Source organism: Aulonocara stuartgranti (genome assembly GCF_965226115.1).
Source record: "Aulonocara stuartgranti genome assembly, chromosome: 13".
In the NCBI taxonomy this organism is placed as follows: domain Eukaryota; kingdom Metazoa; phylum Chordata; class Actinopteri; order Cichliformes; family Cichlidae; genus Aulonocara; species Aulonocara stuartgranti.
Genome location: NC_138949.1, coordinates 20720435 through 20980941, shown reverse-complemented (window position 1 = coordinate 20980941; position 260507 = coordinate 20720435). Strand labels below are relative to the sequence as shown.

At 40.4% G+C, this 260507-nt stretch overlaps 7 protein-coding genes and 1 long non-coding RNA gene across 14 annotated transcripts; 4 read left to right on the top strand and 4 right to left on the bottom strand.

The window, feature by feature from the left end:
- Nucleotides 1-23926: 23926 nt before the first annotated feature.
- LOC309720998 lies at nucleotides 23927-24756 on the top strand. The gene is made up of 2 exons (XR_014280622.1): nucleotides 23927-24075; nucleotides 24156-24756. It is a non-coding gene; the product is annotated as an uncharacterized lncRNA (long non-coding RNA).
- Nucleotides 24757-49127: 24371 nt separating this feature from the next.
- LOC309720284 (phosphatidylinositol 3,4,5-trisphosphate 3-phosphatase and dual-specificity protein phosphatase PTEN) lies at nucleotides 49128-60362 on the bottom strand. Of its 2 annotated transcripts, XM_082557039.1 has the most exons (10): nucleotides 59560-60362; nucleotides 55815-55899; nucleotides 55639-55683; nucleotides 55484-55527; nucleotides 55022-55260; nucleotides 53948-54089; nucleotides 52178-52246; nucleotides 51427-51593; nucleotides 50334-50675; nucleotides 49128-50211 (listed from the first exon to the last, which is right to left on the bottom strand). In XM_082557039.1, the coding sequence occupies exons 1-10, from the start codon at nucleotides 59636-59638 to the stop codon at nucleotides 50029-50031; spliced, it is 1395 nt and encodes a 464-aa protein (XP_082413165.1). In that variant the 5' UTR covers nucleotides 59639-60362; the 3' UTR covers nucleotides 49128-50028. The 2 variants fall into 2 exon arrangements, with proteins under 2 accessions (XP_082413165.1, XP_082413166.1); XM_082557040.1 differs by lacking the exon at nucleotides 52178-52246.
- Nucleotides 60363-64217: 3855 nt separating this feature from the next.
- LOC309720157 (bifunctional 3'-phosphoadenosine 5'-phosphosulfate synthase 2-like) lies at nucleotides 64218-78585 on the bottom strand. The gene is made up of 12 exons (XM_082556773.1): nucleotides 78123-78585; nucleotides 76184-76298; nucleotides 75872-76107; nucleotides 75591-75729; nucleotides 75301-75419; nucleotides 73697-73810; nucleotides 72147-72258; nucleotides 69755-69960; nucleotides 69501-69636; nucleotides 66971-67239; nucleotides 66658-66887; nucleotides 64218-65029 (listed from the first exon to the last, which is right to left on the bottom strand). Exons 1-12 carry the CDS (start codon nucleotides 78144-78146, stop codon nucleotides 64888-64890), a joined length of 1842 nt encoding a protein of 613 aa, XP_082412899.1. The 5' UTR covers nucleotides 78147-78585; the 3' UTR covers nucleotides 64218-64887.
- A 4202-nt stretch (nucleotides 78586-82787) lies between these two features.
- LOC309720011 (multiple inositol polyphosphate phosphatase 1-like) lies at nucleotides 82788-94838 on the bottom strand. Its single transcript, XM_082556531.1, has 5 exons — nucleotides 94199-94838; nucleotides 93926-94120; nucleotides 92140-92237; nucleotides 89831-89961; nucleotides 82788-83399 (listed from the first exon to the last, which is right to left on the bottom strand). The coding sequence occupies exons 1-5, from the start codon at nucleotides 94785-94787 to the stop codon at nucleotides 83018-83020; spliced, it is 1395 nt and encodes a 464-aa protein (XP_082412657.1). The 5' UTR covers nucleotides 94788-94838; the 3' UTR covers nucleotides 82788-83017.
- Nucleotides 94839-96651: 1813 nt separating this feature from the next.
- On the bottom strand, nucleotides 96652-99726 carry LOC309720969 (multiple inositol polyphosphate phosphatase 1-like). The gene is made up of 6 exons (XM_082558252.1): nucleotides 99452-99726; nucleotides 98266-99218; nucleotides 97993-98187; nucleotides 97636-97733; nucleotides 97376-97506; nucleotides 96652-97151 (listed from the first exon to the last, which is right to left on the bottom strand). Exons 2-6 carry the CDS (start codon nucleotides 98843-98845, stop codon nucleotides 96770-96772), a joined length of 1386 nt encoding a protein of 461 aa, XP_082414378.1. The 5' UTR covers nucleotides 98846-99218; nucleotides 99452-99726; the 3' UTR covers nucleotides 96652-96769.
- An 88-nt stretch (nucleotides 99727-99814) lies between these two features.
- Nucleotides 99815-124897, top strand: LOC309720970 (phosphatidylcholine:ceramide cholinephosphotransferase 1-like). Its single transcript, XM_082558253.1, has 6 exons — nucleotides 99815-99912; nucleotides 116578-117441; nucleotides 117564-117681; nucleotides 120911-121064; nucleotides 121866-122032; nucleotides 122466-124897. The coding sequence occupies exons 2-6, from the start codon at nucleotides 116843-116845 to the stop codon at nucleotides 122640-122642; spliced, it is 1215 nt and encodes a 404-aa protein (XP_082414379.1). The 5' UTR covers nucleotides 99815-99912; nucleotides 116578-116842; the 3' UTR covers nucleotides 122643-124897.
- Nucleotides 124898-142385: 17488 nt separating this feature from the next.
- LOC309720967 (cGMP-dependent protein kinase 1) lies at nucleotides 142386-243641 on the top strand. Of its 6 annotated transcripts, none has more exons than XM_082558246.1 (18): nucleotides 142386-143007; nucleotides 153192-153358; nucleotides 182673-182786; nucleotides 209594-209699; nucleotides 214706-214769; nucleotides 219338-219415; nucleotides 221001-221095; nucleotides 230254-230319; nucleotides 233199-233273; nucleotides 237613-237709; nucleotides 237811-237950; nucleotides 239031-239120; nucleotides 239333-239474; nucleotides 239937-240100; nucleotides 240302-240424; nucleotides 240513-240575; nucleotides 240660-240726; nucleotides 240819-243641. In XM_082558246.1, the coding sequence occupies exons 1-18, from the start codon at nucleotides 142751-142753 to the stop codon at nucleotides 240915-240917; spliced, it is 2007 nt and encodes a 668-aa protein (XP_082414372.1). In that variant the 5' UTR covers nucleotides 142386-142750; the 3' UTR covers nucleotides 240918-243641. The 6 variants fall into 6 exon arrangements, with proteins under 6 accessions (XP_082414372.1, XP_082414374.1, XP_082414373.1 ...); XM_082558248.1 differs by lacking the exon at nucleotides 142386-143007 and adding an exon at nucleotides 143437-143619; XM_082558247.1 differs by lacking the exon at nucleotides 142386-143007 and adding an exon at nucleotides 144268-144651.
- A 1738-nt stretch (nucleotides 243642-245379) lies between these two features.
- On the top strand, nucleotides 245380-247368 carry LOC309720336 (dickkopf-related protein 1-like). Its single transcript, XM_082557170.1, has 4 exons — nucleotides 245380-245794; nucleotides 245923-246067; nucleotides 246250-246384; nucleotides 246511-247368. Exons 1-4 carry the CDS (start codon nucleotides 245579-245581, stop codon nucleotides 246774-246776), a joined length of 762 nt encoding a protein of 253 aa, XP_082413296.1. The 5' UTR covers nucleotides 245380-245578; the 3' UTR covers nucleotides 246777-247368.
- The last annotated feature ends 13139 nt before the right edge of the window (nucleotides 247369-260507 follow it).

The window sequence follows — 260507 nt, the reverse complement described above, 5'->3', positions numbered from 1 at the left end:
ACCCCCCCCCCCCCACCCATAAAATGCTGTTTGATCTCTGCCAACTGTAGTTAACAGCAAATGTATCTTTGAACAAAACTAGAAAAGGGGGTTTGACTAGGGAATAAAAAAAAAAAAACTTAACTTGAAAGAGAACTCCTGTGGGATTTTTTTTTTCATCTATATCAAATTTCAGCTCTTTGTTGTCACACTCAGTCCCTGTGTCAGATTTGTACCAGTCTACTGCATGCTCACGTGGCCCACTTTGTAGATCAAAATGAACACACATACAAATAGGTGTCGCAGGACAGTCATGAGTTAATATTTTTAAATGGTGTATAACACTTTTCTATTTTAAGCACTATTTTTTCTATTTTTTCTACAAGCCTCAGTCAACCAAACACACACATATTCATAAAAGTGCTTTTTTCTATACCCCAACTCCTTGTCTAACACACACACACACACACACACACACACACACACTTGGATGTATTCATCTGAGGCAACTTGGGGTTCAGTATTTTGCCCAAGGACACCTGCATGCAGACTACAGTAGCTGGTCCTTCCAATGGGTAGATGATCCGCTCTAAATCCCGAACCACAGCCACACCTACTTTTAGCCACACTGATGCCCCAGATCTACATTAGGTGGTGTCTAGTGTACCGTTTTGCCCACAGATGACTGCAGTAATCTTCAGGAAGGCTCTGATGTGCTTCCTTCCCTGTTTCCCCTCTAATCACTAACCTGGCATAAATTTGAGTTTTTCCCATGTATCATTTCTGCTATATAGATACATGTATAAATAAAATGTCTGTAAAATTAATGATATCACCAATTAGTCTAAACTGTACTTTGTTTTTAATAAAAAATATATAAGTCGTAGCTGGTGATTATTATCAATTGATTATTATACCTTCCACACACCAGTATCTTTAGAAATACAGTACTGTGCAAAAGTCTTACACTACTTCATATCATTACATTCTGCTAGAAAAATGGTAAATATTATAAATATAAATTGTTTATTTATTTATTTTTTGATGTTCCCAGAGAGCAAACCAAAGTACACTGGTCCAGAAAAGGACCATCTCTACTAGTGGTGCGCAGATTCAGATATTACTCATTTCTTTCATCAATAAGTTCTCTAATTCTTTGTAAATGTGCTGCGTGCTGTTTTACTTTAAGTTGAATGTAGACTAATCAGACATAAATGATATAGCTATAAATATTTTTCATTGTTTTACATTTAGAATTTCCAATTTCCTAGTCAAATTCGTGCTCTAATTCATGTAAGTTTTACTTTGAAATGGCCTGTTTTTGGCTGGAGAACTGTCTCTTTGTCTTTTGTTGGTTGTAATTTCTCTTTTTGTAGCAATGTAACACAAACCCTTTGAACTGTAAATCGGTGCACCCCTAGTCTCGTCAGCAGGACATGGACTCTATGTGGGTTTTAACAATGTCTCTGTTGATGAGATGAATGTGGGGCGACAGTGGCAAGAAAAAAAACTCCTTCTTCGAGGAAGAAATCTTGGGAGCAATCAGGCTCTCTGGGAGGACCCTTCCTCCTAAGGGCAGTTATTACCAATATTTGTCCTCCAGTTGGCGATGGTGGGCTAGGACGATTGCTGTTCTTTCTCGGCATGATGATTCCCAACATCCAGCTTTAGACCTGAGGATGAAGAAAAAACTGATTAACAAAGTGATGGCACATTTAAAAATTCTCTCACTTCAGGATGAGATGCTCTGTCTTCTTACGTTTTTCTTGTAAAACAGGATTTAGGCCAAGTACTACAGACCCAGTTGTGTGGAACACCTGTTTGTAGGTGAGCCAGTGATCTGTTGTAGAGTCTGGACTCTCCTCAGGATGGACAGAATTACCATTGTAGTGCCCTGAAATCATAGTAGGACAAATGAATCCAACTTCTGAAGGTCAACTGATTTAAGCATACAATGATTTTGACAATGAAAAGTAACACATTCTATTAAATCCTTCTCTGTCTTTTTTTTTTTTTTTTTTACCTGACTCTGTGCTTCCATAATTATGAATGAAGCTTACAAGACTGTAACAGCCTCCAACCTGAGAAGGTACAAAGCCAAAGAGTGTTAGTTTTATAAAGAATCACATCCATTCCATTCGCTTCCGCTTATCCTTTTCAGGGTTGCGGGGGGCACTGGAGCCTATCCCAGCTGTCATAGGGCGGTGGTTAGCACTGTTGCCGCACAGCAAGAAGGTCCTGAGTTCAATTCCACCATCAGGCCGGGGTCTTTCTGTGTGGAGTTTGCATGTTCTCCCCGTGTTTGCGTGGGTTCTCTCCGGGTACTCCGGCTTCCTCCCACCGTCCAAAGACATGCAGCTTGTGGGGATAGGTTAATTGATTAATCCAAATTGTCACTAGGTGTGAATGTGCGAGTGAATGTGAGTGTGAATGGTTGTCTGTCCCTGTGTGTTAGTCCTGTGACAGACTGGCGACCTGTCCAGGGTGTACCCCGCCTTTCGCCCTATGACAGCTAAAGAATCACATCAGTGCGATAATTAGGCTGATTCTCTGAGATGTTCTGCAGTCTGTTTTTACCTGTTTGGATGACACAACCAAGTCTCTCTGCAGCCTGACGGGGTCCTGAAGCCTGTAGGTTTGAGTGAGGCAAAACCTCCTCAGGTGCAAGGTCAGAACTCTTGCAGAAAATAAAAAAACAAAAAACGCTGTCTTAAAAAACTCTGAGGTTCAGTGTGCCACAGTTTGGAAACCAGGTCAGTCTATCAATTTTGATGTGACCTCACTCACCTTGACAGTGTATCAAAAGATGACTGACAAACGAGCTGCAAATGAGATCGAGTCCAGAGGACTGTCCGAGGAATGTTCTCTGTGTTTATAATGAAGCCCAGGTTGGCCAGATGCTTCATGACAACAGAAGTTTGGTGGAAGCCTCCTCTTCCGACCATGGTGGAAGCAGGCAGTGATCTAAATACACTCAACAAAAATATAAACGCAACACCTTTGTTACTGCTCCCATTCCCCATGGGATGGACGTAGAGACCTAAAATTCATTCCAGATACACAATATAACCATCCCTCCCAAACAGTGGTCACAAATCAGTCCAAATGTGTGGTAGTGGGCACATCTGCTATATTGAGATAATCCATCCCACCTCACAGGTGATCTGACATCATGAGTAGTGCACAGGTGTACCTCAGACTGCCCACAACAAAAGGCCACCCTGGAATGTGCAGTTTTGTCTCACAGCAAAATGCCACAGATGCCACAAGCAATGAGGGAGCGTGCAATTGGCATGCTGACAGCAGGAATGTCAACCAGATCTGTCGCCCGTGCATTGAATGTTCATTTCTCAACCATAAGCCGTCTCCACAGGCGTTTCAGAGAATATGGCAGCACATCCAACCGGCCTCACAACCGCAGACCTTGTGTAACCACACCAGCCCAGGACCTCCACATCCAGCAGGTTCACCTCCAAGATCGTCTGAGACCAGCCACCCAGACAGCTGCTGGAACAATTGGTTTGCACAACCAAACAATTTCTGCACAAACTGTCAGAAACCGTCTCAGGGACGCTCAACTGCATGCCCGTCGTCCTCATCGGGGTCTTGACCTGACTCCAGCTCATCGCCGTAACAGACTTGTGTGGGCAAATGCCAGAGGTGTGGACTCGAGTCACATGACTTGGACTCGAGTCAGACTCGAGTCATTAATTTTATGACTTTAGACTTGACTTGAAAAAATGTTCTAAGACTTGTGACTTGACTTGGACTTTTACACCAATGACTTGGGACTTGAATTGGACTTGAACCGGTTTACTTGAAAAGACTTGATATTTTACCCCAAATACAAAATTTAACATGCATATTATATAGAGATTGAAAATGTGACGTCATTCACGGGTAGAACCGCAAAGGATTCTGGGAACTCGTGGCAAGCGGTACTAGCGCACGCAGGCTTTCAATTAAAATCAGTTATACAGCGATAAAAAGAAACACAAGAAGCTGTTGTATTATTAACTGCAATAGCCGGTCGCATGACAGCCACGGGAAGCCGACGGGTAAAGAGATCGGTTGTTATCGGATTACCTCGTTGAAGAGAAATTGTTCGAGCCATGTTTCCGAAGTAACAAAGAGGCGACGGGTGGCCTGGATTGCAGCCATTCAAAGGTCAAATATAACGTCCCAGAACCCTCCAGCTCACAGGTTAGTCTGCTCCAAGCATTTACACAAAGGTCAGTGTTTTTTAGTAGTTAATACGTCACTTTCATAACATAACTGGTGATATAGGTTACAAGCAAGTCTGGCGCTGAACAGAAATTGTCGCGCTATGCTCCTTTATTTATTGTGCATAAATAGTGAATTGTCCTGACACAATATTGCGTTTCGCTTCTGTTATTATGGTACATTAACAAAAACATATACTTTTATTCACAGGATAAAACAGGTTTTTTGTATCACTAATTGCCCAGTACGATTACAGCATACAGCATTATTGTCACTGCTACATTTCTGTGATGCTACCAGAAATTATTTCCACTACTAATTAATTACCGTTGAGCTCAAAGGTCCTATTAATAAACGGTTAAGGAATGTGTATTTATGACGACGATTTGTGAGACTGGTAAACTTATGATACGTACGATGGTCTTTCGTTCTACACGGTGCATTTCAAGGTCCTGCACCCATCCGTCGGTAAACTGTACCTGGGCTTGTTGCAGTGACCTGAAGTTACTAAACTTCATGAGTGTATGCACTCACTCCAAGAATCGTATGATTATAAATATGCATATAAATATGCTACGATGAGATAGCTGACTTCATCTAACTAGCAAATGTTGTCCAGGCTACGTTGGTGATGCAGTTTTTTTTTAATATGTATGATATTTTTGTCATGCGATTTTAAAGCCGGTCCTACAACCGCATCCAAGAATGACATGCAGCTTATCTCAGAACTGTCGGTGAAAATTATTCTTGGAGCTAGGTTTAATTGAGCTGCATTTTAAAGAGGTGCAATTTCACAATTTGTGTATATTTTCTAAGTTCACTATTTTGTCATGTGTTGAGAAAAACACAGATTTTAAAATTACATGGTCTAACATTTACATTTAGCATAACTGCAACATTATTTTTTCGTTGTTTTTTTTTTTTAAAGACTCGAAAGGACTTGAAATTCAAAGTTTCAGACTTGTGACTTGACTCGGACTTTTACACCAGTGACTTGAGACTCGACTCTGACTTGCCTGACATTACTTGAGACTTGACTTGAGACTTGAGGATAAAGACTTGAGACTTACTTGAGACTTGCAAAACAATGACTTGGTCCCACCTCTGGCAAATGCTCACATTCGATGGCGTCTGGCACATTGGAGAGGTGTGCGCTTCACGGATGAATCATGGTTCACATTGTTCAGGGCAGATGGCAGCTGAGAATGTCCCTGTTCTTGCATGGCCAGCATACTCACCGGACATGTCACCCATTGAGCATGTTCGGGATGTGCTTGACCGGCGTATACGACAGCGTGTACCAGTTCCCACGAATATCCAACAACCTCGCACAGCCATTGAAGTGGAGTGGACCAACATTCCACAGGCCACAATTGACAATCTGATAGACTCCATGCGACGATGTGTTGCACTGCATGAGGCAAATGGTGGTCACACCAGATACTGACCGGTTCTGGGTCCCCAGACCCCCAATAGCGCAAAAAACTGCACATTCCAGGGTGGCCTTTTCTTGTGGGCAGTCTGAGGTACACCTGTCATGATGTCACTCATGATGTCAGATCAGCATCCTGATGTGGCACACCTGTGAGGTGGGATGGATTATTTCAATATAGCAGATGTGCCCATTACCACACATTTGGACTGATTTGTGACCACTGTTTGGGAGGGATGGTTATATTGTGTATCTGGAATGAATTTTAGGTCTCTACGTCCATCCCATGGGGAATGGGAGCAGTAACAAAGGTGTTGTGTTTATATTTTTGTTGAGTGTATGTAGCCAGACGAATGCCCCACTGCCTCAGTGGTGCTAATTGTATTTGTATTTTCTGAGAATTCCGTTCAGAGCCTGCAAATCCCCATCCAGGATTTGCAGGCTCTGAACCCCGTAGCCCTGTGATATAGTTTTGACCACCCAGGCTGAAGTTGACAGCACTGCCCATCTCTCTGTCCTCCAGGATGGAGAAGAAGCAGCCTCTTGTGTCTCGCCTGCTCTGTGTGCCCCAACACTTGTGTTATGGCGACATCTAGTGGCAGAATGCGGATGCAACATCTTTAAGAGAGATCAACTTCACCTCCAGAACTATGCATGACAGGATGATAAGATGCTGACTCTATACATCCACAATCTCAACAGGGTTCTCTGATAAGAACAGATGGCTTATCTAAAGAATCCATTTCCACTCATGTATTTGTCGTTCACTCATTTATTGGACAGGCTAACCCTAACCCTCTTAACATTCGGCAAACAAAGTGTACACCAAGGATTTAAACACGTGAGGATAATGTCTGCAGCAAAGAATAAACAGGATAAATAACAGAAAACATACAGTCTGATTGACGCACACCACTTCTTCAGCATAAGGAAGAAAGGAATGTGGTAAATATGATTTTATTTTTACTGTAGTCTACTATTAATGTGCATGAATTTTTAAAAATTGTAGTATTTTGTAGCACAGTTGAGAACTTATATTTTTTTCATAGCTATGATGTGTTTATTTAATTGATAAAACTGTTTAAGTGTACTTTAATGCTGTAAGTACATCTCTAAATTAGATGAAAGCAGTGGAAATTAAAACAAAAAGAGGCACATTTTACATGTTGGTTAATCAACAGAGAATTTATAGAGCTTTTATAAGTGGAAACAGTTGCAACCACAGCACATTTCTTATTGTAATTCTGTATCTTTTGAAGTTATTGCCAAAAAGTGGTACAGTTACACAAAATATTCAGGCACACATTGTATAAAGACCATTATGCGTCTTGTATAGTAACTAATATCTGAATGATTTAGACTGCACTATGCACTTTGTGTTACATTTAATTTAATTTAATTATAGATATTACATTGCAACTTCAATAACATTTAAGTGAAGATATATTTAGGACTATAATATGTACATTTATGTGAGTAAAATTCATATTACAAGCAATATACTGAAAAAAAAATACAACAGCTTGTTTTAATTCATATTGAGATTACTAATAAAAAATGTTTTGGGACATTTTTTAACTTAGAGCCAACACTGTAATTAGTGGCCATACTTTTTTACAGTAAGTGTGTGGCGGAGGTGTGGTCCCGGGCGCAGCTGCAGGGGAGGAGTGGTGCAGTGAGCTCAATGGGGCGGTGCTGGAGAGGCAGGTGAGAACACAACTGATGGAGTTTGGGCTGATGACGTCTTTTCTTCCCCTTTTTAGTGAGACGGGAGAGGAGCGGAGGGGAAGCTGGGATCAGCTGAGACGGGAGCTGTCCAGACGGCGGACTGTCAAAACTAATAAACGTTACATCTGCAATAACGTACCATGTGTGTCTGTGCATGTGTGTACGTGGGTAAAGTGCATCCCACAAAGTGTTTGGTGCATATGTGCTATTTTGATGTGCATTTATCTATAAAGAAACATATTACACTTCCTTTAATTTATCATAAATTAAAGGAAAATCTTAATTGAAACGATATTTCTTTGTATTAAATAAAGTTCAATCTAATCATTTAAGATATCAGGTCAGTCGAGCAGAACAAATGTTTAGCCACTTGGCTATGATAGTAGCCAAGTGGCTAACAAAGGTAAACAGAAGTTTTCCCCACTAACGAATGTTATCTTGTTTCAGGATACATAATACCTGTCATTATCCAACGACACATCTGCTTGCCTGTATCTTTTGCTCGTTTCTCCTCTTGTTTTGCTCTTTTTTTCTAAACTGAGAACCTGATCTCTTTGACCTTTTCTTGTCCATCAGTAATTTTGCACTCCAGTATCAACACCCAACCCTAAAACATAACCTAACAGACCTACACCTCAATGCACAGATTCGATGATATAGGGTTTTGTTTTTCACACAATCCAGGAAAAATAATTAATACATAATGGACTTGGATTGACAATATTATGACTGAAATGTGCACTATTTGGAAGGAGCCCGCCCCCTCCCCTTTCGACTGGTTGTGTGTGAGACTTCAGCACAAGCAACAGCAGCAAACAGGCGCACATATACACTTTTCACGTATATGTGTGTGATAGAATTTAGAAAACACATCAGTGCAAATTATAAGTCTATAGAATGATGGCTTTTATTTTTGTGTTTGTTGTAGGGCTGTCAACGTTAAAACATTAACGCGTCATCACAATTAACGCGATTAAAAATTTTAATGCAACAACCCATCTGAAGTGCAGAATGGACAAACTTTGGACAAACCGCCTGAAATGCGTTGACAGAGGGATTTTGAGTCATTCTGCAATCCAGATGGATTAATTGCATTAAAACCCGGTTACATTCACCCCCCCAAGAACTACATAAAATCCTAAACAGCACACACAAAAAAGAAGCAAATCTAGAAATACAACCACAATAACAAATTCATTAGCCTCAAACAAATTGTCATCACATATACAATATTGAATTAGATCAGCAACATAGCTTCCTCCAAGGAGGATAAGAGACCTGAGACCAGCTTAGCACCTAGTAAGATGCCAGGACACAGCTCAGTCTTTCTCAAAGTGTGGTACTCTCGCTGGTGGTACACGGGAAATCTCCAATTTTTTTTAAATATTAAATAAAATACCATTGTGGAGGAATGCAAAGATGACACGAGAGTTCCAGAGGCTCTTCTGGGAGCCAGAGTCCACCAGAAAACATGTCCCCGAGTGTGAGTCCTCTATAAAGAGTAGCCTTTCCTTATCGCCAGCAACAGAGCACTGGCGGACTCATTTCCCTGCAAAGGCGGCAATGCGCTGTCACGCTGATGGCAAAAACACAGCCCTTTTCCACGGTGCCATGTTCCCAGCCACCATCGATGAGTTGGAGGCCCCCGAGAGAATCGCGGGAGATGTTGTTGGTGAGTCGGGAACTATTGCCTGGATGCTGAAGTTCCTGGCAGCCAGGCAGGGCCGTGCAGAGAGGTTTAAAGGGGCGGGTGCTCAAAGTTAAAAAGGGGCACATTGAACCATGCTGAATAACAACGACACACATTCATCAAGAATCTAATATGGGCAACAAGGCAAAGCAAACATAGCCGATGTTTTACCTGATGGGTACAATGTTGCTGTTGAGGGGTTGCTGTGGATAGTTCTGGAGGGCAGGGCTGTGTTGATCTGAGACTGTAGACAGTAAAAAGTCCATAGGAGAGATGGTAGCTGATTAAACAAGTGTCATGAGATAATAACAAAATTGCAAAGATTGGTGACAGCGCTTGGAACCATAAGGCAGCAAAAAACTGTGAGAAATAATTTAGGCTCTGCCTGTGAATCACTCTTTGCTTCTCTTCTTCCTTCCATCCCATCATTTCATATATCACTCTCCACTTGCTGTCCATCTGAGAACAAGGCACAACTTGCTATTGCAATAAACTATAATTTAATTATCCACACCTAACAACTCTTGCACTTAATCTATAATAAAATGATGACAGAAAAATGTTATAGCACTGCCTTTAGTAGCCTCACACAGCTCCTACTGTTTCCTCCTCATGTCCTTACCAGCCATGTCTGGACAATGTTATATCATGAGTAATAATTTTAAAAAATTCATATACATAAAACAAACACATGCACGCACACACAGTGACATTTTAGACCTTCTTCAGAATACTGTACTATGGGCATCCATGGTGCTGATCCAGAATCCTTACATTATTATTTATTACTAGAGCTACAATAATAAAGCAATGAGGAGGGGGAAGTAATAAATATGAAATAATGTCATTATGATGATTCCATTTGTTTCACTATCCACTCTGTGCAGGGGCAAAGCTTATTACATTTTTAAACTGTAGAGATACAATCATTTTACTGCTATAAAATCCAAATTTTGTCTTATTTAAAATATAAATCTAATATGACCTGCTTCTTGGGGCGATCGTGGCTCAAGAGTTAGGAGTTCGCCTTGTAATCGGAAGGTTGCCGGTTCAAGCCCCGGCTTGGACAGTCTTGGTCACTGTGTCCTTGGGCAAGACACTTAACCCGTTGCCTACTGGTGGTGGTCAGAGGGCCCGGTGGCGCCAGTGTCCGGCAGCCTCGCCTCTGTCAGTGCGCCCCAGGACGGCTGTGGCTATAATGTAGCTGCCATCACCAGTGTATGAATGGGTGGATGACTGGATGTGTAAAGCGCTTTGGGGTCCTTAGGGACTAGTAAAATACAAATACAGGCCATTTACCACTTAATGTATGTTCTTTAAAATACAGCGTGTGTTTTTTAAAATATTATAAATATAATAATGCATAATTATGTGGACATGCATATTAGATCGTTTTTAGTGAAATATAATTAACTTGTGTTTCTCCTACAGCTCCGGACCGCAACAAATGCGCGTGCTCTTTGTGAGCTCGTTCCCGGCTCGTAACCAGCGCGTTCTGCCGTCAAGGGCGATCATTGGTTAAATGTGATCATGTTACTGATGCAAGCCAGATCCTTTTATTTAGCAAAACTATGATTAATAGTTAAATATTATTGTTGAGGGGCACAGACAGGACTCCGCACGCACACACACACATTAAAAAAAAAAAAAAATTAAAAAAAAAAGTTGCCTCAACAAAAGGGCACTTTGGGCACCCATCAGGAAAGGGGCGGGTGCTCAAGCCCCTCTAGCCCCCCCCCTCTCCACGTGCCTGCAGCCAGGAGAATGTGATTCGCTTCTTCTGCAAGTGAGTCCATCTCATTGGTCTTATCAGTGTTGAGGGTGAGCTTTGTTGTCCTCACACCATGGCACCAGACCGGCCACCTCTCTCCTATAAGCCGCTTTGTCCCCTCCAGTGATGTGACCAATCACTGCAGTGTAGTCCGCAAACTTCAGTATGGTGTTATCCCTATTGGAGTCCACAACACAGTTGTGGGTGGACAGGACGTAGAGGATGGGACTGAGGACGCAACCCTGTGGAAGCCAGTGTTAGTACTAATGCTGGCTGAAGTCATGTTGCCCATCCTGACGGACTGGGGCCTACAAAAAGTCCTGTAGCCAGTCACATAGGGTGCGATGTAAGCCAAGTGTTGGTCAATGTCAATGGTCAATGGTAACTTTATTGTCCCTGATGGGAAATTGATTCGCAGTATGTCAAAACAAACAACAAACATACAACCAACACATCACGTACACTCATTAAAAAAAATACTATAATATAATATAAGCCTGATAAAACAACCTAGATATTCCATCGAAAAAAGTGCAATGTGCAATGGCAACAACACTTACAATTTAGTGTTGTTAATTAAGATAATAGCACTAGGTACAAACGACTGAACACATACGTGTGTGTGTGTATATCTACATATATATTCGTATCTGTAAATGAAAATATATGTAGTGTGTATATATTGTTTTTTGTTTTATATGTCTGAAACAAATAAAGATACAATACAATACAATACAATACAATTTGTGTCGCTTTGTCTTCACTGCAGTCATTTTATAACGGCGACCTGATGGAAGCAGTTGAAAATCGTTAAAGAGAGGATGATCTGAACACAACAGGACAGAAGTTGCCTTCCTCAGCACCTGCCTGTTATAAAAGTCCACAAGCTGGACCTGAGACCTCCCTGAAATCTTGCCCGCCACTTTAACCAGATTGTTAAGTCTGGTCTTTTTATCCATGGACATACTACCGTACCAAGCAATGATACAGAAAGTTAAAACAGATTCAATAAAACTTTTATAAAAGAGAGTCATCATTTCAGATGAAACATTAAAACCTCTCAACCTCCTTAAAAAGTACAGTCTTTGTTGGGCCTTTTTCACTGTAGCAGCAAGATGTGACTCAAAGGACAGGGTCTTATCAAGAACAACCCCCAAGTACTTGTAACTATCCACCATTTCAATGGCTGCACCATTTACCACTGTAAGCGCAGGATGAGGGGATGACTTCCTGAAATCTATAACCATGTCCTTGGTTTTCAAGGTGTTAATCATTAAGAAGGACTGATCACACCATGAAACAAACTCATCCACAACAGGCCCATGGGAATCCTCTTCACCATGAAGGAGGCTTACAATGACTGCGTATTTGATGAAATGCCTATTGGCCTGTGTGCTGCGACAGTCATTAGTGTACAAAATATACAAAAGAGGAGAGAGACAACAACCTTGTGGTGAGCCAGTGGAAGAGTTCAGCTGTTTGGAAAAACAGCCGTTTATTCTCACACACTGTGATCTATCAGTTAAGAAGTCTAAGATCCAACCAACGAGATTAAAATTAAGTTTAAATTGGTTAAGAAGCTTGTCCACTAAAAGATGTGGCTGGATAGTATTAAAAGCAGAAGAAAAATCGATAAATAAAAGCCGAGCATGAGCTTTGGCGCCATCAAGATGGCGATAAAGGAAGTTCAACAGAGTGACCACTGCATCATCCACACCTCTACAAGGCCTGTATGCAAATTGTAGTGGATCTATCAGCTTCTCTACTTGCTGCAGGATCTCCTTCCTGACAAGTTTTTCGAAGGACTTCATCACTAAAGATGTAAGAGCAACAGGCCTAAAATCATTTAATGATGTAGGTTTTGTGGTCTTAGCAACTGGAGAAATAATTGATTTTTTCCATACCTCTGGAACCTTCTGTTGCTGAAGAGATAAAAGAAAGATGTGATAAAAAATACCACATAATTGCTCAGCGCATGTTCTAAGCACCTGGCCACATATATTATCAGGACCTGGACTTTTATTAGTCTTACTCATTTTAAAAAGATTTCCCACCCTTCTTTCATCAAAGAACAAAACTGGGGGGCCTCTGGTGCTCTCTATTAAGGAATCAAGTGTATTCCTTGGAATATAGTTATCATTAAATCTCGAATAAAATCTGTTCAGCTCATTGGCTAACTGAAAATCTGAACTAAAACCAGGGAGACTTATCTTATTACAGTCACTGAGACAGTGACCAGTCATGTGTTTCATGCCAGCCCAAGCCACCCTTAAGTTATTGCTACCCATCTCCGCCTCTACCTTATCCTTGTATTTTATTTTAGCTTTTTTAATTTCTGATCTAATCTCCTTCCTAATTTCTCTGACTTTCAAGGTATTCCCTTCAGTAAAAGCTTTATTCCTTTCGTAAATCAGCCTCGTAAGAACTTTAGAGGACCATGGTTTGTTATTAGGGAAAGAATTCACAACCTTTGAGGGAATAATCATGTCTCTACAAAAGGATATATATCCGCAGACAACGTCAGTGAGTTCATTAATGTCTCTACATGATTCAGTAAACACCGACCAGTCTGTACAGTCAAAGCAGCCCTGCAGGGCTAAAGAGGCATCATCACTCCAAACCTTTATGCGGTGTTTCCTCACTTTCTCTCTTCTCAGTACAGTCTTATAGACTGGCAGAAGATGCACCGTGTTGTGATCCGAGGATCCGAGGGCGGGGCCAGCCACAGATGTATACGCACCTTATATGGAGCCATAACATAAATCCAGAGTCTTATTGAAGCGAGTGGGACAGTGCACATACTCATAAAAACTGCTCAGTGTTTTCTTCAAGTCGCAGCGATTAAAGTCCCCAAGAACAATATTAGGGGCTTCAGGAGAGAGAGATTGTAGAGAGTGGATAGCATTGGAGATGGTGTCAGTCGCATCTTAGGATTCGCTTTGGGGTGGATGTAAACGACGGTGACGTTGATCTGTGGGAATTCCCTCGGCAGATAAAACGGCCTCAAAGACACAGAGAGGAGCTCAATGTCAGGCAGACACACTTGTCTACGAACGGTCACGTTTTTACACCATTTCTGATTTATATACAAACACACCCCTCCTCCTTGCGATTTCTGGGTAGCTCCGGGGTCTCGATCCAAACGTATGGGAACCCCGAAGCCATTTAATTCCAGAGAACAATCAGGGTCAGAATCCTTGAGCCAAGTCTCTGTGAATGCCATTAGACATGCATCCCTGTAGTCACGTAAATGTGCAACATTCAAATGCAGTTCATCTAATTTACTACTCAGAGACTGCACATTAGCCAGGATTATTGATGGTAAAGGAATACGGTTGTACCGTATTTGCTTCCGCAATCGCTGACGTAGGCCTCCCTTCTTACCCCACTTCCTTGCTTTGACTCTGTTAAAAACAAAAGTGCCCCTGTGATTACTGGATAATCCAGAGCTGGAAAACACTGGAGGGTGAAAAGAGTCCAAAGACGGGCCTGTCCACCGAAGATCCAGAAGAAACTCCCGTGAGTATGTAATTGTGTGGGAGTAGCACTGACTCCAAACAACCGTCAGGATTGCCAATAAAACCAAGCGAAATAAAAAACCCATCTTCATTAAAAGAAGTTCCACAAAGCACAAGCCGATGCTGTAGGATTTCCTCAGGCAAAAAAAAAAGAAAGAAAAATAGGATAAAATAAAGGAATAAAAAATAAGTTAAGACACTGACACTGACAGACAGAGACAACCTGCTGGTCGCCGCAAGAGCAGCGCCAGCTTGTGAGTGAGTTTGTGTGGGATGACAGTAGTGAAGGCGGAGCTGTAAACAACAAAAAGTACCCTGATGTATGAGTCTTTGTTTTCCAGATGGGAAAGGGAATCGTGAAGGGCAGCAGCGATGGCGTCTGACGTGGACCTATTGGGCCGATAGGCAAGCTACAGGGGATCCAGGGTGTCTGCGATGTTGCTCTGGATGTAGGCCAGCACCACTCTCTCGAAGTACTTTGTAATGATTGGAGTGAGTGCAACTGGTCTATGGTCAATAGGGGTGATCTGGTGGTTCTGGAAGGTCTGGGGGTTCTGGAAGGTCTGGGAAGTCTGGGGGGTCTCGAAGCGGGTGTAGAATCGATTGAGGTCATTCAACAGACTGCCTGCAGAGCTGATGGTGCTGATGGCATCCCTGTACTCTGTGATGTGCTGTAAGCCAAATATCATGGACTGTCATCTGTGGCCATTTTTGCTTAGCTCTGGGGGTGAGGGACCATAACAAGTTTAAAAGGGTGTGATTAAATCTCTCTGTGGTACTATTACCCATGGGGTGGTATGGTGAACACCACCCAATGGCCAACACCACCCAAAACCAGAAGCTATGCAAGCAGCTCACTCTCAAAACTAGCTCCCTGGTCAGAGTGAATGCGCTGAGGGAAGCCATCCATACAGAAGAATTAATCCATCCCAGCTTTTTAGCAACTCTCTTAGCTGTCTGATACTGGCGTTTGAATGCATGTGCTAATTTTATGAAGTGGTCAGTAAACATAAGGACATCCACAGACTTGTTGTTTCTGTCCTCAGCTGACCAGAAGTCAATGCACACAAGTTCCAGTGGAGAACAGGTCCTAATGCCTTCCAAAGGAGCTCTGGGGTCTTGCTGAGGATACACCTGTGGCAATTTCTCACATGATTGCGCACATCCTTCTCTATATCATACCAGAAGAAACGCTATCGAGCTAAGCAGAGTGTGCAAGGTTGACCTTGATGGCCAGCATCATCGTGTATGTCAGACAGTGCCATTTGTTTTAGGGAGTCAGGCACCACAAACTGGAATCTCTTGTGTTTGGTCATTGGGTCCCTCACAACTCTGTAGAGGACACCAATGGGGAATGTGAGCTTGTCCCATTGTTTTAGGAGCCGCAATATTTGTTGGTTCTTGTGACAGCGCTCAACTCTGGAGGGCCTGTGCTTATGCTCAACATAGTGGGCTACTCTAGAGATCACAGGATCCCCTATTTGGTGAGACAGGAGATCAACATGAGAGACATCACAGGCAGGTGGACTAATCAAGATCAGGTGAGCAACGAGGGATGTTGCGCGCTGGTGAGAAGCAGACTCCCACTCACAGAGGGAGGACATGAGAGAAGAGACATTATCAGTTGACAGAGACACATTAATTGCAGCAGAGGTAGGAGCACTGCGTATCGACTGAGGTTGACAGGTCAAACGGAAGCCATCTTGGATACTGGAATCTTTCACAACTTGCTAGAGGCGCTGGGCCAAAGGTCTCACAAATGGTTTTCTGCTCAGGGTGTCTTCCACAATGTTCAGCTTTTCAGGAACATATTTGATCTCAAAGAAATATGGCGCAAGCTGCTCACAGGCATCCAGATGTGGCTTAGTCATAATGTATGTGAGAGGGCTGTTATCAGTCCAGACAATGAACTAATGACCCTTAAGCCAGTGGCTGAACCTATTGCACACAGCCTACTTCAGAGCCAAAAGTTCGAGTCTGTGTGCTGCCTGGCTGCGGCTGAGATACTTACTAGCAAAGAATATAGGTCTTACTCTCTCAAATGCCTTCTCACAAGCAGGAGTCCAGTCATGAGAGGTCAGCTCATGAAAGGTCGCAGGTTTCCAACACCCATGGCAGCCCTTAATCCTCTTCTGACCGGCAGTTGGAGCAAAGAGTGGCATTGCAATACGAGAGCATCCTAGAATAAAATGCTGGTAAAACATAACCATGCCAAGGGAGGATCTAACTCTCCTCTGAGATGGGGTGCAACCATCACCATCCATGAGGTCAGCCTTCTGAAAACTGGTAATAACCCTCACTTTATCTTAATCAACTGAGACACTTGTATAACCAGGGGTGCACATAAGTGGTCCGCAGGTGCGCATTTGCTGTCAAAATAAAAGACGTGCACCAGATAAGAAGTTGCAACACGCGTTTGCATACAAATAAAAGGCACTGTTTTTGTCCGCTAGAGTGGGATTTTCATGGCATGTTCTGCACCACATCTCTGCGCATTCATCATTTGTTTGAAGCCAGCTCACCACCTGCAACCACTTTTCCGAGAATACGCGCTTCCTTTGCGGTTCGGACTCCTTCTGACATTTCTTTGGAGGTGGAGGAACACCAAACTAATTGCTTAAAGGAGCTTGCTTCTTCGACATCCTTAAGAGTTCTAAACAAATGTCTGTCCTCCTCCAGAAAATTTTATGTATGCAAACAGGCGTTGCAACTTCTTATCTGGTGCGGGTCTTTTATTCTGACAGCGAATGCAGACCACTTATGTGCTCTTGATAAATCGAGGAGATATTTGAAGTTTACATAGCTACATTCTCGCCTGAAAATATCCTAAAAGTTTATTTTGTGAGCCAGAAAGAGTAATATTAAAACTAAGTTTCATTTTTTATTCCTATTTATTCTATTTATCCCCTTTGTATATTTTATTTATATTTGTCTCTGTATTTATATATGTGTGTGTGTGTGTGTGTGTGTGTGTGTGTGTGTGTGTGTGTATATATATATATATATATATATATATATATATATATAAAACAATTCTGTAACTGTAACTTCGGTCGTTGCTGTGCTTTTTTTTGGAAGTCGAATTTCCCAGAGGAACCCACCCGAGGGATTAATAAAGTTCTATCTTATCTTATCTTATCTTAAGTAGCTGCCACGATAGTTGGAAACAGGGGCGATTTTAGCCCATTTTTGGGGGTGCTTCAGCAACCCCAAAATGAATCAAAGATTTCACCCCCAAAGATTTCTTGCTTTTTTTTTTTTTTTACAATATTTGCTGTTTGTGTGACACACTACTAAAATATAACAAGCATACAGTACATAGGTTGAGACGTAACATTTTAACAATAAAAGTATAGATAACCCCCCTCCCAAAATGGTTTGTTCCAGCTCTCCCCTGCTTTGGCTCTAGCGCCGTTGCTGCCAGAGCGATGGTGGCTGAGACGCAGCGGAGTGGAGGTGTGGGTGCCTGGCTTAACCCTTAGATGCACACGTGGGGTCAAAAATGACCCCATGAGTTGTTTTTCTTCAAAATCTTTAAAATGAAAAGTTGTAATATATTCATATTCCAGGTATTCCTCATAAAATATGTTTGTAACATGAGGCCATTTGCATTTTTATTTATTATTTCATTAATTTAAAAAAAAAATGCAGTTTTTGTATCACTACCCCACTCTTCCACAAGTGGGGTCAAAAATGATACTTTCACGGGAACCTTGATCACATGAAAGGAAGACAAAAGCAAAATAGGATGACAGAGTCAACAACAAAGTTTTGTTAGAGTAGAATTCATGGAAGAGCTGTTGTATTGGGTCTAAATTACACTAAAAGGGCCAGTAAGTTTTTAAGTTTACTGCCATTGTCAGAAGTTTATTACCTTTTATTGTCTTCTGTGTGTTCTTTTATTACATGTTATGTGTTATGTGTTTTATTTTTAAGCAGATTATGTGCTGCTGTACGCCGTGAATTTTACCTTTGGGGATTAATTAAACTATTATCTGGCAAGATTTTATAAAAAATAAAAAAACTTCTATACATGTAATAATGACTTTTTTTTCACTTTGACGTTTGCAAGCTACCGTCATCTACTGACGTTTTGGCACTGAACCCGCAACAAAGAGGATTGTGCGTGCTGTGATACATTCATCCACTTCTGGTGCAATAGCAGCTCCTGACAAGGCCACTGATCCACTTCACCGACCAGTAGGCATAGTTCATACATCATGTTTTTTGTTTCTTTTTCTTTTCTTTTACAGCTTTCTGATAAGTAGGCACTCAAAAACATTTTTTTGCCACTACAGCTACGTTCACACTGCAGGTCTTAATGCTCAATTCTGATATTTTTTTTTATAAAATCTGATTTTTTTTTTGTCTGGTTGTTCACACTACAAATAAAATGTGACCGCAAATGCGCTCTAGTGTGAATGGTTCATGGCCCTCAAAACGGCCCGCATGCACAAAAGAAGACGTCACACACAACGCGCTCTGTTTACGGAAGTAAAAATGTCAGCTACAGAGCTAGTAGGTGTTGTTCCAGCAGTCTATCAAGTTCTGCACAGTCGTAACCAACAGAATTTTGACAAATTAATTAGAGAAAGAAGGACACTGAGAAAAAAGAGAGCCCGTGCTTTAACAATGGCCTTGTTTGGTATATATGGACACGGAGTTGGAACCAGGAGTGGTGGGATTGGGATGTGAGAGAAAACCTCAAAACTTCAGTTTCTGTCCACTGACTCGCTCCGCCCCCAGTTTCTGCTGCCATGCTTCTCGTTTGTCTTCTCTGGCACTGATAATTGGCGTCTGTCTTGTGTCAGTGACATAAAAGACGGATTTAATGCGACATGACCATTCAAACAGCAGTCGCTTTTTCTAAAACATCAGAAATGTATCAGATTCAGTACCACATACAAAAGTGACCTAGGTCGGATTTGAAAATATTGGATTTATGCTGTTCAAACTGTCATACCATGATTGGATATGGGCCAACAACATTCAGCAGTCCACAATCAGCAGGATCATCAAAACCCGGGTCAGTTTTTTGTACACCTTACTCGGCGCAGTTGAGATATGGTTGTCTCCTGAGGTGATTAGAACCACGATGCCAAGTGTGTTTGGAAAGTACTCTGACACCCAAGTCATTGTTGACTCCATGACTGTGAGATGTCAAATGCCTTCATCTTTACTCTTACAGATGAAGAGAAAAAGTGAAAAAGAATTATTTAGGCAATCTGGCAGTATCCCGATTCTGGATTAATATATGGCTGTAATGGTGGATAAGAATTGATGACCTGGCTGGTGCCCTGCAAAGTCTACAGACCACCTTTTCTCAGTAAAAACTTACAACTCTAACATTATGATGTGCTGTTCACTCAGGACATTGCAAGGTTAAGGATACATGCGAAGAGACATGTGAGGGAGGACAAAATATTTGACACCATCATCCCTCTGACCATTGCTGGCAGTGTCAACCAGTTTTTGTTTTTTTTGCAGTAGCCTGCTTCCTAAGTAATTCTCAAAATATATCTTTGGTCAAATCTTTGGCTAAGGATCTCAGTGTGTATTAAGTTGCACAGTTCACAGGCGATCAGATGGATCATCTGGTTGAGAGGTATCCTGTATACTGAAGCTAGCAGTCCTCTGCAGCAGCGAGGGGCTTGAACTCGATTTATAGAATAAAGGCAATGAAACACTTTAAAAAGTTGCACAGTTCATTCTGGTGCTTGAGTTTGAATTGAGTAATTTAAACAGCTCCAATGATTAAGGGCAAACTTTTGAGAATCAGCTTATTATGAAAAAAAATGTTTTGTGTTTTTCTGTTCTTAATCCCTTATTACACACTTATAACATACAATAAAGCAAATTAACTAGCAGATGTTGAAAGAAGTAGTGGTCCTTAAAATAAATGACACAAGCACATACTCACAGGAGATTTTAGGACACTTTTATAGCTAAAACAGCAAAATACTTCCAGGCAGCCTGCTAAACATTATAGGTCTTAAGAAAATGAAGAACAATTGTTAGAATTCAGTTTAATAACAGAAAATTACATTTGTTTTACTATTTACAACTTAATTCTCAGTTTTTTCTTTTACATAGAAAAAACAGCTGTTTTCTGTGAATTCATAGTTAATGTCTGTTATTTAAGTGCACAAAAAAGTCCTTTTTTTGTTTGCTTGGTTTGCAGATGTGATAAATATATACACACACAGACCCAGTGCAATGTGTGCTGCATAGTCAAACCTTAAAAAGTGACTCTTGAAGGGCTGTGACAGGATATGGACGTCACACAAGTTAGATTTGAAAACAATCGGCTTCCTAGGCTGCGAGTCTGGAGGATAAGTAAGTGGATGAGCTGGTTGCGGTCTTCTTGGCACAGATGCATATAATTTTGGTGCTTTGTCCTGTGTCTTGTGTGGGCTTAATGCTTAATGCAATAATAGCACACAAAGCTGTTACCAACAGGCCACAATGTGAGCATTGCTCTGCTGCGTTCTGCTTTACTACAACAAAACCAAATAGCTGCAAAACCGCCACCAGAGAGCTGCTGCTCGTACATTTCTGCTCCGTGGAGCAGCATTATCATCCGCAGCCAATGTGTTCCGCCTCCCATCGCCCCCGGGTCATATGCAGAATAAGGCAGTGTAGTAGCTCCACTGAGATGGAGGAAAGGAACAAAAATAAAATAAAGTAAGACAATGTTTTTGTTGTTTTAAAGAGGCTGCTGGAAGGGGCCGTGTTGCAAAGCATCCCTAGGGACACAGAAGAAACGGTAAGGAGATGATTCAGGGGAGGCGGCAGGTAACAGTTCGTCTCCCACTCATGCAGCTTCACGTATGCTGAAGTTCATTAATGGTGTGCATTTCATAGATTTAGCTAACTTTAGTCACAATGCCCTGGGTCTTTTTTTAGAAACTGGGTCACATCAATGTAAACTCAGAATAACAAGCAAAGCAACAAGTTTTGTTTTGTGGTTTTTGTTTGTTTTTTTTCCAGAAATTGTTTTGCATGCATGTCAGTGCTGCAATCTGCTCTGAAGCTGACACGTCTCCTTTTAAGTGCACTATGCATTTGTTCATTTCAATTTTCATGCGATGTTGTGGCAGAGCGCTTCCTATTTCTTTTTAACTTCCTTGAAGTTGAACTTCTTTAAATTTAGCTGCAGAGCATCTTTTTTGTTTATAGAGCTGGCGCTTTTAGGCCTACAGGTGGTAATCATAATCTACAAATGCACTGGGACTGAATACCAAATCCATATTGGATTTGCTTTTAAATTCAGAGAAGCTATACTGCAGCAGCTTTGACATTTAAGCATAACTGCCATGCTAGTTTTCTCCTTTTGTGTCTCGAAGAGACTTTATTTTAAACTTTGGGGAAGGAATGCACAAATTTAAAGTTATATTTAGGGGTTAAAACCAGGTATGAATATGCTTTTTGGACATATCTTGAATGAGAAGTCCACAGCAAGTATTTAGAGTATTTTGGGTAAGTAAGCTAAGATTCACATGTAACTGGTCTTGTGGAGATAAAATGTGCTTTTGACTTTGCCCAGTGTAGCAGTAATCAGGACTGGGAGGACAACTCTGATGCTTCTTCACACACAGAACAGGAAGAGAATCACGCTGCTCTTCAACTACAGGAAATACCCTCTGTGCCGATGACGCAGGTCTCAGGGGAAAGCTCAGCAAATTCTGTAGAGGTGAAGCAAACTGTAAACTGTGTAAGTGCAAGGCTGCCTGTGCAAAGCTGTGCAACATATTTCAGCATGGACACACACACACACACACACACACACACACACACACACACACACACACAAACGTTCACGCATTGAGATACATTATTTCTTTAAGTTCTATCTTGTGTTGTATGTTAAAACTATGGCATACAATTAAGTTTGACTTAGTTGTCAAACACAACTACAGGATATGCCTTTCTCTCCCTCAGCACCAGCTTACACACATGCACGCAAACTAGATGAAAGGACGTAAATCTGTAAAGCTGCCACTAGATGATAAGTCTGAGCAGCGAGATTTCCCCCAGCAACACGTCCAGCGGTCTGCCTAATTAGAGCCGAGTGTATCTGTGGGCAACGGAGTCTGTATCTGCAAATGTAAAGGGGATTTGGCCGGGAGCATTCATTCACTCGGCTGTCTGGTGGGAAGACAATGGTGAGGGCTGCAGATTGGATTTCTTGTTTCCAGAGGAAAAAAAGAATAATGCCGGTTGAATATCCCATAGAGATGGATTTATTGGGAGTGCTGGTATTGGAAAAATCCGGTTAGGGACTTAATCAAAACAGAGCAGCAACAGCAGCAGAGACTAAGCTGAGCCTGTAGGCCAGGCCAAACTGAAGCCAGCCCTGCATATCCTGTCCTTTACCTGTCCTCTCTGTCCTCAGAGTGGGTCCACTCCACTCATTTATCCTTTGTCTGAGCCATTATATGAAAGGGCGTCCTCCCTTCCTGTCCTCAAGGATAAGCCCTCCCTCATTTCTGCGTGTGACCTCATGCAGAATATACGAACATTTTTCTGTCTGTGTGCAGAGTTTTGCTGTGAAACTCCAAATCAGGGATACCTAGACCTCAAGAGTTACTTAAGCACTAATCAGGAATAAAACAGAACACATAGAATATGGATATAATACATCAAATGTAAGGCACAAACACAATAAAACTATACAACAGTGTCCAATGATGTTCAGTTTAAGCTTATTTGGTACATGAAGGTTGTGTATGTGACATTTTTAAGTTCATTTATTTAATGGTTCTTTGGAACCTGGCGTCCACATGTGTAGACCAAAATACTTAATTTTGCTCTACAAGGGCCTGATATCCCCTTATGAGGACATTATACTCCCACTGTTCTATCAAAGACATCCTCATATGTGGATCTCATTTTTCTCAGAAACAAAAATCAGGTAAAAAATAAATAAAAATCTGGTAATTCTTTGTTTTTACGTTCATCTCGTCCCAATCAGCCCAAATAGCAAAGAGAAATTAAAAATGCATGCCGTGAAAGAGTTCGGGTCTTAGGAGGTTTAGCTAAACAATTTGACTTTCATTAACAGAATCCCAGCTGCTGGCTGCACAATCATTTCATTTTATTATTTTAATACATGGATGTTTATGCATTTCAATCAGAAGTCAGTGGTATGTATCGAATTACAGGATGCATAACCAGTCAAATGTTTTACTACACATCAATGACTCCTTTTTTTATTTCTTCAATAAAATATAAGAATCTTTAGTTGAGGTCATAAAAGTAAGTAATGAAACAATGCGTAACAATGCCAGGTTAACTTATTTCCTCCTATAGCTATAAGATAATGACCAAAAGCATTAGAAGGAGAGAACTAGGTGATTGGCTTCAAATAATGGAAGTTTCCAGACTAAAATCTCACTGAGATGCTTTGAGATGAAGTGGATAGCAGAGAGAAAGCAAAGTAACCAAAGTGCCACACATTTCTGCAACACTGTTTGGACAAATGTTTCAACCAAAGTTTCGTTTAATGTAAGAAGAATGTCATAAGTGTGCTCATCAGGTTTTCACATTGAATCTAGGATTTAAAATTTAATTACGTATGTAACAAGTGTCACCTGGCAGTTTGTTGCTCTCTGCCAGGTGATTGGCTGAAGAGCTGTGAAAAGGTAGTGGGTGTGTGGGGTGAAGTCAGCGCTCTTCTGTGGAAAAAACCAGAGGCAATTAATTCACTCAGGTGCGAGTGGGTATACTGTCGGTAAGAGACTTTTGCCATTTTTGTTTGGATCTTTTGCTATTGCATGTGCCTATTTTTAATGTGTCATTGGACTTTTTTAGTGTGACCACGAATTTTAATAGAAGAATTGATCAAGCCCTAGATCGACTGCGCGCAGGGAAACTGATCAATATTGTAGGTATATTGAGTGTTTGTTTTAGCTTCATGATTTTGAATGGTTTTATAAAATTGCTATTTTATTGGGTAATATTTTAATTGATAATGTTGTTTGTTTTTCAGCTGTGCTGTCTCTGCTGTCCTTTTTTTTTTTTTTTTTGTTCTTTTGATTGATTTGTAATTTTGTTTTGGTTAGTCCGTCCAGCCGTAGAGGCGGTTATTGATTGAGAGTAAGTTTTGTAAGGGCGGACTAACCTCTCTTTTGTTTTTTTATTTTAATTGTTTGTGCCAGTTCCCTTTATCTCTCAGATCACAGGCCATACATAGCACTGATTCCCAGTTGCGCTGAGACCCGAATTGTTTGCAGTGTGTGCCACGATTGCAGTGTCGCTAAGCGGGGTGTGACGGGTTGCAGTGTTATTTCGCGCAGTTTGTATGGTAAGTCTCATGTGCAGCTGGGATATCAGCAGGATGTGTTGTAAGTCCTGTCTGGAAACGACTGGGAATTTGTATGTTTAACTCATGTAATAAATAAATGATCAATTATTTCTTTGCCCCGTTTACTCATCCCTTGTCCTCGGTTACACTTATTTTTAATTTGTACTCACACTGACACTCACCGGCCACATTACTACATACACCTTACTAATACCACGTTGGATCCCTTTGACCTTCTTTATGATTTAGGATTCGTGTAGATTTTGGCTCATATTCAGTTTCAGCGTTCAAGAAACCAGTTTGAGATGGGCTTTGTGACGTGGTATGTCTTCTTGTTGGAAACAACCAGTGTTGGGACTAACGCGTTACAGTAACTACGTTATTATTGTGGTAACGAGCACGGTAACTAGTTATTATGCCAAAACCAGGAACGCGTTACTCGTTACTGGGATTTAGATAGGGTCGTTACTTCGTGTGGTGGCTATCGCGGAGCTTCCACAGATTCAGTAACATTAGCAAGTGGTGGAGGCCAGCAGGTGGATGAAGGAAAAGGGACGCAGAAGGAAAAGAGACCCGAGGCGGCCGTCGGTCCAAGTGTGAACTGAACTTCAGGTAAGAAGTTATGACCTGCAGTCTCTCTGGGTCAGATATGAACCAAGTTTAGGTGGAGTTTATTTTCGTTATTCTGACTTTTTCCGTACTGCGTACTAGCTAGCATGACGGAGTTTCTATACAGCTGGGTGGGTGCTATGAAGTTAATGATGTTGAACTTTATTTTGTTCATAAGTTATTAGAGTTGCCAACCGTCCCGTCTGGTATTCAGAGAAAATATTAGGCGTTTCTTATTGAGGTGAAAAGGAACAGTTTGTCCCGTAATTCAGCTACAATGAAAAAGGCACAAAGCTGGAGTTATTCTGTGTCTTTACTGCACAGCCTATGGAACGCCAGGACTGCCATAATGAATTAATTAAATACACCATTAAATAATTAATTAAATGTGGCAATAATTAATTAAAATTGGAATTAATTAATTAAATAAATAGTTATGATATATGTAATTAATTAATTATTGACACATTTAATTAATTATTTATGTATTTCACGTTTTAATTAATTATTGACACATTTAATTAATTAATTATTGACATATTTAATTAATTATTTATGTATTTCACATTTTAATTAATTATTGACACATTTAATTAATTATTGACACATTTAATTAATTATTTAATGATATATTTATTTATTTCATTTTGGCAGTCCTGACGCCTGGCTCTCATCATGAAATAATTTTATCTGTCAGCCTCACCCATCAAACTCAGGGGGCGGGGTTAACGCTGATCGAGTCAAAACCATTGCTTTGGCCTGGTGGCCATTGTTTCTAGCACACAACAACCGGCATGTGGAAGCTAACAGAACTGAGCTTTGAAAAACCCTGTTTGTGTGTTACCAAATACCGTTTTAATATTTTTTTAGCCGAGAATGTAGTGGTTTAATCTTCATGTGTCTGGTCGGTTTGTCAAGATACAGCCTCTTTGCAAAAGTGTTTCGATGATTTCGGAGATGTCGTCCCAGTCTCACGGCAAAGCGTGGGATAGACCCGCTCGCCTCGCAAGCAATCCCACCGACAAAGCGCAGGCCCCGGTACACAGCTGTAGTAACCCCCGCTGACTTCTTTTACTGAGGTTATATTTATCGATGTTTTATTTCCTGATGTTCTTATGTGTCCTACGTGTTTCAGTCGCCAATTCTGAATTATAACTAACATTAAAAACATGTTTAAGGAGGAGAGAGAGCAAATAAATCTGTTTAACATCTGATCTTTGGGTTTTTGTTCAGTAATCAGCTTGACCTGTGTATAAACACAAAAGAGATAACGTTGGTGTTTCCGTCATGTAGTAACTGCTGGCTTTAACTGTACAAAGGTTGTTCGACACTATGAAACACATACAGACTTCATGATGTTCGGCTAATATTTTTATTGTGAATATTAATCATGCTGACCTCGCTCTGTACACCACGCAGCGAGGTCAGCATATCCACGACATCCTCAGCTCCATGAGTTAACACAAAGTTTCCCAGCTGACTATCTAACTGCCAACTATTCCAGAGACGTGAAAATATACAGCATAAAGAAAAGTGTAAGAGACTCAGCAGCAGATTAGAATAACAGTTTGTGGCGTGAATAAGACACGGCGGGACCACGGAGCAACGTTCAGAGTCATCTTTATTTACATCTCACCACACCACAACACCCCAAACCCCTCAGTCCCCGTGTTTTTAACTAGGCGGGCGTGATTAAGGATGCCGTGCAGGTGCGTCCGCCCTCCCTGCACGGCACCGCAGACCACGCCCCACCACATACCCCCATCGCCCGATTGAGGCCGGGGAGCCATCCGGCCGAACCTACTCCCCCACCGCCAGTGGGAGAGGGAATCAGCCCGGACAGCTGGCACCCCCAGGCCCCGGCCAAGCGACGGGGAGGTGCGAGTTCAGGCGGCCGCCCGCGAATCCAGCGGCGCAGGCAAAGCTGGTTCGGAAGTCGGACACGTGACAGGTGCACCCGGCGCGGCCGGCACAAGCGTGAGCCCCAGCTCACAGGTGGCTGGGCAGAGGTGTGGCGTGTACAGGCCTCTGGTGGTGGTGAGGCCGGTCTGGCGAGCACGGCGATCTCAAGCGTGGCGCCCGCCTCGCTCGCCAGTTCCACTCGAGCAAGCTCCCCTGGCACTGGGACCTCCAGCTCCTTGCGCGGCCCCTCCGTCACCGCTGTCGCTCCCTGCTGGAGCAGCCCATAGCGCGACTCCTCCGTCACTACTGCTCCCTCCGCCGCCACTCCCGGCTCGAGCAGCCCCTCGTGCAGCTCCTCTTTCTCCAACCGGCGCAGACCCTCGCGCACCTCGTCTGCCGCCTCCGGTTGGAGCGGCTCATCCACCACTCCCGGCAGGAGCAGCCCTTCACCTGGCTGTTCCCCCTCCTCCGGCAGGCGCAGATCCCCGCGCGCCTCGTCTGCCACCTCCGGCTGCTGAGGTGCCTCACGCGGCTCCTCCACCGCTTCACTGTCCTCGGGACACACCTGTGGGGGTGGCGCCCAGGCCCAGAGCAGCGCCGCCAGCTCCCCAATCCTTTCCAGGTGCCGCTCGGACTGGTCCTGCAGCTCTTCCTGCTGGCGACGCACCTCCGCCGCCTGCTCCCGCTGGGCGGCCGCCATTTCGGCCACCCTCTGGGCCAGCTCCTCCATTCCCTGGCTCCGATATGGACCCGCCGTGCTGCCTCCTGGGTTTCGGCACCAATGTGGCGTGAATAAGACACGGCGGGACCACGGAGCAACGTTCAGAGTCATCTTTATTTACATCTCACCACACCACAACACCCCCAAACCCCTCAGTCCCCGTGTTTTTAACTAGGCGGGCGTGATTAAGGATGCCGTGCAGGTGCGTCCGCCCTCCCTGCACGGCACCGCAGACCACGCCCCACCACACAGTTATACATTTAATAAATCACCAAATGAATCCAAGAAACGAGCAAACCTGTTCCGACAATTTGAATTTGTATTCCCTCAGCTGCAGACTCGCTGCTGTTTAAATGTTTGAAAAGGAAGATTAGATATAAACAAACGTCAAACATAGACTCAGTCTGCCTTCACATTTGATATGAGGCCAGCACGTATAGTGGCCTCAGCAGGCTATTACTGAAATACACGTGCTATATCATAAACTATGATATAAACAGGGAGGTCCTATTAACATGTTTAGTTTTAAAGGACACCTTCCTGCCTTTAGTCTCATTCATGAGCAGTATTCGTTTTCTTCTAACATCCAGAAGTCTGCACAATGTGTTTCATAGTTTGTAACAAGCCTTTGACAGGTAAACATAACATGACCGAAAAAGCAAGCAAAAAAAAAAAAAAAAAAAAAGAGAGAGAGAGTGTTGACATAAGAAGAGAAAATGCTCTCAATTATGGAGACAGGCAAATGGTTCATTTATGTTTGATGTGTGTTTATTCCTCCCTAAATATCGTCGGTGAAGTTTGCCATGCACGTCAGATTTTCCTGCGCATTTTTATACCTCTGCCAACAGAGAGAGAAAAAAAATCACATTCTAACAGACAGCTGGTGCTTAGAATACAGTTGAATAACTATTAAAAAACAGATGATATTTAGATGATAGTTCAGTCTAACACATGTGCCAGTGAACCATTAAACATCTGTGAAACTATGCAGTTATGAAACGTAACTTTAACCTCAGCCAAACCGATTTGCTCAGTTGTAAATAAAACAGCGAAGTAAACGTGACCCGACAGACAGAACCTGAGTGAATGAAGTCCAGCGTTTAACCACTGAGAGCTAAAACTCAGCTGAGGTTTGAAAGCTGTGTGCCGGTGATTGGACATCAGCCGCTGATAAAGCTGGCTCGCCTATAAAGTGCTCTGTAAGGAAACAAGCTCCAGCAGCTCTGCGCTCGGGGAAAATACTATATTTACTTATCTTGTGCAGTTAAACTGTGACTATCACCAGGTAACTAGGCGTGTTTCTTGAATTAGCAGCAGGTGTTAAACAGCTGACAGATGAGGAGGAGGATGCATGCAGGTAAACTGAGGGTCTGCTGAGCTGATCGCTGGTTTCGTGAGAAAAATGTCAGCTCGTTCTTTATGTTACAGAAGCACAGAGACACAAGACCAGGCGGAAAGAGACGATCGTTCGGTGAAAATGAGAATCTGCGAATGCAACATGTGGAACACGGAGAGTGGAATATGTAAACAAACCGGTTAATGTACCCCCTCGGTGCACTCTGCATGCTAACTGTTAGCAGAGCTAGTGAAATCTCTGAAAACATCTGAGCACTTTTGCAAACATGTTCTATGTTGACAACCTGACCAGACATACGTCGCGACATTCGCGGCTAAAACACTGTTAAAAGTGTAGCTGGTGACAGAAAAACGGCCTGTGATTTGATCTGCATTCTGGGATAACTGGCTGCCCCAAGTCTGCACAAGCAATCGATTATCTAGGATCGACCTGTTTTGACTTACTTTGCACGGCAACCAATCAAATGTTAGAGAAGCTGCATGGGCAGCGTTAACCCCGCCCCCTGAGTTTGATGGGTGAGGCTGACAGATAAAATTATTTCATGACGAGAGCCAGGCGTCAGGACTGCCAAAATGAAATAAATAAATATATCATTAAATAATTAATTAAATGTGTCAATAATTAATTAAATGTGTCAATAATTAATTAAAATGTGAAATACATAAATAATTAATTAAATGTGTCAATAATTAATTAATTAAATGTGTCAATAATTAATTAAAATGTGAAATACATAAATAATTAATTAAATGTGTCAATAATTAATTAATTACATATATCATAACTATTTATTTAATTAATTAATTCCAATTTTAATTAATTATTGCCACATTTAATTAATTATTTAATGGTGTATTTAATTAATTCATTATGGCAGTCCTGGCGTTCCATACACAGCTGCCTCTTCTTCTCTCATCCTGTGCCCCTCCCTCTCCTGTTTCTACTTCAATCATGAAACTGATCAATGATCAGCTTTTCTCTCTTGTTTGTTTATCGCCCACTTTGCGCCGAAAGAGGAAACCAGCGGATGTCGCGCTAAACAACAGCAGCACGTTTAAGCTTGATCAGCTATTGTTAGAATTTATTTAATATTAATTTCTAGTATCAGCTGATGTTTGCTGGAGCCACAGCTGCAAAAAAGCTGCTGGTCAGGATGTCGGTTTGGATATGTGGTGAGAGGGAAACATGAAGATGAAACCAGGAGATGTCCTTACTGAATCATCAGAGCTGAACAGGTGATGGAAAAACAGGTTAACCTTTTAGGTGACATGAATGAGTTGAAGGGAAGTTATGAACTGTTTCTGAGAGACAAATAACCCCAGGATCCTTTTTTAGGTAGCTGACAGCTGGTAACTGTGCAGGTGCGGATCTAGCAAAGTGTTGCCAGGGGGGCAGGTAGGGCATTAACAGGGAAAGGGGGGCACAAAGAAATACTTTTCTTTCTTATTCTCATTTAAAATGTCTCGCTTTTAAAAAATAATTATCTGAATCTTACAACAAACGATTGATAGATTGATGCATATGTACCATCAAAACAGTGCACATCACTGTCACAACAGCGTTTGTTTTCATTCAAAGGCTTTATGATTTTTCCTATAATGGTGGGCCGGTCTCTAGTCAAAATGCCCAGGACGATTTTTTTGTCCCAGTCCAGCCCTGTATGCAGCTCATCTGCAGTCTGGTGTTACCTACATCTTCCTATTCAGAAGGCAGAATTTCCGAGTTCTTAGTACAATCGAAAGCACCACGACTGCAGTTTTTGTGTTGGATGTAAAAGACGCACATGACGCTGTGACGTAGGCTAGAATCATGGCAGCAGTCAATGACGGTCCAGGCGTGGGATTTCTCTCGTGGAAATATGCACATTATCTTTTCCTTTCTATTGGTAGGTGGCACAGTGCACTTGTGGCAAGTAAGCAAGCTAGAAGACTGGCAAAGTTATGGAAGAAACACATTAACAAGAGAATTCTGAGTAAAACCAAAGTTACTTTCCCTAGTAACTAGTTACTTTGAAAGTAACGAGTAACTTGAAGTAACTGAGTTACTTTTGAGAGAAGTAACTAGTAATGTAACTAAGTTACTATTTTAAAGTAACTTACCCAACACTGGAAACCACTATAAAGGGATGGAAATGGTCGCTAATAATCCTCCATAGAAAACCCCATAGTCTGAACTGCAAGTCCTGATGTATCTGTACTTTACAACAAATTTTGCATTTAAGACTCATCAGACCAGGCAACATTTTTGTCGATGCTCTGTTGTCCAGTTTTGATGAGCCTGTGCAAACTTGAGCTTCAGTTCTCTCTTCTCAGCTGACAGGAGTGACACATACGTTCAGTGTGTTGAGCATTGATAGATGCTCTTCTGCATACCTTGGTTGTAGCTATAGACAGTGCAACAGAGAAAAAAAATCTGACAAGGAAGGGTGGGTCTGACTGTGAAACTGCAGACCCACTAGCTAATGACTGCTCATTAGCCAATGTGTGATTTTGTCGTCTGTTTTGAAACACCAACAAACCTTCAAGGAACATACATACATACATGTATGTATGTATGTATGTATGTATGTATGTATGTATACACATATGCTATATACATATAGTATAATCATTCTAGTACAATGCTATGAGATATTGTAACACACCATTCTAATCTGACATTCCATTTGGGGCTATATTGAAGTAACAAATGTACAAATATATATACAATTGTGTGATTTGTATATTCATAAGACCCTTATGAAAAGGAAACCGAGGGAACAGTTTACCCTGCCCGGGATAGGGTTACCGGGGCCTCGTCCTGGAGCCAGGCCCGGGGAGGGTGCCCGAGGGCGAGCGTCTGGTGGCCGGGCCTTAGTCCATGGGGCCCGGCCGGGCACAGCCCGAAGAGGAGACATGGGCCCATCCTCCCGCAGGCCCACCACCCGCAGGAGGCGCCATAGGGGTCGGGTGCATTGTGTGCCGGGTGGCGGCCAGGAGCGGAGGCCCGGGTGGCGGCCAGGAGCGGAGGCCCGGGTGGCGGCCAGGAGCGGAGGCCCTGGCGGACTGACCCCCGGCTGCCAAGACTGGCAATAGGGACATGGAATGTCACCTCTCTGGTGGGGAAGGAGCCTGAGTTAGTGCGTGAGGTTGAGAGGTACCGGCTAGATATAGTCGGGCTCACCTCTACACATGGCTTGGGCTCTGGAACCAGTCTCCTGGAGAGGGGCTGGACTCTGTCTCAGTCTGGAGTTGCCCTTTGTGAGAGGCGGCGGGCTGGGGTGGGTATCCTAATATCCCCTCGGCTTGCTGCCGGTACGTTGGGGTTTTTCCCGGTGGACGAGAGGGTTTGTTCCCTGCGCCTTAGGGTCGGGGAACGGGTCCTGACTGTCATCTGCGCTTATGCGCCGAGTGGCAGTTCAGAGTACCCAGCCTTCTTAGAGTCCCTGGGGGGGGGGGGGGGTGCTGGAGGGTGCTCCACCTGGAGACTCTGTTGTCCTGCTGGGAGACTTCAATGCTCACGTGGGTAACGACAGCGAGACCTGGAGGGGCGTGATTGGGAGGAACGGCCTCCCTGATCTGAACCCGAGCGGTGCTCTGTTATTGGACTTCTGTGCTAATCACAGTTTGGCCATAACGAACACCCTGTTCGAACATAAGAGTGTCCATAAGTGCACGTGGCACCAGGACGCTCTAGGCCGTAGGTCGATGATCGATTTTGTAATCGTATCAGCAGACCTGCGACCATATGTTCTGGACACTCGGGTAAAGAGAGGGGCTGAGCTGTCAACTGATCACCACCTGGTGGTGAGTTGGATCAGGTGGCGGGGGAAGACGCTGGACAGACCTGGTGCACCTAAACGCGTAGTGAGGGTGTGCTGGGAACGTCTAGCAAAGGCCCCAGTCCGCGAGATCTTCAACGCACACCTCCGGCAGAGCTTCAACAGCATTCCGAGGGAGACTGGGGACATTGAGTCCGAATGGACCATGTTCAGCGTCTCCATTGCCGAAGCTGCTGCATTGAGCTGCGGCCGCAAGGTGGTTGGTGCCTGCCGTGGTGGTAATCCCCGAACCAAATGGTGGACACCAGAGGTGAAGGGAGCCACTAGGCTGAAGGAGGAGTCCTATCGGGCTTGGTTAGCCTGTGGGACTCCGGAGGCAGCCGACAGGTATCGACAGGCCAAGCGGAATGCGGCTCGGGCAGTGGCTGAAGCAAAAACTCGGGTGTGGGAGGAGTTCGGAGAGGCCATGGAAAAAGACTTTCGGACTGCCTCGAAGAGATTCTGGCAAACAGTCAGACGTCTCAGGAGGGGAAAGCGGTGCTCTACCTGCACTGTGTATAGTGCTGGCGGAGCGCTGCTGACGTCGACTGAGAAAATTGTCAGGCGGTGGAAGGAATACTTCGAGGACCTCCTTAATCCCACTGACACGTCTTCTGAGGAGGAAGCAGAGTCTGGGGATGAGGGGAATGACCCGCCAATTTCCGGGGGCGAGGTCACTGAGGCAGTTAAACAACTCCTTGGTGGCAGAGCCCCTGGTGTTGATGAGGTCCGCCCCGAGTTCCTGAAGGCTCTGGACGTTGTAGGGCTGTCCTGGTTGACATGCCTCTGCAATGTTGCGTGGAGATCAGGGGCAGTACCTGTGGACTGGCAGACCGGGGTGGTGGTCCCCATCTTTAAGAAAGGGGACCGGAGGGTGTGTTCCAACTACAGGGGGATCACACTCCTCAGCCTCCCTGGGAAAGTCTATGCCAGGGTGCTGGAAAGGAGAGTTCGTCCGTTAGTCGAACCTCGGATACAGGAGGAACAATGCGGTTTCCGTCCTGGTCGCGGAACACTGGACCAGCTCTTTATCCTCTCCAGGATACTTGAGGGTGCATGGGAGTTTGCCCAACCAGTCTACATGTGTTTTGTGGACTTGGAGAAGGCATTCGACCGTGTCCCTCGGGGTGTCCTGTGGGAGGTGTTGCGGGAATATGGGGTGTCTGGCCCATTGCTACGGGCCATTCGATCCCTATACAACCGTTGCAAGAGCTTGGTTCGCATTGCCGGCAATAAGTCGGACTCGTTCCCGGTGGGTGATGGGCTCCGCCAGGGCTGCCCTTTGTCACCGGTTCTGTTCATAATTTTTATGGACAGGATTTCTAGACGCAGCCAAGTGGCGGAGGGCTTTCGCTTTGGTGGCCTCAGAATCTCATCTCTGATTTTTGCAGATGATGTGGTTCTGTTGGCTTCATCGGGTGAGGGCCTCCAGCTCGCACTGGAACGGTTCGCAGCCGAGTGTGAAGCAGCGGGAATGAGGATCAGCACCTCCAAATCTGAGGCCATGGTTCTCAGCCGGAAAAGGGTGGAGTGCCCACTCCGGGTCGGGGATGAGTTCCTGCCCCAAGTGGAGGAGTTCAAGTATCTCGGGGTCTTGTTCGCGAGTGATGGGAGAAGGGAGCCGGAGATCGACAGACGGATTGGGGCTGCAGCTGCAGTAATGCGGACGCTGCACCGGTCCGTCGTGGTGAAGAGGGAGCTGAGTGTAAAAGCGAAGCTCTCAATTTACCGGTCGGTCTACGTCCCTACCCTCACCTATGGCCACGAGCTGTGGGTAGTGACCGAAAGAACGAGATCGCGGATACAAGCGGCAGAAATGAGCTTCCTCCGAAGGGTGGCTGCCCTCTCCCTTAGAGAAAGAAGAAGAAGAAGAAGAAGAAAGTGTGTACATTATTGTACTTTATTGAGCCCCGTGGGGAAATTGCTCTCTGCATTTAACCCATTCACTCAGTGAAGCAGTGGGCAGCCATTGGGTGCCCGGGGAGCAGTGTGTAGGGACGGTACCTTGCTCAGGGGTACCTCAGGGTAGCTGTTAAGGGGAATCGAACCCCCGACCTTCCGATCATGGGGCAACCACTCTACCTACTGAGCTATCCCTGCCCCATAGGGTGAGAGGTTCGGCCATCCGGGAGGGGCTCAGAGTAGAGCAGCTGCTGCTCCACATCGAAAGGAGCCAGCTGAGGTGGTTCGGGCATCTGACAAGGATGCCCCCTGGGCGCCTCCTGGGTGAGGTGTTCCAGGCATGTCCCACCGGGAGGAGGCCCCGGGGCAGACCCAGGACACGCTGGAGAGATTATATCTCTCGGCTGGCCTGGGAACGCCTTGGTATTCCCCCGGATAAGCTGGAGGAGGTGGCTGGGGAGAGGGAGGTCTGGGCCTCTTTGCTTAGGCTGCTGCCCCCGCGACCCGGCCCCGGACAAAGCGGATGAGGATGGATGGATGGATGGATGATTTGTATAAAATATTCGTCTATGCCATACAGGCAATGTTTGTGCAATGTTTCATGAAGACTGGTCCACATGTCTTGTTGAGTATAAGCAACATACGAACATGATAGTATGATGACATGACCAAGATTTGCAAAACTTATTCACTGTATTCAGTATGACTCAAAATGAGTGACTAAGCTCATAGGATCAGCAGGAAAGGGTTTACAGAGGTCAAGTCACAAAGCTGTTTTCCCACAGACATTTACAGGACCGGAAGTCTTTTTGCAATCATAGTTATCGCCATCTGGTGGTCCTCAGATAGAATGCAGCTTTGGAGCGCTTCTGCATCAGATTCATTTTTCGGACCATTTTCTGTAAACCTCAGAGATGGTTGTGAGAAAGTCCCAGCAGATGAGCAGTTTCTGAAATACTCATGGCTGACTAATGAGTGGTTGAGGTATACCTAATAAAGACACAGAGACATTACAGAACATGCATTTAAGTAACTGAAAAAATGGAGATGTAAATAACTTTGTGACCTGTAGTGTTCATGCATCAAATCTGTATACAGAAACAGAGATCAGTTTTTTGTTGTTGTTGTTGTTTTTTTCTTATACTGATAAGACATCTTTTATTGATTGCAGCAACCAAGCCATTTTTGACCCCGGCCTTTCACCTGATGTTCTCCCACGTGTGCACTCAACCCTTTCAGATAGTTTAATAAATACAAACAGCGAACAAACCTCATGTATCTCATTCACTTCAGAGAAAATAATCCACTTTCTGAGAACATATTCATACATGAAACTTTTCTTCTTCACCCACGCAGAAAGTACAGATAAATGTGTTATGAAACACACACTGCATGAACACACCAGTCTATCACCTCCCACCCTATATCCTGGAAAATATTAACCTTCCTCATCTCATGTCACCTTTTTTGTCCTTTGCAAGCACCACGCTCACATGCCTACAGACCCCTGACACATGCACATCGTGAACTACAGGGGAAGCAGTTGCAGACTCGTGTACACAAACACAGAGACACACAAAGGCAGCTGCAGATATCTCAGAGGAACTTCAGAGAATTCAGGGAGTGGAGAGTCATTTTGTTAAAGAGGACCAAACTGCAGGAAATGAGAATCATTGACCCTCCCTTGTGACCGAACTTACAATCTGTGCTTGAAATCAGTTGAAGGAAGAAAGAAAACAGAGAAAGTTAGCTGGAGAAGGAAATGTTTGAGCATCTATAAATAGAAGGCCCGTGTTTGAAATGATTCTGAAAGGCATGCAGTCATTTATTATTCAGCTCATATTGCTCCATGTTTATCATATTAGAAAGAGGAAAAGAAACTTGACTGTAGCAGATCTAAAACTTGTGATCGGCTGCATTTATAGACGTCTACAGCGAGCGAGTATTTGGGGTAATTAAACTAAGATTTACATGTAAGTGGCCTTATTAGCAAATGGATTTCTGATGCTACAAATGTGTATTTTCAAGAAAAAGAAAGAAGGAAAGAAAATTGCTGTATCCTTCTAAAGCATATATCAGTTCAGTTCCTCGAATGCAATACCAGACAATCTAATTGTCTTAGCTCAGCACATATCAGCCATCTGCTTTGTGCACAGTGTGACTACACTCAGACAAAGGGGATTAAAAAAAAACGCCTCTCAAACACTGCGTTAACCTTTATTTAAGATTTTTTTTAGCACAGCTAACACGGTGCGCATGAGCGTAAGGCATTAGAAAAAACAAACGGTAAACTGTGAGCACGAAGACACGAAGCCTTTTGCACCGAAGAGGTGCATGGGGCCTCATTCATAATTCAGAGGCGTCGCAGCGATAGGAGAGAGGAGGACGCATCTGTCTGCATTACGCCAGCGTTGCCACTGCGTTGCATCACCCTCCCGGGAGGTTCGTTTTCGAGAGTTTGATACGCTCCCTATCAGTTGCGCTCTGGCTGTGGTCTAATTTCAGCCTCAGATAAGAGCCTGTATTTGTCACCCAGCTCCTTTGCCCTGTCACACAGCCTAGAAGTGCTCCTCAGTCTGAAATCTTAAAAAGGAGTGCTGACTGGATGAGATGCTGTATGTCTGTATGTTACGTTTGACTGTTAAGTGTGCAATATCATAAGTAAGAATATCATGCACCCTCGATGCTAAAAAAAACCCATCCCCCCAACACACACACACACACACACACACACACACACACACTTAGCTGTCTCCCCACACAAAGAGAGGCGCATGTGCTTTATTACACACACACACACACACACACACGCACACAGCTGGCTGCTGGTATGTCTGACCTAGTTTATTTCTGTAGGCTGCTCTAATGGAAGGAGTGAGCCTGGTGTATTATCTGACTGTATCTGATTTGCATTTCTGCCCTGTCACTGGCAGATGGCACCAGAGGTCGAGAGCAGAGCTTTTTTTTGGAGGCCATCTCAAACGCAGCACACACTGCGCACAGATACACACACACACACACACACACACGTGCAAACACACAAAGCTTCACACTTTACCATAGAAAGAAACTAAACTTGATGATCAGAAGAGCCGCCTTGCTGCAGGTTCTCAGATTGGATTTAAGTGTGAGTAAAAGTCAGGTGTGATGCAGTGGGTGGAGGCGTGCAGTAACACAACAAGTCCAGCTGTCCACAGAGCGCTGTGCTCAACGCTTACAAGCATGCATGCATGCGAAAAGGTGGAGAGACCAGTGCTCTGAACTGTAGTTTTTAGTTTACACCCTCTGCTCTCACACTATTCATGCTTAATAGGAAGGAAGTGATGAATCACGCTCACTTATTTGTGGTAGTGGTGAGTGTTCGAGTACAGATAGGGCCGCACTCATACATGCACACAAACACTCACACTTTCTCTTTGCCTCCGTCCTCCCACCCTACCCCACCCCACACCATCTTTTTCTCTCTCTCTCGAGAAATCACAGAGGAAGTGAACAGACATGAAACCTCAGCAATTTGTCAGTTTTCTATCTGATGGAAGTCTCTTGTCACGGTTGAACTCATCCAGCACGTGGTATAGCGTTTATTGTGACACCGAAATTGTGTGTTTACATCTCCGCCATTGCGTCAGGTCATATAAGCCATCACTAGTGTCATGTGTTCCATTAAATTTGGAAACAAGAGAAAAAAAGTTTCCGTGTTGCAGAACAAATGGCTGCACGATGTGTCATCTTATCTTGATTTAAACCCACCCACCTGGAATTGGCAGTGTCATACGTGGTCTCGGTGACTCTGCGGCCTTGATCTATTTCATTGTACTGACATTTATTAAACATGTTGGTGGTTTAACACAATGAGCACAGCAGCTTGCAGCTGATTTTCATATCGCCTGTTTTCCTCGTGGAAAAAAAGGCTCTTTCTGATAGGCTCGCTTGTGCACACACATGCATTATACTGCTGCATGCATGCATGCATGTGAACGTGTAAGCTTTATTTGGAGACAGGAAACATCAGGGCGTGCTCTCACTCTCTTTACCTCTTTACCTCTTTCTCTCTTTCTTTCACACACACGTACACACACACATACACGGGCATGTAACCGTTATTTAAGGGCGTGGGGACATTCTTGATCATGTGGTTTCAGTGGGTTGCTTTGCAATTGTAAAGTGTGAAAAAAAAATCTGGTAGGTCTGGTGTACATGAAGACACAGATGGACTAAATACAAAAGGAAGAGGTTCAAACCAATTAGTTTAAGCCCCACTGAAGCGCTGAGCAAAAGAAAAAAGCTGTCTCTGACTCAGATACGATTACATCGTCATAACTTTGTTCTCCGGGTTCAAAATCAAGGGCCAAGTTCAAACAGAATGCTACTTGTGCATTAAAATCCCCCTTTGTTTCTTCTGTTTTTGTAATTTTCTTTGACACGGCCATCTTCTCTCTGACTCATCCCTCATGTCTCCAGTGTATTGTGGTGAACCGCCGTCAAATTTACTCCACTTTTATGTCCTTTTCCTCTCTCGTATCTCGCTCTCTCCCTCTCTCCATTCCCACTTGCGCTGCATCTGTCTCTCGTTAGCAAAGGTTAACCTCCAGTTCAGTGTAGATACGACTTCAATAATGCATATTTCCCATTAAACATGAATGAGGTGGCTTTTTAAGAAGAAAAAATATTGTAAATTATACAGAGCATGCCAATCTTGTGAGCTGAAATAGTTCAATATTTGGACAAATATGCAGGGAAAATTTGATTTCTTGGCCTTCTGGTGTTTTTAAAAGCAATGGAGAAGACCAGTCATTAACTTCCAGGGAGCTAATTGTGTGGTTGGTGCTCAAGTTGAAAAGAAATTGAGTAAGAAATCGTGTGTGTCAGCATGTAACAAAAGTCCAAAATGACCTACTCAGTTTGCACATGCATGCATAATGTTACAGCAGTGCCATTCTTACTTCAGGTAGTGTTTGTGGTCTACGGGAAAGCCACATTGTGTGTCTTTCTCTTCACACCAGCAGTTGTGTCATTTTTACCTTATAGATATGCAACAGTTTCCTGTCTTGCTTAATAGCCTGAAATGAATGCAAGTGGAACTGGCATAAGCCTGTGTGTTTATTTATCATTGTGCGCAGCCCTCAGTATGTACTATGTGTGTTGTCTCTGGAAGCTGTGGATGGGTACAGCCAATGCACATGCCATAGATGTGGATGATGTGTGTGTGTGCTTGGTGTGTGTTCTCATTTGATGGCTGCCACGCTATCAGTGTTTGTTTGGGGTTAAAAGCCCCTGTCTCTGAGGGTGTTAGCGGGGGTCATCTAAACCGGATCTGCTGCAGAATCGTTTGAGAGGCAGAAGAATAATCTGTAGCTGGCTTTGTGCTCCCAGATTAAAGTGATGATGTTTTAAACCTTTCTCACGGCCACAATATGCCTTTGCTTCCCTCCCTGCTACTCACTGAGTGTGTGTGTGAGACAGCAGATCCACACGGCCGGGTTCAAAAAAAGGACACCTTCCACACTATTTATGAAGCGAGGAGCTTTAGCACTTTATCTGAGACGACGCACGCATGTTCTATTCATCTATTAATTTGCCATCAGCGTGGCGTAGCTATAGCGTATCTTCTCTACTGTTTGAGGGGAAACAGCTGCTAATCCTAATCCCCTGCATCTCCCCCCACGGGATTCTGTCAAATCACAGACCCTTTAAAAAGCTCTGGCTTGCTGGTTTCAGGGCTGGTTGAGTAGCTGGCTGACTGGCAGACTCTAAATGAGAGGATGGACCACGCTTAACCCACTCCCGTGACTGACACCCACTAGGCCTCCAGAAAGTATGTCACTTGTTTGTACATACAAGCACGTAGACACACACACACTCACACTAGAAATTTCCATTGCTCACGGCTCCTCTAGAGGTATCATCCAATACGATGAAAATAACTTCCCTCGTAAACACTGGCAGGCGAGTAGTTTACAGGTATGTCAGAACGTTTAAATAAATGCATACCAAGCTGCAACAGATTAGAAAAAGGGAACTTTTGGTTTACACAAGATATTTGCCGCTGTAAAAGATGTTCTGAAAAACAACCACCGATACCATCGTCTAAAAGGAAACTGGCTTTCTGTGTGGTGCTGTGACCACTTTCTTATGTTTATGGCTGTCCTTTTAGCATACATGGACTGGATCATGCTTTGAAGTGTTACTTTTGGCATTTTAAACCATATCTGCATGAAATCACAGCTTGGGTAGTAAGGTTCACCGATAATTGACTCTGATATTAAATGGGATGTTATTTTTTTATCTAAAAACGAATTGCACTTTTAGAAAAATGTATTTATTTTTTTACACAATTGCCCCACTTACCGGTACATGTTTCACATTCCAAGGAAATATTTTTACTAAAGCATCTTGATAATCACTGAAACTTTTGAGAAAATTTTTTGTGGACTGTGGAGATACAAGTTTAACTTTTTAAATGGCTAGCATCCCGTTACATCTTGTGTAAAACTAACACAGCATTTAGAAAAGAACATCATACCAACAGTCAAACATGGTGGTGGTGGTGTCATTGTCTGGGGCTGCTTTGCTGCTTCAGGATCCGGAGGACTAACCATGAATTCTGCTCACTACCAGAAAATCCTGAAGAGGACTGTCTCTCCATCATTTTGTGCCCTGAAACTTAAGCGCATTTGGGTACTCCAGCAGGACAATGATCCAAAACACACCACCAAGTTCACCTCTGAATGACTTTTTTTGGAGTGGCCTAAGTCAAAGTCTTAATAAAAACAATTCAGCAAAGAAAAACGCACAAAATTGCTCCAGGGTGATGTGAATGATGGGGTGGCACGATCAGTTATTGGGTTTAGGAGGCAATTACTTTTTTTAGACAGGAGCAATAATAATAATAATAATAATAATAACTGTATTTATATATCACATTTCAAAACACACAGCTACAAAGTGCTTCACAGTTCAAATAAAAGTCACACACTGAAGATAAGTGTACACATTCAAACATACAGACGCACAAACACACACAAGCAGCCATACCATTTTGCCAGTTCGATGGGGAGGATGGAGTGCACAGAGGAGCCTTTTTTGCTGGAGGAGTCGTGAGACAACTGTTACAGATGGTTAAACTCAGATACACCCATGAAACAACAGCATGTTCTTGGTAAAGAGAAAAAAGAATTGTATTTGCGTAGAAACTTATTCACCAGAACATTTAACAATAAAGTTTCAAGGAATGTGCAGTCATGTGACGTGACTTTTTGCAGGCCTCTAACTCTCAGAAGACCCTATCGCTCAAGTAAATGCAAATATTGCCAGTTTTGCCAGTGGGTTCCCTCCCTCTATGCTGTAAATATAAATTGACTGGGGAAACACTTGGGGGTTAGATGGGGGATGGAGGGTACATACACCACACATGGAGATTTGTTTTTTGCTGTCCGAGTATAGAAAGTATACTTAAGTAAGTTTAACTATCATTACATCATCATCACTAGAATTTAATTGATCAAAACTGAAGCACCAACTTCTGTGATGGTCTATACCTCGGATGAAGCTGTAATATTAGTCAGACTATTAAAAATGCTCCAAAAGGCACACACAGGGAAGAGGTGCAGTTTAATGATTGGAAGTAGTGAAGGTGAGGCTTAGCAGACACTGATTTTACTGATCAGCTGCCAGTTAATGTGGTCATGCTCCTAGCATAACTAACCAGGTGAATGAGTTATAGCATTTATTTGACCCCACTCAGTATTGTTATAAAGGGGAAAGTTATCCATAGATGTGAAAGCTATATTTTCTGGCAGGGTGTAAAAATGCTTTTTAATGCCATGGAGTTGGCCATTTTAACATGGAAGTCTATGGAGACTGACTTTGTAAACTGCTACGCTACAGAACCAATGAAGACACAAATCAAGTGTGGAAGTGGGGGTAACCACTAATTCTGCATCTGTCTTGCAGTGGGACAGTTTGCTGGTTTTATAATTTGCATCATTAATATCTAATTAAACATTTTTTTAGCAGCCTAATACGCCATTGGCTATCATCTGATGGCCATTGTTGGCACCAACTACTGTTTGGGGATTTCATTGTAGCCAGTGCATATCCAGAAAATGGATTTAAAAAATCTGGGCCCAGATTTCCTGTTTGGTGCATGCTTACAGTGCAGTTGTTAATGTTGTCAAAACATAGCTTGAGGTTTTGACACTGTAATAGAGCCAGTGCTCTGCACATGGACTGTTTACCTGTGTGCAGATGAAGCCAGCTGGAAGATGAGTGATCACCGTTCGGCAATGGAAACCAGAAAGTTTACGGTCCTTTCCCTAAAGATTTTGCATATTCATATACATCTGTGTTTGTAGAGAGTGTGTTTATTATCGAGAGACCTTTACAAACTATTAGAGCTTGTGGGTGTCAGGGTTTCCACTACATCATTACAACCTGTCAAGATGTACAGTATTTACATACCCCCTCCCCCGCATATCTCATGTACCGTGAAGCAGTTTCTCTTCTCTGGAACTCCGAAAGTCTGAACTCTGAAGCACCATTTCCAACTTTCACTCTCCAGCACAAACACTAATATCGCTCTTGTCCATCAGCCCTTCTCACATCAGTCATTTCAGATAATGACTCTCAGCTGGGAGAGACACAGAGTGGAGAGACGGTGAGGCTGAGCAAAGAGTATCGGCAGACGTGCTTGCATCTCCCTCCCTTGTTCTTGGTGTATAAGGATGAGATGGGGATGAGGAGCGTGCGAGTAACTATCAGTTATCAGCGTGAGGATTAGGGACTGTCATCAGCAGCCATATGCCTCATATTACCCTCCTGATGACACTAGATGGAGAGAGAGAAAAGAGCAAGGATGAGGCTCGGGGGAAGGATTGCGCCTGCTCTAAGATTTCAGGGTAAAAGTCAGGTAGAGAACAGAGCCTGTCAAAGTAAAGTTTGATATATGCATATACTCTGGCGTACGAACGCACAGTTTCACATGCACAAATTCACACAGATATATGAAGAAGCCCTGCAGCGCGAGCACTTTTCACTGCTGGGTTCCTAAGTGACACACAATGCAAGTTCCTGTTGCAGGGATTTGTGTGTGTGTGTGTAGCTCATGGTAAAGCTGATACGCTTCCTTTCATGTTTTTTTTCTGCTGCAGGCTATGAATGTTGACTCTCATTCAGTACACTGGACACATGTGTGCTCTTCATTGATCACAGAAGAAATAAGTATGAGTGTGTATGCATCTTAAGGAAGGGGGAGGGGTCAGTGGCGACAGCAATACAGTAAGTGTTTCCATGTGCTTCTCTTATTCATGAAGACGCACATAAACAGACACACACACACACACAGGCTAACAAAGCATGCTAGCACATCCATGTCAACAAAAACTCTCCCTCAGACACACACAGACACACAAGAGCAGGGCTCGTGTGACTCATTAGGTGACTCAGGTCTTGACAGTAAAAATTACATCTGAAAACATTTACCGTATATTCATTAACAGCTGGTCCAAACTCATGACGAGAAGCACTTTAATGGATTTCACTGTTTCCTGCTAAGTCGTGCTGCTCCATACGTTCCTACAGCTACATGTTTCCAAACGTCTCCTTCTTCCTAATTCCACTTCCTCATTCACCATAGTTCCTGTGTGCTATCGGAGGGGCTATTTTGGGGCATTCACAAGAAGAAGAAAAAAAGAGAAACCAGGCACAGGATTTGCTGAAAGTGAGACGGCAGAAGTTCACAAACGAGAGAAATAATGACAAAAAAATATATTGAGTTTTATGGTGTTCGGAAGGCCCTTTCCCTACTTTGAACGAGTAAAAAGGACAATATAGGTTTAATCATATGCTGACGAATGCAGTGTCTGTTGTGATATTTGTCTTAATCTCCTTTCAAAGAAAAGCTGGATGGGATTCCAGCTTTAATGTGGCGGATTAATTAAAAAAATGGGAGAAGGGAGCCAGCTCGAATAATAATCAGAGTGAATGCATAAGTAATCGGAGCAACTTATGTCGTCTTTATCTCATTCGTACCCATTTGCGCGATGTATGTGGGCTTATATTGTTTACGTGTCATCTCATGAGAAAGAAAAAAATACTTTGATATTGGCACTTACAGGATAGATTTGGGGGAGTTTCGACTCACAGCAGACCACCATGAAGAGGCAATAAGGATGCAGACAGACCATAGGTGTGAGCATGAGCTTGTGGTCTGGCCTGGGCTCATGTTAGTTTGTTGGAGGCAGTGTGTGACTTTTTCATACTGCAGTCATTGTGTACATATAAATATACATATATACACACACACATATATGTATATGTGTGTGTGTGTGTGTGTATTTGAGATTGTGATGGTCCACACGTGTGAGTATGTGTATTCTTTCCATAGCCTGTCACTCGTGCTGCTGCTGAGTCTTTGGTAACTTACAGCGCCTGTGTGTGTGTGTGTGTGTGTGTTTAAGCTTTTGTTTAATTTCTACTTCCTGTTTTATTCTTGGCCTAATCCAAACGCAACACAGCTGTGCAGTCAGCCAGAGAAAGAGGGCTTGGGGGATGGGTTGCCAGGTCCTGGTGAGTGCAGCCATGCTCTACAACTGCTACCAACAGATGGAAGGGAAATGGGGTTACCAGCTTGGACTTAACTTCTCTTTGTAGGCCAAACTGACCCCCACCCTCCCCTCTGTCATTTCATCATAATACTATGCTTAAATCTCTGTATTTTGGTGTTAGCTTCTTTACCTCCCCCTTTTTTCACAGTAGTTAGAGGCTTAGACTGTGGAAGGCCATACATGCCACAAAATAAATATAATTAAATGTCAATTAAAAAAAAGAAAGACATAATACACGGTCTTATTGAGTCAATATTGTGACAGCCTGAAAAAAACCCAAAAGGTTCATGAACATTTGATGTATAATTCTGATTCAGTATCATCGTTTAGACACATCTCGGTGCAGAAGTATTCACCTGGTTGTCATTTTGCAGGTTCTGGGGTCTATCACAAGAGCTCCCAGAGATTTAAGCTGTTTTTTCCCGACTTTTCTCTTTAGGTCCTCCCTGTAACATTTTTATTCACCATTGTACACCATTTTTATTGGTTAAAATGAGTACTGAAGAGCAAAGTTCACTGAATGAATTCCTTAATTAGTCACTAATTATCTAATCTAGGAAGTAAAATATAAATTAGGTACATCTGTTCAACTGCTTGTTATCGCAATAACTAATCAGGGACTCACATGGCAGCAACAGCAGGCAGACATCGTTAATACGACCTGCTGAAGTTTAAACCAAGCATCAGAATGGAGAAGAGAGATGATTTAAGGTGGCATTGTCAGTGACGCCAGCTGTGCTGGTATGAGTATTTTAGAAACCACTGATCTGCTGGGATTTTCCCACACAACCATCTCTAGATTTTACAGAAAATGGTCCAAAAAAGAGGAAATATTCCGTGAATGGCAGTTCTCTGAAATGAATGAAAATGCCTTGTTGATTTCAGAGGTCGCAGGGGAACGGGCAGATTGCTTCGAGGTAAAAGGAAGGCACCTGATACAACCAAGGTATGCATAGGAGCATATCTGAATGCACAGGATGTCAAACTTGGATGGGCTACAGCAGCAGAAGACCACAAAGCTCAAATCATCTCACAGTGATTTCTTGAACATGCCTATGGCAAATCTGCACCAACTACGTGATGCTATCAATACGGACCAAAATCTCTGGAGACTTTTTCCAGCACCTTGTTGAATCTAAGCTATAAAGAGTTAAAGGTACAGTGTGTAAAGTCTCACAACTAGATCTCAGTAAATTGCAGAGTCAACCGCATTCTGTTTTCTTGCCCTTCACAATTCAAGTGCACAGTGTTTTGACACTGTTAGTGGCCATCAGTGAAACCTTCCTTGAAGTGGATTTAACATCGTTGGAAACTTGAGCCTGAAATTATAGGCTATAATAAAACTATAATAAAATAAACTACGGCCCACGCCTTACTTTTAATGGATTAATTCTGAGTTTATGAGAACACATCATGTGTTAGAAGATGTAATTATACACTAATCAATGCATATTTATGAGTACAGCAATCACTTCTTTCTATCACGTAACCTGAAAAAATACTTACTGTACCTTTAAGACAGCTCTAAAGGCAAAATGGGGTTCAACCCAGGATCTTAACATCAAGCCATTAAGCTACATTTGAGATTAACATCTTTATACTATTAGGATAATATATTCAGTTTAATCAAACAACTTACACACACACACACACCTTTTATCTAAGTAGTAAAAAGATTGTACTTCTATAGATTAAAATCAGTTTTTCTCGGGTATGTGAGACAAATATTTTTTGGGCAGCTGGGATTTCTATTTTCATTGCAATACTGGAAGTGACCACCTGGAAAAATTAGCACCAAGGTGTACAGATCTCTTAATTATTCTTAATTAATTAGTCTTAGGTTCAGGATAAGCATAAACACATCCATCAATACGGCTAGTTATCCAACTTTGGGAGTCTTTACCAGCTGATTCTAACTGTAACAAACCAACACCTCCGTTTTTCCACATCATATCCGCAAACGCTGTATCATCTTCCATCTTTGTTCTGCTGGATGTATAATGTACTGTTTAATCCACATGTCGGAAGGAAAATTCACATTCACGTTATGCAAAGCAAACATTCCTCCAAATCTCCTGCTTCTCCATTGGTGCCTCACCTCTTGAGAGATGGTAATGTGGGGGAAATTAAACATTTTTTCTGAGGAGCCAGCCCTCAAGACATTCAAATGAGGCAATACATTTCGATTCATATTTCAGGTGCAGTTTCTGGAGTGTTTAAGTGATGAGAGTAGCAATCAGAAGCAAAGAGCTGGACTCTCAAACTTGGCTGAAGTCACGGCTCTTGGTTCGCTTCAGTCTTGTGTGCCTGTGGAGAGCTGAGGCATCTCTCTGGTCTCTCAGCCCAGCACAGAACATTCATTATTAATCTACCAGTCTCTCCCTCCTTCTCGGCTCAGCCAATTACAGTTGGGCCCCTGCGACTGCTGCCTGTCTCATTTGACGCTGCGCTGGTTGGCTTTGATGTCTCTATCAACACGAAAGAGCCGGGCACCGAGTCTTAATAGAGCAGAAGGGGATTATGCGACTGCCAGCCCCCGGGGGTGGAACAATTTTTAAAATATATGTTTAATTCATACTTTATTTTATTATCAGGAGACTTTGGGCCAAGCTTTAGCCAGGGTCTTGCCACTTTCTGCACTGCTATCACAGCAACATGCTTGTTAATCCTATTACCCTTTCATTTGGGGAACCACACAAGCCTGCAAGCAGAGCAGGCTCGACTACCAGAGGCCTCGCACACCTCCCTCCTGGGCTGGCAGCCTTTCCTTCCTCTGCTCATTTCATATGGAGAACGCCTTTATTAACCAGCAGAAGCCACTCCACATGCAGCGCTGATACTCTGGTATGAAGTCGGGCTGCTTTGGCTCATAAATGTTAATGTTGTTATTAGGGTTCAGAGGTCAGTTTGCTTCTCAGAAAAATCTACTGGTACTTGGCAAAAATGTAAAAACCACGAAAGCGAGGTTGCACAAACTCCAATCTGCAGCAATGTTTCCAAATATAATCAACCAATTTCTGCTTTTTCTCACCACTACACTGCCATTAGATGCTCGCAGCTCCCTGGTTCCACTCAGTGTTATTTGTTTAAAGTGGGCTTTTCGCCATCAGTTGAACTTCTAACAACAATCGTTCCATCACTTCCCTAACTCAGGTCCCACTCGCTATTTGCAGCACTGACCTTTAAAGCAGGAAGTTACTGTTAACACAGCTCCAACGACAACCTGCTTTACAGCATTTTTTTCCCTCCCCCTTCTCACCAGGGACAGCGCTCTGCACTAAAGTCCCGTCTCACACATGCTAAAAATTTAGATTACAGGGTCTGGGTACCGTCATTTAAAATTACGACTTCATTTGACAGCAGCGGTGTCAAGTTAGAAGACCGCACTAGCCGCGACGCCCAATGACAAAAATTCACTTTGGAAATTCATTTTCATTCTGCATGATTTTCATTAACGGAAAACAGCAGCTCTATTACATAAAGCTGTGATGTAATTTTGTGAGCATGACTCAAAGCAGCGGGAAACCCCACGCAGAAGAATCTCAAAGCTGCTTTCATTATCAAAAAGAAAAAAAAAAAAAAGACAACATTGCATACATTTATTAGGGATGGACGCCAATTCTAATACATGCAAATTCACCATTGTCCTTGAAATGTAGTGTCAACATTATTGCAAACACTTGTCTCCCTGCTGTTTTGTGTATTATATTTTTATTATCTTAGGATAAAAAAAACATTAACAATTACATGGGATGCCTTGTTCTGCATAATTTAACATATACACAGTGGGAACAGGAATGGCAATGCTTTAGACATCATCACAGCCTCTTTATAACCCCCGCCCACCCCCAACCCACTGCCCGCATGCAGTTTGCACTGCACAAAGGCCAAAAGTCACGTGAGACAGCCTGCAAAGAGCACAAGAAGCATTCACAGTAAAGGAATATAGGAAGGAGGAGAGGATGGAGGGTGGGGGAGAGTAAAAGATGAGAGGAGAAGAGAGGGAGTGAAACAAAGTGACTGCAGCACTGGCCTTGGTTTAGACAGGAGAAGAGCAGCATAGTCCTCGTATATCATTCTAGCTTCTCCCACACTTCAACTCCCATCTCCTGATTGTGGTACTCTTTCCATTGTCTTTGACACGAAAAAGTTTGTTATATATGCATGTATATATGTATATACATATATGTATGTATATATATATAAACACAGTTTTATAGCTACAGCACCTTTTCCCATGGGGCAACAGTGTCAATACCTCGCACATGGTTCATGGTCGTGCCAGAGAGAGAAAAAAACAAAACAAAACAATATATTGGTCAGGATATTTCATCTTTTTTCCCCCTAAAATTGGCATTTGACATGATGATATTCTATTGCCGTCTGGGGGAGGGAAGGGACAAAGGTTCTTCTTTTGAGTTTATATTCAAGTTTTCTCCTTTTTTTCTGCTGTATAATTTCTTCCTTTTTCTTGTTTAAAAAGAGTTCACACTTTTGTGATTTGTGTGTGCTGCTCTTCATCAAAAGGTTCATTTTCCGGATCTGAGTCAGTGGTGTCAGAGTATCGATAATGGTCTGGCTCATTGTCGCTAACGTCGGGGGTGACTGATGTTGAAGTACTAGCCTCGGAGTTCGGCTCCTCCACGGTTTTCGTAAAGTACAACTTCACCTGGAAACCAAGACGAGATGATCACAAACAAGTCTCGTCGCTGCTCTTTTCAGTTTAAAAATGCAAAGTGAACTGACAGCAGATATACGGTTATTCAACAGCAGAAAGATTACAGCACTTACTTTGAAGTTTGGTGAGAAGTAGCGGTTAGCTTTGTCTTTGTTGGCCTTGTCCAAGTCGTTCTTATTAAGTGTCAGGATGAGATAGTCCTTGTCCCTGTCGCTTTCTTTGCTGCTTTCCTTCTTCTCCTCCCTGTAGTTTTCTCTCCAGTTGTCCTTGCACTCGGCACTTTGCAGTTGGCCCAGTCCCGGTCGGCCTGGTCCAGGTCCCTGTCCCGGAAGACCCTGCCCTGGTGGCCCCTGCTGGCTCTCTAAACTGTTAACTGCCCCGTTCTCCATCTTGTCCCCACCCTCCTCTGGTCCAGGGATGAAGAAAGTGTTCACCCAAAAATGAAACATTTTGTCCTGGAGGGGGAGAGGTTACAACAGATTGAGTGAATGAAGTACTGAAAGGAAACTTTACAGGTTTTTGATTAGGTTTCTTTCCAAAATCAGTTGTTCTAGCTAAGGCTGATGGTCCATTTTTTACTGTCAACAAATTCAGAGAAAAGCCAGCCTTGCACTAGTCAGTTTAAGTATTTTTCAACTGCTGTGCACCCAGTACATTTCTTTCTACCAATGCACTATTCTACTCCTGTTTCAGAAGCGTTTGTTAAAAACTGCACCGAGCCATTTTAGGAAATTAGCGAGCATTTAACCAGTGTCGTTTTTAGCAAACACTACTAACAGGAGTAAACAGTGCATTTTTTGGGGTCTATTTTCAGCTGTGGGTTAATATAAATTTCAGTATTTATGGCAGCAGGACAGCGAATGAGGGATTTACCTCAAAATAAACTGGTTGCCCTGCTTGTGGTCCTGAAGGAACATGCCAATGGTGTGCCTAATTGATCTGTTTTTAATAGTTTTTGGGACAAAACTGGCCTGCAGCACAGAGACCCAAGATATTAAAAATACCACATTTTTGATTTTTGGTTTATTTGTGAGAACTGTGGCAATAAAACCGTAATTGCTGGCACCCTGCCAAGTGTGAAAATGCTTAGTCGTCTTATCGTTCTGTGACCTAGTCACTTTATGGCATACAGTGGCTGAAATAAGCTCCTAAATTAGACTGAGCAAATGAAGCCGCAATGAAATCTCCCAAACACAGACAACTAACCTTCTTCAACATCTTATTCTGTTTATGGAAGAACTCCACTTTGATGTCTCCGCAGACTGGGAGCGGCTGGGGAAATTCAAAAAACATATGCTTGTCCTCGCGCCGTGTGTGAGCGGGGTTCGATGTGTGAATCTTCACTTTCAGCTGGTACACCACAAACTGGGGATCTGGAAAAAGTGTTGACGTTGTACAGGGGTGAGGAGCACGATGGGTGAGATTTGTGAGAGGGGGAAGGGGGGAGTGGGAGAGAAGAGACAGAAAGCACAATAAGAGGAGTGAGCGACAGTGGAGGAGGGAGTAAATCAGGAGGGCGAGACAGGATACAAGTGTTATTACATGCGTTTGACAAAAGAAAATGGCACAGCACACCACCACCTCCCACCCACTGAGTAAGTGAAAAAAAAAGTGATAAAACATTATATTAAAATTAAGGAGGAGAAAGGGAAAGTTAACAGGCCACAAAATGTAACACCCAAATAGACCCAGAACCAGAGACACAGGACCCTATTCTGATAGACAGTCATTGGTTTGGTCTTGGACCAGCACAACACGTTGCATTTAGAAGAATTTTAACCCTTTCTTCTTCCTGTCAGGGTGGATGGTGGTGCTGGAGATGACTTCATGTGCCCCTAAGCTTTTCCTTTCCTGCTAAGCAACATGTCTACCTCAGACTGCTCCTGCCTTCTGGATCTCTGGGGCCATATAAAAACAAATGAGTGAAAAAATAATAATGGATGAAAGGCTCATTTACCCCAATGCCAATTCCCTTTCTTGAAGCCCTGAGGGGTCGGCTCGCTCCTGTTTTTAATGGTACTGTCCCCTTAGAGAGAAAGAAGGAGATTATCACAAACAGGGCCTGGCTGGCCTGTCAGGGGCTTGACAGCACAGCAGGTACAAAACACAAGAGCTCTACACAAATATTTACATCTACATAGCTTTTCTTAACAACAACATTCAATCCGTGGCTTCAAAGCAGAGTTGTGCATCTTACAAAAACGTTTGACAAGGCACCTAGTGTGCACATGAGAAACACAAAGAGGAAGAAACAAACGGGGAACTTTGAAATTGCTGAAAATCAAACGACCAAAATGCGTCAGTTTTCTTTGGTGGAAATAAAGAGAGAAGTGTTTGACATTGAGCAGTTTCTAGCAATTAAACTGGTTTCTATTTTATCACTGCAGTGAGCTAAGAACTAGAAAAGCTAGAAAAACAAACCGCAAAACAGAAAAAAAGTGATGCACATACAAAGACGTCAAACTCAGAATAGGGCCTTTTTAAGCAGAGGGTTAGCAGGGGAAAAAAAGAAGGAAGGATCGATACAGTCAGGGGTTTGCAGCACAGTCACGTGTTAGGGTAAAGAAGTCACAGACATGAAGGAAGGACAGGTTGCTTTTTCTGACCGACAGCTAAAAATGGACAAATTCAGATACGAGGAGAGCACAACATCGTATGACTCAGATGCATTTGAGCAGATAAGCAGAATTATTTCACTTTTTTAAACCCCCTCCTCAGGCTAAAACAGAGCACTATTTAAACACTAAAAAAAGGTTTTCTACATGCAGCTAAACACTCTGCATTCATGTGAACATGAAAAATGAAACGCAGGGAATGAAATTTAATTAAGAGTGACATTATTTGCTTAGAAATTTGGGGAAATCACTAAAGTTAGCACTGCAGTAAGCATTTGGTTTTGACGGCTGTTAAAAAAAAATAAATCAAACGGGTTGGACTGCTTGCGTTTGTCACTACGTCAACAGGGGAGAACAAGTGCAAATGTTGGCAGACATTTTACAGCCGTCATATCAATTAAACTCTGAGCAAACATGCAGTGATATGTAAATACTCATAACTGAGTGGCTGTTACCGTCAGTGACTTACTGAGTGCTGCGCTATTGTTTGCTAAAATTACTGCCATCTAAATTCCTCTCGACTTTAAGTTACTTCCTGGTTCGGCCTTAGGAAAACATGTAAAACCTGTGCTTATGTAGCTACTACTATAGGATGCGCTCTTCTCTATAGAAGGGCATGCTGTAGTTCTTCTCGATGGTGAGCATAGAAAACGAAATCCTATAAAAGTCTCTCACTAGAGAGGAGCCAAAAAAAATTTAAATTAATGGCTCGGCTTTGCAGTTTTCGGAGCTAATAAAAATCTTAAAAGGCTCCTGTGGAAAAAAAAATCTGAAATTTTTATTAAGACAACCAGTGGGGATCTGGTTCACCGGGATTTTCTGTGAGCAGCAACAAGCAGACTTGATCGATACAAAACCGCCCTTGTTAGTTAAATACAGCACGAAATTCAGCTGTACTCAACAAGGCTATTAAAAAAAAAATAAAAAAAAGAAACAGCAGAGGACAACTTGGCTCCACCACAGATGACCTGCAATGCCCTACGGTGCTACGCTGCAGTGTGTGGGTTAGCCCCACGGTGCACCATACATGCAAGGCCCTCGCTCTGTCTGAACAGCGGTATGCATGCCTACGCCCTAGATTGGAGTTGAAGTTGAACATGAGCGTGACTCACTGCAGGTGCCCCCGCTGAACATAGGGAGAGTCTCGAACACCATTTTGTGGAAGAGCAATGCCACCGGCTTGTACTCCAGCTGGTGCTTCAGTAGGTAGCTGTAGTAGTAGACGTAGCGACGCTGGCTCGGGATCGTTACTCCCTGCAAACAAAAGCAACAATGTTTAATCCAGGGGTGCCAAACATAAAGCCCAGGGGCTGGAATTGGCACGGAAAAGAGTCCACTCTGGCCCACTGGACGGCTTTGAAAAAAATTGAAAGGATGACATGAATTTGAGACTTTTAAGTGTATTTTATAAGTTTTATGGCTTTCCCCCCACAGCCAGTCATACTAAACCACTGTAAATAAGTAACAGATAAACAAATAACAGAAAGCTCCCAATCAGTCACTATCTACTATAGAAATGTATGATTTTAAAGTCGGATTACAGCGAAAAGAAAAAAGAAAATAAATATTTTTCATTTTATAATTACAGGACAGTCTTTTTCTTACATTTTAAGCTCAAAGCAGCATTTTTTAATCATGTAGTAAAACTGAGATGTGTTGATGAAACTACAGTACTATTACTTATGTTAAAATATCTCGCAGATTAAATGTGTAGTGAAACTATTTTAGACTGACAGAAAAGGGAGTTTCACTGGTTCGGCACACTTAAGTAGGCCGTATCTGCATGTGGCCCACAATGCAAAATGAATTTGACATCCGTGGTTTTGACGCAGATGAGGGACGCAGGATGCAACATGAGATCACCTTCGAGTTTATCCGTTTAATATGTATTACTTCTTAAAACAGAGCACTGGTGCCTGAAATTATGCTTCTGTTTTCTATGTGTGTTCAAATCTTTGTTTTCTATGTGTGTTCAAATCTTTGCAACCTTGATAATTATTAGTGAAAATCAACTCAGTCATCTTGTATGGTCTCCCTCTCTTTTTCTTAGCTTGAACATGAAATTTACTTTCAATTTGAAACCAATTAAGCAGGATGTGGCTCATCAGTCACTGCCCTGCTTGATGCAACTGCTCTAAAAAGTAATAAAGCCTTCGGAATTGAAAGCATTTGTTTCGTGATCTCACCTTCTTGTCCCTTGTCCTGACCTCCCCATAAAAGTCAAGTGCTTCTTGGGCCTCCTGAAATTTCCCACGATGGAGGAGATACGCGCAGATCATGACTCCGGTGCGGCCCTTCCCGGCCTTACAGTGAATGGCCGCCACGTGATTGTCATCCTCACTGAGCCACTGGTCCAGGTCTTCACAAAACGGCTTAATAAGCTCCAGCTGAGGAGGGTTATGGTCTTCGAAGGGGTACTGTGCAACTGAGGTGTGGCGGGATGCAAGCCCACGCAAAGTTGTGATGAGAGAGGGGGGGAGGGGGAGGGGGGGGGGGGGGGGAGACAGTGCAAACAGGTCAGCATAGACAAGGTGGGCAGGGAGATGCTGAGTATTTTGAGAGATCTGACGACCTTGTGCGTCATCAGGCCTTCAGCAGGGCTTTTATTTCTTAAAAACAGCATTTATAGAAAATGTGAAGCAGCCTACCTCTGCAGTTAAATTTGGCAGTATCGTAGTGTCTTTCTGCACAGCTGAAATGTCAAGAAAATCCCCCCCAGAAAACTCCAGTTAGCAATCACACAAGAGGAAGCTGGTAAGTAAACAAGGATGAGCTCAGATGCAAACAAAATGTAGAAACTTACAGGTTGTAGATTTTGTAGTGGTTTTTATGCTTTGAATCCAAAAACCTGTCCGCAGAAAAATAATAAAATCATTAGATCGATATGAGATCAAAGTGCTAGAGCAAAACGAATAAACTCATGTACTGCAGGATAAACTGCATGTTTGTTATATTACCCTTTACCGAGATCACACTTACCGTACTACATCATCTATATTGTTTCTGTACACGCCTTCAAGTCTCTCTGCTGGAAAGCCCATTGCAATGATATTTGGGTAAATATCTGTTCAAGCAGTCAAGGAAATGTACAATCTGCAGGAAATCAAGAGGGAGCTACTACCAAGGCTCCCAGCGTCAGAACTAAAGCTTTTAAAGGAAAGGACTGCTTAAAAGAATTTGCCATTACAGCACAACTTCAAGAATGCAGACATGAGTGAAAGGGTTGAGAAAAGTTTTAGTCCACGCCATTATAAGAGTGTGATTGTAGTTATGGATAGACAGGAGAATAGGGGAGGGGTGCTGGCCAGTATGTGCGTGCATGTTGTGACAGATGGCCTTGACAGTGAGAAGCAAGCAGTGACGGCAGGAGTAACCGTGCTCCTGCTTCAGCCAGGCCCACATGTGGGTGCATGAGTAGAGTCTCTGCTCCCTGACCGGCATGTATTTTTAGAACATAAAGTTATATTGGGATGATCGCAAATGTTCGACTTATCTAGTCTGAATTCAGCCAGAGACATTTGAATATCTGCGAGATTGCAAGCGGGAAACATGAAGTCACACATGTAAGGAAGAGGGAAAAAAAGTTAACTCAAAAAACAAATGCGCCGAGCTGCAAATTTGCAGGTGCAGAAAAAGGTGGTGTTTGTGTTTCAAATGGCTCCATATTTCCGCAAGAACGGTGAGGAAAATGTCGTGGCCAATTATATGGTGACATACATTCACTCTTAAAGGCGCACATCAGTGTCACATTGCACTGAAAAAGAATAATTTGGTTGGCATGCATGTCTTGAAGGCTCGGCTCCAACGCCTACCTGTAACTGAAGTCTGCTCGTCAGTCTAAGCTGTGGGATTTCACACTTTAACCACTGACTAAAGGGCAACCTTTTCTTACACTTCCTGTGCCACAACGTCAAAAATAGAAAGGCTGAATATTTCTAATTGGATGTGTTTCGTTTTGTCCCCCCCCCAGAGTCAAATCACTTTTTAAATGGTCAAAATAATTTGACACACGCATCTGACAGCTTTGGCGAGAAAGCACAGCCGGCAGCCTCTATACAGCCCTCAACTTTCCTGGTGTGTGCAGTGCACATACAAGAACCTGTGGATGTAAAAAGCCCACAAGGTCAACTCTTTTGATTCAGTCTGCATATACACAGCTCATTGTTCAATCAGCAGACCTACAAGTACAAAAAAAAGGTTTTCCACAAACCCGGGTCAACTGTACTATGGCAGACATTAATGCTGTTTCAGCCATTTTTGGGGGAAATTTTCAGCAAAACCCCATCAGAGGATTTCAGTAAGTGCCTGCACGCAACCCCATGCAACCAGGCTATGCACAACACAGGCCTCGTACATAAATTCAAGCCAGCCCTATAGCAAATCTTTGAGGTTATTTGCATACAGCCAAGCTACTTCCTTGAAACTCAGCACAGCCGCCTAAGCTGTATATCCTGTACTATAATAAACCTGTTGATTAAGGGCTCAAAAACCTAATTAGGAGATAAAAACTAGTTTTTAATGCTTTATAATGGGCTACTCTAACCCGTGGATCTACGGGCAAAGTGGGTCCAGTCAGACTTTAACTGATCTTTACAAACCTTCAGGGAGAACTTCAGTCCAGAGCATGGGGGTCTTGGTTTCTGCAGCTGGAAAGAGATTCATATGTTGGACCCCTGAAGGAAGCTCCAAGTAGGAGGAAAAAAAAATCTGATGCTTTAGACACGCCTTTTCTTAAAAGCCAGCCCTGCCTCAGCTCTATGCATATGCCAAATCCACAACTGAGAACGAGAGAGGGGGGGAGATAGGGAGAGTGGGACCCAGCAGGAGCTAAGGTGGGGAGGACAGGAAAGGAGGAGAGCAGAGGAAAAGGGGCAAGCAGAGGGAGGGAGAATTAGGAGTGGGAGTAGTAAAGAAAAAGAGCGAGAGGAGAGGTGGTGGATTGAGAGGGTAAGAGGGAGAGAGCACTCAGACAGCAATGATGATACAAGATCACTGGCAACTCTATTTTAAGGGCAATTCCCAGAACTGTGATACTGCATTACATAACTGCAGAAAGCCCATATTGTTTTTAGACATAGTGCCAAACATGATAAAAGGGATAATTCGAAAGGGCCCACATCCAAACAAGAGGTGGCTTCACACCAAAGAAAGATTCCACTTTTGAGTGGTGTACCCTATTCACACCTGCACAAAGCTGTAGAGGTATACCACAAGAGTCCTGCCACTGACAAGACATGACATTCGATTTACCACATTATAAAAGCAGGCGAGAAACATCAGATCAAATACTGTGAGACACGCCTTTCATCAGCATCTGCAGTCACACATACATCATAGCTGACAGCTCTGCCTGAAATCACTTCACTATGTTTCTATCTATAGTGTCAAGTCAAGGTAACTAGCACTCAGCTCTACATCTGCACTTTCAGAAAAGAAAGAACAAAAAACGCCACTCAGCAAGGTTTTCAAGTTGCTAACAATAACAAAAGTAAATTCGGTACATAAACACTCCAGGCCGCTCAACTCTTTGTATACTTTAAGGAACCAGATAGGGTTGGAACTTCCATTATTGATTAATCTGCAATTTCAGATTCCTACCCCCCACCCCCAGCACACACACACCACCCAATAATAATGTGGAAAAAGTCCCAAAGCCCAGGTGGGATTTTCAAACGTCTTAATTTCTTCTTACAGTAAACTGATTACATCAAGTTTTCACATTTGAGAAGCTGGCTTTGTATTGTTTTTAGTTTGCTTAGAAATGTATTTATGTTTTTATATATATATATATATATATATATATTTTTTTTTTAAACAATAGGATATGATCTGACAACTTAATTCCGCCATAAAACCAAAAATGTCAAACTCTGGGACTCAGAGGTGATCTCAACACAAAGGCATATTAATTGAAACTTTTACCATTAACCAACTTTAAGCACTGTAGCAAATTACATTTTGCATTTAGCTGCCCAAAGTCAACCACTTAAGTTGCTATTCTAGCTTACCACAAGCCAAATAAGCAAAAGTACCAACTTTAGAAGCGGGAATACTGCGCCAGTGAGGTCAGCTATTGTCAGTGTCAGTCCTGCTGTGAAGATTGAAATTTAATTTCTTTTAATATTTTAATAGCCATCTTAACAAAAGGGAAAGGAGTTTTATATCCATCAGTGAACGTTAAACCCATTAAGAAACACAGATAAGAGGGGCAAGAGTACTTTAGCCATTTGCTCGATTGTGTCAAAACAAACGAGAAACCCACCGAAAATTAAAAACCTGGGTAGCAAATCCAGATGTAAATAAAAGCCAAAGATACCCTAAAACAAATCCTAAACGCATCATATATGCTTACGAGAGGCACAGATTTAAAATGATAAATATGGCCAAATGACTAACAATTTCACAACCTTCACCCAGGTTCACCCAGGCTAAATGCCCTGTCACATTTAAACACAGAGACCAATGTCCAGCTTAACAGAGGTTTCCAGCTGTGATGTTAGTGTGGTATTCATACGTGCCGCTTTGACAGATCCACCATCTTTCAAACATGCTGGGTGACAGCAAAGCTGCGCTGTCGGACCAACTAGCAGCTAGCTACGATAAGTAGCAGGGGAGCCATCTACCTCACGTTACTCCACCGAACTGGTTCCAGTGCTCTTAACCAGTGCAGCTAGACCATGTTAGTGACCAGTGGCCCGAAAGCTTTACAAATTAAGAAGGATACATGTTAAGTCCAGGTCGAAACCATCCTCTTGGTATCTCCTTTTGTTCCGACTGACCATTTCTTTTATAATCGACGACATTGTAGCAGGTGACAGGAGTCTATATGGGGTAATCTAGTATTGGCGGTTTGGCCGATTATGTCGCAGTCACTGGGTCTGCTCTCGGTGGCTCACGGCTGAATTTTCCAGGTCCTGACAGAGAAGTGCTAGCCAGCAGTAGCGGTGGCTGTCGGTAGGATTAGAAAGGCTTCCTCTGGATCATAAAGACGGGCCTTGCTCTGCTCCTCCGCGGAGGCCCGACTTTCCCAATCCTGCAATTCGTTTTGCAAACACCCCCGGATAAAATACATGCAGGTGTCCTTAGAGGAAAATACTTCAGAATGCCGTGAAATGTCCAAGCTGAAGGCTCAATGGCAGCTGCCGCGATTGACAGCAAGAAGACAGAGAACTCACCGGTTCTCTAAACCCGTATCCAGTCACTAAGACGTAGCTAGCTCGCTAGCTAACTAGCTAGCTAGCACAGCTAGCTAGCAACAATAGCTAATGCTACCTCCTTTTTCGATCCAAATGCCCCCTAACGATTTAACATTGTCATCGACTGATTGCCAGGAACACATCTGAAAAAAAGTGACAGGCTCCACCTTCGATGTATAGAGACTATACAAAGTTCAGAAATGTGTACAGGCTGATTTGACAGTTCCGTCCCGTGAAATCATCTTCTTTTCTCGCTCCTCTAGCTCCAGCTGAACTCTCAGGCTCCCATCATGGCCTCCACAGAAGGAAAAAAAGAAGGTAGAGCAGGCTGGGATTTTAGAGTATGTATCACGCCGCCTTCATCGTTATAGTCCCACCCGCTTAATGAAACCTGACAAACGCACACGTCTCTAATATGCTTCTACTAATTACGAATACGCGCTGAAAAGCAAAATGCCTACACGAGTAATCGTTCTGACCCCGAAAAGCGAGATAATAGAATTATTTCGTGCTTGTGGCGGAAGGATAAAATGTGTTCGCTTACGACGCTCCCTTCTGTCAGTTATCACGTGTGATGTAATTAGGGAAGTTTCCAACATAATGTCACTTTTCGCGGTTTAAACTGTCATTTCGGGTATGGCAAGTATATCAGTGCAAACTGTCGACCACGAGTTTGCACTGCATTTGCTTTTACAGAGGAAATGCTTATGTGTTGACAATATCTCCATCGGTTCCTTTGTTTTTTCAGTCTTCTCAAAGCAAGTAATTTATACCCAGGTTAATTGCATGATCATGCACTTTGTCTGCAATGACGAACACCACCATAAATAAATAAATAAATAAATAAATAAATGAACAGGATTAAATCTGCATGATATAATTGCGGACATAATAAAGACAGGTGTGCGCAAACTGTGAAGTTAAATTCACAGTTAAATTTAGGGTGCATCCTTCACAATATCGTGTAGAGTAGTTATTTATTGTATTTAGAGTTAGAGATGAAACGATCGATCAATAATCCATAGTAAGGAGGGAAATCCAGCCAGGATTTTCTGCTGGTTCCGCTTGCTAAAATGTCACATACAGGCCTATTTACTGGGTTGTTATTCTCAATCAGGGACGTGCAGAGGGGGGGGGGGGGGCTAGAGGGGCTTGAGCACCCGCCCCTTTCCTGATGAGTGCCCAAAGTGCCCTTTTGTTGAGGCAACTTTTAAATTTTATTTATTTATTTATTTATTTATTTATTTATTTATTTATTTATTTTATGTGTGTGTGCGTGCGGAGTCCTGTCTGTGCCCCTCAACAATAATATTTAACTATTAATCATAGTTTTGCTAAATAAAAGGATCTGGCTTGCATCAGTCACATGATCACATTTAACCAATGATCGCCCTCGACGGCAGAACGCGCTGGTTACGAGCCGGGAACGAGCTCACAAAGAGCACGCGCATTTTTTGCGGTCCGGAGCTGTAGGAGAAACACAAGTTAACTCAGAGACACAGACTGATGCGACAAAACCAGTAAGTAGGTGTACAGCGTACACTGTAGTGTGTAGCACCCAGGAGTATTAGCTTATTACGTACACGTTGGTAAGCTGTCTTGTTGCAACTGACTAACTGAAACAAACGAGCGTGCTGTGTGTGCAACAGCGCGACAAACATTACCTGTCCTTTTATTAACTGCACAAGTAGTGCTGGTCATAGCTGCTGGCTACCTGTGTAAGGCTGTCATGGGTCTGTAGCTCTGTCACCGTTTTAGGGAACATATTTAGTTTTAAAGTAAGTTTCTGGGCATTTCCTGCCATTCTGGAGGGATTATATTTCACTAAAAAACGATCTAATATGCATGTCCACATAATAATTATTATAATTATAATATATTAAAAAACACACGCTGTATTTTAAAGAACATACATTAAGAAGCAGATTATATTAGATTTATATTTTAAATAAGACAAAAGTTGGATTTTACAGCAGTAAAATGATTGTATCTCTACAGTTTAAAAATGTAATAAGCTTTGCCCTGCACAGAGTGGATAGTGAAACAAATGGAATCATCATAAATACATTATTTCATATTTATTACTCCCCCCTCCTCATTGCTTTATTATTGTAGCTCTAGTAATAAATAATAATGTAAGGATGCCCATAGTATATACAGTATTCTGAAGAAGGTCTAAAATGTCACTGTGTGTGCATGTGTGTGTTTTATTTAGCTGGATTTAAAAAAATATTACTCATGATATAACATTGTGCAGACATGGCTGGTAAGGACATGAGGAGGAAACAGTAGGAGCTGTGTGAGGCTACTAAAGGCAGTGCTATAACATTTTTCTGTCATCATTTTATTTTAGATTAAGTGCTGGAGTTGTTAGGTGTGGATAATTAGATTATAGTTTATTGCAATAGCAAGTTGTGCCTTGTTCTCAGATAGACAGCAAGTGGAGAGTGATATATGAAATGATGGGAAGGAAGGAAGAAGAGAAGCAAAGAGTGATTCACAGGCAGAGCCGAGTTTATGTCACAGTTTTTCGTTGCCTTATGGTTCCAAGCGCTGTCACCAATCTTTGCATTTTGTTATTATCTCATGACACTTGTTTAATCAGCTACCATCTCTCCTGTGGACTTTTTAATGTCTACAGTCTCAGATCAACACAGCCCTGCCCTTCCCATATTAGATTCTTGATGAATGTGTATTGTTGTTATTCAGCATGGTTCAATGTGCCCCTTTTTAACTTTGAGCACCCACCCCTTTAAACCTCTCTGCACGTCCCTGTTCTCAATAATGGCTTTGAACAAACAAACAAAATCAAGTTGTCATCTGGGACATTCCGCGCTTGTGTGTGTGTGTGTGTGTGTGTGTGTGTGTGTGTGTGTGTGTGTGTGTGTGTGTGTGTGTGTGTGTGAAAATACAGTCAGACGACTAATGAACAACAAAAACAGCAGCTCAATATGCGATGTATTTCATTCATACCAACAGAAGGCACCTTACCTCACTGTGTTTTAAATTTCATGAAAGCTAGAGACAGTTAAATGGATTCTTTGGTCACAGAATGCAACACCCATAAAATGATCACTTAATGTAAGACTGTATGTCAACATCAGTCAGCATCTGGAAACAAGGAGGCTGGGCTTAGTCCATGTAACCTGACAGCTGTGCAGCTGATAGTCATTTTAAATTAGCAGCCTTGCAATGCGGAACATCTGAGTGGGAATGTGACTTCTGCTCTTAGAGTAGTGCATCCGATTTGGAGTGTTACTGCAGCCTGTATTTAGGAATATGCAGGTCTGTAGGACACCGGAGATTTACATGTGGTCATTTCTCAGTGACATGACATGCTAGAGTAGTTGGGAGATTTTATAAAGTAGTGAGGGTACAGTTCAGCAGATTTAAATGGGTTTACCTGGAACATCGCAGATTAAATGATCTGATCCCATGTAAGGCTAATTAGGAATCTCCTTCTTACAGCGAAGACTAGTTCTCCCCACTGAAGAGCACTTATCTTGTAGCGCTGTAAGCCCTCACAGCTTAATGAGAAGCGAAATGAATCAGTCCTCCAACTTCGCTCAACCATCTCTTAAGTGTAATTTGAAAGCGTCTCATGTTCTCCTTAATCTGTTATAGAAGATCTAGTTAGCAGAGTCAATCCAGAGCCAAAACCTGAGCTCTCTTAATGCACAAAGTGACAGTGTGACTGTTGTTAGTCCGGTTTATTCCTATAAAAAGAACAGCTGGAAGTTTTAGGATAACATGCAGGGATAATTGACTGTCTTTGTGTCCATCTCAGTAAGTAAATACAATATGCTGTCACTGAGTTTAGCTGTTAAGTCGGAAACCAAAACTCGATTGTGCCCTTTTACACACATTTACGTTTTTTTCTCGCCTCTCCACATTTCTGCCAGCAGATGGCGGCATTGCACTTTTGGCTTCGCAGCTCCGGCCGCACCTGGTACCGGACTTTTTTATACCCCCTCACCCCACCCCCAATCCGTTAAATGGAGTTATCCGGCAGACCTTTAACCTTATACAGCACTGATAAACATGCACTCTGTACAGACAGAAGAGGTAAGTATTGTTGCACAACCAGGGCCACACAGTCACAGTCGGGCCAGAGGTACTGCAGAAAACATTTAAATCATCTTGTTCAAAGTACATATCATCTCTGTGCAATGTAGTCGCTAAATAGTCATATAACAAATAAGTGTTTTTATTATTTCATTTTACATTTATTTTCCTACGAGCAAAGATCCTATAATATGAATGCATATGCACAATTTATGAAGTCACAGAAATCTTAAAGACAAAAAACAACAACAACAAAAAAAATCAGTTTTATAGGACTGAAATTGACCACAAAGACACATTTTATATATATAAATTCCTGTAGTACTTCATAATAATATAAAAAGATTAACATGAGGGATTAACACAATGACATCTATAACATGTAGGCACTGTGTGCAATGATAAGACTACGGCTTTCATTCAGGTGATACAAATACAGTGATACAGTTGTCATGTTAAAAAGGTAATAAAAACTTCAATATGCATGTTTTTTGTCGTGCGCCCTTCAGTGTCTCATGTATGCATATATATAAAGATTTCCTTGTCTTGGAATGTGCTCCTATGTGTACAGTCATACAAAAAATTCAAGTTAGATTTAATTTATTAAAACACATAGCTTAAGGTAATATGCATATAATCACAAAATCTCCCCATTGTTTTACAGGAATGAGATTCATATTTTGATTTGATGAAGATAAAACTCCCACCGCTGCAGTTTGCACCAATAAAAATCCATCCCACCTTAAATAATCCTAAAGAATAAACTGGATAGTTGCTCATGAGCTCGTTGATTAGTTTTTCTTCTGAAGAGAGGTGTAGTACTCGACCAACACCCTCCAGGCTTTGGGGGCCATAAAACCATCTGGAGGGTACTCTCCGCTCCGAGCCAAGCTCCTCATCATGGTGCCAGAAATGAACTGAAACTCGTCGTGTCTGAGAAATTGTAGAAGAATGGGGGAAAGGGAGTATACAGTGGCAAGGACAGGTTATTAGAAATCAAAATTTGTAAATTCTATAATAGCGCCGTGATTAGATCTCGACTCAAATACCAACTACGACACAAACACATATAAACGCAAAAGCCTAATAATTTACAGTCTAATTTTTGTGAAATTTTTAGTTTGGCAATGAAGTTTTTGCCCTAAAAGTGTGTCGAAGGCAATGCAATGTTTTACTGTTCAGTAAAGAACACCCAAATAAGTACTAATGAGCTACTACCCTTTGTCCTTAAAAATGTGCATTCCTTCAACAGCTGGTGAGCGGAGAGCTGCACCAAAAACTGTAGCTCAGGAGTTAGAGCAGGTCATCACTAATCGGAATCAGTCCGATCCCTGACTACAGTCTACATGCCAAGTATCCTTAGGTGAGATACTGACCCTCACGTTGCTCTCAGATGCATTGATTGGAGTGTGAATGTTACATAGAAAACACTTAAGCATGGAAAAACATTCTTGTATGAATAACGAGCGCTCTCACTGCTCAGGTAGAGTAGAGAAGTGCTATATAAGAACCAGTTCACTGAATGAAGAAAGTGTTTCATGTTTGTGCCGCACTTTTTTACAGTTTTATTTTATGTTTCCATGTGTGGAGCCAAACTCTGGAATAGAAAGAGACAGTCTCAACAAGCACATGGATGACAAAGGACTTTATCAAATACCACATGGTAAATGATATATATATATATATATATATGTGTGTGTGTGTATATGTCTCTGAGTATATATATAAATATTATATTCTAAATAGAATTGTTTATTAAACCTGAATGCGCTTAAGGTCAGTGATTGTGTGTGAGTGATTCTATAAATAGAGTTATCATATAATTAGTTTTTATTTTAATTTTATTTTGACTTTTTGCTTTTAATTCAGTTTAGTTTAAGTTCCAGAGTGAGTTTTTAATATTAAGTATTTAATATTTACTTAATAATGTTTAGTTTTAGTTTAAGTTTATTGGTTTCAGTCTTAGTTGTTATTAATTATTGCTGTATGGACGACATGTGTCAGAGGTGAGATTTAGAAAAAATTAGAACAGGTATTACAATGAAAACACAACTATTAGAAAGTGGTTGTCTACAAGATGTCCCTTGTATTTTTTTTTCCAAGTCTAGTTTCTATTTTAGTTAATTAAAATGGTTTTTAACCATCTAGTTTTAGTTTTTACTTTAGTTTTAGTTAACTATAATAGCCTTGTTATAGCTCTAGGTGAATGTATGCGTATATTTATAATTGTCTGTCATTTCATATACGGGCCATTAGCTTGTGAAAGGAAGCTGAATATTGCAATCATCCATTAGATATGAAGGAGGGGTAGAATGATATTTTTCAGCAAATTTTTGAGATGCTTATATACAATCAAGCATCAGGTTTTGTATTTTGTTTTAGTAGTGTTTGCTAACTTCAGATTACTTCAGGTGGTTAGTAGGGGAGTCACTGACCGGTCTTTAGGCTGGTGTGAATGGGGCTTTAGCAGTTAATTTTGCATTTCTAGAAGTATGCGACCCCTTGAGGTTCAATATTGACTGCAACTTACAAGAAAAACCTGCAGATCTTTCATCACTCACCGGTCTTTGTCATAGAAGTCCATAGCCTTCTTAGTTTTGTTGTAGGCAGCTACCCTGAAGGGAATGATCTCTACAGAGGTGAGACCTGGGGCCATGGACAGCACTTTTCCACCATGGGTGGGCTCATACAAGTCCTTTTTAGTCTCTGGGTGAGGCATACCTGCAGGATCCCGGCCGACAATGTAAAAGTTTGCTCCGGCGATCATTCTGGCTCTGCAGTGCCACTGAACCTGAAAGACATTGAAGCTGATATCACATGCACCCGTATTTTTTAAAACCTTTGAGTGAGCCATAAGCCACCACTGCTGCTCACCTCTGTAGGTCCAGCATACATCATAGGGGAAGGGAAGATGGCAACAATGGTGCTAGCTGGGTCCAACACGCCCTCCTCCAGGACAGCATCATGTTGCCTCATCCTCCACTGCAGAGGCACATCGTCGTCTTTGGTCCAACCACCGAGCGGGTGAAGTAAGAGGACTGGATTTTTGTATCCTCGCTCCAGCAATCGCCGCTTGGTGTCCTGCATGAGCAGGGCGTGACCATTGTGGATCGGGTTACGCAGCTGGAATGCAAACACCGCATCTAAAGACAGAGGAGCATATAATAAAATTAACATACAATAGACACACGTGCTTCATGATCATGCCTTCCAAAATATTTGTCACAGCCAACATGCGAACCATGCCTTTAACAGAACTCAAATACACCCTGATCATAGTGTTTAAATTCACTTTTATCAGAACAAAAGCAACAAAAATGTTGGTGGTGTGTGACGACAGACAGATGCATAGAATTTTATATTTTTCTTACTGTCAACAAATCCCATTATACCTAAAAACCAACAATACTATCCACTCACATTTTCTCCTCCTTCTATATCTATCTATACAAATATATAAAAAACGTAGTTTAACAGTGGGTTTAACATAAAATTTAGCTATACTTTCACACACTTACAAGATCTGCATTACTTGTTAGTTATGTTAATCTGATGTTTCATAACTAGTCCTATAGGGCTTTGCTATTGAAGAAGACTTAATCCTTCCCACTTTGACCACATATTCAGCATTTTTTTAAACTTTTGCACTGGGTGACATTACAAGCATAAAAGAAATAGCATTGTGTTTATTTTAAGTCAGTCCCATGTACATTAATTACTCTTTAGCATACTAAACACAGCCCCCAAAATGCATAATTTCCCTCTGTTTGATGTTGATGTTTTCTATGACAACAGTCCAAAGCTATTTTAAGAAATCACGTGTTTTATAATGTTCTTAGGTGGGAACAAACAGGTTTGGGCTTGGCATGCTATGGGAACTACTGAGACAGACTGTTGGTTTCTTTTTGCTTTGGGCTTGTTAACAATAAGAAAGTACAGGTTATTGTCCACCTAGTGCAGATAACACCATGCTCTCACACCGGTAACAAACCTCAGCATAGTAAAAACACAAAGTGCCAAAATAAACAGTGCATTGTGGATAAGATGAATAGGTAAAACAATATCTGCACAAAGCAGTCACATCAAAGTTAGCGGGTGAAAGTAAAAACAGATGATGTCATTTAATTGTTCATTGCATTCAGGAATACAGTTAGCTCCATTAGCTTTTGGACAAAGACACTTCTTAGTTTTGCCACCACACGGATTTCAGATCTAATAATCAAGATGTGATTGGCGTGCAGACTTTCAGCATTTTGATTCAAGGGGTTTAACAAAAGTTTTGCATTAACTGTTAAGGAATAACTACTATTTTTGCAACCTTGCCCAAATTTTCAGAGGCACAAAAGTAATTGGGCAGTTAAACCATCAGTAAAAACTGGTGCAACCTGTAACCATACATGGTCATGCCATAATGACATGTGAATATCCTTCTGTCTTGTTTAACAGGTAATATAGTATGTTTCAGATCACTTCTGTCATTTGGGTACAAATTAATCTTGTTTTTAGTTTTCCACAACCATGTAGGCTCTTTGACATGTTGCTTTTAGGAAAATCTAATCTGTCCTTCCAGTTCCAAAGTGTAACCAGTGTTGTAAAAATTAAGGAAAACAACTTTTATTGGATATAATTTTGTATTCTGGAGTCATCAACTACAGTTATCTTCTCTGCAGTTGCTCTGCAGTCGCTCAGACCTTTTGGTGTTTCTGAGCAGATTGTTGATCCTAAAGTGTTTGCTATCTCTCAGATAGGTTTATTTTGGGTTTCAGTCTAATAATGGGCTTTTTCACTTGCACCAACATCTCTTTGGACCCCATACTGAAAATTCCACTGAACACTTGGAATACCTCCAGATGTTTTACTTGTTTAATGTGCCAGGGAATAATGAGAGTACAGGCCTGCCCATGAAACTCCTGATTAGCCTTGGAAAATGTGGGAGTGCATATACAAATATGCCTGTAATTGCTAAACAGTTAATAATTGAATACTTTTGTTACCTTGAACTAAAGTCTGCAGTTCAATCAAATTCTGATTGTGTGAAGTAAAATCCACTGAGGTGGTGTACAGAGGCAAATTTACAAAAACTGCCATTGTCCAAATACTTACAGACCTAACTATACTATATGTGCCCATTGATCACAGGACGTGTCACAAAAATCACCATGCAGCTTTAAAGTTACCATTTAATTTTTTCCATCTGGTCCTTAGTCAAGTTTTCTGAAAGACAAAGGGTGTATTGCTAAATACACTGCTTTAATTTTTTTCATGTTTTCACCGGTTACCATAACTGCTTTATTATAGAGAAATATATATGTCATACTGGAAGTTACTGACAACAAACCAAACAAAAAGGCCACTTCTGTATCTCCTGATCGTCACTGTAGTGTTGTACTTTAGATTTTCTCACCTGCTTTCATATCTTTGAACTTCTGCCTGAGCTCCTTTGGAGTAAAGCGGTACTGGTCAAGTCCATCGTTCCATCTGATTCGCTCCAGCACCTCCAGATCCCCACCTACCAGCCAGTCACCTCCTTCCATAACCATCTGCCAAGGATAAAAGCAGAGAACAGTTTTTCATCATTAAAATGTGTGATGCTGGCATGAGAACACCTTCCAGTCTCCAAATTTTTAACTGCGCACAGGTTAATAGCTGCATTATAACCTTAATGTACGGGTGTTGTGGACAAGTAGTGCCCCACTGGCGGGCACTGCGTTCCTCCTTGCGGTGCGCGTAGAACTCGGGGTTCCTGAGAACAGCCACACGTGAACCTTGGTACTCCAGAGCTACCGCTGCACAGCCCTCCAGCTTCTCTTTGGTCTCAGAGCTAACAGGCAGGACAATGGGAATAGACATGTTGATGGCCCCACCTGAGAGAGAAGATGAAGTGATCTTAAACATACAAAGCCAAGCAATTATAATTCTACGAGTGTTTTCCTTTTGAAATACATGAAAATATGAAAACATATATGAAAACAGGTGCAGCATGTTAGGATGCCTGGGTCGTTGACCCAGAGGTTTGAGTTTATTATATTATTTATCTTTTCTAGTCTTTGGTTTCTTTGTTAGAGTTCTTTCTTATGGTTTATGTCTCTGTGTAATCCTTAGTTGCTGTCTCCCCTGTCTGCTATATCCCCGTGTCCAGTCGGTGTCTGCCCTGGTCCCACGTCTCTGTTCCCCCTGTTGTAGTGCCTGCCTGTGAGTCTGTGTCTGTAAGTTCAGTCTGTGTTATGTTTCCTGTTTTATTTTGAAGGTCCTTGTCTTATGTTAATGTATCTGGTTTTGCTTCCCCAGTTTCGTTAGGCTCGATTTGCCACAGCTGTGTTTCTCTCCTGTTGCCCATTCCCTGATTGCTCCCTCTGTGTTTCTCTGTGTCCGTGTCGCGATCTACCCTTATTGAGCTGTGTGTTCTGTCTGTGTAAGTGTATTTTCTAGTCCTAGTTTTGTTGCCCTTTTGAGTTCACGTCTGTCTCTGGAGTCTGCACTTTGGGTCCTTGTCCTGCCTGCACACAGCCGTTCCATAACACAGCACACTAATGACAAACACTTCAAAGAGAAGGAGTGTGATCTCAGAAAGGAGCTGTAATGTCTAATTAAATATAATTACTATTATTGGGCAATGAAGAAATAATCAAAGAATTAATTGGTCTGTCATTAAATAATAATATATTTTACAGTTACTTCTGTGCTTTAAGGACATGCACATTATCTGCTTTAGAGCAATTTTGTATGTCAAGTGGAATAGCATGTGCTCATTTTAAAAATTAGAGGTTCATTCATGCTTTCCCTTCATTCTTGCCTCATTTTAAATTGAACCAGACAATAATTTGTCTGTGTTATTTACACACAGAAAGAGAAGAGAGGAATAGAGATATTGCTTAATTTCGGACTTACATTATGTGTAAAGTTTGTTGCCACAAGTGTAGGCGACTTGTAACAACAAAGATTATCAACATCAACTCTAGTTAAGTGTGGCCACACTTTTGACTCACTTTTCTCTCCTGTTGTTGTGTGTGCGAGCTCCCTTACACCCCTTGCACATATACTCACAGAGTGAGAGAGAGAGAGATCAAATATTTTAATATTACTGTGAGTTAGAAGTGAAACAGCTGAGATCAAATGCTATGTTATGTATATGTGACGATTGAGTCAGCAGAGCTTCTGTAACTTTTACACGCCATTCACATCAGCCAACCCTGCTCCGTAACTTTAACTGTCTTGAGCTGCTGTTGTCCCTAAGCGCTTTCACTTTGGAATGGAATATCTAGGAGGGAACAAATTTCATGAAGCGACTTGCCGCAACAATCGGATCTTATTACAGCGTGACGTTTGAATGCAGTCAGCTCTCTGGAACAACCCATTCTTTCACAAATGTTTATTAGACATTTGATTTTATACACCTCTTGGCAATGACAGTGAAAATACCTGAATTTCAAGATTAAGAGGCATGGCCCAATAATTCTGTTCACATTCATTGATTGCAGTAGATTGCAGCTTGTGCTTTGCATCCACTGTTAGGCTTGTATGAGGCTGAAAGTGATGTGTAAATGTTGCTAGATGTCGCTGTGAACCGTTTGCTTGAACTTGGAGATGGTGTGGACTCCGATCTGGCCCAATGTATGGCTGGACATAAATTTTGGACTTTCAACTGTATTTACACAAGTTTTACAGCTTTTCCTATCAATAAAGACCTCCCCGAACGCAATTCATAATTCAATAACAGATTTCTGTAAGTTTGCACGTTTACTTCTTACCATTTAAGCCAAAAGAATCATGCTAAGAGATTTCTTTCATTTACTTTTTACTGCTGACATTGCACTTCTTTTTCTTATGTTAGAATATCTCATTGATTAAATGTGTAGTTACATTTCTTTGCACTGGCAGAAAGGGGAGATTCACTGGTCTGGCCCACATAAGATCAAAGTGTATGTAAAATTAGTCTGACATCCCCACACTAACTGAATTAATCACAATTCAGCTGCCTAATGTCACTTTTAGGAGCAGGGAGGGGGTGTCTAGATGTTGTAGATGTTGAAAGTTTAAGGACTTTTCTTACCATCTAGGAGATTGCCAAAGTGCATAGTCTGGAGGAACTCTCTCTCTCTCATGAATCCCTTTAGTGGACTGGCCCAGCCCTCGGCCAAAACCTGCACCCACTGCAGATCCAGCTGTAGATGAATAAAACAGCATCGTCAGCAGGATGAAAAGAAAATAACACAAAATACTTGTAAACTGCGATTCCAGTTCAGGAAAGCCATATATTTCATTTGCTGTATTGCAAATTAAACACATTTCAGTGGTATTCACAAGTTAATCTGTAGGCCTGCTCTAAATAAGTGAATAATTTAACAGTGGAAGGATTGACCCCAGTGGAATACGATAAAATAGAGACAGACAATATGAGCTGCAGATTTACAAAAACCATTTCAACTATAGACACAAAGAGTAAAATAACAACTTGGCTACACAGAGAATAAATTCACTTTAAAATACTTTCCCTTTTTAAAATGAGCATTACTGATTTATTTACCTTTATTTTCACAACGTTTGAAACAATGTTTGCCAAGAAGCTGCATATCTGTTAGCATCTGCAGAACACTGACTGACAGTTACGTGAGCATTTCCCTATTGATTAACCAGGGAAAAGGAAATATTTTCTTAGTACACAGTGTCAGCGGTTGGGTGGAGGCGAGGAAGAAGGAACCCAAACGCAGGACTCGCAGGTAGGTGATGATTTATTATAAGGAGTGGATGAACAGAACAAAGGGAGAAAATGGCTGGCTGGACGACTGACTGAAGCACTGACTGACTAACGGAACATACAGACGGAGAGACAACATCACAATAACATCAATGACACGACATTGGACTGGTTGAACTGAGGGACATAAATACACAGGCTGAGTGATGAGAGATTAGAACCTGGTGAGTACACAGCTGAACATAATGAACTAATGATAAACGGGAAGAGGACGGAACATAATGCACATGGACCAAGGCTAACACAATAAAACAGGAAGTGGAACAGGCAGAAGATAAACAGTGAACGTGAACTGAAAATACTGGGTCACCGACCCAGGAACCCTGACACACAGTGTCCACACTGCAAGGAACGTACCCATAACTAACTGTCTGGAATGTTTTGTACTGACTCTGAGTTCTCATTTGCTATGTGACAGTACACAGCAAAATGTCCAGTGTTAAATTAACACTGGAGAGTGTCTATATGGGTCCACACCTCTGAGTGTTAAATACAACACTGTTGAGTGTTAAATTAACACTTTTGACAGTGTTATATGTTTAAAAGTAACCTAGTCAGTTTTGAAGATTAACAATGGCTAACACTGAGCAGTGCTGATTTTCTAACACTGGAATATTTCTAACATTTTGAGTTATTTTCCAGTGTTAGAAAATCAGCACTGCTCAGTGTTAGCCATTGTTAATCTTCAAAACTGACTAGGTTACTTTTAAACATATAACACTGTCAAAAGTGTTAATTTAACACTCAACAGTGTTGTATTTAACACTCAGAGGTGTGGACCCATATAGACACTCTCCAGTGTTAATTTAACACTGGAGATTTTGCTGTGTAGAATGTGTACTTACTTTTGTAATGCTGATGGTGGGCAGCGTGTTTGCTTCAGCCAGAACATGGTTCACCCTGTCCTCTGGGATAAACAGTTCAGTCACCTCCTCCAGGATCTCATTTGGTACAATTTTCTACATACGAGAAGAAAGTGAATGTTCACAGTTTAATAACGCTGCTCATGTAGGGACTCAATGACTTTTTTTTTAAGAGTTTAAACAGCACGGTTAGTGCATCGGAAGGCTGTAAAATAACATTTCTTTTTAGATTAAACTATACTGCTGGGTGTATGCCGCATATTTTTTGTTCCTTTTGGTGCAAAATGGTGCTTTTTTGCATGATTTGCATTTGCCAAAGAAGTTCGCCTTTGGGCACTAGCTGAGTGGTGCACACAGTGCGTCTAATTACAGGTTTACATTCTGAATCAGACACGGCATACTAAATAAATAGCAAATTCATAAGTATAGTATTGGCTAAATAATTTATTTTCTGCACCGTTTGAGTTTACGGAAGCTCCTTTCAATAAAATCAAACATCTGTGAATGCCTTGCCTGATTTTGTTTGATGTAATTCTACACAGCAGGATTAATGTGTGCACACTGCTTCTGCGTATTCATGTTGACACAGCGGGGATATTTAAAAACAAAAAAATCAGTCACCTGTTACCTCAACGACCGGGGCTGTAAAAACACACGTTTACACATTTACTCTATCAGCAACCTTTCCTTTAGTAAAGATAAGACGCTTGGCAACAGAACCAATGGCCTTTTAAATACCCAACAGAATCTTGACTGTGTGTGTGTGTGTGTGTGTGTGTGTGTGTGTGTGTGTGTGTGTGTGTGTGTGTGTGTGTGTGTGTGTGTGTGTGTAAAGGTCGGTTAGTGTCTTTTCTACATAGAGCTACACTCTTTACCTGTTTTTCCAGTTTTGCCTTTGTAATATAGATCTACATTTGTACATACATGAAGTGCAAACATATTGCTCATTCACATGCCTTTGAGTAAACTAAACTCTTTTGTGCATTACTCCGAGATTAGCGTGCGTCTCATTTTCACAATCATGAAAATTAAAATGATGTCCTTTGTGTTTCTCTATGTTATTTGCAGCAAAAAGGCCAGGGGTTTTTTTTGGAATGGGGGGGGGTTTAAAAAAAAAGGGAGTCCATATCCTGTACTTAATTTTTTCGTTTTTAATACTGTACTTGCTGAATCACTATTGTTTGCTGCTGTAATATAAAACCACTGAAGTACCAGGTAGTTCATTGCCTCTGGCTAGTTGTTACCAACCACTTCCTTCTCATGTGAAAGATTTCATTGATGGGCAGAGAACACTGAAAGATTGATGTTAATTATCACGACTTATAGTTTGTTTTAAGGGGGTGTGGCCTCCCTTAATAGGCCTCCCTTAGTATATTGAACTTATTTTAGTACAACAGCTTCATGTTTAAATTAAAAAATAACTGATCAAGTATTCAAACTTTTACATAATTTACATAGTGTCCTCTTCATCATCCTGCTGAGAAATTGCCAAGTGTAAATTAACACTGTGGGTAGAGTCTGTGTACACTGTGCTGTGTGGTTTATTCTGCTTTAAAAGGTCTGGAGCAAGTCTTCTGGAACCCTACCTGTTCCTTAAGCAGATCCAACACTTGATGGAGACATTCATTTACAGAGAGTTCTCCGGTTTTCAGAACAAGCTCTGGACGCTCTGGACGTTCGTACTCTGAATCAATCCCAGTAAAACCTGGCAATAAACCAGAGATATCAGTCAGACCCTATCAGCATTAATACTACCTAATCACTTGACTGAGACAGAATTACAACATGTGGTAAACTAGCCTGTAGATATTCATAGGGTCTGGGATGACTTTCATATCTCATAGATGTTTCTTGCTGTGAGTACCATCACACTGACCTTTGATCTCTCCAGCGCGAGCCTTTTTGTAAAGTCCTTTCACATCCCTGCTCTCACACACTTCAAGAGGCGCGTGGACAAACACTTCAAAAAATGGCAGCCCGGAACTTGCGTGGACGCTCCTTGCCTCGTCGCGATCCTGTGGGAGAAACGGCACGGATACATGATTTCAATGCATTTTTGATTCGAGGTCGACTTAAAATCTAGCGTCAACCTTTGTTAGGCAATGATTTCAGTCTTAAATAAACACATGCAGCATGTAACTCTTAAGCTTTCCTCACCTTGGCGAAAGGAGAGATGAAACTGGTGACACAAACGAGGCCGGCATCGGCAAACAGTTTGGCCACCTCTGCAACACGCCGGATGTTCTCCTCGCGGTCTTCAGCAGAAAAGCCGAGATTCTTGTTCAGGCCGTGGCGAATGTTGTCTCCATCCAGTGAGTAGCAGGGGATACCATGGGAGACGAGATAATCCTCCAGGGCAAAACTGATAGTAGTCTTTCCAGCACCAGACAAACCTAGAGGTAAAAGCATGGTGGTAAATAAGCAAATTGATCCCAGTCTAAATATGGTGGAAAAACTATAAAGATTTACCAGTGAGCCAGATGGTGCAGCCCCTAAAGCCCCCCTTGGTGCCCACGACCTGCCCTCTCTTGCTCCGGCTGACGTGGTGGGCCTGGTACACCACATTGGTCGCCTTGTTGAGATTCTAAAAGAGAAGCAGCAGGGGCTCCAAATATATTATAAATATATAGGCTAATATATTACAAGATATAGACCTAATGTATAGGCTCAGAAGCAGACAAAAGGGTATTCAGTTTGAGCGTATTCACTTCACACACCAAATGACATATTTACCTGGATAGACATCACAGACAAGTCTCACCTGCTGTTCACGATGTCATAGAACAAATAGCATTTGCTTTTCACTGGATCCTTTTAAATTTACTTCCAAGTCATGTAAAGTAACACGTCATATATAATTTTTCAGACTAGACGAATCTGGTTCTACAAGGATAAAGTAACTATGTGGATGTGAATGAATGGAGCTGTAAAGACTTATAAATGGGAGGGTAGGGAAGCTCATGAGGGATGCAGGGAGGGAGGGAGAGGGAGGAATAATTGACAATGTGTCCAGTGTGCTGCCTGTAGCCAAGCGATGATGTGGCAGTGCTCGTGCCCACACGTTCACCCTCTGCACCCAGTCGCCCTTCTTCCCTACACCCTTACGCCTATAATGCCTACCCAATATGAAAGTAGTTTAACAGCTCGAAGGACCGAACAGGATTCCAGCTGCCATTGGATGAACTTCTGTGAAAAGAGCCCTTTTTTCCTGGTGCTAACACAGCCTCGGTTGTAAAAAAAAAAAAAAAAATCCTGCACTCTGACACAGCACAAATCAAGGTGTGTTTCAATCAAAGGACATGGAAGGCATACCGCATGTGAAAAATATACAGACCCACACGCTGTGGGAGAGGCCTAGACAAACAGGGCTATTCTCTTAAACATAGGAGCCACCTTCCACTGCAGCCTTGCGCTGCCAAAACACCACCTCATCATGAATACAATGATGGCACTGGCTGGAAAAACAAAGTCCCATCATTCACTATTAAAAGTTGTAATACCTCTTGTAATAATACCATCCTATCTTGATAGTTTTTACCCTCTTTTCATTTCAATCCCCTTTTCATTTTCTCTTGTTGTTGCATTCCTTTTAAAGAATGCCCCTTGTGTAACTCTTCTCCCCTCGCTCCAGTTCAACTCCCATCCTCTTTCTCAGGAAATCACAGGGGATAAATGCTGATAACTATGTCAGCGAATTCCTCAAAGAAAATGACACATGAGTATTTCTTACTTACTTAATTGCTCCTGAGTTGCTCAGCATGGCAATTCTGAAAGCTTAGCCAATTGAATTAGCTACTAAATGTCAAAAGGAGCGACTATTTCACAACTTCCTTTGAAAAGTGACTTTTTATCAAGAAAGCTGATGATTAATCTTCGTGGTTGCATCAGTGTTACAGTGTCAGTAATGATGCACCCCTTCAGTGGTGTATCTCTCATATGTGGCTCCACATACGTCTGCGGCATTCCCGTGCAGCATCACTCTGGCACTTTAACAGGGGCCTCTTTCTCCCCTCTCTCAAAAGACACTCTATGTTATGAATGAACTACACTGACATGGATACGTTACTACAACAACTGTCCCATTCAGAGTCGAGGCAAGTCTACAAACAGCCACACCTGGCAGGACAGTAAAAAAAAAAAGCCTGCTTTTCAGAAAATTGCATTTAAATAAATAATCACTCCTAATGAAAAAAAGAAGGGTTTTTTTCTGCACGACCAGCAGACCTTCGTAGTAAGATCGCCGTTTTTAAGGAGGGCTTAAAGCAGGTAGTCTATTAACGTGACAATAAGTTCGCACACATGTCGGGCTGCTGGCTGACACAGTACATTTCGCTTTTTGTGGGGCTAATCTGATGACAGCTTAAATTTCTGGTGTCTGATTCGACCCGTTATCTCCACATCTACTCACTGTGCGAAGCCTCACTCCGGACATTTCGCTCTAGTGTTATGCCGCCAAAGGACTCCTGGACGCCGGACTCGGACCGCTGCACACACGCAGGCCTGGATGTTCGTCGGATGCTGGATCGACTTTTAAAGCAAGAAACTTTGGGCTGTAGTAATCGAAAGAGGCAACGGAGGGGGGTGTTTAAAAGGGACTTTCAAGACACGTAGCACTCCACTGGCCCTGCCTCTCCTCCTGGCCCTCCTCCTTCAACGTTAGAAAAAAAAAGCGGATACCGGCAAACTTCAAGAAAAACGGCACTAGCAACAAAACCGAGGTAAAACCGGGTAAAGCTGGATATATCGACCCAATGCCACAAACTGGCAAGCGTTGGAGTAAAAATCACTCTTACTGAGGCGTCGAGGAAGTCGCTGGTGTCTTCCCATTTCCCCCCACACGTCCAGACGCCACTGGCTCACACCACACCTCACCCCATATGAAAAAAACCTCTTTAAAAAATCCAGTCATAAAACAAGCAAGTAGAAAGTTTCTCCTGGATGGAAATCTATTTTGTCCCAAAAATGGGGCAACAAGGGGTTAAATGTAGCCCACGTTTAATGATTAAATGTAGGGCACAGTAAGGAAGCACCAATGGGAGAATGAGCCTCTCCTTAGAAGGGGTCTTTCAAAGGAGTCTTTCAAAGTTTAGAAGTATCGATAAGTGAGTTCATAAGTTTGTTTAGCAACAGAAAAAGATGTGTAATCAACTAGCCAGACATTTCTAAACCTTACAAAATATAAGCGTTAGTTCAATTTTATTTATTTAGCGCCAAATCGCAACAACAGTCACTTTAATATTGTAAGAATACAGAGAAAACAGAGATAACCCCAACAAAGCAGATGTCCTACTATGAGCGAGCACTCTGCAACAGTGGGAAAGAAAAACTACATTTTAACAGGAAAAAAACTCTGGCATGCCAGGTTCAGAGAAGGGCAGCAATCTGCCACAACCGTTTTGGGGTGAGGGCAGGGAGACAGGACAAAAGACAACTTATCTAGCCATTACTATAAGCTTTATCAAAAAAGAAACTTTCAGGCTTAACCAGAGGCTGTATATCTGCCAAACCCAAAGTAGGAGCTGATTCCACAGAAGATGGGCCTGAAAGCTCGAGGCTCTGCCTTCACTCTACTTTTAAATACCCTAGAGTGAAGTGCTCTGTTGGAGTGATATGGTAATATGAGGTCCTTAATATAAGGTGGGACTTGACTATTCAAGATCTTTTATGTGAGAAGAAGGATTTTAAATAGATTCTAAAGTTCGCAACAACTAACTTTAGAAAAGAGTCGGTGAAGGGAAACCAGCATGGAAGAAATATGCTTTCTCTTTCTAGTCTCTGTCACTACTCTTGCTGCAGCATTTTGGATCAACTGCAGTCTTTTAGGGAGCTTTAGAACAACCTGATAATAGTGAATTTCTGTAGTCCATTTTAGAAGTAACAAATGTGGAAAGTAGTTTTAAAGCATCACTCTGAGGAAGGATGTTTTTATTTTAGAGACACTGCAAATGGAAAAGAGCAAGCATACCTATTTGTATAACATGCACACTGAAGGACATATCCTGATCATAAACAACTCCAATATTCATCTCAGTGTTAGTGGAGGTCAACGTAATCCCATCCAGAGTAAGTATCTAAGTAAGGAAGTTTCTAAGATTTTTAGGGTGAGTAAAATAACCTCAGTTTTATCTACATTTAGACACTGAAATATCCATGTCATTCAGGCCTATATGTCATTAAGACATTTCTGCAGTTTAACTAATTGTGTGTCATCTGGTTTCATGGATAGATAAAGCTTTATATCATCTGCATAACAATGAAAATGTATGCTATACCTTTAAATGATACTGTGTAAAGGAAACAAATATAATGTAAATAGAACTGGTCCCAGCATGGAATCCTGTGGAACTCCAGATTCAACAAAGTGCTGGAAATATTCCTGAGAGATTTTGGCCCTGATGGAGTTGTTGCACATCCATGATGCAAATCTCTTGTTCTACTACATTCCAAAGGTGCTTTATTAGATTACAAATAGACTATATTAACCAATAAATTTACAAGATTAGTGACATTCTGCTAGCACAATATTGCATTTTGTGTATCTTTCTTCAGTCTCAGATGACTGCAGGTTTCACCCAATCTTATAAACAGTACATTTGCATAATGACAACTCACCACGTCCAGATGAACAGAATCAACTTTTGGGGATGCATGATTGAACCTGCATCAAGACGTAACATGTAACTTGGTCAAGAGCAGTTTATGTTTAGCGTTTCAGTTTAAAATAGTCCTTTTTATTTTTCAGTATGGTCAAAGTACAGAATAAATTAAATTTATCATGAGAATGTTTAGGAAGTCAAATTAATGTAACTTTGATCTGGCAACAAACTAAAGTAACTTCCACGTCCCCTTCGTTAGAGCAAATTAGAGCATATCTAAATTTAGACCGCGTTTAAAATTTAAAAGCAGGAATGTTGTTTGAAACTTTAATCAATCTAAACAATCTTTTTTACCTGAAATGTTAGTGAAAGATCAAAAGCAAATAAAATATTTTAACTAATGTATTTACAAGATTAATGATTTTTGCTAGCACGATGTTAAATATGGTTTGCCATACCTGCATTCTCTGACTGGGCGTTTAGATTTTGTTGTAAATTTATAGTACACCTATAAGATGAAACATTCCTTTAAACTGAATGCTTAAAATCAATGCTGAAATGATCCCCAGTTATTGCTATTTTAAGTAACAGTTTTGATCATTGCTTTTAATGTTATACTATGGATAATAAAGAAAAACATAATAGTCACTATATATTTAAGGTGTGTTCACTGATTTACACTTTTAACCTGTGCTCCAAAGAACAAGCAAGACCATGTTCCATTTTTAAAACTGCTGTTAGCTTCTGATTATGTTGAGTGGCACAGTTAATTTAATTTCCCTTTATTAGTCTGTTTTCACTTGTAAATTAGCTAGTTTTATTTCTGTTTATTTTATTTGTTTTTGTGGTCTGCAGGCTGGATGTGGCACCAAGGAAGTTAATCGCTGATATTAAATAATAATCCCAGTTATTAAAAAAATGTGCCACCACTTCATTGTCCATTCACAAAACCAAAAAGCATTTTCTGTACATTTGTATTTTCCTTATTTCATTGCTTAGATGAGTGCTACAGTATAGTTATTAGCAGATGCATCAGATGTCAGCAGAATGAGGCAAAAAATGAGAGCGACAGTAGGTTTGGCTAACAGCAGACTACTTGTTGAATACCAGTTGTCTTTAATGAGAGTTTGCTGAATGAATCCAAATGAGAAGCCTGTGCTATAGTACAAGTAACAGAGCAGGAAAAACAGATGCTGTTTTTTTACAGCTCTGTTAGTGGAGATCATCCATTTATATATCATGATAGACTGAAAGACTGAAAGATGGTTGTTGCTTCTGGATCTCAAATGTGAAGCCAGACTTGCTTAACACATGTATACGTGTATTTAAACATGTATTCTTCTAAATGGCCAGCAGGGAGCACTTCCTCTGGTGGCAAAAAGACTTGCAATTCTGAGAAAACAGCCATCAGCCTCCTTGCTCTGTGGCCTAAACACTCTGCTGATGACTGTATGTGTTCATTTGCCAGTTTTAAGCCTTGCTGATAAGATAAAGTTTATTTTGTAAACTATGGTCATCATTAGAGCAAGAAAAGAGAATAAAACAGCATTAGCTCATTGGTGAATGACTTGTCAATCATGATTTCTTGGCCAATGGCTGTACAGCGTCCTTCAGTTTTACAGTCTGATCTACCAAACCGTAGATCTAAAGCTCAGACCAAACCGTTGCAATGGGACTTCACTGTTGTGGCTTTGCCCAGCTTTTACACCGTCTATAGTTTTCCGTTGCAGAAGCATTATGTTGCTTTTCAGTGAAATAAAAATATGGCAATACAACAAAAAACAAACCACATCTGATGCTTTCCCATCACTAACAAGTGCCATTTTGCTTAATTTTACTGCAGCTGTTTCATTTTGTTTGTTGTACATTTCATGCACTCTTTGCACTTCTGTAATGACTGTTCCATGGACTGGACTATGACTGGATTGTATTGTAGACAACTTTAGAGAAGCTTTTCCTATGACATTTCCAATAGGCTAATAAGCTATGCCTAACTTTTCCTTCTGGCTACCCAAACATTCACCTTCTCATTTATGTCACAGTAAATATTTAATGTGTAGCTATCAAAATTACATTTTCCTTTATTTTGTCATTTAGAAATAAATTGTGATTTTGAAAAAAAAAAAGATGAACACAGTGTCCAACCTTTTTATTATTATTGTTTTTTGTTGTTGTTGTTGTTGTTGTTGTTTTTTAAATCAAACATACAGACATGTTCTCTTTTCATGGACAAGTGAATCTTGGGAGTGACCCCAATCCAAGAAGATGGTTCTTGCCCACAAATGGTAGTGCATTTAAAATAGTTTTTCACTGCTTTACCTTAAAAATAAGACAGAACACTGAGAAAAGTGAGTGACCTTATCTGCAAGTCATAAATGTTTACACTGGAAAAATGGATTATTTAATGAAAGCATTAGGTTGTGTAGTGATGATAGCGAATCTTGCAAAAAACAAAAAACAAAAACAAACCAAACCCAAAATGTTATATACTTTATTATAGCAGCGATAATACTGAAATGCTACAGGAACTTCAAATTCACTTTTTAGGTTTGGGTCTTTGGGTGTTTCAGAGACACTGGATTGCTAGAGTGAAAATCCTGTTCAGAAAGGCCGTGTTGAACAGTGAAATATTCATGGAATAACAGACACATTCTGACTAAGGTAATGCTTGTATAATGCCTTCTTTTCCAGAAAATACTGTGCTTGCCTAAACTTCAGCAGGCTGCTTGAACAGCTGACACTCAGTTTCAAAGTCGCAGCCTTGGAGCAGATCCCTGTAGTGCTGCAAGACATCCTGATAGAGCGGCATGGAGGCCTGATCAGCCAAACCGGGGAATGTTACAGGCTTCTCATTGAGCAGCGGCTGCAGTCTGAGGTCACCTCCCCCGCAATCATAAAGCACCAGGATCAAGTTAGCTGCATAGGGCAACATATGGCTTGTGCGAAAGGAACGGCGGGTCTGTGCAGCGAAGTTAGTTGAAGTCAGCGGTTCGCTGTCATTGAAGAAGCCCAGAAGGGTAAGCAGAGGCAGGAGGGTCTCTGCATGGCCCACCTGGACTGTCACAGCTTCAGCCACCTGCTGGCCTGACCTACAGAATACACAGTTTCAGTGTTGAAATATGAGAACTCAAACAGTCAGTTAATTGGTTTGTTGATTGCCACATGGACTCAGCATTTCTGACAGCCTGTGAACACCAGGTATCTATTAGGGATTGGCTGAGCTTATCAAATATGGGGATTGTGGGGTTATTACCATCTTCAAATACATTGAAGTGATTGACATTAATTTTTAACTGTAAATATGACTGTAGTTTCTAAATAGTTTTTAGAAATAGCATTTAATTAATTAAAAGTACATATCAGGGAGGAGCAGGAAATAGAAATTCCAGCTAGAAATGAAAACGAGTCAGAAGCAAAGGCAAGGCAAGGCAAGGCAAGTTTATTTGTATAGCACATTTCAACAACAAGGTGATTCAAAGTGCTTTATATACGACATTAGAAACAAAAACAAATAAAAAGCATGATTTAAAATTGATTAAAACAAGCAAACAAACAAACTAATTAACAAACAAACAAAACAGTATATAAAATCAAAACAGATAAAATCAGAACAATAGATAAAATCAGTAGTTAAATGTAAGTTTTGAAATTTAAGCTTAAAAGTGTGGATTTGGTGCTTTATTCAAATGCAGCTGAGAATAGGTGAGTCTTCAACCTGGATTTAAATAAACTGAGTGTTTCAGCTGATCTGAGGCTTTCTGGGAGTTTGTTCCAGATATAAGAAGCAGAAAAAGCTGAATGCAGCTTCTCCGTGTCTGGTTCTGACTCTGGGAACTGATAAAAGACCGGATCCAGATGACCTGAGGGATCTGGAAGGTTCATACTGGGTCAGGAGGTCACTGATGTATTTTGGTCCTAAACCATTCAGAGCTTTATAGGCCAGCATCAGAACTTTAAAGTCTATCCTCTGACGGACAGGCAGCCAGCGTAAAGACCTCAGAGCTGGACTGATGTGGTCCACTTTTTTGGTCTTAGTGAGGACTCGAGCAGCAGAGTTCTGAATGAGCTGTAGTTGTCTGACTGATTTTTTAGGTAGACCTGTAAAGATGCTGTTACAGTAATCAAGCCTACTAAAGATGAATGCATGGACTAGTTTTTCCAGGTCCTGTTGAGACATCAGATCTTTTATCCTTGAAATATTCTTGAGGTGATAGTAAGCTGACTTTGTTATTGTCTTAATGTGTTTTTCTAAGTTTAGGTCTGCATCCATCACTACACCCAAATTTCTCGCCTGGTTTGTGGTTTTTAGATGTATAGATTGAAGTTCTCTGGTGACCTGTAATCGTTTTTCTTTGGCGCCAAAGACTATTACCTCAGTTTTGTTTTTGTTTAGCTGGAGAAAATTGTGGCACAACCAGTCATTGATTTCCTCCATGCATTTACCAAGAGCTTGTACAGGGCCTCGGTCTCCTGGTGACATTGTGATATATACTTGTGTGTCATCTGCATAGCTGTGGTAGTTTATTTTGTTGTTCTTTATAATCTGTGCCAGTGGGAGCATGTAAATGTTAAACAGAAGGGGTCCCAAGATGGAACCTTGGGGAACTCCACATGTGATACTTGTCTGCTCAGATGTGAAGTTACCTATTGATACAAAGTATTTCCTGTTTTCTAAGTATGTTTTGAACCAGTTTAGTACAGTTCCTGAAAGACCTGTCCAGTTCTCCAGTTGTTTGAGTAATATGTTGTGGTCAACTGTATCAAATGCTGCACTGAGATCCAGTAAAACTAGGACTGACATTTTTCCACTGTCTGTATTCAGACATATGTCATTGAACACTTTGGTCAGAGCGGTTTCAGTGCTGTGGTTCTGTCTAAAACCTGACTGGAAGGCATCATAGCAGTTATTCTGTTTTAAGAAGTAACTGAGCTGTTGAGAAACTGCTTTTTCAATGATCTTACTTAAAAATGGGAGATTTGAGATCGGCCTGTAGTTGTTCATTTGTGTCTTGTCAAGATTGTCCTTTTTCAGTATAGGTTTTATTACAGCAGTTTTTAGTGATTCTGGAAACACACCTGATAATAAAGAAAAGTTGACGATCTGTAACAGGTCTGACTCCAAAGTCTTTGAGACCTTTTTGAAAAAACTTGTTGGCAGGACATCTAAACAGCAGGAGGAGGAGTTCAGTTGACCTAAGATGTCCTCCAGGTCTTTGCTGTTAATAGGGTGAAACTGTTTCATGGTGTTTAAACAGTTTTTTGGTGGACACAGTACATATTCTGGATCTGCTGTTGATGTACCAATTGCTTGTCTAATTTTTTGGATTTTTTCTGTGAAGAATTTGGCAAAGTCATTGCAGGCCATGGTCGAATGAAGTTCAGCTGCCACTGACACAGGAGGGTTTGTTAGCCTGTCGACTGTAGAAAATAAGACCCGAGCATTATGACTGTTTTTAGTGATGATGTCAGAGACGTAGGACCTCCTTGCACTCCTCAGTTGTAAATTATAATTGTGAAGTTTCTCTTTATAGATGTCATAATGAACCTGGAGGTTTGTTTTTCTCCATCTGCGCTCAGCTTTCCTACACTCTCTTTTTTCCATTTTTCAGTAGTGTGGAGTTTCTCCATGGAGACTTTTTCCTTCCAGAGATAACCTTCACCTTAATGGGAGCAATTGGGTCCATGACATTTAACATGTTAGCATTGAAGCTATTGACGAGCTCATTGACTGACCCTCCGGAAAGGTCAGGTGTTAATGGGAAGACCTGGTTAAAAATTGCACTACTGTGTTCAGTTATACACCGTTTTGTGATCACTGTTGTTGATATATTTGTGTGGGCTGAGATTTTACTTTCAAAGAAAACACAGTAATGATCAGACAGGCCCACATCAGACACAGTAACCTTTGAAATGCTCAGGCCCTTGGAGGTCAGTAGGTCAAGAGTGTGTCCTCTATTATGTGTGGCCTCTGTTACATGCTGAGTCAGCCCAAAGTTGCCCAGAGTGTTACTCAGGTCTTTAGTCCCTTTGTCCTGAGGGTTGTCCACATGGATGTTAAAATCCCCAACAATAATTACACAGTCAAAATCAACACAGAGCACAGACAGCAGTTCACTGAGGTCATTAAAAAAGTCTGTGCAGTATTTGGGAGGCCTGTAAACATTAAGAAACACAACTTTGGATGGGGCCTTCAGCTGTAAAGCCACATATTCAAAAGACTGAAAACTTCCAGGAGACAGCTGCTTACATTGAAATGATTCATTAAATAAGACAGCAACCCCCCCTCCTCTCCTGCTCGCCCTGACCTCACTGATAAAACTGTAGTTAGGAGGGGTCGTCTCGATGAGAACAGCTCCACTGTTACTTTGGTCCAACCAAGTTTCAGTTAAAAACATAAAATCAAGGCTGTGCTCAGTGATTAAATCATTAATTAAAAATGTTTTCCCAGCTAAAGATCTAACGTTTAATAAAGCCAACTTAAGTGTTTTAGAGGTATTACTTGTCCCCTCGTGTTTGGGAGCAGTCTGTGGCACACAAGGTATGTTTACTATGTTTAAAGATCTTTTAGAGTGCAGCTCTCTGTGTTTTGACCAGGCCACATGTCTCCTGTCACCTAAAAGTACAGAAATTTTAAAACCTTCTAGTAAACAGGGTCCCAGCTTCTCCTGGAAAAAGTCGCCACTGCCATAATCCTCGCAGCCCGGACCCTCCACACATCACACATCAGACTGCGGAGACAGGGCATGAAGGTGGTAAGGAGGAACTAAGAGCAATGTGACTTCGATTGCTCTGTTGAGGGTGGGGCTCGATGGCGAACCTTTGGCCGCTCTGGTGGGGGGTTTATGGGGGACAAAAAGGGATTGGGCCGGGGGGTAGATCTGAGCCCAGCATTGACCCGCTTCATCATCTCCTCAGTGAATTTCAGGTGTGGGGAGGAGGGAGAAAGGGAGGGGGAGGAGGGTGATGGCCTGTCAGGGGTTTGGGGGACTGGGGAAGATTGTGGTCCCTGGTCCTGGTCGTTGGTGTTGTTGAGAGAATTGGAGGCAAATAGGGACCCCTCTTCTTGCCTCAGATGTCTCTCCTTTCTGAGGCTCTTCCCGGGTGGGGGCAGATGGAGCTCCTCCTCAAGGTTTCTGCTGGGCTTTGTCTGTTCTTGGAGTACTGTTTGTTCCTCTTTATGAGATAACTCCTCGTTTATCTCAGCCTTGGCACCAAGCACGGATGGATGACGTATGGAATAAAACAAGTTGGAGGTGAACAGTTTCACCCCTGACTTGTTAAAATCAAATCTATTTGCTTTAAACAGATGCCTGCGTTCCCAAAAAATATTAAAGTTGTTGATAAAATGCACTGAGTGGTCCGCACATGCTGATATAAGCCATTTATTCAGTGTAAACAACCTGCTGAATCTCTCGTCTCCTCCTCTGACGGGCGGTACAGGTCCACTGATGAATACAGCTGCATTCAGAGAGTTTACAGTATTTAGTAATCTAGTAAAGTCCCGTTTCAGAACCTCCGACTGTTGTTTGGACACATCGTTTGACCCTGTATGCAGAACAATGTTTGTCACAGTTGGACATTCATCTGCAATTTGAAGAATTCTCTCCTTCAGGTTGTTGACCATATCGTTAGGAAAGCAGAGGACTTTTCAAAGAGTTGTTAAAGATCTTTAACAACCAGATAATAGATTAGGGTTCATACATCTGTAACCTTTTTAACAGCTTACTCAAGATGACATTGCAAAAGTCCATTCATTCAAATTCATTGCTAAAAACAAGCCCCAGAAAGGAGGGCAAAGCCTTTGCTCACTCTGATGTTTTAAAACTCCCACAAATCTAGCTGGAGAAATACCCAATGTTGTTTTTATTGTCCTATTATCCTATGGATTAGAAAGACAAAACATAATGGTCATTATATATTTAAGGTGTGTTCACTGACTCACAGCTTTAACCTATGCTCTAAAGAACAAGCAAGGCCATGTTCCATTTTAAAAGCTGTTGTTAGCTTCTGATTATGCTCAGTGGCACAGTTACTTTAATTTCCCTTTATTAGTCTATTTTCACCAGTAAATTTGCTAGTTTTATTTAAAGAAATCAGTATTATTAGCCTAATATTTTCCAGTAAAGATGAAAGGCTTACATATATGCAACTCCTAAAAATAAACTTAACAAAAATTAAGAACAATGTTAATATTTTAGCTCATGTGGTCTGCAGGCTGGACGCCGCTCCAGGAAAGTTTTAATCCCAGTTATTAAAAATTCGAGTTCATAATGATTAAGTGTAACCTTTTCTATAGCTTACTCAAGATGACACTGCAAAATCCATTCATTTGAATTCATTGCTAAAACCGAGCCCGGTGAAGGAGGGCAAGGCCAGAATGTTCTAACTTTTACTAACGTTTCTCACTCTGATGTTTTAAAACTCCCACAAATCTCACTGGAGAACAACAAAATGTTGTTCTGCTGTTTTTTTGGTCTCAGAATTTCTGTGACAGATGACTGCAGTTGCTTGCACATTGTGCTTGGCTGAAAGGTACAACCCACAATCTGCTCACTCTGCAGTCACATTTTAAACAGTCAGAATCACCCACACACATGCTTTAACGGTGAGCGTGTAGTAAAGTTGTTCTCTTTTCAAAACGGGAACTTTACGATTGCATCCTTTCAACACATGTAACAACACAACCTGGGTTGGCTCTTCACTACTTACACTCAGTGGCTGGATTATTAGATACATTTGTTGCATTTTAACACCAATATCTAACTGGCCAATCACATGACAGCAACGTATTACATTTAGGTATTTATACATGGTGAATAACTAACCTTGAAGTCAATAAGCTACAGCAGCAGAAGACTACTGTTGCCAGCTAATAAAAAGAAACTGAGGCTACAAGTAATATGGATCTCAAAAAATGGACAACAGATAATTGGAAAACTGTGGCATGTTCAAATGTCTCTCAGCACAAAGTAAGCATTGTTTAACACCGCAGCCTACCTTAGCCTCTGTACATATTTGTACATCTGATGGCTGCTCCCAGCCTATCTCAAATAATCTCAGACTAGTTGAATGAACAAGACAACTGGTTCATTCCACTCAAACGCACAATCATCAGATCTCAATTCAGTGGAGCAACTGACAAATATGCAGCAGTTGTATGATGCTTTAAGTCAGCATGTTTCCAGCACCTTGTTGAATCTATAGCTTCAAGGTTTAAGGAATTTCTAAAGGCCAATGGAGATGGGTGGGGGTGGGGGGTGTTCAACTTAACACAGTAAAATAGGAACTTTCCTAATAAAGTGGTCAGCGAGTGTATGCTAATGAGCCACACTTTTGAAATATAGCGAACACGAGCTCTGCTGTCTTTTGAGCTGATCCCACATACTGTAGTTCAGCTAAAATAATATCCAGCAAGTTTTGCTTCTGCCTGGATTCAGGGCTGAGCAGTGAGTCCTTTTCCCCCAAATATGTTTATTAACATGAGAAAAATATAGTGTAACACCATTTAAGGTTTGCTTACATGTTCTCTTTAGCTGCTTTTTCCAGACGGCTGAAAACATCATGGAAGAGAATGCAGCTTGACTTGCTGTTAATGTCATAACCATAGCTTCTTTTCCAGAAGTGCTTCAGATCATTTGCATACTCCATTACCTGTTGAATAAGAAAGTCAGCGTCAATGCCAATTTTACTTATATAGCACATTTCATTACACATAAGCATGGGCTTATTGTAAAAGTTGAAAAAAATAAAAAGTCTAAGGCAATAAAAACAGCAAAACAAAACTGTAAAAAGGAATGAAATACAAGTTAACATTTACAGGCATGCAGACACACACACAGTTATTAAGTGTAAGGCTGTTAGAATAAAGAACGTTTTGAGTTTGATTTCGAATGTGAAGCTTTAATTGGCCTTAGCTTGGTTCACAGGACAGCACTACAGTAACTAAAAGCAACCTCAGCACACTTAGGTGTAGCTCTGGGAACAGTTAACAGATCTGATAACCTGAGAGATCTAATTGGGTTACAGACAGTGAACAAGTCAGAAATGTCCTGGGGAGTCAAACTATTGAATCCTTCATAAACTAACAGAAGGATTTTAGAGGTAATTCTATATCAAACTGAGAGCTAATGCAATGACGTCAACGCTGCGGTAATACTACAAACACAAAATTAGTCTATGTGCAAATCTGGCATGACTAAACAAAAAGGATAGAAACCTGCTGATCGTTCACTGTGCAGGTGACAGTTCAGGCTTTCTGAGATCAGATTGCAACATAAGACACAGGAATCTCTTTGTGAGGTGAAGTACAGGACACATTGGCAGGATCTTTCTCTAATCTGAAGCTTGTCTCTTTATTTGTTTCTACTTATTTATTCATAAAACAGACTGTGCACATGAAATGCAACAGCTGTGATACAGGGTATTTCATTTAATTTGGCTGGTTTTCTTCTTGTTGTCTAGTTATTTGGTGAATTGGAACAAAATTTGGCAAATTACTGCCACCAACTGGACAAACTTGTTATAGTTTTATTATTCTAGTAGTTGGGGTGTTTGTCCCTTCAGTTAAGGGTAAGAGAGTCAGCTCACAATAATTTATTTTTAATAAAGTGACAGAAAGTTTGCACTTGTAAAGAATTTTATTTAATGATGCTCAGGATGATTCTTATGTTGTTCATTATTTTGTTTTCACCTATGCGTACGCTCTTGTGTGTTTTCAGCCTTGTGTTTTCAGCCTCGGGGCGACCGTGGCTCAGGGGTTGGGAAGCGTATCTGTAACCGGAAGGTCGCCGGTTCGATCCCTGGGCTCTCTGTCCTGGTCGTTGTGTCCTTGGGCAAGACACTTTACCCTACCGCCTACTGGTGTTGGCCAGAGGGGCCGATGGCGCGATATGGCAGCCTCGCTTCTGTCAGTCTGCCCCAGGGCAGCTGTAGCTACAACTGTAGCTGCCTCCACCAGTGTGTGAATGCGAGAGTGATTGAATAGTGGCATTGTAAAGCGCTTTGGGTGCCTTGGAAAGCGCTATATAAATTCAATCCATTATTATTATTATTGTGTTTTAGTTTTAGTTGTATTCCCGTGTGGTCCTCAGGTCAGGTTGTCAAATCTCCATCTAAGTTTGGTTGTGGTTGTGACTGTGTTACTTCCTGTTTTATTTTGGTAGTGTCTTGTCTCTTGTGTCTGTATTAAGTTTTACTTCCCTGTTTGTTCCCTATCACCTATAGGGCTATACTAATGAAACTACATGATAAACATTTAGAAAAGTTACAGAAAAGATTCTGTTTAATCATTGCTCAGACTTTCTTGTAATTATAAGTTTAGAATATAAAACTTTAATTAATTCACACAAAATTGCCTTGCACTTTGGTGTGGCATGAATGGCAGTGGGTGGAGGTCTTTATTAGTTGGAAAAGCTGTAAAATTTTATACACTCCTTAATATTTTCCAAAACTGTCCATTGGAGTCTTTCCTGGGCTGATTCTGGCCCTCAAAATGTTTGACACTCCTGTTTTAGAGTTTTCTGTCAACTTATTCACTGACTGAATTTTAAATATCTTTTAGATTCTTTGGACTTCCTGTACTGAGTGCATTAAAGGCTGATTGCCTGAGATTAGGTCCTACATCTGCAACAGAAGCTCTATTCAATCAGTAATACATCATTTATCTCTGTGTGTATGTGCTTGATAGCACCCTTAGTAAGAAAAAAATATGGCCTGTAAATAAATTGCCACAGTCTACAAAAATTAAAAGTACTGTGGACATTTCTGAAACTGGAAACATTGTAACATATTACTGCTTTATCACAATGTGCAACCCTATTCCTGTGTCACCTGTGCATCGACCTCGTCGTAGAGACGACACCATGGAGAGTTCACAGTCTTGATGGCAAACTCATACGCACACAAATAAAATGCAGCTTCGGCCATATCTGCAGGAAAAAGATTAAAACAAAATGTTAACAGTCAGTGAAATCACAGCAGTCAGGAAGCTGTTAGAAAAACAGAACTGAAAGCAGGAAGCGACATATTAAAAATCTTAGGAGCATGGTATGTGTTGCATTTTCTTTATACAACTTTAAGTATGGAAGAAAATCCTGAAATTAGGTAAAAGTTCCAATTTATTTGGGTAATAAAGACAACAAATAATGGAATGGAGAATGGAGTAGTATTTGAAAGACACCATTAAAAGTACAAAAGTACAAATAAACATAATTTAATATATATTACATATATTTTGATAGTTTAATATATATTATATTAGGTAGTTCATTTAAATGGTAACAAATCTAGGAATCAAAGATCATTTCAGAGGTTTAAAAGATTCTCTTTTTTGTAACAAGATGTATACATATTTGGCTTTTTGGAGCATGTAATAAATTTCTGTTTACAACTCAGAAATATCTGAAAAGAACTCCTAAAATATATAATATGATAAAACATGTTAGAGGTAAAAAAAAAAAAAAGGTTGAAAAGTATTATTTCAGTATTTTCTTTTCACATTTCATGTATAATGAAGATGTGAGAGTTAAAAAAGCACAACGCTTCTCTGTGAAATATGGAAATGAACTTTCCAACACTCGTGCTGTTTCAAAGCCACAGCTGAATGTTGTCGAAAGCTGCACGTTCCTAAACCGCACCAAGCAGACAAACTTCTACTATCAGCATTAACGCTGAGTGAACTTGCAGTATTATTGTTATTATGTTTGAAAACAGCTCCATCTACTGTGCAAATATCTGCTGTAAGAAGCCCAGTGACCGCCATAAGCAGAATTTCAGAAGTTTTTATTTTAAAATGTTTGGTAATAATTTAGTAATAATTATTGGTGAAATGTAGAAAGTGTTCAATTGTTAAACCCGTGAAGCCAAGATGTGACAAAATTATCAAATAAATGTGTTAATAGACCAACTAGAAATTGTAAATAATAACACACCAGCTATTTCACGAATAAATAATAGAGCCTCTGTCTGTCTGTTCTACATCTAACTCAAAAGCTTTCAGCTGATCTACTTTAAAACACAGTGACTTTAATCCTTGGGAAGTGCACTACTAAGCTGGTGTCATTCTAAGGAGTGACAGATTAATTTTTGTGGCCACACACCTCTGTGGCAATATAAAGATGTCACCAGCTACAATGAGGGTAGTTTATAAATCAACTTTCACTGACTGTGAGATCTAACTTTGCTGTTAAAGACATGCCTGTAACAGTTAGACCCACAGTGGTAACACATATTAACATAACAAGCGGTAGACTTACGAAACCAAAGCGGCCAACTGATGTTTAAGTTGTGAAATGTGCATCACGTATGGTTTTTGACAGTTTCATTACTTGTGAATTCATGTGGGGGAAAAAAAAGTCTACTGCGTCTACTGCAAGTTCTTTGAACTTGCACTGTGTAACGTGGCACAAAGAAATCCTGCACAATATTAACCTACTATATAAACATATATCTACTGTCATATTTAGGTGTTCTGTACTCTAATCAGCTGTAATCAAGTGGTACTCTATATCTATCTATCTATCTATCTATCTATCTATCTATCTATCTATCTATCTATAGCTTAATCTGATTATATGTAATGCTCTCAAAATGATGGATATGATAATACACCACTAACCATCTGTGATTGCACTGTATGGGACGTTGAGGATGTCTGCGATCTTCTGCTGGACCCTCCTCATCTCTGGCCCTTGCTTGAACTTCTCCACCTCTGTCACAGCTGATGGGTTGTTATCAACTTCCTCCAAAAACCTGGTGCATTTATCAAAAAACCTCATGAGAGCGTCATTCACCGCGTGATCAAACTCCATATCTGCACAGAGGAAAGCAACAGATTATAATGAGCAACAGGTTATGCATAAAGGGGCCATCATAATAATCATGGTCGTACCTTTAATATGCCACAGTTCTGTTAGTCCTGCCTTGAAGGACAGTGTGCTGTTGACACACCTGTGCTTTGAGCTGGTTATGAATTTGATGAATCCACCTCGAAGCTTCTCCTCTGAAATCAGTGAGGGGAACAGCTTTGACAGCCTGACAGCCAGGTGTTTGTGATCATTCACACCTTTCTGGACGAGTCGTCCGTCCATGTCCTCGGTGTACCACATCCTCCACTGGTTTTGCAGTTCACGCAGCCAGTTCCTGTTGGAAACATTGCTGCCCTGAACCACGTCGTAAAGCTTCTTCATCTTCTTGACGTTTTTTGTGGTCGGGTATCTGGTTCCGTGCCTTATTACGGCTGTCAGATGGATTTGGCGACATTGTGCAGACGGAGGCTGTAAAATTGATCTGTTTACAGCAAGTATGTCCTCTATGAGATACGGGTTCACTTCCTCATACCTTCCTTTCGTGCTGAAATATTTGGCGATTGCTGGGATCTCTGGGTTCTCCTCTGGATTCACGTCGGTACAAAAACAGCTGGAAATACCGGTTATGATGGTAAAATAAAAAACTGCGCTTTTCCTCAAAGCGGTCGTCATGATGGGTTACTTGTGAGGCCGTGCGCAGACCCGAGAATGACGTCGATCATGTGGGACTGTCCAACCAATGCCTTGTAGGGGGAACGATACGAAAATGACAAGCTCTGCTTGTTTATTAATATTCATGGTGATCGTATAATTTCTGAAAGTGACTGTCCGTCGGTTTCCAAAAGTTATTTGATACTTTGAGGAATATTTTGGGTTTTTTAAAAAAAATTGATTTGATAAAAGTAGCTTACTGTTTCACACTAAAGCTTTTGAAGCATGACTACGAGGCATGACTTTTTGGGGCACATCACCCTGATCTGAAGTGCTAGAGTTTTCTCTTCTTGCCACTTAATTAGATTAAAATGATTAAAATGAAATTCTAAACTCTTCATTAACTCCTTTATTTAGGAATGTAGCAGGAGCAAATGATTAGTAAATAATGGTAATGTGTTAAAAATCTCTTAACATCATCAATTAAAAAGGGTTTTCTATAAACAAAAGACAGTTGTCTGCACACACAAACCCACAGATTTGCATCATTGTATCTTCCCTCAGCGTTAGTGCACTGTAATGGAGATCAGAGATTCAGCTTACTGAAAGTCTACACATGTTTTATTGTTTATTGAATTCTTTATTGAGCTTAGCTGATATTTTGGAGGATTGTTTAGGTGACAGTTCGTGGTTGGTTGGTGTTGATGTGTTTTTCAGAGAAGCCTGTTATTTATTCATAAAAATCACACAATAGCACGTGGATTTTATTTATCAGCTTTTTGCCTCTTTTTCAAAAACTTGATGCCACCTCTAGTCAAATATTTAAGCAGTTTGAATATGATGCAAAACATAGCATGCAAAATAGGTTTGCCGTGAAATCTCACCTTAAACATTTGCATCATTGAAACTGCATGTTGTAACAACAGCTGTTTGTTTAGAGAAGAACAGTAATTATTAGCTTCACCACTGCAGTGGTACCTTAAGTCATCAGTCACTATTTAAATGACACTCCACACCAGAGCCGCTTATTCCCAGATTGTGTTGTAATTTAAAAAACAAAAACATAAACAAATGACGACAACAACAACAACAAAACAAGCTACTTAAGCTGTTAAGTAAGATTTTGGATTTAAGATATAAATTTTTTAATGTGCACACCTCTCTGACTTCCCCAAATAGCTCTGTGAGGGTGTGACATTACTTGAAATTAAAGTCATTTGTGTCAGTAGTGAGTGAAATATGTGAATGTTTGTCTTCTTGGCAGTGACACACCCACAGCCTTGCACTTTTTTTTAATGTAATATACACTGCCTGTTGCCAATGGCATCAGCAAAGGCAGATGCTGGAGTAAGCAAACAACGGTTATTAATTATTGTTGGTGTGTGTCACATCATCTGGGAGTTCACAAATCACTGAAACACAGGCTCTAATCACATAAATCAAGCATGGGAAGCAGAACTGAGACATCATTTGCGAAATACTTTCATGTGTGTTGCCAAAATATGTGTGTGTCTGCATGCTAGGTGTGGTGGTGGGGGATGGGGAGAGTGTCTTCTCCCTTGCCAGGGAATAAATAAGCAAATAAATAATAAATACATTTTAAAAAAGACATTATCTTCTGCTATTGTTAACCTTTATGCTGGATTTATGACTCCACAGATGCGAACTCCTCTAATGCAAAAATGTCTTATTATTATTTAGTTTTGAATGAATCATATACCATCGGCAATCATGGAAGCTTATAACTACTTAAAGGTTTTTGGGGGTTTTTTCTATAAAAGAAGATTTCTTGAACATTTCGTTAAACAAATTAATAGAAATAAAACAGAGCATATTTGTCCATTTATTTCTTTAATGTCAGAGCTTAAGAAAAGATGGTCATCGCTTCAAGATGGAACACTTAGAAATAAAAGCTTTTTCAGCCAGTTGCGTTTTTACTGTAGGAGCCTATCATTTATTCCACTGTGGAAAAATGAAATAACAAGACCTCTGTTAATATCTGCCTAAACTTCAGCAGGCTGCTTGAACAGCTGACACTCGGTTTCAAAGTCGCAGCCTTTGAGCAGATCACTGTAGTGCTCTAAGACATCTCGATAGAGCGGCATGGAAGACCGATTAGTCAAACCGGGGAAAGTTACAGGCTTCTCATTGAGCAGCGGCTGTAGTCTGAGGTCACCTCCCCCGCAGTCAGAGAGCACCAGGACCAAGTTAGCTGCATAGGGCAACATGTGAGTGGTGCGGAATGAGCGATGGGCCTGTGCAGCATAGTTGGTTGATGTCAGCGGTTTGCTGTCCTTGAAGAAGCCCAGAAGGGTAAGCAGAGGAAGAAGGGTGTCTGCATGGCCCACCTGGACTGTCACAGCTTCAGTCACCTGCTGTCCCAACCTGCCGCACAGAGGAGAAAGAAAGTTTAAAATTAGCTACAGTTCCTGCTGTAAATCTGAAGATAAACTGTAAAGAAAACACAAAAGCGGGACTCTGGAGTCCATCCCAATGCCATATAAAATTGTCCTTTGATGAATGGTTTCTAGTTATGTAAACATAATTGTTTCATGTATTTCTTTAATCAAGGGCATCAAAAACCTACAGGTTATTAAAAGTTCACCTACTTATTCTGAGTGGCCGTCTTGTCCATTCGGCTAAACACGTCATGAAATAGGATACAGCTTGCCTTGCTGTTAATATCATGACCATAGCCTCTTTTCCAGAATTCCCTTAGGTCACTTGCATACTCAATAACCTGTTAAACCAGATAAATGCTCAAAATTGAAACAAGATGTTCAACTGTTTAAACCACAAAAGATTCTTCTGGCTTCTCTAACAACCTCATAAACATCTGCACTTAATATATCTGATGGCTATCTCCTACCTTTGCATCGTCCTCGTCAAAGAGCTCACACCAGGGGGACTTCACTGACCTAATTGCAAATTCGTAAGCACACAAGTAAAATGCAGCCTCAGCCACATCTGCAAGATAAATGTTAAGTGGTTCAGTAACACAGGCTGTTCTGTTCAAACATGGATTCTTCTCTTCCAGAGAGGTGGCATCCTCACAAAATGAACTAGGAAGCGTTTAGAGAGCAGCCTTCATCTGACTGCTCAGAATGAAGTTAACACTGAAGCACCTTAGATGTAAGATATATGATATTATAAATAAGGCATTGCTCTGTTAATACAGATAATAAGAGTGCAGATAATACACTCAGTCTGGTTTTGTAGATACAACCGTATGTGATGGAACTGTATGGGACGTTGAGGATGTCTGCGATCTTCTGCTGGACCCTCCTCATCTCTGGCCCTTGCTTGAACTTCTCCACCTCTGTCACAGCTGATGGGTTGTTATCAACTTCCTCCAAAAACCTGGTGCATTTATCAAAAAACCTCATGAGAGCGTCATTCACCGTGTGATCAAACTCCATATCTGCACAGAGGAAAGCAACAGATTATAATGAGCAACAGGTTATGCATAAAGGGGCCATCATAATAATCATGGTCGTACCTTTAATATGCCACAGTTCTGTTAGTCCTGCCTTGAAGGACAGTGTGCTGTTGACACACCTGTGCTTTGAGCTGGTTATGAATTTGATGAATCCACCTCGAAGCTTCTCCTCTGAAATCAGTGAGGGGAACAGCTTTGACAGCCTGACAGCCAGGTGTTTGTGATCATTCACACCTTTCTGGACGAGTCGTCCGTCCATGTCCTCAGTGTACCACATCCTCCACTGGGTCTGCAATTCGTGCAGCCAGCTCTGTTCTCCTGAGGCATTGTGCAGGATCATGTTATAGAGCTGCTGCATCTCCTTAATATTTTTGGTCGTCGGGTATCTTGTGCCATGTCTTATTATGGCTGTCAGATGAATTTGTTGACATTCATCCAGTGGAGGCTGTAAAATTGACCTGTTTACAGCAAGTATGTCCTCTCTGAGATACGGGTTAACCTCCTCGTACCTCCCTTTCGTGTTGAAATATTTGGCGATTGCTGGTATATTAGCCTCATCTTCGAACGTCACGTAATTAGATAAAAACCCAGAGGTGTAAAAAACATAAAACACTATAAATTTCCAAAGAAAAGTCAGCATGATGCACGTTTGAAGAGAGCAAAAAAATAAAAAATCAATGTGACGCCATCAGAAATAGGACAGAGCAAAGTCCAGTGCAGTTTATTTACCCTGATTTCCTCAGAACACATGTTCCAATTCCAAGGACTTTCCATTCCCCTTTGACTTCCCGAGTCCCTTCCAGTCATTACTGATGCGTCACTGTTTCTTTGTCTTTCATAATTATAATTCATTAAATACTCCTCCAGTACTTGTCACTAGATATTTTCATTTCAGTTTTGAACAAACAGGAAATGAAAACATATTTAACGTGAAAGGTTGGGCATGTTTGTTGATGTTTTTATGACTTCTTGGTGCCCAGTATGCTTTGCATTATACAAATTAGGGTTAGGTCCTAGGAGATGAATAAAAGACATTCATTAGCTAGAAAGAAAAAGTCACACATTTGTTAATGCAAAGTTCTTTATAAAATTCCTGTTTATGGTCGATCAGGATTTGGATTGATGTCCTGAAGGCTTTGGTATTACTGATACAGTAAGGTCAATTTTAGAAATAATATAATAATATAATTCATAACTTCAGAAATAATCAAAGACTGACATAGAATTGAAAGTAAGCGTGGCTTACTAAGTAGAGTCCAGTCTTCACCAATAGATGGCCTCAGATGAAAATGAGTGGGGTTGGCGTGTTCCTGTACAACATTGCATTTTTCTCTCACTGTAGTTGTCACTGTTGCTGTGTTTAAATGCTCCGACTTAGCTGGTAAATCATAAATTAAACATGTAAACATTCCTATCTTTTGCTAAAAACAAATATGCTGTAGGTTGTCAATTTTGTTGCTTTTTTATGCTTAATGGGAGTCGTGTGCTGCTGAGTCTCATCGTTGGTCACGTTGCTGTATTGGCATGAAGCGTCATTTTTTAAATTGTGCGATTTCCATTGATGCTTGAAGGCAGCACTCGATGACGTCGTGTGGGGAACTCCCTGCTAACCCGCCTACCCTACTGACCAAAAGATACAGACCACCACATTGCGGTACTGAGCAGTACGAGTCGAGAAGAGGTCCGTAAACATTTCACATTTCAACGGTAAGGCAATTTCAATACAGTTATCTAATGTCGAAAACGAACCTAGCTATCGAAAGATACCTCTCTGTTCCATATTTAGTTGTTAAGTTAACACTTTGGCTTCCGAGTCGTGTGGAGATAGGTTAACCTAAGTTAATGTGTTAACTACAAACTGAAAGATAAACCGCTGTATTGCAACAGCTGCTCTTTTGTGCGACCACTTCTTATCTTTTCCATGTATTTCCAAACGTTGCGTTAGCCCACTAAGCGCTCCCTGGCCTTGTGTTGAAACATTTTTATCGACTCTTCTCGACTAAACATGTCCCGTTATCGTTTATCGGGATTCGGCTACACTCCTCTGAGTGGTAATTTTAACCCGTGCTGGTTATTAATGTGCAGTTTTTATTCCTACACACACACACACACACACACACACACACACACACACACACACACACACTTGCTTACTGTCCTCCCAGACCCTCGCTTTCAATACAAGAGCCCAAGCTAGCAGGCTAGCTAGCTAAATACTGAAGACGCCAGCTTGTCTATCTATTTTTAGGTGGTCAGACTATAAGCTTTTAAGCCACACTATACAGAGCGGCTGCTAAGGCCTTGGTGTGAATGAAAGCGGTGTTTTTAGCACGCTAAGTCACTTGAGTCAACCATTATTTGGATGCAAAGCTAAATCTCAGGTGTGCCCGTTACAGAGACGGCGGATGAGTGGGTGTATTTTCCACCAATCTCGCTGTACTACTCTTACTCTTTCTGTGTAAATATTAACCGAGAGAAAAAGATGGTCAAACATTTGTTTTAGCCCTGTGCTTCTTGGCTGAATAACAGCCGCATCTGTTTTGCTTCTCTTAAGAAGAAGAAGAAGAGGTGGGACCTGACATAGCACTGTTTTCCACACACTGCAACGGAGAAGCCCACTTCACTTTAAGGAAACAGAAGTGTTTAAATAATTGTAGCTTCTTTGAAGAAACAAAACCGAAATCTGTTTCATTTGCTGTGTATGACCACCGATATCCACACAGGGCACAAGGAAATGCCCTGAAGACTTTCACCAGTCAAAAGAGACAGTGAACGAAGTGAACAGGGAGATGTCTGTGCCAAGAAACTGTTGAGAAAGCAGCTCTTCACTGCGATAAACAGTGTGACTGCAGCCAGTGTCAAGAAGGCAAAATGTTAAATGGGGTTTATTGTTGTCACTGTACTCAGAGCTTTTGCAGAGAACGCCTCATTGCACAAGGGAAGCATGCCACACATTGAACAAGCATTTGACAAGCAAGAAAACAGATTTTTTTCGTTTAGTAAGGGGTAAAAAAATGTGATTCCTCTAGGCACAGCCATGAAAAACAGATTGGACAACAATACCACCATGAATTTCCTTTTTCCTCGAGTACTGGGAAAGAAATGGGGTTTCCATGCTGTCATTGACTATTGTGTGCCCCCCCCCAGTTTTTCATTTTAAATTTTAAATTTAGAAATTAAAAATATCTAACACAGACACACAAACGGTCTACTTTTTTTTTTTTTTTTTTTTATTTTTTTTTTATTAAATGACATCAGAAACAGCAGTATGCGACATTACGTGATGGCAGAGCTTCAGTTCATCCTTTGTCATTTTTTTTTTTTTTTTTTTTTTTTTTTTAATAAATAGGACAGGGGGAATGAATGAGAGAGAGAGGGGGAGAGAAAGAAAGAAAACCCAAGGGGAGAAGAGACGGTGAGAAGGGGGGGAAGAGAGACAAAAAAAAAAAAAACTCCTGGGTCACCTGTATGGAGAAAAAACAAACAAACAAACAAACAAACAAACAGAGGAGACAGCAAACAACAAAGAGCAACATAATAATAGAGAAAACAAAGCACCATCACAATAAACTAGCTAGTCATAGATATCAGTATTTACTAAGTAATAAACGATATTGTGCAGCACGCAAGATAGACAGCGCACAGTGTGCTTTGAGGCAGCAGCCAAGAAAGCTTTAGTCCGCGTCTGTGAATACCCATGTGTGCATACCTGTGTGGATCAGCATGCTTGCATTCCAAAGGTTTCTCCATGTAATGATCTGCTAGGGAGTGTGGGGGGGCCACAGCCCCATCCTCCAGGGTGTGAAGCGGGTATGGAGGAGATCAAAACTCCAGACATCCAGAGGCCCCCAGAACACAAGAGACCATGGAAGACCAACAGAGGGGCAGCCGCGCCACTGTTCCAGTAAGAGCTGAGGAGAGTCCCAGATGAGGGCTCACTCAGCAGCCGCGGAGCAGAAGCCAGGGGGGGTTGCAGTGACGCGCCCGTGAGCTCCGCCGGCCCCCAGCTGCGCCTGAGTGACCGAGCCCTAGGCCGAGAGGCCGGGGGCACCCCACCTCCAAAGGGGCCCGAGCGAGCCCCAGGCCCCAGGCCCCGACAAGCGGCCGCCAAGGAGTGAGCCGGTGTGTACCCGGACGCCCACCCCCAGACACAAAGAACCACCAACACACCGACACCTGAGGGAGTCCGCCACCGGCAGGGGAAGTGGTGGTGGGTGGAGATAGGCCTCCAAACCTTGGAGGGCCTGAGGTCAAACGGTCTACTTTTTGTTTGTTTGTTTGTTTATCAATGATGTTGGTTACAGGAAGCAATTAAAGTGTATGAGGTGGTGTAAGTATTATTATTTTTGTTAATGATAGCACCATTGTCTAGGTTTTGACATTGACATCATTTTTGAATCTAACTGACAGTAGCACCCTTATGAGTGATGTTTTCATGTGCCGACAAACTGTTAGTGGAAGCTTAGGGAAATTTTTGGGTCTAGCCTCTGCAGAAGAGAGAGAAGCAGACAGCGGCAGGAAATGAGGAGAGACACAGTTATGAACAGAGCAGGATGAGGAAGACGAGTGAGACACAAACTCCAAGACAGGGAAAAGCAGATAAAAGGGGGGAAGAAGCCTGCATGTGCACTCACCACAGAGTTTTAGTAAATAAAGCCTTTTGTGAAAGATACACTGGGCGCGTTAGCAGTGCATACTGCATACTGGTGTAGTGGTTTGGGTGGATTTGTTTTGTTGTAATAGTGATACCCATATAAAAATTACTTCTCCGTTACCTCTGCAGGGCAGACTGAAATAACGCACTCTTGGGCATAAAATTTAACTCTTGAATTATTCCCCATTAATTAAGTTTACATTTATTCTTCATTCATTCATTTGTCAAAAATATACTTGATGTATTTAATGTTAATAATTTTTTTATATTAATGTAATATGTGGAGTTAGGGTTTGCTGATGTGTTTAAAGTTTTACTAACAGTCCACGTGACAACCAGCGATTTCTGATATATCTGTCGAGGTGATGGAGGTCTTGGTTAACAATTAACACAGCTGTGACAGTGTCGGGGAAAAACGAACATTATGGGCATCATAAAAGTGGACCCAGCACCGTACTAGAGTGCTTTAGATTGTCAGGTGTGCTTGATAAGGTGACTAATGTTATCCTGCTATCCTTACCTTTCTCTCTAGAAATGTAGTAATCTATAGTAATATGCTTAACCTCTTTGAGGATTTTGTTCACAAATTTTAAAGTCATTTCAGACCAGGGGGTGGTGTGTGTGGCAGAGTTTTATTTTGTACTGGCATAAACTATATAAGTTGTAAACTTGTCAGGTGCCACAGTCCTTCTGTCAGTGCTTTTGAAGTGGGGTTGAACTGCAACACTAGGATTAAATACCCTTCATTCAGAATAAATAATTGTGAAGGGCCAAGGTGGTTAGTAACACAGTGTGCAGTCATAGCCAAAATTTTGTTTCTCATGCACATTGCTGCTTCATTTTTTATATAGATTATTTTTGAAATGTTTTCATGATATGGTGAGGTTTAAAGTAAGTTTAAAGAATGTTTAGTGGTAAATAAATTATTTCAATGATTTTATGATTTTATGTTGGTGCCACTGGCTAAACATTTGGTCACATGTGTAGTTTTTGAAACAAATGTCTTTTGTTTTACCTAAAAATGGAAAACCGATCAAATTGTAATTGGAAGTCATAGTTCTGGGCCATTAAAAGAGGTGAGTTTAGCGGAAAAAACTATACAATGTCAACATATAAGGTGAAGTAAGTTATCTAACAGAAGTGACCAAAATTGAGCTAACAAACAAGAGAAACACAAACACTGACACATGATGTAATTATGTAATTACAAAAACAAAACATGAAAGTAACTAAATATGTTAATAACTTTCTATGTTGTGTAGCTACTGGGTACATAACACTATTAATAACTTGTGTTCATGTATAATGGCTTTGACTGGAGTACTGTCCAGGATTACTGTCTAGTGATGGGTATTAAGAACCATAAATTCAAACTAGTCTGACACATGGTCCCTCTTAATATTTATGTAACGATTACTGATTCTAAGATGGCAATTTTTTATTCAAATTTCTAAGCACCCGTTAATAATTGTATTGCTGTCTGTTTACATCATGTGCCTTCTGGTCATAGGCTGGAATTTTCAAAATCCTCTTTATTTTTCTTTCTTTTCTTTTTTTTTTTTTTTAACTCTATATATCTCACTGAATTATTCTAAATTCTTTTTTGGTGGCTACTTCTAAGTTCACCGCCTCTTTCACTTCTTGTGCTTTTGGTGTGCCACAAGGTTCTATTTTGGAGCCTTTATAGTTTCTGATATATATGGTCCTTATGGTCCACATTTGTTATCACTGATACACAGATGACATTTAATTACATATCTCTTTTAAACCTCAAGATGTTTCTAAGTTCTAGATCTTGCATAGGTGCAAAGACTCTATTAAAAATTGGATGGCTCCCAATTTGCTCTGACTCGATAAAGAGAAAACAGAAGTACTTGTTTGTGGCCCTTGTGAGATTTGTGCCTAAAGTAATGGAAACATGAGGTCCCTTTTGCAAAAGTGGCGAAGAGACCTAGAGTTACACTAAGAAACTTTTGACTGAGTTTCAGCTTGGATGTTTGTGTTAAAGAAAGAAAGAACCTCAACAAAAAACAAAACAAAAAAAAACCTAACAAAAAACAAAAACAATTTTTAATTTCCTTGTAGTTTAATTTGGGATATAACAGTTGTATTCATTCATAGCCATTTGAAATGTTCCAAAGAATGGCACAACAGCATATAAAAATGTAAAGATAGGCTCTGGTGGGCTTGTTCTATGTTAGGCTAAAAAGAGTTAATGAAAAAGCAGCTAAATGCTATATACTGAATATAAAAAGGTAGTTGCACATAAATAAGGCAACACCAGCAAAATCAGAAAACTGATAAAAGGACCATTTGTTATATTAATAGGTATGGTTCAGCATATTTGGCTGCTTAACTAAAACACCAGCTTCTTTTGAACAGCCTCTCATTTCTAACACTGCTGGGATTAACTAAAATTAAGGTCTATTGTTTGCTGTCATTATCAAAATGACTCAGAACAAGGTTGGCATTGAGTTTCAGCACTCTTTAAAATCTTCCTAATTAGGGCTTGATCCCCACTGTGTGCTCCCTTTGGGTAGCAGTAACTTAGCCTAGTTTAAACTTAGTTCTGTGTAATAGTACCACTTACACTAACTAATTCTGTATTGTAAATTTTTGTTAATATTCAGTTTCTGTTTTTTATTTCATAGGTTTTATAATTTAAAAAATTAGATATTTATTTGATGACTGAAAATAGTTAGCATATTTGTGCTTTAATATGCAATCTTATGTGATAATGCTAGTAGCTAATGCACGTGTTAGTTGACTTTACATTTTATTGATCAACTGCTATTGGTTTAATTAAGCATTTATGGGCCAAGTAAAATGCAGAGCTTCAGTACTGTTTCTGCCATAATTAGAAACACATGAAATTTTACCACCACTCACATGATGCCCCAGTTTCTTGTGTCCTACAACAGCTTTTAGAAATCTAGGCTAGTAGCACGGAAATGTCAGGAAAGAAATTGTGTCAAAATACAAGATGGCATTTTAATAATTCTGCAACAAAAGGGCAGTGCATAAGTAGGAATTTCACTGGAGTTGATGTGTGAGCTTTAAGTTTTTAGTTGATGCAGGGCCATGACAAACACATGTTGGCAAGCATGATGGGTGGGTCTGTTGGTAAGACATTTTAAGCAGATCAAGCTACCACTGAAGGCCTTTTAATGGCTTATATTTTCCTCGCATACATCTGAGCTGGCTATTTTCCTTTTTGGTTTCTTTCAGGTAGCTCCGGTTCCTCTTTGCATCCCATATTAGTTATCGGACTTAGGGCTGCACCTTACCAGCTGCTTGCATCTCGTCACATGTCGTTATAGCCTTGTGGTGCTTTGGTGGAGCTATTATTTTATTATTTTTTTATCAAGTGATGAAACAGATTTCGCAAATTATGTAAGAAAACTGTTCCTGTTAAACATTTAAACAAAGTATTGTCCTCTGTAATAGCTACAATTTTAGGTACTGTATTGGCATAGGCTGACATGCTGGTCTCTCACTCAGACATCAGCTGGTGTCAGTGTTATGCATGTAAATGCATAGTATAACACTTTTCTATTACATAAAAATGTATAAGAATATTATTGCAGATTGTATGATACGGTGCAGCCTGGGGCTGGGCGATATGGCCTAAAATCCATATCGCGGTATAATTTGAAGCACGTGTAGTAACGATATATATCGCGATATATTCTTTTCTTCTGTATAAGGTATTTTCCACACTATAAGGCACACTTAAAGTCCTTTAATTTTCTCAAAAATCGAGAGTGTGCCTTATGTTTGAATTCTGGTTGTGCTTACTGACCTCGAACCGATTTTGGCGTGCAGAAATCTGTTAAAAAATGTTTTAGTACAACTTTGGTAAGCCGCACTGCTTGATAGATTGTCAGAGCATTACGGCTGCCGTAGTGAGGAGCTTCGCTTTGTAATCTGGGTCCAAAACTCCGTCTTCTTCAGGTCCCAAAGTCAAACAAACACTGAGAGTTAAAAACGGTCTAAATTCTTTCATCTTTAATAAAATCATCAGCCTTGCTGCTTTACCAGGTGTAACAATTAAGTTTAACATCCAGGCATCCATGAAAACAGAATTTCTTACATTTAACTGAATTAGAAGTTAACAGGAAGTTAGCTCGCTAGTTTCCACCTAAACATGACATACCATGTTGTGACTGAGAGATTTTTTTTAATTCAAACGTACAGCTCTGCTATCACTTAACATAATATGTCAACATAAATGAAAACAGAAAACTAAACAGCAGTGGCGTTTGCAGGGTTACTAAAGTTGGACTACCTGGTATATAATGTTGTCCTACGTGATTGCTAGCGACACAGCTATGTTAGCATAACATTAGCACAGTGAAGCTGGAGGATGAACGCCAACTTTTTTCCCACTCGATAAAAGTTAACGTGAGGGATTCTGGTGGTTAGAGACAAATGCAATCGCATAGCAGGGTGCTATACACGGGCCAAACTTCAGTCAGGAGAACAACTGAGATTATTTATCCACAATACGAGGTTAGTTATTAATATACTGCAACAACATGGAAATAGAACAGCTGCGAGAGAATTCAACATTAATGAATCAGTTACGGAAGTGGTGGAAGCGCAGTTTTTGGCTTTCCCCATATTTCAAAAGTGCTTCATCTCTTTGCTATGACTGTCACCCGGCATAATTTGCAGATGATAATGGTTGTAGCCGCTGCGATGCTTTTGAACAAAACAGGCATAGCTTGATGACATCATCAACATGCGCTATCGCGATATAGTCAAAATCTCTATTATTGGCCAAATTGATATAGTTTCTATCGTATATCATTTATATCGCCCACCACTAGTGCAGCCTTATTGTAGATTTTAGGCTGTTTTACAAGGAAAAATGAACCTAGTAATGTACTTGGGGTAGCTGGTATAACAGTGACCAAAGGCAGACCAGTGCTATGACATATGAAACACAAATTGTGTAGACACAAAGCATTGCTAGAAAGTCAAGTAAGAGATGATTTCCCATTCAGTTTACGTCAGTCGTATAATGAGGAAGCAGACTGCAAAAGATACAGTTTGAGCCTACATGGTAATGAGCTTTAAGACTAATCATACCTATACAATTTTGTCTGGTTCATGTTGCCCTAGCTTCCACATGACTAAACCTTTAACATACACTTTTATACCTAATGGATTAAGGAGGTCACATACATAGTTTAAATAAAATAGTACGTTAATATAGATGAGCAAGTAGCTGTTTTCCTTCCATTTGACCTTCCTTGCCATGAGGATATCAAAAGGGCGCACTGATTGCCTCTTCACGTAAAGACTGTTGAGGTTGCAAAGACCCAGAAGACTTGGAGTACAGTAAGTTAATGATCCTTAAAAGTCCAAAGTCCAGGCTAGTTGAGAATCATCATTGTGCTTTGTTGGCATTTAAAGTGTGCTTTAAATGTTTTACGATTTTTCTAAATGACATGAGCTATCAATTTTCTAGTTTCAGTCAGAAAACATTATTGGCAAGTTGGGAATTTTCTGCCCAAGTCTGCTAGGTCATTGCAGCTATGAGACTCGTCTTTGTAGTCAGATTGTTGATAATATGTAGTCAATGCTGGGTAATACACTAATTACTCCCTGTTGACAAGAAGTCTTCTCTGTGCTATCCCAGATATAATTTATGAAGTGTCTACACCACACACAGATGAACAGAGCATCTAGCTAATTTGTGTGATGATCCTCTGGGGCTGTATGGGCCTATCATCTTTATCCATGACCCATAAAGCCACAGGTGGTTTTCTCATTAGAAGACAGAAACTCTCAGTACATTGGTTGTTGTGACATTCAGCTCCCCCAGAGACTTGTGCAAACACCTATCCTATTTTTGCACCCTTGCACTGTCAATTAACAGATTGATATGAGATAACATTGTTTTGTGATAGCAGGATTTTTAAGGTATGAACAGCATATGTTGTAGGTTTCATAACATAAAGTAGTAAAATAATGATATGGAGGTAATATTTCAACAACTTCAATTGAATTCATTCAAGAGTGAATGAGTTTTGCCTTTGGGCCCTTTGGATTTTAAATCCAACATGGGAAGGAGTAGAAACGGCTCATTTTAATGACAGTATCATTCCATGGGCACTTTGTACTATACCTACAGTCATGCAGTTATAACCACAGTTCATAGTCTGGTCATGACAGTTGTCACTGTCACTGCAATATTATGCAAAACTTTCTAGTGGCTGTATCTTGTTCTTCATTTCACGTGGCTTCTGAAGCTGATTGGGTCACTTCAAGATATGATGCTTGCAATTGTGGTTTTTGCATTTATTTTTGGTCGCATTTCAAAGGGATCATGCCCCTCTGCAACACTAAATACACATTCTGTTATTTTAAGAAAGCAACATCAAGCTGTAGGTTAAATGAGAAAGTTGAGTGTGTTCATGGCATAGATTAAGTATTATTAAGAAGCAACTGTGCAAAAGCAAGGATGTTTACTTTGGTAGCATGTCTATCCTGATATAAAGTGCTAGGACTTTAAAAAACACAGTCGTCTCCCATTTTTATTTTATGTAGCCCGAGGAGATTATTCATTCCTGAGTATTCACCACTAAGGAAGTTTTAAAGTATAGAACCAGTGTGAATGCAAATGGATTTCTTCTCGTGAATCTGACCTTCTCAGTGGCTCTGTTTCTTAGAAATGGGACCATAGTCGAAGGAGTTGGCCTAACCAAATTAACTCATTCCAATGGCTCTCTGAACTACCATGTGATCACAGGAACAAACAGGGTTACATTTTATCAATGTAATATTTCACTGCAGCCACGTTAGCCCGGCTATGTAAATATTGTCCTTTCATTGTCTATGGGGGTGTTTGTTTGCGTGCTGTAAAGGGATACAGATGAGAGCGTCTTTTTCATTCATTGTTAGTGGGCTCCAAAGGTACAAAAAAAAAATTGTAATCGGATAGAAGTCTTTCAAAATCTCAACAAAGAAAAGGCCAACACCCTTAGATCACAGAACAGGAAGAAGATAAACGATTCATTTCTTTTTAAAAGCAGTTGTGTGGAAATATCATATTTGTTTACTTCCATTGACATAAAATGTTTTGTATTTACATTTACACAAAATTGTAATTGTATCACATGCAGACAGAGGTTAAAGGCAACACAAGCTTTTCACAAGTGAGATTTATTGGTGCAAAGTGGCGAAGTGATCTGCTGGCAGTTTTTCCTCATACTCTTAATAAATCAGTACTTATTCTGAGCTGTGAATATCAGAAAGTGTGTGCATTTCACCACTTACACTGGCGCACAAGTGGCACGGAGGGTGCAAAAAAAAAAAAAAAAAAAAAGTGTTAGGCTGCATACAGTGCTGTATCTACTGTAGCTCAGAAAGTTTATAGAGAATAGAAGTTATTACTGCGACGTGGCTGTGTGAATCTATGTCAGGTTAGTGAGATTTAAATAATTAAATCTCACTTTGGCAAGAGTTTAAAAAGAAGTTAAAATCTGGAATTGGTGCAACTCTTTGTTTTATTACTTGCCTGCAGTAGCAGGCAACATCCATGAGGGTCTTCTGTCCAAGAGTGTTGCTTGTATGCAAGCATGTGACAAAAGAGTAACTTCATTATTTCTAAATGTGCTTGGTATGGAGATTGGATTGATCACTGCCTAACAACAAAAGTAACTGTGTACCTTCCTCAAGACAAGTCATGTGGCATGCAAAGTCTATAGCCTACAGTTAAATAATTTTCTGATCGAATTATTAGACATCTACTAATGTGTGTATGGATGTAGCTGACGTAGTTAGAAAACTCTAATGCTGTATTTCATTTTATTTTACTTTAAATCTTGTGCATAGAATATAATTAGGACCTTTTTTTTTTTTTTTTACTGTGGCTTCTCTTCAACTGCAATAGCTTAGCTGTGTCTCAATGAGAAATAGCTAAATATGTAGCTTAAAAAAGGATTGTAACTTATGTTAGGGGGCAACTAACAGTTTTCATTAGCAGTTAATCTACCATAGTTTAAAAGTAAAGAGCCAAATTGAATAACCCTGGGCGCTGTGAATAAGAGACACTTGTACATCAAAAGCTGAAATCCATTAATTTTTTCCCCTCCACATAATTGGAGTTGAAACACAGAGTGGTTACTTTTATGTTAGTGCTATAATAAAAAAACAGAACTGCAATTTCACCACATTTGATTAATCAGAAATGAAGCACAAATAATTTTAATAACACTAACATTAGTTGCCCTTTTAAAGCAAAGTGATATGCTTGGCTAACTTCAAATAATTTGCACCTACAAAACCTGTGCAGAGTTGTTCTCAAAATAGCTGCGCAGCTGTTGATCTTTTTATATACTTCCACGCTTGTTGCTGCTAGGTACCTTGGCCCCCTGAATTGTTTTACATGGTTTGGAGACATTCCACTCTTCTTGTCATTGGTTAACTGGCCCCCCCAAAAAGGAAAAAAATTTAAATGCTCTGCAAAAAACATATCTACATGTTCCAGCTTGAGTGATCCACAGATAAACCAGCACAGGTGGGTCCGGTTTACTTGTGTCTGTGCACATTTATTTGTGGTAACATCTGTAGTGTGCATCTGTATTCGCAGCCCAAAATATGCAAGTCTGTACTTCTCCTAATTTCACAAAGCTGATTAATCATGCTGGGAAGTTTCAGCTCTCACAAGAGGCAGCCGTTTGTTTATAAATAAATGTGCAGCAAAATTCATAAAATCAGATAAAATATAAACACAATGTGTTTGCGTCCATTCATGCAAACATAAATTTTGCAACACGTAAGAAGGAGTAGTTAAACGCATCACACAGCTGACACTTTAAGCTCAAATTCATTTCAAGCATTTAAAAAGCGTGTATCTAGTGTTGGCCCAACAGAAAGTCATCAGTGTCTACCCTGTCAAGTACAGGAATGAATGTCGAGCAGAGCAACTGTGTTTTCAGAAAAGCTTTTTTTGAATTACTGATCTGAATCGACTCTCCGTTCATAGTCTTGATGTAAATGAGTCTCTTGGTCCCACTTTTGGCTCACCAACCAGACTATGGATGGTGGGTTTATGTTTGTCTGGTGATATATTGTTGCTCATGGGTGGTACTGTACTTGTGTTAAAACTATCCTTGTTAGAATAATTCTACTTTTTGTGTGCAACAGAGCTTACATGTGAAAATATGAGGAAATGGTGACATGATCTGCTTCTCCAAAATGCTTCTTTTACAATGATGGTTGCTTCCTTTGTTCTTTATTTCTTTCCATCACACCATGTGATGTATTTGTAGCTGTTAAACAACAATTAATTATTAATTTTATAGTTGAAAAGCATGCCCACATGCTTTTGGCCAGCAAGCCTTAGTTTTACGTGTAATGCTGAATTCCAAGTACTAGGCTCATTTGGTTTTAATGGCTGTGTTCCATTTTGGAAAATACCTGGTAGATAGTCGCTTCAGTTATTTACTGGCAGGATTAGAATGGCTTGTATCAAATATAGAAAATAGTGATGTTTATTCACCATTTTAATACCTGATAATCCGTGCCAGATGGGGAATAGAAAAGCTGACAATATTAGTCCTCGGCTAAAAATTGGACTACTTTCAGACAGTCTCTTCTGAAAAGGCATCATAGTGTTTCACAGCGGAAAACAATAAGTGACAGCGATAGTTGGTTGAAGAACGGAAGAAGGGCTACAGTGAGAAGTTTAAACCCCCATCTTCTTTTTCATCTTTGCACAACTGGCCACATTGTGAAATGCATGCGGAAGTCATCACTTGTGTTGGTGTGGGTTACTGAAGTGATTCAGCCATGCATCAAAGACTTTTAATGAATCAACTGGGTAGCTGCCTAAACCAATAATGGGTGAATAATCTTCATGAAGAATGCATACTTAATATTAAAATGAGACTTACAAACTTGTAACAGCTCATGTGAGTACTGTCCACATCGCTCAAGAAGTTAAATTTGCACAGTTAAGAAAGAACATCAATGGCACAGAGTAAAAACACCTCGTCTATGTCTACACAGTTGATTATCTACAGTTTATCTTTTAAGACATCTGCTTGCTTAACTTGTCACATCATAGGATGTGGACTTTGCACTGCTTTATGTGTACGACTAAAGATGCATATACATACATACATACATACATACATACATACATACATACATACATACACATCTTTGTTGCATTTCAAAATTCACAATAATATGAGGTTGAGGGTTTTGCTTGTTTGCTTGCAATCCTTAGTGTAATTTCTGTTGTGTGTGGAGCGCACACACACACACACACACACACACACACACACACACACACACACACACACACACACACCCCTTATGCTAGCAGAGAATCCTTAAGTTATAGGGTCACATAACCGTTACAGCCAATGAAAAAGTACCGCACCATACCTAAGTACCAAAATAACTAAACAAAAATATTGTTGAAAGGTGGTATCTTTCAAATTCAAATATAATATTTGTCCATGCAAATACACTCACTGGCCACTTCGTAGGGTCCACCTTGCCAGTAACAAGTTGGACGGTCTTTTGGTTTAAGAACTGCTTTAATTCTTTGTGCCATAGATTCCACATTTGTTGCGAGCATCCATGATGCAAATCTTTCTTTTCATCCCATCCCAAAGTTGCTCTACTGGATTGAGATCTGGTACCATGCCATGTTCACAAAACCAGTTTGACACTAGAAAAAGTTGCATTTCCTGCGAAAATGCTGTGTGAATGCCTTGTAGTGGAATCTGCTGAAAAAAGCAGAAGTAAAACTATGTGCTGAAAGGAGGTGAATAAACTGAAAATTCTGCAGAAAGAAGCAGAAATTTGTACTGACAATAGGTGAAAAAGTTCAACTGTCTCATGAAAAGAAAAGTTGCCCTGAGCAGGGTTTGAACCCGGGCCTCCTGGCCTTAAGGCGGCTACTCATCTCACTGAACCAAACTGGCGTACAGGAAACCAAAAAGTGATTGAGAAACTGACAATTCTGCTGAAATGAGCAAAGGATGCTTTGTGCTGATAAGGGGTGAAAAGGCTGAAAATTCTGCTGAAAATAGGTTAATCAGCAGAACTTCTGCATAAAACAGGTATAAAAAAAAAAGCAGAAGGTTGTACTGAATAGAGGTGAATCAGCAGAGTTTCTGCTGAAAACAGCTGGAAAAGCTGGGATTTGTGCTGAAAAGGGGTGAAAAAAAAATGAAAATTCTTCTGAAAAGGGATGAAGCTGAAATTTGTGTTGAAAAGGGTTAAAAAAAAAAAGTTTTGTTAACTGAAAAAAACGTTGCCATAAGCGGGATTTGAACCCTGCCCTCCCGGTCTGGGAACAGCTGCTCATCTCACTGAGCTAAAACACACCTCAGCCTGGCAAGCAAAAATAAGTGACCACATTGATAACGTGTTCCATTCATTTCAATGGGCAAAAATAATTGCATTAAAAATTTAATATCTCAAAAAGTATAGAGGTTATAAGCCGGCATAAGCAGAAGGAGCAGAATTGTTTAAAGTTTGAACGGCAAAAATCGGTTAAAAACTGTGGGACTAGTTAAGGTGCAAAAAACGTACGGAAGCAACAACAATAAAGAAAGGATGAAGAATAAAGAGAAACAGGCATTCACACAATTATTTGAACTTTGTTGACATGGCACATTATTGTGCTGGGAGCAACCATCAGAAGATGTGATCATAATGGGATGGACATTATCATCAGCAGTACTCAGTAAGGCTGTGGCATTTACACATGCTCAAAGTGTGATAATAAAATTCCCACACAATTACTGGCAACCCAGACTGATGATAGAAGGCAGGACAGATCCATGTTTTCATGTTGCATATAACAAATTCTGACCTTACCATCCATATGTCACAGCACCAAGAGCCATGCCCCGTTCCAAGTCATCTAAATCATCTTTCGTCCTCATTCTGGTACTGTGAACCTTAGATTATCTTAACAGTGTCTACATGCCTGAATACATGACGCTACTGCCATGTGACTCACTGATTAGATATTTGCTTTAAAGGGTAGATAAACAGGTGTACCTAATAATGTGGCATGGCATTCCATTGTACAGGTTACTTTATTAGTTTGAGAATTAGTTTGTTGTTTCCCTTTGCTTGTGTGAGATTATTTGCAAGTAAGCTGATTCATAGACCGAAGGTCGTTCGCACCCAGCTGACTCAGTGACAGCTAATCTCTGATCTGTCTTGCTTGTGAACTGTTAACACATTGTTGTAAATGCTGCTCTGCTTTGCTCCCAGCATGCTATGTCTTCATACACAGCTGGGATGTCACGTAGCTGGTCCGTGGGGGTACCATTAGCATTGTCTTTATTTATTAATTTTTTTACACTTCTTTTAGTAGTGTTTTGTATTCGTTGGAATTATTGAGTGATTAGGTCAAATTATTTCCCTGACATCAGCGAGAATAAATCTGATGCCAGGTGTTACTGCTTCTGTAGACAACCAAGCTTACAGCCTTTTTATTTGGCCCTGTTTTGCTGGCCTAAATGAAGAGGCCTCTGAGCAGATTGGAGGTGAGATGAGGTACTGATGTGCAGCTTGTTGTCCTGCCAACCGGTCAGTCTGCCAGTGTATTTAGCTGCTGCTGGCCTAGGCTGACCTGGCTGTATGAGGGCATGACTGCTGGCTGACTGCCCTCCTGACAGGGGTGGGGCTGACTTGGCGCTCAGCTCTGACCTTCATTCTGATTTATGAGTTCCTCTTCTCAGCCTGGTTCCCTCCCATCCTCCTGCTCTGTTGACCCATCCATGTGGTAGAGCAGAATTTGTCTCCAGATGTACATCTCTCTCCCAGAATCACAAGCAGGGCCTCCCTGTGTCAGCCGCCTACACCGCGGTGTATAAACAAACTAATGAAATGCAGCAGATACGTGAGTTCATCTTCTAGCTGGTGTAAAGATTTTGATGTTACTATGCACACTACAAAAAGAAAACTTAAGTTGAAGGTAAAAGGCACGATTTACTTGCAGAATGTTATTTTCTCAGAGAATATGAACGTTTGTGATTTTTTTTTTTTTTTTTTTTTTTTTTTTTGATTGATAATATTGTGAAACAACCTGAATTACTTGGTCAGCTAGCTTGACAGTCTACTCCAGCAAACTGTAGAAATTAGGATTTATCTGTGTTTGGCCCTGTCTCCTCTGCTTATTCCATGAGCGATGAATCCCTGCCTCACACTGTAGATGTTTTCTTTTCTCCTTCCATCTATCCATCACTTTCTCTTTCTTTGCATTTACCTCAGATATGTGAGCCTTTGTCAAATAGTAGTGATTTTGAACCAGAAACCCCCTTTTATGTTGCAACTCAAAAGAGGCACTCCATGACATGTTTTGTGTGTATTTTCACACCCTCTCAGCAGATAAGACTTATAATGTGCTCATGTTTGCATGGGAGGTCTCCCATCAACATCTATTTGAATCTGAAACCCTAACTCTGAATTAAATCTTTGGTGGTTTGATCTGTGGTTTGCAACATGCTGCTCTATTAAACGGAATGCACACACAGGCTTGCAGGTCTGGTCAGGCATCCGGTACAGGCCACACCCAGCAGCAGCCTAAGCCGGATGTCTGCATGCAAATTGACTTAGTGCCGTTTACTAGCATTATGAATCATGTTTTAATTTCTCTTAGGGTGGAGTATGTGGAAATGGATATATATGTCACCACTGCAGTCTGATTCACAGCATTTTATTTTTCACAGGGGTGAAGTGTATGGAAAAAGCTTGGTGAAGGAAGCTGCTGTGACTCACATCTGTTCATCTGTTGGTCCTAACCCTAAGAGATCTTGCTTCCTTCTTTTTCTTCATCACAATAAGAGGAGGCTTGGGCTCCCTCTAGGTGCAAAACTCACCATGTGCCAAAACTGGAGAGGATGTACCACTATCCTTTAAACAGCCAAATCTCTTTTAACCCTTAACCTCTAGTCTGGGGACCATCCTAATCCTCCACATTGCCCGCTGGCCAAAATGAGGAAGGTGGTGGCATGGACAGCAGAGGATGTTTCCCAGTGGTTGAGCAAAGCGGGAATGCCGGAGTACATAGATGCCCTCCAGCAGATGAATGGCCCTGCTTTACTCAGGCTCACAGAAGCAGATTTCCAAAAGCCTCCTCTCTCACTGGTGTCGTCTGATTGTGGGCAGCAGCTGTTGGAGCGACTGGAGACACTAAAGCTAGAGACACACATGGAGGCTCATAAAAACGGCCACGCAAATGGGCACGTTGGTGGAATATCCAACGGAAGTAGTAAGTCCCACAGAAATGGCACATTGAAGGAATTCCAGGACATGATTCAAATTCCTATCCCTACAATGGAGGCTACACCATTCCCTGCTGAGTGGGGGAAGACGGGCATAGCATTCCTCTATGCGGTGGTGTGCTTTGTCACCACCACTGTTGTCATCTCGGTTGTCCACGAGAGAGTCCCGACAAAGGAGCACACTCCACCACTGCCCGATAAGTTCTTCGACTGGTTTGATAGGATAGAGTGGGCTTTCTCCATCTGTGAGATAAACGGCATGCTCCTGGTGGCACTCTGGCTCATACAGTGGATACTTCTCAAGCACAGGTACAGTCACCGTCTCAGTTAGGTGTAAACTTTTAGCTTGTCAAAGCTAAAATTTCATTTAAATGGAAATATATTATTCTTTTATTTACTTTCTTTCTCTTCCCTCTTCTTTTTTTCTCCAGGTCAATAATAGGCAGAAGGTTCTTTTTCATTGTGGGCACACTCTACATGTACCGGTGTATTACAATGTACATCACTACTTTGCCTGTTCCTGGGATGCACTTTAAATGTGCTCCAAAGGTATGAGCATGAATAGTTTGTTTCTTAACTGATTTTGGAACAAATGTTGTCTCCACTGATTGTATTTGTCCATCTATTTTTGCCATGGGAGAGTCAAGTAGTTGCTCAACTTTCTTTGGGTTCCTATTTTGCAAATGCTAGGAAAGCATTTTCATATCTCCTTATTGGAAGCCTTTGTATCAAGAATGAGAAACAAAAAGCCCAAGGGCCAGAATTGGCTGACTGGTCGAAAAAACAATGTCAGGTAATAAATTTGTAGTTAAAGTTCTTTGACACAGCCAAAAAAGGGGACTTTCACTTACCTGTACCACTTGTATGGAAGCCCGTTTCCGCCACTAAAAAAACAAACAAACAAACAAATATCCATAACACGAAATTTCAACTTATTAACTCGAAATTTCAAGTTACTTTTCTCAAAATTTCGAGTTAATCTACGTGAATGAGGTCACTTTCTTGTTACCTGGAAGCATATGGCGCAGAGTAACACGCACTCAAAACCGGATTGCAAACATTTGGCGCTTTCACGAGTACGTTTGCTGATAGTAACGCCATGTGATTCAGCTAATAACACAAGGATTTCATCATTTTTGAAGCCACGCTGAAATTACTCAGCAATCTGTGCATTCATGACTGGATGTAATACCAGTAGCTTAGCTGTAGCATTTGTACCTGAAGGCTTCAGCTTCCGGGTAACAAGGAAATGACGTCATTCACGTAGATTACTGATTGGCAGTGCTTACTCGAAATTTCGAGTTACTTTTCTCAAAATGTCAAGTAAATAAGTTGAAATTTCGAGTTAATAAGTCAAAATTTCGAGAAAATAACTCGAAATTTTGAGTTATGGATCTTTTTTTTTCTTTTTCTTTTCTTAGTGGTGGAAACGGGCTTCCATTGAGATCAAAGTTGGCTGGATTGGGCCCAAGAGTTTGACATCCCTAAATCAAGGCTTTCTGTGGGGATAATATCTTCTTTTACCTAGCTTAAAATATTATTTTAGGATCATGCTACTAAAGTTTAGGTCATGTAGCCTACCTTGCTCATGTTGACATATTTGGGGGAAATGTAAGATTGATGGCAGATAAGCCACACAGCCTTTCTGCCCCGATAGTGTCGTACACCGTTGCTTTTTGCTGTTATGTAAAAATACCACACCACTTCCTCCGGTGGTGCAGCAAAGCCTGAGGAAGTTGGTCTTCAAATAACAAAGATGTGTTTGTTATTTGACTCTGTATGTTAAAAGAAAATATAAAATCCACATAATATTATGGATATTAACAGATACTACAGCATTACAGTTCTTTTTTTCATGGTTCAAACATCTCAAAGGGATTCATCATGTATTGTTACTTTAAACTTTGCTAATTAAACTATAGTCATGTGAGAAAACCTTTCACAGAATTCCTGTGGAGAACGTAAGCAACCTTGCAGGTTCACTAGCTTGCAGAACCACTTTTAGCAGTAATGACTTGTTTTGTATTCGACTTTATCGGTCTCTCATATCAATGTAATACTAATAATAATGGATTGCATTTATATAGCGCTTTTCGAGACCCTCAAATCGCTTTACAATTCCACTATTTATTCACTCTCACATTCACACACTGGTGGAGGCAAGCTACAGTTGTAGCCACAGCTGCCCTGGGGCAGACTGACAGAAGCGAGGCTGCCATATCGAGCCATCGGCCCCTCTGGCCCAACACCAGTAGGCAGTAGGTGAAGTGTCTTGCCCAAGGACATAACGACCGACCGACAATGTGGGAATATATTGTGTCACTCGTCTTTACAGCATTGCTTTTACTGGAGTTTGTGGACATAAGTTTATGCACAGCTGTTTTAATGGCTGGCCACAGCATTTCTATTAGGTTGATGTCTAGACTTTAGATCCTGCAATGACCCAGTTAGATTCTTTTCCCTTTCAGCCTCTCTGTTATAGATTTGCTGCTGTGCTTGGGTTCATTGTCTTGACCTAATTTAGGTCAAACTGTCAGACAGATGTCTTCACACCTGACATTAGAGCACTTAAACGTAGGCTACGTCCGCACTAATGCGTTTTTGTTTGAAAACGCATCGTTTTCTCTCCGTTTTGGCCTCCCGTCCACACTGAGACGGCGTTTTCCTCAAGGAAAAACACAGCGTTTTGAAAACGCTCTCGAAAACGCATACATTTCAAAACAGAGCTGTCCCGTCACAGAGTGGACACTGGAAAACGCAGACTTTCTAAAACGATGACACATTTTAGCCATGTGATGCAGTCATGTGACCAATTAAACAAAGATAGCAGAGGGCATTATACAGCAGTTGTTTTGATTGCTCTCAATTTTGACAGCCCTTAAAAAGATTAATATCAGTTTGTACATGCTCCAGATAGCTTTTCTTCAAATTCTTTAATTCTCACTTGCTTTTGCGCATGCGCAGGACTGGAACGTAAGCGTTTTGGCCCGTTTCAATGTGGACGCTCAACTCTGTGAAAACGAGCGTTTTCAGACCTATCCGGGCTAGTGTGGACGTAGCCAGAGTCAGCTCAATGATTGCAAGGTGTGCAGGTCCTGTTGCTGCAAAATGAGTCTAAATCAAGGCCCCTACACTACTTTGCTTGACACTTGGTGTGAGGTGTTGGTCTTGACATGCTGTGTTTGGTTTTTACCAAACATCTCCACTGCGGTCTTATTTCTCAAGTCCTGTGGTTTGTTCAGATGCATCATTTTAGAGACGAGAGGCTTTCTTCTAAAAATCAAAACAAAAAAAAACCCACACCTGAATGCGCCAGACCAGCAAACTGCATACATCTCTGCTTTTATAGGAATTGTCAGTTGCTGATGATTTATTAATCAGATGTATTTGATTAGCAGAACCTGGCTGCTACTACCCTTCTTAATTCCTGTGGAAGCAGTAAGGCTGTACTTACAGTTTCACGGGACTGCATAGGTTCCTGTGAAAACTCCTTTTTCCACACTGTATATTTTGCTTCCAATATAGTCGTTTTTATGAGCGTATGGTTGCAGAAGCTTTCACTTGTAACCAGGTATTTTGCAATTGTCATATCTTCAGTATGGTTTACCTATATCTAAGTAATATAATTGTCATAAAATAATGGAATTTGGGAATTCAAAGGAAAGCTAAAAAGCAACGACAAACTTTTACATTTTTGCTTTTTATAAGTTATGTGCACACACTTGCCGATGGCGTCTTACTTTAGAGGTGAATTAATGAACGACTGTGTTTCTTTCAGCTGCTTGGGAACTGGGAGGCACAGATGAGGAGAGTAATGAAAATGATTGCCGGTGGGGGACTATCCATCACAGGTGCTCACACTATGTGTGGAGATTACCTGTATAGTGGCCACACTGTCATGCTGACACTAACGTACCTCTTCATCAAAGAGTGTAAGTTTAACTTTGTCTATGTTGCAGTTTAATTAAGAATATATTGTAATATTTTACTTCTAGGGTCAGTTCCCTTTCTCAAAGTCAAGCTTTCTGTTTAAATCTGATGATTTTGACAGTCCCATAAACCATTTAAAAATGTGTGGGGTTCCCCCCCCCGATTTTCTCTGCTACTAAAATTAGCATTAAGATGGACTTATATTATATATCTTCGATTTACCAACTAGCCTTTCGGTTTTAGTGCCTTTGGCATCACATTGATATTTCACACTCGAGTAGATACTGTGACACAACAGCACAAGCAAATGTGGACCCTGTGTAAAAGTGAAGAGGAAGTGTTTCCGTCTCGACATTTTTTTTGTTGTTGTCATCTTAGTGTCAGTTTGTTTATTTGTAGTTTGGTTGCATAACAACAGTTTCTGTTGCTCAGCAGGCGTTAACCATTATCTAACCACCCCCCACCCCCATTCCCCCCACCCCCACCAACCTTGTTTACTGCTAACCCAGAATGCGGATGAAATGCTGTAGCTTTTTTAACTGCTTTATCATATTGTGGCAATGTTTTTGATTAAATCCTGGTTTTCATTCGCCTGTGATACATGGCACTGCAGTGCTGGTTGATACAGTGGTGACATCTAGTGGTGAAAAGAAGAAAAGCTTTAAGTAGTGCTGTAGGGTCACACTGACACATCAGTACCAGCTGATACAGGAGTTGGAATTCATAGGAGAAAACAATTTTTTGGTATATGGTTTGTTCTTTCTGGTGTTTTGAACTTATTTTTCCCCCTCTCTTTTTGGTAGATTCTCCAAAGCGATTCTGGTGGTATCACTGGCTTTGCTGGACTCTGAGTGCAGTGGGAATAGTCTGCATCCTTCTTGCCCATGACCACTACACTGTGGATGTGGTTGTGGCCTACTTTATCACTACACGTCTCTTCTGGTGGTACCATACTATGGCGAACCAACAGGTGATTGTACCATTTATGTTTGTCTGCTAGATTTATATTTTTTATTTTTTTGGACAAAGATAATGTCATCAAAGTAAAGATGCCTAATCTTGCTATAAAACACAAAATTAGCAAAATCCTCTTTTGCAATAAAGAGTTGAGCAATGAAACATACCAAAGGTCCCTCTAGGTTCCTATCTATATCATATATTATAATGTCGTCATGTTGCCTAGCAACCACATACTAGTGGGCTAAAATCATGTGTAGCATAGACATGTACTAGAATTCAAATATGCTGTTTTGGAGTGAATAAAGCTGAATAGAGCCTGTGCTTTAGTACGTAAGTTGTATAGTGTATGAGTTATAGGTACCATTACAAGGTCTTAACCTGCCACAATAGGAATTGTGGCTCAGTTGTGATCTCTCCTTTTTGTTGTTGTTGTTGTGTTTCAGTCGCTGAAAGAGACATCACAGAGTAACCCATTCTCACGGGTGTGGTGGTATAGACTGTTCCAGTACTTTGAAGAGAACGTGAACGGCCCGGTCCCCCGGAACTACCAGCTGCCATTGTCGTGGCGAGCGTTGCACTGGAACCACAGCGTGAAGTACAGCAGACTGGACATCCAGTGACCCCTATCATGTTAAAGCAGGCGAGGACTGTGACTTCCATAAGTGCTGTTTTTAACCAAGGAAGATGGCACTGTCCAATGTAGCGCTGTCCTTTCACCTCTAGTAACACCCTTGTCCACATGGGTAGCACTGTGACCCACTTAGTATTTTCTTGTTCCTCTCTTCGTTCTTTTCTGACAGTGTTTGTCGACACAGAGCACTAATTTATTTGTTTTTGTTTCCATTTCAAAGGTAACATACATTTCTGCTTTTATAGTACATCTATAAAGCATTTAAACACTTTTTTTTAAAAACTCGACTTGTTTGTCAAAACGACACACACAAGTTTTCTTTCCCTATCAGCACAAAAGAATAGTCGATGTTGTCATATTCTCAAATTTTTAGTGCAAATGGGTCAATCAGAGATTTATGTAAGAACCAAAATGCCATAAGTATTTTTTCCCTTTTTTTTTTTTTTTAATAGCAGCTTAATTTTTGTAAACTATCCTTGCTGAAACGAGTCAAAGGTGCAAAAATAGTTTTTCTAAACATTTCAGACTTTATTTTTCAAAAACAAATGATGTCCAGAGAAGATTTTTAGATTTTTATCTTTTTCAAGATGGATAACTGAGAGCATAAGAATCCAGTGTGGTATAATATGTTTCCAGTGCCTTCTTTTGCTTGATTGTAAGTACTATATGTAATGTGTCTGTCTGCAGCGGTACCTTCCTCGTACCGTGGTGTGGTCACAGTCTCGTTCCCATGAATGTATAAAACAACTACGCCAGCCTTGCCAGAAGATTGGTCTTCCCAAAATTAAGTGCAGAGACAGGACGTATCCAGTTTGGTTGTCAGTGCTCTTTGATGTCAGTTTGTGCTTAGCTGGTTAACTCTGTTCTACCAGAAACAATGACTGTTAATTGTATTTTGTTCATGTCTAAAGCGTTTCCTTTTCACCATGGTTTAACCGCCACCGGCTATGTTCAAAGCCCAACCACTGATGCTCAGTTGCATGCTACACCACATCTGCTAGTTTTACTTTGCAACAGTATCTGGAAAAATCACTCCCTAATTGGAAGTTGCATATGAAATGTCTCTGAGGTGCTGAGTTGAGTTATTCTGGGTCTGTACACGTCTTGTGCATCAATGCAGAATCTCTTCCTCAGGAGATAATGAGCCCCTCTCTTGTTCCCCACACGGAGGTCTTTGTTTGAAATCAGAATTAACCTCATTAGAGTATTGTCGCGTAACCTTTTTGGTGATGAAACGTAGAGGGAAATGTTCAGCGTGACACTTGTGTCGAGCTGAGGAAATGTCAACAAAAAAGAAACTTGAATCAAAGTTTCTGACCATGTTTGGAATGAATTTACCGACTTCGTACATGTGCTAAATCAGGCTGCTATCCAACAGTTTGAGAAGAGTAAGTGCAACACCCAAACAATCCTCTTTCTCGAAGTCACAAACAATGAGACTTGTTTGTGGTTTGTGAGGAACAAACTGAACCATGATGCACAGAGCTGGTGACATTTTTGGCCATAAGCGTGCAAGAATTAACTTCCATGAATGTGAAAATGCGTCCTTATTGATCGAAATAATTAGATTTTTGTTTTGTTTTTTGTTGGGTTTTTTTTTTTTGTAACTGACTGAATTGTAGAGTATTACACAAAAGTTCATATATAGGGAATCATTAACCTTGCTACATGAATCTGTAACTTCAAATTAAGCTCAGTAGCGCTGCACTAATTTAGTTGCAATATCGGACAAGCCCAAATAAAGCGTGCAACTGGTGTGATTATATTCTTTAAACTTTCAAATGAAGGCAGTAAGAACATACCATTATTTTCAAATCGATCTCATGAGCCTAGTAGCGTTTAATCCCAATAAGAGAGCCTTGATGTTTGAGACAGATTACAGCACTAGCTTCACCTCCTTCTCGTAGCATTGTCCAATCATTTCACTTTTCTAAAGAATCATCAGCTCAGTTTCAAAGAGCACAGCAGCTCCCTTGCATACAGCCATATTCTTGATTTTGGCTTATGCTTGGTCAAGACACAGTTCTCTTTGAGGGCTTGGATAAGAATAAAGGTTGGGTTTAATGTTTGTCAGTTAGTTTGCCAATCAAGTCATTATTTCTTTTTGTTGTTGTCTTGTCCCTCTTTAAATGTCACACTCACACTTTTTTCCTTTTTGTTTGAGTGTTCATACCAGATATTTGTAAGATATTATAAATGAATCTACTTGGGATGTTTTTGAATAAAACATTTTACTATAATGTATTTGACTTGTTTGTGCCTTTTCTTTAAAATTGACTCCCCCCCCCCCCCCCCCCCCCCCCTTTCTGTGAAATTGTTGAACCTGAACATGACGTCATGGCAGATCTAACTAACATCCAGCAGATGGACACATTGAGCTGGATAAATAAGAGCAGTGTAAGGAGGCCTGGCTTCTGTCAGAAGATGGTTTCACTTCCAGTATACAGCTAATTTGTGCAATACTCTACTGATAAAGTTACAAGGCAGGCTTAAAGTTCTTTCGACATATATTAAGAAATGCCAAAAGTATATTTTCTGGGCCAACATTATTGCGTAAACAGGGGAATAGAAACTTGTGAATATTACAGCTTTCTTTTTTCATTGTAGGTCTTCTTTTTTTACCTTTCAAACAAGTCTCTCTCATGTTTGATGCTTTAGTCGTTCTGTAATCCCGCCTCTCATCCATACAGCTGTTTATTGTCAGCCAATCCAACAAACTGGGGCTCTTTGAATAAACGCACCATTTATAGCTGAAAACGCTGCTGGAAAAAAGGATGTTGTGAGAGCTGAGGGTGGATAAGAGCAGTGGCATTACACACGAATGGTTCAACAATGGAACTTAGTCTGGGGGAAAAGGCTATATTAAGCTAACGAGAGCCATAAGTGTGAGAGAATCTGTGGGCTGTTGTTATGATACACATCACAAAAAAATTGTTTTAAAAGCATTTTCCATTAACATCAATACTTTAGGTTTGGTAGACGTATTGACCTTGTAAGCCCACAACCTGGTTTTACGTTTTGGTTCAAATGTTGCTACATCCTTTGGATGACCACAGGGATTGTTTTTTCCTAGGAAAATAAATAAATAAGCAGAAGCAACAGATTAATAAACCTTTTTTCCTTGCCATATGGTTTCTGGGGCATTCAACAATACGTGTGACTTCCTCTTTTTCCAACTGATTCCCAACCATCAAACCAAAACAAAACTCTTGCATGAAATCTGTCTGGGATGTTCATGTTGGACCGTGATTTCTCACAGTAACAACTTAACTGATAAAGTAGGTTTTCTGGGCCTGCAATACAGCCAAAAGTAAAGTTAGCTTCAGGCTTTCACCCCGTTTCACTCAGGATTGAAGTTGTGACTGCTCTCTTTTGAACTTTAAATAAAACATAACCCACAAATTACATCATGCAGATTGTCAAACGACTGATCGCAGTGCTGATCTTTGCCGACTCTGCCCACAACAGCCCCCAGAGGCACGAGAGATGCAAATAAAACTAATTAGATCACATTAGAGTATAAGAGGTCACTGCTAGATTTTTGTCACCTCTGGAGTTTTTTTAATGATGTCTGCTAAAAGAGCAAGAGGTCTTCATAATTCCTCGGTTGAAAAAGAGGTTGCATATTTATTTTGAGCTGGTTCCTCAGTACACTTGAGACTTTGCTAGCACCCTGGAGAGATCGGGTTGGCCAGCCAAGCCAAACTCCCACACACTACTGTACACAGTCAAATGAGGGACAGGGAGGGGAGGAGTGAGCTTGTGCTCTAAACATCTTCTAGTTTCAGCCGACTTCATTAAACAGGCCGCAGCGAGGCTCTCAAGATGGTATGCAGCTTAATGTGTCTGAAAAGGTAATGTAATAACGCAGGTGAGCAGTCTGCAGTGTGGACAGAAATCCTGTAGTGTTCTTAATAACTGTCACCTTACATTTGATTTACGAATTTGGAGGGGTGAGATGCTCGCTGTGTGTGGAATTGCCTTTAGGTGCTTGTAGTTAGAGTCGTTCGGCATTATTTAAATTGTAATCTGTGAATGATTTTCCAGCATGTAAAATGTGAAAATGCAGTCTTTGCTCTGGCATCCACGCTGCGGCAGCCTGCTTTACAATCTGTCCTCACTCCAAGCTCTGTCCATCAGTAAAACGTTCCTACTCACTGTACCCTCAATATGTGAAAAAATATTTTTAGAGCTTCATGACATCTCCATCAAAAAACACCATCTACTATGTTACCCTAACCCTTGATGACATTGAGCCAAGAGAAACAACAGTTTGATTCATGTGTTCATGGGCAAATTCTATTCTATTCTCAGCAGTGCTGTGGTCTTTCACCATAATACCATACTTAGTCTGTGAAGATAATGTTATTGGATTGTAAATGGAGTTTTGTCTATTAATGGATGGCTTGGAAACTGGGTGGTATGAGAAAAAAATGAAAATAAAACTGCCACGGTAGATATAAAAATATTTAAGACTGCAGTCAATAGGGAGACAGATGCACACACCCCTCTGTTTTTATTTCTCTAATGTTTTCACACTGCATCTGAATACCAATGCCCAGTCTTTGCACAGTTTGGATTTTCATTTCGAGTTTCAATCTCAGGAATCTAGATGCCATCAGTGCACTTCAGGTCCAGATCAAGCTAGTCATACTTGTAATAACAGTACTTATCGTCATCACAGACACCATTATCACTGCTGGCGAGATGTAATGTCATTCACTCCACCGTCAGGCCTCCGCTCTTGTCTCAAGAGGCCAAGGTGACCTGTGCTTAAAAAGACGACCTTATCGGACCTCCGCTTCCCTGCTAAGGTTTATCCTCGGTTCAGAGCATGTTCATTTTGCCACGGTCTGTCGGTTCTCCCAACACCCCCTGAAGACTCTGAACACTTGAAATTGCATTTTGCCATCGGAGAGGTGACTCAGTAACTGGCAGTCATTACGAGCAATATGACAAAGTGGTGATTTTCAGTGGTGAAGCTCCTGACACTCTCTGTGGAGGTCTGAGGCTGGAAATCCAAATCCTGCTAGACTCTGTCATTAAGTCCAGATATCCAATGTGACTTTGTTTCCTCTACCTTCTGCAATCTTGGCCGATCTGGAGTTGTCTCAGAGAATGACATACTGTGTTATGTAACGAGTCAAAAGTCAGTTCACACCAACTGAGGGGACACACTCATGACTGATGGAAACAGTTTTTGTGCCATCTGTGAACAATCCTCAGCATAGCAGACTGAACAAATACAGACATCCTCCGCCATCTTGCCACTTTACCTGGGAGGCCGATTTTGATGCATCATCCTTGAGCTGACACTTTGATCTCTGGCTGCTGACTAGTTTGTTTTTATTGAGGGATTTTGGAAGTGGGCCATGTATAGCGGACACGTTTGGGTGAGCAAATGGCAGACAGAGTCCTGTCAGGTCCTTTTAGCCATTTAGCCGCTGAGACAGAGACCACACTGCTGTTGGATTTCTGGTGATTCTACTAATGATTATCGATCACTGTTGTTTAGATTTACTGTTTTGTCCTCTTTTAAACACTCTACTGACATGACATCTCACTTTGAACCTGCTTCAAATGATTTTGTTTGACTTATTTTCACCCCATAAATGTGACACGGTAAATGCGATTGTGTTAGCAAACAGTTGGGCCCTACATATTTTCACACCCGGAGCAGTATTATCACACATTTGAAGTTGTTTTTCTGGCCACCTGTTGAATGCAATATCCATTCTCCTCTAGTCCTCTAGGTCAGCCTTTTTTCCCCCTAGGTATAATGTATTTACCAATCACAGGTTTTTTAAAATTGTAGAACATACTAAACACATATTTTTTTGACTTAAAAAAATCTAGTTCCTATGTGAAAGGCATTATTAATCAAAAATGACAATACTATACTGTCCACTATAAGACTACAGTTAATAACAAGATATTATGAGGGCCCAAATAACTATCATACAGTAGTTTGTGTTAACTCTGGGATTGTTTGTTGTTTGCTATTTATGCATAAACACATAGAAGGATGGAGGAGCATGTTGCGCTCGATTTAAAAGCTTAGAAAGCTTGAAAAGAGTGTAGTGAAAGCAATGATCACGCTGGTTTCCACTGTTAAAACAGTACCATATTTCTTTAATATTGAACCAAAAAAGAGTGCTGGGTTCAGGGTTTAATGGAATTCCAAACATCGTAGTAAAGGCTTAAAAAAAAAACACTTCGAACTTTAGATCGTCGAGAGCTTCGGGAGCAGCCAGCAGATCAGTTATTAAGTCACACATTAAGAGTGCTGGCCTCTACACTGAGCACAACATGGCTCAAGGTTCTTCCCAGTGTAGCATTAGTGAAATGAACTCTGTACACCACTTTTTCCTGCACAAAAGCATGTTTACTGTGAAAAGATAATGTGTGTACAAAGTCTAGGACGGAGTTCCACTGATCATTTATGACATCTCCGATGAGATCCAAGGATGATTTTTTTAGGTTTGTTTGAAAATGGAGATTTTTTTGAACATTTTTTGTTTGGTAGTTGCCAAAAGAAATGATCCTTGGTAAGTAGTCATAGTTCTTGAGAGAAAGTGGCTAATGTATAAAACGTGGTCTTTTATCCCTCTGTCAAACCAAAAAGGTCTACACAGAAGGGAATAAACAGCCTGTAATCTCTTAATTTAAACCTGTAACCTTAATCATGTGACCAAGTGTTACATTTTGGATCAAATTATTGCACTAAAAACCCCTGAGCTCGAATTGTTATGTCACAATGAGAATTCTCATTAGTCCAAAGCTAGACCTCCAGAGTCCTTTGGTCTTCAGAGCTGGGTCCTGGTAATCCGAGCAGATTTATTCCCTCTATATGAAAAGGATAACAGTGTTATGAAGCATGTTAAAAAATGACTTCTTAATTGCAATGTGAATATTGTGGAAAATATATAAAACCTTTGGCCTTTGAATGATTTAATAGGGTTGATGGGCCCCACTAATGATAGGCCGACTGCAAAGACCATCAAAATTTGTCCTAAGAGTATTGGGGAGAGTGACCTCTGTGCTGAAAGCAACTTTACGGGTGAATTAGTAGGAAGAAGTGAATCTTCTTCAAAGTTTAGAGTAAAATGTGTGTGTTTGCTCAGCTGATGAGTATAACAAGAATTCAGGAGAATGATAAAGTTGCATCACAGGCATAGTGAAGCAGGATATCTGACTTTACCCATACAAGTCCTTTTGAGTGGCTTTACCATCACTAGAGGCTTAATCGGCATAGAAAACATACAAGGAAGCAGCCAAGAAATCAAGAGATATTGGACCTTTGGGCCTTTTAACTAGTGTGCTCATGTGTTTAATCACTAAAAAGAGCAGGGTGTTGAAATAACCTGTTGGATTTACCAGATGCTACACGCAGGCCATCCTTGAATAGTATCCAGCTCTCCTTAGCACATCCACGCTCGAGGTATTGTGAGAAGCTAATATTGGCCTTTGTGCAATGTTCTGCTTGCAGGGTCAGGACTTCCTGTAAATGCTCACTGCAAAAAAAGTGAATGCATCTAAATCTAGAAAATGTTCTTTTTCCATCAGTTTATGTTGAGTCAGAATTCAATCCCTGCTTTGAAAGGTCCATCAGCAGGGAATCAATACAGAATGATTTTGAAGTATGGCAGCCAACTGCAACACAAACAGAAAGCTGCTACTGTAGCTCCGCTGTTCCTTTCTCCTGATGATTCTCAGCAGGCTGGTGAGTTGTGTATATAAGGAGATTCTTGGCAGTTGTTTTTCATCAAGCATAGGATGTCAAGCACCACATATCAGACTGAATACTACACATGGATCTTTTTGAAACACCAAAAAACCCTTAAATAAACCACACACCCAGTAGAGAGGGAGAGAGCTCGCTTTGATCCAAGATGACTGTGACTTTTTAGCTTCAGGATGGCATTTGGACAATATAAAAGAGAAGCAAAGCTTTGGTCAGCAGACAGCTAAACGTGGAAATGTCAGCAATAAGCAGAGACTCCACAAAGTCTTATGTAACACTGAATGTGACTGTCATGTTCAGTAAGAAGCATCATTGCAGAGACAATGTAATGCCCATATATAGAGACTGCTGAGGCTTTAAAAGCAACTAAGCATCTGCTGTTTGCGCTTCACGTCATGTGGCTCTGTAGAGCACCAACGCACACGGCTAAGGGAATCTAAACCCAATGTGCAGTCTTTAAATCTTCACGTTGTTATGTTCGTTTTAGTAAATCATCTGATATTAAAGACAACACCATTTTGATGTTTTCTTGCAGCAAAACTTGAGGTTTTAAAAATTCCCTCAGGTCCAATGTGTTACCTTTTTTGTGGCTGTGGAAACTTTACTTTTTCCTTAGCTACATAAAAATAGTAAAAAGCAGTAGAAACAAGAGCACTTAGAAAGAGCAACTCCCCCGAAGTGCGAGGGCTAGACTAAAACTTTGATGTTTTGTGATATTTTTATTACAAACGGCTGACATCAGGCTCTATTGTTATTTCATCAGTTGACCTTGGCTGGTAACAATGAAGGTCAAGATCAAAAGCTTAGCCAGCTTAGGTAGTCATGTCTCTCAAGGACTAAAGTTTGAAGATGATCCATAAAAACTGAAGATAATATAAACTTTTTGCTGATTTTCACAGTGATCTGATTTTCTGAAAATTAAATCAGCTCGAGCTGTTATTCATGTCTACCATCACACTGAATTTGGAAGTGATATCTTGAAAACTTTGGGCTCTAAACTGCGAACACAACATTTATTATTACCTTCAGTTTTTATGGATCATCTTCGAACTTTAGACCTTGAGAAGGAGCTGGCTCATTGCTGATTACGTACAAAATGCAATTTCTGTATTTGCATAACAAAGACAAGAATGATACCAACCTTAGAGGGGAGAAGAACCAAATAATGCAGATCAAACAAAGAAAAATCACATCTCGTATGAGGAGATATTAGTAGAAAAAGAGAGAAACACCTATTCTATCGTGTGATGCTGTTTGTCTTGATGAGCATATCCGGGGTCATACGGTTGCCAGAATGGAAACCTACACGGTTGATTTGTCGCAGTACACACAAATCACGTTGTCATGTTCCAGGTGATCACGCCTGGAACATGACAACTTGGAAGGTTTCCCAGCAGCCATGTCTGACTTTTAAGTAGCAATGTCCCGGCGCTCCATCAGGGTGACTCATCGACCATTTACTTTTTCGGCCGTCATTTTCCACTGACAAACGTTGTGTTCACACCCAAGAAACATGGTGGGGTTTTCACTGTGTGTGCAGAGTCAGAGACGTCTCTCTCGACTAACGCAGAGTGAAGGCACACTGCTATTGGCACCGATTCATCCAAGCACCCATAAAGAGGAAAAAAAATGCCCCTGTGTTTCTGTTATTATCACACATTTAAAAAATACATGGCTCCTCAGCTTATGCATGTTACATTAGTGAGGAGTTGCCTCTGGAAGCCTGTCCAGTTATCCTGGGCGAGCTCCTCTGGCGCCATGTGATGTCAATTGGAAATGAAGAGGGCATCACTGTGGCTACTAGGCAACTGCAGTTCAGGGCAAACAAGCAACAAACTCAAGAGGAGCCTCAGATAAGATCTATCAGTCTTGTCTTTGTTATGCAAATGCAGAAATTGCATTTTGTACGTAATCAGCAATGAGCCAGCTCCTTCTTGATGAAGGATGGATTTCTTAAATCAGACATCAAAGCAGATCGGTACATTCAGCCACCAAAGTAAATTGACAATGTTTTTTTAATTAGTCACTCAGTCTTTTCAACAAGAGAACTTTGGAAAACACTCAAACTCCTTATGGCCACGCAATGACTTATGCCAGTCTGAAGATGACAACAATAGGAAGGAGACAAAGCCATGGAGAAAAACAAAAGATGTTCCAGTGCGGTTTTTAGAAAGATGGCGCAGCAGTCGCAGCGTGTGGATGAGCCTGAGAGGCACAGTGTGGGCAGTTTTCCCACCACATGCTCACAAGTGACAGCTGAGACAAGACACCATGTCTCTACTTTCCCCACTGTTAACACACAGAGCCACAGGCAAATGTCAAGCAAATCTGTCTGTTGTTTAGAACTTTGACTTGCTATTCATATCTTTAACCTCTTAACACCCACCAGGAAGCCAAGCTAATGAGTATTTTTCTTTTGAATGCAATTTTCTGACACTTCCAAATGGAAAGCTTTGACGACAAAATATATGTTAAATATGCAAATTACATATAAAATGTGCTTGTTTAACTCGTACCTCTGGTGAATTTTAAGAAGATCATAAAACAGCTCTACCTTCACATTTTCTGTCCTTCTGTTTTTCCAATATATTTCTTAATGCCCCATCAACAAGTCCCATAAGTAATTTCAGGCACTATTTTTACAGCACCTTCCAGTTAGGGGTGAGAGTAAATGGTTTTAAGGGGGGTGGGGGAGTTGTTAAGTCTGTGTAGTGTGTTGACATGCTGCAGGTGGTGGCCTGCTGAATGTCCAGCTGAGCCAGGAATGTGGAGGCCCTTTGGGCGCAAAGCAGCCAGGATTGCCCATGCAGGCAGTGGAGGGGTTCTCTGACTAATAGTAGCACTACAAGACGGCTATGACAAATCATTGTCTAGACTAGAGCATCAAAGGAATATAGTCTGCATTAGAGCCTCAGACTGCAAAGCAAAATACTACACAGCCAGGTCTGTAGGTCACAGAACATGTCACAAGAGGGGTTTAACTCAATGACAGACTGAGGATCAACATAATGGAAGCAGGCTAAGCTATACCATCTGAGGACCCTTTCTCATAAGGCCCCCCGGGGGTCTCCTACCGATTTTTTGCTGTCAATGCGATTGTCTGTGTCTATCTTTAGCCGCCCTGACTTTTATGAGCATGTTGAAGTGAAGGCATGCCGGGACACTGTTAACTGCCGTCATGATTTCACGTCATCTCCTTCCTTAGGTTAGTCTGAAGTTTGTTTAGTTTTCTGGGTACCCTGCAGAGATAGGCATGCGCCAGAGGAATTTAAGGTTTCAGAAACTCTGTCTTTAAGACTACCATAGGCCACAAGTGCTACTATTCTACTCAGTGGGGCAAAATGTACTTATGCCACGTGCTCTATGTGAGTATTTGTACTTGATTACTTAATTGTACAAATCAAATATATGCAAAATTCAAATCAGAAGAGAAATATTGCAAGTGTTACTTCACATTTCTTTGACAGGTCTGGTTAATGCAGCTTAAAGACAAGGATATTTCTCACAAGACATGATGAGCTTATAGTATATTTATTTATTTATTTGTTGTTGAACTTTTTATCTTGTATTTCATTAAAATAAACAATAGAATTGTAGTTTGGGTATTTGGTTTGACAAGAATACAATTTGAAGGTATCACTTTGGCTGTAGATTGGGTGATGGCCATTTTTCACACCACTGACCGCAAACCAAAAATTGAATCAGTGATTAAACAATAAATAAATAATTAAAAAAAAAATTTTGGTATGAAATAGTTCACCAAATCATTACAACATTTTAAAAATGATAACTCTACCGACTACCAACGGTAGCTACCGACACCTTTGCCTTCTTCACATGCTAATCTAAACATAATACAAGGTATCAACATGCTGATGCAATCCTCTTGTAATCACAGAGGACGTTTGCTTTCAAGCTCATGTCAGGTCAGGATTAATAAATATTCTGAGAAAGTATTCACGCTGCTCTGGAAGCTTTGAAGTAGTGCAGTAATGTTTTCAGAGCAAGAAGGATCTATAGGAGCACAGAAAACCTTTTATCTCACTAAAAACATGTGAGACACTCTTTCTGATGCTGTCAGTGTACAGAGATCAGCCTCCTGTTCATATATTAGAAGTAGAGTATTTTTATACACAATCTACTTCTAATACAGTAGTAGTTCATGCTAATAAATACACAATAAAATATCAATTTAGAAATTATGTAACAGGTAGTCATTTGAATATGGGTAACTAGTAATTTGGCCTTATAGGAACTACATATATCACTTTCTGCATTTTAGACGAGATAAGTACCGCCTCTGTGGTGATTTCTAAAATAGCAACAACACAACAAGAGCAAGGCAGTGCACCAACTAACCATTATACCTGATCTAACTGATCTAATCAAAAGCATGTCCGTGGGCCACTGAACAAAAAAGTCAATGTTTGGATTATTACGTTTTTTCTGAATTTTGAGGCAAACAAATTCAGTTCAATTCAAGTTATGAACACCTTTCCTGACTTCAGTCTCAGAATTATGACTTTTCCCCCTGGAATTAAATTTTTTTGTTAGTAATCGGACTTATTTTTTTTCTTAAAGTATGATTAGGATCAAAGGAAGAAAAAAATACTGCCTTTTTTTCTCAGAGGTGTGATTAAAAAAAAGACACAAAGAGGTGGAGAATGGGACCTGACACTGTGAAGCTTTGCTCTTTTGCCTCCAGATACTATTACATGTGTCATGCTGACATGTGTTTATAAGCAGTAGTGTTTTTTTGTCTTAATGGAGATGCAGATGACATTTCTTTACAAAGTAGCCAGATTTTTTGGGAGGTTGTGAAATTACAGAATTGTGTAATTATTTTATTATTTTTTATATACAAACATACAGAGTGTTGATTTTGCTGCTGCAGAGATGATCAATCTGGTTAATCTGGGTAAAATGTGCCTCATTTTTCAACAAGCTCTCACAGCTTCAAATATACTCTAAGAAATGGTTGAAAGGACTATTAAGGGGATAAGTCAATGCTTTAAATCTCTGGTATTTCACAGTAAATTCAGCTCAGCGCTTGTGAAAGCTTTGTCCACACAGCTGCAGACTTCTCTCCTGACCCTCGAAGAGGATAACAGAGATGGTTTGGCCCAAAGCCTGACATAAAGCCCCCCATATGTTATGGTTTACACTCAGGTCAGAACGTGTTGTCTCTCAAACTAGTTTCCATTAAGCGCATTCCTTGCAAACAGCCTGATAATGGCACTAGTAGGTCCCAGCTCTCCAGCGTTGTGACTCATCACTCAGGTGTGTTTACAGCTTACTCTACAAGAGAAAGAAGCTTCTCTGGAGACAAACTACTGCGCTTTGTAAAACATGTTTCGAGCTCCAAGGAAAAGTCATAGCAAGTCTACCGCTTAGGCATTCATCAACCTCAAATGTGACGCAGGTGACGACATTTTTAAACACCAACTCAAACAAACACTCAGAAAGACAGGCAAAGGCAAAGAGAGTGAAGCAGAATTTCTGTATGCGAATTAAGCTGGGGATGTCAGTAGGGTCATTTCATTTCACACAGAGCCATTAATTACATCCCACCTCTGCAATTATATTAGGTTTTCTTTTTTTGTATTTTGCTTTAGTGCGAGGAGAAATGATGGACATTGGTTGTTTTAAAGCCAAAGACATAAACAGCAGCTTACGTAATATGTCTCCTTTTACTCACTAACAGGCAAGTTCATTGGCCATTACTCTAGATGGATATCAGTAATGTGATGAGTGCATGGATTCAGTCCTTCTGGTTTTATAGCGATGACCTTAAAACAATAATAAATTGTTTCATTTGCTCCACATTAAACAGATAAAACCTGCGTATCTGCTTTCTAAACCACCACATGCCTCGATGCAGACAGAAGAAGAAGAAGAAACTCAAAAGTACACAGTCAGTTTTTCTGTAATGACAAGAACTGTTATCACTGCTGCTTAATGTTAAAGTCAGACTGGCATAAAGAGCAATATGAGAAAGACGCAATAAAACTAACTCAAGTAGTAAATATCTTTGTTTTATGGTGCTTATATGTCACATTGTATGATTTACTCATGAAAGCAGCTCTCGACTATACTTAAGGCTCATTTACGTTGTATGAGAAAAATGCAAAAGGAGCCACATTCATAAGTCTCGTGTTTTTTTCCTTCTTTTTCTTTTCAAATAGAGACATGTCAGTGCTACAAGTGGGAATTATTGGAGAAGCAGAAAATAATCGTGTTTTGACTGAGTTAGCAGAGCAGCACAGCAAAGAGAGGCTGACAAAGGAGTCATTTCAAGTGGATTTGGTGAAATGGACCGGTGACAATAGCTGTCTGTATATTTGTATGTCTTCTCCTCGTACCGTCTGCCCACTCTGCTCAAGTGAACACTTGTAGAGCCACTTATTTATCACAACTAGAAAACCTAACAGACAGTAAGAGATTGTAACCAGAAGAAATTATTATTATTTTTAGCTTGATGTTTGCTAGTACCACTTCTCATAGATGATGCTCCACTGTCAAGAGGTTTAGGATAGAATCAGCAATAGTGCCCGATTGGCCTCAACAACAAGAAAGCAAATATGTGTGTAGCAAAACACATTTGTTACACTGTAGCTGCTGAGTGTGTTATTTCTGTGGTAACTTTTTTCCTTCATGACCTTGAAAACACTACACAGAAGTGCTTTTTTATCTTGCTCCTGTATGACAAAACTGTTACAAATCACTGCTAGTAATTGATTTTTTTTTTTCCTTCGCAGCAGCAAAATTATGTATTTATCTTCCTGAAATGTTTTGGTACTTTGTTAAGTTTAACTTAACTGTCTGTCTTTGCGATTATAAACATACGTTTATGTTTCAGTGACACGTGGGGCCAACATTTAAAAACAAATGAGACTGCCTCTGATTATTTTAGGACCTCAGTGGGTTACTCAGTGTTATGCAGCACGTGTGATTGCTTTTCTCTCTTGTGTTTTACTACTTACAGCTGTTCTTTTCCCTCCTGAGCTTCTTCTCTGCAATATCAAACTGGAAATTATGTTTTCTTCATCTGTCTGTTTGGACAGTGCTTTTAAACTCTTAGAGTCATCATAAATGTGTCTGGGGTCATCAGTATTTACAGTGTTAGTCACCCAGCACACCTGGTAGATCTTGGGAATGCAGCATTCCAGCCAATAACTCCTGACCTGCTGTTCACCTCTCGTACACATTTTTTTCTGTCTTTTCACACCCAGCGCATTGTGACTGTCTTCATGTCAGCACTACAGTTACCTGTTTTTAACAGTTTTCAAACTTTATTGGTAGAGAGATCAGAAACAAACTGACAAGCGTAAGAATCTACAGTATGTGCGGATGTTTTGAACCACCCCTTGTTGCTTTATTTATGTTAATTACAAGGAGCTAGTCCTTGGATCGTCCATTTTCTGGGAATGTTTTTTTTCCTTCTGTTAAGTCATTTAGACTGACCTATGAATCATTCAAGCATAAAAAAGACACCTAACTCAAGGGATGAACCGGTGCTGCGTCTACACATAATGAGAAGACAACTTAAAGAATTATTTACATTTTAAATTGTACTTTGTTACTAAAAGCTGGTTGCAAAGACAGATGACTTGTTCTCATTTCTTTAGTTGGATATATGAAAAATGTCAAATATAACACATTTTGATGGGCATAAAATTGTATTTTTGCACAAACAAGGTGATTTCCAAAGAGCTATTAACAGAAAGCTTGGCGGATCTTAGCATGGTGTGACAGTCTGTCCTTAATTTGAGGAAAAGTGGAGAACAAAAAACGTGTTGGCATAAACAAATTAAAAGAAACTATCAGCAGGTGAAATGTATGCCAAAGTCATGTCCTTAAGAAATATCTGGCTAAGACCTGACATAGGAACCGAGAGATCCCTCTGGCCCTATCTATTGTGCACTGACACCTCATCTCAGTGGAAGGGTGCCTATCCAAAAGCCATTCTGGAAGAAGGGAAATGCCAAATTACACAAGAACTGGACTGAAAATTGGAGTTAACAGTTCTGATGGAGTGATGAAGCCAAATTTGAACATTTTGGTTGTAAAAGTGTAAAAGGGAGGTTAGGGGAGGTACAACGGTGAGCGTCTACAGCCATCTGTAAAACGTGCTGGAAGCTCTGTCATAGTTTGGGCCTGTATTGCAGCCAGTGGTGTTGGCGGTCTTCTCAAAACTGCTTGAGTTATGAAGACAGAAAAGTAGCGTCAGATTTTGATCTAAAATGCAATACCATCTGGAAAGCTTCTGATTGGCAACAGCTTCATTTGCCAGGATGACAATGATCCCAAACACACTGCCAATGCAGTAAAAAGCATACCTGGATTGAAAAGCACACAATTGAGCACCATCAGTCATGGATTTGACATTATTAAAGTGGTGTGGGATCATCTTGACTGAGAATAAATGAAGAAACCGCCCACATCTAAAGAAGAGCTTCGAATGTCCTTCGAGAAGCCTGGAGAACTATTCCTGAAGACTACTTAAAGAAAGAAATTTAAGATAGTTCAAGCTGTGTTGAACAATAAAGGTGGCATTACCAAATATTGACTTCCAGGCTGGTAAGTATTGTACAAACTCTGTATTAAATAATATTAAATATTAAGTAGTGAGGAAATTTCACAACTGGACTTGTTGCACAGGTGGCATCCTATCACGGTACCAGGCTGGAATCCTCTGAGCTCCTGAGAGTGGCCGCTCTTTCACAAATGTATCTGGAAAAAGTCTGCATGCCAAGGTGTTTAATTTTTTAGACCTGTGGCTATAGAAGTGATTGGAACATCTGAATTCAATGATTTGGATGGGTGAATGAATACTTTTAGCAACATAGTGTACTTTAAAAGAGTAACTACACTATTATTTGACTGACAGGTTGATGTCAGAAGTCATTGGACTACTTAAACAAGTAACTGTTTTTTTTCATCTCTGCACTGAAAAGAAGCTGTAGACACAACATGAACTATCTTTACCTATAAGGCTATTTTCAAACAATGATAAGGCACACTTATTCAACACTAGCACCCCATTATAGCTGTCTCTCTGTGCACACACAGAATATAAGCCTGGCTTTAACTCTCTGTAAACTCTGGCTGGTCATATCTGCCGTTTTGGTTGCTTCCTTTTGTGTTAGGAAGCAACTGTAAAATGCTCTTGTCTTGTGCTATTTCTCTGTGGGTTGATCACATGCAAGTAGTCATGTGATCCACTGTAAATATCAAGTACTGACTGTAACATCTTTAAGAATTTCTTAAACAAATCACTGCACCTGACTGAGTATACACTGACACACTGATCAATATTAAAAGTAGTCCTTATTTACAGACCTAGCAATGATACAAAAACACACAAGAAACACACCTTCTCACCTATCTGATTTTGACAGTACTAATGCAAGAAGGCAGGAAGGAAGTATCACTATTGCGTTTGCTAAGTCAATTTCCTGCGCTCTGGTTCAGTCCATTTCCAGTGTGAGCCGTGCGATCAATCTGCAGCTCTGGACATGATATCATGTTACATTGCGATACTACGTTGAATACAACATGAAGTTGCCATATTGCTGCTGAAGTGTATATTTGGCGGGGTATTTTACAGGCCTGGAGATGCTCAGAGAAAGATTGCTCCGGGCTAGAGCATCTCTCCTGTCCTCGGCCCATGATGTCTCACTGTCTTTTATCCTCTCCCTGAGCCTGTGCCACCTCTCACGGGACCGCAGACCCAGGCAGGCGGCCAGCTGGTGGAGGCTCACTGGGACCACCAGCAGAGACACGAACAGCATAAGGGGCTCAAGGGGGAAGACACTCCATGTAACAACACACTGCGCCTACCATTGCACTTAGTAATCACTTCTAAGGTTTCCATACAGGCTGCTGGCATGATCACTTTTGTGTGTCTGCAGGGATTTTAGCTTTGTGAATAGTTACATCAATCTTTTTGTGCAAACGTGTGTGTGCGGGTGATAATGATGTGAAAGCATATGTCTGGATATACCCAAGATGCCTCTTCTCTCGTATTCTTCAATGTGCAAACTCTGTGTGTGTGTGTGTGTGTGTGTGTGTGTGTGTGTGTGTGTGTGTGTGTGTGTGTGTGTGTGTGTGTGTGTGCGCACACGAGTGTATTACAGGAAAACAGTGACTAATGTCTGCCCTCTTCTCTTCCGTAAGCTGATCTGTCCCTGAGGCGGACAAGAGGGCACCGGATTTTCTCTTCCAAGAGACGCTATAGAAACGCTGCAAAGACAGAAGCACATGAACCCTTTATTACTGCGCGGGCACACTCAGCACTCATGAACTCAGTGACGCCCATGAGCGGCCGTTCTTGTGTGCCGTAAGAGCATCCATCTCCGAGTGCCTTAAGGTCAACTTGGCCTCCATTACCTAAGCCACAGCATCCAAGGGAGATGACCCATGTAGTGCTCAGACAACACAAGCTGAAACTGGTAATGCAGCATTGCTCCCCTCCATGTAAACATGGAAAAAGTGGCGTTGGGACAAACAAGAAAACCTACACAGTTCAGGCTGATGATGTCTATACACATTAGGTTATGGTAGCAGTATGAGATCAAAGACACTTTAATTAAAAACTAATTGATGATGCTCTGCATATTTCTTTATTTTCAAATGCATGAATGTCCTTTTTTGTGAATAGGAGGTCAGTAGCAGTCTTTCAGTGCAGTCATATTCTCCATTCAGGGGCACGGAAGGTAACACTTATTTTACCACTATTATAATGGACACAGTATCTGCTGCATACATAATTAATCGATCACTGTTTTCCACATTGATAACAGCATGACCCTGATTCTCATCTCGTCTTTGCTGCTCACAATTACTGTGAAACATGTGACACACTCACAGAGCTTCAGAATCAGAAGTGCATCATATGTGCTTCGTGGTTAGAACCACTGCAATCGGGCCCGATAACTCTCAGGATAGTTATCAAGCCAGGCAGGACTTACGCGGTTTATCACAACTCTCATATGGATACATGAGGGTTTGCAACATGTTAATGTGGTTGTTATTCCGCTCCAAGACTCCTTTGAAGAGCTGCAGCTTAGATGGGAAAGTAATTTTTGAATAATGCGCAATAAAACTCCTCAAAAGGTTCTGCAGAGCCACACTTTCCAGCAACAAGCACTCTGCTATAGCCCCTAAGAGCCGTTTGGAATAATAAGAAGGCAAGCAATAGTCAAGGGTGAGACATGTTGAACTGCGCCGGCAAAGTGAAGATCTGTTCGCGCTATTTTTAACTCAGAATCTTAATGAAACAACCCCCTAGCACCCATGAGCTCCCCTCTTCTTTCCCACTCAATGAATCCATTCAGTTGAAACACGCTCAGGCAGTAAGATGAAAAATGGTGCTTAGAAATGGCTGTCCAGCTTCAGTGATTAATATTAGAGTGAGAGAAGTGATGATCTATTATTGAACTCCCAGTCTTCACAGTGCAACCAGGATAAAAGTGATAAGCAGTGGTGCCACAGTGTGTAATTACAGATTACTCTCATCATTAGAGCAACCCACTTTGGAATGTGTGTTGTAATTAACTTTAATTTAGGTGCAAACTCTTTAAAAAGCCTTTATTCATATCTAACATTGAATCAATTGCTATTTAGATAGATAGATAGATAGATAGATAGATAGATAGATAGATAGATAGATAGATAGATAGATAGATAGATAGATAGATAGATAGATAGATAGATAGATAGATAGATAGATAGATAGATAGATAGATAGATAGATAGATAGATAGATAGATAGATAGATCGATCATACCGGGTCCACTGCCCCGTGAAGCGAGTGTGGGACAATTGATTTTTGAAATAGGTTAGGTCAAGGAGGTGATGTGTGCGCTTTTGTCGCGCAAAGGGAGGGTCGGGGTTGTGCAGACAGATGGTAAACAAATATTTGACAGCAGCCAGCAGCAGCACTGGGCTTCCTCTGTGGTGTGTTTGCAGGGTGAGCGGGCTGAACTATACAGGAGTTGTCTCGGCTCTCCAGTGCCCAGTTCTGCGTCCTCTGAGAGGAAGAGCTGCTGTAATTGGTTTCTCAATGAAGGATCATCAGCAGCTCCCCGGAGGCTTGGTGGACTGTAGCGCAGCGCTGCTCCATCAATCGTCCGTTTCCCGGATTTGAACGCTGCTTTGCTCTTTTCTTCTGAAATAAACAAGTGCGCAGTGAAGGGGACTGTCGGAGCATCATCACCCTGCGCGCTTTAGACGGGGATCTTTTGTGATCTCTTTTTTTCCTCCCCCAAACCTGCTAAACGAGTATTGGGAGTTAATCGTTCTGTCCACCTCGGGGAGAATATCGACAAAGTTTAACGCAGATTTTCGCCATGAGTGATCTGGAGGACGACTTTGCCAAGATCCTGCTGCTAAAGGAGGAGAGAATAAGGGACTTGGAGAGGCGGCTTGCCGATCGGGAAGACGAGATTCAAGAACTGAAGAGAAAATTACACAAATGTCAGTCTGTTCTGCCAAGCGCTCAACTTATTGGACCCAGGACCCGCAGGGCGCAGGGCATCTCCGCGGAACCTCAAACGCACCAGGACCTGTCAAGGCAGGCGTTTCGAAAATATGCCAAGTCCGACTGGTAAGACAGTTTACGCAGGCGGTCGTACTTTATTGCTCTGTTATTGCGCCCATGTGTCTGCTTTGTGTCCCGTCTTAAACGATTTTCTGGGTGTTTTTCTTCTGAGTTTATTTTTTCTGGTCATAAAAACTATTCATCAGCATTTCGTTACGAGGATGTACAACTCTGTTTCGAGAGGAGAATACATGTGGCGACAAAAAACAAAAACTAGAGGCTCAGACACACACGGCTCACTGAGGCTCCTCTGTGCTTTGTCTCCACATAGTGTTTCTGTCTCTTTATGATCTTCTTTTTTTCTAAATGGGAGACTCAGAGTTTTGCCATGAATGGACGAGCACTTCCATTCTTGCGGGCCGATGACGCAGCTCCAAGGCAAGCTTTAGAAAGAGCTCCTAATTGATCAGATCCATCATGGCAGCCCCACGGGACACAGACAGGAGGAAGTGCGATGCATTATTGGCTTTTAGTAGCTGGACGCTGAGGACCCGAAGTGCATGTCTGAGGATATTTAATACTCCATTAGAAAACGCTTTGTTTGGCCATATGCTTCCTTCATCACCTTCAGGTGCTCGTTTTAGGTTCACAATCCTTATTTTGAGGATTTCATCTGAGGTATGATGTCTGTATAGATAAAAGAAACTGCATTTTTATTTAGTCCTACTCTGCTTAGTTTGGTTTTGCTGTGTTTACTCGAAAAACCAAAAAGTTAGCCAAAGAACTTTTTCTTTTAATTTATTCTCACCTCATTTTCTATCATCAGAACCCCATCAGAATAAATTACTTATTATACTGACATCACACACACGCACAAGCAGACATCAGCCTGTTGACTCGCTTAGTGCAAGAGACAATGGGGTTAATAATATTAACATGGCTAGACTATTTCCAATCTTCATTTGCATTAATAAACTGCAGGCAGGAAAGTCCTCATTTGCAGTCATCAACGGATGCTCGCTGCGCTTTCAAAGGCAAACAACCGCAGGGAGAGCCCCCAGACAAACAAACACAAGACAGCCCAACTTTAGAGGGATGAAAAAGTTGCAAACGAGCTACATTAAAGTTAAAAATAAAGTATCTCCATCAAATTGTCAGCCTTCCAGTGGAAGCATGGCTCGGTCTCAAAGTGATCAAATTATGAGTTTATTTTCAGCTGCTGAGTAACAGTAAGTGTCACAGTAAGGCTGCAGGAGTTGACAGACGGGAATGTGCCCATGCGCTCTGAGGATAAACCGGAAGTAAACCTAGAAAACGTGCAAAACGGCAGTGACATGAAGTCTTTGTGCTGCCGGGGTCTGGTGGAAGGCGCCCACATGAGCTGCTGGGGGTCTCTGACCCCTCTGTGCGCCGCAGAGGAGTAGGAGACGGTGTGACCCCCCCTCATCCACCACCACCACACACGCGCACCCCACTGAATCAGGACGTGGCACCAGGCGGCGGCCCGCCCCGCTCCTCAGATTACTGCAGCATGGAGCTCCGGATCCTATTTCTATTGATCCGCATAGGAAAGGGGCTCACTTGAATGGCTAGAGAGGTGAAATTTAAAGCGCAGAGGTGCTTTGAAGGACAGTGGGAGGGCTTTTTGTTGATGGGAAGATGCGGGGCTCCAACATCGAACCTGAAATCTCCGGACGTCTGCAGTTTCAGGTGCTATGAAGCAAACTTTGCTGCTGCTTAAGCTCTGTGGTCTGCCCCCATCCCTTAACAAAGATAATATAAACCATGATTTTTTTTAATTAGCTCAGAGAATACTGCGCTACATTGGATTATTTGTATGGTTTTCTTTTGTTGTGGTTCAATGAATGACTTAAACAGAAAGTTGGGTTTGCTGGTTGTTGAGCAGGTCTTCCTCTCATGTTCAACTTTCACAGATTACCTCTGTTGTGCTTTGTAGCTTGCGGTTCAGGTAGTAGAGCAGGAAGAGCAGGGTTCACGGTTCACTCCATGGCTTTTCATATCGAGCATCCAGACTATGCTTGGGTCTCGTGCTTTTACAAGGCACGAGACCCAAAGTTGCTCTCCATGGCAGGCGAGTTTAACAGCCTCTGTTTAGCAATTTAAGCACAGTCTGAAGAACATTTTTCATGCTACTATGCAGTTTCAATACATTTTCATTTGATCTTTGTAAACCCCGATTACCCATTAAAAATCACAGACCTACATGTTATTACTTTGAGTGATATTACTAATATTAATTCCTCCGATTAATCGCATACATCCCCCAAATCCTACATTTTAATGCTCTCATGATCCAGTATCACTCACTACATGCTGATTTAATGTCCACAATCATCCTCAGCCTGGAGAGCAGTGCCATGCCTCATTCTTGATTGTCTGCGTTGATCCTTTAAGCCGCCACAAGAGGGCAGCTGAGATCTTTTTATTAGACCATCTGTCTCCATTTCGGTTTGTTTACATGTTTTTTGTCGGGAAAAATATGTCTTAAACCACCGCACCAAAAACACCTATCTCTGCAGTCCGAGAAATCTCCTCGCTTTTGTCCTCACTGTCAGCCGGTGACGCTTCATCCTCTCAGCACAGTAATTGCGATTTCAGCCTCAGTAAGTCCTCATCCTATCAGATTGTTCTTGGCACTTTATCCTCTTCTGAATTTGTCCAGAGAGCAGGAGGCCAAATGCTGTTCGCTGAGCTTCGGATGAGTCATTGGGATAATGTGGACAGGCACCAGCGGCGCTCGGAGTGCATACAACACCAGATTAGATGAGAAACGCGGAGCTGCGCCTCATTAGCTCTGACATTTTTTTGTGTGTCTCTGCTGCTGCTGTTTGACACTTTTTTTAAAAATATGAAATTTAGCAAACTGACTCCATTTTGCAACAAAATTTAATTCAGAAAAGTGTTTGGGGAAAGTTTAATTTTCTTCACACCCAACACAACATGAAAAACAACATTCAGGTTCAAATGAAATATTGAAAACATCTTCATTCATATTTTTACACCGAGGTTCATTAAGTTTTCCATCACCTTCAACTTCTATTAAGGCTCCTGTGCTCATCTATTTGTTACACGCAGCCTCAGGGTGAGATGCCGAGGTATGATGACATGGTTCTTAGAGCAGTGGCTTCATGGGAGACTCTCTCTCTCTCTCTCTCTGGAGTGGCAGACTGCACTGTGCTTCAGATTCCTGTAGGCGCCCTTCTCGCCATGCGCTCTCACCGGGTCGCAGCCTGACGCACTCGGGGAGGACGGTCCTCCGCTGTCACAGCACCGTGGGAGGGAGGGAGTGAGCGAGAGAGAGGGAGAGAGTAAACTTTGCATGATTGTGGCTGAGACGCTTTCTGTGCTTACCTTGACGATCGCGTGCCACGTTCTTTTTAATCCCCAAACATCTGCTTCTGACAGACAGAATCAGCCACAGCAGAGACAGGGGTTCCTTCCTCTCAAGCTTTTCATGACGAATAAAGTTTGTGAGCCGCGTGGCAGAGCAGAAAGGATAAAGACTCGGCTGCATACCTTGAGATAAACTTCCTGGGAAGTCGCTCATTGTCGCCGATTAAAATGGGCACCTTGCGCGACCTCCAGTACGCGCTCCAGGAGAAGATTGAGGAGCTGCGCCAAAGGGATGCCCTCATCGACGAGCTGGAGCTGGAGCTCGACCAGAAAGACGAGCTTATACAGAGACTACAGAACGAGCTGGACAAATACCGCTCCGTCATCAAACCGGCGACCCAGCAGGTCCACAAGCAGAACGACTTGCAAGAGCAGCAGCGAACGAAGAGGCAGGCAATTTCGGCCGAACCCACTGCCTTCGACATCCAGGATCTTAGCCATGTCACCCTACCGTTCTACCCCAAAAGCCAGCAGTAGGTGTTCAAATTCTACCCACAGTCTTTATATTTAATATGCTCGATATTTTTGCATTCACTGTCATGCTTCCGTCTGAATTGATTCAGTCTTTGTCACCTTTTCGATTCTTGTGCGTAATGATGCGTGTGGCGCAGCAGGTACTTCACCTGTAGCGCACACTGGGATAATGAGGCAGTGCTCTCCACGTACTCATGCGCGCGCACCAAGAACCCAACCCCCCCCCCCCCCCCCCCCCCCCCCACACACACACACACACACACACAGCGGATGTTTTTGCAATGACACGATATCTTCAACTATCAAAATGAGACAAATATTAAAACCTCAAGAATCCGTGAAGCTGTCCCTAGTGACGCCCATGAGCAGGATTATGAGCAACATAACGATCAAAAGTTGACTGTACATAAACTTGATCATAGTCAAATATGAGGGAGAATTTGCATGCCATCCCGGTTTGGAGAACTGGTGGTGGGGACTCTGTGTAATGTATCAGTGCCTGTTTTATACAAGCTGTGATCCTGTGACAGGCAGTCTTAACAGGCTCTCTGTGCATGTTTACCTTATGATTTCTGTCTTTCTCACTCCCTCTGTCTTTCCAAACTCTTACGCAAATACGGCTCTCCTGCTCGACGTGGTCTGAAACAGGAGGTCTGGATCTTAAATGTAGGCTGGCACTAAATTTGCCTTCTGTTGTGAAGTAATCCATCTCTCTGTTGGTTTAAAGGTTGAGCTATTATGAATCAACACTCCCCTGGTTGACAGGGAGAATATTTACCTAACATTTCTTTAAACATATTAAAAACTGCACATATTGAATTTAATGAAAAGAAAATATTGCCCTAAATGCTTAGCGGGATACTCGAGTTCCCAAAAATAAATAAAAGGGATCATTCCTATGGAAGTGATTGGAATATTACGAGTCCTGGAGCTAAGTTATCTTTTTCTATTCTCATATTGATTTTTTAAGCCTAAGAGGAAAAAAGATTACAGCCTTCAGATTTTACAGTGAGATCAGTCACGTCAGATACGAATGTCATTATTCGACTGACACGCAAACAAACTCAACAACAAAGATTTCATCAAAGAAGATTCAAAAAATGAAGGGATTTATTTATCTGAGCAGCAAAAAGCCATTAGTCTTTGTTATACCTGTCAGCTCCCTGGGTTTGTGAAAGCACACAAAACGCTCTTTTCTTATGTGTATTTTTTTGTTTGTCTGAGATCCTGAACACTGGTTTGGAAGGTTAGCTGAGGAAAACACCAGAGTGACCAATTCTTTTAATAACTGGCGTAATTCTGAGACTTCATTAAGTGATTTTCTTGAGACTCTTGTCAAGACTTTTAGCACTTTACTTCAAAAAGTGGTTGATTACCCCGTGATTTAATATTGGAACAGATCAGAGAGAATCTCCAGTTAAGAAAATATCAATTATGATGGGAAAAGACTATTTCAAGATTTCAAAAGAAAGAAAAGATGAGTGGCAGCGGTTTCTTAAATAATTTCTGATGATGATCCTCAAAGGAAAGCTAAAAATTAACTCATTACAATGAGGCTGTTTGAACTTCCATCAAGCCTCTCTCAGCGACAGCTTCAATTTTCCATTAAACGTCTGCCACACCTGTTCACACTCCTCATTTGTTAGAGAATGGCATTTTCTCTAATATTGCTCTTCTAATAAGCATAGAGATGAAAAAAATAATAATTGAAAAACAGCCAGTGTTGAATGCAAATGACTGTAGTGTGTTTTTGCGCTTGTTCTCTTATTAGTTGAGCACTGTTCTTATCTTACTCAGGCAAAGATGTCCAAACTGGTTGGACATCTTTGCCTGAGTAATTTGGAGAAGTTTATATTTTTCTGTAGAAAAGCAGTTCATTTAGATTGAGTTTGTTGTTGTTGTTTTTTTGTGCATGTTAATTTATACTGTGGGCTAAAACAAGTTCACTAACTCTTTATTTTCCTTTGTTACTGAAGTTTACTGATAATATCTGTTAGATCTGGCTAAGTGTTTGTGTTTTTCTTTCATTCTCCCCTCTCTTTATCTTCTTTACAAGGCCCATAGAGCACTCTTTACTCGTATGCTATCCATTCTTTTCCCTCTTTCTGACTTTTATTTCTCCTGGCCTCTCCCACTTTTCTGCCATGCCTTTTTTTTTCCTCCTTAAAGAGCATAGTTTCTCCTTTTAAGGAAGACTGAACTTGCTCAGTCTAAACTTCTGTAGTGGATGAAAGAAAATATATCGCTCTCACAAAGGAGACGGAGGCAGATGTTTTCATAAGGGTTGGATTTGGAAGATGTTGCTCAAGAATGGCCACGATCATGTCTGGTGTAAATCGAACAGAAATAGGGTCAATGAGGCACATTTCCAGTGGACTGGAGGTCAGCCTTGGAAAAAAAAAAGATTTCCAGCTAGTTCCTGTTGAGCCTTTTTCACACATGTACTGCAGGCCTGGACTTTTGTAGATGGTAGATGTAACTGACATACACTACAAGTTAAAAGTTTGGACACACCTTCTCATATAATGGTTCTTTATTTTAATGATGATTTATGGTGTAGATTCTCACTGAAGGCATCAAAACTATGAATGAATACATATGCAGTTATGTAGCAAACAAAAAAGTGTGAAATAACTCAAAACATGTTTTATATGTTAGATTCTTCAAAATAGCCACCCTTTACTTTGATTACTACTTTGCACGTTCTTGGCATTCTCTCGATGAGCTTCATGAGGTAGTCACCTGAAATGGTTTTCCAACAGTCTTGAAGGAGTTCCTTGAGATGCTGAGAACTTGTTGGCCCTTTTGCCTTTACTCTGAGGTCCATCTCATCCCCAACCATCTCGATTGGGTTTAGGTCAGGTTACTGTGGAGGCCAGGTCATCTGGCGCAGCACTCCATCACTTTCCTTCATCGTCAAATAGCCCTTACACAGCCTGGAGGTGTGTTTGGGGTCACTGTCCTGTTGAAAAATAAATGATGGTCCAACTAAAAGCAAACCGAATGGGATGGCATCTCGCTGCAGGATGCTGTGGTAGCCATGCTGGTTCAGTGTGGATTCATCAAACCAAAGCTCAGATTTCCACTTGTCTAATGTCCATTCCTTGTGTTTCTTGGCCCAAACAAATCTCTTCTGCTGTTGCTTTTTCTTAGTCGTGGTTTTGTAGCAGCTATTTGACCATAAAGGCCTCCTCTGAACAGCTGATGTACAGATGTGTCTGCTAATGGAACTTTGTGTGACATTTATCTAGCCTCTCATCTGAGGTGCTGTTAACTTGGTATTTCTGAGGCTGTTGACTCCATGAATTTATCCTCAGTTTTCAGATTGACTGACCTTCAGTTCTTAAAGTAATGATGAACTGTTGTCTGTCTTTACTTAGCTGATTGGTTCTTGCCATACTATGAATTCTAACAGTTGTTAGCTGTGTACTAACCTGACTTCTGCACAACACAACTGATGGTCCCAACCCCATTAACAAGGAAGGAAATTCCAATAATGAACCCTGACAAAGCTCACCTGTGAAGTGAAAACCATTTCAGGTGACTGCACCATGAAGCTCATTGAGAGAAGGCCAAGGGTTTGCAGTGCTGTCAACAAAGCAAAGAGTGGCTACTTTGAGGAATCTAAAATATAAGACATATTTACAATTATTTATCATTTTTTGTATGCTACATAATTCCATATACTGTATTTTGCCTCATATGTTTATGTCTTCAGCATCTATCTACAATGTAGAAAGTAGTAAATGAGAAAGTGTGTCCAAACTTTTGACAGGTAAGTGCAGTTGTATGTGTGAGTGAAAATGTCAGATTCAGACCTCAAGTGGTCTCTACCAGCTCACAAAGGCCATGTAGCGTCTAATTGCTCCCAGGTGAGAATAGCTCAGGTCATAGTGAAACCACTGTCATTTGTCATATGTCCTGCCACCTGCGCACCCTACTCATGCAGCATCCTCACCTAATACAAAGGAGTGCTGCCAGCTCTGAGAAGCAGATCATCTTCTGTTGCACGCTACACGTGAGCTGGACAATATCCTGGCTCGATTCTCCTAAAATTGTTTAAGTTAGTCTGTGAAAATGCCTCGAGTTAATTATGCGTAAAGTGTGCTGTCTTTTCATAAAATGAAATCTATTATGAAATATCAGTCCAAAAAAACTGCGCTTCACACCATTACTATGCTCCTTTCAAACTAATGAGATCTTCTCTTCCTGCAGACAACTCCCCCCCCAAAAAATTACAACTCAAGGAGCAAGGAGTCAGATCTGAACATAGATTGTGGAGTGGGAATAAAAAATAAGTGCAACACCTCAATCCTCCCTGTTTAAAATTCGCACAGCAGCATGTTTAGACTCTCAAGGGCAGAAACAACTTCTTTATAATCCAGGTTGCTCAGTTAGAGCAGCTCCATTTACGATTCAAGTCTATTAAAAAATCCAGTGGATTTGGAAGCTTGTTAGCCTGAAGCCTCTCGCGTTGGTTGGTTGCTCTTGTTATTCTGTAAATGATCTAAAATTTGAGAAGAGATGACACGTATAGGGATCGTGGAACATCTATAGGAATGCACATACATGATCTTTGTCTTTAAGATTATAGAAATCCAGAGGCCACATGTGAGAATTAAGGTTCTTTTGTGTGCTTTCAAAAAACCCCAAAACGTTATTTGGGTTTTCCAGTGAAATACGACACGTAGCTAATGTTGTTCTCTGGTAATTTAGTTTCTCACGTTTATATGCGAGTGTGAAAAGCATCGCTGGTCGGAATCCACAGGCTTCAGACCCTAATTTGGTATTCATGGTCATGAATGAAAAGCACAATTTATTAGAGCCCCGCTAATAATTCAGCTGGTGTAAAAACAGTGCAATAAAATGTGCAGATGTTGGTGAAAGCTCAAATGGTAGCTGCTTCTGAGAAGAGACTGGCATCGCTCTTTTAAGTGTTTTGGCATTTAAAAAAAGAAAAGAAATTTGAAACAGCACCACTGTCTCATCCCAGACTCAATAATGTGTTTGAGGATTTATTGAAGAAGCGTTTGAGTGACCTTAAAAGTTCAGCATAAAGAGAAATAAAACACTCATTGTGCAGTGAAACATGGCCTCATATACACTTGAATCTGCAGAGGAGGTTTGTAGAGTTTGCTGTTCCAAAATAACAGACAGGTTGAAAAACATAAATCTGAAAGAAGTAAAAAAAAAGGGCACTGTTGATGTTGTAATTTGAAGTTTTGTTTATGCACTTTTGTTCCTTGGCGAGGACTTTGCTGCAGGCTGGCAGTGGAGAAGAGAAGCCTGCGTGTTGTGGGAGCACTGATTCATAAATGCCTTCTAGGTTATTTGCCCTTTTAGCAATGAGCTCTCCAGGTGATCAACAATGCACTAAGAAATCCGTTTCTGAAAAGGGCACTGAGCACAAAAAGGCAAGAGGCAGTTCCCCAGTGCCTTTGAATACTACTTGCGGGGCATAGTGGGCTGCTTTTGTGGATTTTTTTTATGAATTAGGATATTGGCCTCTCTTCTCAGTGTGAGAGGTCTCTTTAATGGTTTAACCCTGGTACATAACCTCATTCATTTAGCTGCCAGAGAAGCACATACACAGCGTGCAGCTGAGCAAATGGAACTGTGGCGATGCTTCGGTGAATGAGTGATCTTGACTCGTTGTTCGCGATCTGGCCCGCGTCAGACTTCTTTCAACGCGTCTACCTTTCTCAGACAGTCACACTGATGCTTGCTTTCAGGTTTCAGATTTGCTATCACCTGTTGAACAAATATCTCTACTCTCCTCTGGCGCTGCATCCACTGCATGCTGCTAGATTTAGAAGATAATTTATCAGGTCTCCTTTCATAATGTCACCTGCCTCTCCGTTTGCCCTGTGTTTCCTTTCAGCCCACCTGACAAGCACTCTTTCACCTTGACAACCACGCGTTAGCTTTGCACTTTATTACCTTTTCTCCCGACAGTTGCATAGTTAATGCAGAAACTATTTACCTGCGGAATGCCCTAATGACTCTGCAAACCGAAAGCCGAGTTGGCTTTCAGAAGTAAATCCCTGAATGGAAATAATCTGCATCCATTAGGCATTGATTTTGCTATTTATTGACTTTCCTCAGAATTTTCAGGGGAGGGAGGCGGGTGAGATGGTTTCACCTTGACATATTTGAATTGAGGGTATGTTTTTGAAAAGGCGCTGAGCCGTTAAAGCTAGAATGAAATAGCCTTGGAAATAAGAGACATGCTGAACAGTTTTTATTTGAGATGTGCGCCTGCAAAACCTCTTATTGTGTCTCATTTTGTCCTTCTGCAATGAAGAATGCACAAGTCAGTGCTTGTACAGTGACTGTCTCACATTGCTTGGCTTTGCCTCCAGGTCCAAGGAACTGATAAAGGAGGCCATCTTGGACAATGACTTCATGAAGAACCTGGAGCTGTCGCAGATCCAAGAGATCGTGGACTGCATGTATCCTGTCGAGTACGGGAAGGACAGCTGCATCATTAAGGAGGGCGATGTAGGCTCGCTGGTGTACGTCATGGAAGGTAAACGCACACATGCACGCTGCTAAAACGGGTATTCTTAAAATACTGTGAAACCACAGGTACAATGATTCTAAAAAGACCGTTATTATAAAACTTTGCCTAATCTATGAAGAAGTGTACATCTTATAAACCATTATAGCATTCACAGAGGATAAATGAAAGGGACTTATGTTGCATGATTCACTCATGTCACATCGATGTCATTTTGTGTGCTCTGGTGTGCTTGCCGAGTCCGTTTAATTAGGTTCTTTTTAGTAGTACTGACCAGCATGTGGTTCTTTTTTTTCTTTCATAAAACTAAGAGTTGGTGACAACAACAGCAACACAGCGTCCACTGTGGCGCTGATGGGATTTGTGAAAGGGCAAGCGATTCAGCGGTGAAACGTTCAGGGAGCCATCATCCTTTACAATAGAGTTGACCTCAGGGAAAACGGCCTCAGTTAGTGCCTGCCCAATATAATTCATTCCAATGCAGAGGTAAATATGGACATTCAAAGGCTGAACTATAGAATGAATATATTAGTATTTAACCGCTCGACTCCTTGTAACTTCACTTTAAAACTCGGCTGAGCAGTGAGAAGCGAGGCAGTAACCAAGAGGCAGTGAGCATGAGTCTTGTGGGCTTGTGCGGACTGTGGCATTTAAAGGATAATATTTAACTATGAAGAATGAATCTAGAAAATTGATTGTTTGCTCTATTGTGGGCCACCGACTTTTATAATTGTGCTAGAGAAACATTTCCCGGATCCCCATTCGGCCAAACATTGTTAAAAATAGATTTGTGGGAAAGGAGGACTAAAATAAGAAGGCGGTATTTCAAAGAAGGAATTATGGAAAAGAATTCAATTATGCCACAAATCTATAATTCTGCTTGTTTGTCTCAAAACTCAGGCAGGTGGGATTTGTCATGTCAGGAAGAAATACCTCAGCTTTTACAGAACTTTCCTTCTGTTTCCCACAAATAAAACCCTACTTACTTCATTCAACCTAAACTAAACTGATTCTCTTTGTATATGATTCTGATAATAGCTGTGTACTGTCCAAAGTTTTATATGGTGACTTCAACATAAAATAGAGTATTTTTTCACTGATGCCGAGCTTACATAAATGATCGGAGTACTTCCTCTATCCTAGCTCACACCCCCGTCATGAGAAAAAAAACACCACTTGTTGCCCTTATCTGTATCTCTGATATGTAAAGAGTCATACAAAACATATGCAAAACCCAACAGTGGACTATACACTGGTAACCAGAAATAACAGTGGTGCTGGGAAAGGGCTGGGTTGCTGTAACAACATTAGGAATTGTATTTTTTCATCTCTCTTACCTTTAATAAAAGAAACTATATGTGTGATAAACCACTGTGGCCTTGCTGAACACAGGTCTACAAAAGTCTGCGGTCACAGTCAGTAGATTTCACTCTGTCCCTGACGAATGCTGCGTGCCAAAGGTGTGAGGTCACAAATGAGCAAGCGCCACACTGACTTGATGAATAGGTTCCTGTCGAGCACAACTGAAAAAAAAAAAAGAAAGATACAAATCTGTAAGGGGCTTTGTGGGTTCCTCTTTGACAGCGATAGAGGCGAAAGCTGCGATGTAATTGGTAGAAGGGCTTCAGTTCAGCGGTGTCACACTAATATTACATGTTATTTAATTAATTAATTAAATTATTTTGCATTTTTGAATCCTTAGGGTAGGCTCAACATATTTATCTTTAGTGAACATTACTGCCTCTCTCTGACTTCCGTTCTGCTCTATGATCGCCTTTCTGTTCCCCTCTCTCGTGTCCCAGCGAGTCCTTTGCCAGCAGCTTTCACCCCGACTGTCCCTGTCCTTGATCTATTTTGCATAAAAGCAAATGTTGAAACCAATAGCTCAAGGCGGACGACTTTGTACCAAGGTCTGTAGAAGCCCGTAACGGTTGGTGACATTTTAATCCACGCTGACGGGATGTCGGTGTCTTATGTCAAACACATAGCTGCATCCACTCAGCGCTGTTCGTCATTTTCCTGGCAAATGAAGTGTTCGCCGCTCAGGCAGTTGTGTCATTTATTATTGAAAGTTGGCAGGGTAGTCGTTAATGTTTTGCCACAGGGCTGACATATCCATTATGCATCATATAGGGATATGAGGCACAAGTAAACAACTCTTATGCCAATAATAACAATAATAACAGTGGTAATATGAATGATGCATTTAAACGTCACTCCTAGTTTATAGTTGCTTTAACTATGAGGGCGCATAACTTGTTTCGCCTACTAGTTATAGATTGAAATTGCAGACAGTTTCACAGCTTCCCAGCTGAAACAACAACAGGACAGTTATCTGTTGTTGCAGATGCACCTGATAATTTGAGATGAGACGAAAATAATAAGAGCTGCAGACACAGAATGAATCCTGGCATTGGCTTGCCTCTATGATGAGTCTGCCTGCTTAGCAATGGCTGCCTTCATGAATGTTTGTTGCGCTCAGCTCACATCTACCGGGCTATAATTGACATCAGTTCTCTTTTAAAAGCAGTGATTGCAACAGAGACAAAAGCTCGTGTTTCCATGGAGATGGGATAGATTTTTGATTGGCTGTGTCACCCGCAAAGACCCACACAGGTGGATTGTAATGATAATAACTCGCACAATCACGTCCAATTACTATGAAGTATTTACTTGAGAGGGGGAAAAAAAGCCATTTGAGTTCTTTCATAGATTTCATTCATCTTAATCTAATGACTATGTGTTTGCTGCAGTAGGAAGCAGTGTTAAGTAGGTTCTTGCATTGCCGTTTTGTCTGTCTTTTTATTAGGTGGAGACGTGGAAACTTTTAAACAGGTGCAGATCAAGGACTTCAAGTATCGCCTAATGCAAAATGGAACAGAGTCTAGTCTCTAGTTTCCAGAATAGAGATTGAATCATTAAAAGCATTTTATTCCCACATTATCAGATACTGTCAGATGGTGGGCGAGGTGACGGCCCTCTTTTAAGGGACCAAGAACACTCCAGCGCATGTTTCGTAGTCTAACTTTGATTGAGACTGGGCACAAAAAAAGACTTGTGTTGTTTTTGCTTTGTTGTGTAATTTTTGGGGTTAAAATGTGGTTCTGGCATACTGACAAATGATGCTTTTGTGGGACGTGTCTAAATATAACTCCAATGGGTCCTTTACAAGGATTGCTAAAAGACAAGATGAAATCTACATCACCAAAAACTTTAAAAAAGTGACATTTTGTACAATTTCGAGAATACAATTGTTAAATTAAACAGTTGAATAGTGGGCCACAGCAAAACTAAAGCAAAGACTATTAAGATCACATGACTGGCTTACAATGTGAATATTGATTACTTCAGCTGCCAGGTGAGGGATTCTTCAAAGTGACATAGTAAATGGTTTTGTGTTGTTCACCAAAGGTCACACATGAATCACGAGAAGTTGCAAACCTGCCAAATCTGAAGGTTACCTGTGATTTCTAAGATTAAAGATATTTTCAGGGCTGCAAGTAATGATTTTTTTTTTCATTTATTGACTAACCTGTCAGATCTGGTCTCAATCTGTCATTCGGGCCACAAAAGGTGACATAAAGTCCAATCTCACCACTGGTCCAAAAATCTGTAGACTTGCAAAGAATAGCTAAAAGAAGACATTAATTATCAAATTTGTTGCAGATCTCTGTTGAACAGGTGCGCTAGTTTAGATATAAGTCTTAACATGGTTACATTTAATGGTTTGGTGCTTAATGGAATGGTAAAGAATTGTGTTTTTCTTCTGTGATTGCACATAATTACTATTTGAATTGAATTACAAACCAGAACAAGTTTCCTCCACTTGGCAGCTTTTATTAAGACAACAAAATATATTCAACCTCTCCTTACTACGTTTCATCTTGCCAACTTTGCATTTATATTTGAATATTACTTAACATTCCTTCTTGGTCTTGCATCTTTCACCCTGTCTGAGAAACAAGCGCATCCAAGGAAAAAAAATGAAAAAAGAGAACGAAGAAACATTGAAACATACGTGGCAAAGAATCTGAATTATGTATTTTTTTTCCTCTATCTGTCATCTTTTAGGTACAACTAGATGACTGCCCTTGCTGTATATTTTATTAGTTTTACTGAGTGTTCATGGATCGCAGACAGAAAAGTGAGGAAAGTGAGGGGAGAGGTAACGTTACAGTAGACTCAGCTCCAAACCTGGAGTGCTCATGGTACGCTGACAGCTACTTTGACAAGCTAACATAGTCAAGGCAGCACTTGATGCACCGTGTGCCATTTTATTCAGGTGGATGTGTTCAGGGGATTTCACAGCGCACCCAGGATTTGACATTTTCTCTACACAAATACGTTACGCTCCCAATTATTTTATTTGACCTGCTGTTAGGCGAGGCAAGTAGAATATCCTGACAGATCAAGAAAAAAAGAATGTGTTTAAGTTTAAGTGGCATACTTGAAAGCCTGAATAAGACAGAAATGAACAATGTGCTGTTTTGAAGCTTATACCGAACCACTTCTGACAGTCACTTCTTTTTCTTCTGCTTTTACTGAGCTATACCTCAGAATAACAATGAACAGAAATGTTTACAGCTATGGCGAGACACTAGTTTCTCTCTACAGTAGAAGCATCTGATGCTTTATCACTCCTTATGACGTGACATTGGAAATCGATCTGTTTGCATGTAGCGTTAATGAAACATTAGCAGCATAGAAAAATGAGAGACACAGGTTTCTGTCTGCATTTTAATTTTATGGCATATTTTATCCTCCCTTCAGCTTCTACTGACACCTTATCGCCTCTCTGGCACACTAGCTCACATGCTGTGTTTTTGAAACACGACGTGAAAACATATCACTCTAACATCTGTTTCGTAACTCGTAAAATCATAGCATCACGTGTGCCTGTTAACCTAATAATCGTCTTTAATTAACTATTTAGCTGACTAATTAACCACAAGTCAAAATGATAATAATTGATTGAAGTGCTTTGGCAGGCAAGCAGAAGAAACAGCATGACCAAATTGAAGCAAAATTGGGCTAAAGATAAGTTAAACGTAAACAAGAGTAATAATAATGACCAACAAGAAAAAGAACAAGAAAAAAAGCACATCTGTTGTGAGAAGCAATGTAAACAAGTCTCCTCAAGCAAGTCAAGCAAAAATGAATGGACGTAAGAAACAACCAGCGTACCAGCTAACCAAGTAACATGCTGGCCAATTTCTGTAGGACTCTCAATTAATTATTATTGCTGTCTGAAAGTTAGACAGATGTTACGGTTTAGGTGACTTTATGCTGCGCGATAGCCAGCGGTCCTCAAAGAGCTGCTCTCTGTTCTAACTGACCAATGAGGCAGAGATGAGGGAGATGGACTCCTCTTTCATTTTGAGCAGGGCTTAGAGACGTAATCACCAGGGGCACCTGAGTGTGACTCAGTGTCACAGGTGTGAGAGGACACAAGATCTAGGGCAAATACTTTCAGTATTACCACTGCTTTCAGTGCTTTCCCTACAACTGCCAATACCTTCAGTAATGACTAAAGAGGCTACTTCTGGTCATTTTAATTATTTGCATATTAATGACGTAATGTGAAAATACCAAATGCATTTGGTCACAGAAACACAAGTGCACAAAGCCATTGCACTGCATTGTTGCCTGGCAACTTAAATAATGCAGACTTAAAATTGTTGCCGCTGTTGCTGTCAGTGCATCTTGAGGGAGGGCAGCTCAGCCAAGTAAAATGTGGAGGAGCACAAATTTTGGTTTGATTGCCCCCTGAGAATACAGCATGAAGCTAATATTTGATGCAACAACTGCTACACTGAAAAGCAGCCAGTAGTAGGTTAATAATCAAACATAACACACTGCTGAGGCTCGTGCACAGCCTGAAAAGGCGTCTTTCAAAACTCAATATTCAACCATTTGGGTGTATGTGCACCCTCCTTTTGTAGCACGACGTGCAATGCAATCACTGACAGGAGACTGAGTTGCACATATGTGCTATCAGCTCTCATGATAACTTTAATGAGGCTCTCAGTGGAGGTTTAATAAGGCGTCATCTGGGGAAAAGGTTAGAGATTTGTACTTGCAATAATGTCCAAAAGAACTGTCAGTCCCGTAGCTTTGTACCTGCACATTTAAACCATCCCCCAAATCCCCCCGCCTATCAATACAGGCATAGAAGTAAGTGTAGTCAAGTATGCTGCACGATATATGTGTAATAACAATATTCTTTGCGACTGCTGTGTTATTATGTATTATTTTGCTTCTTCACTTCACGGATGGCATTGCTGATGCAATAGCGAGGCATGAAAAATCAAGTCCTGTGAAAGAGCCTTCAGAAAAGTATTCCTCTTACAAACATCATTTTATTCATAATTTAAAAGCTGACATTTTAATGGTGAATAAAGCAGATTCAAAACTTGCTATACAGCAGCGCAACACTGTAAATGAAAAGCAGTGAAAGGAGAGGGCAAAGAGGCACGGATGTGGGTTTAAAAAACTGCACAAAATTCAGATGGCTTGCTGATTTTTCAGGACGGTGTCTATCTACTAACATACAATAGATTAATGATCTGAAATACGTCTATCAAGAAGAATATAACTCTGGCTAATGTGTAATTTATGTGCAAATAGTGCGATTGAGTGTGTTACAGACTAATAATCTCATCTACGCTGAGCTGAGCACCATCTGCCCTGAACACCAAATGAAAATATTCTTTCTCTGGCAAGTGTCTTTTCTCATTTGCCCTCCCTGCATCTAAGTGGTTCCCTTTGCCACTTTCTTTCATTCTCACGTGTTCTCACAGAGACACAGACACACTGCTAAAAGTTATCTATTCAAATGCTCCTACAAGAGACCAGACACATGCACATTTCCTTCTATCACTCCTTCTCACATTTTACCAACTTTGACCCCAATCTGTCCACTTGTCACTACGCCTCTCCACTTGTCCACAGCTTCTTTTTCCTGTACTGTTTTTTCTCCCTGCTACTCTTCACCCCTTCTGTCCATCTTACCTTATTTTCATTCAGCCATTCCCTCTATATTCTCTGGGTTTTTTGTTATCTTTCCGATTAGTCTGTAAAAGCCTTTGTTTTTTTCTCCCTACTTAGAATAGGAATTGATCCTCATTTTAACTCCGCTGAGGCCGATGAATCCAGCTCAGAGAAAGAATTAGTGAATAATTTGTGGATGATCTCTGAGCCTTTATCCCCTTTGTGGCCAACCCCGCTTCGAGTGTTCCTCATCTGGAAAGACGATGAAAGCAGAGTCTGTGTGTGACATAAGAGAAGCAGAGAAGGAACCAGGTGGTACTGACAGAGACAGGGAGGAAAAAGGGCTTGAAAGCCTCCGATGAGATGAATATTATGCAAGTGCTTGAAATTACATTCATGTTGGGAAAAGGAAGGCAGAGTACTGTAAACTTGTTGCTGTAAAAGGATGTCCATGTTTGAGAGTGCATGGGGAGGTGGTGGTCATCAATGATGGAAGAAGCATGTGGAGCTTTAAATAAAAGTGAGAGCAGAAGTACTGCGATTTAAGCAAACGTATTACCATCAAGTACTTCAAGTAAGACTTTAATAGTTATTTAAACTTTATTGAGATGGTTATTAACATTTATAAAGTTTGAACGTTTGCCTGCATAATCATGGTTTTCTTATAATTTTACCATCTCAGTCTAAAAGTTCCAAAACGTTGCCACAAAAAGCAAAAACCTTGCTTTATTTAATAGCTGTGGCTCTCCTCCACATTGGTAGGAGACATCTGACTAAGATGTTTCCTGGGTGCTTCCTAAATGAAGTCTTCAGGGCATGTTCTACTGTGGCAGACCAGGACATGCTATAGAGATTTTATTTCAGGTGGCTTGGGAATGCCTCCCAAGGCATGTGAATTCCAGCCATTCAAATAGATGGATGGATGGATGGATGGATGATAGATTGATTGACGGATTGATGGACTGATTGAATAACTGCTACCCCCTTCAGGGCTGTGTCCCTGTGCACCTCTGGACTGCTTCTGTCTGGATTGTTTCCTGGAAGCCCTTTTCTGACTAATTGCAGTAGTTGATTTGCCTTTTTACTACAGCTATAAAAGAGCTAACAGAGAGAAATATTAACTTATGTGTCAAACTTTCCCAGACTTGATGTGGAGGGTTTATCACTGGTGTTAAGATCCAGGTCTCCCACACAGCAAACAGTAGATCAAACAGCATTCTTCAATATGAAAGCCTGTTTCGTCCCTGCCTAAAGGAGTGAAATCTGAAGATTACTTGTAGTAGTCGTTGTTGGTGGGTTTTTTTTTACTTTGGCATTGCACATTATGAATTTGTCTCCAGGGTAAGCTTGGTGAGCTGTCCAAGGTGTATATGACCCCTCACACTGCAAAAGCGGAGACATGATCCAGTCTTGTTGCAGCCGTGGATAAAAGGTTAGGAAAATGGATTTATAGATTGACAGAGTACAATACTACTGTAATGTTCTTCGGCTTCTCAGAAAGAATATTTGCTGCAAACCTTACTTGTGATGCAGATTCTTATTCCATCGCTTGTGCTCACTCACAGTGAAGTTTTTTGGGCTGACAAAGCAATCATCGATTTCCACCCACTTACTCGAGTTGGCTCTCTCCGACTATCTTCACCAACACAGAATTCAGTTTGTAGGAGTTGCAAGTCCAGAAGTAAACCATAAAGAAAGCAGTTTAGATTTTTAGACATTTTATGGATGAAATCAATCAACACAACTGTTTTGGATTATTGATATCAGTTCAGTGTTACTGATAGAGCTAATTTTAATCACTTCATATACTTATGGGTAGCTTCAATAATAATATTGAGGATTTAGTAAGACGTTTTAGTAGAAGAACACATTGGCATAACGTGGAAAACTTTAAATATGACTACATCAGAGTTTTTATTTATGTACCGTACTCAAGTAAATGTATTTAGTTACATTTCACCGCTGGTGGTCTTGGAGTAATGCTGAGTGTGACAGGATAAGCTGTGTTTGTCGAGGTTCAGAATCAGGTTACAAAATGGGGCACCAGTAATCTGCTCTGCTACAGTGACAGAGTAATCCTTCCATCACCCCGAGACTAACACATGCACACACATGGGTGTCTCTGTGAGTACACACACATCCACACTGAAGCAGTATATAGAAAAGGCTCTCTCCGACTGTCAACCATATTGCCACCTGTGGATTGTATCACTCTCTAGTGTGTCATTGTTAACTCACCTACATGAAGAAGCCTGTGAGTTTAGGAAAGGCAGATTCATCAGTCGGTATTGGTGGAGTCAAGGTTCAGAGGACTTAGAGTAAAGGGTTTATTAAAATTTTGGTTCACTGCAAACTTTTTTTTATTGATTCCCCTGAGTTAAAATTTATTTCTTTGTTCTCCTTTTGATCTTTGATTGCTTTTGCCAATTACCCTCTGCCTCGACGTGGGAATTCCCAGTGGTTTTCTGCAAGGTACAAAGCAGTGTTACAAACCAGCTTTGTGTGTATTCTGTCTGTTTGTGAGCTTTAATGTTCTGTACGATAGAAGCAAATGGCAGTTTCTCAAAAAAAAGCCTAGTTTTAAACTTGAATACAAAGCATTTTTGTAGATTATCTAAGATGTTTTCAAAGTATTTTATCAGCCAAGGAGATTAGACAATTCACAGCTCATCAAATGCCATTTAATCTTTTAATAACCAGATAAAAATCTGTTCGTCCACCACTTTGGTCGAGAAAAATCTTAGTAAGTGCCACCCAACAGACAACAGGCACCATCTAAAAGTGTAAATACAAACAGAATCCAATGATCTGCAAAATATTTTAAACCCCACAATCAACCAATTACATCGAATGCTGGCAAATATGTGGCTGTGATATCAGTAATTTGTTTGAAGAAACTCTGACTGGGGTGCAAAAGGCTGTTAAAATTATGTAATAAAAACATAGAATACAAAAAAAGCACTTTAATTCGTAACATGACTGGATATTAAGAGTAAAAATAGTCTCCTGGAGAGGCTGAGTCTTTACTAGGGACAGAATATGGAGAAATCTCTGCACACAAGGTCCAAAGCTGAAATACAACACTGAACAGCCATGACCTTCAGGCAGCACTGCAATAAAAACAGAAATGATTTTGAAGTGAAAATCAATGCACGGGCTCTGGAACACTTCTAAAAACTATTGTCATTGAACACAATCACTGAATCCACCTGATCAACATCCAGAATTCAAGCCACCTTCACTGGCCCTGATCTGCTTTGAGCTCTAGCAGTAATAAACTGGGCTTTGTTCTGCATATTTAAACTGTCTGAAAAATTACAGAGAGCGCCTCCAACTTGGCTAACAAGAGGAGCACATGGGAACACAAGAACGAGTTATCCGCACATCTGCAAAGTCACCATTAATGCTGAACAATGGAGTCGCATGTGCTCCATCTCCTGTTTGTACAAATTTTAACTGCATTTTTTACTGTAATAAAATACTCTCTGTAAACTGGCCACACAGCAGTCCAGACAGATAACAGAGGTCTTCATCAGTCATGCAAAACCAAGAAAGACTAGGTTTGCATAGACTGATAAAGACCAAGATTTGCATTCCCTACAGGTTCCAGGTCAGGCAAAAATAAAAGTGGTTTCATGTTTTTAACCAGTCACAGTTTAAGAACCGGACATTTAGGTTGATTTCAGATGTGTGCTGCCAGGCGGGAGAAAAAGAGGAAGACCCTAAAGACGATTCATGGATGTAGTGAAGAAGAACATGTGGAGGTTGGTGTGACAGAGGACGATGCTAAGGATAGGGTGAGATGGAGACGATCTGCTGTGGCAAACCCTAAAGGGAACAGCTAAAAGAAAAGGTGTGTATTACTTATGCAGTTTTCTAACAAAAGAGTTAAACAACAGACATAGGGAATACGTCACAGCCAGGCAGAGTGGAGAAAACTACTTATGTTACTCAGGCTGAGTTTTGATTCGACAACTTGTTAATTAACATTAAATTCTGAATAGCAGTGAGCCATGAAATTGATGCTATTGAGTCAGTTATTTTCTTTCTCTCTCAGTAATGGTGGTTTTTGGATTTGGTCATAAATTTTACAACACATAAAGGCCTCCATCTGTTATCCACTGAAAAAACCTTTGGTGCACCATGGCACCAGAAAAATAGGATCACATAAAGCAGCAATGGGAAAACATTTTTTTTCAAGGCTACACTGATTGGTGTCCTCAGATTCTAAATGCTGGCAGAAATTTGTTCAAGGAAGAGACAAGCCCCATGTTCCAACTTTTTTGAAACTTCAGGTGTTTTGCAAAACAGCAAAGTTTATGTCACGGCTGGAATGTTTGAGGAGCATGGACCCAAAAGCACATACACGAGGACTAAAGTTTAACAAAAAGCAAGCTGTTTATTTTGGCTGATAACTAGCCCAAAAACAAAAGCACAGACGAACAAAGGTGAAAAACTAAACATTAACCTAAACTGGGGAAAAACTAACGCAGGATATGGAAAAACTCTGTTGATAAACCTAAACATGACCAGAACATGAGAAAACTGAGACGAGAAAAACATGACATCCATGGAACATGAGGTGAACAGACGACCTGACACTGAACTGAGGGAGACAGAGGACTTAAATATACAGAACGGTAATGAGGGAAGTGAAAACACCTGGGGAAAAAGAGCTGATACAAATAAACCTTAACGCCACAGGGGAAGTACAACTAAACACACTGAACAAGGAACGCAAGACCTTTCAAAATAAAACAGGAAACATAATGGAAGGTAGACATGACAACACAAGTTTGACACAAGAGACAGACAGAGGGAGGGAGGGAGGGAGAGAGGGAGAGGAACATAGAGGAGAGAGACACAAGGGGAACCTACAAAAACAAGGAGGCATAGAAGAAACATAAACCAAACTCAACTATTCATTCACTCTCGCATTCACACACTGGTGGAGCTACGGTTGTAGCCACAGCTGCCCTGGGGCAGACTGACAGAAGCACAGATGAGCCTACCAGTAGGCAGTAGGGTAAAGTGTCTTGCCCAAGGACACAACAACCAGGATGTCAAGCCCGGGGATTGAACCGGCAACCTTCTGGTTACAGATGCGCTTCCCAACCCCCTAAGCCACGGTCACCCAAATAGCAGAACTTAACATTATCACATAAGTAATACACAATACAAAATAACTCAACTATGCCCTCACCTTAAGAATACCACATGAATTTAACATAATATTAACATGAGAAATCAACAATACAAACTAACACAAAATGCAGCCCCTGACAATTTATCTGTGGCAAAAGACATGGGGTCTTTGTAAAATAAAGCATATTTATCTTTGTACCATCACCCATGTCAGGTCTCAGGTTTTTATGCACGTGTACATGTGGCGATACAGTATGTGTAATTTGGTTAAGCATTTGTGTGTCTAACACCCAAATGAGACTTACAATGAATCCACATTAAATAGCTTGTGTCTCCTGTCTGGTGAAACGGCAAGCTACTGAAATGAGAGCATACCGTGGAAATGAAAAGGGCCCAGTATTGTAGCAGTTTGCATGCCATATTAATCTGTATTCCGCTGTCAGAGCTGTCTAATTAAGTCCAGTCTGCATAAAAGAAATGCTACAGTATATTCACACGGCAAGGATGCTAACTGCTAATTACAAGGCGGTGATTTGGTGTGTGAATATAGAATGATCATTGTCACTAACCCCTGCTTTCAATCAGCTTGTCAACATAGTTGCAATAATCTCAGTTTGATGAGTAGAAGAGTAGCAGGGATGGAACCAGGGCTATTATGTTTTAATGAAAACACAGAAGGGGGCTCCAGACAAGTGGATTTAACTGTCATATCTGAGCTCACATTTCCCATTATTACCGCTGAATAAAAGTAACTTTCAGTGTGAGACTGCAAGATTAAGAAAGTAGACATGTGGCATTACAGTATGTTCTTGCAGAATCTCCGTCTCCAAGGTAAAATGATGTAAAAAGGGTGAAACCAACTGTCCTCCATGTCATGCTGGCAACACACTTTTTAGTGGCTTTAGGCCTCTTAGTCGAATATAAAATTGCAGTGTAATTTTCAGCAAAAAATACTAAATGCACTCCAAATTATATTGTTATGTCCTGACATTTACAATGTACTTCTTCCGAATGCTTGAGGTGCAATATCCTCATGTGATTCAGTAACTATAATATACTCAAAAGCATCCAACTGGTCCTTAAATGTAGGTAACACAGAATAAGCAGGATTCAGCACTGGTGACTGGGGGATCTTTCACTTGGGGTAGAAGGTCTGAAATGTTTTAAAAACTTTTAGGTTCCTGCTCATGTTCAAAGATTTCTGTATGTTCAAAAACATACCTTATGTTTTCATATTTTTAGAGAAACAACCCCCCACCTAGTGCCAGTCTTTCTCCCCTGCTGTGCCTCTGTTTTCTCCTGCTTTCTTTGTGTTTGCCTTCTTACATTCTCAACCAACTCTCTCTGCTCCCCCCTCTCCATTTGTCATTTCCTTTTGTTCTTCTTGTTGCAAAAATCGTGTAGGTTGTAGAGATGGACCGATCCGATATTACGTATCGGTATCGGTCCGATACTGACCTAAATTACTGGATCGGATATCGGAGAAAAATAAAAAATGTAATCCGATCCATTAAATATCACGAAAGCACCTCACAAAACTTGCAACACGCCGTAACTCGCCTCAGAACGTTAGCACGTCGGGGCAGTATGCATCACGTGATAGAGCGGCTGTGGCATGCGGGACCTGTCGGTGGTCTGGATAGCATTTGGAGCTTCGCTAGCAACCCGGCATTTCATCTCCGACAAAGTTATCCCGAGAGAAGTAAAGCAAGTGTGTAAGTCCATCTCTGAATGTTTGTAAAGCATTCCTGCATTAAGCTTAACAAACGATATATGGAGCGACTGCCTCTTCTTGCTGCTACTTCAATCATGAAACTGCTTAACGATCAGCTGATCGGCTTTTCTGTCGCGAGTCCGTCTCTCTGGTTTGTTTTTGGCCCACTTTGCACCAGAAAGAGGAAACCAGCGGCTGAACAACAGCAGCACGTTTAAGCTTGATCAGCTGTTGTTAGAATTTATTTATTATTACTTTCTACTCGAGGATCTTTTTCTACGTAGCTGACGCTGGTAACTGTGCAGGGGCGGATCTAGCAAAGTTTAGCCAGGGGGGCCGATAGGGCATTAACAGGGAAAAGGGGGCACAAAGACATACTTTTCTTTCTTATTCTCATTTAAAATGTCTAGCTTTTAATAAATAATTATCTGACACCCAAAGTTTTAATTTGATGCAAAATAAATAGAAGTCCATTACTGTATATAGTAACTATTAAGTCTAATATATATACCCTAGTAAGCTATAGTACTTTTTCCTTTGGGAAGGTACCATCTGTGCAGTCTGCAATTTTGTTGAAGAAAGATGTTGAATCTATTTAATATTTCTTGAAAAATAATTGATTTCTGTGCATTTTTTTTTCACACTGCATCAAATTAAGGTTGGTTACGTCGATTAAGCATCATGAGGTGGAGCGTGAGGGGTGGTTCCCTATTTTTTATTTATTTATTTTTGTTGTTGCTGGGAGTTGGAACCCTATTAGTTAGGCTGCTTAATATTTATGCTAAGTACTCTTTAAAATACCAGAATAGGGAGGATGGTGTAGGTTTAAGTTTATTAGATTGATCAGTATTGCTGAACTATGAAATATTTTTTTTTGCATACAGGTATAACAGAATAGCTTTAGTGTAGTTGTTGTTTTAAACTTGAGTATGAACTTATACAAAATGCAGCAAGATATTTAAAAAAAACAGTTTTGTTGATTAAAAAACACTATATCGGATTCATATCGGTATCGGCAGATATCCAAATTTATGATATCGGTATCGGTATCGGACATAAAAAAGTGGTATCGTGCCATCTCTAGTAGGTTGTACCCAAATATGATCCAAATAGCAGTGCAAAGCTGTTAACTAATGCATCATGAAGGTGATGAATAAAAATGAAGGTGAACTGAGTGTACTTCAGCCTCAACAGCTGCGAGTTAGTCAGCAGAGCTTTGATTTAACTTTACTTGAAATTTCTTTTTACCTATTTAGCTAATTTCAAGAGAACGGAGAACAAGGAAGTCTTGAAGTAAAACACCTTATGCAACTAGATTTGTGATTTTCAAAGCGTCTCAAATCAGGGCTGATTTTGGCATCACCTCCTACAACAACAGCATTAGTGGATTGCTATCTGCAATCTCCACCCTCCGCTTTCAAAGCTAAGGCTTCCAAAGCTGCAGAAGGAAACCGCAGCACGAGTTTGCTGAAAGAAGGCTGATAATAATCAACACGCGTCGTTTGTGTCGATGATGTAGTTTCCAAAGAAGGCTGTAGGATTCAGGGCAAGCTTTTTAGACGTGACAGCTGGAGGCAATGACAGAGAGAGGGCAGTTGACAGGCTGTTTAAAGGTGTTGTCAGAGTTGAACTGTATTAAAGATTTACTGCACATTTCTAGCTTACAGCATGGTAGAAAGAAATTCTAGCAATATTTAATAAGCTGTATTCCTCATGTAAGGCGTCATGCTTGACTTTAATATTGCTTTTTGAAATCTGTAGAATAAAATCGGAAAGAAATATACATCCAAGAGTCAAAATGTTTGAAATGGTGGCACAGTGGTGTGGTGTGATGGCAGGTTGGTTCTCATGTGTGGGTTCCCCGCAGATACTCAGAGTATCTTTCACTCTTTCACAGTTCAAACACATGGATTTTAGATTCTTGGTGATTCTAAATTTGTCGCCAGTGTGACCGCCTCTCTATGTTAGCTCTGTGAAATACTGGTGACCTCTTTAGGGTATACCCCACCTCTCGCACTATGACAGCTGGGATAGGTTTGATCCCCACCTTGACCCTGAACAACTATCTTATATAATGCCTCTCTGACCAGCATGAGGAATGAAAGTAGACAAGTGAGCAAGCAAGAAAAAGAAAGGGAAAACTTTATCTCTAAATTGCCCGCAGTTTGTGGTTAAGAAAAAAAAACCCTTTGCCAACATACAACCAAAAGCTGATGGTGTAGCAGGTTTGAAATACTTCCAAAGTACTGAACATTTCTTCAGCGTATAAGATATTTTAGCTGTCCTGATACCCTTATACTGCCAGCCATTCACAGTTTCTTCAGCTACAACCTCTTTTATTTAGCTTCAGGATGCGATTGGAGTGGATCCCAGCAGGATCTATTTGGCCACATGTTAGCAAGGTCAAGCATAAAGCTTCAGCCAAGCTGCAAAAAACAAGGCATAGAGTCTGGACCCCTATAAATACCACTGAGGATCGCTAAGTGGTAAATGGTAAATGGTAAATGGCCTGTATTTATATAGCGCTTTACTAGTCCCTAAGGACCCCAAAGCGCTTTACATATCCAGTCATCCACCCATTCACGCACACATTCATACACTGGTGATGGCAAGCTACATGTAGCCACAGCCACCCTGGGGCGCACTGACAGAGGCGAGGCTGCCGGACACTGGCGCCACCGGGCCCTCTGACCACCACCAGTAGGCAACGGGTGAAGTGTCTTGCCCAAGGACACAACAAGTGCTTTGCAATCTTCTCTCATTACATACTTATTTTAATACGTTTCCACAGGTGGTTGTGATATCATTAGATAAATCCACTCCCTGTCTATGTGATGGCATTAGTATTGAGTAAATTTTCATAATTAGGTAAATATTAGGCCCTAAAGAGGGGCATATGTGGGGATGGGACTGGTCTGATTGACAAGCCTTTTTTTTCCCCTTTCCTTTCGCATGTTTTCATTAGATCAGTTGTGATGTAATGACAGTTGTTATCTTTTGTGAGTGGAATAGGCAGAGAGAATTTTGATGCTTGTTAGCATGTTTAATGAATTCTCTGTTTACCAAAATTATGTTGTACTTTTCAAAGCTGGACTATCAACTCTTCAGACCATTCTAATATTATTATTTCTTTTTATGTTTTTTTAAATGTTTGTTTATTCTCATACTGGATTCAAACCAATTTCAGTTGAGTTATTTTCCAATTTAGATTTATTTATGTAGCACCAGATCTCAACAACAAAAAGAGAAACCATACAGTTTGACATTGTTAGCTATTTCCGAGTCCAAAACTCCTATCACTTTTTAAAATCAAACAAACTCTGAGGCACTACCTAGAAATTGTTTCACCTCCAGTACAATGACCAGTGTGGCTGTTATCTCACGTGTTACAATAAAGTTTAATGTCCAGGCATGCGTGAAAAAAAATATTTACATTTAGCAAAGTTACAAATCAGCAGGAAATTAGCTAGTTTAGCTAATTTAGCTAAGCTAGTTTTGACTTAGAATGATAAAAAATGTTCTGACGGAAGAATTTGTAAAAAAAGCAAAAGCAAAACTAAAATGTACAGCTCTACTACGACTGACATAAAGAAAGATGAAAGGCTAATAAACAGCAATGTTTGGAGGGCTGTTGTAGTAAGTAAACATCTTTCCTGTGGTTAGGCTAATATAAATACATTAGCATGTAGGTTTTGATCCCAAGCTTAATGTCGAAGTGAAGTGTTCTTTTCTGAAGACATCAAATAAATATTTTGTATCCAGGACACTGTGAGTACATGTGCTATAGTCAACAACAGGCCTTTAAAAACTTTACTTAAGGATGTGTCACAAATGAACAGTGCAGATAAATTCTATTATTATTTATTCTGTTAAATAAAACAACACACAGAGGATTAAAAAAAACATTAAAACAGTCTCAATCATCAGATTTTTGGATCCAGAAACAGGGTTGATGTGTCATCACTTGACAAGTGGCTAGAGAAATAACAATCCACATGTCACCATATGAGCAAGAAGGCCTAGTTGGCAATAATGGAGAGATTAAATTTTTATTTATTTATGTATTTTTTACCAGGGTAAAAGATAGAACCGGGCTACCTGACCAGTTTAAAGTGTCAATCCCCTACTTCTCTCCACTACTCAAATTGAATAGGTCCTGATTCCAACCAGAAAAAGGTTTCTATAGGGCTTGAAGCCCTATAGTAGAAACTCAATGTAAGAAAAGTAAAAACACCCGCGACACATACGGTATGAAATGAAACAAATTTGAATACTGTTATTTGCAGTTAGGCTAAGTGCATGAATATAATTATGAAATTTGGACTTTTCATGTGGACTTTGCTTACATGCATATCTGTATCACAGGCACAGATGGAAGTAAATTACTGGGAAAAATAACAAAAACAATGAGGAGTCCACTAAGATTGTGGTTACTAGCTAAAAATAAGTGAAAACAGGCTTGGGTTGGGAGATATAGAACGAGCCATATTCCAGTAAATCAAAGTCACAGTGGTGTCCTCTTAGAATAAGTCAACACAGTGTGCTACTTTCACAAAATAGCTTTAATAAACTGACAAGCAAGGGCTGTAGACTAGTTATCAATGGAAATGAAGTTTCTTGGATAACTCAAACAGTGTGAAGGACATACAGAACGTCAGCTTCTATTGATGGCATCCAAGAAAAAAAAACAACAAAAACCTTGCTCTTCGGCACAAAGCTGCAAAAGAACATGAAAGGAAGCAGAATGTTAAGTGGATCATTGCTTTCACATAGGTCAAACATGTTTGGCATAAACCTGGCTGAGACTACCACAGTAAATGCATCGTCTTTAAAGTGAACCACGGAGGTTTGTGTGTGATGATACGGGGCTGCATGAGAGGGAAAGGTGCTGGGGAGATGAAATTGATAGAGGGCAGCATGAATGCTTGCGGATGTTCCAAAATACTGGCAAACAAACTGAGTCGCAGTCTCCAGAAGCCTGGCAGGAGAGTAATATTGGAGCCTGATAGCGATCCAAAAACACAAGACTGCCAAAATCAAACAAGGAGGAAAAAAAGTGAAAAATAGGACCTGGCAAGTGTGCCGGCTGGCTGAATCTAATAGAGCACTCTTTGGTATTTTAAAAAGAAATAGTAGAGTAACAAACCCCATCCAAAGGAAAGCAGCTGAAAAAAATGGCAGAACATCCTTCCAGAAGTCTGTGGTGTCCTCTGTGCCGAGGAGGTATGAGTCTGTCATCAGAAAAGAAAAAGCTGATCATGCACAGTAGTGAATAATAATAAAAAAAAATACCTTTGGAGTGCTGATTTTCTACTGTGAATCATGTGTTTAATATGTCTAAGCTGTTTTAACTGATAAACAGTACTGGAATTTCATTTTTAGGATATATTGTACAGGGGTGTGCGCAGACCTCTTGTACACGCTGTATCTACAGATAAGCCACAGTGTTAAACCCACCTGCCTACCTCCTGCTGCCAAAACAGCTGGCACTGACACAGGATATCTGAGTATGTCCTGTGGTGTCTGGCAACGAGGTGATGGCACCGGTTCTTTTGGGTTCGATGGGTTGTGGGCTGAATCAGGCTTGAGCTGGTCAATTCTGCAGATTATCGGCTGGATTGGGATCTCATGAATTTGATGGATGAACAGCTGGAGCCTTTTATCGTGTTTCTCTAGTCACATTGTCCTGCCGGGTGAGGCTGCTGCCATCGGGAAATGTGTTTGGCATGAGGCTGTTCTGGTATGCAACAAGGCTGACAGGTGGATGTACCTGACAAAGTAGCATCCAAACATTTTCCAGCATTGTGGAACCTGTGGTTGCAGCTTGCTCATTAATCAGAATACAGCACTACAACATCACCAGGTGGAAGGCACAGTTAACCACTCATTTTTTGAAAAACATCTTAACATTTACAAAAATAGCATCTTTCTTTCTACCTCCTGCATTGTTGTTTTTGGCACTCGCTCTGTATCATCCCGTTGCTTGTATTCTTTCAGCGACAGTTATACACGCAGCGATTTTCCGAAACAAAGCTTACGCTTGTTATTTCTTTTGAGCGTGAAACTAGTTTTTTTCTTTCTTTCTGAGCCTTCCTCTCAAATTATTAACACAGCTCTTGCTCTTCTTTTTCTCTTCGCCTGGCTTTGTTTGTTTTCGCTCTTGGCTTACATCCATATTTCATTCTATTTTATTTTTTAACTGGGGGAGAAAAATAATGCATGACTTGACACGACTGCTGCAGAACAGCTAGTCAAAAATTACTGAACCTGACTGCATTATTCAGCTCGGTAATCAGGAGGAATTTACTTTTAATTAGGCCTGCTATTAATTAGCTTTTAAAGCAAACACAATAACTTTAACTTGTAGCTTTTTCTCTTGGAACAGAGCTTTAGTAATGAAGTCCATTTCTTGCATTTCTCTATTTTCCGATTGATTTTTTTGTCTTATTTTTCACAAGAAGGCATTTGGTGTTTTTTTTTTTTAAGATTTCAGGATACGGGCTTAAAGTAAAATAAATAAATAAAAAAACCAAGGTGAAAATAAATAACTCAGAGCTGACGCACTACTAAAGGCTACCATTTCAGGCCGTTTCAGTGAACTGCAAATTATGAACTTTTTCCAAATAGAAAGCAGATGGTGATGTCTTTTAAAAACCTGGAATTTTCTAAACCTCTTTCATTCTCTGTTGAATACATCCCAAGCTTGACCAAAAAAGAGAGCTTTTCGCTTTAGTCCTGTTTCTCCCGCGGCTGTTTCTTTACCAGACCATTAAAACCGTCAGGCACATGGTGGCTGTTTTTCATTATTGCCCAGCTGAAGACCGAAGTGACAACTTGAGTGTTGTACCACCTGAAACTAGTCTTAGTGCTCCTCCATTGCTCTAATGGACAGGCAAGCACTGTGTAATTTGACCCATAAGCAAAGCCGGAAGAACAAGGCCCATCATGACAGGATGGTGGTTGTATGCTGTTTTCACTGGGATTTGAACTCCCTCACATCCTGTTTCTTAATGTCCGCTCTGCGTGGCTTGAAAAAAAAAAAAGTCAAGCGGTATCCTGCGCCTGACCCCTGAAACTCAACGTTATTTTTGTCCTCGGTGTGAAAAACTCCATGTGAAAACAATCACATGTTCATTTTCTTCAGTGTCCTCGAGTAAATGCTGTAATAGAGAAGTGTGTGCGATGTGTTTTCTACAGGTGCACAGGCAAGTCAGCTTATTACAGAAATGCATTTATCTTTCGCCAAAAGACACATTTCTTAATATAAATGGTCTATAATTTGGTCAGATATTTTTGCAGACCACAGGGGACAATTTAAATCACTCCTGTTAGAGGGTTCGTAGGAGCACATTCATGCTGTGTTTTTTTTTCTTTTTTTATCTGTGAGGTCTTCGTCACCAGAGTGAGATAAAGTCAGTCTAAAAGATGGGGCACCTTTTTAATTTGAAAAGCAGCCAGAATCCCATCTGATCTTGAGCCAGAGGGAAGTGTGCTCCTAGGTCTGTCCTCATGCCCTGCTATGTGGAGCGCACTGCTGTGTGCATTCAAATGAACAACCATTACCACAGCTACAGAGCCTTAAGGGAAGAAGACATGCTGCGATAAATCGATTGTTGTGCTCAAAGTAAGTTTAAAATGATGATCCAAATGCTGATCTGAGACAAGAAGGTAAGAAAAAAAGGGCTGAAATAAAAAATGTCCAGATTTGCCAGAAGAAAAAAGAAAAATATGCACATAAACACCCCAGACTGAATAAACATGTCCAAGCTGAACTAGTTTAGGGTTTGGAAAGCAGAGTTTTCGTAAACCGATCAAAATAAAAATTGCACTCTGGATTCAGCCTTCCCTAATTGCACTGGTCGTTCCAAAATTGGCAGCTTCCAAGCCAAACAGGTCCTCTGCTGCAGAGAGTTTCTTTGTAATAAACATAATTAAGAGCGAGACAAAAAGACAACAAGATATCAATTTGCAGGAAGCTGATTAAACTTGTGCCAAACAGAAACAGAGATCTGTTGAAGAAGACGGGCGAAGCACATATTTGCCACTTTTACGCGCTGTGCTGCTCCGATTAATTTCGTTAGCACGTGTAAATGCCAGACCGTATTAAATCAGCTCCCATGTAAACAGCTGACTCGAAGTCAATGGTTTCAGTAAGAAAATGTCCAACAGATGTAAAAACAGCAAAATTAATGATAAAAAAAAACTTCTGCGATGTGCAAAGAGACACGAAGAGACATGCATGGAAGGAGGCTGAAAAGCAGACTTGCTGACGTCTAACAAGGAAAAAGAGGATATAAATAAAAACACACACACACGGAAACTGGTTAACAAGCTCAAACAGGAAGTTACTGTAACAGAGAGAGAGAGACACAACATAAACATAAATAAATGGAGATGCAGATAAGAAAGCACAGACAACACTCGGGGGAAACCTAATGATAGTTAACTCATTGTCCACTCATGCCATATTTGATTGCCTTTCCACACAGCACACTGGATCAATGAATGTCAACAAGTATGTTGACATTGTGGAGTACCACACTGATATGATATTGCCAGTCTGGTGGGAGAGTGTATTTCCTCTTCACCCTCTACACCACAGACTTCAGCCACTGCACAGAGACCTGCCATCTTCAGAAGTTTTCTGATGACTCTGCGGTGGTTGGATGCATCAGCAGGGATGATGAGACAGAGTACCGGGCTGTGGTCGACTCCTTTGTCACGTGGTGTGAGCAGAATCATCTGCAGCTCAACGTGGCAAAGACCAAGGAACTGATCGTGGACTTCAGGAAGACCAGGAAACACTTGACCCCTGTTTCAATCCAGGGGGTCAGTGTTGACATTGTGGAGGACTATAAATACCTTGGAGTACACATTGACAATAAACTGGACTGGGCTAAAAACACCACAGCACTTTACAGGAAGGGCCAGAGTCGTCTCTATTTTTTGAGGCGACTGAGGTCCTTCAGCATCTGCCAGAAAATGCTGAGGATTTTCTATGAGTCTGTGGTGGCCAGTGCGATCCTCTATGCTGTTGCATGCTGGGGGAGCAGGCTGAGGGTCGCAGATGCCAACAGACTTAATAAACTGATCCGTAAGGCCAGCAATGTTGTGGGGATGGAGCTGGACTCCCTCAAGGTGGTGTCGGAGAGGCGGATGCTGTCCAAGATAAAGACAATGTTGGATAACACCTCCCACCCACTCCATGACATGTTGGTCAGTCACAGGAGCTCGTTCAGTGAGAGACTGAGATTACCGAAAAGCACCACTGAACGACACAGGAAATCATTCCTGCCTGTGGCCATCTCCCTGTACAACGCATCCACTTAACACACTGTTTGCTGCTACAACTACACATGTTTCTTTTCCAAATATTTATTTATAAGTGACTTATGTATGTATGTATGTATGTATATGTATATATTGTACTATTCTTAGTTAGCGTATTGTCTGTCTTGTCTTAATGTTGGTTTAAAATGGAGCACTGTAACAAAAAATAATTTCCCCCAGGGATCAATAAAGTATTCTGATTCTGATTCTGATTTGAGTAGCACTTGCATGAGAAAGGTGAATTTCAAGTGTATTTGGAGCTGCTGTGAAAGAGCAGTGTGATAAGACAAGTTTTTACTACGCACAAATGCAGGGAGTTAGCTGGACAGTGTGCTTGTCTGTGCACACTGGGATGCAAGGGGCCCCTTGGAACGAAAGGTTTCTTAGAATAAATCATTTGTGTATTTCCAATAAATGAATAATTGAATTACTTAATTTTGTAGCAAGTCCCTCACAGCCTCACTTATTGAGCTGTCCAAAATAAACGCTGTGTTTCACTGCTCATCCTTCTCAGGAATTAATTACATGGTTCTTCACAGGAAATTATTAGATTTATCCTTAGTGGAGGTTTTGCTACCTGACGTATGCTTGTCTTTGTCCTTACATGCACTACTCAATAAAAGACGTGCACACAGATTGCCCATATTTGCACTTAATATGTAATCTGTGTCTTACATCCTTTTATTCAGAGCACTAGTTATCTGTACAGGTGCACCTATTACATCATTTTCTCTCTATACACGTCTGCAGACACTTTCTTTGTTTGCACTCCAGCACAGAGTGTCTTCCCACTGAACTCCATTAGCCTCCTCTACTGCTGATGGATCAAAAACCAGGGGATTTTTCTTCACGTATTGTCGTGTGGCAAGGCTCAATAGATACTTTAAAAGGTGTGTGCGGTTAATAACAGACAGATCCCTCCTTCGCTCAGAGACCAAGATAAGCTGTTTCTATGATAAGATAGAGGTAACAAACACAGTGTTGCCTTTGGTCTTCCCTTACGTTTCTCAAATTCGAAAGACATGGCAGCTGCTGTGAAACTATTAGCAGTTTTCTTCTAAAGTATTCCTCTTCCATTTTCTTATCTCTGACACCCAGGTATAATAAGGGCTTAGGAGTTTTGAGAGGTGACAAGTCATCGTTACCTCAGCACAGTTCACTGATTAGTCTGGCACAGTTTTGTTAAGCTCGGTTGATCCTCAGTGGCTTTATTCCAGACGTAACTCTTACACAGAAACAAGCACATTATTTGTGGTCTTTATAGACTTTGTAGGGCTAGATTGACACTACAAACACTTATTTCAGCCAAATTAAGTTAATAAATGTTTACTGCGAGTTTCTAAGTTCGTGGGATGAATCCTCAATTCTCCAGGGTTTTTTTTGAAGGTCTTTCAAAGTTTTTCTTCGGCCATTGGCTGCTTTTGCACTCATTTTTAGCCCAGTCCCTATAAGTGACCATTTTCAGAGGAATGTTTTACGTTTTTCAAGCCACTTAACACCAACCTATGACTCATTCAGGCATTAGAAAGGCACTTAAATTGAGGGTAAACTATTGCTGTGATGATGCATAACAGAAAAAAATGTATCTTTATGCATTTTCTTTCCAGTTCTTTAGGTTAATTTAAAAAAATGCCAAATATAGCACAGTATGACTGACATAAACTATTTTTGTACCATTTCTTGAGATATTAGACAAAAACTTGGCATGGTGTGCAGTATGTCCTCAACAAATGTAAGGAAATTGGACAAGTGGAGGACAAAAGAAGCAATGGGAGACCTAAACACTACAGACCTAAAACTCTACAACAAATTAAAAGTAGCTGTATTTCATGTCCTTAAGAAATAGGGGGAAAAAATTGAGTCTGGCTGTCAGTAAGATGTTCTTAAGGAAACAGAGAGAGCAGGATGAGGTTTGCCCAGTTACATAAGAACTGGACTGAAATCAGTGGCAGCAGGTCTGATGGAGTGACAAATCCAAATTTGAACATTTTCAGAAGAAAGGTACAACAGTGAGTGTGTAAAGCATCTGTAAAATGCAATGCTGTATGTCAGCTCTGGGCTGCATTTTGTCAAAAATTATCGAGTTGTGTAGAAAAGTACCATCAGAATTTGGATCTGCCATGCAATACTATCTGGAAATGGCTTCATTTACAAGTATGACAGTGATCCCAAACACACTGCCCCTGCAGTAAGTGCATACCTGGATAGAAAAAACACACAACACTATCAGTCATGGATTGGGGTCAAAGGAGCTTGCAAAGAAAAGCGTCTGGACTTCTTTAAGTTGCTTGAAGATGTTTCACCTCTCATCCAAGAAGCTTCTTCAGTTCTAAGGTCAAATGGTGGGGAGTCCCAGATTTAAACCTAGTGGGAGTGTCCCCCCACAGAGGGACAAAAGGACCCCCTGATGGTGTGAAACTGGGTGTGGGTCCCAATCAGCCAGGGTTTCAGGTGAGCTCTTTGTGAAACCTGGCCCCACCTTATCATGCGAATTCCTGAGGTCAGTCATGGATTGGCTTTCCCAAAGCCCAGGCCTCAGTATTATTGAAGAAGTGTGGGATCATCTTTATTGGGAACAGAATAAATGGCAGCCAACATCGAAAGAAGAGCTCTGAATGTCCTTTAAGAAGCCTTGAGTATTCTTGAAGACTTTGTAAGAAATTTCACTTGCCTGTGAAAAACACTTACCTAATGGAATTCAGACTGGTTGAAGAATAAAGGTTGTGATACCAAATACTTTTCTTTCGAGCTTGTTAGAATCGCACAAACTCAGATTTTGCCAGTGTTTGAGTAAATCGCTACAGCTATTTCCTGTTTTCCTACTAAAATATAAAGAAACGAGCAGTGGCTCTAGAGTTTTGCACAGTACTTTAGAAGCAGTCGTTTCTTTCATGTGTGCTAACTGGGGAGCACAGTTATCACTATCACTGTCACTTCACACTCTCACAAAAAGGAGATTCTGGGGTCAAAACAGGTTTTTTATTCTCTCTCTTGGTGCTCCAGTCCAAACACATGCATGCTAGGTTGATTGTGTGTTTCTGTATCTCACCTCTTGCCCATGTCAGCTGGAATAGGCGCCAGCCGCTCCGTGACCCTGAATTTAGATAGGTAGCTAAGGAAATGAGTAGATGTGTGCTGAGAATCAGATTTCAAAAGTCTGGCAGTGAGCAACATTACTTTGACACCATTTGTACAAAACATTTTTAAGCAAATCCAAGCAATTTTTTGATCAGGCAGTCGGCTTAATATCAAAAATTGTGCCTGCTACTCTCTGTGAAATTCACAGTTTATACATTTAGGAAAATGAGAAGTACAGGAAGTAGATCATGAATTCACTCTGAAAAAGAAACTCTGCACATTTGTTTTTCAGTCAGTCTAAGAATCCTCTTATGAATTCTTAAGCTGCTTATAATGAACCATTGCACTGTTAAAAAATATAAATGTGGCTTTAAAAGCAAGATGTCATTTTTTTCCCCCCATTTCGAGCTGTTTCTTCTTTTGAATGGAAAACAAGGAGGGTGCTACTGCAAGCTCTGACTGAAAAAATAAGGCTGTTAAACAGGGACACTGGAAATAGCAGGGGAGCAGGCATTAAGATGGTGACACATTTTAAGAGCTAAAGATTTTCTCTCCGTGTAGTTTCATGCTGGGTGTTAATGGTTAATGTATTGTTAGCCATAGTGAAAAAGTGTGCTATAGTACCAATAAGACAGGAATAAGTACAAAATGAAAATAAGAATGAGCCCTGGAATAATGAGAGGTGTTTTTTGAGGCCTTTTGTCAAATGCGGTCATGGCCCGCTAACAAGATAACGTGTCAAATGGTTATCTTTGTGCTTGCTCTCATCGTCATGCTGTATTTCATCAGTTGCCTAGAGCAGACTTTAGATGTTTTCTCTGGGCTTTTGCTCTGTGAATCAGAGTTATGGTCCTGCTGGAATGCTGAGTTTTTTCAGGAAAACATACATCCTTGATGAGGCTTGTCTAAACACAGAAGCAGGAGCAAACCCCTCCAGTCACAGAGGCACAGAGGCTCTTACAGTGCGAAAGAAAAATGTGTTCACTTATCTGAAGCTGGTAGTTATGTCTCCTGTTGTCTAGAAATCTTTATTTGATACAGTTAAAGCAATAGGGTGCTATTAATTTTCATGATAATGTTAGTTTAAAACATGCATTTGTTTTGTAATATACAGCATTTGGCATTTTGTGTAAGTTACTTCCTGTTTTATTTTAAAATGCATGACAATTCAGTCATTGCTCTGTGCATATATACTCCCCTGCTTCGCTTTTTATCATGTGCAGTTGAATGTTCCAGTTAGCTACAAGTTTATGAGTGTTCTTTGTGAATTAATATATATAGTTTTTTTCATATTTTCAGACTTTCTTCAAATGTGGACATATGGTTTTGCACTTTTACCTTCCCCAACAATACTTTTTTAAATTAAGTGGCTAGAAAAATCTGAAGCTCACTGGTGTCACTCGAACTGGTCTCTTAAACAGGACCTACTAAGGAGCTACTGAGTGAAGGGTTGGGTCATGGAGTAATGGTGTAGATCAGAGTGCTGACACTTAAATAATGCTGTTTATACACCATGAAAAATGTCTTGGACATTGGAAATGTAGTGTTCCTGTGTTTTGGACCCAATGTTTTGTGGGGTGTTTTCTTGCCTCTGAATTTTGGTTTATTATTACCATTTTATATTTTGGTTGTACTCTATTAGTTAATGTTTGGAATTCCTGGTTTTTAGGGGTGTCTTTTCTTTTGTATACATAATATGCCTCTATGCTTTGCCTTGTTACTTTTGTATCCTGAGTTTTGTTGTTATTTATGTTTCTTTTTACTCAGAGTTAATCTAGCCTCCTTGTATCTTGTCACCTACTCTTTGTGTAAGTGTTAGGTATAGAAAGTTTCCCTTTTATGTTACTTCCTGTGTTATTTTACCACTCTCTTGTGTCTAGTATTTAGTTTTTCTCCTCCTGTCTTGTTCTTGATTTTTTTCAGCAGTGTCTTGTTACCCTGATGATTCCACTTCCTTTTATTGCCTCATGTGTGTATTAAATAGCCCGACTTTGCTTTTTTCTGAGCGACTCTGTGCGAACCTGCAATTTCTCTGTTATTTTGCCTTACAATCTTTGTACTCTTTGAACTCTTTTGTACTACAATTAACCGCCATTATCTTGCCTGTTTTTGAGTCCTTGTGTTTTGGTCTTTTTGTCCTGTGAACTGTGATAGTGAAGTGACTTTGTGGGTCTTTCCATGAAGCCTGTGCCACTCATGTAGAAAAGTATGTGTTCACAGAAAACTACCAAATCCAAATTTTTTTTGCATGCAGCCAGCAAGCATTTTTCTCATTATTACTAAAACAAATCAATGCAAATAGTAGGAAGCAGAGCTACATTTAGCAAACCTTAGTGTAAACAGATCAAAAGGAATTCAGGAAACTGAAATCAATTTTTATTGCAACAGTTTAACCAAACCTCTGCATTTGAAATGAACTTGATAGAATCATGTTCATGGTCAATCTTTAACATGCTGGAGAATGAGACAATAGTGTGATTAGCAGTAACATCATGTTTGTTGATTAATTTCCTTTGCTCTGGCAGAACACTTGTTCACAGAACACAGTACTAAGCAAAACTACAGGATGAGATACAGTATACACCTAAAATTTAATAGAAAAACAGAAAGCTTTGTAGCCAACCATGCAACCATTGTTTAATTAACCATTAATCCTACTAGATGAGAGGTCAGATTTGGACAATGATCATACTAATCCTTACATACAGGATTATTTGTGATTCTGTTAGTGGTGGTAACATAAGCTGACAGGTTTGTAGAGTTTTTTGTTTTTGTTCATCCACAGGCTCTGGCATGAGTCCGGGAGTAGTTTGAGATGCATGCATTGCAAAATAATCATATTTTTTTTCTAGCCGAGTGAGCATTCAGCCTGGTTGCCCCTAAAAAATGCGATAAAAACCCTTAGACATCTATCAGCCACTCCATTTCATCACTGAATCGCTATTTGCAGCACATATTTAATGTAGTATTGGACTTACAGATTTGGGTAGTCAGGCAAGAAAATAAGTGTCAAATTTGAATATCATTGTTACTAATGGTTTATTTCCATTTTTGTGCATGTTTCAGATGGGAAGGTGGAGGTGACGAAGGAGAGCCTGAAGCTCTGCACCATGGGGCCAGGAAAGGTGTTTGGAGAGCTGGCTATTCTGTACAACTGCACCAGGACTGCTACTGTCAAGAGTGAGTCTCCACAGACACCCGTAAAAACAGCCAAAGTGCTTGAACGTGTCTGTGTTCAGTGTACACCTGTTGCCCAGGTGACAGATAATATCCCGTGTTCTCACACAAATACACGCATCTACACACATCCACTGAAATCTGTTTGCTTGTTCTAGAGGATTAGGGGTCTTTCTGCTTCCAGCTGTCATTCCTCTGTTGAAATATAGACAGGTATCACACTGTCACGATATGAATGAATGTTTGGAACACAGCAACAGCATTGTGCCTTGTTTACAGTGAAATATCAGCAGTGGGTTTTTTTCACAATACTCCAGTGAAGTTTCTTGTGAAGCAGGTGAAGTGAAATGTCAGGGTTTACCGAGCCTGCTCTTTCATGTGTCAAAGCTCCAGCTATGAGGGATGCACAGGGGGTGAGTAGGTGGTCTATCAGACTCGTGATTGAAATTTCAGTTTAAAAGAGTAAAGACTGGTGTCTGAGAGAAGACAGGATAGATGGTTTAATCACATTTGAGAATTAGTGTGTTATAAAAGTGTGTCAGGATGAATTGTGTGTTTAAGTAGGGTAGGAAACAGATTATTATAGATTATTAAAATTTGATTTGAGATCTTGTTATAAGGTGTATTTGAATGATGGACGTAGCCTCTGAGGCTGAAAAATGAACCCATTCCAGGAATTCCTTAAACCTTGATTCTTTCTCATGGCCAGCAGGGGGTGTATCTTCTTGGTACAAAACAAATTCTACAGCCCTGAACTTTTCTAGGTATTTCCCAGCGTGGGTGAATGTAAATGCAAATGCAAATGTCCGACACAGTTGACACAAACGTTAAAAAGTCTTTAATGTGTGTGCTCCATAGTACAAAGTCCCTTTGATGAGGGGAGAATAGCTCAGATAACTGTCCAGTGAATCACATTCAGTCCATGTTTAATAAAACCAATCTCCTTTTTTGTGCTACACGTGAAAAGGGTAACTTTGGATAGTGCCCAAACTTGATTCTCCCAACAATGTGCAGAGCTGAAGTGAAAAAGTACATTTGAGAAAACAACCCATCTGCTCACTTAGTCTATGACCTCAGTAAACAGTTTCCTAATGAGTTTCTCAGAAACAGTTTAAAGCCTAGACTAAAACAGGCAATAAAGTAGTGTATGCTGTCAGGCATGTTTTCTTAACTTTGACAAGGTGCTACTACATGAGCATGCAGTGTTCTCAGTTTCTGAGTCACTTCTTCACTTCTTACTCATGAGCTGTTCCTATGCACAGTCCTCCAATTTCAGAGGCCCAAAACTAAATCGACTGGCAAGCAGTTTAATGGCCTGGTGAGACCTGTTCCCTGATTATTACAAGACAAATCAAGAAGATAAAAGATTCAGGAGTTTATTCCAAGTGTTGAACTTGTATTTTGTATCTGTCCCCTGGAATTCTTAATTTATATGATATGAGGTCCAATAAGATGTCAATCCAAGTGAAGGAGACTGAAAACCCCAACAAACAACAAATAAGCTTTATCATTTGTCTTACCACTACTCTATCCAGCTGCTCAGATAAGCCTATCACAGTGAGAGAGTAAAATGTTAGGAGTGGCCAAATCAATATAATCTTAAAAAGAATAAATGCACCTGGCAGCACAGTTACACTAAAGTCTAGAATACCCAGAAGACAATTAAAGTGGAGGATCACAGAATTCTTTCTATGGTTAAGGAAATTCGCTCAAAACATTGAGCCAAGTGAAGCATATTCTGGAGCATGGAGGTCTTTTAGTGTCAAAGACTACAACTAAAACATGCACATGAATGGAAATATACAAGGTTTAGAAGAAGACTTTTCCAGAAAACATCTTAAAGAGCCTGCATAGTTCTGGAAAAACTTTGGATAGCTGAAACCATTTTTAACTTGTATCAGGCTGATGGGAAGAAAAAAGGAGAGAGAGAAACAACTCCTGATTTAAAGCATATCACGTTTTCTGTCAAAACTGGCGAAGACCATGTTATGTTATGTATGGCTGGTAGTGGAAGCTGATGACTAGCATTTATTGATGATATGACTGAAGTAGCAGGGTAATTTTGAAGTGTACAGGACTATACTCTCTTTTCAGATATAGCTGCAAAACTGATCAGACTTTGCTTCACAGCAGATATGGTTAATGACCCAAGGCACATTCTAAAAGCAACCCAAGAGTTTCTCAAGGCAAAGGAAACAGGCTGATAAAGAGCTTAATTTGTCATGGAATAATAAGGGAACAGGCCTCACTTAGCCATGAAACTGCTTGTCAGTCAATTTTGCAATTACCTTTGAGCCTCTGAAAATACGGGACTATGCATAAAAATGTCTGTAATTCTTAAGCGGTTAACACGACAATTTTATTAAACCCCTTGAATTAAAGCTGAAGGTCTACACTTCAATCAGATCCTGAAAGTTTGATTTAAAAGCCATAATGGTGGAAGCAAAATTACAAGTTTCCAAACGAACCTAACTGTATTTACCGTTTATGGGCCTGGTAGTTAAAGTTAGCGTCCACATAAAGACGGTTTAAATTTAAATAAATAAATATAAGACAGTGTATAGTTGCTTTATCTAGCAAAAAGGAATATAGTGTATTATTGCTCAGATATGGTAAATCATTTTATTTACCTTGAAAATGCAGTAATTGTAGTAATTGCAGGCTAGCTGATGTTTCCCTGTGCATTTATTTATGAATGAATGAATGAATACAAGGGTTTACTCAGGCTTGTACTTGAGAGTTCAAGTGTGAAGGAAAGAAGGTTGACGATGGTGGCTACTAGGTTGCACGCCCTGTGCTGACCCCTCTTATGTCCCGTGATCCCCTATTTCTAACCAGCCAACCTGATGAAACTCCCAGCTCCTGTTGCTATGGGAACAAGTGCCCATAGCAAGATGAGCCATCTCTTACGGGTTAAAATATTCCCCTTCCTGCTGGCGACAGAGTGTCTGCTTTTTTTCCTTTTGTATATATTCTCTTGCCCACCGGACTGTACTTCCTGCCACGATCTTAAGAGATGTACGTCAGTGCTGCTCAATAAAAACTCACACATGGAACAAATGATGTAATTGTCTACATAGACAGAAGTGTGTTTACAGTCTAACAGGGTCATTGGTACTGTCTCTGAGAGTTGCTGTCTTTGTTTTAATATATGTCGCTACGCATGAATGTAGTGAGGAATTCAGCTGCCACACTGGCTATTAGAGCCGACAGACTCGACTGGAAATCGTGCACCTGCTAGTGCGCATGGAGATCCCGCTTCCAATCAGCAGATTTAATTTCATCATTGCATGGAACCCAGTAGGAGGATAAATCCTTGAAGCAATTTCAGTTTACGTTGCTTGGTCTCCTAAGTCATATGCATGATTAATTACTTCTTAACAGAATTTATCTGAGGAACCTGTTAATGTTGACTCATGGGAGCTCATCCATGAACTGTCTACACCTCTTTCCTTTTACTGTTACTGCTAACTCACAAAATAATGACACCATTGCCAACTGTGATAATGAAGAGATTCCCAGAGTCTGGCACCTATTAAGAATTTCAGAAACAATTAAGAGCCATTAGGTGCAATGATTCGTTTACAGAAAATGTGTGCAATTATGACAGTTCTTTCATCACAGTCAGACTTGTCAAGATAAACCCAAGGATTGCTTAAGATCGCTGACATAATAAATTATTGCACATGTTTTATTCAGGAATTTAGCTGCATTTAGTTTTGCATGAGTTTCCAATAAAACTGACACGTGTTTAAATTTCACTTGAATTTCAATTCGGAATTGAGAATAAAACTTCAAAATACCTTTTGGGCTTTTTTCTTAAGCCTATTTACATACACTCATAGGAGCAAATCAGTAATACTCAGTAAAATCAATGGGACAGGTTTTATTCATTGCCTTTTATTTAAAGAAAAAAATATATAAAAATATGAGGGGAAGTGACGTTAATTGGCAGCCATTTGTGCAGTTATGGATAATTATATGGCTCTATTGCTAAATCTGGACAATATTGTAAGCGTATCCAAGTAATAGCATTGTTTATTTTGTTTTTATTGCTGTATGATCATGATTACATATTCCCGGAAGGGCCAATGAGGACATTTCCATCAGTCCTCCTGCATCTTTAGGTGATTTCATTTCTGATCACTCAGTGGCACTCTCACCCACCCCTACAAAAAAATAAAAAATAAAAAACGGATCCTGTAAACTGAGCATTTCAAGTAGCACTTACTCCCAGGCTTTGTAGTGCCCCAATGAACTGCTAAAATCAATATGTTATGTATACTTTCAGGATACAGACACTTATGTGTGGAGCTATGGCCACATTTGGGGTTTGGCTCTGCCAGTCAGGACAAATGAGGTGGGATTTCACATGCAGCCTGAGAGAAAAAATGTTGCCTGAGAATTTTTTTATGAAACAGTCCTCTTGCAATCAACTCTATATCACATTTAAAAAAAAAAATTATATATATATATATATATATATATATATATATATAACAGCAGCTGGGCCAAGGCTGGCTGACAAAGAAATAGAGGAAGAAAGGGTTAGGAGTGAGAGAATAGACAGGTGATAAACGCAGGGCAGCAGTGACAGTAAAATGAGGGAACCACTTCAAGGAGGCTAGACAAATTCTCATCTTGTGTCTGCATACAGGAGAGATGAATTGGAAAAAAATGTTTATAGCATAACAATGTAAGTGTTTCTTGAAGACAGCATAACAGGACACCATTCACCATGGTTTGGCATAAAACAATTGAGCAAATTGCAGAGCTCAACAGTACAGCACTGAAAAGAAGAGGAGGCAAACTCAGGAGGAAAATTGTTATGATTCTCAGATAAATGAAAATGCGTAATTAATCTGTAATATTCAAAACTGGATGCCTGAAAACGATGTCAAAATATTTTGATAATAAGACTGCAACAAAAAGCTATGCTTAGTATTGATTAATATGTCTCAATCTTTCTCAACTGATTGCAGAGTTCAAGGTGACATCGAATGTTTTGCTGTTTGCAACCCCAAAAATTCAGTTTACGATGATATGAAACAAAAAAAAGCTTCAGATTTTCACAGGAGTTTTTACATTCTGTTTAGCATGATTTCAGGAATAGCTTAGTTAAAGTTTATTTGTTGTGTTGTTGATTTTCAGTAGAAAAAAAAGCCAAAAGTGCTCTATATTCAGGCTCTAAAAGACTATTGGGAATCTTGAAATTGATTCAGACCAGTCATCTGAAAGAGTGAGGTCACTACTAACATAATCAGTGTGACTGATTATCTGTATGCTCCATCTTAATGACACTGGTGGAAAAGGCCGTATCAGACGTCATCTCAAAGACTCAGCTGTGCTCTCCACTTACAGTTATAACGCACATGAATGCTTTTGCATAACACTGGATAATATCATTCTTTTCAAATAACAGTTATATAATAACTAATTTTGAGAAGTATCAGGGTGCATAAATCATTTAAAGGGTGCAGAACAATGCATGTGTGCAAGGAACGATACGTACAGTGGTGCGTATTTGCCACCATAGTATATGTCTTTCTAAAATACCTCATGCAAATATAATTAATATAAATATTAAATATAAATAATATCTCAAACATGGCACTGCCATTTTTACATTGGCTCTGCCTTCCTTTTTGCTTCTTCTTAATGTTTGAGAAATAATAATTTAAAGATACAACTAAATAAATTCCATCAATCCATCTTCTTACACTTATCCGGGCCCGGGACGCGGGGGCAGCAGCCTAAGCAGAGAAGCCCAGACCTCCCTCTCCCCAGCCACCTCCTCCAGCTTGTCCTGGGGGAACACCAAGGCGTTCCCAGGCCAGCCGAGAGATATAATTTCTTCAGCGTGTCCTGGGTCTGCCCAGTGGGACATGCCCAGAACACCTCACCCAGGAGGCGCCCAGGAGGCAGCACCAATCCGTCTGTCGATCTCTCGCTTCCTTCTTCCGTCACTCATGAACAAGACCCCAAGATACTTAACCTCCCCCACTTGGGGCAAAACCTTGTCCTCGACCCGGAGTGGGCACACCACCCTTTTTCAGCTGAGGACCATGGCCTCACATTTGGAGGTGCTGATTCTCATTTCCACTGCTTCACACTCTGCTGCGAGTCATTCCGGTGAGAGCTGGAGGCCATCGCCTGATTAAGCCAACAGAACCACATCATCCATGAAAAGGAGAGATGAGATTCTGAGACCACTGAAGTGAAAGCCTTCTGTCACTTGGCTGTGCCTAGAAATTCTGTACATAAAAATTATGAACAGAATCGGGGACAAAGGGCACTCCTGGCAAAGCCCATCACCCACGAGGAACAAGTCCAACTTATTGCTTTTGACTAGGGCTGGGCCATATCATAATGTTGGGCAACGATAAGAAAATGAAATATCGCGATAGAACATGGGTAAAACGCGCATGCGCAGTGCCTTTGTTTTCATACGCACATGGTGGAAAAAGCGTGCCAGCGACAGAGAATGAGAAGGGAGAAAGCAGATCGTTGAATGAAACAGATGAACCAGAATTGGTTTGTAAAAATGCTTTAGTGGTGTGGAACTGGTTTAGCTTTCGTCCGTCAGATACACAACAAAGCACTATTTTTGGTAGCGCATGCTAGCGGGCCATCGTTATTACCGTGTTTATTGGAAAATATGGCACACTTAAAATCAATCCTTTGATTTTTCTGAAAATCGACAGTGCCCCTTATAATCCCGTGTGCCTTATGTATGAATTCTGGTTATGTTTTCTGACCTTGAAATGATTTTATGTGGTACACAGCGCTCGAAAATCTGTCAAATGTTTTAGTACGACTTTGCTAAGCTACGAACCTGCACCGCTTGATGGATTGTCAGAGCATTACGGCTACCATAGTCAGGAGCCTCGCGGAGTGATATGTACTGTGCTTCAGCATAGTATTACAGTATTGTGTGTGTGTATATGTCATGGTCCGTGATTTTCCCGGGTCGCCTTTTGTTGTTATAATAAAGTGTCATTTTCTGCTAACGCTTGAGTCTGCGTTTGGATCCTTTTGTGCGCGCGCGCCGCGGCGCATGACAGTATAACCTCTTTTTACGTTTTGTGGATATTATACATGGTTATGCTGAGGATATGTCGGCCAATTTCCGCTGGAAACGCGTTGTGGTTAAACTGTCAGCAAGGAATTTGCATTTGCACTGTTAAATCTTTATATAACTTTAATGCACATAAAAAACTGTTTAAGTGAAAATACGTTGATTTTTTTTTTGCACTAATAAAGTTGTGGAGTTGTAAAGTATTTTGTCTAGTGTCAATTATATCGTCAGTTATATCGTTATCGCAAATTTTCAAATGTATATCGTGATAAATATTTTTGGTCATATTGCCCTGCTCTACTTTCGGCAAGCTCTTGCAACTGTTGTATAAGGATCGAATGGCCCGTAGCAATGGGCCAAACACCCGATTGGGGCCCGGAGCACCTCCTACAGGACACTCCGAGGGATACGGTCAAATGCCTTCTCCAATTCCACAAAACACATGTGGACTGTTGAGCAAACTCCCATACACCCTCAAGTATCCTTGAGAGGGTAAAGAGCTGGTCCAGTATTTCATGACCAGGACAAAATCTGCATTGTTCCTCCTTTATCTGAGGTTCGACTAACGGACGAACTGTCTTTTCCAACACCTTGGCATAGACTTTCCCAGTGAGGCTGAACTAAATAAATTTAAAGACTAAATATATAGGCCTCATGTTTGCCATCAAGCGGGTAACTGTACACAGCAAATTCAAAAGTGTTAAATTTTTTGGTGTTAATAGTCTCCTTGCAAAAGTAGAGTTAATTTTACTCTAAGTAGAGTCACATTCTTTTAATGTAACTCTGAGGTGTAAAATGATAGTAGTTAAAATCGAGTGTTAAAAATGAGTGTTTCTCTGTCAAATCTGGAGGTGTTAAAATGGAAACATTAACTCTTGACCTCTTAACTCTGAACTCCTAGAGGGGCTATGACACCAACAGAGTAAATTCGCAGACTCCGCCCTCAGCACGGCTCCAATCGAAGCTGAAGTGAAGCCGTTTCAGAACATTTACTCTACATATTTGAGTTGTTTGCCATGCTTGGTAAGTCATTTTTTCAAAGATTGTTTCAATTTTTATTAGCTTTTACTTCTGTGGCTCTTTGGAGTTGAGACAAAGCTGTGTGAAAGGCATTAGCCATGTTGCTCGCTGATAGCATAATATTCTGTTTTAGCTAGCTGAAAGGTATTGTTTGCGGGCAAATACCACAGCCTTGAAAAAAAGCTTGCATGTGAATTTTCAGTCAAATCTTTGGTCAAATACACCTAAAACAATGTCTAGAATGTGAAATGTTGGTATAATGGTGCTACTTGAAGCCTGAAAACGATCGCCCATAAAAAATAAAAAAACGAGCAAACAGCAGTAGCAGATGTCCTGACTGGATTCTACGTTAGCATAGATCCCTCCAGAGTTTTGTGCACACGGTTTAGGTAAAAATTAAAAAGGTTGAGGTTTTACATTTAGTTCAGTATTACCTGTTGCCTGTGTCCTTGTCTTTTGGGAAAATACTTTACACAAGTAATGGCTCAAAGAGGATTCCTTTTTTTTTTTACTGTGCTGCAATTGTTTACTGGATTATTTGTGCCATTAATTAGTCTCAACTAATTTTTATTCGATCTCCGCACAGGATATGCTTGTGAAGATGGAATATGGGGGAGAGCAGAAGTGCGTTGAAGTTCCACAAAGTGATGAATGAAGGACATGCATATTGTATTGAAGAAATAAGTGTTGAGAATGCTGTTATTTGCATTTACCATGTCAGACCTTTTGATAAACAAAATTCTAATGAAAGTGAGAACATGTATACTGTTACGTCTTTCAGAAAATGTTTTGAAATTGTGGTGCACAGTTCAGAATAAATGTTTTTCAAAAACCATTGCATCTTTTTAGTAAATGTTTATTTCCAAAAGAAATTTCTAGAAGTTCAGAACAGTAAAATTCCCGCTTTTTAGAATGAATTAGAAGATAACTCTTACGTAGTTAAACTAAAATACTCTTTGAGAGTTAATATATAAACTCTTAACACCAAGTGTTAAATTATCAACTCCAGACAGATTTGGTGTTTAACACTAAATCAGAGTTAACGTACCAACTCTCCAAAAAGAGTTAAATTAACACTCTCTGGTGTGGACCCATATAGACACTTTAATAGTGTTGAAATCAAATCCGACAGTGTTAATTTGGACATGCTGGATTTGCTGTGTACCCCAGTGAATACTTTCACAGTTACAAGACAGTACTTTAATGTTTAAACTAATGCTTAGAAAATTTAAAAACAAACAGAGTAATGTGACTGTATATATATCCACAATAACAGAGTAACTAGCAGTACTGGTGTGCGGATCGATATTGAAATATTGATTCTTCCGATACCAGTAATTTATGTTCTAGAATTGACTCTCATATTAAAATATAGATATTTTAGTACTTTGGGGTAAATTTGTAGTTTTTCATTAACAGAAACACCGTGGAAAGAAACTATATCATTCGGATCGTCTAAATTGGAAGGAACTGCTTCCTCTTACGCCTTTCACATTCATATGCGAAATATAAATGTATAAATGTGTCGCAACCCCTGGCATGCGCACTCACAACAATGGCTGAGTGTGAACGGAGTCATGTGAGTCATATGACCGTTTTTTTTTTAATTTCTACATGATAATTCTACATTATTAAGCAATATGAACAAGTAGTCTGATGTCCTGTAATCATTATGAAGCTATATTATTACGATTACATAATACAATTATATACAAATACACTGAAACATTAAGTTTTTGTACAGAGTATCGCTATCGGATCAATATCGTCAATACCACTCTGAATTTTACTTGGTATCGGATCGGAAAGGAAATCAGTAGTGTCGCACATCACTAACTAGCAGCCATGATAAAGTGTCAGAGCTTTGGCCCGATACATCTACATGGTGAACTACATATTAAAATAGGCGTGCAAAAAGTTAAAAATAGACATCCATAAGAAAGAGGATACACTTTTGAAATACTCAACTGCTACCGCTTCAAGTGCTTGTAGTTTAAGCTCTAATTTGAAACAGAGCATGGACATCAGTAACTCCGGGCAGAGTTGTAGCCTGACATTTTTTATAGAGGTGACCAGGCTGAGACATCACTACCTTCGGGGATGACACATGAAATGGATGTGTTGTTATTTTTTTTTCTTTCTGTCTGACAAACCCCTCTAGGTAAAATTGCTGTCTTTTGGTGACTCAATCCTGTCGTTTCAATTGAATTAAACAGCAAGGAGCTTTATATTGTAAGTTAAAGAGCTGCAATATTAGAGCGAAAACCCCAACGATAAGACAATCCCTTATGAGCAAGCACTTAGCTAAACTGTCTTTGAAGAGGAAGAGACCTTAGTTATTATGTGCTTATGTAGGCGTGACTGACATTTAATGTACTGATGTTGGCTATAGTTATTTAAATACTATATTAAGTGCTGTTAAAATGTGCCCAAGCAGGGGCAGATCCAAAAGGGGGGCACAGGGGGGTATCAACCCTATAGAAATATAATTGTCCCTCCTGCCCACCAGGCAGAGTACCTTTAGACTTAAAACCTGAGTATTTTATTCTGGTTTAATTTATTCATACTTTAAGTATTCCAACGTTATTCCTTTGCTCATCTATATTTTACAAACACCATTACAAGAAAATCCAGCCACTTTAAAATAAGACTGCTTATTATCATTTCAAAAGAACACATAATGAAGACTTATACTGAAAGGCTCATCTGAAGCAGCTGTGGCATTAGAGTAAAAGGATTAATAACCACTGATGCACTCTGCCTTTCTAATGTATAAATGTATTACATGCATATGTGTAGATTATATGCCGGGCTTTAGATATTCATCTCAAAGTGACATTTCTTTTCACTTAATCTTCATTAGCTGATTTTTTCCTCTTCCCGGCTAATGTGGATATGAAAAAATAAAAATAAAAGCACAAATCATAATATGATAAAAGATTTTCATTCCTCATGAATGACAGCCAAGCCTGAATCTGTCCTTTAAGATTAAAGGCTCAGTTTTCACATGTCTGTGTGTTGGGTTTGTGGGTCTTTGATTGTTTTTTCTCACCAATAACTTCTGAATGTAGAACTCCAGTGATCTTACTGCTAGGTGTTTAAGCCTGTTTACATGTCCTTGATCATTTTATTTTTCAGCAACAAGTGGATGAATTATACTCTGTGGGGTTCATCTCTGTGTGCAGACCTTCTGAAAGCCACTTTAAACACATAAAAAAGCACAGAGTTGCCTAACAGTGTACTCAGTGGTGTTCAAATTCTAGTGTGCATTTTGACAGGTGCTGTGTTAGAGGTCAAACTGTCTGCACACAATACAGACAAAACAAGACAGTCAGCAGGGGATTAATAATTAGCGATTTTTGTACCCGTTTTATGTGTAGTGCTAAAAACAGCACATGATAATGGAATTACATATAAAATATTAGGGGGCAATTTTCTAGAGACTTCTGAGAATCTTGTGAAAGAGTGATAGCTTAGCTGTATAACAGCCCTTCCTTCCGCCTCGAGTGAGCAAACAGTTGTCCTTCTAATCAGTCTGCATGTGAGTGTGTGTGTTTATTAGACTGTGCCTGCACAGTCTCAGGAATCACCCTCTCCAAGGTGAGTGATTCTTGTTTTGGCAGAATGAGATAGCTTACAGTGTGTGAGTATTTTGACTTCTTCTGTAATTGTTTCCTGTGTTTTTCGTCTCATATTTCCACACCATTTCTTTTTGTGCACCACAGAGAAATACCAACAATGCTTTCGCTGCATTTAAACATTTCCCACATGGCACGGAATATTAAGCGTGGCATCACTTGTTTTCATTTCGTCTTTATTCAGTGTGTTTTCATTGTGATTAAAATCAACTGGAGGCAGGATTTAAAAGCACCCGTGCAACAGAAATCGTTACTGGTGTGCATTTTGAGAGCAAGAGTGAGAGTGCTTTCATGTATGGTAATTTTTCTATAAGTCCTGTTTAATTCTAAAACACTGACACAGCTGTGATCAGTCGACTCGGCAAGTATGTTTGCATGCTAATACAAAGATTATGTTGGACCAAGTGTTAGCGTTGGCTTTTCAATAATTCTTACAAATGTTAACAGCATTAGCCATATTTGGCATCTAAGTGAATAGCTTTGTCTTTCTGGGGATATATTACAAGCATAGTCATTAGTTTTTAGAAGTAGTAGCACATAGCTTCTCTCTTATTCCCTTTCCCAAATGTTTATAAGGCAGATGTAAGTGCTACTCTGTTCTCCGTAGTGAGCTAGACAGGTTTCGATGCAGGACAAACTATAACCTCATTCATCTGTGCGGATGTTTAGATACAGCTAGCTGTTATAGTCTTTGCTATCGAGGCTGCCTATTTTTAGTAGTTGCTTGTATCTAGTAACCAGTGAGGTTATGATTCTGTTGTGTGAGATAAAGAAACACAGTTAACTGAGAGGGCTAAGTGTTTGGTTTTTTTTCTCTTAAAATGTTTGTCTTATGTAGCCATGATTTTAAATTTGACATATCATTATGGTTTAAATATAATTTCCAAATATGATAATAGATTAGTTGCAATAAAGCTCAGAAGATGCAAGAAGCAGAGGAAGTGAACGTGGATGAGTTTAAATACCTGGGTCAAAACATCCAAAGCAACAGTGTGCAAGAGAGGTGAAGAAGAGAGTGCGGGCAGGGTGGAGATGAGTGTCGGGGGCGGTTTGTGACAGAAGGGTCACAGCGTGAGTGAAAAGGAAGATGTTGGTGAGACCTGACTATGATGTGTGGTTTGGGGAGGTTGGCAATAACAAAAAGGCAGGAGGCAGAGCTGAAGTTTCTTTGATTTTCATTGGGATGGACAAAATTACACATGAGTGTGGCATCAGAGGGACCACTCAGGTTGAGGAGTTTGGAGCCAGAATTAAAAAGACACAAGATTGAGATGGTTTGGATGTTGAAGGAGGGATAGTGGATATATTTGTTAAAGGAAGTTGAAGATGGAGCTGCCAGGCAGGAGGAAATGATGAAGACGTTAATGGGGTTTGTGGATTTATTGCAGGAGGACAGGCATCCTCTGCATGTTTATGTGGTGGCACGCATTAGGAAACTAAACATGAAGCTTTAATCACTTCCAGCTTCACACTTTTATCCGTGGCCTCTGCTTCAACAACTTTTCATGATAAAAGTTTGAAATAATCCTTTCTCTTATGCTGGGCCTTGGTGCAACCCCTCCATTTATCCACTGTCTGAAACAAGCTGTTTTAGCTTCTCCCCCTTTAAGGACACATTTCCCTTTGAGGCAACTTTCTGAAATTGAAGGTTTGAACAGCATGTGGGATGGGTTGCATTGCTCATAGCCATAGCTGGTTCACATGTGCATCAAACAGAACTGAGTAGAAAAAAAATTTGGAAGAGAGTGTTTAAAGTGTTTAGTATAAAAATTCAGCTTTTGGCTCCCAGGGATTGAGCATATATAAGCTGACCTCAGTATTTCGGGCTTTGGTTATGTTTAATATAAGCACACACAATATATACACTACACCTCAGCAAGGTTAGGCGATGTTGAGACGCATAATGTGCAGAGGTCACCGACTTTCTGCAGAGTCAATTGCTACAGACCTCCAAACTTCATGTGGCCTTCAGATTTGCTCAAGAACAGTTCATATAGAGCTTTATGGAATAGGTTTCCATGGCTGAGCCGCTGTATCCAAGCCTTACATCATCAAGTGCAATGCAGAGCGTAAAGCATGCCGCCACTGGACTCTGGAGCAGACGTGATGGCAACCTGATGGAGAAGTCGACACTGTGACAAGTGTAAAGTTTGGTGGAGGTAGGGTTATAGTGTAAGCTTGTTCTTTAGGACTTGGGCAGGGCCCTTAGTTGCAGTGAAAGGAACTCTTAGTGCTTCAGCATACCAAGACATTTTGGACAATTTCATGCTCCTAACTTTGTGGGAACAGTTTGGGGATGGCCCCTTCCTGTTCCAGCATGACTCTGCACCGCTGCACAAAGCAATGTCCATAAAGACATGGATGAACGAATTTGGTGTGGGAAAAATTGACTGGCCTGCACAGTCCTGGCCTCAACCTGAGAAAATAACTTTGGGATGAGTTAGAGTGGAAACTGCAAGCCAGGCCTTTTCATCCAACATCAGTGTTTGACCTCACAAATGCACTTGTAGAAGAACACTGAAAAACCCCATAGACACACTCCTAAACCCTGTGGAAAGCCTTCGCAGAAGAGTTGAAGCTGTTTTAACTACAAAGGGTCAGCCAACATCTTATTAAACCCTATGACTTAAGAACGCAGTGTCAGTCAAGTTCAAAAGACGATTGAATACTTTTGGCAATATAATGTATTTGACGGAACATGAGGATACTGTTGAATTAGTTAAATATGACCTGTTATCTTGTTTTGAAGAGGCTCTTGGGATTTTTTTAAAAATAGATTGTGATGTAAAGTTTGTTAAAATATGTTGCTCCACATTGTTTTCTGAGGCAGAGTGTCGCTTTGAGGTTATGTATCCTATAGTGCACCGAAATATGGGGTAAAATATGGACCTGGTCCACTGCCAAGTTATTTCACACTTTAGTATTTGAAATTGGAAAGTGAGGAGAGACACACATTTGCTGAATATGCTACACGCTGCGTTGAATACAGAGGTGACCTCAGAGAGCAATAGAAGTATGTTTATATGCATTCAATCTATAACATGAAGAATTGCTACACCTCTTAAGAGGAACAACAAACGGGGAGGGTGTTGAGCCTGAGCACCATCATTAGGCATGGCTGGAAAGAGAAGGATGGATAACAAGGGTCCTTTGAATCAGGACAGCAAGTGAGCACGTTCTTAACAAGGAACGCAGAAGTGCCATCTATTGTGCTGCTGTTTTTCCTGTCTTCTGTGCTTCAGAGTACTAATTAAAGGTGCATCCATTGACAAAGGCATATAAATCAAAATAAAAACGTGAAATGTAAAAAGAAATGGTAAATGACCGGTATAATTTATGCAGGCATGTGGAAAGCAATTAGACAGGCAGAAAAACGTAACACAAATAATTGTGACTGGCAATTAATAATGAAATGAAAGGGGGTAAGACTGACATGTTCATAATAACGTCAAGCAAATTATTTTTTCTGTAAAAGTTAAGGCGCTATCATCTCATGGCAATGTATGCAGGCCACACTGTGCTGGGATAAAGCATTTCATTGGATAAATGAAAGAAAAGGAAGAAATGGGGACACTGAGAAGAAGATGGAAAGAATGGCTTTGGCAGATAAAATTCCTGTGGGACTGTGTGGGGAAAAATCTTCTCTGTTTCCATGGCTGCCATGGTAACACTGTTGCCAGAGTGCAGCAAGAAACGTGATGGTGAAATGGTGAGGCTGGCTGGGAAGTCCCCGCCTACCTGTTTGAGATCACAGTTGCTGCGATGGGCGCTGTGTGCAGTTTTACCCTGACGTCTGTATCCAAAACTTGACAGCGTGACTTCTTTCAGTTGAATGAAGCCCTCTGAATTTTGACGGACAGTGTGTTAATGGACGCCCGGAGTTTGTGGTTGTTTTTATGTGTGTTTTGATTATGGGCCCCTGCTGGTGTTGTTTTCCTGACTCTCTGTTGGAGCGCAGGTGTGAGCCCGGAGCTAGATGCTCTTCTTGGGTTCTAGATGGCTTAAAAGGTTAAAACGCCCAGAGAGGAAACCTCAGACAGCAGCATTTAGTCAGAAAGAAAACAGCTCTGCAGGTGTGACTTCAGACAGCTGCTTTTCTTGAACATTTTTATCCTAATAGTCTCCTGTGACATTATAGGCAGGCGGCGTCAGTGTTGCTTCCAGGGAATTTTGGCTGATTGAGGACAGCTTCTACTTGTTTTGCGTTATCCAGGTCACATTTGCATCACTTCTCTTTATTATACAAAGAACTAATTTGATTTACCAAATTAGTTATTTGCTGCTGAAGTTGTATGACAGTGTAAGTTCTAAAAATGGCATTTTGAAAAGTTTCTTCAGATGGATTATCAGCACAGAAAATCACTGCACAGATCAGATTTATAAGCTGCTGCTTTTATTTCTCTGCACAAAACTTAGGGAAACCTAAAAGCTAATTGTTCTCAGAGCAAACCAAAGCATATGACTCATGCCCTTGCTTATGTTATGGTCTAAGTAGTTCTATGAGCATGTTGTCTATGGAAAATAAATTTTAAAAGAAAATAATAAATGCGGTCTACAAAATAAAAGCCGACCAGTGTGGAGCAAAAATTCTGCTTTTAAAGGTGATTTATGCAGAGAGGGAAAAACATTTTGGAAATGACAAAGTGAATGACCTAAATTTGAATATATGTATCTGCCCAGATTAAACACAACCATCAAAAAGAGAGGATGCATCTGTTGCCCCCGTGTGCTGCCAACCTGTGGAGTTAAGCTATATGGGTTTCCCCTGGGTGATGCATTATCCTCCCACAGTCCAAAGACTAACTGATGATTCTTAATTGGGTGTAGGTGTGTTTCTCTCTGTGTTAACCCTGTGATGGACTGCCAGCTTGTCTGCGATGTTCCCCACCTATCGCCCTCTGGGCTTACACGGGCTGTTTCCGCCCCATGATAGCAGTAAAAAAAAATGGATGGACAGTAAAAACATTATTAGGCATTTTTGAATTATTGAACCAAAGTTGAAGTTCTTTATCTATGCATGAAAATTAGTCTCTGGTTGGAAGATATTCAAAAATTTGTAGAAGAGGTAGAAGATGAGAATTAAATATTAAACTGAAAAGTATGTACCGTTTACATTTTTAAAAACAATTCATAGGTTATAATGACAAATGGAAGAAGGGTGAGCGGAGGTTTGTAGCAAATGTACTTGTCAATCATAGAGCCAAACAAATAATAATAGTAATAATAATAAAGGACATGAAGACTATACATTTCTTCACCCATAAGCTTAATTTGCTCATTAGATTTTATTCCATGTAAACAGGCATAGCCAACATGTCTTCTCCAGCAAGCTTCAATCAATTTATATTTTAAGGAATTTTATATCTTTTCTAATTAGGCAAATGATTATGTATGTTATGTAATGATTAACATTTAGTTGGAAATTTGGCTCATTTGGCCCAAATATATTTCATGTGAAAAGTGCTGCTAATAATCCATCCATACATACATCCATCCATTCTTTACTACTACAGATATCTATCTCTCTATAACCGAGCTTACTGGGTTTTTTTTTTTCAATGGCAGGTAAACAAGTGCATTTAAAGAGGGCGATTAATCAGAAATACAACAAAACAGTGTAAGAACTAAAGCTGCCCTGGCTGCTACTAGCATCGCAATAAACCTAACCAGAGGGATAATACATCTTATGAGTTTACCAGTATGTTTGAAATAGCAGCGCAAATGGAGTGTGCAAAGGACTGAGGGCAAGATAATTACACACACAGAGTTGTAGAGAGTAAAGCTGTCATTTAAATGTTTAGATGTTATAACAGTTAAAACAACGATAATTGTTTTTGTTTTTTTCAGATAGGCTGCCCAAACAGAGAAAGACATTTATAATCTTAAGGCAGCTCATTAGTTTGGCTAATGTTTGTATGATTATACTTTTCCCCCTATAATGAACAACTTCTTCAGAGATTTTACAGGACGTGAGCAGGACTCCTGCAGAGTAAAGACTCTGCTTATCAAAATAATTGCAGTTTCATCCAGAAAAAAAAGGAGGACGAATGGTTTCACAAATACACAAGGCAGACTGCGCACACACTTTCTGCCATTCAGGCAGTCTCTCACACACAAACACATACAAGTACTCATCACAACATTCAGTCAAAGAAGGAGGGGTGGGTTTTGAGAGGGGTGGGGGGATTATCACTTGGTATTTTTTTCGATTGATATTTTTGGGTGCAGGGAGTCGATGTTCCTGCCTCAGTGGGATGCAAAACATCAGGCTCGACTGACAGAAAGCCTTATGAATTCCTTGTTGTTGTCAGAGCTAATGTAATAATTTTTGTGTACATTCTAAAATTGTAACTCATTCAGTGGGAAATTATACTGTGTTGTAAAATGACTAAAATAGTTATTGTTATGTCTTTCTCTCAGGATATTTTGCTGCCTGGAAAAAAAAATGATATTCCATTGTGCAGTTCAGAGAACTAGCTATATAGAGAAAAGTGTCTGATACAACCTGGACAACTGCCTAAAAATAACTTGCTGATGAATAGCAAACACACTTCATTTCCTCCATTTGATTTTCTGCAGCGGGGCCGACTGAAATTTATCAGGTTATTCAAACTGATTTCCTCTGCGGCGAATAATTTATGGTTGATTGTCTGTAATGACGAAGGCAACAAACAATTAAAATTTATATCGCGAACGAACGAAAAAGCAATTTACACAGAAAAGGTTGTTTCCTTTTATCGGAGTTCAGAGTGAGGGAATGAAAATAAATATGTATGCAGTGACATCTGCAACTTATGTAACAGCACTTGTGTCATCATGAGAAATCTGTGTAGAAAAGAGGCGATGAAGTTATTTTAAAGAATGTGTATGAGACAGCAGACAGATCTTAAATTTGATGGGGTTTTTCATCTCTTATGTGAGATACTTCATTTTTGCATTTTCTGAAGGCACTGCTTCCTCCTCACTGCAGGCTTAAGGTTACTGCATGTTTGTTCGGCCTCCACCGTGCACACCTGCCACCAGTGATGTTTGTCAGCACAGCTCAAGCATATGACTCATATCATCACTTTCATCCCATAGTAAGCTCCTCTAAAATCCTCTCACTTTGTCTAGTATATGCAGGTAGCCCTTTAAGTAGTTGCAGCATCTCTGTGATGATCTGACTTCCATCCGTCAATCCATTGCCAGTCCATTGCAAGGCTTATACAGAGAGACAGACAACCATTCACATTCACTTTCACCAATTTACGGTGACCAGTTAAACTCACTTGCATGTCTGTGGACTGTGGTTCTGTAGTCAGAGAGAAAGTTTCTTCATTAACTTGTTAAATATTTAGAAAATTCAAAAGTCAACCATAAGGAAAGACACAAATTCAGGTATAGCTACTAGCAGTTATGTTCCAAAGCCTTCAGTGATCCCTGACCTTTTCCTTATTACAAACATTTATGCATTAATGGAAATATTATCTTGACAGCTTTGGAAGTTGTTCTGCCTTTGTTTCTGACGAGGAAGTAGTAACCTTTTCTCTCAACTTTTTATCTAGAGCTATCGCGTGGTTAAGGTTTATATTGGCCAATACTATGCTCTATTACCAAATACCCTCAAAATCAGTGAAACATTATAGCTGCTAGATGGGCAGAACAAAATGCCAAGTGCTCACAGAGCTCTTGGAACAAATATAGACTTCTTTTCCTCTGATTAATCTAAACATGGTTTGGAAATAGTAAGGAATGACAGTGTCATCCGTCATGACTGACTGTCCACATATACAGCACAGCCCATCTAGAAGCTGTAATACGTCTTTCAAAGAGTATGATGAGGTGATGAGATCACAGGCTTCCAGTTTAAGATGTCAAAGTTTTTAGTGTATGTACCAGAAGGTTTACTGCTTCGCTTCAGGCACAAATACCAGGAAGCCTGCAAAAAGAGAGACAACTTTAAAATGATATAACAGAATACTTAAAGTGAAGAAACGCCAGTCATTTTAATTTAAATGATAAACAAACGTGATCAGTTGTGCCTGAGGATTAAAGCTTGGAGGTGAGGTTTGTTATGAAGATGAAGTGGTAAATGTTTTCTCTGTAAAACAGAGAAAGATAAAGTCACGCTTTTAAGAATACTCCTCTTCAATATCATGACTCCCACATGTTTAGGTGCCAGACGTACTTTTTATCTTAATAAAAGACAGAGATAGCAGAAAATAAATGTATCGTTCTTTTAAAAAGAACAAAAAAAAAAAAAAAAGATTTGCTCTCCTCTGGTTTCTATACAGCATGGGGTGAGTGAACATTGTGGGTGGATGGCAGGTGGAATGAGCTCAATATTTCTCAAGCAGCTGCTGCTCCAAGTCTATAGACTCCCACATGACGCGACTATTGGCAGAATTGGCAGCTGGAGGTCGCCAAGCCAGTCAGTTTTCTGTGTTGAGATTCATTGAAAACACAGTGTCAGCCTGCAGTACAGACACACAGTACTCCTGCTTCTCCTGCACTGCTGTGTTCCTTTATGCCACTGTAGTGATAACTAGGATTTTAACCATAATTATGAGTAGAATTCCTCTAATATTTTCTTATTCCCTAGGCTCAGTGACATTGTCTGGCATAAATGACCTGTCCTGTTTTCTCACGCTCTAAAGAGCTCATCTAGATGTAATCAGACTCGGCTGATGTTATTAATGACTTGGGGGGGAAAGAGATTACACTCTTCCACCCTGAAGCCTTAACAGCATTACTCTCGTAAGACTTGTAGGAAGACATAAGCAGTAGACCTTACGTCATGTTGGGATTTTAACTGTGCCTGTGACTACGTGTGAGTCAGTGAAAAGAAAATCATTAATCTGCATGTTTGGGTACGCAAAGACAGGGAGTTAAGGAGAAAATGTCAATGACAGAAGCATTTTTAGAGTCATGGTGAAAACCAATTCGATTGCCCTCAAACCCAAACATTACCACAGCATTCCTGCGTGGAAATTCTTATGGTGGGTGCTCTCGCTAATTAGTTTAGAGACACCGCTTATTCTCTCAGAGCGGTATAACCCCAGGTTGATTATCTACAAGTGCTAAAATGACACATCGCAGGCGAGCACGCCCTAATATCCCACATGGAAGCAAAACCATATTATGATTATTATCTCCCAGGTTTTCCAACACAGTTTCTTTGCAGTGTGACAATAAATTGATTATAGGTATGGTAGCGATGTGAAACTGCAAGAAGGACAAGCAAACAAATCTGTGTCTGTGTATACATGAGCGTTGTGTCAAAATACACATCATCATCATCTGTCCTGATCTTAATATGGCTAGAAAGTGTAGATTATAAATGCAGATTTAACACAAAAAAGAAAGAAATAGAAAGACAGAAAGAGAAAGAAAGAAAGAAAGCTAATTTTAGCTCTTTTTCTGTCCAGTGCTGTTTACATGGCCCTTTACATTGAGCAGTGCTTTCTGCAGATATATTTCCTGTCACACTTCACTGCTTGAAACTCTGGTCTAATCTTTAAGTACCACTTTCTTATAGTCCTGAGGTGCTTTTGGACAGGAATGTGGATTTTCTGCAGTGCCAATAGCTAATGCTTTATACTTGATACTAAAACAATTCAAGACTACATTCACAGAAATGGAGAGTTCTGATTTTCCCAAACCCTAGACTGTCTGGCTATGGATTGGTCAGATTCATGACCAGATTTCTCATCATATGTTTATGTATAATTTAATGAGGCAAAAAAAAAAAAAAGATTACCCAAACAAACACACATGGAGCATTTGCATAATGCCCCAGGCTGAAATTCAGTTACATTGAATTATGGCTATGCCAAGTGAATGAGTCTCTCCGCTGCTTATGTGCTTTCTCTTCTATCTTACTGGCGGTATCCATACATGTGTTGTTTCTCAGAGTTTTCAAGCACAGATCCACCTTTTTGGGATTATGCATGCCAGAGGAGGTAGTTAGCCAGTTTTGCAAATCTTCACAATCAAAACTGTTCATCTGTTATCACAAATAATTGAAGGGTGTGGGATTACAATCACTCCATCAAAGAACAGGAAGGAAAGGAGGAGCATGATCGGATGATAACGTCCTCAGCTGTGGGCCAGGAGGGGCGTAAATGGTCATCCTTTATTCTGAGGTCGGATTGCATTCAGCTTAGAAGAGCTTTGAAGGGCAAAGGGAGATATGTGTTCAGCAATATTCAACAGTATGTTATACTGAGGTTAGCAGTTTAGTTTAATAATAAAAAATATAGAATCTAAAATCTTTTAATTCAAAAAATTATCAATACATACAAAAGCCAGCTACTGTATAATTTTAGATACAGTGCAACACAAATCAGCTGTATATTACATATATGTGATCTGCACCAGCAAATATGTCTTTTTTCCCCCCTGTGTAAACCCACACACTGGCAGATTGCAGGTTTGTGCATGTTGAGAGGCCACTTCCACAGTGTTGACAGGACTCAGTTTTTCACAAAAGCAGCAATTTTACCACACTTGATCCCCACATCCGCATATCCTGGAAACTGTGCCTCCACTGTCTGCATGACAGCATGTGTGCTCTGGGTGTCAATTGACACACATGAAATAGTCCACAAACACCGCCTTTGTGGTGTATTGAAGACAATGTTTTCAGTGCTTTTTTTTTGGATGCTTAGACACCATATTTTAAACTTCTCAGAACTATATCCACTGCAAACTAGAAGAGAACAGACGGGGATTTCACAGATGTTGATATAATCCAAGACTATGATCACAATAAGTGGGCCAGATGACATAACAGCAATGCATTGACTGTAGCAACAGGCTTTTATGATGTACAGTCTAAATTTACCTATAGGCAGTCATTTTTGTCAGGTCAGAGAACTGAATTGAATTCAGCTGTCCACCTCTTGAATAAACACTGCTGAAGCCATGGTGAGCTGCGGCTAAACTCCTCTAAACAATTCCCAGATATCATCCTTGCATGTCTCCAGTACAGCCTGGGGAGCTTTGTGCATCCAGAAAGCGGTGAAGCTAATGGTCGACAACCCATGAGCATTAAGACATTCATCTTCACCCTGAGTACAGGATAACTAGCTCCCTCAGTCTCACCGCAATTTAGCCAAGCCTTCAAATAATAAGTTTACCTACTGCAGTCTGCTGCGGGCCTCTTACATATCTTATTTCCCAGTGCCCTATACTCCCACTTACTGCAAAACCACTCTATTGCACAGTGGGCAATGATTTCAGACTTCCCACTCTTGCTGCTGCTTATGGGTCAGATTAGAAGGCTATTCTAATAATTTCTCTTTTGACCTATTTCCATATGCCAGATTTGACCCGTTTGCGGTCTGCTTTGGAGGCATTTGTCCCCACCTCATGAGCACATTACCATCTGGATAAGACACAGTTTCTTCCAAATATGGTTAAAATGTTATATAGTGACACCTTTCTTCTTACAAGAAGAATCGCAGTGCTGTGAAAAAATTCTGTTTATATTTTGCCATCAAGGATTAAATCCACGATGCCAAAAATTTATCGAAGTGTACGTGTTTATGTGAGTGTGTTTGCATCTATGTGAACAGTACTGCATTTGTGTATGTGTATTAATAAATAGACATACCTGTGTGTTTCTTTGAGTATATACATCTTAGGTTTAATCTGTTCTTGCACAGTATGGTTACATAATTATAGACATGTGTTTCTATATATATATTTTTATTTCACGCTGTGTGTTTAGGAGGGTTCTACTTGTAGAAACAGTTTCTAAGTCTCGAAGTAAAACAGTGTCAGGCTCTGTAATGAGGGCACCTCTCCTGTGGTTTGGCCCGATTTTAAATGGCTGCTAAACTCCTGGTTTGCAGATTGGTGGTGAATGTGAGAGTTTATACATTTGTGTATATATGGTAAATAATAAATGGACAGATACTTACATATTGACTTGCCTCTCTAGCAGAGCAGTCAAATCACTTTCCATTACACAACTTGGTCGCCCGTTGGCACACAAATGAAGACAGGCTTTTTATTCTATGCCTTTGAGAGCTTTGTGTAACATTCACACTCTGATCTGATGGATGGATCAGGGACGACCTGGGGTTCAGCATCTTGCCGAAGGACATTTTGAAATGCAGACTGGATGGGCCAGGGATCAAACTAGTGACCTCTCAATTGGTGTCTAATGTTAATGAGAGAAATTAAGGTGTGAGGAGCAGTCAACTCTCTCTCTCTCTCTCTCTCTCTCTCTCTCTCTCTCTCTCTCTCTCTCTCTCTCTCTCTCACACACACACACAATCGTGTTTTAATTTCTTAGTAGAGACATCTAATCGACATAATGCTTTCCCAAGCTGCTTCCCCTCAAAAATATAAATGAATGCCTGATGCTAACCCTTGGCCTAAACCTAACCATAACCTAATTGTAAGTCTGACACTAAAACCCCACTGTGAGTCCCACAAATGCCTTCAAACTCATGGGGAGAGGCATTTTGTCCCCATAACGCTGTTGGTCCCCACAAGTACACACACACACACACACACACACACACACACACACACACACACACACACACACACACACACACACACACACAAAGAGATGCCCTAACTAAAGTAACATTATTGATTATTACCCAAATTATTTTTCATCTTTCCCTAATGGTTAATCCACCAGTGAGCTCTTTAATTGAAATTATATTTTTGATGCAAAAACATCGTCATTGTTGCTATTCATTAAAAAAAGCAGAAAAAACAGTTAATACATTATTATTTTTTGATTAATATGTAAATTGACAGTGATTTTCTTCCATTCTTGAACAGACAAATTAATTTTAGTTAAAGGTTATGCTTTATTAATTTCTAATTTGTTAGAGAAGTCCAGTATGCTAGCTCGAATGTGGGTATAAAAATCTGAATTTGGGTCAGTAAATTCATAAACTTACATGTTTTTATCACTTACAGTTCAACAGCAGTGCAAAGATTGATGTTGTATTGCTGCAAGTGCCTTTGTACTGAAGTCACTTTTTTTCATCATCCTAATAATCTCAGCCATTCTCAGCAGTTCTTGCCTAACTTGTGATGTGTACCCTAGCAATTTTCCTCATATAAAAACACTAAAATCTATAAAATATTCCCCTAAAAAAGCACACTGTTTTGTTGACACAAAACGTTAGTTTCCTGTGTGTGTGTGTCTGTGTGACTGTGTGTGTGAGTGAATGCATATCACATTTATTAAGTGTCACACATACACTGTACGTGTTAAACTACTCCTGCAGTGACACGTTGAATCCTTATTAGCTGCAGACGCGCTGTTCTGCAGCTAAGCCTGCACACTGACTTCTCTGTTAGTGCCAGTAAGTGAAAAGTATTTTGTCTCTAATCAATAAACACAACACCGTTATTAACAAAACTTGATCTTATATCTTTAAATCTCTGCACAGAAGGGTCACACTGCATTTTCAGGCACACACATACACACTGATAAAATACTAAGCCGATTGTTATCTGATGTATTCTTTTCTAATGTTACCACATGTCCCTGTGGCCGGAGGGCTCCCTGGAGATTTACACTATTTCTGGATGGGCCAGATTGTGGATTTCTTTCTCTGTAGTGCTCATAATCAATTGCACGGCTGCACAATTGAAGCACTGAAGTCTTTTCTTGCAGAAGATAATGATACTTGCAATCATGAGAAACCAGTTGTGAAATAATTATCAGGAACTGCTATTTACAAAATGAAGTATTGAATCCTGAGAGTGACTGCACAATGTGGCCAAGCTAGATGAAATCTGTGTTTTTTGGGGTTTTTTTTTTTAGTTTTTGTTATTAATTTTCTGGCCCAACAATTCATTTCTTCTGTGAAACGGGTCTGAATGGTAAAATATAATGACATTCATTGGGTTAGAGGTCCATTGCTGTGATGAAATCCCTCATGGCCTGGTTTTCAACAGAGACTCCTCTTCATGACAGGGATCTGTTGAAGTAAAACATATTCAGATCAAAAGTGTCTACAAAGGACTTCAGAGAAAGAAGCGTTGAAGCTCAAAGCACTGAAAATGTCAATGACAGGAATGGTGAAAGACCCAGGCCTCAATCAATCAACGGCCAGGAATAAACATGGAAAAAGTGGAGAAAAATTCAATTTGATGCTACTTTTGCTTTTTGAAGGTCTAGATATTCTGCAAAAGTTCTGTCAGGTTGCATGTATTATTCAAAAAAGTGTCAAAAAGCATTGCATTGTACTGCATTTGTGCCATCTCTTACACACATCAGAGTACCCATGGAAAGATAAAACAGCTGAAACCACTGCCATCCAAAGACAAATCATCTTAGCTCACCTTATCCTAGTCTCAGAAGAGCTGGATTCTCTGTGGAACAGAGCTCTGTGGTCAAATGAGGCATATTTCTAAAGGTTTTAAGAAAAAACTGCATGCCAACATGTCACCTTCACTCCATGCATTGAAGCCTCAGGGCTTGCGCATATTGCAATCATTTCGGAAACAATTAATTGAGTCTAAACTGTTTCGGTAGGAAGGGTATTGGGATAGCTGCTTGTAATTTCAAAGTTGTAACTTTTGTTTTACAGTTTGATAATTGCCCTTAACACAAAGAGCAATCAGTAACTCTTAAAGTTAAAAAAAAAAAAAAAAAAAAGGGCATTCACATTCCTGACCTTAAACCAATTAAATTCCTGCAGCATGACCTCAAGCAAGCCATGCATGTGAGGCATTCCAAAAATACCAATTAACTCCAAATTGCTGAGTAAAGAGTAATTGTGCAGAATAGCTGCTATTTGCTGTTTCTAGATTAGAGGTTAGATAAAACATTTGGATGAAGATTATTTCCACTAAGGTAACTAAGCTTAACAACCGATAAATTGCTATAGCTAGTTAAAATTCACCAACACATACCTCAACACACCTACATTTCCTTCCTCATTTCAAGTGAATACAACATTTGTGATAATCATGTTGCACGCACAGAGCATGAAGCTTTTGCAGGCCTTGCATTATGTGTGCTGTTTTATTATTCTAATTGCTGGAGGACGAAAACTGTCTGCCACGACATTGCTAATGTTCATTTTAATCATGTGTGTTCTTCTTTCCAGCTCTAACAAATGTGAAATTGTGGGCCATTGACCGACAATGTTTTCAGACGATCATGATGAGGACGGGTTTAATCAAGCACACAGAGTATATGGAGTTTCTGAAAAGGTAAGGAAGCAAGGCAAATTTTCCAGCAGCGGCAGAAGAGTGGAACAGGTCTTTGATCTGCAAAGCAATGAATGAATTACCAAAATGAATTCAGGAAAATGTGTGTGAGCTGTTTCGCAGATGATCCCTTACTCCTCCATTTTGCCAATAATTATATAACTCAGCAATTATTTCTAGTGCAGCATAGGGAATGTCATTCAACATACTAGAAAAAAATCTTGTAACTGTATCACCATCATCGTTTTCAGTACTTATCTGTATCAGAGGGCCCTGACCAATAATCACTTCTCTATTGCCAAACCTATTAACACTTAAAAGACCTGCGCATGCTTTTTCGGGGTCCTGCATGAGGTATAGGATAAAAGGAAGAGGCATCAAAAGACAGCCAATGATCAAAATGCATGAGATGCAATTGCCTTTTAAATATCTCTCACTCTCTCTGCATTCAGCTTCTTTTTTACTGTCATCCACTTTGAGCTTCATCAACCCAGTTATTAAAATTATATCATACCTTCACTCTGCTGCGTGCACCCCACACTATTTTTTGTTTTTTTATCATGACTTTTTTGGCAGAGTCGGTATTTGATCTGTGTCCTCTCATCCATTCACTCTGCCACAATTTTGTATAAATCTTCCAAATCACGAAGGCACATGTTCTCTCTAAAAGACTTTTCTCCCGAGGAAACCTTGTGAATCACTGTGATCATGATCAGGTTCTGTCAGTCCTGAGAGAGATGCAGTACGAGCTATTTTAAGTATTGGGCACAGTGCACAGGAAGGAAGCTTTTTACAAGGTATTTCTAACAAGTGCAAAGCAAGTTGTATGTCAGTATGTTCCAAAACAATCAATTCTGCTATTGTAGAATTTACTCAACTATGACTGTGCAACTTCACAGTGTACAGTAATGGAAGTATAGTTACTTTAAATATAATCTTTAGCTAAGGCTCAATGTTTTGGATAAAAACAAACAAATTTTTTTTTTTTAAAAAAGGTAGAAAATGTTGTCTTTAACAAATTTAATTAGATGCAAATTTTGCAACATAGACACAATGCTGGTATACATTCAGGTTATTTAAAGCATATTTTCCTCAGTGAATAATTATTTGAAGAAATCTTTTTTTAAATTTTAGTTTAAAATGTAATTTTTGAACAGGAAGTCTCTTTGATAGTTTCAGTTAAACCAAAAACATTTTGCAGCTTAACTGTAACGACTGCTTTTTTTCCCTGCTTAAAATAGGACAGTCAGTATCCCTGCAGTCACAAAGATATTGCAAGTCAGCAAAGCTTTTGAACAGCATGACTTTTTTTCTTTTTTTAAGGACAGTCTCCCGCTGGTCACTCAGAATAAATTCATTTCTTATCTGGAGTGCAGTTTCATGATAAAGCCAGACTTTAAGACAAACACAACCAAGAATCTATTTTAACCACATATGGAGCCCTATTAATATTTCATCTAAGATGTAATCTATTTTAGTGATATCGTTTACTAATAAAGACCGCAAACATTTGCAGTCCCTCTGCTGAGTATATTAGCACACACTGTTCAGTATAACAGCTCTTGCCTGTCAGGAGGACTTATGTAACAGTCCGACTGATAGACTAAGTAAATATTTAATAGGTGTACGTACTGGTTGTTTTGGGATCCCTTGGTGTGTTTGGATTGTAAAGGGATACCTGGGGGGAGAAATCTGAGATTTATAACAGTGTTTGCAAACTCACAGCACACAGATAATTATGTTCCTGTTTAATTTCCTAGAAACAGATCTAATGAAAGTAATAAACACATATTGGTCACCGTGAGTTTTGTGCCCACCCGTTTAACTGCTGTGAAATTATAGAATTATTCTGACAAACAGAGAAGAAGAAAAACGGGCAAAGAAAGCCCCACGTTGTGCACGGGGGAATTGAGCGCGCTTGTGAAGATTGTTTTATTATTTTTTCTTTACATGTACAGACAGGTGACAAATGAAAGGAAAAACAAAATGATATGTTTAAGTAAGATGATGAGCCAAAAGCTTAAATCTGCATTGATAATGATTCTGAACAACTCTGAATCTCTGGTACTTTACTGAAGGGATGAGCTGCATTTTTTCAGAAGATAATTCCTTTTGATGTTTTAATAATAATGCTATAGAGAGCATTGTCTAACATATTAGTCTCTGTGGATAGTCTGGTAACTATGAAGTGCATAGTACATTAATTATTTTTATTCCCATCAAACCATTTAGTGTTTTTGTATTTCTCAACCTAAGTGAGTTTGTCCTTTAATTCGTTACCTGCCTGTGTTTTAAGTTTCTTATTGAGTCGCTCCAGGAAAAGTAATTTCAAAGCTTAGCTTTTTTGAAAAACTCGCCCAGCTTTAGAAAATGCACATTTCTATGAACTGATGTATTGTGGGCTTTTATTGAGATCTCTGTCCCCTTTCACTTCAGATAAAAGTCCAGCTATCAGGAAAACAGTACCTATTTGTAGGTGTTTACAGGATTCTAATAGAAAATTGTTTAAAATGGTATGCTTTATAACTGCACAGTCCCTAAAGCATGGCAGATCCACGCTTCCCCACAGGCCTTGTGTAATTACTCAGCTGTAACATAATTAAGCTGTTGAATCAGAAATTTACTGCGACAGACGCCTTTTGTTTGTGTCAACAGCTTCTCAGCTCGGGGGATTGAAACTCTCTCTGTTGCATGTACAGTAAGTGTCATGTGTTCATTGCTGAGCTGGTTAACTAGTGCCTTTGTCGGGGAAGCAGTAACACAAGGATCAGCACAGTGGCCGTGACAAGATGGTTTAGATTACTGTAATAAAGCATGGAAAATAAAGGGGGAGGGGAGATGGAGAAACAGAGAGGCAGAGCGAGAGAGTGAGACGATACGGGGAGATAAGCCCTTTGTTCACCAACGCGGGGTTATTTTCTCTCCTCCTTGATAAACATTAGGCTAGTTTTATTTAGCAGGGTTGATAGCAGGCAGCATTCATTCAGGCTGCCAGGAAGTAATGGAACAAACACTACGGGCTCATACTGGCGTATTCAACCGTAGGATGTGATGCCCAGCTGTGTAACTACTCATGCTGCCCATTTATGCTGGAAAATAGTACTAAAATACAGGCCATACAATAGAAAAATACAGATTTTGAGTGTTCCTGCTGCCTATATCTGAATTTGTTTGTTGGTTCTCAGATCAAAGTCATGCTGTGATTGAACAAAGTATGTCTAAAAATAGGATGAAAAAAATAATGATACCACACAGGAAGCAATAAAAAGCAAAAACTTGACAGTCACATGATAGCATTTAGCCAATAGAATAAAACATTAAAAAATATGCTGACAACTAACAATTTTAGAGCCTTTATTTGAGTGCATGTTTTGTGTTGGACCAATGCAGCTGTTTTATGTTCTGCTTAAAGTGGTGGAAAAACTAGCAGAAATAAAAGCAATTCTTTCCAGGAAAACTAACATCTAGTTGATGGCTTGTATAACAAGATGGATTTTTGTTTTTGTTTTTCTAGGTTAAACCGAATCATGCCATGAGAATGAAGACATTTTGATGCTTAGTTGAAAGAGAGTGTCTCTGAGCTCTTTGATTGCTTATGTGTATCCTATCCAAAGGGCACCTCAAACAAAAACAGTCTGAATCCTGGAAGTACTCCCACTCAAATCCTCTATTTCTGGTGAACTTTTGTTGATATCCACTGTTGAAACAATATGACATATTTGGAGAACAAACATTTGACAAGGAGCCTACAGATAAAATGAAATACTTAACACTAATAGAACATTTAGGTTTGGCAACAAGTCATATTTATAATTTGTAATACTGTGGCCAAGGAAGTACACCCTTGGCCTAAGAAGTATTACAATAGTTTCTTCTTAAACAGAAATAACTCATTTAAGTAGGCGTTTTTTTGTGTGCATGCACCAGAATCAAGACACCCACAATTGATCTTTCACTGAGGCTCTCCATAACTCACCTTTTCTTTGGTGAATATGCTAGCGTGCTTAGGATAAGCATCCTCTTGAAAAGGGCAGTTTCAGCTTCAACTTTTGGACAGATGGCCTAGCACATTATCTTAAAGCACTCTTTCATTTGATGCAAAACTGAATCAGTGAATCAATCCCTGGAGCAGCAAAGCAAATCATAACAATTTCAACACTGTGCTTGAAAGATGATAGACAGCTTTTCTCTGTGAACATTCTAGGGCTGCATGACACGTATCCACTGTACCCAAACACCTGCACTCTTTTTCAATCCCCTTACAGCATATGAATGTGTCACCTTCATGTCTGAATGAGCACCCTGGCCACTTTTCTGTAAAAGTCAGGAGAGCAGTTCAACTTTTTCACACTTTGTGTCCCTTTCAGCATGTCTGAACAGCACATAATCACCTTAAATGATGAATATGAGTTGCACAGCTCACTAAAAACGTCATTGTTCAAATTCTTTGTAGCTTGTGATAAAAGTAAGAGATTTTCAAGGCCCCAAGTGCAAGTTGTCTTTTGTACATTTAGCAAATATTGCCCTTATAGGAGATCCCAGGTGCTCTTCCTGACTGTGTAGGTATGTCTGAATGAGCCCGAATAAACCTTTCAGGAACATTAAGTTAAAGTGACTTTTCTCTCTAATGTTATATATGTTAATGCAAATTTATGCAGACTCATTGTGATTGTAGGCACATGCAACCAACAAACCTGTCAAATGTTTCATGAAATTTTTGAGTTCTTGCTTTTTTTAAAAGACATGTAAAATATGAAAATGACAACTTTATGTTTCAGGGGGTTTTTTTTCAAAGAGGATCAAGATTTTTCAAATTTATTATTTATTTTTGCTCACAGCTTCCAAAAGGATATGCTTTCTTCCCTCAGCTTTATACTAAGCCTCCAGCTACACTGCTTCCTACAACTTTTTTTTTTATCTAGAAAAAAACAGAGGGCTAATTAGTAATATTCACTATGCGTGAAGCTGTGTATTCTCTCATATAAAAGCCCTTCTTTTTTCTTCTGCAGCGTCCCCTCATTCCACGGCCTACAGGAAGATATTCTGAGCAAGCTCGCTGATGTCCTTGAGGAGGTAAGTACCTTGTTGTGTGTGACATCTGCAGCCTACTTCTGACATGTCAAATGATTTTCATACATTCAGACTCTCCTATTGTGGTGAGAGGGGGGGAGGTGAAAATGATTCTAGAGGATGTGCACAATAGAGATTATTTTGGGTGCTAGGTGGGACAACCTGTACACAGCTGGGACTTCAGAGTACTGCTGCTCTTTGGTACCTGCTCGGTGTGAGATGACTATCTAAATTTTTCACTTACTAGGGGAGGAATTTCTGGAAATCAGTCCAGTAGAAACCATTTCAGTCTTCTCACATGAAGACATATATATATATGAGAAGGATAGGAGGATCCAAGGATCGTTGAGTGCGAGAGGAGCTGACCTGAAGGATAGGATCATGGCCAAGCTTGAAACCTGGATCCCCCATAGCCGGTTACCAAGACTACGTGAAGTACCCTCAGAAGGTCTGCTAGATGATGTTAATGCAGCACTTCGGACGATACCTACAGCTACCATTACCGAGACTAACAAGTTGATCTACAATACGGCAGCAGTGATCAGTGAGATGCTTGGCTACAAGTTGAACAGCCACAAGGGGCAGTACCCTCCATGGAGAGGGAGGCTAGAGGCTAAGATCAAGGTAGCACAGAGGGAGGTTCGCCAACTATTGGAGTTGCAGAAAGGTGCGATGAAGAAGGTGTGTAAGAAGTACAGGAAACTGTCCATACCTGAGGCCTTGGAAACTGCCAAGCAACGACTCATAGTCTTTGCCAGCCGCTTAAAGAGGTACAACAGACAGATAGAAGGCAGGAGAATAAACCAGCTGTTCCCACAGAACCAGCCGAGGTGTACTCTCAGTGGCAGGGGAACAATATGAGAACAGCACCACCAAGGCGGGAGACGGAACAATACTGGAACAGCATTTGGGAGAAGGATGCAACACATAACGGCAATGCTCAGTGGCTAGTGGATCTGAGGGCAGACCACAGCGACCTCCCTGAACAGGGTCCAGTAACCATCACAGTGGCAGACATCCAAGAAAGGGTCTCCAATATGAAGAGTTGGACATCACCAGGCCCCGACATGGTTCATGCCTACTGGCTGAAGAAGCTGACTGCACTCCACGAGCGTCTGGCAGCACAAATGAAACAGCTGCTAGTTGACGAGAGACACCCAGAATGGCTAACCGAAGGTCGGACGGTCCTGATCCCCAAGGACCCCAAGAAGGGACCGGTCCCCTCCAACTACCGACCAATAACCTGCCTCAGCACCACGTGGAAGCTCCTGTCAGGCATCATAGCGGCTAAGATGAACAGGCACATGGGTCAATACATGAGTGGGGCACAGAAAGGGATGGGCAAGAATTTTTTGGAGTTTTTAGTAGAGTTTTTAGTTGGGTAGCATCCAAAAGCTGACAATTATACATTTGTTTATGAAGTCTAGAAATTAGTTCCAATCAACATGACAAGCAATCATCCATGTAGCGCTGCACACAGACTAATTTTTGTTTAAACCCGTGTTTAATTGCTGTCAAACACTGAACTACTTTTAATATCAGTGTCAATTTATTGTTTCGTACCATTTGAAATTCACTAAAAATAACAAACATAACAAATAAACAGTGCATTGTATTTATTTTGAAGCCTCCACTTCATTTGTAATTATAGTCATTGTTGTTATTACTTAAAATGTAAATGTTTGCAAATATTATGCAGAAACGCAAAATTATCATACAGTAGATAATATGCCTTAATATATGCGACAACAAGCTAAGAATAATAAGAATAATTAATATTTTTTAAATATATAGCAACAATTACGAAAATAAAATACAGTATATAACTGTTTGTAGGTATGTGTGTTGATAACAGAAATATTAGTTCATGCATCTCAGCTGATAGCTGTTCAGTAGAAATTATATTTGTTGCTATAGCTGAAACATGAACAACATTGCCTTGCAAAGCAGTTACAAAGCAAATATTAACAGATGGGATAAAAATCATTCCAGAATTTATAACCTCTAAACCTAAAACTGACCTCTACAAGTGAGAAATGTAGGAAAATAAAGATGTAGAGACGATGAGATGAGAATGCACCTGTGAGTTAACATTAACATCAGCGATATTTTCCTTCACTTTAATATATCTCATGAATAAAAAAAACATAAAATAGATATTCATGTAATAAATAATAAGAACCTCCAGTTTCCAATATAAAGAAACCGGTGGGATATATGACTCTGAATGGATTGTAGTCCTAACAAAATATTTCTGGAGGTTCAGAAATATGTGGAGAGTAACGGGAAAAGATTCTCCGAAACAATATCACAAGATGAAAGGCAGGGATAAATTAAACTCTAATAAAGAGTAAGGAGACAGTTTGTCTACGACAGCAAAGTCAATAAGAAATATTGCACGAATTTATAGTTTACAAGAAAAAAAAGATGGAAAAATTGAAAATATCAAGGTCCAGTACGGTTTTGAGTTTTCTTCCCTTGTGACTGCAGCTGTTGACTTTACAAATGTTTTGCTAATAAAATTTTAGGTTTGGCACTGATTTTTATACCAGACACCCCTCCTGATGCTATCCATTTATCTGGGCTGCACCAGCAGTCAGAGCACACTGTTTGTGAACTTGGGACCTTTTATGTGCTAGCTAAACATTCTAACTATCAAAATACATTCAACTTTCACGTCTATTTATGCTGCTATATTTTTGTCTAAGGAATGCTGGATAAATAAAATGGTGAGGAAACCTGTGAAAGTTGGCAAAAACATTGTGTGCTTCCATAGTGTAAAAGGTTAGCATGTTCACCTCATAAGCAAAAGGTATGATTCACAGTTGGGAGGAAGCACAAAGCCAACTTTGTGCAGGGGGTAACAAGCTAGTGTACAACCCAGGCTGTCCCAAGCCTGGATAAATGGGAGGGTTTCATCTGGTGTAAAAATATGTGCCAAATCAAATATGCAGATCAGCCTGCTGCTGGAAATAAAAAAGCACATGGAAAGACGTTTCTGCTTGTTGATACAGAATTTTATGGCTAACCTCGCAGGAATGTTGTACTTAGGTGAACAATAAAAAAAATCAGGTTCTAAAGCAAAGCTAGCAACAAGTTAAGAAAGCTCGAAATTCTATTGAATCATATCAACTTAATATTTTGTGTTTTATTTATTTATTTTTACAGTGTACAGTGTATAAACAGAAAGAAATGCTGCTAGGATTAACGCTACAGACAGCAGTCTTGATTTGATCAAGAATAACTATTTTGAAATGTAGTTATTTACACCATATTTAAATTGAAAACCAAGCCTATGTGGTGACAGGTGGCACATCTGTGGTGATCCATGCAGCCTTGTCAAAGAACCTTTCCATCTCTTTGATCAAATCACAACTATGTAACAGGCACAAACTGTCTTGCTACCATTTTAAATTATGTGTCATATTTCATTTGGCCCATTCAGGCCAAAGCAAATATCATATTTCACTGGGTCACATATTGATTAAATCAATTATCCTGCCCTACCGCTTAGACTAGTTATGAAAGATTGCTTTGGTTCATGACTGAGCTTTGGTTATTTGGATCTATTTCTTTTTTTCATCTCAACAATAATAAATAAACCTGAACTAACCGACGCATAACGACTTCAACATGCTGCAGACTACAAACTGTTTTCAAATGACACACGGCAGACAGGAATGTCTCTTCCTTAAATAATACACAGCAGACAGGAATGTCGCTGCTTAGTGTAAGGCGTTAGGCACCTTTCCTGGGTAAAATTGTGTGAGAATGAAAATCTGGCAAATGTCAGTCCCACTGTGGAGTCTATTTATGATCTAACAGGAACTATTGAGCTCTGTCTTTTGTCTAGACTTGTGGCCAGATGTGCAGCATTGTGTGTATTTTGCTGGAGAAACAGTTTATTGTCCTTCTGTTATTGTTCTGGATCATACAGCAAACATCATAATTTGATATTCAATTATTTCCATGATGCCAACTGTTATATAAAGTATTTAGTATAACCTAAGAAACTGGCCTTGGAGAAGAAGCATTATCTTCCTCTAGAGGTTTTCAACACAAGCCATGTGTGAGATGGAGCCTACTCAGTTCATGCTGCAACCATTCCAGCACCCACAACCCTGAATAGGATTACCAGGTGTAGAAAAAATGTGATTAATGGACGGATATTCTGTATTAATTTTTTTCTCAGGAAGGAAATGTGATTTCCCTTCATATTCACTGCAGAAACATTCATTTATTCATTCATTTTCTTTACCTGCTTTTTCATATTCAAGGTCACAGAGCATATCCAAGCAAGTAGTGGGTGGAAAGAAGCAAAATACCCTGGATAGTTTGCCAATCTGTGATTTTTAACAAGAAAAAAAGATATCTAATTGTGATTTATATCACTGCACCCAATTCAGGTTTTCCTCCTCTGAAGAGTACTTTTTGTCTCTGGTGAGAGTGTTTCACTTCCAGTATAAGAAAAGAGACAAATTAATTACATTGAACCTGAACTCTTCACTTCACTTCTCTTCTCTTCTCTTCTCTTCTCTTCTCTTCTCTTCTCTTCTCTTCTCTTCTGACAGACACATTATGAAGACGGAGAGTACATCATCAGACAGGGGGCCAGAGGAGACACCTTCTTCATCATCAGTAAAGGAAAGGTAAGGACAGTGCGGTCCAGACTACCACCAAAACAATCATCAGCTGACATCACAATGCAGGGCATCGTGGTACATGGAGAATAAAAGACCCCTATTTTTTGATAGAATGGGGTGGAATTTTTGGGTGGAAGTTGGCTGTCATCAATCACCATAGGTTAAAGGAGAAGTCAGAAAGAAGCGCTGCCTCTTTCATCATCTCTTTCAGCAGCGACGGGGGTATCTTGGAAGGAGAATGGAGTCATTTGACTCCACTTTTCAGTAATCAGCACTGAGTTTCACACTGAGCACTGTCCTGTCTGGCTTCAACACTGTTGGAGTGCTTTCACATACTTTTCGTGAACATGTTTTGATGCCAGGATGGCTGCAAGTCTCCCTCCTCATTTTCTCTCTGCTTGTTGTCTTCATCTTCTCCATTCATTTCCTGTGCTTCCTTCACAGCTTGTTTCCTGTCTGTTACATCCACAAGCTCGCATGCTGTTTGTTTTCAGCAGGTATGACCACAAATTGATCAATCAGTGACACCTGACAGGGTTTTATAATGCTCGTCCAACAGTTCGCGTCCTCTAACCCCTACTATCACCTTGTTTTTTGGTTCGATTAATAATTTGGTAGAATTTGTTTTATCCAATTATGTTTCCTTCGTCTGGTCCCTTACATCCACAAAATGTAGATGGTACATGGTTTGTAATCTCACCTATACATCATTTGTATCATTTATAAATTGGGTAATGCTGTAATAAGAATGTGTTAGTAATATTTTAGTGCTTTATAATCCTAGTATTTTCCAGTAGTTCACATATGTGAGATGTGAGTGCTTTTGTTCCGTCCTGTTTTGTGTCCTTTTTCTTTGTACCTTACTTTGGCAGTAAACAAAAGCTGTAAATTTCACAAGGTCAGTAAAGTCACGTTGCACAACAGTATGGTCATGGATGTGTGGGTGCAGGAATGAACTCACATACATACATACACACCTGACCTTGTCAATGCTTTCTGCTTAGTTATTTCCACATCGCTCACTTTGGCTCTGTGTAGTCTACTTTACCTATAGGACTTTCATCCAGATTGGACGTCACCCAGCGCGCACACAATCACACTTTGTACCTCCTGTACTTCCTTTCTTTGTTTTGTGCCTGCTCCCACGTGAATAATTACGCTGTCACTCAGGTGTAGACAGTGCGCCGGTGCAGGATTTGCTGCTACATCTGTGCTGACTAATGGATGAAGACAAGATCCTTCAATTGACGAAACAATCGCCTTCATTCCCTTCCTCTAAAATCTACTCAGCTGCCATCACTTTGATTTGTAAAGTTTTCCGGCCCAGCAGAGCCCCATCACTCATGTTTCTTCTTGCTCGTGGCGCTTCCCAGATTCTTCATGGTGATGACAGTTACCTGTTTGAAACAGACTTGCGTTACAGTAGTGCTTCCTTTTTGTTTGTAGCAATGTGATGAACCTGACATTTTAAGACATGATTCCCTGTCTTGTCTTTAAATTAAAATGTTATCCATCTTTTTTTCTTGCTACACATCTACATGACATACATTTTCACTATTCTTCTCCTTAACTTTCCTTTCTGTTTTGCTAGGTTAATGTAACCAGAGAAGACTTGCCCAACGGAGAGCCTGTCTACCTCCGCAGCCTCGGAAAAGGAGACTGGTTTGGAGAGAAAGCACTGCAAGGGTAAGAGTGTTCCTAATAATTCTGCCGCTTCCAATTTATATCTCCCGTCTTCCATTCTTTCACTGGTTTCCTTCTAATTTTCACTCCCAACCTGTCTTTTATATCTTTTGTCTTAGTGTTAACTTGGCACTTAGCCTCCAACTCCTATCAATCTCCTTTCTTTCCGCAACTCACTCTTTTGAACAGCCTTGATAACTTGGCAAATGTTTGGAATTGCTTAAAGCTAGGCCATATTATGATAATTGATTTACTCTAGCTGTTCAAGGCAAATTTTCCACGCATGAAAGAAGAATTATTTCTCTGGACCGAAGGAAGCTTGTTAAATATGATATGAGAAAGAGTTTAAATCCACATGTCTTTTTTTATGCATTTCAGTCTATATTAAGGCGCGTTTTGATCCACAGTTGCTACTGTGAGCATTCTAATTTGTTTGGTTATGTAATAATTTTCCCATCTGCGTAAACAGCAACAACTATCTGCAGATGCAGCTATTTCACCTCCAGCCCCTTTTTTGAAGACCGTATAAATAAGCGCACATGCAGTGACTGTGGCACATTCATGTTTCTCAAGTTCTATTTTTGCCTAAATCGAGAAGGGGGTATGTTTAAGTGACAGCGGCGATCCCTCACAACAACACCGAGTGACAGCCTGTCTGTGCTATTTTGCACACACTGATGTCACTCAGAAAAACAACAGGGAAAAATCATTTATTGGGAGTAGGGTGGTGTTTGTCACAAAAGTATGCACTACCAATTCAAGTCTCATTTCATTTGAACAGTATTATCTAGCTTCTTTTCCTCTCCATTCTGTTATCAAGGATATCTCCATGATGTCCTTGGCTGTATTAATGAATTTCTGCACTCTTTCGTGAACATTTGCTATTAGCAGCTGTAATTCACACAGTGTATGTCGACTTGGAACAAACAGATATAAAACGAGATTACACACTTCTAACATTACACCACTTTGTACGTTATAAGTCTGAACCAGCAGTGTGGATTCTAGCTGTGAAGATGTCCCACAGGTCAGTTTTAAGTAACTATATTTAAAAATGATTCATGTCTGTTTCTAACATTTGGTTTGCTCAAAGTGTTCAAATACTTTCACTGTAGACACTTAGATGTTATAACAGTATTTTATAAACCTGGCGTCAAGACCGTTGTGCTGAAGTGATATTTTTACCCTGCTGTTTGCTCTTCCTTGTCAGGATTGCACCTCTCCATGGACAATGGATTATTTAACATCAGGGAGTGAAGAGATGGAAAATAGTCTGAAGTGTATTATGTCTATGAGGGTCAGGTAGAAACAGAGAAGATATGCATTCATGCATGCACATTTGAGTGTGTCCATACTTAGACAGCAGAGTTAGAAAAATAATGAAGATGTCGCCATCTTGTGGCTGCTGAATGTGAAAGCCACATAAAAATCAGCGCTCAGACTCATCGGCACTTGAAAACACAGACCGAATCAAAGCAGCGTGCTGTGGAAAAGAGATTTTATGTCAAAATAATAAATATAATGTTTATTATTAAAAGAAATAATTTCAATCAGGTTTTGATGAGTTTTGATGGTGTGCCAACATATAAAGATAAGGGGGTTTTCCTGACTGCACACATTTGTCATTTGTTTCTATCGTGGCTAGAACAGAGGAGTTAAAATTGAAGATGCCTTGATCCCGTGCTTTATCAAAGTATCACATGACCTGTGAATAAATTAATGTAAACTTAAATTTAAATGAAAAGTCTTTTCTTTTAGACATATAACAAGTTAACAAGGGTTGTCATTGGCCTCCAGGCTGCACTTTGAGAACACTGGCTGCTGGATGATATTCAGACAGCAGCTTGAATTGCACAGATGGTTGGGCTTTCCCTAAATGTAAAAGCTAATGACTAAAAGATAAAAGATGACAGAGCATTAAAATGCATGTGGGACATGTTAGGCATGGAAAGCTTGATTTCTTAGGGGAGGGACACGTCTGTTGTTGTTTTGAAGTAGACATTTTTTAATGTTTTACGCACATGCATTAAAGCTAAAAGTGCTGTTTGTTGAGTAAGAATCAAACACAAAGCTCTAACACATCATGAATGTAGCAGCTATTCTGATTTTGAGGAATTCGGCGACTTCTTTTAAGTGCTGCTAAAATTATGTAATGGAAAAAAAAAGTTTAATCACCCTGATGATTTTCACCATTTAATAATTAGTTATTATTAATCTCTGGGTCTCTGGCACAGCGTGTCTTTTGTCCCGTCTCCTCGCCTCAACCCCAAACAGTCGCAGTCAATGGCTTCGCTTGCCTGATCCTGGTTCTGTTGGAGAGTTTTTCCTTTTAAAAGGAAGTTTTTCCTTCCCACTTGTCACAGTACTGGGTCGTGTGACCCAGTGTTTGAGTTTTATTTATTTTTTTGTATTCATTTTCAATCTAGTTAAATTCTAGGTTGCTGTTCAGACCTTATTTCTTAGTTATTTCTGTCATCTCTGCCTGTACTCAGTCTCCGTGGTTCCTGCGTCTATGTTTCATGTCTATGTGGTTATGTTAAGTTCATGTCATGTTTTATCTCCATGTCTATGTCTCCGTGTTTCCTGTTTTATTTTGTAAGAGTCTGGTGTTCTTTGTTCATTGTAGTTAGTGTTACTCTCCCCTGTGTGTTCTCATGTGTCTCCACTTCCCCTGATCACCTCATGTGTGTATTTAAGTCCTCAGTCTTCCTTTGTTCGTTGTCGTGTCGTCTGTGTACCTCCCCTCTGGTCAAGTTAGGTGTTTTTCAGGAGTCTGTGCAGTTCATGTTTGCCATTTGGTTTATGTTGTTTTTCATGCAGCCGCATGATGAGGTTCCGTGCAGGTCATGTTCATGTCTGTTTTCGTCACGCCATTTGGTTCACAGTTTCCATGCATCTGCACAGCGTTCTGTTCACGGTGGTCATAGTTTTTCCTTTCAGTCAGGTTAGTGTTTTTCCAGTTTAGGTTTTTGGTTAGTTGCAGTCTCTCCCTGTTGTGTTTTGTCTACTCCATTCTGCATCAGCCCAAATAAAGGCTCGCTTTCAGTTTAAGTTCACTCCCGTCTCCTCGCCTGTGTTCGCGCCTGGGTCCACCACACACACTCTCCACACGGTCTGCCCCCGCTGGCCGTGACACCACTGTCACCAAGTACTTGCTCATAGGGAGCTGTCTGATTGTTGGGGTTTTCTCTCTATTATTATAGGGTCTTTACTTTACAATATAAAGCACCTTGAGGTGACTGTTGATGTAACTTTAAATTAATTTAACAGGATTTAATTGAAGTGCAGCATATGCTTAGCATTAATATTATCCATGATTCATTACTCATATCACTCATTTGTTGGGAGTGAGGGTTTTGCACATGGACTATACAGCAGGATAAATAGTCAGTGGTTATCACAATATACTTTGAAATGTTGTGCAGTTTTGAAAGCTCTTCAAAGCATGCTTAAGAGCATCTTGTGCTTTGTTTAATCAAGAGAAACACTTTTGTTCAACAAACTGCTATCTCCGGCTCACTGTCTCTTGTTATAAACACCTTTTGTGTCTTGAGCTGGAGAAGCTTATTTGACTATACCTTTGATGGTCAAGGGTGTCTCGCGAATTGAAATGATGGAGATGCTGGCCATCTTGGAACTAGGCTTTTGATCAGAGGGCTCTTCTGCTGGGCTTTCTAATCTTTCTAATTAGGAGTTAACTGTGCATATCCTTGCTCATGAAACTCAATAGCCTATACTCAAAGGCTACTCTGTCCATCTGAAGACGTTGCCTTTGATCTGTGAGAACAACATATTTACAAATCAAAGTCAGTTCCCCTGCCAGCTATAATGGTTTGCGAGAGCTTGTGTGAGTGCTGGCGTGAGATGTGTATACGTTAAGGCAGTAGAACAAATATCAAATTATTCTCTAAGGGGCTTGCACATCTATAGGCCCTGAATGACTACAATATATATGTACCTCTTCGCAGTGATGGATGTTCCGGGAAGAGACGCACTTCGAGGGTGATATGTTGTTTGTACTTAAGGAGAACATATCTGATATCACATTCCTCATGTCACTGTGATGTGTTAACTTTCATTGGAGGAGTTGGACCATCACCTGCATAGACAATGTGTGACCTGACCTCCAACTCCTGAGTGTATTTTGTGTGGGTATGGTTGTGGGAATGTTCCAGCTGAAGGTGCTATTTAAAAAAAGAAGTCTGATGTAACTGGGAGAAGTTTGATTGGTATCGGTGTCAGAACACCTTCAGACCAACAATAGCGCTCTGATAATTCACTGTGAGAGTTTGTAATAGTGTGGATATGTTGCCACTATTGCACAAAATCATCACTTTCCCTTCACTCCAAGCCTCATTCTATTAATAGATTTCCCCCGAGTCACCGCTTTAGCTTCTATCATTCATTTAGTATTAACTACAATTCTGAATATTTTACATTGCTTTGTCTACGTTCTCTCAAATTTTTCACATTTTGGTAACTATACTATATACTTTTTTTGTAGCTGCTGCTTCAGAAGCACTTTATCAAAGCAAATCCCATGTTGCTTTTATTTCTAAATCATTATTTTAGGGAGGAAAATCCCTTTGTTGTGTAGCAGTGCAGATACGAAGAAAAAAAAAATAGTACTGCTTCTTTTGTTATTTCCCACAGGCCACAGATTTTGTTCTGGGTGTAGGTAAGGAAGCACTCAGTTGCTGCTGGATCCCTGCACTGCACTGCACTGACAACAAAATGACTAAATATTTAAGAATGTGCCAGTCTGGCAAACTGTGTGTCCAAGCAGAGATTTGACAGTGTGAAATAATAAATAGAAGGCCAACCACAAAAGGTTTATTTTTGCACAGGCCTCAAAAATAAATGCTCTGTATGAGAAACACAAGCTCTGAGTGTGTTTATGGCAAGCTCAGACATCTGAGACTTCCCACATTATCTTTGTTAAAATAATCAAACATGGGGTGTGTGGTCCGTGTTTTTTTTTTAATAACAGAATACTGTAGCCCATGACTGAAATATAACTTCAAAGGAGACAATTCATGCACCAATAAGGAAGTGTTTCAGAGAAATATTTTGATTTCAATAACTGAGGAGCAGCGTCCTGGAATACTAGGAAAATATATTCATGAATGTAAAAGTTGTGGCATGCATTGAAAGTAGGTATAGTCTTTGTTATGCAATTTGTACTTAATGGGAAGTACTGTAGCTGCACAGATACTGTGGGACTCATTTAGTGTTGAATAATGAAAATTGCTTTTGGAGTTTCACACACACTATGTTTTAAGATGCAAGTGACTTACAACTTTTTCTTAATCCAGGTTAAATTTAGCATTTTTAAGTCATCAAAAGAGACACCCGGCATACAACCAGGCATTTGTTCTGCCCAGTATTTGTTGTTGATCTGGAAGCAGACACATTCATATGTATATGTTTCGATTTATTCACAATGTTCTGTCTGACCACTGATACAGGTATTTGTGTGATTTTGTGTTTCTTTTTAATTTAAATCGGTACAGACAGCTGTTGTGGTAAAGAGGGAGCTGAGCGCAAAGGAAAGGCTGACAATTTATTTATCAATCCACGTTCCTCCCCTCACTTATGACTATGGACTGCAGGAGGTGACCAAAAGAATAAGATTTAACAATATAATTGGCAGACACCCTTTGGAACTTGCTCCAGGGTGACAAGCTTGATCTTTCGGGTAGAGACACTTTTCACATCAAAAGAACCAACTGAAGTGGTTTAGGCACCTGGCTGGGATGCCTCCTGGATGCCTCCAAGGTGATGTGTTTCATGCATGTCAAAGCCCCAGGACCACACCCACCAGGGAACACCCCTGAAAAACTGGAGGTGGTGGCAGGGGAGAGAGAGGTCTAGGTATCTCTGCTTAGATTGCTCTCCCCAGATTAGAGGTATGTGGATAAATAGATGCTGTATTTGGCCTGCCACTTGTTCTGCCTGACTCCTCTGCAAAAGAAGTTGCTACTTTAATCTCAGTGAGACTTTTTATTATTCGAATAAAATCTATTTTTTAACTTTAATAGACACACACACACACACACACACACACACACACACACACACATACATATATATATATATATATATATATATATATATATATATATATATATATATATATTAGTTTAAAATATGTCGCTCATAGGGGGTCATATGATTGCTGGGTTTTTCTCTGTATCTATTATTGTAGGATGTACTGCACAATATAAAGCGCCTTGAGGCGACTGATTTGGCACTGTATAAATAAAATAAAATTGAATTGAATTAAAATAGATATATATAAATATATCTCAAAAAATACCTCAGCCACAGAAATTAAAGCCTGAACCATTAAATAATTATCACAAAATTCTCATTTTATGAATCTGGAGTGTTTATTGAACATTCTGACAGTGTTTTTTTTTTTCTTTTAGAGAAGGCATTAAATTTTATTCTGCATGTATGACTTTTAATTTAAGTAATTTTTACTACATGTATTTTTGTGCAATTTATTGTTTAAACATTTATTCAGGTTTTTCACTAAAAGAAACACACACACACTGATGTTGTAGAGGTCTTACTTGGAACATTTGGTGTTGCAGGGTTAAGCACAAACCAGTGCCTGCATCCTCCACAGTCACCTCTAATTCTTGACCCAGTCTTAACCTGGCTTTTATTCTCCCCCACCCTGCCCATAGCTACTGCCCCACTCTATGCCTCCAACCATAAATTATTTTCATAACCCCTTTCCCAGGACACCAGATCACTGTCCAATTACCATGTTCATTTCAACTGTCTACTGGAAATCAACACCACAGGCTCTTGTGTAAGTCCAAAGGACATTCCAGACACAGCATGCAGCTGCTTTTAGTGTGACACTACTTGTGGAAATGTGTGTGTGTGTGGCTGCTTTCCAGTGCATTTCTTCTTGTGCCACAATTAACAAGTACTGAGCCATCTTTGGCTTAGGCTCAGCTTAGGCTCAGCAGTGTGAATCACACTGACAGATATTGTTTAGGGATTGTGTTTCAAATAGAACATTGCCAGTATCACTACCATGGCGCACAAAGTTGTTTTCCTCAGCTATAGTCGAGCAGCAGGGGACAGGTGTAAAATGCTTCGTCTAATATGAAACCCTTGAGGTCTCTGAAGGATGATTCATGCTTACATAAACACTTTTTTTTAATATAGCCCGTGGCGTTATGTTGTTTCGTTGTATCACCATGGTTAGTGAATGACGCATACATTGTACACTTCCTTTTATGAGACAAGCCTTTGTAAAACATTGTGTACAGTTGCTCGTTATAACTGCTGAATTGTGTGTAATTCTAATGAGTTGACCTCATTTATCTTACCTTGACTTCATCCACTCAGGTTTCTCTTCATTTTTGCTCATGCTCTTGTTAAACTGCTTGTGATTGGCTCGTCTTCTCAAACAGAAGGTTTGAACACTAGGTGGGTGGGGCTTTTGTGTTCTAAGGTAGAGCAGAGAGCACTGAGAAAGCCATACTAAGGATACATATTCAGAAACTGTGTTTAGACAAGTTTGAAGCTGGAGCTTGCTCACAGGGACTACTTGCACAGATGCTGACCTCATTATTTGAAACTTTGGTCATGTTTAATATTAGCATCAATCTTTGTAGCACTATGACAGAAAGATCAAATGTTTTAAAGACAAAGTTGGATATAATGGACAAAGTTCGTTGAATATGGAGGTGCCAAGCAGGAGGAAAACAGGAAATACATGGATGTGATGAAGGAGGACATGCAGAGGGTTGGTGTGATAGAAGAGGATGCTAGGGATAGGGGGAGGTGGCAGATGATCCACTGTGGTGACCCCTTAAAGGGAGCAGACAGAAGAAGAAGAAGAAAATAATTATACTTTCAAGGTTTTCAAATCATTGGCGGTTTGAGTTACAGACCACTATTCTTTTACCCATTAAACTGCTTGCTAATACTGCAAGTATGTCTATGTCAATTGTTTTGAAAAGTGTTGGGGGCAAGCAGGAGAACAGGTGGAGAAGTGTTGGCCAGGGTATTGCATTAAGAGCATGGATGGAGGTCCTTGGAGCTTAACAGAGGTGAATGAGATTCTGTAACACAGCTAGCTTGAGAGCCTCAGTTCTCGTCTGTTAATATATCCCTAGCCTCCCTTCTCCTCTGTAGTCCTCACCTTTCAGTGTTTTTTTGTTCTTCCACCAGCTGTGACCTTTATTCAGACGGGTCAGCAGCAAGAGCGAGGCAGAGTGTGTGTGAACATGTGCGTGAGCATGTGTGTTGGGCGAGGGGGGGTTGTGGATGTGTGTGTTTGGACGAGGGAAGGCAGCAGTGGGAGTTCACATGGCACGAGGAGGAATTGTCACCTCACTTCATTGAAATAGGTTGCCATATGTCTTTGAGTTCAGACCAGGCACAGACAGTGTTTGTCCCAGGCTAGCTTCTGTTAGTGCCCCAGCTAAAATGAATCGACTCTTTTTAAATCTAGAAAGTAGACAGTTTTTGGCTTTTGATTTGCTCCCTTCTGGGATATTATAACAATCTTATAACCAAATCTTCAAATCTTCTTTCTATTTTATTTTATTACTTTTTTTACTTATGGATACAGTTTGAACTAATCTGCTTATGGGAAACCACCCGAAGAATTTTTCATCTGGTTTACATTTTTTAGTTTGTACTGAAGTGGATAACACTATCCTCAAATTGGAAACTTTTACAGAATTACTACACAGGTGTCCTTTGTTAGGGGGGTGCCCTGGGCAGTGCACTGGTTCAGATTTAGAGCTAATCCCTGTGGGGCTCGGTGTGGAAAAGAATTTTCACAGTAAAGGATGGAGTCTTGGGATACGGACTCAGAGGATTCGTGCGACTGGGGTGACTCGTCCGAAGAAGGACTGTCATCAGAGGAAGATGAGCTTGATGTCAAATATGATAAAGAGTAATGCAAATTCTGCAGTGATATGTTTCCTGACAGTGAATTTAATGTATTTTTATTATGTGTCAAGTTTGCATATGAAGTGATATGACAGATTTCAATCACCTCCATGATATGGTCTTTAAAATGAATGAAAATATTATTTTATAACTGCAACACACTTTTTTAGGATTTGATCAAAGTTTTAGTTTTGAAGTTGTGCCTGATTGTGTTGTGTGTTCATTTTCTCCAGGGAGGACATCAGGACAGCCAGTGTCATTGCTGCGGGCGCAGTCACCTGTCTAGTCATCGATCGAGAGTGAGTATCAATAAAATCAATCCTCAAGGGAACTAGTGACTTTTCTACACCGTCTGTACTCATTTACATAAAAAAATGGAAGCAGCAATGAAACAAACCTACAAATTTTGATTTTGCTGAAACATCAATCTGAGGCCACTTCTCCTCATTTGTGAGTGACCACGGCAGACGTACGCTTGATTTAGACCAGTGGTTCTTAACCTGGGTTCGATCGAACCCTAGGGGTTCAGTGAGTCGGTCTCAGGGGTTTGGCAGAGCCTCCACCATGACATGCATAGCTCATTTTGTGCACCAGTAAAAAAATCACATTTTATTTTCAGTAAAGAGGGGTTCAGTGAATGCGCATATGAAGCTGGTGGGGTTCGGTACCTCCAACAAGGTTAAGAACCACTGATTTAGACTTTAGATTGCAATGAATCTTTGCAGTGCCAATTGACGTAACCGTAAGCGGCTGACATCGTCATCAACATTTATGGTTGTGTTTCTGGTGCATTATGCACAATTCAATAAATTTGAGAAAGAGGTTCTGTATTGGGTCATGACTCAAGTTAATTGGCGTATCAACCTTTACAAGTGGCCACGACACATTTAGTTGGTGTTTGGCTCAAAACATCAAGGCTTTCCAAAATTCAATAAATTCAATAAATGTGTACATACTAGGTCATGAGTCAGCCTAATTGGTATCTCTTTTATATTTTAGAGCTTAAAAGGTGGATTTAAACGACAAACATTAAATTATACATTTACAAACTTTAATATATTCAGAGGGTGTGCTGTTGCAGCCATATTTGGTTTGGTATGACCAGTTTATGTTAGCTGGTATTACATAATGCAAGCATTTGTATTCTGTAATACAAATGTTATTGCTTAAGATTGCTAACTTCATGAGTCTTCCTTTCTTGTTTTATTGCATTACACTGCAATCCAAAATGTACGATTTTAGTCTCTACAGGCACTGCATGTCAGCCGATGTTAAATAGTTCTGCTCTACATTAAATTTTAGAGATGATAAAAGTTACAAAAATGTAATCACGCCATCATCTAAGCCTGTTCAGTTTCTATGCTCAGGGCTCAGCTTGATTGTCATGTAAATATTTTCCACACACAGAACAAAGAAATTAACTTATTTGCATTTGCTTTGTTCAGTTATGCTGGAAAATCAGGTGTAACGTGTCCAGAATCCAAGAATTTAAATATATGCTAGATGCAGGAATGACTAACAGCTGCTATTTTCTCCACTGATTTTTACCTAATCACCCCACAGCACAACTATGTTTGTCTGAGCTCAAACATTTGCTATTTTCCCCCAGTTGCAATAATGCAATTTGAAATTTAATTACAGTGTTTATAATGTTTAATAATAAGATTAAGCTATTGTATATCTGAAAAAGTTCATAACCGCTTACTTTGTAAGGAAACAGCCTGTCTAGTAGCATCGCTGTCTCTTGCATTAAAAAGAGACAGGCTGTGTGGGGAGAGGAAATGGTATCAGCTTTCCAAGGGGCTCCCTGTTACCTTAGGGAACACAGCAGGCACAAATGGGCCATCCTCAAAGCTAGCAGAGGGGATAGTGAGTGAGTCATCCAGTGCAGGTGATTACTGCTGCCTTTCATGCAAGCAGCTAATGCTGCCACGGCCCACAACAAAAGTGGTTCAGTGTGTGCGTTTGTGTCCCTCAATCAGGCTGGTTTTGGTGCAGAATATTTGTTTTTGAATCTTTTGGTATTCTGTGCCCTTCTGTTTATTTTCTTGATAGCCGTGCATGTATGACGCTTAGAAATCAAACAGTGTGCACGCTAAGAGGTAAAATAAGGATAATTACAGGAGCCGTGGGAAAGCGAGAGAGAATAAAAAAAGAAGCAGCAGGGATTTACTGGCTCAGTCCAATAGACACTGTAAGCAGCAAAAAATTTAGAGAAAAGCTCAGCTCAGAAACAGCCCTAGCTAGCAGGCATTATGGTCTCAACAGGAGAAAACACCAGATGCAGTGCATCTTCTAGCTGACAGCTTGATGAGCCCTGCTTGAAAAGTGTCAGCTAGTTGTTCTTCCAGGATGTTTGGAATCGTTATTTTGCATAGAAACCCATACTTCAGGGAGAAATGAGGCGAAACACGGGAGTTATTTTTCATGTACCAAACCTCTCAAGAAATTTGGAGGATTTTATTTCAGCAAGTTATTATGCTGTGAAGCTTATTGTTCTGTAGATCCATCTAATATGCTCTAACTTATTCTTTAACTTTCAGAATTTGCACTTTTCTTCTTATCATAATTAGAAATACAGAGGAATAAAAATATGTTGTTGCTCTGCTTCTATCACCTAAATCACATAACGGATTTATTTAGTACTGAAAAAGATATAAAATATTGTCATGGGAGGAGTTTTACCTTGCATAATATCAAATGATTTCTTTATCACTCAACACAGTGCATTTTAAATTTTTTATTTATTCTCTAAATATTCATGCAAAGCGTCTACTTTTGTCTCAAAAATCTCTCTCACCCACCATCTGCTATCACACTGTTTTACACCTCTTTGGGGTAGATGTGTCTTCTCATCTGTCTCCTCGTCTGCGATTTTTAGAGGCTTGTCTCTAAAAGCAGACTGATGAATATTTAATACTAACTGGGAGTGTGTATGGCAGATTGGTCATACTGTGTGCCAGCTTCTTATACAGATATAAGGTGCTTTGTTCCCTGTAACATAAGCTAACAGTAACAGATTCATATATTCTCATAGAACGAATCAGAATATATGTATCTTTGTTCCTTACACTTATGCTCTGTTACTTAGACCTGCATTGTCTGTAGATTTTCAAGCAAAACAGTGTCAAAAATTCTTCACCAGGTGCTGTTTTAACTGTTACTGTCTGTGTTTCAGTTCATTCAAGCACCTGATTGGGAGTTTGGAGGATGTATCCAGCAAAGGCCATGAGGATGCTGATGCCAAAGCCAAGTAAGACAAAGAAAAAAATCATTTATACTCAATGTGACTGCCTAGCGCCTGCAGTGTTTTGCAAAGAGACATGCTGGCCGGCTGTTAATGCTTCATGCCGTTACTTCTGTTATATAATAATGCAACACTCTGTGGGAAACAGAAAGCATGTGCTATAACCTTCACCTCTATTTCTGGAGGAATTAATATGTACTTTATCTTCACTATGGGAATAAGAGAATGGCTCTATAGAAGGCACTTTGGCATTGAGGTGGGAATCTAGAGGTTCTTTTAGCCATCTCTTGGCATAATCTGATACCCCACTGATTCAGCGCTATGTTGAGAGTCAAGGTGAGTAGAAACAAGAACCCAGTAATGACAGTTTACAGGGAGCCAGAGAGCAGGAACAGCTTATCCCATATGTAGATAGATTTAGAGAGACAGAGAGAACAAGAGGGTGACAAAACAGACTAGACGTCTGCCCGGTGCTGTGGATTTCTAGCTGAGAGTGCCAGTGATCTTTTGCAAGTCAGTGGCATGTTATCAGCAGAGCAGTCAAGAGCAAAACATACCACCCGGGTTGGAAAGAGGCAACAAGAAACCGATGGGTATAACAGGGGGCGTATAGTGCCCTACCTCTGGCTTTCGGCCCTGGCCAGATCTACTTTATGGCTCCACTGATGATTGTTTGGCCTGCCAGTAGATCTATGATAATATGATAACATAATATCCAGTGGCTGTCAGCATGAAATGATGATCAACAAAATATTGTTGTGTTGTATTAGCAGAAGCCTTGGTTTTACGATCCAAGCCTTTACAATGACCCACCATGAAGGGTACGGCATCTTGTGTGGCAAAATAAAAAGATAGGAGAGAATTACAGTGTTCTACATTATCATTCTATCACCTAGATAAGGTACCCGAGTTAATTAGGTCTATGTCACACAGTGCGACTTGCAGACAGCTTAAAAGATTCCTTAAGCAAGTTAGATTTTATGCAAAGGAGTAACAAGTTGTACTTTTGCATGACAAATGTTTATAACTTTATCATCGAGCCAGAACTTTAACTCAAATTAGACCCACTCACCTTCTCTGCTCTCTCAAATCTGTCTCATCACCCTGATTAGGGCAGCTTTCCCTGCTGCGTGCTGTGTTGTCTCTTGCTGGCACTCCCCACTCAGCAGAGCACGTTTGCTTCTTGTTGAGGAAAGCCTGAGTCAGGATCCCTCTGAGATGGAAACTGTCTCTAATTGGTCACAGTGGATAAGCATATTTCAGTAGTGCTGTTGCTGTACAGGAAATTACAGCTGCTCTCTGCGGGGCTGACAGGTCTTTTCTTCAAAGACTAGCTCCCTGTCACATGCTACTGTATATGCACACATTGTTTTTGATCAAGGCCTTGTTTCTCTGAGAAGGAGATGCTACATTCTGCACACTGCTACTGCATTCATAAAAACTTTTATGTATTCTGAGGTGAGGGGAGAATTTAAAGATAAGACAAAGTAAAAGAAAAAAGCTGATTTTCTCCAGCGATGCAGACTTAACAGAAAATGTCTTATAGAGAAATCTGAAATTATGTTGCCTGTATATCCCGAAGCTTTATGTTTACCCTTTATTTTTAAAGGAATAAAATCATCTAAAAATAATCTTCTGCTTCATGTCGTTAAAATTATATTCGTCATTTAAATGCACCAGTTTTATTCCCCACTCTTTGCTATTAAAATGTTCTAATTGCCCTTTCAAGCAGCTATTTTCACTTACCTTTAATCAGCAATTTGGGCCCTTCTGGTGAAAAAACCCTGAATAACTAAAAATCTATGAGAAAATATGACCCACTATGACTCAGTGGGTCCTGTGTCTTTTGGGAATGTAGATGTTCAATAAACAGGAATCACCCATAAATAAAAGTGACATTTAAGTCTGGTTTAAGGTCAGAAGTGCTTTCTTCTCCTCTTTCTGCTCCCCTGAGTCAGTCTGATGAAGAAGAACTGGGGCAAAGTAAATGAGGATAATCGTACACACACTCCCACACAAATACTGACACACACTTTAGACACACGGGGATTGCATCATTTTTATGACCTCATTCGTTCAGTGATACAGATTATCACCCACTGGGGTGCTACTTGACCTGCATAGGAACACTTTGTAATGCTGAGCTTGTAATGGATTTTCATGTTAGCAGTTATAAGTAACATCTTATTGCAACCTCATAATGCATATGCTGTCCAGGAAACTGTGTCAGATGCTGCTAAGCTCTCTGTGTTCACTTTTATTCAAGGTCATGGTTTAGACATCTATTTAAGGTGGATGTATGGTTTCAGTCTCACTGGATCTTCTCTCTGGTATCATATTCCAGTTTCCAGCATATCATGGCTCAGTTATAGCGACAGACGAGTGTAGTTTTCTGCTTATCTGAAAAAAACTGTATTGTGTGTCGCTGCTTTAGTGAATATCTCCACCATTCATTGATTCCTACAGAGACTGTGTGTCCTTGATTGAGACATTGTGTTTTGCCTGTGACAAAATTATTCATTACATTGCAAAGTAGCTTAATGGTTTTGTATTGTTACCCGCTTGAAGAAATGTTCATCATCTGTAGAGAATAGAAGAGACATTTATTCTTTCATTGCTTATCTAATAGAAAAGGGGCTCGTTTTGTGCTTCGGCTGTGAATAGCACAGTTTTTGTTCGTCAGCGCTTTGATACTGACTCCTTATAATGAAGCAACACTGCCATCTGCTGGTTGTATGTTTCTATTACTAGTCAACCGTTTTAGCAAGTGTAAAATTCTAAAGCGTAAAATTATATCCTTACTCTCATTTCTTCTATATCTTGACAGAATTTGCAAAACACTCCTTAATTAACTGCACCCAGACACATCCTAGTGTGTCATATTTGATGCGTGCAGTTTTTTGTGGGTTTTTGAGACGTCTATATCATCAGAGTGATCCCCCCCCACCTGAAAAACCTAAATAAATTGTACATTTTTAAGCAATTTTTCAAAAAGCCAGATAAAAAAGCAACTACAATACAAATTAAAATTCATATACTGAAATTAAAATGTAATAATTTTTCAAACAAATTTGTCAGATGGTTCAATAAACTCTTTAATTTTGAAAAATTTGTAATTTTCCTGCAATTATTTTCTATTTCAGGCTTTAAAGGGTTAACAATACTGCACCACACACACTAAACATGTAATCTTGGTTACTTGTCTCCTTTTCTTAAGCAGCACTTATTTTAGGATTTGGAGTTTTTCTGGGCCTGCATCCAGGTCAGGGTCGGGGAGAAAAGATGAAAGGATAACCTGCAAATCTCCCATGATAGTGATAGTGTATACATATACACAAATAAACCATGAGTGTCCTGGTAACCTGATGTGTTTCTGAGAAACATCGTGCTCAGTAACCTGCCAACACGTGCCACCAAAGTGTCCACTGCTGCGTAGCTTAGGGAAAAGGTTTCCAGTGTAACTGATCTGAAACAAGTACAGTTAGGTTGGTTTTTTAACACTTGGAATAGCCAGATAAGCTAGAATGGCATAAAGCAAACATAATTTCACATTTTACTGATTACATTCAAACCTGGAACAGTTTTTTCTGAAAGTGTTTAACCTACATTTTTGTAAATAATCTTAATCCCTGCAGCTCTGCGAAAGAAGGCTGCTGACTTATCTAAACACGTCTTCTGTGGAGGTGTTTTTTGATAAGACGCTGTCTACATAAACATACAGCTGAAATATTTTTGAGAGAGAAGAGGCCTGACGTCGAGGCGATAGTCTGTTATGAGTGACCCAGAAAGGCCTATCCAGGCTTGGATCTGTCCTAAGCCCACTGATCCAGAAACTGAGCTGATGAAACTCTGTCTGGATCAAACAATAACCAAAGAAGACACGGGGCATCTGGGGATAAGGGGTGGACACGTGGAAACAATCTCTACTGCCAGCATGCTGGCATGTTGTGGAGTTCAGTGGCAGAGCCAAGGCATGTCTTCTGAGCCAACTGAGTAGTGAGTAGCCTGTGTCACGGATGTCCCATCTTTGTTCTTTCCTATAAAGAATGGGGACAAGCTGGGGACAGTTAGTCTGTGATCAAAGAGAGGTCAAAGTAATTTGCCAGAAGACTAAACTCAAAAACATCCTGTTCATGTGCTCATATTTATACTCCACATCCTCAACAACATCCTTGATAGATTACTATGAGTTAAATCCTCTAAGATTTGCAAACAAATGAGCTCAAGGAGAGACGGATATTTTGTCTCAGGTTGTTGAAAGTGGATTATGTTTTCTTTCATCCTTCATCTCATCTCTAATCCTGTTCCCCTTCGTTCTTTCCTCCCCTTTTTCCTGGCCCCACAGGTATGAAGCAGAGAATGCGTTTTTCTTCAATCTAAACCTAGCTGACTTTAACATCATCGACACTCTGGGGGTTGGTGGCTTTGGACGCGTTGAGCTGGTATGAAGCGCTGCAGTGTGACATTAACATCAATATTCTGGACTTGTCTGACAAGCTGCACACGTTGCTATTTGAATCTCTCTCTTTCCCTATCACTGCAGGTTCAGCTCAAGAGTGATGAGAACAAAACATTTGCCATGAAAATCCTCAAGAAGCGGCACATCGTCGACACGAGACAGCAAGAGCACATTCGCTCAGAAAAGCTCATCATGCAAGAGGCCCACTCGGACTTCATTGTTAGGTAGCTTCTTAACATTAGCTTCCTTCAAATGCTCAATAAAGTTTGCTTATCTTACTAAATGTTTAATTCTGGTGATCAAAGTAAGAGTTATTAAAAATGACATTCCCTATTAAGACTTATTTAATGAACGTGGCCACAAAAAGAGCCTGTCATCATCACGGCTTTCTCATTTTGGCTTGGTTTGTATGTAATATGGCGTGGCTTAACAATAATAAAGAACTGCCTGAACAAGAATAAAGATGGGTGATACAAGCATCAGCAGGCTAACAAAACACAGCTGCAGCAGTAGTTAGGAGATTTAGGGAAACTGTGCTACCAATAACAGATGGTTCAATAGTCACCCTTGAATAATGAGGGCACGCACAATTTGCTTTCTATTAAGTACTTCTGACTTGGCACAGAGACTATCTGTGGAAGTGTTTCAGAAGTCATTTTTCTGATGATGTGGCACAAGACTGCACAGTTAAAACATGAAAAGGAGCATGACAAACACTGGCAGGGCAATCTTTAGTTGGATGAAATACATTTATTTATGCCAATTTCGGTCCAGCTTCATTGGTGTGCTTGTGGCCAGGAGCACCCTGGTACTGGCTATAAAACATGAAGGTGGGAGAGCGCTGATAAGGCGATACAAACAGTTCAGGAAGGTTTTAATAGAGACGAATGCTAATTTGTGTGCTGGAATACTGAATGACAAGATAACTCACAGGCTTGAGATGCGTGGCCCGGGAGACGTTTAGCAACATGACAATTTAAAAAACACTTTGTTTGGAGAGGTTTGTCCCCTCACTTGAATCCAATTAAACACTGTGGGAGTGTTTTGCTGTACACCGTTTATTGTGGTTTACTAAAATTATTTATGTATATTTTAACAAACGGTTTAAATACTGAATTATATCAAAGGAAATCCCTGGCCAACAACAGACTGCTTTATTTCAGTATTATCATGTGTTCAAAATAGATTATAGGATTTTTGGTTAAGAAGATGAATTCATTGCTTTTTTTTTCTGCCAAATAATAATTGTGTGGTTATGAATTTTACAGCAGTTTGTCATAACAAACACTTCTGTGTGTTTTCAGACTGTACAGAACCTTCAAGGACAGCAAATACCTCTACATGTTGATGGAAGCATGTTTAGGCGGAGAACTGTGGACCATTCTTAGAGATCGGTAAACTCATAAAGGATTAATGTCACACACACACACAATTATATGGCAAAGAAAGGTGTGGCAGTTAAGTTAATTCTGGTAAAATGATATTTGAGTCCCGCTTTGACCAACATATCTAGTGATTTTATAGCTACATTATAGGAAGTGTATCACATTTTACTATTTGATGTAAGTTACAATTTTCATCTTCTTTTGTCCTGCTGTGTTTACAGGGGTTCATTTGAGGACTCGACCACCAGGTTTTACACAGCCTGTGTAGTTGAGGCTTTTGCTTACCTGCATTCCAAAGGCATTATCTACAGAGACCTTAAACCAGAGAACCTTATATTGGACCACAGGGGTTATGCCAAACTGGTAAGAGATCAACATGGAAACACAGAAACCTCTAACTTGGATGTTTGTGTGTTTTTGAGAGATGATGCAAGAAAAGACAAATGCCATCTTTCTCTGATGTATGTGAAATGTCAAAAATCATTTTGAATACTGCCACACAATGGCTTTAAATACAAGAGTAATCACAGTGTGAAGAGAAGTATAACTAAGGCTATGCTAGGTTTTGTTTTTTGAGGTACACCAACATTCCCTTTTCTCATCATGGAGAAACCAGCTTGTCTCTTTTGGCAGAGCAGCCAGCAGCTACTCAGCTCAGCTCCAAACCCACCAATGCCACTATTTCCACCATTTTCATTCCACCATTAGTATGCATAAGAGTGAACATGATCTGATAGGAACCAAAATACCACGAGAAGGATTTTAAGTCAAATTTTTCTTTGCCTGATTATTACAATCTGACAACAAAATCGTTGTTTTCTTTAGGTGGACTTTGGCTTTGCCAAGAAGATTGGGTTTGGGAAGAAAACGTGGACCTTCTGTGGGACACCAGAGTATGTAGCACCAGAGATCATTCTGAACAAGGGCCACGACATCTCAGCTGACTACTGGTCTCTAGGAATCCTTATGTTTGAGCTCTTAACTGGCAGGTACTCACAGGCCCGGGCTTGTCCTTAACAAACTTGTTTATGAAGTTTTTGCGGTAATACGTGCAAAACTTTTTGGAAATGTTGAGTCACCTGGTGAAAATTAAAATGTGTCAGCTCATTGCACAATTTATACAGATTACATAATTGTCCACACTTAAGCACGTTTTACTTCAAAGTAATATGTTGGCCTCTGTTGTGTAGTCCTCCATTCTCTGGCCCTGATCCTATGAAAACCTACAACATCATCTTGAGAGGAATCGACATGATTGAGTTTCCAAAGAAAATTACCAAAAATGCTGCCAACCTAATCAAAAAGCTATGCAGGTAAGTGTTTGTGCCTGTAGACATTTATACATAGTAATTCATTTAAGTGGTCTGCGTGCTGAATCATACATTATTTTTTCTACTTCAGGGATAATCCTTCTGAAAGACTGGGAAACTTGAAAAACGGTGTCAAAGACATCCAAAAGCACAAGTGAGAAAACGCATTACTCAGTCCAGACATTTGTATTAATTTGCTCGCTGCACAATGATGAAGTAATGCTATTTTTTCTTTTAGATGGTTTGAGGGCTTTAACTGGGAAGGTTTGAAGAAGGGGACACTGACACCACCTATTATCCCTAATGTAAGTGCACGCTGTGCCCGTTTTGTTTTGTTTTATAGCCACTCAGTTGTTGCTTATTCTTTATGTGAAAGATTATTTTGTGTTTCTACCAGGTCACATCAGCAGTTGACACAAGTAATTTTGACAGCTTCCCAGAGGACAATGAAGACCCACCTCCTGATGACAACTCCGGCTGGGACGTTGATTTTTGAAGTCCTTCTCTTCTCTTGAAACCAGAAGAAACTCTTCTTTTGTTGGCTTTTAATGGTTTGGAGGTCATTAATGGAGGACATGGCTGTGTTGTAAAAAACAAAACTGCATTAAAAATGAAAGAGAAGATATGGAAAAGAAGATTAATAGTTGGATGGCAAACCCTCTGGGTCACCGATATGCCTTTATTTCACTGTGGCTCTGGATCAAGCATTTATAACGGGACTGCTGTAGCACTTCTCCGGTGTTGTTTTACACTTGGGTCTAAAAGGCAAAGAAAGTGCAGGGATACAAACACACACATACACACACAAATACAACAGAGGCTGATAACGGAGCCAGGTTTTCCCATGTATCATGAAGAGATGCTTAGTGGATGGATGAATGTTTTAAAGTTTGTCGAAGTTTTGCTTCGACGACTAGAAAAAGGAACTATATGTTGACAACCGCTCAAAAGAGGAAGGGGATGGTTATTGGTTTTGCTTTTTTTATAGATTCATTTTTCCGCTATAGTTAGTGAAATATTTGGTGGACTCTGGGAGGGGATATGATGATACTGCAGTTGGTCCCTGGTTATCAACATGCAGCTGCTTTCTGCAATCTGTAATGCTTTGTAGACATCTACACACTACAGATGGCAAGTGCAACTGGTACCAAGTGCTCACGACTAATCTGAATGTCACAGATTTTTCTTCTTATTGAAAAAACACAATATGAATGGTACATAGTATTTGAATTTACGAGATCTATTGTCACACATGAACGTTACCGGGCTGAAATCAAATACTTAGTACAATTTATGTGAGATTAATCTACCTTGAAAAGCACAAACACAGTGCATTCAGTGGAAAGAGATGTGACTCTTAAAGTGCCCTCCTTAAAATTTTAATGAATCACACACCGGCACACGTGAAATGTCAGCTAGTATTTCCATGAAGCAATGTGTCCTTATGCACTTAAGACCATTAACTGAGAAAATCCACAGTTATAGCTCATTTTAAGCTTAAGTCGAGGTCACACTTTTCTGTTCTATAATAGGCTTTAAAAAAAATCATGCATACGAATGCTTCTCTGCCTACATCCATCTTCAGTTTGTTTTTCAGTCACTTCTTGAATCCACCCAAACCGGATGTCCTCTCCTGTATAGTACTGACATAACTGTGAACATGGTTTTGATGTCTTTGGTGCTGTTGATAAATTATAATAAGCGATGTTGAGATGACAGTACTGGTTCTTTGTTTTTGTATTGTGATTTCTTTTGTGCTTGATTACTTTGTAACGTACTTGACAGCATTCTTTAGAGAAAATTGGAGACTTGTATAAATTTGTGAACTTGATCGATGATTTATCACTTGTGGTATTGTCGAGGTTTTTAAACAGGTTTCACCAGTTTGAGTTCAGCCATGGAAAAAAAAAAATCATCCTTCTGTTTATTTGGAACTCAGATTTACCACATTTGCATTATCATAAGACTATCTTGACTTAACATAATCGTGTGGGAATCTTGACGTGTCTCCTAGAGGCAAAAAGAAGCTAAATAAATAAGGTTATATTTTGTGAAATCTCAACTTTGATCACCATGATCTCTCGCCCAGCTCGTCACCTCTTGCGTCCAAAAATCAGAACATGAAGTCAAAAGGAATGTAAGTGCCTTAAGTCAATGGCATATAAAATTTACATCACAAGACCTTTTCGATGCTGCATGAACACATATACACCTCAAAAACGTATGTGTCCTCTTAGATGGCTGCTTTTCATCCTTTCTTATATCTAATAAATACATTAATCACCACAAAGAATTTCTAGTCATTTGATGGCTGACAAAATATATGAAATAAATTTCCTGCTTACGCCTTTGATTTATGTCACGGGAACATTTAAAATGATTAAAAGCTATCCTACCTGATATAGCTGCAATGACATGCTTTTCTCCACATATCTAATGTGATCCTTTGAAGTCAATCACTACTGGCCTGATACAAAACACCAGTGAGCATTAACCATGGCTCAGAAAGACCATCCATCACTTGTTTCAGTCAGTAAATTTGAGCTTTTAGAGACGGCAAGAATGATTTGCAGTTATGAATATTTTGCCAATACAAATATGGAAATATTTTTATCACTGTTGACAGTCTTTGACAGAATGTCAGCATTAATCATATCTCATCACGATTCAAATTCTCTTTTCACTGTTTGGCTCAAAAGCTCAAGTCACATTTCACCCCACTAGCAGGAGAAGTTTGCCTTTCAAAAGCTTTCTTATCCGTTGTAGTTTACGGTCATTGTTTGCTTGTGTCTAGGCAGCAAATCTATGTGGTAAAGCTTGAAGAAACAGTTAAAATTCATCCTTTTGATGATATTAAACATGTATTGCAAAGCCTTTCTAGGCAGAAAGTTCTGAAGGCAAAATTCTCCTATGTGCATTCACCCCAGGAAGCCAAACATACATATTATATGAATCTATTGATGGAGAACTAAACACAAGAAGAAATCTTAATTCTAAACCATAAGTGTTTTACTGTGTCGGGGGAGGGTGGGGCGGTATGTTTTCACAAAGCCTTATGTATGTCATATCTTACCAAACCACTGGTTTTCAGTTTTTATTGACTGCCTTCTGCAAAGTTACCTGATATTTGCCTTGTGTTGTTATTTTTCTGCTGTAAGTTATTTTGCAGAGTGCCACGTGTACGATTTTTAAAATTATAGAGTAAAAACAATACTTTTGAGTCGTGTGTGCTGTGTTCTTTCAAACTTGTGCTGTGCAGAGTTCGCTGTAGTTGCCACAAGGGGGAGCTAATGGTAAGACTAAAACGTCCCTTCACGCAAGTGCCTCAGCCTCATGTGAACCGCTTAAAGTTCCCAGATATCTAATAATCACTCCAAGAGTTTAATGTCATCCACTTAGTGGTAAGTGCGGATGATTCAGCTTTTCTGGCCTCCGTGTTGTTCGCACAACAAATCTGTTTGGGGCACAGCGAAATGGCTTCAGCCATAACAACAGGGTGACACTTCTGTAAGATCAAAGGGGATCAAAGTGCATCAAAGGAGCTCACCTTACCAGTACTGACATTCAGTAAAGTGGAGATAAAAGCTCTACTTCAAAAGATATGCAGCAATTCAAATGCGCAAAGTGCTAGTGTGTTTGTCAGGTGTCTATGGCGCATCGCTTATTCTACATACGCAGACACATTCTCACACTCAAACTTCGGATAAAGGCTCCGTGACCAGCAGATGACGTCCAAGTGCTAAAATATCTACAAGGAGAAACTTAAGTTCTTGTTTTTTATTACGCACTTCAGCATCTGAAGGGAGCTCTTCTTGCACAGCGAAAACTGACTATTCACACACAGAGTGCAAAAAGTTTTGAAATCAGTGTCACTAAAGGTTTAAGGTGAATAAATAAATCATAAGAGCTCACGTCTCTCAGGAAAGGGACGAGAGATAACAACTTAAGGACAAACACGGAGACAAGTCTACTGCGACGTGGGGTTATCAGCAGATTCACGTGGAAAAACAACATTGAGACTTAATTTGAATATTCTCAAATACATTTCTCCTTCTAGAAGTGGTGGAGCCTAAAGGGTCAAAGAGCAGGGTAGATCAGAGTCCCCTTTAATCTCAAAGTGCCAGTCAACCCTGAAAGGCCTCTCCACGGAAGTCCATTAATTCGGCAAAGTTTTCACACCCCTTAATGGTCTGCATATCCTACACATTGATGTCCGCAACTGGTGTAATCAAGCACACGTTGGGGGATAATTGCCCCCTTTGCAATCAGAGGGATCAAATGAAGTAGTTAATCGACTTAAGTAACTTCAATCGCTGTATTCACACAGCCAAAGGGCAGCCAAAGGATGTCATAGAAACTGGAATAAGCAAACGGCTTCTACAAAGATGCGCAGGTAAGTTGTCAACAGCAAATCAAATGTGCTACACATTTAGAAAAACGTCATTGTTTTTATTTTCTAAAAGTATACCTATAATAGTTTGAAAAATATACTACCCGCCTATTTTGATAACTTCACAGTAATTGCGAAAATTAAAATAAGTGATCAATAAAATGGAGAAAAAAAACTCTTCCCGATGTGTGATTTATGTGTTTAAAATATATTTTTTTATTTTGTCAAATGTTGAGTGATTGTTTAAACAAAGAGTGATGAATTTATGAGTAATATTTTTAAAACACATCGAAAAAATATTAAAGAAAACATTATTTGTCATCTGTATTTTTTATGTTTTTATTTATTTATTTTATACTGACTGGATAGAGTAAGTACTGACTGGTGGTGGTGGGGTTATTTCCCGTGTACGACACTGTGTGATGGGTATTCAGACAGACTTTGCAGGTCATTATCATCACAAACACTGAAACGTTGTCCTGTGCAGGGAGCAGAGATGGCCATTTCCGTACAGTGGGTCTCTGTTTGAAATTCCACCCCTCCGCCTTTGTAGTGCACAGCGAGGGGCGGGAAGACAAACAGGTCCACATGTATAAAGAGAGATCACCCCAGGACTGCGAGTCAGGAGACCTCCAAACATCGTTCCGAAACTCTCTGGAAACTTTAGGATTCTGGATTCAAGGCCGTTTTGGACTTTGTCACTCTTCTTCTCAAAACAAAAGGAACATTCTTATCGTGTGTTTGCCGGAGAATTTAAGAAAGGAATCATGAAGATGCCTTCAGTCCGCGGCTTCTTGGCTGTGTATCTCACGCTGTTTGGATACCTTGGGGACGTTTACGCGGGCACAGTCCTGACGAACTCCAACGCGATCAAAAACCTGCCCGGCGCCCCGATTGTTAAAGATACCGATAGTGTCAGTCCGAGTCCTCGAACATCACCTTCTGGTAGCATGGGACACAAATTACCCGCAGACACCTTGCAGGTAATTAACTCAGCCGTGCGTAAAAGTCAAGTCTGTGCACCACAATAGTGGTTCGCTTGTATACGTTGTCACAGAAATCATAGCAATATACTTCCTGAAATAATATTTTTGTTTTTAATCATATATAGACCTCAAATGTTTGCACGGATGATGAAGAGTGCGGAGGTGAGGAATTCTGCAACGATGCTCGAGGCGTCTGCCTACCCTGCCGTAAGAACCGAAAGCGTTGCGCAAGGGACTCGATGTGCTGTGCAGGAAACCGCTGCAGCAACGGTGAGCTCATTTCAAATCAGTAATGACTTTTGGTTTTCTTTTAGTCATCTTGTATCTGTATTTTTGTTTTTAATTTCACTTTTTACTTATTATTTATATCTTAATTAACTAAGGGCTTTTTTCTGTAGTGTTAATTGCAAACCCTTAATGCAGTTATTTATTTTCCTCTTTTACCTTTTCAGGTGTTTGCCAGGCAAATGACTTAGATGTCGCAGATGTAGCCCTCACAACTGGCTGGCACACACACAACAGTACCATGGAGCATCGAGCCAAGAAGCCTCCCACTGCCCATAGCAACCAGCCTCATGCTGTCAAAGGTAAGTGTGCTGTTAAAAATCACTGGTCTTATCTGTTGGGTTCAAGTAGCAGCAGTAGGAAGTTTTCAGGGAGGTCTGTTCCATGTAACATATTTTCACTTTGTTCTCTCCCCCCCTCATCTTCAGGCCAAGAGGGGGATGCCTGCCTGAGATCTGCAGACTGCTCCGAGGGTCTTTGCTGTGCCAGACACTTCTGGTCTCGCATTTGTAAGCCTGTTCTGACAGAGGGCCAGGTGTGTACGCGCCACCGCAGGAAAGGCAACCATGGCTTGGAGCTGTTCCAGCGTTGTGACTGCGGCGAAGGGCTGGCCTGCCGACCAGAGAAAGGAGAGCGAGATCACACTGTCAGCAGGACTGCAGCCCGGAACCTACACACCTGTCAGAGACGCTGACATGAACGAGTGGACGCACACAGAAAGAGAAACCTGCACATTCACACGCCCAGCAAAACCCACAACTCAGTCACAGACACTGACAAACACTTACATACACAAGAGATGCTGACACACACGCACACACACATGCACACAGACACCTAAGACTTTCTTTCCTGCCAAAGTTGTTGACAAAAACACATCAGCCGAAAGGGTAGACATGATTCCTGGAAAAGTGATACACCCAGAGGGATACAAGAGTGCAAGATGGACTGAATCAATTCCCTTTCAGCAGATGAGGAGTCGGAAGTTAGGAAGTGACATTTCAGAAGTATTAGGAAGATCAATGCATGTCATTGGTAATGGCAGAGCTGTTTTGTTTCTCTTTTTATGGAACTTCATGCCACGGTTATTGCAGTAAATTACTGTATTGTACATATTTCCCTGGATGTGGCACTTAAATGAGCTATTACATTCTGTCAACACCAGTATTATAAAGACATGGTGCTGCATGCATTGTAAATGTGTTATATATAAAGTTTTATAAGAAATGTTATCTATTGAAAATTTGAATATATTTGTTTTATTAAATGTCACGTGATAATCTTAACGCAGTCCTTATATTCCTCTTTTTTATATTTGAATCTACTGCAGTAAAAAAAAAAAAGGGGGGGGGGGGAGGCTTTATGTAGGATTTGTAGAGTTTTCTTGCAAAAGTTAAAAAATAAATGATTTAGTCTTCATATAGTAGCTGGTACACAGAAAAGTAACAACTGTCCCCTTCTGAAAAGCAAAAGTTGTTTGAAGGATGTCTGCGGTGCTTAACCTGGCCCAGGATCACTAAACACAGTTGTTACAGGAAGAAATACACAGACCCAAAAAGACTTACAACAAACATACAACTGTAATGAGTTACTACTGGAGCCTCAACACGTCAGGTCCTGCTGTGAAAGCAGAGAATGGTCAATCAAGGCTATATCATCAGATGAAGGCAACCCACCATATCAAATGATGCCTACAAAGAGGTAATAACTAAGTATCTGTGTCCTGACGAATGTGTTTGCCACCTACACCTTTGGTGTTGGCTAGTTTCTAATTATGATGCTCCTGCCTTCATGTGCAGCAGAGCAGATAGCTGGCTATCCAAGTTAAAGCCTTTAATTATTTCATCTTACTCAATCTACACAAGGCTTCATGAAATGAGGTGCACCACAGCACTTTTTCTGTGATGCAACAACAACAAAAAAAGTTCTCAGTCTCTCCAATTGCACAGCACACCCCATTTCCTGGCTGTTGCGCAATAGATGTGCTCTAATATGTAGGCTATGAATCCACTCAAATACACCTTGGTACCTGTAATTAGACATGTTTAGATTAGAAGATGGTGAGGAAATTACTATACTTTTTGTTTGATTCTCTTGTCAGATCAAAAGACGCACAAGACACTCTTGATATCTGACCGAGCCAGATAACCTCTTCATCTGTTTACATCCACAGACATTAGCTTGAAGTTTGTCCAAAGAAGACAAGGTGAGGTTTACTCTGGCTGTCATTGAAGATTAGTGGTGGAAAAACAAAACCATGGGCTCAAATCTTGCACTAAGGTATTTGTGTGGCTCGCTCTAGTTATTTACTTTAATTTTAATTTAGATTTACCTCAACCTTTTGGAAAACAGTTTATGTATTTAAAAAAACATCAGAAAACACGAGAAAGCTCTCATTTTGATGGAAATTAATAATAGTAAGATAGTATAACAGAGCCAGAAGCCACTTTCCCAGCATAACGAGAACAGTGTTTATAATCCTACCTACTAACTACACTACTCACATTTTCTATGATTAGGGTATAGTAACTTTGTGGTGCTGCCATTTTTGCTGAAGTAAAGGATCTGGGTATTTGTTCCACCACTGCTGAGGATAGGCACATTGACCAAGAGGCAGCCAGACTTTCAGAGAGACACACTCCATTTAAATAATTTAGCGTCCATTCTTGAGAGTAATTAAGAATAATGGTAGCATTGTCAGCAGCACAATATACCATGCAGGCTCAGCCAAGTCATGTTTGTGGGGGTCCTGGAATCTGTGAGTATGTGTGTGAGCCTGTCATCATTACACCAACCACAGACTTACACAGGCCACAGGCATGTGCCCTAACTCAAGGAAGGCCAGGTTGTGTGTGTGTGTTTGTTTGTGTGCGTGTTCACTTTACACAGGCAGCTAAGGAACATTTAGTGGAGTCCGGAGAAACAAACTCAACGTCAGCAGCGCTGAGACACTGTCACACACAAACACACACGCACACACAGTCATGTCCCCACATGCAGCTGAACAGTTTGTACACATTTACAGCAGCGCACATGTACACACAGACTCGCAAAACCTTGTAGGGGTGAAATTTCGGGTGTGAGACGTTTGGCGTAGCAGCACACTCGCCCACGCCGCGGCATCCTAACCAACAACATTTGCTGTTGTCATACCACAAGAATGAATCAGCACGTCCACTGGCATGCGTTTTCATGCTACTGTATGCTTCCAAAAACTGGAAACAAGTAACTACAGTAAACATTTATCTTAACAGAACAAATCCAGGCTGCAATTCATGAAAATACTGATTAACACTTTTCATTTCTGTTTACGCGTTCCTGTGTGTTTGCACAACCCAAACATAAAGCGAACTCGAGCATGATCTAGGCAGATAGACATTCTTCAAGTCTTTTAATAAAACTTCATGGGCAATAAAAACAGAAATGATTTGCTTATCTACCGTCACAATCTAAAAAGTATGAAAAGCTTTTATCTGCCTGAGTATTTGGTATATCAACCATTGTTATTCTAGCTCTGCTGCCAAACACCATCGACAGACATCCCCGAGTTAACAAACTCATGAGTGAACCGTCAAGAGATGAAAGGGTAAAGAAATGAAGCAGAGTACACAGACGGAATGCATGTTATTTTGTCAGATGAAAGAGATGGCATACTTCTGGAATGAGCATTCGGATCAAACCCAAGCTCTTATGTAAACAACATTTCACAGGGAGGTGTCAAACTTCTGGGTGCTGGCACTGATCACTTCATAGGAGAGAAGCACAATGCTCACTATTCATCTTTGTGGGATGACAATCAGCCGAGTTGAGCAATAAGTGGAAATCTCCCTGTCCTTGGGAAATAATAATTAAACAAAAGACAACTCATTCAGCACAATGTGGTGAGTGTGTGAATGCAGGTGGAGAGCAGGTTTGTTCCACTTATTTAACTCCTAGTTGATGTCAACACAGCAGGGGAAACAAGGGTTTTCACAGAGTGAGTTGATGACATGCTGTTCTTTGATTGGGTTTCATGTTACGTTCCAGGTAATTTACCGGAGACAATTGTTCTCGCTCACTTATTTATATATTGCGTTTCACCTCTCTTAGCCGATCTTCCCCGTGGCATGGATTTGAACCTAATTTAAAAGCATAAGCATTGTTTCAGAGAGTGAGATGAAAAGGTCACCATTACTCACGTTGCTATGTTAATGTTCAGTGAGGATCTGATTTGCTCAGTCTGTATAATGGCTCAGTCCAGCTGGAGTAAAAGTAAGACACTGACTATCTTACGACTAGGAAAAATTGGTGGTTGCTGTACTTTTTGTTTTTCCATTGAAGACCAAATGCAGATTCCCAGGATGTTGCAGTCAATCCTAATCTTAATCCATGAGCCTCTCTTTGCAGCAGGAGACAACAACTCAACTGGTTCCTAATTAGTTATATTACTATATAAAAGCAAGGTTGCAGTGTGCCTATGTCTTTTTAGGTTAAATTCACGTCCTGCAGCTTGTATGTCCCTATTTTTCAATTCAATTCAGTATTACTTGAACTGAAGTTTTCTGTGTATGGAGTTGTGATTTGCAATTTTTTGCAGATTTATTACAAATATTAACATTATTACACAAGCAGATTTACTTTTCTTTGTTATTTTAATTCAGTTCAATTCCCCATTCAATTGCAAACTCAAAGCAGATCCATCACAAACTTAGTCCATCTTATTCCCATTTTATTGGTGTTTTGATCCACTAAAATTGTTGTGAAGGCTGACTGTACTGCAGACCTTATCCATGTCTTCAAAGCAAACCTTTTGAAGACACCAAGATCATACGTTTTTTGCACATGGTCACAAGACTTTTGGTCGTGCTGCCGTTTCCAACTACTCTTTTCCCTAGAGTCACTGTAGCATGCGTGGATGCAAGGGAACCAGTTAGCCTGTGTCTGTCTACAGAGCAGAAAGCTTTTCTCTTTTTTTTAAATACATATATATAAATGTAGGAACAGTTATGTGTTCATCCAAATTTTAATTGCTTATTCATTCAGTTATTCTTGGCAGTGTTAAAGACTATAGTGTAATTTTCCAGATAGAACACAGATTTTTTTTCTGGTCTTTGAACAAGCACTGTGGGCCTAAATTTGGTATTGTGGTGACTTCATAAAGTTCTGCACAGTTGGCATATAACAGTGAGAAAAACAAAGCAGAACACAGGATTTCAAACGGCTGTTTTGTTAAATATAAAAAGTTAAATACTCAAATATCAAGGTTTTTGAGCCATTTTAAAACTCACCCTAGCCTCTCAGGCCTTCAGTCTTTATGCTAAGCTAGGCTAAATCCTAGCTCTACACCAAAAGTCATAATTTCACATTTTTTGAAGTAGGTTCATTAGCTATCTTCCGATGATGCAGATGAGAAGATCAACTTCACTGCCATGATGTAGCCTACTTTTAGATACCTGCCTACTATGCTTCCCCATGCTGGTCTTACATAAGCTAACCAGATAGTTGCAGCCTTTCAGAAAGAAACATTGGTTTGAAACAAGGTTCTCTTAGGGTAGGGACATATTTTTAGCTGAATTATTCATTTGTAATATCTTTGTTATGCTTATTTTTACTTTATTCAGAGATCTGCGTAGGCAAGTGTATGTGGTGACACCAAGGCGCCTGTTTCTTACTGCTGTGAGAGACAGTGTACTCACCAGGGAGGCTAATGGATGACTAGTTTGATCCATCTTGGTGTTCCTTCCATCTGCTACTGCTGCTGTGGTCTCAGGTCCTTCTGTGATGAAGTCATACTACTTTTGAGTCCGTCATTTACCACATGAAGGTAACCTCTCTCCTTTGACTTCAGCTATAAAGGCCTAAAATCTGTAAGTGTGTTGGGCTGAACCAGAAACAAGTGGCTGTGTTACATTGCTGTCTGTAACTGTAACACTACATGAAAGAATCAAAGCAAGAAGAGACATACCTGACCACAATACCCAGTGTTTTTGCTTGGCTCTACTGCCTTCTGGACCTACGCACATGTTTATTTTCCCCTTGCTACTGGCTGTTTAATAAAGAACAGTGGTTCCTCGACCACCTGTCTCTTTCAGATGTATTCTCTCACTCTCCATTCTCCCCATGCGCAGCATATCCACAGCTTGCGCAGCTGTGACCACTTCAGTGTAAACAAATAATCTGCCCATTGTTTTTACAAATTATATCCCAATATGTAATATCTACCCACTTTGCCAGACAAGCAGGCGGTGAACAGATGCACCAGGAGGGGGGTAGAATTGCAGCTGGGGATAAAAATGCCTACTCTTCATTATGGTTGGTCCAGAGGCTTGCTGCTGGCGGCCTGGGGCTGGGACTAGGACAAGGGCCAGGGCCAGAGCTGGCTCAGCTCCTGGCTGCTGTGTACAGTCTGCCTCAGTCACAACCACACTGTGCAAAGCTGCTTCACACATATAATTTACTCATTATTTACAAAGTTTTTAAAGAATTCAGAAAAAAAAGTATTGCAGTTGAGTGAGCTGGTGGAAAATTAATGCAGACTGAGTTGCCATTCAGTGAAGAATAAAATTATATCTAGTTATATAACGCTGAAATATGGCAGGCTTATGGAGTCACAGTCAATTAGCACAGCTGATTGAATGAAGGTAACCACAGAAACCCCATACTTTGAAAAATGAATTACAGTACTGAGGAGAGACAGTTTAACCAGTGACTGGCATAACGAAGTACTAGGGTAACTGTAGGTACTGCTGGTGACCGTGTCTAATCCAGTATGCGCACAGCAGACAGACATTTATGAGGGGCAGGAAATAGATGTCTCTCATCCCTCAGTTCATTCCATAAAGAATCTTCAAGTAGGGAACAGTATGTCTTTATGAGTCCTGAAAAAATATCTCTGTACCCAAGCAGGAGCATCAAAAGCCTCGGTTGTTTTGTAATGGCATGCTTTTGCTCAACGGGGAAGCATCTTATCAGACAAAGGCACAATAATGACCCCAGTGGTTCAACCATTGTCCCTTTAACAGTCGCCAGGCCTTACTCAGAGCTTTTTGCCACTCGCCACCTCCTTTCATACCACCCTGGCTCCCCCAGTCAATCTCATTTGCTTCAACACCCAAAGTCTTTAACGTCCCTGCTTGTTCTCCATCCTTTCAAAAAACTCTGCCTTCAACCCCACCAAAGACAAAGGCCGATGCACAATTTAATTTGTGTAGAGACTTCTCAAAGGTGGAGTCCCTGGTAATAGATAAAGATGTGGAGGAGGTACAGACTTTGATCTCTCTAGGGGGCAAATGGATTGGATTGTCTTGCCTCTCTGTTGGTGGGGCTAAGCTGGTGAGAGAGTGAATGGCAGGGGGCCATATCAAAGGTAGTTATCTTCAGACACTCTTCTCAGCAGCACATTAGTACGCTATCTAAATGTTGATTTGTTTACACCAACATCTAAGGACACCTAAATGGTCTAACAAAAGGAAACACCAAACAAATGTAAATGAGCAAACTAGTTAAGTACACTTTACTCTGTAGATGTGACAACTCTTCCCTTCCACATTGCAAGGTTTTACTATTAAAACTGTCCAGAGTGGAGAAGTTAAAAAGACCCAGTGTTAATTTGAAACATTAAAATTTCCATAATTAACACCCTGCCTCAAATATGCTTTATTTTGTTATTTACTGCCTGGTTCCTCCATTCATAGAACCAAATCTTAAGAGTACAGCATGCTCATTGTCTATGTTGTGGGCAAGGAAATGATTGGGAACACCCTATAGATATAGCAAACAACCATGTTGAGGTTGCTGACTGTGTGTGTTCCTCCGTTGTGGGTGGGAAACATCATATTACTGTCACTCTCACAGCTGACTTTAAGAGAAAGGTATAAATCATAGACATACAAACACCCTAGCGCCCACTCCCAGCCGCAGCTAAAGACGAAGAGTTAAATTTAGCATGTGTGACATCTTTTTCCCTAATTTGATGAACAGGGAATATTTAAGAGAAAATACAGATCAAACAACCTGGTATTTTACTCACCGTATAACACAGAAAACATAAAATGCTTAAACTGAGAAAATGCACCATTTAAGAAATAAATGGAGCTGGAAATGTAAGTGGTACTAAAAAGAAATAGCTGGAGGAACATTTAGTAACTAATTAGGTTAATTGGTAACAGGTCAGTAACATGATTGGGTATAAAAAGATAATTTTGGAAAGGCAGAGAAGTAAAGGTTACTATTCAGCAAAAAAACAAAACAACAACAACAACAAACACCAGTTCTACAAATTGTGAATAAATTCAGAATAATGTATCCTAATATAAAATGTGAATATCTCATAATGTCATTGTAAGATGTGCACAAAGGACAAGACCTGGCTCTCTGATAGTATGAGGATGTATTAGTGCTTATGCAAATGGGAGCTTGCACATCAGAGTACAGGAGCCTGGGTGTTGAGCTGACCCGCCTGCAGTCCAGACCGTTCAACATTTGGCACATCATGAAGCAAAAATACAACAAAGAAGACCCGGTACGTCTGAGCAGCTAGAATCAAGAACAAGGGAGGTTACACAGGGGTAAACATGCTTGTGTCTTGACTTTTCTGAGACGTGTTGCTGCCATCAACTCAAAATGTTAGTTAAAAATTAGTTTAAACATATGTTTTCTGTGGGCTACTGTGAATAAAATATGGGTTTATGAGATTTACATTGCATTCTGTTTTTATATGTTAAAAAAAACCCAAAAAAAACCAACTGTGGCAAACTGTGCTTGGTGTCACAGTTTGCCACTCTCTGTACACATGGCCCACGTGCGGTATTGCAAATAAGCATCTCTATTTTTAGGGACTTTAAAAGCAGTGGCACCCTTTTGGGTCATTCCATATCCTTAGAAAGAGCTCCAGAGATTAACAAATTCTCCTGGCACTCAGATGTGATCCCATTTCTCAAGTCTGTAGTACTGTGAAACCAAAACCAAGCGTAAAACCTCCCTCTATCCTTGGTGTTATTTTTGAAACTCTGCTAAAATTTGGGTTGACATGTTGATTGAAAATGCACAATATTTTGGTTATCTTGCGCATCAAAGGTCCAACTCAGCACATTCCCAAGGGGCTTGAATTGTGCTCAGAAGCCTCAGTCTAGCCTCCTGTTTCTGAAATGTACATTTCAGCCCTTCTCTATGCACATTTCCCATTCTAGCTGTCTCTTTGGCTTGTTTTTCCGCTTGTCATTGGGTGTTGGTAAATATTTGGTGGACAGATATTGCATTCTGAATTGGTACCCCTTTGCATAATAGTTGTTGTGAAGGCATCTCATTGTGTCTCATTTAAGCTGACCACAGTGTATTTTGGTGACGTCGGCAAGGGTTGGTTCTCCACCACTCTAATTAGCATTCCTTCCAGATTAAACAATGATCACTTGACTACGAGTAAGCTAAGGTTGCAGGAAGTGATTTAAAGAGCTGATAGGAACCCATGATTACAAAGCCAATCCTCCATGCATAATGTTTTAATTCAGCATAAACCCCATCACCCCATTTTGTCCCATCACTAATCTTGTCTTAGGTTATCTTCAAACTACCACTTTGCCCTGCAGCTACAGACCTTATCAATTATTGATTATGTCTCTTAGATTAAAGGACCTGCTTTCATTTCCACAAGAATGTGCCCCGCTCTTTGTGTCCACATGGAAGCATTTGCTGGACAGATGGGGTATTTTTCCCCTCTAGACAAGGTCCCACTGGTCAGAAAGGGATTCACAGGGACACGGTAAGTAATGGTGTTGTTGATATCCAATTGTTGCTCTCTTTGAAGTCCAACTACCAGGTGATCTGTATTTGACCATTGATGAGAGATAGAGCGACAGATGGGTAAAAAGGAAGAGAGAGCAGTGAAACACACACACACAAAGAAAAACATGAAAAAGTCATTGCAGTAACCCAGCTGGAACTTCTAACATTAATCACAGAAGCATGTTTTACAACAAGTCATCTTAATTCCTCCAGACAATCCAGGGCTGTCAAATGGCTGCATAATACTACCTCAACCCTCCCCTCCAAGCCTCCCAGACATAATTCCATGTGCTGAGAAGCTGAATTGCCTGAATGTGGGTTACACACAAATGACGGACATTTTGTCTTGGGGTAATTACTAATATGCCACTGTTGTTGCCCAGGCTGCCTGTATCTGGGTTTTGGTTTAAATGTTGGGTTTACTCTCCCTGGGCTGTGTGGCTTGCAGCAGCTTAATCACAAAGCCACAAGCATCTCAGCCATTTTGATAGGAGCCAAACTGGGAATGGCTTCATATGCAACGCTGTTTTTGTTCGTCCTACATATAGCAGCATTTTCTGCAGCATCAGCAGGGCAGCTAAATTGACATATTTCATGTTGACAAGCTGAAAATGTGCATATAAAATGAAAATAAACTCAATTCAGTTGTGGACTTTAAAGTATTAGAAAAAGTAATTCTACTTAACAAGTTTTATTTTTCTTGTGCAAAAAAAAAGGGAAAAAGCTCTTTTTTAATCTGCTTGAAGAGACTATAATAGATTTGTTGTTTTCATATTTGTCATCATTATCACACAGTTTCCTGTAGTTTTCCGGTTTTCACTGACAATAGCTGAGGGCATTTGGAGAGAGTTTCCAGACCAGTTTCAAGTTTGGATGAGAGGATGAGTAAGAAACCAAAGCCTTGCAAAAAAGATGAAAGAGTATTAAGTGATGAAAGATCTTCAAATGGACATTAAGAACCACAAGCTTGTGTGAGATAACACAGATCACCAGTCTGTGAGCAAACACATGGGCAGCATTACTCTTATCAGCCAAGGACAGACTCTTCAGCATCAAGTGTCCTGCTCCCATACAATATTTCCCAGCACACAGGTGTTAACAATCGTTTTCAAACGGCCTTGTTTACAAAAACACCAGCATTAAAAAAAAAAAAGGATTCAGCGTTACAAGCGACGAGGCAATTAACGCCTGTGTACTGCGTTGAGCGCCTCAGCTCACTGCTAATGGTTTGAGGCCAAGTACCAAGCCTGTTTTTTATTGAGCCTTCTGCTTGTGAAGCGTCCAAATTTTGCCTCAAGAGAGGTGTGGAAACTTTGGCTCGCTGGAGACGAGAGGCATTTTTGTTGTGCTGTATGTGTAATTTACAATCAAGCTGATATACGAAGAAAACTTGCTACTGTTGACTCCTGCAGTGCAATCACATAAAGGTTCATTCTCATTTCATTTCCTTTCTCACGTTTTACTTTGCATCAAGTCCTCTGATCTGAATGAGGTGACCTACGAGTTCACATCACATATTTTTACAAAGAAACAGTTTTTCTAGTTTGGCTTCTTTACATCACCACAGCTGATTTTAAACAAACAATGAAGGTGTGATTGAAGTGCAAAGTTTCAGCTTTAATTATAAGGGATTTAACAAAAGTATTAACTTAACTCTTTAAGAATTACATACATTTTATATCTATTTTATATATGAACATCACCAAAAGCTGAGGTTCCTCCCTTGAGATGCTCTGCAAGGCTGTTACTGCAGCTGCCTTCAGTTGTTGCTTGTATGTGGCTCTGTTTGCCTTCAGTTTAGTCTCCAGTAACTGAAAAGCATGCTGTCTTTGACTGAGTTCAGGTGATTGACTTGGCCGTTGAAGAGTACCCCATTTCTGTGCCTTTAGAGACTCTTGAGTTGCTTTAGTAGTATGCTTCGGGTTATTGCACTGTGAAGACTGATCTTCATGTTTTGCAGCATTTGTCTGAATCTGAGCACAGCGTATAGCTTTGTGCACTTCAGAATTCATCCTGCTGCTTCTATTTGCAGTCACGCTATCAATAAACACTAGTGACCTGGTTCCGCTTGCAGCCATATATGGTCATGCTATAGCATTGCCTCCATGTTTGACAGACAATGTGGTGTGCTTAAAGTCATGTTTTCCTTTTCACTTCATTCAGGTATAAGTTAAACTTTGTTTAATCTGGCCAACGATGAATCCAAGCCTGAAGTATGCAGGATCTCTTAGATTCTTTCATTCTAATCTGACCTTCCTACTCCTGAATCTACTCCTGGTTTTGTGCCTTGTTGTGAACCCTTGGTATTTAAATTCATGAAGGTGTTGATTGCAGACTTTGACAATAACATACCTACCTCCTCACCAGTATTCTTGACTTAGTTTGGTGTTGTGTTGTAAAGGTATTTTTTATTTATTTATTTTTTTGGCCAAGGAAAGAATTCTGTCGTTATCCACTTTAATTGTCTTACACGTTCCTCTGGGACTTCCGGTGTTGCTAAGTTGGAGTTGCAGTGCATTCCTTCTTTTTAAGAATGTTTCAGACTGTTGATTTGATTAGAGAGCTTTAGCTATCTCTCTAATAGGATTATTTTTGTCTTTTAGCCTAATGATGAACTTCACTTGCATCAGCAGCTCTTTGGATCCCATACTGAGAGCTTCAGCAAACAGCTACAAACCAGTTCACAAAAATGACGGCAATTCTTAAACAAATACTGCAATACCTTTGTTAAACTGTTGAATTAAAGCTAACTCTCCACTTCTGTCATATCTTGATTGATTGATTGATTTAAAATCAAAGGGTGCACAGAGGCCAAATTCCAAAAATGTTTCAATAATATGTTGAGATGAGCTGCAAATGGAGCGAGCGGAGTGTATTTTTGTGAAAATAGTCTCTTGTGTTAAAGTCAGTGTTTTGCCAGCCCATCAATCCACACTGACCTCCCCCATACAAGCATGTAATCTTCCTAGTTTGCTTCAGTCAAACTTACTTTCTTATTAAGGGAGGACAGTCTCTTATATTTATACAAGTCTGTCCTCAGAAACCAATATTTCAAGTTTCTGTCCCTCATTTTACCACTTGTATTTTGCGGTTCAGTCCTTTAAAAAAAAGAAAAGAAAAAGTTGAGTTGTTCCTCTCATCATCCCATGCCTTTTCCTTTTCTTCTTCCGCTTCACTTTCCCTCTGATCTGTCACAGAAATTGCAAGGAAGTGAACCCCAGCTCCTCAGAGATCCTTGAGGACATTGTCAGGAATGTGTGTCCTTCCTGACATTACAACACTCTTTATCAACTAACAAGAGGAGTAGGAAGAGAGCAGGGAGGAAGAGAGAAGGATGTCAAGATGTTAGGAGCAGTTAGAAGTCGGGGGGAAAAAAGGGAGCTCTTTGTGGTTGCTTATCTGACAGGATATGAAGCAACCCAATGGCTTTGGCATTTGACAAAATAGCTTCCTTCAATGGGCATTCAGTAGAGGAAGCATCCCTTGACATGAGGCCACATAAGTCTGAGCAGCTGACGGAGGGACAAAGAAAGAACAGGAGAGTTTCAGGAAGAAAAAAGACAGCCGGAGGGTGTTTTAGAAGTTCCGTATTTTGTTAATTGCCCAGATAAGATGTAGCAATTTGCCAGTAGTTGTGATGATTATCAATGGCAGCAATTTAACAGATGTTAGTGCACATTTAGAGCTTTTAAACACATCAGTCTTTCCAGCACAGACTAAAGGGCACTTCTAACAAATTTATAAATCCAGGAGCAGAAGATCAACCCTCCAAAAGATACTTAAAGTTCGTGCATGCACGAATGCACACAGAGCATCAGACACTTGCACACACATGCACAACTGCTTGAATATTATTTTTGTTAATGGGATCTAAGGGGACATCATTCTCCTGATGTGGTGTAATTGAAGCTGCTGTATTAAAGGGTTGTGTTCCTCTCCTGCTGTTGAGACACAAAGTACTGCAAACCTCATCCCAGTTATTAACCCAGGAAGTCCGCACGGTGCCTGCACTCTAATGAAAGAGGTCAGAACGCATTATATTTATTTATTTCATTTAGACGTTGCCCTTTTGACCGAAGCGAAGCTATCCGGTCCTCTGTGTTCAAATCTCTGATGGTTCTGTTATCATAATTTTTGATTATTTTCTCTCTAATCATACCAGTGGATAAAAACAGGAAAATTACACTGTCAGTTTTTCATTCATTCATGCATGCTGTAGTAAATCTACCCTTTTTTTCCTACTTTTGGGAGAGTAAATAAAGTAATGGAAAGAAAATAAAAGAGAGATTTCAGCGCAGGCTTCCGAGGGAACTATCACCTGATCGGGAGCATTACCTTTTGAACTTCATGAGAAAGATACACAATAGATTTGCTGTCATTAGGATTAGCCATGTCTTCCCCAAAGAAACATTTAAACCATCTCATTATGTGGTTAAACCATGCATTTGTATCACAGGCTGTCCCCATTCTGTCATCTAGTTACTCTTTAATATTGAAATTGTACATATTTCTTTGCTTTCCTTCTCTTTAGCCACAGCATTTTTAATCAATTCTGTCTGTGTGTTTGCTTTTTTTTTTTTTTTAATTAACTGCGCACAGATATTTTCCATTCATTATGAACTGATGTTTTCATCTGCCAACATTTGCAGATAAATCTAATTTGCCC

Coding starts and splice junctions, on each gene's coding strand:
- LOC309720969 (XM_082558252.1), bottom strand. CDS start 98,845: ATGCTGACTTTTCTTTGGAAATTTATAGTGTTTTATGTTTTTTACACC. Junction 97,734..97,992: donor ATACAGTTCCATCACATACG/GTTGTATCTACA, acceptor TTTATCTTGCAG/ATGTGGCTGAGGCTGCATTT. Junction 97,152..97,375: donor AAGACGGCCACTCAGAATAA/GTAGGTGAACTT, acceptor TCTGTGCGGCAG/GTTGGGACAGCAGGTGACTG.
- LOC309720284 (XM_082557039.1), bottom strand. CDS start 59,638: ATGTCGTCGATTATAAAAGAAATGGTCAGTCGGAACAAAAGGAGATAC. Junction 51,594..52,177: donor GAAAGGGAATTGGCATTGGG/GTAAATGAGCCT, acceptor CACTTTTTCCAG/ATCCCCAGTTTGTGGTGTAC. Junction 50,212..50,333: donor ACTTCTCACCAAACTTCAAA/GTAAGTGCTGTA, acceptor CTTGGTTTCCAG/GTGAAGTTGTACTTTACGAA.
- LOC309720157 (XM_082556773.1), bottom strand. CDS start 78,146: ATGTCCGGAGTGAGGCTTCGCACA. Junction 76,108..76,183: donor CTGCACCATCTGGCTCACTG/GTAAATCTTTAT, acceptor TTTTACCTCTAG/GTTTGTCTGGTGCTGGAAAG. Junction 66,888..66,970: donor TGTATGCTGGACCTACAGAG/GTGAGCAGCAGT, acceptor AATGTCTTTCAG/GTTCAGTGGCACTGCAGAGC.
- LOC309720970 (XM_082558253.1), top strand. CDS start 116,843: ATGAGGAAGGTGGTGGCATGGACAGCAGAGGATGTTTCCCAGTGGTTG. Junction 117,682..120,910: donor ACTTTAAATGTGCTCCAAAG/GTATGAGCATGA, acceptor TGTTTCTTTCAG/CTGCTTGGGAACTGGGAGGC. Junction 121,065..121,865: donor GTACCTCTTCATCAAAGAGT/GTAAGTTTAACT, acceptor TCTTTTTGGTAG/ATTCTCCAAAGCGATTCTGG.
- LOC309720336 (XM_082557170.1), top strand. CDS start 245,579: ATGAAGATGCCTTCAGTCCGCGGCTTCTTGGCTGTGTATCTCACGCTG. Junction 245,795..245,922: donor TACCCGCAGACACCTTGCAG/GTAATTAACTCA, acceptor AATCATATATAG/ACCTCAAATGTTTGCACGGA. Junction 246,385..246,510: donor CCAGCCTCATGCTGTCAAAG/GTAAGTGTGCTG, acceptor CCTCATCTTCAG/GCCAAGAGGGGGATGCCTGC.
- LOC309720011 (XM_082556531.1), bottom strand. CDS start 94,787: ATGACGACCGCTTTGAGGAAAAGCGCAGTTTTTTATTTTACCATCATA. Junction 89,962..92,139: donor ACGACGAGGTCGATGCACAG/GTGACACAGGAA, acceptor CTTATTCAACAG/GTAATGGAGTATGCAAATGA. Junction 83,400..89,830: donor AAAGCAGCTAAAGAGAACAT/GTAAGCAAACCT, acceptor TGTATTCTGTAG/GTCAGGCCAGCAGGTGGCTG.
- LOC309720967 (XM_082558245.1), top strand. CDS start 146,524: ATGGGCACCTTGCGCGACCTCCAGTACGCGCTCCAGGAGAAGATTGAG. Junction 209,700..214,705: donor TATATGGAGTTTCTGAAAAG/GTAAGGAAGCAA, acceptor TTTCTTCTGCAG/CGTCCCCTCATTCCACGGCC. Junction 239,475..239,936: donor ACAGGGGTTATGCCAAACTG/GTAAGAGATCAA, acceptor TGTTTTCTTTAG/GTGGACTTTGGCTTTGCCAA.